Raw genomic sequence first — 288,358 nt, forward strand, 5'->3', positions numbered from 1 at the left:
AAGGCGACGCACTAAGAAGCCTACTCACAGAAAGGCTGCATCTCCGCAGCTCTGATGATGATGATGATGATGATGATGATGATGATGATGATGATGATGATGATGATGATGATGATGATGATGATGATGATGAGAGGCTGCACAGGAATCTCTGGTCAGAATGGACTGGCTTCCTGTCCATGGACGTCTCATGCCCTCTTGTGGCCACCTACCGGAACTCCAACTCCTCCGCAGTTTTAAAACACGACTGAGAGAGAAGAAAAAAACAACTGAACTTTCACAGAGAGTCATGTCTCTGGGTCTAGTTAACATCAGGCACTGCCGTTAAACATGGCTACATGAGGCCTGACTTACATTTACACATTTCATCATACGACTGCCATCCAAGTTAAAAAAAAAGTCGTAAAAGTTTAGAAAATCCCACAACTCTTCGTTTTATAAAGAGGTTTTTACTTCCACTATCTAAAATGGGCCATTCTTTACATGATTAGGCCTAAAAGCAGTTCAGAAGAACCTTTGTGAGAACATTAAGGAAGATCTCCAGCATAGCCCACAAGTATGTGAGAAAATTATAAAACTGATTCAAAAAAAATTTCCTTAAAGGAACTCTGGGAGGGATTTGGATCTTTCTCTGTCTACAGTGCAGAATATTGACTTATTTCAATATTCTGCACTGTATAGAGAAAGTGGGATATTTCTCCTCCTTCATGCATCCTTAACCATTATTCATCAACCCCTGATAGAACCACATGGATAAGGAATGACTTTGGGAAACTTTCATTTGACTTTTATCAACATGAGTACATTTACTTGGTGATACTGAACCTTGATCATTTTCAAAACGAACATGTTCAAAGCTGATGTAGTACAACAATCAAACAAACTGAAAACACAGAATAAAAGCCTGAAACACCAGACACTAAAAATAGGAACTAGCACACAGACCTGAGGCTATAGTTCCGGTATTTTGGAAAAACACATGAGAATTTAAATACGAAGACGGGAAACCAGCTATTAATTTCTAGATAAAAACATACCATAATAATCAAGCAGCCGTGTTGTATAATATTAACAACACAAACAAATTGAGAGATGAATCAGGAACTTTCTGACCCATATTAATAATTCAAAAAGCAAATACCCCAATACAAAGCCTTGAGGGACACCTTTTATGACATTTGTGTAATATTACCATCTCTGTTCAGCTCTACGATACAAACTTTCCTTCAGAAATGTTACCTCAGACTTTCCTGAGCAGAGAAAAGATTTAAGTTAGCCTTCTCTGGGCTTAGAGGCATCTAAAGGGGAGTTTTCCTTTCCACTGTCGCTTCATGCATGCTCAGTATGAGGGATTGCTGCAAAGCCATCAGCAATGCAGACGACTGTCCACTGTGGCTCTACGCTCTTTCAGGAGGAGTGAATGCTGCTTGGAGAGACTTGATGCAACCTGCTGGGTTTCCTTAGAGAGGAAACTTTCTGACCAACCTGGAGGATCTGATGGAGTCTGACTTTGCAAAATGCCTTGAGATGACATGTGCTGTGATTTGGCTCTATATTATAAAACCTGAATTGAATCTGATACGGATCGTTATACAGCGGAACCATGATCAGACGGATCAGTACTTCAGAGCTTTGTTGAGAAATAAATGCAGGATACATGGAAATTAAGCCTCCAGTCTGTTGTCAGCAATAATTCCTTAGGTTTTGTGATGGTATTATGTAATTGTAGTAGCACTTGACAAGGAAAATTAAAAACATTAGTTAGTTTGGATCCATAGGGATATTTATACCAAATATTTATACCATAACTGCACAACCAAATAACAAAAAAAAGTCTTGAGTTCATTGTTAGTTATAGTCATTAAAGGACAGTCATCAAGGTTGTGCAAATCTGTGGTAACTCCATTATTTATTCCTTCAACAAATGCTAACAATTAATCTGTGTAAATTCCTTTGAATTTTGAAAAACTAACTAGCTTTTTTGAAGAATCAAAGCAATAAACATCATCCCCACCATCCCATGTGATAAATATAGCGTGCATATTTATCAGAGCAGCTCTAACACTTTGACAGTCAACATGTTGGCATCCAGAGCCCATTTGTTGGTTCTGTAAACAGAAAACGTGTCGTTCTGACTCCCAACATGACCAGGCGAGTTAAAAATAAACTTTGTTAATGAGGCACGGCTGTTGATGAAGCTTCACAGGCGAGACAGAAGCTCTTCTCTTAATCACAGGATGAACTCTGTTTTTAGCTGCTTCTGCTTTCCTTTGACGCGAATGATTTACATCAGAATAGGACAGCTGGCAAGTGGTTGCGTTTGAGTTTTTTTTACATACATATTTAGGAATTATTCATCTGTTGAGGTTCATCTTTAAATAGAAAGGCTTGATCTGGCTAATCTGAGTTACTTTTCATGGTTAAGATACACTAGGAATGAAGTCAAAACTTTGTAATATTTAGAAACATCTGGATATAACAGGTGAAGTCATGCACCTCAAGAGACGCTCCGTGCACAAAACTCCACTCCTGAACAAACAGCAGGCTGAAGCTTGATTCATATTTGCTGCTGAACATCTGGATGAGCCAGTGATGAGGTGAAAGCTGGATGTCTGGATGTCAGTTTAATGAAGTTTAATGAAGTTTATTTATATGTCAACTCACAATGTATGCTGAAACACCAGATACAGGAACTAGCATCTAGTAATGTCTTCACCATTGTCCTTATAAAGAGTTTGATTTCTCTCCATTTTGTTTGTTTTGTTTGTTTATTAACAGCGTTTTTGTTTGTTCCAAGTGGACGTGGCATTGAAGAAAAACATTTTTTTCCCATATTACACACACAATGAAGCAACCCTGCTAGGGTGGACCAGTCGATCGTCTGACTCATATCCTACTGAAAATCAGATATTTTCAGATGTTCAGTTCTGAAAAGAACTGAATATCTGAGTTTATAGTAAAGACCTTTCGAGCCGTCACCATTTGAAGGCGGTTTGAATGAAAGGTTGGGTGACTTCATACCAGAGTACAGCATGAGACCAGTCTCTCCGTACAGGACTCATCTTTACATTACTGAAAAAAGGCTTTTTCAGGAAGTATTTGATCCATTACTGTGAGTATGTTCAATACTGTGTTGTCAACATGTGGTGTGAATTTTCTTTTGTCAGTGGTCTCATTACAAATATTTTACCTGTGAAAAACCTTGACGTAAATGTATTTTGTTTTGTTTTTGTTTTTTTAATTCACAATTTTCATACTTACATCAATACTTCAACACGACAAAAATATATTAACAAAATTACAGAAAACCCATTTAATATAGATCAATATAGAATCAAATTAAAAGACACAGTGAGTTCAGGTAGGGATAATAAGGGCAGGTGAGAATGTTATAGTGTCGATCAAATTACTCATAAATAAAGGGTAGTGGTCAGAAGGTCTGACTAGTACAGGTGTGCTAGGCAAAACTAAGAACATATATTACCGATCAGTGTTGGTTTGGACAACTCATCTTGATTTGACTTGGATCATGGTCTTTTGATATAATGTATATTTCAAATTGACATAAATTATAACTTATTTACACAGTTCCAGAGTTGCTCAAAATGTGTATTTGTACCATTTTTGCCATTAACAACTTGTTCCATGGTCAGCAGATCAGAAAATTCACACAACCATTTGTCTATATTCCAATTCATCATAATTCTTTATGGAGCTCTAAAAGAAACATTGGAAATGTTTTAATGTCTTTTATTTTATTATGCAACTCTGAAACCAATCAAACATAAGGCAGGACTAGGAACTACCTCGACATTTAATAATTTTGAAAACCAGTTTAATGTAGGTTTTTTTATCTGGCACTTAAGATCCACAAGTGATGGGTGGGTATAAAGTGGGCATTTTAGCATGTCTAATCCTATTTTGTTTTAAGTTTTATTTTGTTTTTATAACATTGGAAAGATAAAAACCTCAGCAACACAAGAAGGTCACAAGCTGAAAACGCGTTGGTCTGCAAATCAAGTCTGCTCCTTATACTTCAAGTGTTGCCAAAACTTTTATCTACCAGTTCATTGACCCTCTTCATGGAAGTTGGTGAAGTTGTGCCAGAAAGTTTTGGATATTTATTTTTTATAACATTGCAATTGTTTTACACATTTTATGTCTTTCATTGTTTATTTTAAAGCTTTCAACTCACTTCAGTACCAATCATCATTTACAAAAATCACATTTTTGTGAATGATGATCACATCTTTCAATTTGAACATCATAAGACTGACCTTGTTTTTTATTTTCCTATTAATAAACACTAGATAAACTATATAGTTTGTTGCTAATTATAAATGGCAAACAATTTCTTTAAAAAACAGTAGATCATTTTCCATTGCACTCAGAAACTGTTATAGTTTGCAAATAAACAGAATTTTAGGTTTACTTTTTTGATACAAAGCAAATGTCCTTTATGCGGAACATGCACATTTTTGGGCCCAGAACAGAACCCTGTGGTACACCATACCTAATCTACAGCTTATCTTTCCATTCCAAATTAGATATAAACAAGCAAAGTGTGAAAAGCACGTCTTTAACAGGTCTCAATTTGATTACATAATGTGGTACTTAGAAATAAATGTTTTAAAAAAGAGTAATAAATGAGGTAGTGATTAAACAGGAGTCATTAAAACTCCTCTCTGCTGTCAAAATGTTTCAGGTCTTTCTAAACTGAGAAATATTAAAATTGTGTCAAAGAAATCTAACCGATGAGATATATTAGAACAAGCTGTTCAACTATTCATTATATATTTTATTGCTTGTTTACGAAAAACAACACAAACAACAACAGCAATAATAATAATAATAATAATAATAATAATAATAATAATAATAATAATAATAATAATAATAATAATGAAACCAGCCGTAAACTTTGACCTGACTGACAATAATAATAACCATAAACACACTAAATCAAACGTGATTTATCAGCAGCGACACGTCACACGGCTCCTACGTCAGCAGCAGCACGCGGAGGCTGCTGCTCGCTCTGACGGCGCGCGCGGGGCGGTGGTGCATCCGGTGCTGCTTCGATCCGTGCCGCTGCTCGGAGAACCGCTGCCGGTACCGGACGGTCCGAGGAGCCCGAATCGATCCGAGCCGGGAACCATGGCAGCGGGTTTGGTGGAGACGGTGACGGAGAGAGAGTGACGCAGCGACGGCGCGGCTCGCAGGACGCCAGCTGATCGATAATCAGAGGTATTGACCGGCGGAGCCGCTGCTGCTGTCAGGGGGATAAAATCACACTGGATTAAAACTTTGTTCCCTGCAGAGGTTTAATCAATAAATATATCGATCAAATGATCAATCAATCAACAGAGAATTTCAATCAAACTGGACTAAACTTTGAGTATTTTAAGCTTTATGTTGATTAAATTAATGATATACCGTTTAAATAATTATTGCATTTTTTTTATTAATTATATAATTAATAAATAACAGCATGCCCTGGTATTATTCTGCAATTCTGTTCGGCTATTTTACTGGAATGAAATTAAACCTATAATTTAATGTGTAATTTGTCTAATTGCTCTTCCTAAATGTTTTTGGGTGAATGCATGCAGCGGTGTGAGGAACACACAGCGTTGCATGAAGCAGCTGGTCTGACCCTCAGGTGGAGGGGTTTTAGTTTGGACGTATTTTGGCTCCGCATGCAGAACAGTGATGGGTGTGGGCGTGATCGGATCTGCAGCAGCAGAAGGAGCTGGTGTGTCTAAAACGGGCATCAGATGACACGAGTGGTGACACCACAACACATGGTCTGGTCAGACCACCGGGAAATTTCTACACCCCATGTTTTTTGGGTTTTTTCTGTTTTTGTTTTTCCTCATGTGATGTCTAGTGGATCTACGTTCTCTCAATCTGGGGACCCTAAGCATCCAACAGTCCAGAGAGTCATGTGGTTCTCTCAGGGTACTCTGACTTCCTCCCTCGGTCCAAAAACATCTGCTAGGTTAACTGGTCACTCTGAACTACCCTCAGGTGTCCATGGTTGTTTTTACTCTCCAGAATGTGCCCCGATCACTGGAAGTAGGCACCAGCCACCTCGTGACCCAGCATGAATAAATGGATCCAAATCTATAGATAATAGATGAATAGATTTGTGGTCTGCGTGTGTGTCATCCAGATGTTTGCTGGGTGCTAGAACTAGACAGAATAAGGGTCAGTTGTATGATAACGAGAGGAAGTGGATAAGCGGGCACTGATTTAAACTAAGTTCAGTTTGTTGGTATTCTGTTATCTCAAGGCGAGGTAGATGGTGATATTCAGCTGACTCCAAACATTTAGTCCAACTCATGGTTTAACCTTTTCTGTACATTTTGACCCTTTTCATAGCTTAATAATAGCATAAAAGAAGGTCAGTGTTTATATTCATATTAATTTTGATGCTGAAGCAGCCTGGTAGGCCAGAAGCCTGACGGTGTGGTCAATGGGCCATGTAAGGTTTTCTCTGGCCTGCAACCTAAATTTAAGAATGGTGTTTAGGCCACCAGTAGGAGTGGTTGATGCAGTTGGACACCTTTTTTTTCAGTTGTTAGGAGGAAGTTTTCACTAACAAAGTAAAATCCTCTTAAAACAGAAAATATTAAGAGAAAGCACCAAGTATCTGAAACACATCATTTCAGTAACAGTAACCATAATTATTAACGGGTTAAAAATAAAGTCTTTAGAGTCAACAGAACCGGTTAATTTAAACCATGAATCTTACCTTTTTAGAACATTGAAATTACCCAAAATGTGTAAAAAAATGCACACTAGTCGTCACCAAAAGTCAAACTCTGCAAAGACCTGTGAGAAGATGAGGCAACCAGAGGGTGAGACGGAGGAGAGCTGTGGAGGTTCAGAGCAGGGAGGCCGTGTCCACGCCCCAGACGCTTCTTTATTCCTGCTCATCCATGCGTGCTGAAATTCCTCTGCATGGGCTGACCGTCGGCCAGGAAGTTGCCGCTCCGCTGAGCGATTAGCCTGCAGAAACACGCTCCCACACATCAGGCGCCGACCTCAGATCATCCAGCACCCAGACCTCATCTGAACAACGAGAGCGAATCGACTCCTGCTCCTCGTTATCTCTCTAGGCTCAGTGATGTAGAGGCTCAGACTCTGTGACCCAGTTTTCATCCAGCTTCCAGGGTTCCTGCTGCTGCTCCTCCTCAGGAGAGTCATGTCTTCCTCGGAGCTGCCCTACTTTTGTCCCCGCTGTGGCGACCAGCACCGCTTTGCATCTGTACCTGAGCTCCGCGCACACCTGGTCAGCCGACACACCTACGAGACCCTGCTGCTGCTTTCACAGGTAAACGCAAGACTTCAGTCCCTTCAGTTAAGGTGGAAATTCTGTCACAATGCACCACGTTAAGACCAACATTTAAACATCTTTTATTAATTTAGAATCTAGACCAACAAAGAGTGGTTCTCCTGTGATGGAGGATTAAATCTGGAGAGCTTCAGATCCTGGCGTACTATCGTACTCAAGCTATAGCTGCTGTTTGTCTGAAGATTGACCAAAAATCTAAATTGGGCTTTTAACAGAAAGGATATCATTGTAAAAGCTGCTTGTGTAAAATAACAAGCATTAGACCACAGGAACTTATCATTGTTGAAGGAGAACCTGGTTTGTTCCTAAAGAAAACCTTAATTTCACCTTACAAGATGTTCCGTATGAGACTTAAAATAATTATTTTTATCAGTTAAGTTGTGGTATTTATTAGAGAACAAAAATTAAATGAATGTGCTTTTCTTTGTATGCTACCTGTAATACAAGCTGTTGGGGCTTTATTTTGATCTGAAAACTGCTTGTTCTCAGTCTTAACTATATGTATAAAATGCTACAGAATTGGGATAAAAGCAGACTGTAGAAAATGCTGGATCAGAACTAAAAGTATTTGCTTCTTGAAGGACTGAGTCACAGGAATTATTAGAAAAACTAAAAAGTTAGACTTACAAGAAAAACAAATACAGAACTCATAAAAAAGGTCAAAGAAACAACATTTAACTTCAACAAAAAAGTGACATTTACAAACCAACTTACTGCACAAATAAAACATAACTGACCTAACAAAGAAATAACACAGCATACCTGATCAAACCATTAAACACTACAAGGTTAACTAACAAAACTCAACCACATATAAACTGTACAGCCCAGTTCAGTTTGCTGATAGACTGAAAGCCATGGAAGGAAAATCTAAAATAATAAAAATTGAATAAGTCTTTAGTCAAATACAAAAAGCTACTTGAACTAACGAAAATGAGAATCATTCCAGACTAGTTGGTATAATCTTGCAATAATATTGTCTTATTTATTATTATTTTATAACAGTTTAAAACATTTTTTAAACTGGATCATAGAAGGTATGAAACCAGCAAGAGAAACAAGAATTAGTCATGATCCCAAACTAAAGCTGAAAACCAAGCTGACAGAGATACATAAGTGAACTACATGTGTATGTTTCTATTTCAAACTATCAGTAAACTGAAATTTCACCTAAAGTGCGTCATTGTTGCTGTACAAAGATTAAATGAAGGTGCCTGAGAATTACTAACTTTCCTGTGGCGTGGCCTGGTGATCCCACTGACCATGAAATATTTGTATGTCATCAGCATAGAGGCGTAGTCATACATCACATAACACACTTGGACAAGTGCTTTTAAATATCAATACAGAATGAAGGGTGGAAGTTAACCGGCTGATGTTATTCCTCAGGACCCTCTAAGTTATCCAAACAGCCGAGTTACAGACTTCCATTCACTGTTTACCCATTATATCAGCTTTATTTATGTAAACACCCATTATTGGCTGCATCTGATGCAGATTGAAGAGGGTCTGAATTCTGCATCTGGATCCCAGCATCATCCTCCTAGTAGACCCTGGTAAATGTTGAGGCTTATAGACCCAACTAGGACAAGAGTTAGTGTTAAATCTTTATGTAAACCAAGAGTTAGACACATCTCAAAATCATGTGGAAATGCCTGGAAGGACTAACTAAAACTTAACCAATATTGTCGTATTGTAATAATTATATCAAAGAGAAAAATAACATGTTTTATATTTAAGATCTAAAATAATGAGAGAATTAGTATGAGCATATATTTACATATATTTACTGAACAGAAACAAGACAGATTTAAACCTAAAGCTGTGAAGGCTGTGCACTCACAATAAGGTACAACCTGAGCTGAGTCAATTGTTGTTGCTCCAACCATTTTTTTGATTTTCAACAGAATCCCAGTAAAACAAACAGAAATATACCAAAACATCACTGTGTCTCTCAACAACCCGATGCTAGATTCCAGTAGAGAATCAGACTGGATCAGGAATCTATGAAAAAAAAACAGATCAGTTTTATTAGCCTTACCATCAAACCTCTGATAATTATTAACACGACAGTTCAACAAGTCTGATCTGAAGAAACATTTTCTTTTCTTACTGGTTCTTTGTCTGGATTTTGGTTTGTTTGTTTGTTTGAAATGTTGTTAATGTGAAGATCTTCATTCATGGGCTAAGGTTAATTAACACAATTAACCAACATTTAAATTTTATTAATCTATGTTTGACTTCCTTTAAACACATCTGTAAATGGACCTGAACTAGTTCAGCCATGGTGCCATAATTTGATCTCCTGTTTCAGGCTCGGGTCAGAAGTTCTGGACCTCCTGCTCTCCTCCCACCTCCTGAAGCAGCTGTATCCCAGAGTAAGACGTCTTCTCTGGGCGTGGACACCCACAGCTTCCCCCTGCCGTTGGCCTGCTTGGACCTTGCCTCGTCATCTGCCTCCATCCAGCTGCTCAGGGAAATGTTCAGCCCACCAGACCGAGCTCTGCCAGCCCCTCCATGCCGGGGAGAGGGCCCCTCCACTGCTCTGGCCCTACCTGCCCCTCGGGACCTGTTTCCTGGGAAGAGAATCGGGGACGTGGGGGTCCTGGGGCTGGACTTCCGACTATCGGTGGATATTGGGCTAGAGGAGCGACTGGGACTGGGGCTGGACCATAAAATCGCCCGGACCTTTGCAGAAGTGGAGGAGAGGGTGAACCGGCGCGTTGGGCGACTGAAGGCGGAGCTACAGAGGAGGGAAGTGGAGTTGGAGCGAAAGAGGCGAGACAGGGAACGGCTGAAGAGGGAGAAGAAGGAGGTGGAGGAGAGGGCGTCCTACCTGTCCAGAGAGGTGGGTCCAGTTCATTTAGAGACACCAGTTAGCTCTGCTTTACAAATCATTCAGGCTTAAGAGATTTAACTGAACACAGCTTTAAAAAGACACAGTTCTGTTCCTAAGACGCTGTTTTTTTCTTAATATCCCAGAAGCCTGTTGGTTGATATTTGACTTATTGCTTATAAGCTTTTTAATTTCCTCCCCACAGGTGTCAGCTGCCATGGAGATGATGGAGCGGCTCAAGAAAAATCTGTCAGAGAAAGAGACGGAGCTGAATGAGCGACAGCAGTCAGTATCCTCTCTTTTCTAGTTATGCGCCTCATCTCACAACAATCACACAAACTGCTGATGCCTCACTCTGCAGCTTTTCCTGAGAACAGACTAAATGTAAATAACAGGAGCTAAAAATAACCGGCCTAATGCTTCAGGTTTGAGCCGTGTCAGCTGTGTCAGTGTGGTCAGATTTATGTTAATGCAGCAGCTCAGATATGAAGCTTTAAACGATGGAAAGCAGCGAATTTCGCTGGAAAATATCAGCTGGCTTTCAGCAGCTGGCCTGAAGATCAGTAAATACCCGGAGAAAAGCGAGGTGGAGAGCTCGGGGAGATGTGTTTCTCGGATGGAGGACACGTCACGTCTACTTTAGCTCACCCTGACACGCGCTGCTCTACGGTTTGCTGTGCAGAGAAATGCAGGACGACAGGGAAGCTCAGCAGCCCCGAGGGTGTGGCTGCAGATGAGGTCAGACAGGCAGCTTCAATTACCTCCGGTTATTTAATTAACACATCAGCTGCTCCGCTCCGTGTTAATGCTCCCTCGCTGATTCGCCCTGTTACTCCATTTTGTTGTTATTTTATCTCCCAATGTTTCCAGCATTACCGACGCTTCTTACTTTATTCTGTGCTTACAGGGAGATGGCCGACATCGAGCGTTTTCTGAGGCAGACAGCAGAGAAAGAAGCCGAGGCCAAATCCAGGCTGCAGGTGACTGCTGGCGTTGAGTCGGTTTACCGGACCGCTGGGCAGCTGGAGAATTGAACACATTCGGCGCTGATGTTGAGATAAACAGATTAGATTAGATCAACTACCACACGCTGATCAGATTAAGGCTTTCTCGGCTGCTACAGCAGTATTTATGCTGACATTACAGATAAGAGTACCCAAGAATATTGTGTTTTTAGCCTTGTGATAGAAAGAACATGAAGAATTTTTTTATTCTTGTAGCTAAAGACATGAAATAATTAGAAATCAAATGCAACATATTACCCAAATTAAGCCTAATGAACATCAATTAACCTGAATACGATGCTAAACTAATGACAGAAGCGTTTACAGGAACACAAGAAATGCAGATGGAAAATAACCATTTTCCATTAGTAAAATAGTGTAGATTTAGTTATTAAGCAGGGTGAAAGGGGTGGATTCTTATTTCCAGTTAAAAACGGTTAGATTTTTTTCTATTTGTAAAGTTTCATTATCAGTTCACAGCCGACAGGTTGGAAAACCTTTTGAAATCCTGAGTTCAGAGTCTGACCATCTCCAGACATGACAATGTTTTCCCCACATAAGTCAAGTTAATAAATAAAAGCTTCAATTGTTAAACACTGAGCCTTTAACCTAAAAAAAATTTAATCATGGCAGATAATATAGTTGTTTTTGAAGCAGAGATAGATTAGATTCAATTCAATTTTATTTTATATAGCGCCAATTCATGAAACATGTCATATCAAGGCACTTTACAAAGTCAAATTCAATCATATTATACAGATTGGTCAAAAATGTCCTATATAAGGAAACCAGTTGATTGCATCAAAGTCCCGACAAGCAGCATTCACTCCTGGAGAAGCGTAGAGCCACAGGGAGAGTCATCTGCATTGTACATGGCTTTGCTGCAATCCCTCATTCATGTTTTCATTACAACATTTTACTTGTAGAGAACTCATAGGATAAATAAACAGACTGTAAATGTCATCACAGTTGTGCACATTTAGGTTAAACTAATAGTTTCAATTTTAAAACTTTTAAATTTTTGATTTTCTTGTTTTTTTATGTATTCGAGAATTTGGGGATGTGCCAAGTTGTTTCACAAGCTTTAACATTTTGGCTTTTTTCTTTGTTTAAAGCCGGGCGTACACTGTACGAGTTTTTCAGTCGTGGTACTTATATACATCTCAAACTGTGCGACGGAACCGCGGGGTTTAAAAAGTTCACCGCTCACGATCTGTGCGGCGCAACACTCGGACGAGACCGGACTGCTCACACTGTACGTCGTGCCCCCTCTGGGACCGCTCGCTGTGGTGGCAGAGGCAGGCGAGCAACGGTGGGTGACAGGGACCCAGAGCAGGGGTTCGAGCCCAGCTCTGGCGAGGCCCGCAGGAGGCACCGGGCGTCGGGGGAACGGAGGGGAGAGAGGAGGGACGAGACGCAAACGCGCGGACCGCGGAGGAGTGCCGAAACAGGCGGCCAGCGCGTTGCGCGGACCTGACGGCTCGCCCTCCCCAACACCGGCCGGAGGTTGCTTCAGGGACGCCCGCTTCCCTCCCTCCGCTGGCGGGGACGGAGAGGAGGGGAGGGCGCCCCCTCGTAGCTCTGCTTGAACAGCAGGATGCGCTCACAAAAACCTCACGACAGCCGACTGAATTGTTTGATTTTCACGATCGTCCGATTCCTGATTGGGAGGTAGTCGTGAGAAGCCAGTCCCCCCTCCTCCCCCCCTCTACGATCAAGCTGAAATTCTGCCCGATTCAAAAAATGCTCGCACGACTGAAGAATCGGCCCGAAAAGGGGAAAAACTCGTACAGTGTACGCCCGGCTTAAATGTCCAGGAGCAGCATGGAGGAACTTGGTTTTGTACACTTGAGGTTAAATAATTTCCGATCCTTATGATGGAGTATTAGGACCATTGTCTATCAAAGAAAAAAAAACATGTGGCCTAAAAGGGAGAAATTTCCACCACAAAACATTGAAATTTGTACAACAACTTTACTTGCTTACAAGACAAAACTTGAACATCGATGTCAGAAAGTTGGAAATTTGTAAGAAAAAAGGATAATCTTCCAATTATTAAAGGAATAAATTTATGATTTTTTAGATACTCTGTCAATTTAAAGTCAAACATTTGCATGGAATAAAAAACATGTCTGAGCTAATTCAAGCATGTTCTTGTTGTAAAGGAAATGTGTTTGTCCGGGTTGTAGGTGTTCATTGAGACGTTGTTAGAGCGAGCTGACCGAGCAGAGCGGCAGCTACTGCTGCTCAGCCACAACCACTTCACGCACAACGACAGGTTTGAATACTCAGAGCCGTACACGCCCTCAGAGGTGTACTCACCTGTACCTGGACGGGCTGGACGTAGTCTGGACGGCAGCGCTGATGACATCATCACCAACAAGATGCAGGAAACTATGGGCAACAGGGTAGGAAACTGTCTTACTCTGCAGAGACGAAAAGCTCTGGTTATGGAGGGATTCAACAAAAAGAAAATTGTCAGGAGTGTCAAAATGTAAGGACTGATTCTTTAAAGATCAACTTCTTTTTCATTTATTTGTCCCTTTTTTTATTTACTTTAGAGGAGCTACAGTGTTTCAAGTTCCTACCGGCTGGGAGAGCAGATGCACAGCCACCATCATTACAGGTAGCTCAATAAATCCTGCCACAAACTCACAAATGCAGTCATATTATCTATAATTATTCAATTATAGAAAAGAATAGATAGACTTCTGAAAATGGTCAGCTGGAATGAGTCTTTAAAGTAACGACTAGTGTTATCAATCTGACTTACCTATTGCTACAGTTTCTAAGCTTGTTCTTTTCTCTTTCAGCGGTCTAAATGAACAAATGCGGACCTTATCCCTGGGCTCAGGGGGCTGGGATTGTGAGGGAGGATTGATCCACTCCAACCCGTCTTACTACGCTCCACACTGGACTCCACACGAAAGAGAGAGGTTGAGACGGAGGGAGAGAGTCTGGTATGTGGAGCAGGTTTATAAGATTTGCAGAAGCATCTTCAGGAGGAAAAAGAGAAAATGAAAATGGATTTAAATTCAGACATTATTAAATCATACAGTTTGAAAAATGTGGATTAAAGCAAAAAGGCGACAGGTTCAACTCCTGATTGACAAATTTACATTTGAATTTCTACAATCTTCAACAAACTTCTGGTCTTGATGAGGTCCGGTATTATTGAGGCTTTAACCTGAAGTATTTTAAAGGTTCATCCAGAAAAACAGTGTTTGTGAAATGTCGGCTTTTAGCCCAAATGTATAGTTATTAGCTTCAAAGCTGTTTTCACAGAAGAATAGGAACAGAACCTGACCCAGACCACTTTTGCAACGAATTCAAATTAGAAAATTAAGGAAAACCACCAGTGTCACATAAAACATTAGTCGGAGTTGGGGATCTTTCACAAATGAGTCCTTTTGAATGAATTGGTCTTTTTTCTTACTTTAAACCTATTGTGTTTAATTGTTCATCATTAAGCAAATATTCTAAAAAAAAACATTTACACCACTGTAAAAATGTCAGGTTTCTGTGCTGCTAAAAATTTGGATTATGATAAATCCATTCATAACATTTTCATCTTTAATGTAACATATATACTGTAAAAAATATTGAACTATAATAAACAAGACTCAATATCGTTGCAAGCAACGGCTCTTGAAAGTCTACACACCACTCATAAAATTTCCAGTTGTTGAAACATTTGAGACTAAATTAAAAAATCTCATATCATATAATGTGATTTAAATATATTGTATACAATTTACTCTTTGATTCAGTTCCAGCAAATCGTGACCTTGATTTCAAGTCTGCTGTCAATTATAAAGAATACGACTGACCTGAAAGTAAGTCCAGCTGCCTTAGTAGGATTTCTCCATTTGCAGAGGTTTCAAAAAACCAAAATTATATCTTTGCAGAAATGTAGAAGTCAGGAGAAGAGTACAATAAATGTCCACAGCATTAAATACCTAACATGAAAATAACTGATGGCGAGACAGAAACTGGCTACCAAGATGCCAACAGCAACCCTACTGCTGTGGGATTTATTTTTTTCTGATGGAACTGGGGATAAAACATCTAAAATTGCTTTCGTCGCACTGTTATGTCCCACCTTCAACCACAATACTGCAACGTGATTGGCCTGAACCGTTTTAGGTGCCGACACAAACAGTTGAAGTTGGAGCGGTACAATATGGATTTCCGTGTCTTTGCAAATGCACAAATACTGCAACAATTCCTCTTGCAAGCAATGTTGGTAAATTCCAGTAGTTTTGACTCAAATCTTTGAGATTTCCCATAGGAAGCTAAAGAAGGAGTTTTAGGATTGCCAAGTAGAGTCCAGAACTATATTAGTCAGAAAGTCAGTGGAAAGGGCTGAGGACAGAGGATCCAACAATCTGCAATATTTGGGGAACATTTGAAAGAGGGAAACACATATAGTCTAGCCAACATGTGAGATGTTGACAGACACCTGTCAAAGAAGATGGCACACTATAATTACATTATGAAAACCTGTCACTTTATCAGGGGGGTGTAGACTTTTGCAATCCACTGTAGAGAAATTACTTAAAGAAAGTCGGTTGCACAAAAGCCTTCCTTGTTTTTCAGGGTCGGGGAGGAAGGATGGGGAAGAACATGGAGCAAAAGAAACATTCGTCACCACAGCACTGAGGAGGAAGAGGAGGAGGAGGATGACGAAGACCTGTGGAGCAGTGCTGATATGAGGCAGCTCATGTTTGCCAGGAAATACACACCTGGAACAGGTAAAGAGCCTCCCCTCTTCCTCTCACTGATTGTTACAGATTTTGGGACCTTTTATCTACTCCTTTCCCCCTGCTGGTCTCCTCTATCAACTAGACACGCCCTCCTCCGTTTGCTCCACCCCAACCCGCCATCATGCCATCAGGCAGCCCAGAGCAGACACCCTGAAGATGAGGGCGGGGCTTTTCTGTGTATTCCCATATCTGGACGTGCGCTCATTGCTGCGTGCAGCCGAAGTGTGCCGTGATTGGCGGTTTGTTGCCAGGCACCCAGCAGTTTGGACACACCTGCAACTGGAGAACGCTCGAGTGTCAGCTGAGGTACCGGAGCTTAATTTTCCTTTTTCCTGGTAAACCCATCTGTGGTCATCATAGATTTAAATGTTTTATTCAGACCTGTTTTGATTTGGAGCTCAGCATTGGAATCTACTAGTTTAACATTATCATAATATTAACATGCACAATATGCATTTTGCAAAGAACTGTCTAAGTTACAGTTAGCTAATTACTTAGATGCCATCCATATAGGCTGTTTGGTGAGTCTTGCTTATTGCAGAATAAAAGGTTTTAGAAGGTAAAAAGGTGGTAAAATGTTACATTCATTCAGAAAGTAAAACTAAGATGCTCAACAGGGAAACAGCAAGGCTCCACAAGAAGCTAATTTATCAAGTCACATTGTAAACATTCACCGACTGTTATTATCACATTTTTCTAATATGGTTCAACCCTAGAAATCATAATTATCTTTTTTTAAATTACGTGTGTAACATGGTTTAACATGATGTACAGTGACTTGCCAAAGTACTCACCTCTCGTAAACTTTCCCCCCTTTTTTCATGCTGCAAACATGTGTCGATGTATTCTATTGGAATTTAAATCGACAGATCAACACAAAGCAGTACATGACTAGGATGTAGAATTCAAATTATGCAGTTTTCAACAGTTTTTAAAAATAAAAATCTCAAAAGTCTGGCAGACACTATTATCTACCCACCTTTGCTCTGAAACCCCACAATTAAATCCAATGTGACTATGTGCCTCCAGAATTCACCTGGTCAGTAAAACTGGTCCAGTGTGTTATTTATTCCCAGTATAAATGTGAAGGCCTTAGAGGTTTGTTGGAGAACATGACCAAACGGGATCACAAGGACCCAGGAATACAGCACACAGGTCAGAGGCCCAGGGTAATTCTGGAGTTGTTGCATAGATCTAGTTTAGGTTTGAAAAAAGGGACTTTTATTCATGCAGTTAACAAAACAAACTTCTGTATAGTAGTGGTAAAAATAAAAGTTGTCATAAACCATGTAAGAAACACAGCAAACATAAATGAGTGCTCTGTTCAGGTAGTAAGAAGCTAATGGAGCTAAATCAGGACAATCCTGGCAGGAAACACCTCTGTATGCAGCAATTTATTCATGGTTGTAACAGGAATAAATTTACACAAGTGTATGAAATATTGGTGCAATCCCCTGTAGATCTGAATTATTGTTTACTGAAGAAAGATCTTTGCATCCACTTTTGTCAAGTAGCAGTACAATAACGTATGCATGATCTGCTTTTTAGCTCTGTTCTGCTGCTAATGCTGCTCCCAAATGATGCTGCGAATTCAGGTTGTGACTGAATCTATGGACTGTGCAGAGTCTGCAGCACAAAGGAGGATAATTTTAAATGCCAACATATTTCATATCTTTGTCTGGATTAGAACTTTATTTTTTGTCTCTAGTTCCTGCAGACTTTGTCTCAGTGGTGTACTCAAACACAGTCTATGAACCTCAACAACCTGAAGCCCCGAAGCCGCAGGGCTCACGAGACGCGAGAGGATTACCACAGAAACACACGGTATTCGCACACAAACACACACACATGCTGTTAATGTACCTGCACCTCAATGCCACTCAATTTCCACTTTAGCAACAAGGACTGTTCTTTTGAAGATGGCTTTAAATCCTGAAGAGGGTTTTTTTTCCTCATAAGAATATCAGGTCCCCAAGAAACACTGAACAGATCAGGGACCTCACAAAGTCTGTAATGCAAGCGCGCGCGCGCACACACACACACACACACACACACACACACACACACACATACACACACATTTGCTGGTAATGCACCTGCACCTCAACGCAACTCAATTTCCACGCAAGCAACAACGACGACTGCTCTTTTGAAGATGGCTTTAAATCCTGAAGAGGGTTTTTGTCCTCATAAGAATATCAGGTCCCCAAGAAACACTGAATATATCAGGGACCTCACAAAGTCTTTAATACAAGCGCACACACACACACACATGCACACAGTGGTAGCTCAGAGGGATTAACTTTCTGCAAAGCTCAGCGAAAATGTAAAGACATCTTTGTCTCTCACTAAAAACTGAAAAATATGCATGTTGCCATGGAGACAGCATTAAGTCCTAGCAGGAGTCCAGCTGCTGTCTGAGTGGTGATACCATTTCTGATTGAAGCTCTTGAGTTGTGACATGAGATCTGTTGCAGAAGTGTTGAAGTCAGGTGATTTCTCTCAGAGGCAGCGTGGAGCCGGGTGTGGAGGCGCTGCTGCGGTCAGCAGGGGGCAGTCTGCTCCACCTCTCCATCTCCCAGTGTCCCCACATCCTCACTGACAGGACACTGTGGATGGCCAGCTGCTACTGCAGGAACTTGCAAACGCTGTCATACAGGTGGGACTCGTGATGACCGGCCGGGTTTACCTGCTTTGCTGTTAATGTGTTGATTCACCCGCCTGCCCAGGTGTTTACCTGTTTGTTTACCTGGTTCGTCTGCTTGTAGGAGTTCCTCTGATCCGGTTGGTCAGGAGGTCCTCTGGGCCCTGGGTGCTGGCTGCAGGAACATTAGCAGACTGCAAGTTGCACCAGCACACCCCAGGTGAGTATAGAGCGTCAGTAAGTCAGCTTTCAAAGCAGCCTGGGTAATAAATACTTAAAAAATAGCATAGAAACTAATTTATGTTGTTTAAACTTATAAACAGTGTTACTGAAGTCAAACACATTGTTTATTATTACTTTGTTTTAACAATAAAATTATTTTATTTACAATAATGATATAAGCTTTGACTATTAAAAGGTGTAAAAGGTTATTTTAATGCACGCCTTTTTTAATGAAATCATTTAACCATTATCTTTATTTTGCGGTGTTAGCCAACAGCCGACTCGTTTTGGGAACCGCTGCTTGCAGACGATTGGCAGATGTTGGCCACGCCTCTGCTGTCTCAGTGTGGGCGGGGCTGGCTGTAGCACTCAGGGATTAGTTGCTGTTGGTAAGTGAAAATACATTTCAGGGCCTTATCTTGTAAATATTGACATTTTACATTAAATTTATATTTCATTTATATTAATTATTCATTTTCTGTTTTATGGAATTCATCATGTTTGGAAATAAAAAGAGATTAGTGCCTGAAAAACAGAAATAAAACATTTATTGTCCTCCCTTTGTGCTTTTTAATTTTTAATTTTTGTGTAGTGGGCACCTGCGCTCACCTGCAGGTGCTGGAGTTGGAGCGTATTACCGACCTCAGCCTGCAGGTGGCAACAGAGCTCTGTAAAGCTGGACTGAAGAGTCTGCAAACGCTGATCCTGACCCACACACCAGTCAGCGGTCAGGCCATCCTGCACTTCCACAGTAAGAGTCTTTTTCTGCTGCTTCCTGTGTTCAGACGCAGTGCTTATCACATAGAGGGGACTCATTTTCTGTCCACTTGTGCAGGCGTGTGCAGTAACATCAGGTCCATTGTGGTGGACATCTCTGTGTCCGATTACTTTGAAGAGCCGGATACTCAGGAAGCTATACACCTGTTTGGAGAAATTCTCAGTACGCTGAAGGTGAGTTTTACACAGATACATTAATGTTTCATCTCTAAAAAGACAGATAAAGTTCATCTGGATGTAGTTAATAACACTTATATCTATGAAATGAGTTATTTTTTTATAATTTTTTTTGTTTCTGTCACAACTTTGGCTCCTCTACTCCAGAGACGACTTTATTAGTCAAATCATAGAGTGTTTAAAAAATGTAATAAAACTATGAAATGTTTTCCAATATATTTTGGTGAAAATAGGAGTTTAAAGGAACGATACGCAAGAAATTTACTGCAAAATTACTCAAAATCATTCTCATTTGTCACCTGGGATGGAAGCAACATTCCCTATAAACAATCAGTCCTCTCCATCAACAATGTCTCACCTTTTTCTCCTTTCTAACCTAGAGGTATGGTCCCGAACTACTTCAATTTAGAGTGTAGCCCGTGTTTACTTCCTGGTTTCTGAGCCAATCAGATGAGATTTCCCAGGGTTCCCAACACAGAGTGCAACATTTGGTATTTTATCTTTGGAAAAAGTGCAGCAGCCAACAAACCATGTAAGGTGAAGATGTCAAACCCTGTAGATTTTGTACCCAGATTGACATTTTTGGGTTCAAATCGGTGGTCAAGGAAGGAATCACCATAGCAACCAGTGACCTCAGCCAGTTCTGAGTCTCTGGTTCTTACTCAGTGACTTTTTTCTTACCTAAATCTATAATCAATGATCTCCTAACTTCTGAATATGGCTAAACTAATGAATGAACCAATAATTGATAACTGAACACTTTAATAGTAATAGTAATATCATCTTTATTGTCATTGAAACATACATTACAACAAAATGTGTTCTCTGCTTTTAACCCATCACCTTGGGGAGCAGTGGGCTGCCATGTGTGGCGCCCGGGGAGCAATCTGGGGTTAAGGGTCTTGCTCAGGGACCCAGAGTGCAGGCGCTGAGGATCGAACCGGGTACTTGCATCTTTCTCTGAGTGCAAGCGCGCTGCTCTAACCACTAGGCCAACAATCCCCATACACCAAGACGCAGCTTGGTAGGCAATTTGGGGTTAAGTGCCTTGCCCAGGGGCACTTCGACATGTGGCAAGGGGAAGCTGAAATCGAACCCACAACCTTCTAAATGCCAGACGACTAATCAACCCATCAAGCCACAGTCACCACCTAAAGAAGTGAAACTTCATGTTAATCATTTCCTTAGATCTTGGTACACTAATGTTCCTATAGTCAAAAAGTACCTGAACCCATATATTTATCCGAGTACAGAGCCCTTTTCTTTTCAGTCAATTTAAGTTAATTTCCCCTCTCATATCCATTGTTTTTAGCAGAATATTATTCTATCTGAGGTCTCAGAGCACAGGGCAAGCTGAGCACCAACTTAAAACATTACATTTAATACTTTAAAATCAATCACAACAGCTTCTGAATGTCTCATCTGTTATGTCCTGTATTCTCAGGTTCTTCAGACCCGCCCTGGCCTTTGTGACGTCCTTCAAGTTAAAGCCAAAGGATTCTCCTGACCTCAACAGAAGCACATTTATACCTCCAGGAAAACTCGAGGATCTTATCCAACTGCCCTTTCCTCCAAGTCTATGCCTAAAGATCCAGAAAAGGGCACATTTATCTCATTGTCAATCATTTTTCATCACAAACTTCCTTCTTATAGTGTTTGATAAAAGAATGAAATTATATTTTCTTCCCATTTTATGATTTTTAACCACAAAAAAAAAACATTTGTTTGCAAAACCTAGTTGCAAGTAATTGGATCAGTAAGGCTCAGTAGTGGTTCCGACATTTATTGGGAAACTGAAACATCTGTTTAAGAACAAATGTTTCCATTCTTGGGTGAAAACATCAAACCAACATCATTTGTGTTTACTTACAGAAATGTATGGAAAACTGCTGGAAGATTAGGAAAACTTTGTTGAGCTAAGCTTTCCCAAATACACAAAATTGTATTCAAAATTTATATAAAACAATAAAATGTAAAAAAAATAAATAATAATAATGAAGCCAGTAATGCGCTGAGATCAACACCAGTTCAGTAGTGTTGCTAAAACTTTATAGGTGATTAAATTGCATAATTTTAATAAAATCTACCCAAATTTGCACAAATATACTTTTTACTAAGAGTTGTAAAAACCCTAAAAACAAAGTGTCTCTCTTCTCCCATTGCTTCCTGATTTTTTTTTTTTTGTAAAAAGAACATGATGTAGATACAGCCACAACAAATCCCCAGTAAACCTTAGAAATTACCATTTCTGAGAATGCACCACACTGCCTCTGAGTATTAGTTCCTGAACACAGGGTTTTATAAATGTCCATGTTTCTGTTTTAAAAAAGATGAACAAACCATTTGCATTTATGACAAAAATAAGACTGCAAACTGCTTTCCAGATGCTTAAATCCTGCAGCTTTTTGTTCGAATGAAGAGATTGCAACCCTGAAGCTTCAACTTTCCACATTCTTGAGATGCATGATGGGTAAAAACCCACCGAGGAACGTAGTCGTAGTCATAGTAGTTATTGGACCAATCAGTTAAAATGTCCCCTTTTCTTCCACACTGAAGTCCTTGTAGCACATCCAAACTTAAATACCTTCCAACTAAACGGTACCTAATATTTATGCACATGTAAATGTTTTGTTTTTACTCTATTTTTATATAATTAATCTGAAAGCACAACTTCTCCTTTAACAATCCTTATATTTATACTTTTACCTTAAAGTCGCTAAAATCTGTGGTATACCTAAAAGCCATAATCCCAGTTAGAGCAAAAGAAAAACGTTTTGTTTTTTTTACCCTAAAATTTAAATGAAACCTTTAAAGTTACCGGATTAGATAAGCACATAAAACATGCAAGCACAAAGACCTTTTGCACAAGAAAGTGAGGTTTGATGAATTATGCACTAAGGTGAATGACGCATGAATCAGTCAGAGCTACGGGTGAGTTGATGGAAAATACGTCTTTAAACGTCTTTAAAATGACTTTATGTGAAACTTTACCATCAATAAATTTCTTTCTCATCACTATTGGTGGCATTTTTTTCTCCGTCTATTTCTCTTGCTGCAAATCAGAACCAGCAGGGGGCACTTTGAGCAAAAATAAACCTTACATAAATTGTATGTCTATAATTCTTTGTTAATCCAATGTGTAATTTTATCTTTAATAGTGACTCCTAACGGTCCTTGTTGAACAACAGCTAATGATGTACACCATCACATCCACATTAAGGTCAGAACATTTTGCCTTTATCAAGAAGGGAAAGATTCGTACCACAAATGCACCATTTCTTAGAGGGGTAACTTCATGCAAGTCCCAAAACGAAAATATTCCTGTGAGATTCACTTATTCCTAATCTCACTTAGACAACAAATTGCTTGTGACGTAAACTGTTATCTTTGAGGCTTTAAACATTGAAAATCAATTAGCAGACGTTCTGATATGGTCTGGGTGAATCCTCCATTCTGATTGGCTGCAGGGTGTCTGTTAAAAAGTGTTATAGGACACCTATAAAAAAGTTCCGGTCAAATATCCTAATTGCTCTAAATTATTGTGCTGGCTCAAACGTTAGCTGGTAACGGTGAGACAGTTTGCGCTGGTTACCTTGGCAACGCATCATAACGAGAGTTATGAAATAGTTCTCTCTGCCGCTTTTTTTCCTGGTGTCTTACTCCATGGAGTTTCCATGTTCTCCATGTACATGCATATGTTCTCTCTGGGTATTCGGGCATCCTCCGACAGTCCAAAAACAGGATTTAGACTGTTAGATTATTTGGTCTCTCCAAATTCCCCTTAGATGTGAGTGTTTGATCACAGCATTTAGTTCCATCCTGTTTTACCCGTGGGTTGGGTTGGTCCAAAGGTGCATTCACATGAAACGCGAATGCGTCAGGCCGAGCGACAGATTTACATGATACCCCTATGCACAGGTGCCGCACAGGAGTGACGTGTCACTAAGCGAGGCCACAGAGGCAATTCTAGCACAGTTTTCCCGATTAAAGCGATGCCAGAGCGTCATGAAACCTGCAAGTGATGCAAAGACAACCAGGAACTGAATGTAGCTGTGACGTGGGGTGTAGACGAAGCAGTTTTCATTCAACATGGAAGACAAACTGACAGTGGTGGTCTGCGGTCGGCCTGAGTTGTACGACTCAACCAGTTCTTACGGAGACAAGCTCAGTCAAAAGAATCAGTATGGAGAGACCAGGAGTCTGCAGTGAAGGAACAGGCTGGAGTGGCAGCGCGCAAAAATGATGACATTGTGGAGCCAACGTGAACGCACCTATAGTCTATTTATAGCCAGCAGTCATTTTACCGCATGACCTATACTGCCGCTGTGTTCACACTAGTTTATATGTTGAAACAGAAACAAGAGGAAATTCAGTTTTATTTTTACTTCTGTTTCAATCATAAGAGGAAGTAAGCAACATTTTCATAGCATCCCTGTTGGCAAAATAAGCATCCTGCTCTCCGCTTGCTTGTTTTGTATGTTTTTGTTGAGTTTGCCTTGGCCTCAGATTCCCACCAGCTGCTCAGCCTGCCTGGTATTAAGAATAAACTTATAAAAGACCTTTGAAGTGTTGCATAGCAAGTAAACGGGGGAGGGGATGTTTCGCTTCATCTGGAAAAATTTGGAATCATTTTATTTCCTGATTAAAGTGAAATAAAGATCCATTCATACATTCATACATCAGGAACTACTTTTTGTGACTAAAGGACACTGAGGGACATTTTTATTAACATTAAGCTGAACTTTATAGTGAGTTTTATAAAAGCTGAATGAGATCAGGACCTGCAGTCTTCTCTGAAACCTCCTGATCTAAACACTCCTCGTTTGGTTTGTCTGGTCTGAACGTCAGAAATAAAAAAAATCTTCCACATTCCACAGTGGAAGACTTTGTGTTTGCGTGAGATAAAGTAAGCGGAGGGGACAAAGGTCAAGTGCAAAGGTCACCCAGAGGTGTGTTTGTGTGAGTTTGTACCTGCAGAAGGCAGGAAGCATGTGGTGCGGCGCCGGCTAAAACTCCAGAGGCAGGACGCTGAGGACGAGGGTTGCTGAGTAGATGTGATGGTTTTCCTCAGACGGACGCTGCTGCTTCGCTACCTGCTGCTGTCGACCACACTGGCTCTTCTCCTCTTCATCAGCTCCTTTTGGCTCCGTAAGTTTCCTCTGCTACTCGGGCCGGTCTGCCATGTTGGCTCCACCTACGTGTAGTTTTACTGATAACGATGACGCAGCAGAGGAGGGGAAACCCAGGGTTACTGCAATCTTTTTAATATTTACTCTGGTACTCTGCTGCAGATTACGTTTATGATTTAGTCAAAGGTTTTATTGATCGGATGTGACTTTAATGCTCTATTGGGCCAATGCTGTATAGTGTTAAGCACAAATAAACCCTCAGTCGTTTAAAATGTGAATAATTAGACAAAAAATAATAGTAAAAAACGATATAATCCTAAAAAAATTTGTACAACCTTTTAAATATCCTGTTTCACATAATAAAAGGGAACTTAAAAGTGAACCCTAACATTGAACGGACCTTTTAATAAAAGTAAAACCAGGAACCAAGGTTATTTTACGTCAATAAAATCTTATGTTGATCTGATGTTAGCAAGCTAAAGAAACGGGTCCAGAAGGGAAACCATGACGTTTGGTTTGAAGAGTTATACTGTAGAGGCCCTCGAGTTTCAGGTTCAGCTCTAGGTCTGGCTCAAGGAGGAAGAGCTCAGAATACCTCACATAAGAGGCGCTCAGGAGCCACGCTGATCAGGAACACAACCCACCCGATACAGAGAAACGGCAGCTCTACTCCAGATTCAATTCAATTCAATTTTATTTATATAGTGCCAATTTATGAAACATGTCATATCGAGGCCCTTTACAAAGTCAGAATTAATCATATTATACAGATTGGTCAAACAATTTCCTATATAAGGAAACCAGTTGATTGCATCAAAGTCCCGACAAGCAGCATTCACTCCTGGAGAAGCGTAGAGCTACAGGAAGAGTCGTCTGCAATGTACATGGCTTTGCTGCAATCCCTCATACTGAGCAAGCATGAAGCGACAGTGGGAAGAAAAACTCCCCATTAACGGGAAGGAAAACCTCAAGCAGAACCGGGCTCAGTATGAACGGTCATCTGCCTCGACCGAGCAGAGACACAACAAGAGAGACAAAAAAGCACAGAAGCACACATTGATCCAGTAGATATGGCCAACAGGTTCAGTATCAAGACCTGGAATAAAATCCAGCAGCATTCCAAAGAGCTGCATGACAAAATACCTGAACGCTTTTAATGCTTCATACCATAGACTTATTGCTATTTTTATATCAGATTTTCTTATTCCGTAACTGATTACTTGAAAAATAAAAACAGCTGAACCAACAAAAAATGTCCTCAGGAACATGTGGGGCAATTCTGATGCTGATGGTCAGTCTGAATACTTGCTCTCACACAGGTGTGATTAACTACAAATCTTTATAGAAAAAAACTTTGAGGGATAGGCTACACTCTGACTTTAAGGTTAGCTTAATTGTCCTAATCAGGAACAATAAGCTTTAATATTGATGAGTACACCTCAGTGGATGAGTAGCAGAGGCTCCTTTTTGTCTTGGTAGGGTGAGAGAGGAGGGTGGTGTTATGGTGCATGTTTGTGCTGTGCCAAAAATGAGGCGATAGAACCTCATATAGAACCTCAACTGCAGGCGTGTGTAAAGCAGCCTCGCTGGATAAATAAGTGAAACGTAGGCTGAATAGTATTTTTTCTTTCAAAATAAACTATTTGCAGTATAAAATATCCCACAAACTGCATTTGTCTGTTGGTCGTGAGCCACACAGGACAGGAACATAGACGGTAGTTTTTCTGCGCAGCTCCTTTCTTCTCACCACCGATCAGAGGAACATCCTCATTGGAACAAAGACCCAATCCTTCCATCTACCTCCCTCCTCACCGTACCATCATACCAGAGACCCAGATACCTGAACCACTCAATGTCAACTTTAATATAAAACCCTTTACACCAAACAAGTTGCACCAAAGTGCAGCACTTTGAGCAGCTGTCATACGGATCCGTAGATTATGCCCCAGCTTTAGGGCTGTTAGTGTTAAAACCCTTAAAGACCAGAAGTAAAAGTTCAAATCAGTTCTCTAACAAACAGGAAGCCAGTGGAGGGAAGCCAGAGCTGGAGTTACATGTCTCCATCTTGTTAACAGGCTAGCAGCAGCATCTTGTTGAAGCTGCTAGCGGTAAAAGGATGACTGACCTCAACCCACATAAAGGGGACTGCAATAATCTAGAAGAGTTGATAAAGAAACTTGAATCAACCTTTTCCCTAGAAACAAGATAAGGCTTTACTTTAGCAAGAAGCCGTAGCTGGAATAATGCCTTATGACGCCTTATGACAGCTTCAACAGGTGTCTTTTGAAATGAGAATCGAGTCTTAAAGGAGCTAACCTTTGCAATGAATGAGTTCCTTTTACCCTCAAAACAAAATCCTTGAGGGAGCGGATATCCATCAGTAGAGGTGGGCGGATCGATCCTAGGATAGATACTATCGATACCAACGCGGGTATTGATATTGAACAGTATTCTTTTAACATGATCGATCCTTTTTATTCTCTCCCGTGCGCGCTGACTGCAGCAGATTCACCAAAGTCTCCCCTTCTGCCGCCCGCTCCCCCTCCCCTCTCGTACATGGCTCAGCGGCGCCAGCCAATCAGCATGCAGGCTCAGCGTGGCCCGCCCACTGTGCTCTCTCCACTCAACACACACAAACAACCGCCGCGCGCGGCTCCTTTTCAGACACGGAGAGAGGGAGAGAGAGACCGCCAGAGCGGAAAAACATGAAGAGAGAAATAAGCCCCGTTTGGCTATATTTTAATACCGTAAATTAAATCAAGCTGCATGGTTTGTAAAAAGCCGGTTAAATTCAGTGAAAACACAACAAATTTATCTAAGCACGTGAAAAACCATGAGCAAGAAAACGTTGAGCGACAAACGGAGAGAGGAGACGAAACTTCTCTCATTGCCCCGACAGACCCAGACCCACAGACTGACGTCACTGACTGAGGCGTTTCAGTCCTCCAGAGAACATCCAGGTAGATCAGTGGTCATCTTCAGCAGCAGTTCATGTTAATTTTCAAAGTAGATATTATCTATCATATGCTACTGGAGCCCACACAGAAAATGTAATTAAGACCTTGAAAGAACCCAGTACATATATCCTATTAAAAAGTGTTATTTAAGATAACATTAGCTAATCCTTTATTTGTCCCACGACGGGGAAAATTATAGGATTAAAGCAACAGGCAGGTGCACACAACACAGACAAAATTACATAACGATTGAAAGATATAAGAGTTGGATTAGGAAAAAACACAACATAACATTATTATTAATATTTAATTGTAATAATAAAATAAAAATCACAAAACCTGAAAAGTCAACAGTTTCATGATACATCAAGCTTAAATGTTAAAAGTATCGGTATCGGATCGATTAAAAATGCCCGGTATCGCCCACCTCTACCCATCAGCTCTTTAAAACAAATTCCTCCTAGGCGGCTGAGCTTCGCAGATCAGAACATTAAGCCTGATTTCTACAGTAAACAGGTTTTTAAAATGTGATACAAATACACATCTCAGCCTGGAAACGTTTAGCCTCAGGTGATGAAGAGGAGTTTCAAATTATTTTCTAAGCCTCAGATTTAGAAAGAGCTGAGAGGCTTGAAGTCTCTATTTGCTCTTTCTCAGTTTTACAGAACAAATCTTTTTTCTGCTTTATCACCACAACTTATCCTTGAGGAATCCAAACATGTTCAGTTGCGCAAACTTGGTTTGTTAAATTGTTATTTTTATAAATGTCCAGCCAGGTTCATAAATAACTGGTTAATGACATTAATTTTGATTTAGGCAACCAGTCATCAGATTTCCTTTTGTTTGTTCTCAGCTCAGGGCGAACAAAGAGACTGTGGCTCAGTGTGGCAGCCATGTTGGACTCACTACAGCCACACGGTATGACTAAGAAACACACAAACAAATGAATGCGCTCCAAAGTAGTAACAGATACAGAACTGTGACCAAAGGCTTTCCTGCTTAACAGAGTTTTACAGGTTTTTGTTTTTGCTGCCCTTAAGATGTTTCAGATCATCAAATCTCATTGTTGTAAACAAATAACGCTCATGAATACAAAAAGCAGTCCCCAATGAGAATTTTACTTATAACAGGAAAAACTGTTGCCCAAACCAGCAAAAGCCCATGTGTAAAAGTAATGAAACCCACCAGGGGTTGAAAGATCTGAAAGAGCAACATGCAGAATCTTAAGAAAGTCACTGACATCCATTAGTCTGGAAGTGCTTATGAAGACCGTTTATTACTTTGAGATTCCAGAGAACCACAGAGAGGACCATAATGGAACCACGTGTCATGTTTTTTAAGTGTTTGGCCCATATGCAGACACAGACAGCAGCAGAAACAGTTAAATATGTTTATTAAAGGCTCAACAAAGGGGGAAGCACACGCTGTGTGCAACAGCCGAGGTCTGAATGTCAGAGCTGGAACGACTATGGGAATAAAGAGGATATGTTACAGAGGATTGAACCAGGGGGAAATGTTCCAGAAGCGGCGCCGCTTACCGTTTGGATGGGGAGACCTGTCCGGGGGGGATGAGTGACAAAGGAACTCTGTAACCGTAACTCTCTGATGGAAGGTTGTGGCTGAGTAACAGGAGGGCTGGCATATGTAATGCAGGCGGGGGCCCGAACAGCACCAATGCGACGGCAGGCAGGAGGAGCAGCTGGAAGAACCGGAATGTGACTGAAGAACTGGGTGAATCCAGGGAAGGGGTCTCACGTCCGGCTTGGTACCACCAAGGGAGTATGAGGGGAGATGCCAGAGCAAAATCTGAGCGGCGGGGATTCGGATGACTGGTCCTCAGAGCACAGAGCCAACACAGGTGAGTAAATCCAAAACATGACAAAACTGGAGAAGACAGAAGACAGGATTAGTCTAACAACCGGGTTTCCAAAACTCAGAGGTACGAAGCTCGGGAGGTCAGATCATGGGCCTAGCCCTAGGCATAACATGACAGGGTAACACTCTGGCGTCTTCCAGCTGTCTGCACACTACTTTGAAGACAGAGATGAGGGTTCCATAATGAGCCGCAGGTGCGGGCCACGCCCACCCGTCAACTGCAGCCACCTGTGAAGCAGAGTTAGAGAACACGAAAGCAGAGAATCCTGACACCATGGAGAACCGCCAGTGGCCGACCTACCAAAATTACACTAAGAGCTCACAAATTATTCATCTAAGGGTCCAAGAAGAACCCAGAACATCTAAAGCTCTGCAGGCCTCACTGCCTCAGTTAAGGTCTGATGTCATGATTATAAAAATGAAAAAGTGTCCTCCATGGCAGAGCTCCCGAGCCAGAACTCATGCTGATCCTATAGAACATAAAGGCTCATCTCACATTTACCAAGAAACAGCTTGATGCCCCTCACCGACTTGGGGAAGATGTGCTGATGACTGTTGAGACTAAAGTGGAAACTTTTGGACGTGGTCCATCTCCAGGATGTCCCCCGTCTGGTGTAAAACTAACAGGAAGTTTCAGAAAAACAACATCATAACAACATTCAAACACAGCAGTTGTAGCGTGATTGCCTGAGACTGCTTTGCTTCTTAGGAACTGGAGTAAATTGTTAGAACTGATGGAACCATGGATTCTGATTGTCATCATAATGTTCAACCATCGGTTCCTGACCTCCAGCTCAAGTTCCCCTAAGTTACTCCATCAGGACAATGATCCAAGTCACACCAGAAAGTGCAACTTTGTATGCCCCCTACTTCCATGGTCTCGTCAAAGTCTTGACTTCAATCTGATTGCGCTGCTGTGGCAAGGCTTTAACTAGGCCGTTCATGCTCATAAACTCCAGTAAAAACTATTCTCCAGGGAAACTGGACCAAATTTCCTCCACAGTGACGTAAAATACTCCTAAGATTATGGAACTAATTGTTCCGAACAATTAGTTCTTAGGTTTAGGGAGCGGTTGCTATTTCACATACTCCAGAGCAGGTTTTGATAGTTTTTCCTGTCAATAAATCATGATAGTAACAATTGATTTATTCTCTGATAATAAAAATTGATTGGTGATCTGAAAGATTTTAGTGAAAAAAGAGGACAAACTTTGTTTCACCATTCTCTATTAAGGCCTACCAAAAAGATCACATTACATTACTTTTTTGTCTACTGTTGTAAATCATAAAGTACTACACAAGCAAAAATAGAACCAGAGTCCTGTAGCAATTTAAAGAACATAATAAACATTGCCTTTTGAATAACTGTTAATGTTTTTTTAGCCACCGCACCCACTCATCGTGGGTGGATGGGCGGAGTCAGAAGAAGACGCGCCCTTTATAAAAGAATGCCCTGGACAGTCGTTCCAGGCCCGGAAGCTGCTACATTACCTCAGGTCCAGTCTGGCTAAAGACGGCGAGGACATCCTGCTGGAGCCGTACCTCCTCAGCTGGGACCAGCTACTCAAGTAAATAAGCTCCCTTTGTTTAGAGGTCTGAAAAGTATCTCAATAAAATTCTTGGTAACTCCAGGAAAATGTATCTGGCAAGTTCCAAGTTTCCGATGTATCTTGGGAGGCCTGCAGTGTATGGAGAAGATGTGCAGGTTGTTATTGAGACACACAAAGCAAATCCTCCTTGTTTCCTTTTATATATGGATGATAAACGGCCACACAAATTTCTTTGTGATTACTTAAAACAGCACAGACAGAAATTGCGTAGCTTTGGCAGTGGCTAGCTAGCTTGTCACTGCAGTTCGTAGTTGTGAGCTTCGGTTAATAAGCGGTTTAGTCTAAACATTGAATAATTTACTTTTTCATCCTCAGTTTCATGGAGTCTCTAGGAACGATGGTCAGTTTTTTTTCTCAGAAAGTGAGAGAGAAGACAGAACTGATCCGAGAGCTGTCCCTGAAGCACAGTTCAGAGTTTAATGGGAAATCAGCCGGTTCCTCTGGACTACAAAACCCAGCAGCATTTGGGTTAAACACTGGGGTGAGACCTGATGTCCTTGTCTTCAACATGTCGAGACCAGATCAAACTACCTCTCCTTAAACGTTTTTTAACACATTTCCTTCAAAGGCGTATCGATCGGTTCGCTCCATGGTGGAGGTGGAGCTGAAAGAGGGCCGGGTCAACTTCTCGTACCGTACAGACTCCGGCTGCAGAACGCTGCTAAGGCTGCATCGGTCCCTGCTCTGGCTGAAGATGATGCTAGAGGGTTTGTCCGAAGGACCAGACTCTGGGGGACGATACAAAACTCCTGGAGAGCTCAGCAGGTAACACAGCTGTTCAGATCAATTTTCAATAAAAACAGGGAACAATATTTTACACAGTTATAGTCATTTCTTCACAATCTGAGTCCAGATGTTCAGCAGTGAGGATTATTTAGTTATGACAGTACTAGAAGGGATGGAGGACAAAGTCTACAGTGAACATGGCTTTATTTAAACCAGAACACCTCAGGGACAATGTCCTATGGACAGATGAGACCAAACCAGAGATACTTGGCAACAATGCAGAGCACCTTGAAGGGTTTGACTTGTTCTGAAGCCACAAGACCTGAGCACCTTGAAGTCATAAACTCCCCTGTATACCAACGTAGTTCAGTGTAAAAGTAGCAGCAAACCTAAAACATCATGGCTGAAACGGAAGAGAATCAAGATTGTGCAATGGTCGAGTCAAAGTCCAGACATTAACTTGCTTGAAATGCTTAAGAGGATTGAGAAGAAACAAGTATCTGCTTACTTTGAGGGATCTTTGGAAAGAAGATTGAGACAGCAACCCATGCTGAGATGAACGACTATGGAGTTTTTCTTTGTTATTAGTATTTGTTGAATAAGTAATAGGATGCTGTTATATGTCACGTTGAATGTGGTACGTTTTGTTTTTGTGTTCACTGAGGTCGGAGTTATCTCACATTTACCCATCTTGATTGCCCAGAGACGCCTATCGGGTAGCGTTGGCCCCCCATCATCCCTGGGTTCTCCGTCAGGCCGCAGAGATCGTCTTCCCCCTTCTTCCTGACAGGGAGTACTTCCTGCAGCTGGTGTGTGTGCAGAAGCAGGAGGAGGCCGCGCCCGTGCTGCGCATCATCATCCATGCCCTGTCGGTGGTGCACACACGAACTCAGCGAATCCTAGAGGAGTACAACATGTTGGAGCTGCCCTGAACAAACAGCAGAGTCCTTTGACAGTGGAGACCAAGCGGGGAAAAAGCAGAGGAAACTAACAGCAACTTGGATCCAAGAACTGGTTTTTATACTACAGAGTATGGCTGAGTTTTGTAGCTCCAAAAAGGGGCGGACACTGATAAAAAGTGTTTGTTTGGTGCTTCTTTAGCAAATTTTGTTACCAAAATAAAAGATACCGCCTCAAAAAGTCAGTGTGGCTAATGTCATAAAGACAAGAAAAGTATTGTCACCAACCACTAAACAGCATTATTCCCATTCTGATAAAGTTTTGTATTTTCATTGCAATGCTCTGTGCACAGAGCCACAAATGTCCCGTTAGTACATATATGTACAAAAGATCTTTTTTAATCCAAAAGTGTAACAGTCTTTGTACATTTGAACAAACACTCCTGAAGTGTCTGAGGATACAAACATGTCAGACTAGAGGCCTTCAAGTGCTGATTCAGGATGATAAAGTTGTCCCTGAGGAACCTGGGTGGAGCATGGTTCTGCTCAGGTTGGTCTCTCTGCAGGTGTGACTTCATGCAGTTCCTCTGTCTTTTCTCACAGATGCTGCACTTGTAGGCCTTCTCTTCGCTGTGGACCTCTCTATGTACCTGACTAATGCTTGGATTGACTTGAGGATGTAATGTTGGAGCTCCAACAAACACAAATTAGGGTTTTTGTGTCACTCATACGTCTGTAAGCCAATAGGATGACTTTTGGCGATGACATCACATACCTGATTCCCACAGGTATAATAGATAAATAAAATCTGACCATACTAAATTAGTATGGATCTGTATTTAATGTCATTCCAGTAGGTGCCTTACGGCCACTATATTTAAAAAATTAAATATACAAATGAGCTAAATTCGACTTGAGAAGAACTATCTTTATTAGTTATTCTTATATTATTAACAACATGTACCAATAAAGAAACTCATAATTCTCTTACACTCTGGCACAGATGTGCTGATCTACTGTTTATAATAACCTAGACAGCACAAACCTGGGTGGATTAAAAACAAATACTCCATAACCAGCTCAAATAAAATAAGTTTCATTTAAAATCCATTTTGGTTGGCATTTTCTTAAATGGTTTAACCAGAATAAGAAATTATGTTGGAGTTTTTTTTTCCTGGTCTGAACAAAGAAATAATTCCTCATTTATTCTTAGTCTGTTAATATTGTACTTTGTTTTTGTCTTGATTTAGGTTTTTGTTTGTTTGATTTGGACTTTTTCTAAGTTTCAGCCTATCACCTCTCCGCCACCAGCCACTATCCAATTAGCTCAGTCTCCTCAGTCACCAATTAGCCCAGATCTGCTCCACCTGCTGCCATCAATCGCTGCCCACTCTCCTCACCTGTTCCCCCGTCTATATATATACTCATCCAACTCAGCTCTGTCAGAGCGCCTCGTCATTTGTGATGTTTTCTGCCTCTATCAGTTCCTGTGTGCTCAACCAGCTGGATTGTTCTGTTGAAAGTTTCTTATGTCTGCATACTGCACAAGTCGGCCTGTTTCCCTGAGTTCCAGCTGCTCGCTCTGCCCGTTCTGGTGGTTCCCCGATCCTCATCGCCTGTTCTGGTCAGCTCACTGCCTTTTTCAACATCCTTCTACCGGCAGCCGTGTCCTCAATGGTCCTGCTGCTGTGAAACCACACTGAATCTTTACTTACACGGGATAAGTGATGTTGGATTGTGTTCTACACTGCAAAATTTGAACTAAAAATAAGTAAAATTTTCTCGAAATTAATGTATTTGTCCTTAATTTCAGCAGGCAAATAAAATTATCCGCCAATGGAATAAGATTTTAACACTTTAAATGGGAACAAAATTGGAACAACTCATCAACTCAACTTATTTCAAGTGCAGCATATCTAATTATCTTTATTTTAGGGGTTAAAATACTCATTCAATTGGTAGATAAGCTTATTTACCTGCTCAAATCAAGGACAAATACACTCATTTCAAGAAAATTTTATTTAGTTATAGTTCCACTTTTGCAGTGTATTTCTGGTGCTCTTTTCTTACTCACTTCCACGTTAGCAGGCTGCTGCTCTTTGCCAACATAAAATACCAAATGCTGCGCTCTGTTTTGAGAACCCTGGGAACTTTCATATGATTGACCACACTGCTCTTCCTGAATCTGAGATTCGACTATCCGACGGACCCTCCTTTCCAGAACCCCTGAATAGACCTTACCAGGGAGGCTTAAGAGTGTGATTCCCCTGTAGTTGGAACACACCCTCCGGTCCCCCTTTTTAAATAGGGGGACCACCACCCCAGTCTGCCAATCCAGAGGAACTGCCCCCGATGTCCACGCAATGCTGCAGAGCCAAGTTAACCAACACAGCCCCACAACATCCAGAGCCTTAAGGTACTCAGGGCGAATCTCATCCACCCCCGGGGCCTTGCCACCGAGGAGCTTTTTAACAACCTCGGCAACCTCAGCACCAGAGATGGGAGAACCCGACCCAGAGTCCTCAGACTCTGCTTCCTCAATGGAAGACGTGTTGGTGGGATTAAGGAGGTCTTCGAAGTATTCCGCCCACCGAAACACAACGTCCCGAGTCGAGGTCAGCAGCACACCACCCCCACTGTAAACAGTGTTGGTACTGCACTGCTTCCCCCTCCTGAGACGCCGGATGGTGGACCAGAATCGCTTCGAAGCCGTATGGAAGTCTTTCTCCATGGCCTCTCCGAACTCTTCCCACGCCCGAGTTTTTGCCTCGGCGACCAGCCGAGCCGCCTGCCGCTTCGACTGCCGGTACACATCAGCTGCTTCCGGAGTCCACCAGGCCAATAAAGCCCGGTAGGACTCCTTATTCAGCTTGATGGCTTCCCTCACCGCTGGTGTCCACCAGCGTGTTCGAGGGTTGCCGCCGTGACATGCACCGACAACCTTGCGGCCACAGCTCCGACTAGCCGCCTCAGCAATAGAGGCGTGGAACATGGTCCATTCAGACTCAATGTCCCCCGCCTCCCTCGGGACGTGTTTAAAGTTCTCCCGGAGGTGGGAGTTAAAGCTCCGCCTCACAGGGGACTCTGCCAGATGTTCCCAGCAAACCCTCACAATACGTTTGGGCCTGCCCGGTCGGACTGGCTTCCTCCCCCGCCATCGGAGCCAACTCACCACCAGGTAGTGGTCGGTGGAGAGCTCCGCCCCTCTCTTCACCAGAGTGTCCAAGACATACGGCTGCAGATCAGATGAAACGACAACAAAGTCGATCATTGAACTGCGACCTAGGGTGTCCTGGTGCCAAGAGCACATATGGACACCCTTATGCTTGAACATGGTGTTTGTGATGGACAATCCATGACGAGCACAGAAGTCCAACAACAAAACACCACTCGAGTTCAAATCAGGTGGGCCATTCCTCCCAACCACGTCCCTCCAGGTCCCACTGTCGTTGCCCATGTTGCACCACTGTCTCAGTATTGCAGCAAGAAGCCTTACATGCTGATAACATTGCGGAAACCCAATCGATAAACCATACTTTAATGCTTATTAATTTGTTGTCTCTGTAGTTGACAAACTAAGGCTGAATCACTGCCAAATGAAGTACCCTGGAGTGTCAGCACAAGCAAAAAGCTGTGCACAACGGTTCTCTTTCGGGGATATTAAACTCCAGCCACTGACATAACCCTGCTTGACCCGGTAGGTGTTGATGTGCCCCTGTAGTAGATGAGGTAGATGAGGTAGACCCATCTACCTCATCCTACCACGCCTCTGCAGCTTTAGCAGCCTACCATGATCCCTCAGGGTCTGCTGGGGGATCATGGTTTGGTGTGGTCAACCAGTCTGCAGTGAGGAGGAGCTCTTTCTGCCTCCACATCTCAAAAACCTTTTTCCTAAAGAGGGAAATAAAAATAGAAATTCTGACCACTTTTCACAGCACTGAGTTTTCCTGGGGAAAAATATGATGTGGTCTTTGTTCTATGCAATTTACTTCATTCTGAGCTTGTGTTTTAATTTTCATTCATGTTGTGAAGAATTCTTGCCTTTAAGCTGTGCTGTTGTGCTTCAAGAAATGGAAAATAAAGTTAGATTAATATAGTAATACATGTAAAAAATGAGGTGGATAAGTTCTTCCCTATATATTTTAATTAGGATAATTGGATGAAGAAAATTAATTTCTATAATAGGCACCATAAACCGAAAACAAAAATCATAGCATCATGTCTGTAATTATTTAAACTCTCTTATCACATATACTTTTCAATTCATGGTTACTTTTATAGAACAAATCTTGCAGATAAAATCACAATCAGATCCATTGACCAGGTATGTGAAAACACACAAAAAATAATGGAAAAATGTTTTTTTTATGCAAATCAGCTCTTTAAGGAAAAAGTGAGGCTTTGTTTTATGAGGATGAGGCAGTGACTTTATCTAGTAGAGAAACACAGCTAAACAGATGGGCTGTGAGCCGGTTTTCAGGTCTAGAAGATGAAAGAGTGGACACAGAGCTGTGGCGAGAGAAACAGAGTTAACCACTGAAAGACAGGAATAGGTGTGTGATATACAGAAGGAGAACAAGAGGGTGTTGGCAGCAGAAACAAGTGAGAATTGCTAACAAAAAAAATGTTTTTAGTGTGACAGCTTCATGAATTAACCAGCTGCTACCGTATTTTCTGGACCATAAGGTGCGGTACATTGTAAGACACATTAAATATTCTTCCCAAGCGTGTAATATCACTGCTTCACGTCCACAACTCTCTATCCGTCTCTCTCAGGAGGACAGAGTAGGTGAACTACACTGCCCTGTTTCTAACATAAGGCCAAAATAAACGTAACTTTTATATTGAATTAACTTACAAGGTTTATTGTTGCTAGCGCGTACTCCAGATGCATAAAAGCTCCCACATACTCAGGCGTACTGTGTGCATACTGCTAGCTTGGTGGATTCCACGCTGACTCTCTGCGGACGTTTTACTCTTCATAGTCCAACGTATTGTTGCCTACATTTCTTGTGGTAAATTCCTACAATTCCCAGACTTTCTGCCAGAGGGACAAAGCGGTGGAACGGATGGTAAAATGTGTGATTAGCTAGCTGAGCACCTAGAGCCGTTTCTTTTCCAGCAGGCTCCACCTGTCAGTGAGAACAGAGAGGGACTGTGATGATGCGCCTGGAGACCACCTGCTTGGAGCAGCTCAGTGTATCGAGCTCAATGTCACATGTAAAACAGTTTGATGTGACAACTTCTTGCCGCTGAGAAGTTCATAGTGTGACACACAGAGAAGTCTCGAGTACGTACGCAGTGGCGCCACCATATATCCCCCTCTTCTTTTGTAAAAGAAGAGGGGGATATATGAACGGGATCAGTTACTGTTACAGCTGCTTTAGGTGTCTTTTTGACATGTTTTCAAAGAGTTACGTAGCTACCGTTGTTAGCTGGTGCTTCTTTATGGTTTGTCAATTCCCAGACAATGTAGAGAAAGTCCACAGACATGTCTTCTTATTTTTGGAAGAAAATAACAGCAGAAGGAGATAAAGGCTGTGTCTCATTCCGCCTACTTCCGTCAGTGCACTGCTGATGTGTACTGACGACTTACTGCCGTAGTGCCCAATTTCGACCGTTAGTAGTGTTCCAAAAGGAACACTTAAGCATACCTCTCAACTTTTGACGACTGTTGAGAGTGAGATTGTTGACGGGGGGGGGGGGGGGGGGGGGGGGGTGCTGTTGGTCGATTCAAGACTGTCACTATTTTACACGGACTTTGCTTTCATGTTACAGTTTGTAATAACACATGCCGACTTACCATTTAATTCGCACGCAACACGGACCGTAGAAGTGTTTCACTTTGGATGACGGAAACTTGTTTGCGCGGCGGCGGTCCTTGCAGCTGTGTTACCTCTACTACTGGACGTGCGGAAACCATTGTACCGCAAATTGGTTCCGCCATGACGCGAGGCGTCCGTACGCGTGCGTTTCAAGAGTGAGATTTTCATTGTAAGATTGAGATTTTCAAAGTAATGCGTGTGAGCGTGTGCATTTGATGAAATGCGTGTGTCACACGGTCAATGCGTGACAGTTGAGAGCTATGACTTAAGTTAAAACGCTTACCGGAAATGACGGGATGACGTGACGAACGCAACACACGTGACCGCAAATTTTTCAGACCACCAAAAAATATATGCCGGCGTTTTTTTTAATTAAAAACAACAATCGTTTACATTCACAGCATGTTGAAAATACATCGCCTCCGACGTCAACGCAGGATCCTCCAAATATTGGCTGAACATGAGGTATATTTGTGTATTTTAAAAACACCTATCGAGTACAATGCCTCGTATTACCACCATTACTTACATTTATATGATTGCGGTGTCGCAGCTCCGACTGTCTCGGCTGAATTGTCCGCCATTATTTTCAAATCGGGAACATCTTCCCGACGTCCTTAGCCCCTCCCTTTCCGCTTTGTAGTCAAGATGGCGTCCGTTTAGTGCGAGCAGGGTCCATTGTTACACACTGCATTTTGTGCCCGTTTTTAGGGGGTCATCCGGGTACTTTCAGTACACTGACTTTTTGTGTTATCTACACTACCTACTTAAAACTAAGTGTTCGAAGTGTAGAAGTAGGCGGAATGAGACACACCCAAAGAGATGACGGGAGCAACAGAGAACGAGTGAGGAGGAAGAGGAAGAGGAGGTGGATGGAGGAGAGGAACAGATAGAGCAGCATGATGAGGACACAGAGCCAGCATTAGAAGAGGACAGAGATGAGGAAAAGCATCAGACAGCAGCAGATCAGGAACAGTCAACATCATTGATCACAGAAGCATGGCAGAACTCAGCGAAAGCAGGTGTTCCTGGACCGACGGGTGAAGTTATGACCATGTGGCCATAATAATGAAATTATTGACTTGTCTAGAAAGTAATATCCTCGGAAGAAATGTATGTTTTGTTTAGTGTGTTAGTTTTTTAGTGTGATGGACTCACTTAAATATATAACTTAAAAAATAAATAAATAAATAATATATATATATATTATAATCAAAAAACTGGATACCATCCAATATCAACCTTTGCGTTTGATAATGGGAGCAATTAGGACAACTTCAACATCAGTTTAACAGGTGGAGGTGGGTGAAATGCCATTAGCACTGAGAAGGATTCAAGTGTAATTTAATTACTGGGCTCATTTGCATGGACACAATCAAAGCCATCCTACACAGGTACATCCCTGCAGTGAGAAAGAAAGAGCTGATAATAACTCATTTGGTTGGACAATTATTCAGAAAGCAACAGAATTAGGATTAAATCATTTAAACATCAGTCCAACAGTGCCATTATCAATAACATCACCATGGATTTTACCTGTTGCAACAGTATATTTAACAATTTTAGAAAGGAAAAATAGAGGTAAAATGTATATATGTAATTCCATAACAGTGCAGGAATATGTAAAACAGTTTTATAATTATGTTAAAATTTATACAGATACATCAAAAAATCAATTAGGACAAACAGGAGTAACTGTAATTATCTTAGAGTTTAAACTGCATATAGGGAGGAAATTAAATAAAGGATTATCTGTTTATATGGTAGAAATGATTGCATTGCTGGTTGCTGTAGAACGGATCAAAGAAGTGAGACCATTAAGAGCTGTTATATGTTCGGATTCAAGTTCATCAGTGATCAGTTTACAAAGAAATCATTCTGAAAGCCATTCAGATATTTTATTAGAAATTCAACAAATATTATATCATATTCAGACGATGGCGTTAACAGTAGTGTTTCTTTGGGTTCCTGCACATATAGGAGTGAAAGGTAATGAAATGGCTGATAAGAAAGCTAAAGAGTCGATAAACCTGAACGAGAGTGATATAAGAATTAACATGAGTAAATCAGAGGTTAAAAGTGTTATTAGAAGAAAGATCCAAGCAAAATGGCAAAAACAGGGGGAAGAAGATATAAAAGGAAGATGGCTGTACAGAATACAAAGGAAGGTTAGGGTTGTTGGAGGAAAAATACGAAGGAACAGAAAAAAGGAAAAGTACAATAACTAGTTTATGGTTTGGACATACAGGAATTAATTCAAAGTTTCATTTAATGAGAAAACATAAAGATGGGACATCTGTGGGGAAACTGAAACAATAGAGCATGTAATGTTCTGTAGGAAATATCAAAGGAAAGGAAGACAATAAGGAGTCTTGAAAAGGAAAAAGAGCAGTATAATATTATAAACATTTAAAGAAACAGTACTTATGATTCAAGTTTTAAGATTATATTTCGTTATTTATTGGCAACAGATTTAGTGAAAAGAATATATTTTTTTTAGCATGTCTGTCCTGATCCACACTCCTTACAGTTTGGTGGCAGTAATGCACCATATAGCTGTTTGCTTCTCAAGAAGAAGAAGAAGAAGTAGGATTAGAAATGGTGGTTCTAATGTTAAATTAGTTTGGATTCCTGCTCACATTGGTATTATAGGTAATGAGTTAGCTGATAGTTTTGCAAAGAGTGCTGTAAAAAAGGATCTTGTTGAGTTAAATATTAAAATAAGTAAAAATGAGGTAAAGAATATTATTAAAATGTATTTCAAGAAGAAATGGCAAGTACAGTGTGATAAAGGAGGGAATGCTAGGTTTTATTATAGTATTCAAAAAAAAGGTTGGAGAATTAAGAAAATGTAATAGAATTAAAAAAGAAGAAGATATTATATCTAGGATAAGATTCGGACATACAGGATTAAATAGTACTCTTAAAATAATTAATAAGCATAATACAGGGTGTTGTGATTGTGGCAAATTAGAAACAGTCCAACATATTTTTTTAGAATAATAAATATACTCAAGAAAGAGAGATGTTGCGTAGAGAGTTAGGCAGAAATAAAAATAAATTAGACATAAGGGAATTGTTTCAGAGATCGTCTGGGGATGTAGTTTTTGGGAGTATTTTTAATTTTCTAAGAAGAACGGGTATTTTAGAGAGGATATAATAGGTTGTCTGACCCACACTCCATTCTGGAAGGTGGCGGTAATGCACCTTTAAGTTGTTTGCCAACCGCCATTAAAAAAAAGAGAAGAAGAAGAAGAAGGAGGAGGAGAAGAAGAAGAAGACCCAAAACGCAATGGCGCCAGTGCGTCACGGCGGTGCCATGATGTTTACGGCGGAGACTTACATGGACGAAGAAAAACCCATCATGTCCAAAAGCGGCATCCTGAGAGGAATCATCACCGAGAAGCTGAGCACAGCCGCCCGGGAGATCTTAGCGGTGGTGGAGAGGACCGTAGCCGACTACGAGGAGGAGGCTTCGGGCTTCAGGCGGGAGATCGAGCGGCAGAGGAGGCAGCTGGAGCTCCTGCAGCCTCAGGTCAAGCTGCCCAGAACAGGTCAGTGGTGGCCTGGAGATGATCATTACATGGAGTCAGGGTTGATGCACATTAAGCGGGGATTCTGGAGGGGCCTTTATGCTGTCTCCACATACACCAGGATCAACTTTATTAGACAAGTTCTGGGAACAAACAAGGAGTCTGAGAGCTGCCACGCCTCCCTGGTGTAAAAACATGCTGACAGCCAGCCTGTAGGAGAACAGACATTATTATTATTATTATTATTATTATTATTATTATTATTATTATCAGGAGGCACAGGAGAGTTGTTTCCCTCCGCAATACAGCTGCTCTGCAGAGTGCTGACCAGAACCTGGAGGCAGACCCTGGTTCTGGTTCTCCTTCCAGCCATCAGTGGATGAACTGGACCACGCAGACATGGAGGAAACCCTGAGAGGAGGAATGTCAGCAGCTCCTGAGTACCTGGTTAGATTCCCCCTTTGCTCTCTCCTGACTGTTATCAGCCTCTCCTGCGGCCTTGAGCGGGTCGTTGAAGCGGCTGCTGCCTCTCCTGATGCATCTTGCTGCAGCTTCGCTCTCTAAAAAGAGTTCACCTCCACCTCCTGAACAGATAAATATTGTTTAACCCTAGCAGAGGCTAGAAATGGCTCAACAGTTCATGGGAAACAACCAGAGACCAGAGGCAGAGCAGCCAGAGCAGCACTACTTCAACATAAATTTACTCAATAAGAGCAATAAAGTGTTCAGCAAGAAGTCCACTCATGTACTGAGTAACTAACCAGAACAAGTGTTGATTTAATTTTTAAAAGGTATGTAGTTGGACAGACAGAAATATAAGGTTATGTGCAAATTCTGGTATTTTAAAAGACAAAAGAAACACTTCTAAATAATTAGATTTTAATGTATATACAGTATGTTAGAACAGTGCAAAGTACTTCCAATCACAATATGTACTATTTACTGTACGTTCATCTGACCTCCAAGTGGCTCAATGAGCTCAGCAGAAAAGAAAATAACATTAAAATATCAAAGCTTGTGCATAAATAAGAAGTCTCACTTCAACATAAACTCTGGGTTTTTTGTCTCCCTGGTGCATTTTTTTGGTAAAAACAAGTTTGTTCTTTGTTCATGAAGTTACTCACAGCGGGTAGAGTAGACAGAACGTTTATTAAAGTAAGAGCAGCGATACTTGAGTACTAATATGACTCAAGTAAAAGTACAGTGCTGTAAAAGCATTTTGCCCTAAAGGTTACTCAAGTAAATGTGCTGCTGCAGTTGAAATAAACGATGAGCTGAGAAATGTTAGCATCAAAGTTCCTGCCTTTCTGTTGGATTCAAAACTAGACCGGTGTAGGTGCCAGATCGACTCGGGGGCCGGCGCCTTCTGATGACGTCACTATACATGGTTGGTTTATCGTTTGCACAATTACGCAAAACATTGTAATTGGTCTGGACAACTTACTAAAGTAATTATAGCGGGGTGTAGGTTTTATTTGAGAGCGGGATTGCGGTTTGTAAACGGACAATTTTACGAAGAAATTCTCCATGGTCCCTGCGCCTCCTGATGACGTCACATTATGGCAACGCCACTCAAACAAACTACATTGAGCCCGCGGTCTGCATTTGTAACGAATCAATTTTATTAAGTTAATTTAGCGGTTTCTTTTTTCTCAAAAGCTTCAGGCTTAAAGATTAACATAGAAAAATGTGAAATCTTAGCAATTCAAAATAATCAACCGACTTTAATTGATAAAAATGAGGTAAAATATTTAGGTATAATGATTAACAAGGACCACACTGGAAATGATGGAAGAAATATTCAAGCCATTTTACAAAAAAAATCAACAAATATTTGACAGTTGGCTCAATTTCTGAAAAGAATATTGTTAACAAAAATGAAAGGGATAGCCAGAATAATTTATGCAGCATTTATCTTAAATATACTAAATACTACAATAAAAAAATTAATCAAATTCTTTTTTTTTTTTTTTTACATTTTTTATTTTTATTAAGTGAGCATTTCAATACAGGGTAGATTCTTTGATGGGATGTACAATGTTACTACTGGCACTCACAATTTTTTTTTTTTTTTTTTTTTTTTTTTTTTTTTTTTACAAGAATATACCAAGTTGAATAAATTACAACCAACTGAACACACTGGGAAGGTTAGGTCTACATGAAAAAGCAGAAAAAAGTAAATAAATAAAATGTCTACAAAGCAGTTTTGAAATAAAGTGTGTAAGATACAGTATGCCTTAAATACAACTAAGCATTCAAGTAAGATAAAATAAATAACGGCCTTACATGTTCACCTATTCCGTGCTTCTGTCTGTTCAAGACCAGCATATTTAACCCATTTGGCCCACCTCTTAGTGAATATGGTTTTTTGAAGTCGAAGGGAGCAGGTGATCCTTTCCATAAGGTAAATGTCATTTACAATACTTATCCACTCCTGTATTGTGGGTGGGTTGGGGGTGGACCAACGTCTTGTGAGTGTTTTTTTACCAGCCGTTATCAAAATATCAAATAAGTATTCATCAGCTTTCCTGACCTGTAAATCTAAATTTCCTAAAAATAATGTAGAAAATTGCATAGGTAGATTGGTGTTAAATATACCACTTAATACTTTATGAAGCTCTGTCCAAAAGGGTTTGATCACTGGGCATTCCCAAAAGATATGCCAGTGATTGCCTTCCAGGTGTCCGCATTGCCTCCAACACACAGCTTCCCCTCCAGTGAAATGTGTCTTTTGTTTTGGTGTAAGAAAGAATCGGATCATACACTTCCAACCAAACTCGCGCCATGAATGAGAGCTGGTGCATTTCCACTGGGATTGGCAGACGTCAAGCCAATCCTCCTTAGATATTGTCAGGTTACCCTCCCTCTCCCACTTTCTCCTAACATAATCTGTATTGTGAGGTTTTTTGGACAATAGACCTTTATAAATTCTGGAGATGACGCCCTTGTTTGATTTTCCTTGATAAGCATCAATAAAAAATTTTAATATGGGGTCATTGAGGTCTGTTTCTTTTCTGATATGTTCAAAGCGACTACGCACCTGGAGGAGCCTAAAAAATTCAGTTCGGTCCAGATTATGATCTTCCCTCAATCTATCAAAACTTTTAAATTGTCCCTTTTCTGTAAGAGAATAGTATGTCGTTATCCCTTTCGAAATCCACGATTTGAATCCTTTATCTATTGCATTAGCCCTGAATTCCGGATCATAGGCACACCATTGAATTACTTGTAACCTGTCATTTAGCTTATACTCATCCTTTATCATCTTCCAAATCTTTAACTGCACTTTAATCCATGGATTCTGTACATTATCTATTAGTCCTCCAAGGTGTTTATGAGCTAGTACTGCTTGTATTGGGGGGTCAGTTTGACTTAAGAGTTCTATATTTTTCCATCTAGCTTGAAAGGATGGATTACACAGGTTAACTAGGGGGCGAATCTGAGCTGCATAAAAGTAATCTTTAAAATTAGGTAGTGACAATCCCCCTTGCTCTTTTGGAAGTTGCAAGGTCTTAAGTCTAACCCTGGGTTTTTTACCCTGCCAAATAAATCTAGAGATAATCTTATGTAGTTCAGAGAATTGTTTTGGGGGAATTTCCACAGGGAGTGCCTGAAATAAGTAGAGATATCGCGGGAGAATATTCATTCGTACAGAATCAATTCTGTGACTAAGACTAAGAAAAGAAATTGAGTTCCATCTGTGTATGTCGTCTTTAATTTTCACCAAAAGGGGGCCATAATTTATCTCTGCTAATGTTCGAATTATTTTTGGCAAGTTTATTCCAAGATATTTCAATGACTTTTGGTCCCAATTAAAATGGTATTTCTCTCTAAGTTGCTTTGTGGGTTTATAGTTAATAGTCAAAATTTGTGTCTTTTGTACATTTAATTTATATCCTGAGTAGTTACCAAAGTTTTCTAGGACTGACATTAATTTGGGGAGCGAATCTTGAGGATTACTTAAATAAACCAGTACATCGTCTGCATATAGCGCCACCTTATGGTCTTCTCCATTAATGCAGATGCCTTTAATATTCTGAGTCTGTCTTATCCATAAGGCTAGGGGCTCTATGTAAAGTGCAAATAACAGGGGTGAAATTGGACATCCCTGTCTCGAACCCCGTTCCAGTGTTATGCTGTCAGAGAGGTATCCATTTATTTTTATCCGAGCCGATGGTTTGTTATATAATGTACCGATCCCTTTAATAAAAATGTTATCCAGGCCAAATCTTTCCAAGACTTTATATAAGAAAGGCCAGCTTACCGAATCAAAGGCCTTCTCGGCATCCACACTAACTAAACAGGCTTCAATATTATTGTTTTGGATATGATGTAATATGTGTAAAGATCGCCTAATGTTGTCACGAGTCTGTCTTTGTGAAATAAATCCAGTCTGATCGTTGTGTATAAGATGAGGAAGAACTTTGTCCAGTCTCCTGGCGAGGATAGTTGCGTAAAGTTTGTAGTCCACGTTCAGCACTGAGATTGGCCTGTAAGAACTACACTCTAATTTATTTTTTCCCTCCTTAGGGATAATGGAAATCACCGCCTCACTCCAAGAGCGAGGCATTTTAGCATCTGTTAATGTCGTGTTACAAGCTTGGAGAAGGGTTGGCATTAGTTCAGCTTTAAATGCCTTATACCACTCTGAACAGTAGCCATCTGGGCCAGGTGATTTGTTTGTTTTTAGGTTGGAGATGGCCTTAGTTAACTCCATCTCAGTAATAGGGGCTGTTAATAATTTGTTTTGCTCTTGCGTTATAGATGGTAATTTGAGAGATTTTAAAAAGTCATCAATTTGCTGTTCGCCTGCTAATTGGGGTTGTGTATACAACCGCTTGTAGTATTTCCTGAAAGTTTTTTGTATATCCTCTTGTTTATATTGTACAGTTTTAGAGTCCATATCCCTTATTTTGTAAATTGTGCTGTCTGTTCGTTGTTTTTGTAATTTTCTTGACAGGATTTTAAGTGATTTAGCTCCAGACTCATAATAAGTTTGTCTTGTGAATATCATCTTTTTATCAATTTCCTGTGTGTATATTAGATTTATTTCTTCTCTAACTGTTTTTATTTTACTTAGTGTTTCAGGTTTTTGATCTCTTTTATGTTGTGTCTCAAGATTTTTCAGTGTTTTATTAAGATCTATTAATCGTAATTGTTTTTGTTTCTTTTCATAGGCACAGAATTATATTATTCTCCCTCGCATAACAGCTTTTAAAGTATCCCATACTGTTGCTGAATCAACCTCGCCATTATCATTTTCTTCAAGAAACCTTTTTATTTCCTCTTTTACTTGCGTTTTAAATCTTGGATTATTTAAGATACCTGTATTCAACCTCCATAAAGTTCTACCCGGGTTATCGATAATGTCTACAGTGCAGGAGAGGGGAGCGTGGTCCGATAGGTCAATGCTTCCAATATCACAATCGCGAATTCGATGACGATCTCTCTTCAGTATAAAAAAATAATCTATCCTGGAATAAACATCATGTGGATGTGAATAAAAGGTATAGTCCCGGCCGGTCGGATAAAAATCTCTCCACAAATCTAAAATACCAAGTTCTGTCATTAAGGCATTAATTTTCTTATGCAACAGCGTAGTTGCTAGGTTTTTGGACGAATCTTGTTTTGGATTGAGACGGATATTAAAGTCACCCCCACATATGACAACCCCAGTGTCCTTTATAACCAAGTCAAATATGTTTCTATAGAAAGCAAAATTACTTCCAGGGGGGGCATAAACATTACAAATTGTTATAACTTTATCATGTATTTTCCCTGAGACTATTACATATCTCCCTTCTTTATCAGAGATCTCTGAGACCTGTTCAAATGGTATGCGTTGTGAAATTCAATTCAATTCAATTCAATTTTATTTATATAGCGCCAAATCATGAAACATGTCATCTCAAGGCACTTTACAAATCAAGGTTGCTACACCTCTCCTGTGGCCTGATTTATAAGATGAATAATATACTCTTGAAAAGCCCATACTTTTAAGTTTTTCATGCTCCAGAGGAGTGAGATGTGTCTCTTGTAGTAGCACAATCTGTGCATTCTCCCTTTTCATTTTTGTTAATATCTGTCTCCTCTTAACTGGATTTAAAACCCCATTTACATTAAAAGAAATCACTTTAAGGGTTTGCCTGTTCATTGTCTATTACTGTAATGACTTATCATTACACACCCACAAATCTCTCCTAGTAAACCTGGACACAGAATACTAAACCTATCCTTCCCGACAAACACGAACAGAGAACAATGTAGAACAGTCTGAAACAGAACATCACCGGAGCAGTTCAGAACCACTGCTTCCGGTGCAGGGGCTCGCCTCCAAGAAGCCCTGCGGGACCCTGAAAAGTCAAGGTCCTCAAAAGGGAACATCCCACGTTGTGATGGTGGGGCCCTAAAATGTGGCCGGACTTCAGCCAGAGTCCAAATAAAGTAAATAATAAAGAAAATAAGTGAGTGAAATCGAGGATGACTGGCCCAACAAGTCCCGCTCATCTAATTAAGCAGTAAATGAGAAATAGAAGTTTAGACAGAGTTGAGACATAAATCTGGACCAGGTGAGGCAGATTTGTTATGGCGGGCTTTTGCTGTGAAATGGGTATATGAGGTGTAAGCTAAATGTTGCAAATAAGGCTTATCTGGTATATGCGAGGATGTGATCCATCAGTTAGAGTCTTGGGGGGGCTGTCTTCTGAACTCCTTGAGTCTGTCTTTAAAGTGGGAGTTTTGATGTTTACGTTGCGCACTGCCTTCCTCAGCGGCGTGATCCTGACTGCCGAGCTGGTCTCTCCGCCTCCCCGCCGTCTGCCAAGTGGACAGGAGCTGGATCTCCTCTTGGTCCGGCGTGGGGGGGGGTCTTTACCACCGTAACTGGGAGCCCCCGCGCCGACATATCTCTCGTAGCTTCCGCAGCATTCTCGAATAACCGGGTCCCGTCATCATAAAAGATCCGCATCTTCGCAGGGTACGGCGTCTGGAACTTTATTCGTTTTGCTTTCAACACTTTTTTGGCCTCGGTGTATTCGCCGCGCTTCTTCAGCACTTCAGGGGGGAAATCATGGTCGACGTAGAAACGAATGTTGTCGCAGAACACTTCCTTTTTCTGCCATGCTCTCTTTATTACATCCTCTTTGATCCGCCAGCTGCCAAACCGGGCCACTATAGAGCGAGGTCTTGCCTGTGAACCGGTGGGTTTCGGGGCCAGAGCTCGGTGAGCACGTTCAATTTTTAGGTCATAATCATGCGGTAGATTGAGCGAAGTTTTTAGCATCTCCTCCAAGAAGGCAGCACTTTCACATCTCCCACTGGTGCTGGGTCCCAGGTATTAAGTGTTCACTTATATACAGTAATCTTATAATTTATTTATTTATTTATTTATTTATGTTGTGTCACTTTCTTTTTTCAAATATCACATTACACATGTCAGCTTACATAATAATATATATGATTTAGTAATGGCATCTAGGTGTTATTAGAGTGTATCTGTTGCTTTATGTCTGTTGGTTGTGCTGTTCTTTTTGTGTCTCTTTCCAGGTGATGGAGCAGACAGAGGACATTTTATCATTCTCTTCCTTTTATCTCCTCTTTCTTTCACCTCTACTCTTTTTTTTTCTTTTCTTTCACTTTTTGTTCTTCCTTTACTCTCCCATTGTCATGTCCATATAATTTGAAATTCTCCTTGCAGGAATCATAATAAAGCTATTTACAAGCATAAATCAAGTGGAGCACTATGGCGAAAGCTGTTTGCTCCACTTGTAAAAGCAAAATCTGTCGAGCTCCATCTGGCATTGAGATATCAATTCCTATTGCCATAGTGCTAGACAGGACACTGGGAAAAAAAAAAAAAAAAAAAAAAAAAGAAGGCAGCCATATCAGAGCCTTCTTTGTTTTCGGGTATTCCGTATATCCGCAAGTTGTTTCTCCGTGCTCGAGCCTCCTGGTCAATCAGCCTCGCTTCCAAACTTGCCTGGCGCAGGGTTAGCCGTTTGACCAACGTCGATGTTGCTTGAAGCACGGTCTCCGTTTCATTTATTCTTCCCTCCACTTCTTCCAGTCTGTCGTTTGCCCTCTTTAATTCCTGTTTTATGTCGTGGAGTTGCGCCCCGTTGTCTCTCCTAAATGCACGGATTTCGCTGAGAATGCTACTCAAGCTAGCTTCGGCGCGCTGTTCCTCACTTGGGTTTGCATGTTCTGGAGAGCTACTTCTGCTGTGGCTCCCGTTTGGGTTTTCTTCTGCCAGAGCCATGCTTAGTCCTCTTCTAGTAGTAACCCCCTTTTTCATTGTTTTTAAAAGTACCCACCAGGATTGACAAAATCAAGGTTTTTTGGGGGTTAAATTATAAAACCTTTCGGGAGCTAGACGTGTTAGGCTGCCATCCCCTCAATAGCGGAACCGGAAGTCCAAAAAATTAATCAAATTCATCACAATTTTATCTGGAATAATAAAAAACATGTGATCAGAAAGAACGACATAGTAATATCAGTAGAAAAAGGAGGAATAAACATTATTGATTTTAAAGTGAAGAATGCCGTGATAAATTTAAAATGACTGCAGACTTTTATTAGAAATTAAAAGAGTTTATGGTTTATTTTCCCCTCACAATGTTTTAAAAAAATTGTAGGAAGGAAATTTCTCTTAAGATGTAACTTTGATCCTGCTAAATTACCGATTCAATTGTCAGACAACCACAGAAGTATTCTATAAAAGATGTTAAAAGTTTTCATGCCTCGATTAAGTTACTGGAAAATAACCGTAAATTAACAAAATAAAATTGATTAGTAACAAATGGAGACCGCGGGCGTAATGAAGTTTGTTTGAGTGGAGTTGCCATATGATGACGTCATCGGGAAGCGCCCGAGTCGACCTGGTACCTACACCGTCTATGGAAGAGTCTGCAGCCCATTTTTATCCGATGAGTCAAAGTCCTTTTAAACTGACTGGAAACGACAGACAGATGTTCACACAACATCTGTGCAGGTAGAAGCAAGAGGAAACGTCCAGAAAAGCTTCCGAAAGATCCAGGGGCGAAACGGATCCGAGACGACAAGAAGGACCCAGAGCATGCAGCGTCAAGGTAACGACTTCAGAACATTTAAATAAACTTTATAACTACACGAGAAGAATATGCTAATGAATAACTGGTTCTAAAAACCCTAAATACTCCAGAATGCATGGTAATTGTTTATCATTCAGTAAATTAGTGTCATTTAACCTCACAATGGTTAAATAATGAAAAAGATGTGGAATGTGTCCGAGCCACGGGTTCCTTCAGTGCCTGATATCTGATGGCCTTCTGAGTGGTTTTCCTCATCTGGACCAAGAGGCTTCATTTATAAAAAATACATCGCCATCAGAAAAAAAGGTCACACACTAATATTTCGTGGGACCCTCTTTAGATTTTATTACGGCACACATTCTCTGTGGCATTACTTTGATAAGAATCTGCAATGTCACAAGATTTATTTCCACCCAGTGTTAAGACTCTCAATAGGGTTCAGGTCTGGACTCTGGTGGCCAATCTATGTGTGAAAATGACGTCTCCTGCTCCCTGAACCACTCTTTCACAATTCGGACCCAATGAATCCTGGCATTGTCATCTTGGAAGTAGGGGTGGGCGATATGAAGGAAATCTAATATCCCGATATCTTTGGGCTATATCACAATACACGATACATATCACGATATATTCATATTTAATAAAGCGTTGGACAGTTCTTAACCCAGTTTTGGTCGTTTCTGCCGTCTCCTTAGATTTTTTTCTCTGCTTGATGCGTGCCGATGATGTGACCCTTCTGAAACAGACGGACGTCTTTTCAATGTCCCCGGGATGTGTTGTTTGACATGGATGTTTAAGAAGTGAAAAACAACTCGTTGCATCAGTTGGGGTTAAGCAACTTGTTGCCAGCTGAAACATAACCACCAGTGCAGTAATTATCTAATGGGAGAAGGGCTGGACGAGAAAAAACCGTATCGATAAAATAAAAATCATATTGATCGATATGGATAATTATCAACAAATTCAAAACATGTTTTAAGTGCAGACCTGGTCAATTTATGCTGTTGCTTAGCAATCTATTTTAAGATGCAGAACAGAAACACTGAATCCAAACTCAACCCTTTATTCAACTTTTTACCAAAACTGTAAGTTTTTAGAAAAGAAAAAGGAACATATGCTCTCTGAACTCTTTGAAGGGGTCGGAGCTTGGCTCCTGGGTCTGCGTTGTGATTGGTTGGGAGGATGTAATGACTGTAATGTTAACCTACATGATGAATGCAAAAAGAAGGAAAACTGTTCTTCTATTGAATTTTTTTATTGACCCTTTTTCTTCTATCATATATATATATATATATATATATATATATATATATATATATATATATATATATATATATATATATATCACGTCGCTAAAATTTGGCTCTCTTCCTTTTCGATCTTCTTTAAAAGACTGCATTGGTAATGTGCTGCTCCGGTTGGAGAATAACGTAAAGAACGCAAGATACGCTGCAGCATTACGATCCCTGTTTACTTCCGCAAACAATGAGCACGCTTTGCTACGTATGACGTCATCGCCTCCTCTACTGCGCATGCGGGACACTTAAGTGTACGAATGCAGTTCACACAGGACATCACATACAAGTCGCATATATTTGGAAATGTGAACGGACACGCAAAAAAATCCGATTTCACGAAAAAACGGAATTGAGCATCAAGGCCTGCAGTGTGAACGTAGCCTAAAACAGTCTACAAGGTGTGTCAAACAGAACTTGGTTTGGTGCTGTGTGATGTCGACGGATGACCTCCGTTCCTTTAATAACAGAACCAGGAAGTAGGACGACTTCTTGACACTAAGCAGAATAAAATACTGTAAGCTCGCTTGCATTTAAAACTCAGATGTTTCTGTGGTTCCTATCTGTTCATGTGTGGGTCTGCATGGTTAGATCCGTCTGTGTCAAGAGATTTCTGGGTTTTTTTTTTTTGCTCTGTCACTGAGTCTGTGAAACCTCCAGCCAATCAGAGCTGATCTGTTGTCCACTTACAGGTCAGGTTCTTCCACGGTTCAGACTGGAATGAAAGGGTACAGCAAACCGGCTTGCCCCCGCACCCATGTAGACGTCTCGGTCCGGTTACTGGAGAGCCCCAAGATCCATATTTTGTCCTCAGTTGGTACGTGCTTTATTTTGTCTCTTAGTCGTGTTTTAGGTCCAGTTTTTGTTATGGTTTTAGAGTTTACTGGCCATTTAGTCTGTGGTCAAACCCAAAATAAAGTCCGGAGGCTGAAGTTAAAACTTGTTGAGTGGAAAATGTTAAAAATCAAATGTTCACAGGAAGTGCTTCAATCTCCTCCAGCGTTACGGAAAATACCCACAAGGGTCCTCAAGTGCCCTCTAGATCTACCGGAGCCGGCCTTCCTGGACCTGCTGACATCCTCCTACCCTCAGCTGGCTGCAGGAGAACCGTTTGACATTCTGAGAATGAAGCGGCGCATGAGGCTCCGGCCTCTGAAGCTGAAGACTCTGACTCCAGAGGAGATGTTTGCAGCAAGAATCTCGCAGCTCTACCTCCGGCTGAGGGTAAAACCTGGAACATTTAACCCTGAGCCTCTCAAACTAGACTTTAGGCTAACTTGACTAGATTTACCAATGTTTTCCTGAGTTGCCTTAACTGATTATCACAATGTAGGTTTTAAATATTAATGCAAGGAACAAATGCAGAGTTCTGGGTGTTTTGTTCAATCAGAGATCCCATAACTCGATTTATCAGTAAATTCCACTTCTTCTAAGTCCAGAAGGTTCATAATACATAATAATCCGTAAACACCGTGTAGTTTAATATTAAACGTTTATAAAATGCTTCACAGTTAAACAGAATAAAGAACGAGAATGTTTGGAAGAATGACGAGTTGACATTGACCTGGAATAAGTTCATCAGGAGTTCAGGTCCAACCAGGAGGCCGGTGATGTTGGTCTGGACAGTAAGACAGAGGTCCGACTGCTCCGTGGAGATGTCGCCTACTGGTGTGAGAATATGTAGATCCATCAATATATTGGTTATATCATTAACAGTCCAATCACATTCCAAAAAAAGTAAAAACAAAACAACTGGACTTGTTTTCCGTAGTGAAGACGTTTCGCTTCCTCTCCAGGAAGCTTTCTCAATTCAAAAAGTCTGGAGTAATGTGGAGTACCAAGCTTTATACCATTGCCAAACAAAGGCCGTGTAATGGCTTAGATAACATGGAAACTCAACCGAAACAGGTCCACCCCTTTGCAATGGGCGGTCGTTAAAGCCATTAAGCCAGCAGATTGGACCGAAACTGGTCCACTCCTCTGTAACGAGGAGTCGTTAGGGTCGTTATTGGCTTGGCTTAAAGGAACGTGTTGATCACCCGAATGAGGGTGAGAGTTAAGGTGATGATTGGCTGGAATTAATCCTATAGCTGTGTTGTAAGTTTTTGAGAGTTAGAACCTAAGGCCTCCTCCTCTGTTTAAGGTTGGTTTTTCTCTCTTAACGTAGATGGCTTCCTTCACACCCCTTTCAAACCATCTGTCTTCTTTGTCCAAAATGTGAACATTTTGGTCCTCAAAAGAGTGTCCTTTGTCCTTTAGGTGTAGGTGGACAGCAGAGTCTTGTCCTGAGGAGGTAGCTCTCCTGTGTTGAGCCATGCGTCTGTGGAGAGGTTGTTTGGTTTCTCCATCATAAAGATCAGAACATTCCTCACTGACTGAACTGCATACACCACTCCGCTCATCTTAGGTTTGGGGGTTTTGTCCTTGGGATGCACCAGCCTCTGTCTGAGGGTCCTGTTTGGTTTGAAATGCACTGGGATTTTGTGTTTGGAGAAAATCCTCTTGAGTTTTTCAGAGACTCCAGCAACATATGGGATGACGATGTTTTTGCATTTACATCGTCTCACCATTATGTTCTGCAGCGGGTCTTTTGGATTTTCTTGCTGATTTGACAAAAGCCCAGTTAGGGTACCCACAGGTTTGGAGGGCATCTTTGATGTGTTTCTGTTCCTTGTGCTTCCCTTCCATTTTAGTTGGGATATGCTCGGCCCGGTGTTGTAAGGTTCTGATGACAGAAAGTTTGTGCTCCAGTGGCACAAACTTTCGGAAACCCACCCACACCGACCAATATCTTCTTTTTGACTCACACCACCCACTGGAGCACAAAATTTCCAGTTTCAGTTCTATCTGCTGGCTTAATGGCTTTAACGACTGCCCATTACTAAGGGGTGGACCTGTTTCGGTTGAATTTGCATGTTGTCTGAGCCATTACAAGGCCTTTGTTTGGCAGTAGTATAAAGCTTGTTACTCCACATTACTCCAGACTTTTTGAATTGAGAAAGCTTCCTGGAGAGGAAGCGAAATGTCTTCAACTACGGAAAACAAGTCCAGTTGCTTTGTTTTTACTTTTTTTGGAATGACCATGACCTGGATGACTGAGAATCTTCACCAGCATACAGTCCAATCACATCGATGTAAAATGAAAAAAATCAATCCATGTTGTCATTCACTTTTATTTTGAAATTTGTAAGACACTAGGCTAAAGTTAACGGGTGATCTACTACTATTATTATTATTTTCGAAGTAGAAGAATGTCGTTTTTGATGGGCTGCACTAAGGAGCAGTGGATAATGCTGTTGCCTTTGAGCAAGAAGGTTTGGGTTCGAGTCCCACCGTGGTTATTTCTGCATGGAGTTTGCATGTTCTCCCTGTGCATGCGTGGGTTCTCTCCGGGTACTCTGGCTTCCTCCTACAGTCCAACAACATGACTGTTAGGTTAATTGGCTTCTCTAAATTCTCCTTAGGTGTGAGTGTGTGTGAATGGTTGTTTGTCTCTGTGTTGCCCTGCGACAGACTGGCGACCTGTCCAGGTTGAACCCCGCCTTTCGCCCAGGGATAAGTGTGTTAGAAAATGGATGGATGGACGGTTTTTTGATTTAGATGCCTGCTTAGAAATAAATTATCAAACCATATTTGGGTTTTTTGTGAGGTAATATCAATGTAAACAATAGTGTTAGATTGACAGATGGTAGCGCATCATATCGATCACCTAACGATATGATGCAAATATCATATTGTCATGTAAACAAATCGATATACCATATTTTTTGGACCATAAGACGCACTGGATTATAAGGTACATTAAATATTATAGTCCCAATATAAGTGTGTAATATCGCTCCTCCACGTCCACAGCTCTCTATCCGTCTCTGTGGGCAGGACAGAGTAGCTGGACTACATTCCTTCCTGTTTGCGGTAAGGCGTATTGCGTCACTTCCTGTTGTTGCTGTGTGAACGACGGAGCTTTGCTCCAGGCTCTCTCGCTTTTTATCTTTAAACCTCTTTGCTGTAACATCTGTTTCCAAACATAAGCACTTTTAAAACATTGTCTGTGGCTGCTCATCACGTTTGGGAACTCCTCGTGTTTCACACGGTTTGTTCTTTGGCGTGGTAATAGGGCGTTAGCCTAGCTTTAGCCTAGCGTTAGCCTAGCGCTAGCCAAGCCTTAGCCTCATAATGGCTTCTCCGGCTCTGACTAAGTCTCCTATCTGCTGCTCTCTGTGTCAGATGTTCAGTTATTCCTCTGCCTCCTTTAGTGATGATGGTACATGTAATAAATGTAGTGTTTTTGTAGCTTTGGAGGCGAGGGTGTCAGAATTGGAGACCCGGCTCCGTGCTGTTGAAAAACCAGCTGATAGCCGCTCTTTTGCTAGCGCGGAGCCGCATAGAGTAACTTCACGTAGCGAACCTAAAGCAGTAGCACCCGAGCAGCCTGGTAACCAGGCTGGCTGGGTGACAGTTCGTAGGAAGCATAGCTCTAGATTACAGACCCCAGATCACCACCAACCCATCTGCGTTTCTAATAAATTTTCCCCTCTGAGCGACAATCTCGCCGAGGAGCCGACCTTAATTATTGGCAGCTCCATAATGAGAAATGTGGCACTAAAGAAACCAGGGACCATAGTTAAATGCCTACCAGGGGCCAGAACAGGCGACATAGAATCCTACCTAAAACTACTGGCTAAGGATAAGCGTAAATACCGCAAAATTGTTATTCACGCTGGCGGTAATGACACCCGGTCACGCCGATCAGAGGTCACCAAAGTTGGTGTTGCTTCGGTTTGTGAGTTTGCTGAAACTATGTCGGACTCTGTAATTTTCTCTGGTCCCCTGCCTGATCTGACCAGTGATGACATGTTTAGCCGCATGTCATCATTCAACCGCTGGTTGTCTAGGTGGTGTCCAGAAAACGACGTGGGCTACATTGATAACTGGAGAACTTTCTGGGGAAAACCTGGTCTGATCCGGAGAGACGGCATCCATCCTACTTTGGATGGTGCAGCTCTTCTTTCTAGGAATCTGGCCGGATTTATTAGTTCTCCTAAATGCTGACAACCCAGGGTCCAGACCAGGAAGCAGAGCCGTAGTTTAACACACCTCTCTGCAGCTTCTGTACTGTTACCCACCCATTATCCTATTGAGACGGTGTCTTTCCCACGGCCAAAACTTAACAGATCAAAAACTGATCTAAAAGGAACAAATCATAAAAACCTAATAAAAATCAATATGGTTCACCTTGAACCTAAAAATAAAATAATAAAATGTGGTCTATTAAATATAAGGTCTCTCCCTCCAAAGACTTTGTTAGTTAATGAATTGATTTCTGATAATCAGATTGATTTGTTTTGTCTCACAGAAACCTGGCTACAAGAGGACTACGTTAGTATAAATGAGTCAACTCCCTCCAATTATTCAAATTTCCACATTCCCAGATCTGTGGGAAGAGGAGGAGGAGTGGCAACTATCTTTCAGTCTGATTTATTAATTAGTCCCAGGCCAACTAATAATTACAGTTCTTTTGAACATTTAACCCTCAGTTTCCCTCATCCAAACTGCAAAGCAGTAAAACCTCTTCTGTTTGTTGTTTTGTATCGTCCACCAGGTCCTTACACTCAGTTTTTGGATGAGTTGTCTGATTTCTTATCTGATTTGGTGTTAAATACTGATAAGGTTATTATAGTGGGTGATTTTAACATCCATGTTGACACTGAATGTGATAACCTTAGTGTAGCCTTTAAAACTATCCTAGATTCAATTGGTTTTGTTCAAAATGTGCATAAGCCGACGCACTCTCGGCTCCATACTTTAGACCTTGTTCTGACATATGGCATTGATTGTGAAGAATTAACAGTATTCTCTCACAACCCTGTCCTGTCTGATCATTTTTTAATAACATTTGAGTTTAATCTAACTGAATTCTCCACCCCCAAAAGAGGGTTCCATTATAGTAGATTTTTATCGGATAATGCTGTATCAAAACTTAAAGAGTCTGTCCCCTTCTTAATATCCTCAGCATTGCAGAAATGCCCTGTAGATGGCAGCATTGCTGTTTCTTCCCATTCACAAATCGATACCTTTGCTAACAATGTGACTTCCTCATTGCGTTCTGCACTAGACAATGTAGCTCCCTTGAAAAAGAAGGTGATTATTCACAGGAAGCTGGCTCCTTGGTTTAATTCAGAGCTGCGTTCCTTGAAGCACAATGTTAGGAAATTGGAGAGAAAATGGCGCTCTACACACCAAGAGGAATCCTACTTAATCTGGAGGGACAGACTATTGTTGTATAACAAGACCCTCCGCAGAGTTAGAGTAGCATATTTTTCATCATTAATTGAAGAGAATAAAAATAATCCTAGATTTCTCTTTAGTACAGTTGTCAAACTTACCCAGAGCCACAGCTCTGTTGATCCATCCATTCCCTTAGCTCTTAGTAGTAATGATTTTATGGGATTCTTCATAAATAAAATTGATGCCATTAAAAATAAAATAATTGGCATCCTCCCAAACATGATTACCTCGTCCTCAGTAAGTGAGGCAGCATTGGAGGAATCTTTAGAATCTGCGCAGTGTTTGAACTGTTTAGAAGCAGTAGAGCTTTCTGAGCTATCTAAAATTTTAGCTTCATCTAAACCTTCTACCTGTATGTTAGACCCAATCCCAACCAAGTTGTTTAAGGACATATTCCCTTTGATCAGTGGCACTATTTTAGACATGATTAATCTATCCTTAGTAAATGGATATGTACCACAGGTTTTGAAAGTAGCTGTTATTAAACCTTTACTTAAGAAACCTTCTCTTGATCAAGATGAGTTAGTAAATTACAGACCTATATCTAATCTTCTTTTCTTATCTAAAATTCTTGAGAAAGTAGTTGCTAATCAACTTTGTGAACATTTACAAAGTAATGACCTACTTGAGGAGTTTCAGTCAGGCTTCAGAGCTCATCATAGCACTGAAACAGCTCTGGTGAAGGTCACTAATGATATTCTCATGGCCTCAGATAATGGACTTGTGTCTATACTTGTCCTGTTAGATCTCAGTGCTGCATTTGATACAGTTGATCACAATATTCTCCTACAAAGACTTGAACATACTGTAGGGATTAAGGGGAAAGCATTAGGCTGGTTTAACTCTTATCTGTCAGACAGATTCCAATTTGTTCATGTTAATAATAAATCTTCCTCAAACTCTAGGGTCACCTGTGGAGTACCACAGGGTTCAGTCCTTGGACCAATTCTCTTTACTATATATATGCTTCCGATAGGCAAAATTATCAGACAGCATGGGATTAATTTCCACTGTTATGCTGATGATACTCAGCTATATTTATCCATAAATCCTGATGAATCCAATCAATTACTTCGACTGCAGTCATGTCTTGATGACATCAAAAGCTGGATGACTTTAAATTTCCTGCATCTAAATTCTGACAAGACCGAAGTTTTAATCTTTGGGCCAGAGTCCTCAAAAAATAAACTTCTTAACCAATCACTTAATCTGGGTGGCATTAACCTGGCCTCTGGTAATAAAGTAAAAAATCTTGGTGTTATTTTTGACCAAGACATGTCATTTAAATCCCATATTAAACAGGTTTCCAGAGTTTCCTTTTTTCACCTCCGGAATATCGCCAAAATTAGAAACATTCTGTCCAGGAGTGATGCTGAAAAACTGGTCCATGCATTTGTTACTTCAAGGCTGGACTATTGTAATTCTTTACTATCAGGAAGTCCACAAAATGCAGTTCAAAGCCTTCAGCTGATCCAAAATGCTGCAGCAAGAGTTCTGATGAAAATCAACAAGAGGGATCATATTTCTCCAATTTTAGCTTCCCTTCATTGGCTTCCTGTTAAATCAAGAATAGAATTTAAAATTCTTCTTCTAACGTATAAAGCCCTTAATAATCAAGCTCCATCATATATCAGAGCTCTGATTACCCCGTATGTTCCTAACAGAGCACTTCGCTCTCAGACTGCAGGTCTGCTGGTGGTTCCTAGAGTTTCTAAAAGTAGAATGGGAGGCAGATCCTTTAGCTATCAGGCTCCTCTCCTGTGGAACCAACTCCCAGTTTTGGTCCGTGAGGCAGACACCCTGTCTACTTTTAAGACTAGGCTTAAAACTTTTCTTTTTGACAAAAATTGTAACTAGTGACTCATGTTGCTCTCGGCTACCTTTGTGGTTTTGCTGCTGTGGGCTTGGGTTGCTGGAGTATGTCAGGATCTGGTTTTCTCACTATATTGAGTTCTACTGTTCTTCAATTATGCATTATGTGTTGTCATTTCTGCTTTAACTTTCTGTTCTCTCTCTTTTCTCTTCATAGTAGGTACACCTGGTCTGGCGTTCTGTTAACTGTGACATCATCCAGAGAAGACGGCTCACCTGCTACTACCATCTGATGTAGAGCAGATTACTAGATCAATGTGTGCTTCTGTGCTTTTTTGTTTCTCTTGTTGTGTCTCTGTTCTGTCTTCTGTAACCCCAGTCGGTCGAGGCAGATGACCGTTCATACTGAGCCCGGTTCTGCCGGAGGTTTTTTTTTTTTCCCGTTAATGGGTGGTTTTTCTTCCCACTGTCGCTTCATGCTTGCTCAGTATGAGGGATTGCAGCAAAGCCATGTACAATGCAGATGACTCTTCCTGTGGCTCTACGGTTCCCCAGGAGTGAATGCTGCTTGTCGGGACTTTGATGCAATCAACTGGTTTCCTTATATAGGAAATTTTTGACCAATCTGTATAATCTGACCCAATCTGTATAATATGATTGAACTTGACTTTGTAAAGTGCCTTGAGATGACATGTTTCATGATTTGGCGCTATATAAATAAAATTGAATTGAATTGAATTGAATTGACTACACTGCCCTGTTTCTAACATAAGGCCAAAATAAACACGTTTTATTTTTGCTAGTGCGTGCTCCAGAAACAGGCTGCCTAAAGGCTCCCGCGTACTCTGGCGTACTGTGAGCTTGGTGGACTCCACGCTGACTCTCCACGGACCTCTCACCTTCATAGTGGAGTGTACTGTTGCCTACGTGTCTTTTTCGGGTCGTTTCCGGGTCACTATGTTACATCCTGGTCTCACAGACAGTCTTTGGTTCATCCTGTTTTTAATCTCGTCTCTTTCAGAGGACGCCAGTACAGATGGACGTTAGTGAAGCTCTGATCACCGAGTCCACATCTGCCGACCCGCCGGTTCTGAACAACGATGAAACCGGGTCCCAGACAAGGTAAACATGTGCGTAAAAAAACAGATAAAGTCCAAATTAAAGTAGTAGGAATTAGTAGGAAAACGGCACAAAGCATGCTTGCTAACACTGAACTGACCATATCAGTATTACACCAGTTTGAATGACTTGATATCGAATTCTGATTTCTTAAATATTTTTAAGTAGTATATTTTGAAACTGTTTTTTGGCTCATTGAGTTGTTTACTGGTTAAATAAAGGGTAGTTATGATTCTTTTGGTATGGATCAAACATTTTTCGCAGCAGTTTTCACCCCGATTAGCAGGAAAACGGCACAAAGGATGCTTGCTTTTGCATCATTTTAACACGTTTATGTTATAATTTAAAAGGTCTCCCATCTCTGCAGCTCTGTTGGAGACATCCAGCCCATCAGCTCCTCGTCTGAACCGGGCAGCTCCAGCACCGACACGGACGACACGTCAGACGACGAGGCGGCGGGCGGCCATCAGGGCGCCGGGCGGCACACAGAGGCCAGGAGCAGCAAAGTGACCTGCAGGGTGTGCGGGAAGCTGTTCCGACAGCTGGGCATCTTGCTCAGCCACGTCTGGGATCACGGCGACGAGCCTCAGAGCATCTGTGGCGTCTGTGGAGAGCGGCTGGAGTCCGCGGAAACGCTGAAGGAACACGTCACACATCACACAAAGGGCTTCAGCCTCGGCCATTTGGGGAAGGACCCGCTCTCCGGCGTCGCCAAGCGGCGGGCGGGGGATCGGTTTAAATGCAACACCTGCAGCAGAGCCTTCTCCACCACGGCGGCGCTACGCAGTCACAGCTGGGTCCACCAGGACAGGGCGCCCGTCCGCTGCTACTTCTGCCTGAAGTCGTTCGCTCTGAAGGCGGACTTCCTGGCTCACAGGAAGCTGCACGCCAGCTGCCGCGGCCACAGCTGCAGGCTGTGCGAGAAGGCGTACCTGTCCAAAGCCATGCTGAAGGAGCACGAGAAGACCCACGGCCTCCACCAGCGGACCCTCGGCGCCGACGCCTCCTCGCGGGCCTGCTGCCTGTGCAACGTGAGCTTCGAGTCCAACGAGGCGCTGAAGACCCACATGAGCGGCCACTTTGGCGACGCTCTGTTCAAGTGCCACGAGTGCGGCAGCTGCTTCAGCCAGGGCGTCGACTTCAACCGGCACGTGATGACGCATTCAGCCGTCCGGCCGTGCGGCTCAGTGAGCGACGGGAAGGAGGTCCAGGTGAGGACCCGCGACGGAGAGGCGCCTCAGGAGGAACCACACTGCAGCTGGTCTGAGTGAAGCCTGGTGTTTTACGAAGCGTTGACACGGCAGGAGGATCAGGAGGATCAGACGAGCTTTAAGGCGCCTGATTATATTGAGATATTCCTGCCATAGGCGGTACGCTAAGAGTGTGTTCTCTGTTGCTCTTGCCGTTTGACCAAACCTGTTAAATCTACGATTTATCGTCATCTGTGACGATCTGAGGAGGGTCCGCACCTTTACTTCCCTGCCAGATTAATGAGACCTAGGTTCTATGTTTTAACGTGTTTCTTTTGTTTTTTTTACTGTTTTATGGCATCATTTCATTTTTGCTTGTTTCTGCTGATTGCTGCTTCACCCTTAATGAAAACGAGCCACACCTGAGTAGACTGACAACCAATCAGGAAGCAGCAGGTTTTAAAAGGTGAGGTGGGGGGAGGATAACATCTCCTCCTCTATCCTGGACCTGGTGGAGCTAGATCATAAATCCAGATGTCAAACATTTGGTATTTCTTATATATTTTTAGCTTCATGGAAGTTTTTTTTTTATATGTGGGTTTTAGTAGAGTTTTCGTTTACATCCTGTTTGCTGTAAAAAAAAAACTCTTTTTCGGCTGCCGATGTTTCCTGCTTCGTCTGATTAATTTTAAACAACCTTTTGTTTAAAATTAATCAGGAACCCATCAGAAATGGGTCAGATTAAAGCAGCTATTACCACCAACACCCTCAGATATTCCACTTTAATAGTTTCTAGAGATGTTTCGTGTTGTGCGACTTACTCAGGTTGTTACAGACGGCCTCTAAGGTTAATTTCCTCCTGTCCAGTAAAATGTTGTTGAGTTCGGTGAGTCTAGTTTCTCCGGGGAGGAACGTCAGATTATCTTATTATTTTTAACGTGAGTTTTTCCTCATGTCTTTGTTTTGCGGACGCTCCATAAAGTTACTGCGACCACAGATTAGTTATCGGTGAAGGAAAAATCCACTTTCTAACTGCAGTAACTGGTTCCCAGAGGAAACGGACCATGATAACCAGTTCTGGTTCTTCACATTGCAAAAATAGAACTAGAAATAAGTAAAATTTTCTTGAAATGAATATATTTGTCCTTGATTTGAGCAGGTAAATAAGATTATTTGCCAATGGAATTAGTATTTTTACCCCTAAAATAAAGATCATTAGATATACTTCACTTGAAATAAGATAATGAAGATGAGTTGTTCCTATTTTAGTTCAAAAATCATATTCCATTGGCAAATAATCTTATTTACCTGCTCAAATTAAGGAAAAATTCTCTCATTTCAAGAAATAATTTCTTATTTTGAGTTCTATTTTTGCAGTGCATCTGCTCTGAGTTGGAGTCACAGCTGATGTGAGCCGGACCTTTAAGGAGGTTCTAGTTTCTGTTGACTCATCGTTCTTGCTGAGTTCTGTTGGGTCCGGATAGAGAGCGATGATAACCCTGTAGGTTAATAAATCAGGGTTTTTGTTTAGGTCCTGCCTGTTTATTACTACCTCCAGTTCTCACCAGCTAATCAACCTGTTGTTCGTTAGGTTGTCTTTAGTTTGGAAAATGCTTTTTAATCAGTTGAATGTTCTGTGAAAATGTTATATTGCCTCACCGTGTCTCCGTTGATTGTGGTTCTGATCCAGCGTCATTAAAGAGTCTGACCCACTCGGATCAAACGTCCTCCTGCAGGGAGAACCGGACCTCCGTTCCACCCAGCAGACTGAGACCAGATTAGAAAACAGGACCTTAAACCCTTGGCTGGAATAAAAACTCTCAGGTTGGTCCAAACCGATGTCGGGTTTGGTACCAGGTAAAAAAAAAAAACGACCACAGAAGAAGAAACGGTCAGCACTTTGGTTATAAGGAGCAGGTCAGGGTCCGACCGACCTGCTCCAACCTGTTCAGGGACGTCTTTGTTTGTCAATGATTGTATTTCTTCAAAGATATTTTTCTGTGTTTATATTTTTTATGAGACATCTCTACTTTGTTCAAGGTTTGTATTTTCTACCAGCAAATAAAAATTTGTCTCCAACAGGATGCATCATTTAACTTATTTTAACAGTTTTTATTTTTCAGCGTCATCATGGTAAAAAAAAATACATGTTCAATACTAATCGTGATCAACAGGACTTTTAATTTTACAGCTCAGAGAGATTTTCACAACTTATACTTGTAGATCTATTCTTTCAAGTCAAACACATTTTAATGCTTGTTAAATATAACATCACAGCCTTTTCAGCAAGTATCTGCTAAACTGGTAATTCGCCCAGCAACCCTACACACAATTAACAATAAATGGTCGTTTTTAGCTCCAAGGCTTTACTCAGGAGGAAAGTCAGAATCCACTTGACCAAGTTATTTTTTAGTCTTGGAAAAAGTCAAAACACCTGTGAGTTAACCTATGTTTTATCAACCAAAAAATTAAAATAAGACCACCTTGAGCAGCAGAAACCTGAATTAAAGCTGCTGATGATCAGAGCAGGAGGCTGCAGCTAGCATTAGGAAGTAGGAAGCAGGAACCAAGGTGGTTCCTCAGGAAGGAAACATCTGGACGCTGCTGCTCTCTCAGACACGCGGCCATGTTTGATGACCTCTGGAAACCTTTAATATCTTTGAAATAACGGCAAAATGTTTGCTGCACAAACGTAGCAGAACTGATGACGGCAGAAACCGGGAATCTTGTACTCTTAGTGTAACAAGATCAGTGATTTTAACCAAATCAGCACTTTTATTGCTGATTTGGAGTGAATACTTTTGTCGGGTCATATGAAGTGATAGAGAACAGCTTCCTTTAAAGACTCCTTTATATGGCTGGTGTGGCAGAGCAGCTTGACCTTCTTTAACCTTTCAGGAGTAACTTTAAGCAGCATGTTGGGGGTTTTCACTCAGGTATTTAGTAATGTTGAAATGTTGCGTTGCATTCGCAATCAGAACTCGGAAATCTCTGCTTACGATCGGACAAATCAACGATAACGACCGCTGTGGTCGGACTTTCCCCTCCGAAAGTCGGAAACATTTTGAAGGCCGATTGTCGGATCCAACATGGCAGCTCCTGGCATCAACAGCAGTAAAGCTGTGATTAAACGTTTATTATTTTACAAGAACCAGTTTATGGGGGTGGTCAAGGAATAGGAAATAAACATGTTCTTTCCCCTGATGATTGACCAGCTAGAATCTAAGTCATCCAGAATGTATAGGGCTTAAAGCTATAGATGGTAATCCTGTTCAGAAACACTTTTTGTTATACTTGGTAAATGGTCCTTCCATCCTGAAAGTAATACATTATATATTCAGAAAAAGGAGGTAAAAAAAAAAATCACTCTGTGGGAGCTGCAGGCCAATAAAAACTCTGACCAAAACATTAATTGATCAGTTTTGTTCCTGCTCTCACCCCCCTGCGCTTACGTACGCAAGTGTCCGTGCTCTTTCCTTGTTATTTTCCACTTGCTAGCCGCTAAGCTAGCTGCTTAGCTAGCTTAGCAGTTAGCTTAGCGGTTAGCTTTGGTGTTAGCCGTTCATTGTAGCTCCGCTGCTCTCACTGAACGCTTTGAACATGATGGAGAGTCACGAGAAGCGAACCGCATTCATGTTTATGAGAAGAAGAGGAAGGCCTCAGTAGAAATAAATAAAACAAAATAAAAAAATTTGGGAGATTTTTTTTCACAGGATCCCCTTGAGAGATAGAGCAGGTAAGACGGTCTTCTACATCCGCAGTTATTCGAAAAGGGACTTGGGAAACTTCTGGAAAAATCACCAACTCTAACTTTTGTTGAGAATTAAAAATATATCTTAGTTGGGGTTACTGAGGAAAGCAGAGGGGGGTCTGCCCTTCCTGCTCCAGCGTAAGATAAACATGGAGTTTTATTGCCCTGAGGGGGGTGGTCAGAAGGAGAGGAGATCAGTCATCCTCCCTCTGAGCCATGCAGGAGGAGTTTAAAGTTGATAAAAGGAATGTCTTGGTAAAACTTACTTCAGACAGACAGACTTCTCGACCGCGCGGTGAAAGATCTCGATTGGTAATGTAACTCTGTCTCCATATTTAATTTCTATGAATTAAATATGTATTTAAACCGTTCTACCTCTGATCAATGATTCCTTATTTTATTGTCAAATCTTAAACCGGGGTAAAAATGGGCCTTTAGTAGCGAAGCAGGATTAGGCCAATAATACATAAATCACAATTTGGTTAGCCGTGACCCGGATTTCACATTAAAGTGGAGGAACCATTTGAATTTGGGCACGAAGAAGTAATCACTTACAGCAAAACAGGGTCGACCCGAAAAAAAGTAAGGAGATTTTGATTCTCCTATTGGCTAAAGATTAGATGTAGGCTAAATCAAGTGTTGCTGTAAGTGAGACGCTTTCTTCTCAAAATATCAGAGGTTGAACAGAGCAACTAGTGTGAGAGGTTTGAATGGAATTTATGTTGAAACCGAGAAATGATTGAATTTATGTGTTTGTTTGCGTCAGAAAAACGTAAAATTAGATAGAAAATTAAATGGCAAGTAATCTTAGATGGTGAGGCTGTATGGGAAGGAAAATAGAAATAACAGCCAAGAAACTTAACTGTTGAGACTTTACAAAAATAAATAAAATAACATAAGAATAACAATTGAGAAACTTAAATGTTGAGATTGCAAAAAACTTATTTAAAATCAAATAAAAAAGATAAAATACAAAGAATAAAAAGAGTCCCGAGATTTGGTCACCTCTGCACCAGACTGACAAACTGGTGAATTTAGGACTAAGATAGAGTGCTTTCTTTGGGGAAGGGGACACCCTAATGCAGCACAGCGATAGGACGGCCAAGAATACGTAACATCTTTAAGTTGAGGTTTCTTTTTGTTTAAACAAAAAGAAACCCCCACAAAAGACCTTACCCATGGCTCTCTGGAAGGTTTGTTAAGTGACTCCGAAAACAGAACTATAAATTAGATTTAATGGGCAGAGGGTCAGACACCACGTATCTGCTACAGATAGATTATATGAGGGGGTTCTTGGATAAAGGCTTAAACAGTTTAAGCAGGACAATAAAGTGAATGTTAAATTAAACAGAAAAACTACATAAACTACAAAAAAATGGATAAAACAGAGATAAACAGAGGGTAACTTATTGCATATTTAGTTTACTTTAAAATCATTGGTGTGTCAGGTAGGTTAGTTAAGGATTCAAAGCCACGTATATCTGTTGCAGTAAACTGGATCAGGATTTGTAACAACTGGATAAAACGATAGATGAACAAGATTAGGGTTTGCTTTTCCTCTCAGATTAAAAATAGGAACTTTTTCGCAGCATAGACATCTGAGTATGGAGTAAAGGGTACAGAAGTGAGGTGTGGTGACTGCTAAAAGGTTTTGTGTGGAGTGGTGTGCTGAATGGTAATCTTTAATCTTTAATCCAGAGGGCATTCTGACATTCTTACAGGAAAATGTACTTTGATTTCTAATTAAATTAACTAATTTTGGATTCCACAGACATGGCGATTCCCACCGGAGGTATAAAGTTTTTTGTGCAGGCATTCTTTTGCAGGACAATCAGAGGCCCAGCGTCAGGAAAGAGGAATTGCAATAAAATGTCTCATTAACTATTACATTTCTAAAATAGGTTTCTCATAGGCTGGAGGGGAAACAACAAGAAGGTTGGTTCAGATTAATGGGGAGAATTCTAAACACAATTGACTATAATTCTGTGCACAGACTACATTGAAATTGGGGTGAAAAAGATGTGAAGTGTGTTTCTTGTGGGAGTGTTCAGTTAATTTCATTACAGGATATGATTCCATATGACTGAAAGGAGCTTTTCGGGACTGAAGTCAACCTCCGGAATTACAGGTAGCACACAACATTTGATATCTAAACGGTTGTCATGTAAGTTTCAGGAGACATAAAAGTAGGAGAAATGTGAAGGGAGTCCACCGACCTCCGACCTCGAAGGATGCGCGCTGAGGTCATGACAGACAGATGTGGTGGGCCAAAGGGTCAGGGGCCCATCTGATACCAGAGCCGTGTGTACCAGCCAAACAGAGGGTTTAAGGGAACAATACCAGGCCAACCTTCGGGTCAGACTGGCTGACTGGAAGGGTTTTCAACTGCCACCCACCCGTGCCATCCGGCAACGGGGCAGCTCGAGGCGCCGATAGCCACCCACGGAGGGGCAGCTGGAAGTTTATTTTGTTTTCGTTTTTTATTTTTAATAAAGATTAACATACAGATGTGTGGAGACCGCGGTTGGAACACTGACTCTTTAAACCATCTTCCTTAAAGGCGAGAAGAAGACATCTCCGAGACGCAAGACATCATGACCACAATTGAATGCATTTTGTAAAAAAAAAGAAAAAGAAAAAAGAAGTTTGTAATCACTGCATATGTCTTATAAGTTCTATATTCATAAGGTGTTCAATATTAGTATTGTTAGTCTCTTGGTTCTGCATTGCATGATAATCTTTTTATTCTGTGATTTGATCTGAGTAGTGCTTTCATGGGTTATCTTTATGTCTAAGAAGACATTTTGTTAATCTAGGTTAGGACTCTTAAAGTCATATTTAGATCATATAATAGTCTCTGGTAGTTGCACATTTACCTTAGCCTTGCACCTCTCGGATAAAGGTGCTTACTTTTCTTAATTCTAGTAGGTTAGAGATTCAGATAGGTTTAGTAGCTTTTTAGCTTATACTTGGGTTATTTTACATTTAAGAGGAACATTTGAACTTCATTTGATTTCATAAGTCGCCAACAGAGGGGACAGTGGGTTACCATATTACATCTTACTATTTACATTTTGTTTAAGGGTTTCAAGACATAGACTTAGTTTAACCTAGTTATTGGTTTGATCTATGAGAGATCAAAACAGAAGGGGTTGTTGAGAATTAAAAATATATCTTAGTTGGGGTTACTGAGGAAAGCAGAGGGGGGTCTGCCCTTCCTGCTCCAGCGTAAGATAAACATGGAGTTTTATTGCCCTGAGGGGGGTGGTCAGAAGGAGAGGAGATCAGTCATCCTCCCTCTGAGCCATGCAGGAGGAGTTTAAAGTTGATAAAAGGAATGTCTTGGTAAAACTTACTTCAGACAGACAGACTTCTCGACCGCGCGGTGAAAGATCTCGATTGGTAATGTAAGTGTGTCTCCATATTTAATTTCTATGAATTAAATATGTATTTAAACCGTTCTACCTCTGATCAATGATTCCTTATTTTATTGTCAAATCTTAAACCGGGGTAAAAATGGGCCTTTAGTAGCGAAGCAGGATTAGGCCAATAATACATAAATCACACTTTTAAATGCTTTTGATTGCAGTTTGAAAGAAAATGGGCAATGCATGTAGTTTCCTAGCTTACGTATCACAACCAAGTGGTCCATCGGCAACTCTACCTTTAATTAAGTTAATTTAAGCCCTATTGGTAAAATAACTGAATATTGTCCACAGGAAAAACAGCCACTTACCCCAGGTCTTCATCTCCAGGATTCAACAGGAAGAAATGGGAAAATTAGCATACCATTAATTACTTAAATGATTGTGGTAATGTTTAACGGTTTTATTTCCTCTTTCTAAACTGACATTACATGTTAAGCATCACATGTAAAAAGTGTTTTTATGTGAATTTTATCGAAGCAAGCTTGTCAGTTTCAGATAAAAATGATAGCAAAGTAAGTTCCTGTTCATCTTGTCTGAGAAAACTGTCGTTCAGGTTTCGGATGGTTCCAGGACAGAGTTCTCCTGTGTTTGGTGAGACTGGTGCGGCTCCAGGACTGGGCTCTCCTCCATATTCTGAGTCTGAGGCGGATCCGGGGCGGGGCTCTCCTCCATCTGGTGGGACTCTGACGGATCCAGGACAGGGTTTTCCTCTGTTTGAGTCTGAGGAGGCTCCAGGACAGAGATTTCCTCCATCTGGTGACTCTTCATGTGCGTTTTCAGACAGTGGCTCTGGGTGAAGGCTCTGTCACAGACGGCGCACTTGTAGGGCTTGTCTCCGTTGTGGGTCCTCATGTGGACCTTCAGGTGTTCCCGCCGGGAGCACTCCTTGCCGCAGACTTCGCAGACGAACTGCTTGATGCCCAAGTGCAGCCTGACGTGGCTGTCCAGGTTGGCCTTCTGCTTGAAGCGGCGGCCACACTCCGAGCACTCGTAGGGCGCGTCGTCGGAGTGAATCCTCATGTGTTTCTTCAGGTCGCACTTGACCCAGAAGCCCTTGCTGCAGACGGCGCAGACGAACGGCTTCACGTTGCTGTGCGTCTTGAGGTGGACCATGAGCGTTCCTTTCCACAGGAAGGTCCGGCAGCAGATGTGGCAGAGGAACGTGCGGTCCCTCTCCGCGTGGGTCTTGCTGTGCACCTTCAGCGAGCCCTCCAGCTTGAAGCGCTTGCCGCAAACCTCACAGGCGTACTGCTTGTCTTCGGAGTGGGTGAGCCGGTGCTGGGTCATGGCCCGGCGGAGGCGGAAGGACCGGTTGCAGACGTCGCAGACGTGCTTCTCCTCGTTGGTGTGCAGCTTCTTGTGGGACAGCAGATGGGACTCCAGGCCGAAGGATTTGAGGCACACGTCACACTTGTGTGGCTTGTCCTCCACGTGGAGCCAGCTGTGATAATTCAGGGAGGCCATGTTGGTGAAGCTCTTACTGCAGACCCTGCATTTGAACTGACTCTCGCCCGTGTGCTTGGCCACGTGGAGGCTGAGACTCTGGGCGGAGACGAACGTCTTCCCGCAGTGCTGACAGCCGTGCACCTTCTGGTGGTTTCGAAGATGCTCCTTTAACTCGTCCACGGACTCGAACTTCTGTCCGCAGGCGCCGCAGACAGCCTGGGCATCGCCGACGTGATTCCAGACGTGGCTGATCAGACTCCCAAGCTGTCTGTACCAGGCTCCACACACTTTGCAGGACATTTTACTTTCCACGGTCCTTCTCGCGGCGCCTTTCTCTCTCCTTTTCCTCGTTCTTTTGGCGGCCCGGGGTTCAGGATCGGGGTTCCAGTTGCCGTCTTCGGCATCGTCGCCTGGGTCTGCGGCATTTTCGCCCGTCTCTGGTTCCTCCATGCTTTGGTCAGGGCTGCAGAGGGAGAGGAAATGTTAACCTACCGATGCGTCAACATAAAAACACGTTTCAAACCCTGATGGCTACAGATCGCTGCACCACATGAAGAAAACAGGAGACGACAACGCCCTGACCTGCCAGAACACCCTAGACCCCAAGGTTCTGGGTTGGGGAACCAACAGGCATCACTAGACATATAACCAACAGAGAGCAGGACTGTGTGGTTTAAATGGTCAATATTTATAGCAGTCCAAGGAGTTGTGTGGAATATTGAGGCTATCAAGCTCCATCATATATCAGAGCTCTGATTACCCCGTATATTCCTAACAGAGCACTTCGCTCTCAGACTGCAGGTCTGCTGGTGGTTCCTAGAGTCTCTAAAAGTAGAATGGGAGGCAGATCCTTTAGCTATCAGGCTCCTCTCCTGTGGAACCAACTCACAGTTTTGGTCCGTGAGGCAGACACCCCGTCTACTTTTAAGACTAATCTTAAAACTTTCCTTTTTGTTAAAGCTTTAGTCAGAGTGGCTCATGTTACCCTGAGCTATCTCTATAGTTATGCTGCTATAGGCTTAGGCTACTGGAGGACATCAGGGTCTATTTCTCTCACTCTGCTGAGTTCTCCTACTGCTCTCCAATCTGCATTACTTGTTGTTATTTCAGCTTTTAACTTTTTGTTCTCTCTTTTTTCTCTTCATAGAAGGGACACCTGGTCTGGCGTTCTGTTAGCTGTGACATCATCCAGGTAAGACAGATCATCCTCTATTACCATCTAACATAGAAAGTACTCCTGGGTCAGTGTGAGCTTCTGAGCTTTCTGTGTCTCTGCTCTGTCTTCTCTAACATAGAAAGTACTCCTGGGTCAATGTGAGCTTCTGTGCTTTCTGTGTCTCTGCTCTGTCTTCTTTCACATAGAAAGTACTCCTGGGTCAATGTGAGCTTCTGTGCTTTCTGTGTCTCTGCTCTGTCTTCTCTAACATAGAAAGTACTCCTGGGTCAATATGAGCTTCTGAGCTTTCTGTGTCTCTGCTCTGTCTTCTCTAACATAGAAAGTACTCCTGGATCAATGTGAGCTTCTGTGCTTTCTGTGTCTCTGCTCTGTCTTCTCTAACATAGAAAGTACTCCTGGGTCAATATGAGCTTCTGAGCTTTCTGTGTCTCTGCTCTGTCTTCTCTAACATAGAAAGTACTCCTGGATCAATGTGAGCTTCTGTGCTTTCTGTGTCTCTGCTCTGTCTTCTCTAACATAGAAAGTACTCCTGGGTCAGTGTGAGCTTCTGAGCTTTCTGTGTCTCTGCTCTGTCTTCTCTAACATAGAAAGTACTCCTGGGTCAATGTGAGCTTCTGTGCTTTCTGTGTCTCTGCTCTGTCTTCTTTCACATAGAAAGTACTCCTGGGTCAATGTGAGCTTCTGAGCTTTCTGTGTCTCTGCTCTGTCTTCTCTAACATAGAAAGTACTCCTGGGTCAATGTGAGCTTCTGTGCTTTCTGTGTCTCTGCTCTGTCTTCTCTAACATAGAAAGTACTCCTGGGTCAATATGAGCTTCTGAGCTTTCTGTGTCTCTGCTCTGTCTTCTCTAACATAGAAAGTACTCCTGGATCAATGTGAGCTTCTGTGCTTTCTGTGTCTCTGCTCTGTCTTCTCTAACATAGAAAGTACTCCTGGGTCAATATGAGCTTCTGAGCTTTCTGTGTCTCTGCTCTGTCTTCTCTAACATAGAAAGTATTCCTGGGTCAATGTGTGCTTCTGTGCTTTCTGTGTCTCTGCTCTGTCTTCTCTAAGCCCCAGTGGGTGGAGGCAGATGAGCGTTCACACTGAGCCTGGTTCTGGTTCTGCTGGAGGTTCTCCTCCCTGTTAAAGGGGAGTTTTCCTCTCCACTGTCGCTTCATGCATGCTCAGTATGAGGGATTGCTGCAAAGCCATCAACAATGCAGACGACTGTCCACTGTGGCTCTACGCTCTTTCAGGAGGAGTGAATGCTGCTTGGAGAGACTTGATGCAACCTGCTGGGTTTCCTTAGAGAGGAAACTTTCTGACCAACCTGGAGGATCTGATGGAGTCTGACTTTAGAAAGAACCTTGAGATGACATGTGTTGTGACTTGGTGCTATATAAATAACATTTTTATTGAACTAACAGTAACGATAAAACAAATTGTAATGTTTTGTGCATCCTTGCTAAAAGCTATTTTTTTCTTTGAATACGTGTCTAAATGTTAGACATTTATTAGAGGTCGAGACAGGCAAGCATGTAAATGTTGATCAAAACCAGCATCTTCTGACTGTTTTTATGTGTAGATTACTGAAGTCTGAGCTTGTTTTCTGTTAAAACAACGGAAAAAGAAAGTGAGCAGATATATCTGCTATATTCAATTCAATTCAATTCAATTTTATTTATATAGCGCCAAATCATGAAACATGTCATCTCAAGGCACTTTACAAAGTCAAGTTCAATCATATTATACCTGCTTGTATAATATGATATCATCGTCCTGCTTGTAGTTTACCTTGCATGACGCCCGGTCTGATTGCGCTTCGTGACCACAGGGTCGGCTGGAGGAGGGTCGTCTGTTTTCTAAGAGAAAAAATATTCACAAAATAAACAAAGCTTCACGTCTTGTGTTGTCGTGTTAGAGCAGAAAATAAACTTTGAAAATCCAGGGTTCTTCTAAAATGAGCCCATTTAGGTCTAGAAATTACATAAACAGGCACGATTTTCTCTATCTGCCACTTCGGATGAATTCAACACCAACAAATCTGATGCAAAATGAGAATTAGGGAGGCACTGCTACTGATACGAATATATTCCCCAACTCTTTCAACATCGTTGAAAATTGACCGTCCCGCTGATGTAACTTCTCTGCTTCGGTTAAACGCCCACCAATCCTGCGCTGCATCAGCGTCACATGACCAAACAAACACATAAGCACCCCGTAGGAACAAAAACGACAGCAAGATAGAAATAAACATTGATTATTATCATCGGCCCAGATTTAGTTATCAGGCCGATACTGACATGTTAAAAATTAGCAAAATCTACAGAGGCTGATGTTAACGCAGCCCAAGATTTAGCTTCAGGTGACACTTTGTTACTTAAAAGGAAACTAAAACATGGAGCAGAGTTGGAGACATTTTAATTGACGGTGCAGAAAATAAACCAAATCTAACTAATCAGGACTGAGATCGTTTCACTAGAATAGATTAACTACCTTTAAATCAGCTACGAGTTGTAGAAGTTTCCTCTGAAATATATATTTTTCTGTTAAAAAGCTTAAAAGAATTAACAAAAAAATTATTGTCTACACCAAGAATAATAAAACTGACAGATTCCTGCAGAAAATCCACATAATGGTCACAGAAAAGGCTGATTTCCTAACAAGAGACACAACAGCAGCTCAATCCAACAATAGGTTTTTTTTAAAAAGAGATAAAATAATTCAAAATGATTTAATATAAACAGTTGCAGTTTGGACCACGGTGGAATCGTAAAAGATCATGAAACATGTTGGTGTTACTGGGAGCTCCAGGTTCTGTGACCCTCGGTGCATTAAAGAGCCAAAGGTTCTGAGTCGGACCTTCAGGCGGATGTAGAGCGTCGGGTTCCCGCCGGACCTGTGGCCGGAGCAGATCTCCTCCGGGGTCAGCGTCTTCACCGCCAGCGGCAGCAGCTGCCGGTTCTTAGAGGCGACGAAGATGTCGAACGGCTGACCGGCAGCCAGCTGCGGGAAGGTGGACCTCAGCAGGTCCATGAAGTCCAGCTCCTGCAGGCCGCGAGGACACTCCAGGTCTGAGACAGAGCTTTTCTGAAACACTGAGGAGGAGATCAGACGGTTAGACGGCCAGTCTTTGTTGTTTCTGGGTGATTCAGAGTCTTTGGATGGAATAATGGACCCTCCGTCTGTCCGTCGCCTCTAACCCGCTCCTGTCTGCACCTAACACCTAACCCCGTTAACCCGACAGCCACGCTTCTCAGTGGCGCCTCCAGAAATGTTTCATAGGGGCCAGATGGAGCCATTTAAACTCTTGGGGTGCCACTGAAACTAAAATTTCAGGATTTTATTCTACTGTTGAAGTAAACCTGCCTGTAGAAAACTATCATAAAGACTTAAATAAACACATATTATGATTTCGGCTAGAACCCAAATCAGGTAAGCTTGTTTTCTGATCTGGGTGATATATTCTTTCCATCTTAAAGTAAAACTACCATTTAAATTGTTGGCTTCTTTGCAGGTGAGCTAACGCTGGTTATTTTTAGATATAGCTAAAAAAATCCCAAGAAAGCTTGGTTTATTGTTTGATTTTTAATGTTACTAATGATCAAATGTACATAGACCAATAACGGTACGTTTAAGATTTTGAATTGAACAAGAATTCCTTTTCATTGTGTAATTATATTAGCAATAAGGTGTAGATTTATTCACTTACTGAAAAACAAAACAATTAGTAGGGGAAAGTAGATACTGCCAGATAGGAGTGAATGCTGCTTGTCGGGACTTTGATGCAATCAACTGGTTTCCTTTATATAGGAAATTTTTGACCAATCTGTATAATATGATTGTATCTTGACTTTGTAAAGTGCCTTGAGATGACATGCTTCATGAATTGACGCTATATAAATAAAATTTATTTGAAAATCGAATAGATACAAATAAAAGCATGATAGAAGGTCAAGAAGAGCGGCTGCCTTGCTGGCTCACTGCAAAAAGGGAACTAAAAGTAAGTAAAAATTTCTAGAAATTAGTATATTTTTCTTTGATTTGAACAGCTAAATAAGACTATTTGCCAATGGAACGAGTGTTTTTACCCCTAAAATAAGATAATTAGATACCCTGCACTTGAAATAAGATGATGGAGATGAATTGTTCTTATTTCAAGTGTAAAATCTTATTCCATTGGCAAATAGACTTATTTACCTGCTCTAAACAAGGAAAAATACACTGATTTCAAGAAAATGTCACTTAATTCTAGTTTCCTTTATGCAGTGCTGTGCATAATGGGATGAAATGCTAAACTGATGCTACTACAATTTACACAGGGAGAACACGCAGAAAGACCCCAGGCTGGGATTTGAACCCAGGACCGGCAGCAGAGCTACTGTTTGGATCTTACCCGCCCTGGAGAGCACCCTGGTCTCAGAGTCCTCCAGGATTCGGATCCTGAGGGTCAGGTGGTTCGGCGGCTCGCCGGTCCGGGTTCTGCCGGACCTTCTCCCACCAGACCGAGCTCTAGAGGGAAGCGACCTGCAGCAGGAGAACAACAGCTGAGCTCTGATTGGTCGGATGTTTCACAGACGGCAAAAACTACCAAAAATGGCAGAAAACGCTTTAGGGACCAGAACCAAGTGAGACCGTGTGGATCCAAACGGACCCCTGGATAAAAAAACTGAACCAGACATGAAAACAAGGCAGAATCACACGAGGCAGGAGACTTTTCTTCTGTTGCTGTCAGGGTTTAATGGACGTTCTGACGTCTTCCTGTCGTTAAGAGTCTAACCGGCGGCTCACTGATCCGTCTGGGTTCTGTAGACGTCCATCAGAACCGCTCATCTAAGCCGTGATGTCGGACCAACGCGGGCTTTTAGTGACTCGTCACTGTTCAGCAAATCGATCAGAGGGACTATATTTGTCTCACATCAGGCTTTTTGCACATTTATGCCTCAGTTTGGACATGAGCAGCAGAAATGCAGCTTTATTTGGAACTGAAGTGGATAAAAATCCCTTTTATTGTTGCAGAACGTGGGAAAAAAAAGCTGCAAACTGAGACCGTCCTGCTGGAGTCCAACTCAGCGTTCAGCGCCGCGTCACAGAACATTACTACAGAGATGACGCTTCAATCATATAAAATAAGGACAGTCTTCATCAAGACAAAGCCAAGATATCTACAGAAACTAATCTCTGGACAAATCACAGATGCATCGACTTCAAATGATCCAGAACGCAGCGGCTCGGCTTCTTACAGGAACCAGGAAGCGTGACCATATAAGGCCTATACTGGCCTCTTTACATTGGCTGCCTGTTTTTTATCGAATAGATTTTAAGATTCTCTTATTAACTTACAAAGCTTTAAATGGATTAGCTCCCCCTTATCTTCTGGAACGTTTAAAATCTCAGCCCGTGTCCAGAACCCTACGTTCTAATAATCAGCTTTTACTAACAGTTCCTCGGACCAGACTTAAGAGGAAAGGAGATCGGTCTTTTTCTGCTGTTGCTCCTTCTCTATGGAACAATCTACCTTTCCAAATAGATCTGCCCACAGCCTGGACCATTTTAAATTGCTTCTTAAAACTTATTTTTATTCTTTGGCATTTAATTAAACTAGTGTTTGATACTTTGTTTTTATTCATTTGTGTTGTTGTCACTCTTGTACAGCACTTTGGTGCAGTTCTATGCCTGTTTTAAAGTGCTATATAAATAAATTTGACATTAAGCCACTAAACAACGGAGGAGAGAAGAAAGAAGCACCAGACAACCTCAGAACCAGTGACGTGAACTGAGACACCGTCTGCTCTTTTTAGATCCTAAGGTCCGTTACCTTGGAGGTATTTCATAGTCTGGGTCCGTCGGGTCTTCCTGTTTCAGTCTGGACTCTTTAGTCGGCTCCTCATCATCGTCAGCGGCGCCTTCGTCGTCGGTCAGCGGCAGACAGTGCGCGTCAATTCCATCCACCCCTGAACACAACAACGGTTACCCCCACGTCTGGGATCTGATGTTTTGGCTCCAGGCTGGGTTCTGGTTGTGTCTCCAGGTGAGTCCTACCTGTGCTCTGTGTGAGCTGCTGCTCCTCTTGCTCCTCACCAACCACCACCTCCTCGTGGCTCTGCAGATCTGGGAGCAGCTCTAGTTCAGTCACATCCAAACAACATCTGATTAACGCTGCATTTAATTTAACCTTTATTTAACCAGGAAAAAAAGTCTCTTTTATAAGAGCGTCCTGGCCGAGACAGACAGCAGGGTTACATGTCACACGTACAAAACAAACAATTACAAACCAAAGCATCAAACGTCAGATATATCAATATAATTAACTACATGTTAATGTGACGGCATCTCTGTCATCTAAAAGTCTTTTTAACAGATTCTAAGGAGACCAGCTCCCTCAGTTTTAAGTCGTTTTGTAGAAGTTTCCATGCAGGAGGATCAGCAAACTGAAAACCCTTCTTTCTCAGCTCAGGTCGGACCATTGCACTGCAAAAACTGATCTAAAAATAAGTAAAATGTTCTTAAAGTTAGTGTATTTATCCTTGATTTGGGCAGGTAAATAAGATTATCTGCCAATTGAATGAGTATTTTGACCCCTGAAATAAGATAATTAGACATCCTGCACTTGAAATAAGACGATGGAGATGAATTGTTCCTATTTTAAGTGCAAAAATCTTATTCCATTGGCAAATCATCTTATTTACCTGCTCAAATCAATGGCAAATACGCTCATTTTAAAGAAGATTTTACTTATTTCTAGTTCCGTTTTTGCAGTGTGGAGCTCACAATAAATTAGGACGGTGGAACAAAGATAACAGGAACCAGTAAATTTCTGAGAAATACACATTTGTAAGGAACAAAGAAGCTGACCAAGTAAACATTTATAAATAAGTACTGAGTACAAAACGTCTCCATAGTCCAACATTGGTATAAATGTGGCAGCAACAAGCTTCCTCCAGGCCTCAAAGGACCGATATGCCCGAATTTGAAAAAATAAACCCAGCCTGACTCTAAGTCGATTAACAAGCAGTTTAACACGGTGTAAAAATAAAAGTGTGCTATTAATCCAGATTCTGAGATATTTGTATTGGTTAATAGATTTTATTTGAGTTCCCTGTAAGGTGGTGATTTGAGAGTTGAGTTTGGTGTTTAAGAACAGTAAGAATTTTGTTTTGTCTGAGTTTAGGATGAGTTTTAGATTAAAGAGATTATTTTGAATGGTCTAAAAATGTCTAAAGCTGACTGTAACTGAGTGATGGCTTGATGGTGAGGGGTGCTGAGCTGTACATAATTGTGTCATCAGCATAGAAATGAGTATGTGCATTTATTGATTAATGTTATTAATGTAAAGAATGAATAGTAGAGGCCCTAGTAGTGAGCCTTGTGGTACTCCTCTAGTGATGGTGAGTGTTTGTGATGAGAGTCCGTCTGCCTTCACACATATGAAATCATTTTACTGTTAGATTTGCAGTGAGTTTATGTTCCAGTAGTGTACAGATGACTGTGTCTAACGCTTGTGTGAGGTCCGTGAACAGGACTGCACAGTGTTTTTACTTGTCTAGGGTGGTAATGATGTCGTTGAGTACATTTAATGCTGCAGTGGTTGTTCTGTGTTGCTTCCTAAAACCAGACTGAAAATCAGATATTATCCTCAGAAATAAATTCCTTAAGTTGAATGCTGATTCCAGAAGTTTGGCCAGGGCGGATAATTTAGATATTGGTCTATAATTGTTCAAGAGTGTTGGGTCGCCACCTTTTAACAGTGGTAGAACAAAAGCTGATTTCCAAATTGGTGGAATTTAATTTGTGGCCAGAATAAGGTTGAAAAGGGTGAGTCAAAGGTGAGGCTATAGAGTCTTAAGGAAATAGGGCTGTTGTTAGTGTGATTTATGGATTTAAGTGTCTTCCAAAACTTCATTGGGTTATTAAGATTTTGTGTGGTTTAAGTGAGGAAGTGATCTGCTTTAGCATTTCTAATCGTAACTGTACGTAAATTTGTAATTAGTATAAACTTGAGCCAGTCCTTCTCAGTGTTTGTTTTTCTGGCTTTTTGGATGTGAATCAGGGATCGTTTCGTCCTTTCACTCTAAATCTTCTAAAAAGAAGCATGCCTATTGGCGATACTGTTAAAACCGTCATAAAAAATACGTCCAGGCATTTTCAACGTTAGCGATCAAATAAATCCTATCCCGGCCAAAACTGTACAGGCTGTGGTAAAAACTCTGAAAAATGTTTCCTGTCATGCTTTGAGATAATACGAGGCTTTGTTTTGGGTATTTTTATATCTCTTGCAGTTGCAACGACACAATGAACACTCACGTAATTTGCAGATATTGAAGCAGGCGTATATTTGTGTGGAACCATGATCAGAACTAAGTCAATTAAGGTCGATTTTTATGGGTTTTTGGGGTTTCGTCTTGTGGGACTGATTTAATGCATCATAGCACCAAGAAAAGCTGGTGCATTTTTTTAGAGACCTCAGTGTCCAGAGCTAAAAATTCATGCCGCTTTATTACATATTCTGAGACCAGTACATTCACAGGGAATCTATTTTTGATAGAAATTGCTACACCTCCATCCTGCCTGGGTCGATCTGCCCTAAAAATGTTAGAACCACCAATGTGAATGTCCTTATCTGTTGTTTGGACCTTAAATCTGTAAAAGCTTTGCATTTAACGAGTATCTCCAGGCTAACACTGACCCGTTTTATGGTCCTGGACCCGAGGCTGCAGCACCTCCAGCTGCCTCCTCTGCTGCTCGATCTCCCGCCTGAAGCCTGAAGCCTCCTCCTCGTAGTCGGCTACGGTCCTCTCCACCACCTCCAGGACCTCCGTGGTGGCGGCGCTCAGCTTCTCGGTGATGATTCCTCTCAAACTGCTGCTTTTAGACACGTCGAGTCTCTTGCTGTAACAAGAGTTCAAGGAAAAGGTTGAGCTACGACTTTAGCAGCCCTGCAGTGGATTCAGTTTGGGTTATTTGGTGCCGTTTCACAGCAAATTACTCAAACGTCACAAGAAAAAAAAAAGAAACCACTTTGATTATAACACAAATTCAACCGGAGCCACAAGTACTTTCTTCAGAAAGAAAAAACAGTCTGGAGGTTCCAGAAAACAAATGCTAAGTGCACACTGGGGCAGGAGTACCTTCTACAACAAAAACAAAGGTTTTAATGGAAGCAGTAGTTCCGATTAATGACTTCTTACTGGGGCCTTGTTAAAAAAATTACTTTCATTCTCATATTAATTCCTAAATATCAATTTTGTTTAAAAATTTGGTTTTTCATTGTGAACTTAAATGTGTGATCCGGCATTTCCGGCTCATGCTTCACTACGAGATGTAAATTTTTAAGGTCATATTTTTAATAATGAACCAGGTCGGTGTCCAAATTTAGAGTCCAGTTTGGTTTCAAAAGTATTTTTGAATTAAATAGAAATAGCAGCTGTAGATATCTCTGGTGTCTGTTTTTTAACCTGGATCTGTTTGGGTTTTCTGCCCCACAGCATGTCGGTGAAAACGATGGTCTCAACATTCAGGAAGTGGGTTTGGTCCTTTCAGCCGCCATTACTTTATTAATTAGCTGTTCAATGTTAATATGATACAAGTAGGAATATGTCATGAAATTCAGGTAACAGATAAAATAATGTTTTAACACCAGAAATTCAATATGAGATCATATCGAAAAGAATCGATTCTAAATCCTGAGAATCAGAATCGAATTGACACCCAGCCCTACTTCTTACACAAGGCGAAGCACTGAACCAGGAGTACTTTCTATGAAAAAAAGGGAACCACCGGGTGCCCAGCTGAAAAGCAGAAAGAGCCCTGCTGGCGTCTACGAGCAGTAAATATTTGTAGCTGAACACAGAAGCACTGAACCAGGAGTACTTTCTATAGATTGAAAGGTTTACTGACGCAGCAGTTTGGCTGAGCCTGAACTATATGACAAAAAAGCCTTGATTGACGACATTAATCAAAAGGCTCCCGGCTGAAAACAGCCAGGTAATGAGCTGCTGGTTTAGACACAAAAACCTCAGAAATCTATTAAATAAACTCTAGGAGGCAAAAATGGAAAATGGAATAAAAGGTGCAACAATCATAATTCTGTCTATTTTGACTGAGAGACGAGATGCGACATAGTTTATAATATAGTATGTAGTAATTTCCTGTCTCCTGTGCAAATAAAAATAACCATGAAGAAATTTTCATTTCCTTGTTAGTTTAACTTTATAATTAGCTGCCAGAAAACGGTCCTGGCTAGTTCCTGGAAGAGTTTCCTCCAGTGGAAACACACCTGCAGCTTCTGCTCCATACCACAGATCTACTGATGAGCGCATCAATCTCTATTTACTTATTTTTTTTTGGGTTTGATATTCCCTGCATTAATAAAGCTTCTTGCACGTATAAATCAAGCGGAACAATATGGCAAATGTGGTAAGGCTTCGCTTGTGAAGGTAAAATCTGTTTTTTTTGGCATTAAGGCAACAATTCTTATTGCCACATTGCCAGACAGGACACTGTTTAAAAAAAAGAAGACGGGCATAAAAGCTTTAAAAGACGGAGTTGTTATTTCTGGTAAAAGTCTGTTTAAACATGAAGAGATCGCCTTATTAAAACCCGTCATCACACCTCAGTACCAGTAGCCTGGGCAGAGACTCCTCTGGTCCTTATTTATCTGTCTGGCTGTCTTACCCCGGTGAAACTTCATGATGTGGATCCTTCGGGTCTTCTTGGTTTAGTTTGGAGGTGATTGTTGGCTCCGCCCCTTTATTAGAGAGGTTCCAGGGTAGACCGGGACTCTCAGCTGCCTCCACACCTGAACACATCCCACAGAGTCTGTTTCTGATCTCTGGTCAGAACCAGCATCTCCTGTCTGGGTTCTGGTTGTGTCTCCAGGTGAGTCCTACCTGTGCTCTGTGTGAGCTGCTGCTCCTCTTGCTCCTCACCAACCACCACCTCCTCGTGGCTCTGCAGATCTGGGAGCAGCTCTAGTTCAGTCACATCCAAACAACATCTGATTAACATCTCTGCTGTGACTTTACGAAAACCACTGCCGTAAATGGCTAAAATTTTCGGTTGATGGAACCAACAAACTAAACACAAGGAGAAGAGAGCTACAGGTACATTAGGTAGAGATGCACCGATCCAGTTTTTTCAATCCGATATCGATATCGATACCTGGCCTGAGCTTATAGCTGATACCCGATCCGATCCGATACTACTGCTGAACGAAAGAACAAACCGTATACCTTGCCATTTGACTGAAGGCATCAGGCTTTTTAAAAAAAAAAAAAACAACAATGTGGCTTTTTAGCAGGTTGTTTGTGGGTAAGTTTGTGGTGTTGAATTTACCAACTTTATCACCACCCCTCGCCATTTTACGTTGCTGATGTTGCAGTCAGACTATCAAGTTTGCTACACGTTGCTCTGTGTTTGCTCATCGCTCTGAGTCGCCCCGAGTGATGATGTGTTCCCAATCCTAAGGTGTTACGAACGTAGAACAGAAGTGACTAAATCGGCACTACTGTATCGCTGTGTATGATATAAAAAAAAATAAATAAATCAAATGACGGGATCGGAATGCTGGATTGGCGTCATTCATCCGATATCCGATCCTTTTAACCAGTCAATATCGGAGCCGATTTCCGATACAGGTATTGGATTGGTGCATTTCCAGCATTAAACAGAACAAACAGGCTGAAGTGAGGCATCGGCCACAGATTTATATCATATTCTGGATGAATTCATCTTAAACAAGAGGAGGTCAGAAGAATTGCAGAGGAACGTCTGTTTAACGTCCAGCTTCATCTGAAAATGGGACAGTATGTAAAGTGTCAGCGTAAAGGGGCTCAACATAAATACCTGCAGCGCGTTTTACGTCAATTCATCTAAAATATGTCAGCTTGTGTTGATCCATAACATAAAATATATTAGGGCTGGATGATAATTCAATAACAATATATATCGATTTATAGATGTATATCGAGGATAGAAAAAAAGGGTCAATCAAAAGTTCAATAGAATAAAAGTTTTACTTTCTTTTGCATTCGAGCCCATCATGTAGGTTAATTAGGGCTGGGCAACGATTAAAATCTTTAATCGCGATTAATCGCATAATTTGCCCGATTAATCATGATTAATCACATTGTATGCGCAAACTCCAAGAATGAATTCAAAAGTAGTGTAAAGAGCACTTTTATTTTAATGTTCTGCTGCCATATGAACAAAAGTGTTGTAACATTTGTAGCACTTATCTTATTTTATACTGGATATTTTCAACCCATCTATTGAATTTAGTGCACTAGTTGATCTTTTCTTCATAAGAGAACAGCAAGCACTGCAGCCAAAATATGGCCTTTTTTGACCTGCTGTATATTAGCCAGTCCCTAAGCTTGATGTATCATGAAACTGTTGACCTTTTGGGTTTTGTGGTTTTTATTTTATTATTACAATAATAATAATAATAATAATAATAATAATAATAACAATAATGTTATGTTCAGTGTTTTTTCGCTAATCCACCTCTTATATATTTCAATCCTTATGTAATTTTGTCTGTGTTGTGTGCACCTGCCTGTTGCTTTAATCCTATAAATTTCCCCGTCGTGGGATAAAAAAAGGATTAGCTAATGTTATCTTATCTTAAATAACCTTTTTTAATATATGTACTGGGTTCTTTAAGGTCTTAATTACATTTTCTGTGTGGGCTCCAGTAACATATGATAGATAATATCTACTTTGAAAGTTAACATGAACTGCTGCTGAAGATGACCATTCTGATCTACCTGGATGTTCTCTGGAAGACTGAAACGCCTCAGTCAGTGACGTCTGTGGGTCTGTCGGGGCAATGACAGAAGTTTCGTCTCCTCTCTCCGTTTCTGTGGCTCGACGTTTTCATGTTTTTTCACGTGCTTAGATAAATTTGTTGTGTTTCCACTGAAATTAACCGGCTTTTTGCAAAACATACAGCTTGATTTCATTTACGGTATTAAAATAAAGCCAAACGGTGCTACTTCCCCTGTTCATATTTTTTCGCTGCTGCTGTCTCTCTCAGCTGTTTGTGTATTAAGTTTGTGTGAGAGCTGAGTGGGCGGGCCAGGCTGAGCCTGCGTGCTGATTGGCTGGCGCCGCTGAGCAAGGTACGAGAGAGGAGGGGGAGCGGGAGAGTGCTGCCGTGACACAACGCGCTGCAGTCAGCGCGCGTGCTGACTGACACTGACTGAAAGCATGTGAGCAACATGCGTTAATGCGCGATAAAATAAATATCGCTGTTAATAGTCTAATGAATTAACGCGAAATTAGCGCGTTAACTTGCCCAGCCCTAAGGTTAATATTACATCCTCCCAACCAATCACAATGCAGACCCAGGTACCAGGCTCCGCCCCTTCAAAGAGTTCAGAGAGCACTTGTTCTTATGATTTAAAATCAATTTTCTACATCTGAAGCTCAGTGCTACCATCTGCTGATTAAAACACAGCGCCCCTTGTGGACAATATGGGAACTGTAGATTTTCAATTAAACGAAGTACATGTTTTTTTCAACAATTGTTTTATCATTGTCTTCCTTTTATCTCCTCTTTCTTTCACATTTTCTTTTTTCTTCTTGTTCTTCCTTTCCTCTCCTACTATCCCATTGTAGTGTCCATATAATTTGAGATATTCCCTGCATGAATCAAAATAACACTATTCACATTGATAAATCAAGCGGAGCACTATGGCAAAAGCAGTATTGCTCCACTTGTGAAAGTCAAATCTGATGAGCTCTTTTTGGCATTAAGACAACAATTCTTATTGCCACATTGCCAGACAGAACACTATTAATTTTTTTGAATAATGATAATGCATTTAGCCACCGGGCCGGACCAAATTGTTTGGCGGGCCGTATGTTTGACACCCCTGCTCTAGACGCATGTCCAGATGTTGGCCAGCAGACCTACACTTAACGACGTGAACGGCTGGTTCTGGGAAAACTAGAGATGCTTGTTTCTATTCTTCTTCTTCAGAGAAAGTTTCAGCGCGGCTCGACACTTTGAGGCTAAACACACAGAAAACTGGTGGTTTCTTCACTAAACAGGCAACAGAGGAGAAATATCTGGGATCATATTAGACCTGAACACAAAACGACTTAAAAAATAATAATAATAATAATAAGAAGAAAATCTGAATGATTTCAAAATGGGGAGAAAATAAACATGATGAAAAAGAGAATGTGGCTAACAGCCCTCCAACAGATGTATAAAGGGCCCCTAGGGCTGATCCCCCATGTTTACAAGTCTTAACGACGCACCTGTTTTAACATAAATAACTGAAGCTTAACAAGATGGCAGATTATGTATAGTTTATCTGAAGTTTTAGCTCTCAGGCTACCACTGACCTCCTCTGGGCTCTTTGACCTGCAGCACCTCCAGCTGCCTCCTCTGCCGCTCGATCTCCCGCCTGAAGCCCGCAGCCTCCTCCTCGTAGCCGGCCACGGTCCTCTCCACCGCCGCCAGGACCTCCCTGGTGGCGGCGCTCAGCTTCTCAGTGATGATTCCTCCGAGGTCTACAGCTGGAGGCATGTTTACTTACTCCCACAACGAACCCACTTCCTCTGCATTCTGCTCTGGCTTTTCTACTTCCGGGTCAACTGAGTCCCTCGCTTTATAGATTCCCCCCCCAGAAATAACTTTATTTAACCATTATACATTACATCAAGTAGCAGTACAGAACTGCATAGCCAGAATTCACAAAAAGTGTATAAAAAAGATCTTAATATAGAATAAAACCAAACATAAAAGAAGAAGCAACAACAATAATAATAATAATAATAAAATAATAATAAAGAGGCAAGATTAGATTATGCATAGATTCAAGAACAGGGCATTAACAGCAGATTAAATTTCACAAAACAAAGAACATTACCAGCCCTTTTTGTTCTTAAAAATTCTAAAGATTTTACATAAGATTTACTAAGATTAACTTCTCTTGAAACAATGTCTCTTATACATTTATATGTATATGTTATCAGTATGTTTAAGGTTTACAACAAGAAAAAACATGTGAAAACCCCATGAAGTATTTGGTGAGTTTCTCTTGAATAACAGCGCTGACACTTCTCTGCTCCTGCTAATCACATCACACTGAGCAAAGCTGGCGCCCTCTCCAAGATGGCGGCCCCAGATCCCGTCGGCGCGCACAGGCGGCAGCGATGGAAGCGGGGTGCGCTCTTTATAATGGCCCGTGCTACTTCCGGTTTGGAGGATTCCCAGCGCGGAAGCCGCTCTCCCGATTCCAAGATGAAGCCCAGCGTGTCCAGGAGGCGTCCTCTGCGTGAAATAATCACGGAGAAGCTGAGCACGGTCGCCTCGGAGATCCTGGCCGCCGTGGAAAGGACGCTGACCGAGTACGAAGCGGAGGCCACCGTGCTGCGGCTGGAGCTGGAGCAGATAAGGCGGCCGGAGCAGTTCCAGCCTCGGGTTAAGGAGGAGCCAACAGGTCGGTCCCCCCACCCTACAACACCCGATGAGCGGGACAGTCTGTAACCTGGTCCGGTATAAAGGTGCTTTAGACCGGGGGGCAGCAGAAGGGCCTGATAAATGTCCACATGTTTTCAATCAGTCAGCCCCCTCTGCGGTCCTACCCCCCCCCCCCCCCCCCCCCCCCAAAACAGTCCCAGGACCCAGGGGAGGCTAAAGGGCCCTGAAACCTGGGGCCCCTGACCCAGAACCAGGCGGCTTTAATCCCAGTATCTAAATAATTAAAAGGGACTTGAACCAGTTTCTGGTTGGATGTCAACACCTGTGAGTGACACAAATACTGTTTACAGTAATTTTACTTGGTTTAATTTTTTTTATTTGTACTTAAAGTGAAGGATGGAGAGAAAGTTTGGGATTCCCATCAAGATGAAATAATGATGAAGTCGTGAGGTTTAATGTTTATGGCCTCCTGAGAATAGTCCTCATCGTCTGACCAGACTGAGACGTTCTGGTGAAGAAAGACGAGAGTGCCTGTAGTCTGCACTGCAAAAACGGAACTAAATATAAGTAAAATGTTCTTAAAATTTGTGTATTTTTCCTTGATTTGAGCAGGTAAATAAGATGATCTACCAATAGAATAAGGTTTTTGCACTTAAAATAGAAAACAATTCATCTCCATCATCTTATTTTAAGTGCAGTATATCTAATTATCTTATTTTAGGGGTCAAAATACTCATTCCATTGGCAGATAATCTTATTTACCTGCTCAAATCAAGGACAAAAACACTAACTTTAAGAACATTTTACTTATTTTTAGATCAGTTTTTGCAGTGTGAGATGGTTCTGAGTAGGGCTGGACGAGGTAGAAAAAAAATCATATCGATAAAATAGAAATCATATTAATCAATATCGGTAATTATCAACAAATTCAAAACATAGATCCCAAGTGCAGCCCTGGACATTTTATGCTGTTGCTTAGCGACCTATTTTTAGATACAGACACACAAACACGGAATTCAAACTCAACCCTTTATTCAATCAACCTTTTACCAGAACTACAAGTTTTAAAAAAGTAAAATAAAGTGTGCTCTCTGAACTCTTTGAAGGGGGCGGAGCTTTCCTGGGTCTGCGTTTGTGATTGGTTGGTGTAATGACTGTAATATTAACCCACATGGCTAAAATGCATAAGGAAGGAAAACTGTTCTTCTATTTAACTTTTTTTTTACCTTTTTTGTAACATCGATATGTCAATCGATTTATATATATGTTGTTATTGAATTATCGTCCAGCCCTAGTTCTGATGCCTCTCCACATGTCTCATGGATTGTTGCTGTTGAAGTGGTAGAAGAAGAAAAAGACAGAAGTGTCGATGCTCTCTGTTAAATATGAGGCTCACTAGAACCAAACGCGCTGCCTTGGTAATTCTACGAGTTGCTTCTCCGTAGTTTGACTCCATGTCACATGTACCGCCGCCATGCTTCCCTCCACTCCTATGCTTTTGTCTGAGAAGAAGAAGAAGAATTCCCTTTTTTAAGCATGCGCAGTGTGCCAGGTTGGGTGAAATCGGCTTGTAGCTCTGCTTCACCAGCAGGAGGTCCCCGCCCTCTACTGCCACCCATTGCACAATGCAACCGACCCCTTTGGCCCCTCCGACAGGTGGTGAGCCCATCGGAAGGGGGACCCATGTCGCCTCTTCGGGCTGAGCCCGGCCGGGCTCCATGGGCAAAAGCCCGGCCACCAGACGCTCGCCAACGTGCCCCACCTCCATGCCTGGCTCCAGAGTGGGGCCCCGGTGACCCGCGTCCAGGCGAGGGAACACGAGATCCATTAATGTTACTCGTCATAAGAGGGGTTTGGGCTGCTCTTTGTCTGGTACCTGACCTAGGACCTGTCTGCCTTGGGTGACCCTACTAGGGGCTTAAAGCCTCTGACAGCATAGCTCCTAGGATCATTGGGACACTCAAACCCCTCCACCATGGTAAGGTGGCAGCCCAGGAGGGTCCGTCGGATAGTCGAATCTCGGATTCAGGAAGAGCAGTGTGGTTTTCGTCCTGGCCGTGGAACACTGGACCAGCTCTATACCCTCAGCAGGATTCTGGAGGGGGCATGGGAGTTTGCCCAACCAGTCTACATGTGCTTTGTGGATCTGGAGAAGGTATTCCAGCTCTCACTGGAGCGGTTCACAGCTCAGTGCATGAGAATCAGTGCCTCCAAATCCGAGACCATGGTCTTGAACCGGAAAAGGGTAGAGTGCCTCCTCCGGGTTGGGGAGGAGTTCAAGTATCTTGGGGTCTTGTTCACGAATGAGGGGAAGATGGAGCGGGAGATCGACAGGCGGATTGGTGCAGCGTCTGCTGTGAAGCGGGCGCTGTACCGATCCGTTGTGGTGAAGAGAGAGCTGAGGCAAAAGGCGAAGCTCTCGATTTACCGGTCGATCTACGTTCCTACCCTCATCTATGGTCACGAGCTTTGGGTCGTGACCGAAAGAACGAGATCCCGGATACAAGCGGCTGAAATGAGTTTTCTCCGTAGTGTGTCTGGGCTCTCCCTTAGAGACAGGGTGAGGAGCTCAGTCATCCGGGGAGAACTCAGAGTAGAGCCGCTGCTCCTCCACGTCGAGAGGAGCCAGTTGAGGTGGCTCGGACATCTGGTCAGGATGCCTCCTGGACGCCTCCCTGGTGAGGTGTTCCGGGCACGTCCCACCGGGAGGAGGCCCAGGGGAAGACCCAGGACACACTGGAGGGACTATGTCTCTCTGCTGGCCTGGGAACGCCTTGGGAGAGGGACGTCTGGGCCTCCCTACTGAAGCTGCTACCCCCGCGACCCGACCCCGGATAAGCGGAAGAAGACGGACGGATGGACTTTCAAGACATTTGAATAAAACTGATCCGTTAATCCCGTTCCTTTCCTTCGTAAACCTCTTCCATTTTCCTGCACCGTTCTAGCCTCAGCCTGGACCTTTCTAGGACTCTCCTCTAGTGTCCTGTTATCAGAGCTAACATTACAGTCATTAATAATCGTAGAAAGAAAATGGTATGCAGGGGTCTGGTGAAACTGATATTGCTGCTGCTGTGTGTGTGTGTGTGTGTGTGTGTGTGTGTGTGTACTTGTATTTGCAGCTTAGTGAGAACATTTTTGCACATTTTATTCATGAGGACCTTGATGTAACACGGGGACCTTTTTTTTGGTCCTCACTTTTTTTCTTGACTAGGATTGATGTTTTGGACTAAGGTGCCAGTAAGGTCTAGGTATATATTGGTCAGGGTTAGGCCTTAGAGAGGGTTCGACATGAACGGAAGTCAAGACACGGTCCTCAGTAAGTATTTAAAACAAGGATGTGTGTGTATGTGTGTGTATGTGTGGGGTGTTATCAGGCAGGCTGCTGAGCTCCCAGCCTGCTGTCTTCAGGGTCAGGTCGGTCGTACAACAAGGAATGTGACTTTGGTTTCTGGTGCTGTCTACATTACTTATGAATATACGGAAACTTTAGGGAAAGAAAATAAGGACAAAAGCAACAGTTTGTACATATGTGTGCATTCTGATGGAAGATTTAGTTTCTATGTAAAATCTCTCGGCTGCGCTGGACGTATCTTATGATTGTGGCTCATGTTTTGTCTCCACCAGCCATACTCAAGGCCGAGTGTCAGCAGTAGTTGAGCTCTGAGCCAGCGGTGATGTCTAGTAGCTCGTATCTGTGTGTGTTGGCTCTCGATGCACCGACTCCAGCCTCAGTCCCCTCCGTCTGAAGTGGTTCTCCCTGTTGCTGGGGCACCTTTATCCTACCACACGTCTTCCTTCCACTCAATTTTCTGTTATTGTGCTTCGATACAGAACTCTGTGAAAAAGCTGCTTCCTCTCCCCTGTGAAGGGAGTCGATGACCGTCTTAGGGACATCTGTCCAGTCAGCAGTCGTCCCCATAAGGGTGTCGCCTCCTGACATGGTTTCAAGGCTCAGGAAGCTTTTGCAGGTGTTCTGAGTTGATTAGCTGATTAGGATGTGCCACCAGGAGTTTAAAATAATTAACCTTTTCACAATATTCCAATTTTCTGAGACACTGCGTCACGTTTTCATCATCTGTAGCCATAAGAGGGCTTTGCGATAAATCAATTTAGTCAATTAATCAGAACTTACACATTTTTAACTTTTTTTTTTTTGTTGGAAAATCTGGATTTATTTTGCCAGTGCACTCATTGGGCTTCCATGAAGAGAGTAGCAGCAATGCTGAATATAGGTTAGAAAAATAAATTGTCAAAAGTTTATGAAGAAGAAACTTTTTACCATTTTATGAGACAATGTAATTAATTTACTTTTTTAAGTTGGTTTGAAATTACATAAGTGAAGTGAAGCCTGTTCTTAGCTCATTTTGTTATATTTTTATTGATTACAACCTTGTTTATTGAATTCAGGAAAACTCCCAGACGAAATGTGACATAAAATCAAGTTTTTAAAATAATTTCTTTAATTTTTTTTGTGAAATGAAAAAAGTAAAATTGATTATTCAGATTTGTTATAATAAAATCTCAGATTTTTTTTAAATTACAAAAAACGGCTTGGACTAGATCACTATATGTAATGATTCCATATCATATTTGAGTTTCACTTTCTGGCAAAAATATTGCACTTTTACACAATATTCCAATTTTTTTAGATAAAATTAACAGTTATCTGCAGATCATATCCTCAGGGCTGACTGTCCCTCTATCCAGGAACAGGTCAGCTAGCATCTCTGCAGATCCCACGCATGCTGGACACAGTCTGTTTAGACCTTTACCTCCAGGTGGCGTCACAGAGACAGTTTCTCTCCTCAGACTGTCTCTCTGTGATGATCGAGACGAACACCTCACAGCCTGAGCTGTGAAATTAATCTGTTTCTATTAGATGTTTTTATTAATGTTGCTTATTGTTAATGTTTGTGTATGGTTCAGTTTGCCTGTTATTTTGCTGCTGATACATGTGAATTTACCCACTGTGGGGTAAAGAAAGGGGCTTCTTTTATTCTATTTATCAGCAAATCAATACGTGGATCCGATGTAAATAATGACATTGATTATTTCCTTGTGATCCAGACGATGAGCTGCTCATTTCTCGCTGTGAAGTCCGTGGAGGTCAAAGATTCCAGCAACAGGTCCAGCAGACACAAGAAACAAGTACGGCTTCAACAAACACAAATGTAGTTGGTGCTGCAAACAATTTGGCAACGATGCTTGTGAACTAAATGTATGTATATGCAGTATGTTGAATTATGTCAAAGATGAAAACAGTTGCTGCTTGTAATCTTTTTCTTGGTGGGAACTTCTGAGTTTCTTTCTTCAAGAAAACGTGGGGAATAAAATTATCTAATGAACAATAACAGGACAAAAAGCACCCTGTGATTCACCTTATGTTATAAACTGTGTTAAAATTAGGCAAATTATTCACCTTAATCAGTAGGTTAGGATAGGCGGCGCAGTTTTCCTGTTTTGTTAATAGTTCTAGCTTTGGTTGCATCTCTCCCTTGCGGTGAAGTAAAATATTAACTTTCAATGTCAATTAAGTGCCTGAAATGTAGGATTTAAGCTTTTAGAAAGCAGCATAACATGACAATTTTTTTACAGTAGTGTGCTGAAACAACCTGGGCTTCAAAGTGCTCTAACTTTCATTGCTAACCATCGCAAACCACAACACAAGGATTAGAGCTCATGCTACTGCTAATTGAGAGGAATGTTGTACTGAAACAGTAAATTTCCTCTGGGATTATTAAAGTATTATTATTCTGATGTTACTGAACGGACAGTGCTGTGAACTGATCCATTAATTATGGGCTTTATTTTTCTGTATGAGGAATGCAATTTGTAAGAAGTCAGGGAAATGCGGGTCTCGTGGTCGTAAAGACAGTTGAGAACCCTTTTAAGAGGCAGACATGTTTCCTTGGAGCTTTTTAACGGCGTATTAGTTTCTACGTAATTTTCTGATACTGACAATGCGAATTCATGGCTCACCAGAGGTGCAAAGACAAAGCGGAAGTGGCACTGTTGAAAACATAGGCGGGGCTGAATAAGGTGAATACTACATGTTATCTTTCTGTTCATTGTTTTGTTGCAGAACTGAGTAATTGGTTTTAATTATTTGATTGTTGTCGTTGGTCTTTATCCAGAGAACCAGAGCCAGGAGGGCCTCTCCTTCACTCGGGGACTAAATAAGGATCAAGAAGTTGACAAAGAAGGTCCTGAAATTACCTCAAGGTTAGAAGAGATGTTTGTTTAAATCTTTCTTGGTAGAACAGGAGTACAATCATTAGGCAATTACAGTATATGTCTCACTGAATAAGAATCCAGTGGGGTTCCACAAGGTGTGATTTTTAATCCACTTCTATTTAGTGAGGTAAGTTTATTTATATAGCAATTTTCAGTAACAAGACGATTCAAAGTGCTGTACATGTACACAGCGCTTTGGGTGGTCGGCATGACTGGAAAAGCGCTATATAAGTTTAGCCCATTTACCATTTAAATTTACATGAACAGAAAAACATTACACAAAGGAAAATGCTTTACAGACATAGGAAAAACAATAATAAGTAATAAGCCAAGTAAAAATCTTGACTAGACTTCTTTCATACATTTATTTTCAAATAATAATAAGAAATAATCTAAGTATAATCTTGGGGATTTCTGATGTAAAGTAATTTTGTCCAACCTTTCCAAAACTATAAATAAAATAACTTATTTTGTTTCATTGTTTCACTAGAAGGAGCTTCATCACTAAAAATTTCAAAGCTCAATTATTTATATTCATAAAGCTTGAGGTCTCTGATCATCATAGTAGCGTAGGAAAGCACAGTAGAGGCCGTGTGTGTGTGTGTGTTTCAGTGTAATCATGTCCCATGTGCGAGTTTGTCTGTGAACTGTCCCAGAAAGCACTTGCAGTCATAGTCTTTGATACTAATGAAACGTTATCAGGTGGTCCAGAGCGCTCAGTTCAAGGTCACAGATGTCACAGAGCGTCTTGTTAACATAACATCCAGGAGCAATTAAGATTGCAGAGGAGCCAGTTTGGATAGCAGCATTTGTTTTGGGCAGGCGGACTCTTGATTTTCTGTCTGCTCAGTTTGGGTTTCTGCCTCACTGAAGCTTCCAGACTGAAGACAGAAACTCCGTCCTATCTGTTGCTGAGGCTTTCACAGCAGCCCTCACTCAGTGCATAGCAATGGTCCCTGCATGTCATTTGGTGATGTCCAATTCAGTCCAATTAATATATATCGATGGGTTCAATAGAAAAAATAACAATAGAGAAGGTACATAAAAGTATTGGCAGCCAGCAAGGGCCTAACCCTAACCAGTAGCTCCATCCTGGGAAAGGACTCAGCTAAACCAAGAATCCCTGAGCAAGATCAACCTTTTATGGTAGGAAAATGCATCTCGTAAAGGAGCAGTAGGATTTTTCCCTAGTGAAAGAGCTCACATGGTTAGTGATTTAATATTGTGTTCTGTTCACCCAAGAACAGACAGAAGAATTGTTAGATAAGAACTGGATTGTACCAGCTATATTCAACTCCTATGTCCTGTTGGAAGAATGTTGCTCAGATGAAATGTACTTCCTATGATAGCCAGCATGTATAAAAGTGTATTGTGCCGTTTTATTCTTGCTCTGCCTTTCTGACAGCGTTCAGAGACATTCAAACGCTCTATGCCTTTAAATAAATTTGCCAAGACAAAGATGCATCTTTCTCTATTTTACTGAGTAGTGTTCTCTTCCTTTATGATAAAGATAAAATCCACATGTCTTTATTGAGAAAGTACACAGAACAGAACAGTGTGGATCAGCATCAACATGTCAGCAGCTCAGCTTAGTCAAATTGATCTTTGCCTTTAAAAAAAATAGCGTGGGTCCAGATCTTCTCAGCTCTGACGGTTATTCGTGTTGACAAGCAGAAATTTTTCATAGATTGCCTGCTGATTTTCTTTGTTCAGGTTGGTTCCCGTACCGGATCTGACTGACCAGATAAATGTGGAATTCTCCCACATCGGGAGTCTAGAAAACTATGTGGACCTTAACATCTGCATCCTGAAGGACTGGACTATTGAGGTGGTTACTGACCAAGGTAGGGAGGGAGTTTTTCTCCAGTTTCTTTCTTCACTGTTAATCTTCCAAATCTCACCGGCACGGGACTGCCATCTCTGCTTCAGTCGAGGAGGAGTACCCGGTTCATGAGCTGCCATGCCGTTCAGGCCAGCAGGAAGCAGACTTCCTGGACCTGCTGAGGTCCACCTTCCCTCAGCTGGCTCCTAACACACCGTTTGAGTCTTTTATAACCGACAACAGCAGGAGGCTGCAGCCTTTGAAGGTGGAGTCTTTCACACCCGAGCAGATCTGTGTGGCAGCTGGGAACTCCGCCCTTTACCTCCGACTGAAGGTACCGCACTTGTCTTAACAGTAAAAATCATTGAAACTCAGCTCTGGGGAATCCCTCTGACTCATTTTGAATGTAATCATATCCAGATTTTTTTTTTTTCAACCTTATTGGTCAATGATGGCTAAAGTACAGATTTCAATATGTTAAATTACTCAAGCAAGACTTCTTTTCTATTAGTGTCCAAGCGAGCACGGAGCAGGAAGTGAGCAGCAGCTTAATGAGCTTAGCGATGACAACTTTAACGAAGACGACAACTGTGATGAACGCCCTCCGTTCATCCAACTTCAAACCGCACCCGACGCCAAGTGAGTGAACACAAACCCTTTGTAGGCTGCTGGTTGTGCTTGTTAAACCTTTCAAATCTTCTTAAATTCTCATAATTTCTGTTCCTCAGCTCCAGAAATGAGCCTCCTGATGAGAATAAGACCAGGAATGAAGAAATCCCATTGAGGATCCGGGTTCTGGGTGATCCTCGTATCACTTGCCTGTCAAAACCAGGTAAATTCAAACATTTTCTGACTTCACCCACAGCTATGATTCGTCCCGTCTATCCCCAGCGTCTGTTGTGGTGATTCTTTCTTTTGTTTCTAAGGATGATTATTCCATGTATCCCACCAGCCCCATTTACTCACACCTCCTAGAGATGGATACACTGATTTGGCATCCGATCCCAAAGGAAATGGGGCCGTGTGATTTCCGTAGCAGTCAGAATACACTTAAGTAGGGCAGACTTGTGGCACATTTCCATAACTGTGTTGGTACTGCGTCATTGTGTTGCTCTACACCTGCTGGATCTTAAACGCCGTTGCAGGCTACACAATGGGGTACCGCGCGCGAGCTATTTTTAGAAACACAACGTCACGATGACGTCACATCACGTGGTACGCAGTGGGGCAAACTCCGGAAAGCCGCCGTTGTTTTGCTGTAAAAGAGACGTGCGTTAGCCTAGGTTTTACTCGGTAAACGACTGCTTTTTCCAGATCTAAGACCATGGTTTTTAAACATTGTTGCTATGGAACGTGCAACAGCGACTCGAGTTACGCTGATCGGCCGCATATGAAGGATGTTTTCTTCAAGACTGCCAAGGAGAAATGTGTGCGCTGGGACCGGGGCGGTCGGCCTACACAACAGTTCAACCCGGAAAAAGTTACCAAATTCACTTACATATGTAGCAAGCATTTTGTCAGAGGAAAGGGCACAACCGAAGAACATCCTGACCCAATTCCAGCGACATCAAGTCAAGGTAAGAGTATTTTGGTGGCCGACATGTTAATAAAGTAGCGCCTGCTACCATGACAGCATATAGGCTATCATGGTAGCAGGCGCTAACATGATAGCCTGCTACCAGGATAGCTTACTCAAAAACATTTCAAATGAGACAAACATTAAACATATACCCATTCCTGGACGGTGTTTGCAAACAACAACAAAAAACGGCCGACGCTGCCATGATCGCCGCGCAGGAAAAAAAAAACAAAGCTTACCGTTCATCAACTCGGCCAGTTTTCCGGTCTTTTTAAGCCCTCAAACCTCAAGCCATCGTTTGAGCTGAAGGTTGGTGTGTTCTTCGACAGTGCGACCAGTAAACCGTGTGCCTGGGACATCGTCTTGGGAAAGTTTAACGGCTGTAAAGTCGGTCATATCGCTGGTTCTGTTGCGCTTGTAATAGCTGGGTTATCCGTGCGTTCTCTCCTGTATGCCCTACCTAAGCGGCAAAAGGGGCGTTGCTCTTGAGACGGTGACGTCACGTGCGCGGTACCCCATTGAAACACAGATCTGAGACACTGATATACAACTATGTAGTTTAGCTACTGTCTGTCATTTTGGATCATTTTATATCGCTATACCTTTATCTTTAAAGCTATATAGCCAGGTTATATGCTTATAAAAAAAAAAAAGACGTCCCTTTTGAGCCTTAGTAGAACCCAGCACCGGGCGCGATGAGCATCTATACAAACAGACGTGGACACCTACGTTCATACTGCATTTACAGCGCTATTCCAGTCTTTTTCCTCTTGGATTTATATATTATTATTTTGTGTTTTTTGGTTCTATTTAGACTCAAAAAGGACTATCAAAACATTATCTGGATGAACGCTTGGTGTATATAACCTTATTTTATCATGATCAACTGGATTTTGGTCTTAATGGTTTAGGCATGTAGCGTGGCTATATAACTTTTAAAGCTACATCCACATGGAGACAAACACGAGTAGAGTGGTAATGCTGCCGAAGCAGTAAAATAGGAAAGAAAAGTAGGTTGACAACAAGAAACCTGATAAAGAAGGGAGAAAAAAGGCATTTGATGGACCGGCGACTTTAGAGGAGCGAAATGTTAGTCTTAAACCCTAACGAGACTCATGTGGGGCCCGTTCACCTAACGGCCCGTCTCGTTTCACCCGGTCGAGGATTTGGCACAAAGAGAAGAGGCAGTGAATTCAGAGGCAAAAGAACAATTAAACATGTATTTATTACAATTTGGAGTTCCAAAGTGGGAGACACTTACAAGTTTTATCACAGCATCGGATACCTCAAGTTCTCTGCCTGTGTCCTAAGTGTGTCTCAAAGCTTACACGTTCGTACCTTCCTTTTAAACCTACAGAGTCCAAGCGGGGGCCGGACCAACCTTTTTTCTAAGTTTCCTTGAGACATTGAGTCTGCTGAGAACATCTGTTTTCTAACCTTTGACCGTTAAATGTAATCTATTTTCCTAGCTTGGTTCCTGGGAGTTAACTGAAACAATAGTAAAACCTTGGGACAAGCACTTTTAAAAGCGTTATCTGCTCACAAGACTGTCATATCTCCTCTCTGCATCCGTTCCTGGTACATGCCTACTGAAGTCCTTTGTTCTGCATACATCCTCATCTATTTAGGTTATTGGGTTAAAGTTAACATCTGTATTACTTTAAACTACAGTTATATTATATTATATTCTATATAAGTGATTATATTTCCATAACAACCCACTTTAAATTGAATCGTGTCTGAAACACAACTTCAAAGTCAGCTGTCGTGGTTAGGTTAGGTTAGCATACGCAAGACAAAGCCTTAGTTGGATGTTCTTGGGTCTGTGGATGCTCTGATTACTTTTGAAAGAATTGCAGCCAAAGAAGCAATAAGTCGTGATATAGACAAATTGAACACCAGGTAAAAACCTCAGTTTTTTGTCATTCAGTACCCAAAAAAGAATTCAGAAAAGTATTTTATTTTTCACCAATGGTCTTACTAACGTTGAGGTCTTCTCTGTTTCAGTGCTGAAGAGGTACAGGCTTAAAACGCTGAAGTGTCCTTGTGACATGGAGGAAGCAGACTTCATGAAGCTGCTGAGGTCCACCTTCCCTGTGCTGGCTGGCGACAGGCCGTTTGAGTTTTTAATGAGCAACCTCTCTAAAAAACTTTTTCCTCTCAATCTGGAGTCCTACACCCCAGATCACATCTACAAGGCTCTTGGGTTGTCTGGCCTCTACATTCGACTGAAGGTACACCTCCACCTTAGAGTTCAGCAAGCGTTGGCACAACAGGATGTCGTTGTCTGATTTACCATATTATTAGTTTGGCCGGTCCTGCGACTTGTATATCAAATTTAAATGGTGATTCATCTTGACCAGCATGAACCAAGGAGTAAACATTGTCGTCTAGAGCCACAAGAGGACTCTAGGCTTGTGAAAACCATCCTGCTCCTGTACCACTTAAAATAGGGTGACCAGTTGTCCCCGATTACCAGGGACCGTCCCTGTTTCTGATGACCTGCCCCTGGCAAAAGTAGTTCTCGGAAATGTCCCTGATTTCAGTGTATCATGATGGAGTAAAAGCGTTTACCACAATGAGAAGTATTTACCCAGTCCTGCCGCTGTCCCAACGTAATAGAAGAGCTGAGCCGAAAGTGCCTTCCAGAAATCTCCATTTTCTCCAACCTTCAGTTGTCAAATTATTATATTTACTCTGAAGGGGTGTTCTAAAAAATTTTTTTTGTTTTTTCAACAATGCCCTCTCCAAGTTAATGAACTAGTGGAAGTCCACTGAAAACTACAAATTGTCTCCTAGTTCTCATTAGAAATAGCAACTCCCGCCTCAATTTCCCAGTTTTCATTTTATTAATTGTGTTTTCCTTTCTTTGTTTATGTAGTTTGTATGCTAAGAGTTTAGTTGGCTTGCTACCAATTTCATGATATTTCTGTCGCAAGAAAATCCTTCTTTTTCTGGGTTTGTTGTGTATAAATATCATAAATTTTCGCTTTTATTTTTTTTATAAGTTCTTCTTTTACAGTTGAGTTACTAATATCCAATCGTTGTAATTTCTTTAAATTTCCTTGTAATTCTGCTAGTTTTTGCCCTTTTTAATTTCTTCATTGAAATTATCTTCCCATGCATTACAGCTTTTAGAGCGTCCCATATCATAATTTGTGAGACCTCCATCAGTATAATTTTCCTGAATAAATTGTTTAATTTCTTGTTTTAGTTTTTGTTTTAGTTTTGTATCGTTTAGTAAGTTTGAGTTTAATTTCCACAGCCATTTCCTGGCCTTTTTATCTAAAGACACTGATAGTGACAGGGGACTGTGGTCTGAAATATCAATAGTTTTTATTTTGCACCCTTCCACTCTGAAAGAATCCCTACTAAACATGAAAAAAACACATCTATTCTGGAATAGACATTGTGTGCGGAGGAATAGTGTGTATATCCTTCATTATACGGCGTAAGCCCCTCCAAACATCAATGATATCCAATTCTTTCATCAATGAATTTATTATTTTAATTGAGTTTTCCCTGATAACACCCCTTGACAGATCTAATTAGGTAAGTCTAATATTAATATCACCTCCACGCACCACAACTCCCTGTGAGTTAACCATTAGATCAAAGATTCGTCTATACAACAACCATTCACTTCCCGGTGGTATGTAGGCGTTTATAAATGTTACCTCCAACCCTTCTATTCTCCCAGTGATCTTGATAAACGTTCCCTCTGCATCTTTTTCCTCTCATTGTTCATTGTTAACTTAGCTTGAAATTAATATGGCAACATGCCTTTTGTGCCTCGCTTTGAAAGAAGAGGAGAAAGCATATTTAAATCCCTGTCTTTTTAATTTTCCATGCTCTGATTGAATCACATGAGTTTCTTGGTGAAAGGCCACCTGTGCCTTTTTTATGTTTCAATTTAGCTACAATTTTGCTCCTCTTAATAGGACTGAGGACTCCGTATACACTAAAGGAAATTATTTCAAATCAAAAGTTGTTGCTTTCTCCTCTCTTTGTCCTAATTTTCCTGCAGATACTAACCCTTATTATTTATAATAATAAACGTAGAACAGTACTTTCCCTCCTAACTTCCAGCCTTGAGGGTCTTTCACGGTCCAATGTCAGCGTAATTTTGATAACTTTTAACAAAACGGGACGTTACGCTGAAATGCGCTGGATAAAACTTTGTTGGTTGGAGTTGCTAATTTACTCCATTCAACATCCCAAGTATGTTATTCAGCCGGCTGTGGATGCAGCTGAGTAATTTAATAAGTTGTCTTACCAGATTAAATGTCAGTTTTTAGTCTTGGATTGTTTTGAAGTAATAAATAAATGTGTATAGTCTGTTGCGACATACATATGTTTTTTTCCCCTCTGTGTGACACATTTTTTTTGACTGATTCAACTTTATATTCCGGAGCGACTTGCATTCTGAAAATACGGTGTTTATTTTTTCCAGTAAAGAAACCTTTTTTCTCTTTAGTCTCAAGAGGAAAAAGTCCAGGCCAGACAAAAAAGTCTAAAGCAGAACAAGGCTGCCCCTCATAACGATAAGGACTCCTCATCCACCACCAGTCAGATTACACCAAAAAATAAGTGAGTCAAACGGTTATTTTGGCTGCTTTCTTAAAAATGCCATTTATCTGGCTAACTAATACAGTTTCTCATTTATAGCCTCAGATATGAGTTTCATCATCCGCTCAGGGAAACGGACACACGTATAGATCTCAGGATTCACCTCCTGGAGGACTCTGGGATTGATGAAGTCACAGCAGAAGGTAAAATTACAGCTTTTAACTCTAAGGCACAGCTGCAGCACAACCAGCCTTTATGTTGGTCTTTTTTTGGTGTTTAGCGTCTCTTTGTGTGTGTGTGTGTGTGTGTGTGTGTGTGTGTGTGTGTGTGTGTGTGTGTGTGTGTGTGTGTGTGTGTGTGTACATGCTACAAAGAAAAGGTAACTCATTTTCAATGTTTTACATATACAAAGGTACGAAACTGACTTGATTCACAAAGCAAAGAGCTCTGATTACAAGCTGACACAGACACAACCACACGGTGTAGTAGACGGCAGCAGTTTGCAGTTAAACTCCTAATGGACACAAATTTTAAGTTATTTAAATGTTTTAGTGCAGAAAATGACAGATTGTGAATGATTCATCCCATTAAACGATATTGGGAAGGCATTAGCACGTCGGCATTACCTGCTGTCCTTACAGCTTTCATTTGTGATGCTTCGTTTGTTATAAAGAACTCTCCTTTGGCTTAGTGAGCAGGTTTTGGAAAGTCAGTCAGTGAGAAGACAATAAAAGGAAGATTTTTGATTACCCAGACACTGAAGCATCTCCCTGCTTCCACACTCAGCTAATCACAGTGACCCCCCTCTCCAGACGCCAACACAGCTGCAGAACCAAGGTCTTGGGAGGCTGGCAGACAAATTCAGATACAATGAACATAAAATGTCCGACAACAAAATATGTACCAACTTACCCTGGATTTACATGCAGTATAAGGCATAAATCACTAGTAAATATCCCCATCCACTGGTGTGTGTGTGTGTGTGTGTGTGTGTGTACTTGTTTATGTTACCTTTTAGAACCTTTGCTATATTAGCAAACCTTATGAAGACCGCCTGCGTTATGTGGACCAAAGCCCGGTCCCAATGTGGGGGACCATTAGAGGTTGAGGTAAAGTTGGGGTTAGGATTATACTGGTAATGGTTACACTGCAAAAACTGATCTAAAAATAAGTAAAATGTTCTTAAAGTTGGTGTATTTATCCTTGATTTGAGCAGGTAAATAATGGAATGAGTATTTTGACCCCTTAAAATAAGAAAATTAGACATCCTGCACTTGAAATAAGATGATTGAGATGAATTGTTCCTATTTTAAGTGCAAAATTCTTATTCCATTGGCAAATCATCTTATTTACCTGCTCAAATCAAGGACAAATACACACATTTTAAGAACATTTTACTTATTTCTAGTTCAGTTTTTGCAGTGTAGGGATTAGAGTGTTAGGGTTACCAGTGTTTTCCATAGGTTGAGAATTTACTTGTGGTAGTAGACGGTAGTGGACGGTATAGAGTCGCTTTGTATGGTACGGTGTAGCATGGTGCCAAAAACATTTCTCAAACTGGAAATTTCATATCTCGGGTGATATGTAAATCCTCAGAGTGGCCAACTTTCTGTTGTTCCTATCTCGATATGTCAATCATACAATTTAACCAATCCAACCAGCGAGAGAAACAACATGCTAGCTAACTATTCGAGAGGGTGGCAGGTCACTACATTCATAGCATACTTGGAGACGGCTTTAGTCGCCATTGGTAGTGCGGCGTGGATATTCAGACTTATTTCCAAGACAAATACAAGAAGAGACGACAGAGCAAACGAGAGTGAGCAGGAAGTCGGCGTTCATGATGAGAGGGTTAGCTACCACAGCTATAGAGCTATAGTGCTGTTTTTGTGGTCTCAAAAAATTAAAAAATCGGACAAGATGCAGAGTTGCATATAAATTTGCCACCTTTTATTCAAATTTTATGTTTGTTGCAAACAACGCTAATCTGTGAGAGAAACTGGCTTTTTTTCCAATATAACATTGGTTATAGTTTTCCCCTAAATACATAAGTCCTCTCTGAAATGTCAGTAAACTGTGGTTATACGAACTTCCCTGGATTTATGATTTTTAGGAGCTGATCTTCTTTGGTTTTGCCTAAACAAATACAGAAGCTCTGGTTTGGACGCCTTCAGTGTGTGCAGCATTCTTTGTGAATCAGCTTGTCTGCACTGTTCCCTGCTGGTGTAATGTGTGAATATTCCTTCTTTAATTTGTTCTTCTGGTCTGTATGTGTCTTCTTTTAAAGTTTAGTTTCATGTGTTTCAGTGTTAAGGACGTATCGGCTTCATAAACTTCAGTGTCCTCCTGGAATGAACGAGTTTGATTTCCTGAAGCTGCTGAAGTCCACCTTCCCTCAGCTGACCATGGGAGCATTCTTTGAGACCTTTACTTGTGACCCGAACATGAAGCTGCAGCCTCTGAATGTAAAGTCCTTCACACCTGAAATGATCTCGACGGCAGCCGGCAATTCTGCCCTCTACATCCGTCTGAAGGTTGAACTCTGATTCGATTCAACTGAACGCACCAAGAAATTCTTGTATTGTTGGATAATTGCTGAAATCACTTTGTCTTCTCTCAGCATTCGCCAAACGCCAGGCCTGAAAAAGATGAGACTAAGGAGAAAAGTCAGGAGCATGTGCATCGACCCTCTTTACAGCGAACTACACCCACTCCAGAGTAAAAATCCCTTTTTTTTGCTTTTCTTGACTGTCAGATCAATTCAGTCTGCTGTTTTATGGGTTAATCCGCTGATTTCCTCTTTCTGTGTTCCAGAAATAAAAGCCCCAGCCTTAATCGGGTCGATGATAAAGACACCCATATAAATCTCAGAATCTGCTTCCTGGAGGGTTCCCATGTTCCCTCCCCTCATGATGAACATACAGATCCTGTCTCTACTACCGGCAGTCTGCAGCTCCGTAATTTAGTCTTTTTTTATGTTTTTAACCCTGAGTTCAGAACCTTCCTCTCAGGAACTGGCAAAGACTTGTCAGTTGTCTTAAAGAAATGTCATTTTCAAAATAACATTAAGCATTTTGTTTGAAAAAATTGATTCACCACCTGAATAATTGTCAACTTCAGCGTTCTGTACTTTCACGACTTGTGGAATATAACTAACAATTAAACTAGAAGTCGACAGATATATCAGCTGGCCGATATTTTTAGCCGATATTTGCATTTTTTTTCCCACCTGTATCATTATCGACTGATGCCGATACGGCGAATCATTAGCGTATTCATCAGCAGCCATGTCTCGAGATCACGTGAAGCGCGTACATTGTCACTCCTTCCCTGGCAGAGAGCGGCTGGTAATGTTATAAAACTGTCTGCCAACAACAATGGCACATTTTCAACTTTTCATGTAGTTTTAATTGTATAATTTAGCGGATCTGGTCATTGAAAGTCTGTCTTTGTCTCATTATGAGCAGGACGAAACAGCGGTGTGTGTCTGTTTCTGTATCTAAAAAGCTGGCGAACTGCCACTGCTGTGTTTTTATTACCATGGAAAATTATGTATCCACGTAAAAATAAGAGTCACAAGAGTCTTGACATTTTTCTGTGTGCTTTTCAAGCTGCAATCTGAGGCTGATTGTTAATATTAGCTAGTTTAAAATCAAGTTTCAAGACTTGTGTAATATTTCTTGTCATTTCTATCGTGTAAATGTCTCAAGAATCGGCATCAAAAAATTGGCAGCACATCGATTATCGGTTGGACTGAAAATAATCAAAACAAAATATCTGTATCAGTATCGGCCTTAAAAAATCTGTATCTGTCAGTCTCTAAATTAAACCCAACGCCAAGGCTTAGAAGATGATAAGACCATTAAGAACATAGAAATTTAAGTCTGGCAAATATGAATTTTGAAATGGAAAATTTGCAATAACCCAGATTCTGGAAGTGTTCCCATGAGTGACAGGAAACAAAAGTAGTCTGAATGAGAAGAAGCTAAATTTTGAACTTTAAAATAAGTCTTTCGAGGCAACACGGAGTGTCTTATGGTTCTAGCATGCTTAATTTTAATAGCTCTGCTGCCTGTGGAAATTCTCAGTTACCTGCTGATGGCAACCATAAACACTTGAGCTCAATTATGAGCCGCCAGAACTGACTCCTGGATTGTTGTCGGAACATTTTCAGAAAACCTGAGCCAAAGTCTGGTTGTCTCCGTTTCAATCCAGTTTGTGAATCGCCATGCTATGTTTTTGTATTATTTCAAGGGTTTCAATTTGAGATTAAACCCAATAAAATCACTTGACTATTGTATCTGCCTTGCAAAAACGGATGCAAAAACAAGTAAAATGTTCTTAAAAGTTAGTCTATTTGTCCTCGATTTGAGCCAGTAAATAAGATTATCTGCCAATGGAATGAGTATTTTTATCCCTAAAATAAGATAATTAGACATTGTGCACTTAAGATGATGGAGATGAATTGTTCCTATTTTAAGAGGAAAAATCTTATTCCATTGGCAAATAGTCTTATTTACCTGCTCAAATCAAGGACAAATACACTTAGTTTAAGAAAATGTAACTTATTTTTAGTTCTGTTTTTGCAGTGTGTTCTTATTCTGTACGGTTAACTTCGTTTAGGTGAGACCGCAATGTTAAAAAAATAAAAATAAATGCTAGTCTGGATCCGATTCCTGGTTTCAAAACGATCCTTAATTGGCTGCCAGATCTGGGTTACCAGAGACCTGAGTTAAGGATAATACAAACTCAAAAAAAAGGTTAAAAAATAAAACGGTTGAACTTCTATTTTGAAGCTGCAGACATTTTGAATTGAGAAAGCTTTCAAACGTCTTCAGCTTCAGAATAGAAGTTCAGTTTAGTTGTTTTTTTTTTTTACTTTTTTTGCAATGATCATGACCTGCATGACCTAGAATCTTCACCCACAGATAATACTGACTGCTGCTTCTGTTTTTGTTTTGTTTTTTTTCTCAGTTTTTAACAAGTACCCAATACGTGAGCTGAAGTTTCCTCGAGGCCTACAGGAGTCGGGCTTCCTGAACCTCCTGAAATCCACGTTCTCTCAGCTGGCCGACGGTCAGCCCATCACAGTTTTAGCTCTTCAAGGCAGGAAGATGGTGCCGCTGAAAGTAAACAGTGTCATTCCAGAAGAGATCTGGAGGGCCGGCAGGTCTGTTGGCAGTCATTTGGTCTGCATTCAGCAGACGGTACGTCGACTTTTCCCTGAACCAGCTAAATAAGTGCATTTACCTTTAAAACATCGGTAAGAAATTAAATTCTATTTAATTGCCTTTGGTGAAACTCTAGAAGCCTCTTAAGAAAAGCGATGCAAAACCTGAAGCTCTTCCCACCTCTAAGCATCAAACTCCAAACACCAGGTGAGTCAAAACAAAGGGTAAGGTGTTAGCGGAACTGTTTAATTTGTAACTTTCTCCTTTAATTCCCTTTTTTTTCCCTCATTTTTAGCAGTCAGTCACCCAGCGGGACGACTGGCAGACCTCCAAACTGTGACCCAATAAAGCTGGTAGATTTTAAAGTCTGCATCGTGGACGACCCGAGCATAGACGTCATCTCTTCTTCAGGTAAATCCAAATGTTTGAATTCTGCGTTTAGATCTCCAGTAAATGTTCAGGTATAAACTTTAGAGAGGGTGTTAATGTCAGGGACATCTATTCAACTGCCTTTCAAGCCCCTAGCAAAAATTTATATCATGTTTTTTTTTATATAATCAGTTTATCTACAAGCGATTTTAGACATTTATTGCTCCTGGCTTGACTGTGAATGACACCAAGCTGCTAAATAAGACTTTTTAGCTCCCTTTTGTTGGCATGAGCAAAGTCTGAAATAGTCAATATGACCTAGATGTTTCTCCAAACTAAGAACTCGACTCAGAGGCAACCTGAAAAATCGCAGGCAGAGATTGTTATCTTGGTTTCAGTGCTGCACACTGCAAAAACGGAACTAAAAATAAGTAAAATCTTCTTAAAATGAGTGTATCTGTCCTTGATTTGAGTAAGTAAAGAAGATGATCTGCCAATGGAATAAGATTTTTGCACTTAAAATAGGAACAACTCAACTCCATCGTCTTATTTCAAGTGCAGGATGTCTAATTATCTTATTTTAGGGGTCAAAATACTCATTCCATTGGCAGATAATATAATTTCCCTGCTCAAATCAAGGACAAAAACACACATTTTAAGAACATTTTACTTATTTTTAGGTCAGTTTTTGCAGTGCATCTGCAGTTGTTCTTGCAGTGGCTAACTTGTGACATTTCTCTCAGTGTTGCAGAAATACCCCATCCTTGAGTTTCAGTGTCCTGGTAGCCTGCCGGAGGCCGGGTTTCTGAACTTGTTGAGGTCCACCTTCCCTGTGCTGGCCGAAGCCTCTTTCGATTTCCTCACTGGTCACGGCGCAAATACGAAGCCCTTTAATCTAGTAAATATGACGTCGGAGGAGATCAGCAGGACGGTCAAAGCCGCTGGGAGTTCAGTCCTCTACGTTAGACTGAAGGTCAGATGCCCGTTCTCTTTCCTTTCAGGCCACTAATTCCTTTTCTTCCTTTTCCCGACATACCAGCAACACACACCAGTGCTCTTGTGAAGGTATTGGGTCAACTACGGTCTCAATTTTTTTCAGTGGCCGCGTAAAATCCCGGGCAGTGTGAAAAGGAGACACTCGGATCGAAGCAAGCCCTCTCCTGGGTAAGTCCTGCATGTTTCCAGGCTGTTGGCCAATTTCTTTTTTTTTTAAAACCCGGAAATGAGGCATGAACATGCTGCTGAAGCAAAAGTCAAGGCATCGCCGGTCAACAAGCAATCCGATCACAGCGGTGTTAGTCAGAAATTCGTTGGCGACCTAAGTGCGTTGCGTCCCGGACCTGTAGTTGGAGATCTTACGAGTAAACGAATTAAATGGATAGGAGAATATATTCAGGATCCACCCGTCATCATTAAACGTTTCACTTTGGAAGCCCTAAACATCAGTTAACCCAAAGCTGGTGAGGTTGTGATTAGTGTCTGAAATTAACTTCCTGATTCACCGGCCAGGCATATTTTTTACCGGCCAAAATATTAATCCTCACCAGACCTCAATTTTTACCAAAAATTAATAAGAGTGAGATTATGTTAATTTTGGGGGGCGTGGCTGACTGGACCCTGGAAGAGAAATCTTTGTTTCCTACCTTTGATAGGAAAATATTAAGTTTATTATAAAAGGCACAATATGAATTATCAGATTCACATCAAGCCTATACATTTTTTCCTCAGCTGCAACACTTAAAGCACGCAGGGGTTCACGCTGCGTCTTTACGCTGATCCAGCTGCTGGATAAACAGTGGGGAAAATGCATAAATGAAGACTTTAAAGGGCTCCTTTAGAAGGGAGAGAAGGAAAAATGGGTCTGAGCTAAAGCCCCTGATGTTACAAGTTCCTTAAAATAACCCTTAAAAGTGCGCACCTAAATTATATGTAACTTAATTTAAGTAAGAGCAGTGAAGCACAGAAACACAGCGCACGTAGTTAAAAAAATGCAGAATAAATAAGAACGAAACTTATAAACAGACTAATTGCCGATTTAGATTGCATCTGGTTAGCAGAACTGTTTTCTGATCCAGCGTGCAGCCATGACTGGTTCTGAATGATGGATTTATCTGGGAGCCGCTCACCCCCACATGCTTCCTGCTCCACAGAATGAGGAGTTTAGACTGAGCTCTGGATGGACAGAGCTGTGAACGGGTCATCCGCAGCCCAGATGGGTTTTGTAATTTTTATGTTATTTTTAATTTATTTGGTACAAACATTTACTCGCCATGTGGCAGCTAGCCCTCTGAAATTCACTCGCCAAACGGGAAATTTACCCGCATTTGGCGACTGGCGAGTGTTAATTTCGGACCCTGGTTGTGATTATTCTCCCATACCCGTACAGGTAAGTGCTCTCTGTATTTATTCATTAGTTTCCTCAGTTTACAGATGGGTAACCAATTACATGAAAAACCTGCATGATTGAATTTTAAATGGGTATGGGGTCAAAATGGCTGTTTTAGCATCTCAAGGGCGAAACAATAAAACACAAAAAAATGTATGATTCCAAGAGGGAAAAGACTGGAATGTCTCTGGTAATAAAGTCTGAATGTTGGTGTTCACTGAAGCGGACGCTAAACCTGCTGAGGCTCAGATGTGACGCAGAGTTGCCTCTAGATTTCGCCTGTTAAAGAGCAACGATTTCTTATTTATGAAACAATAGACCTTTGACATCAGTGCAACATTTCCTCACTGTATCTGAGCAGACATTTGTTTTGCAGGTGAGTTGTTGGTATAAACCCCAAAGCTGGACGAGGCCCCCACCTGTCTAAGTTTATGGGAAAAGTGGTCTCAAAAAAGCATTTTATCAATCCTTAAGTCAACGACCTTATGTGTTTCACACCTGCAGAGACCAAAATGATATTTGGAAACCAACATTTTCTTTATCAGATCACAGCTTGATAGTTATGTTTTTTCCACAAGTAATTTCTGTTGAAACCAACTGGAAAAATGCATTCAGAAAGTTATCGACATTTTAAACTGAAGTTGTTTAATTATTTTTTTCTAATGCCGTATACAAGTACAGTTGTGCAAGTGCGTCACTGCAACTACCGTATTTTTCGCACCGGATTATAAGGCGCATTAAATATTCTTCACAAGTGTGTAATATCAGTCCGCACTACAAAAAGGGAACTAAAAGTAAGTAAATTTTTTTATTTGTGTATTTTTCCTTTATTTAAGCAGATAAATAAGACTATTTGCTAATGGAATAAGACTTTTGCACTTAAAATTGGAACAATTAATCTCCATCTTATTTCACGTGCAGGACTGATAAAACCAGTCAGTAAGTACAACAGTAATCATATATAAGGCTCACCGGATTATAAGGCGCACCATCAATTTTTGAGAAAATTTAAGGATTTTAAGTGCACCTTATAGTCTGAAAAAGATGGTACTTTACTCTGGAGGTTCTCTCGGGTTTAATGAAACTTACACAAATAAAACAAGACTCGGACATATAAAACGAATGAATACTTTTCAATCTTTCTGGATTTTAATCTGACAAAAAAACATTTTGACACTCCAACAGAGTCTGCCAATTTTATTAAAAAAACACTTATTTTCTTCCAATCAGTGAATGTTTGGATTATTTACAAAGTTCTGATGATACCTGATGTGCAATCCGGGACAAAAAAGTAGTTTCAAACTAGATGTACTGTTGCTACTTAGTGATCTATTTGTTCCTGGAATCAAAATTTCCGACCTCGGAGTTGGAAATTTCAGTTGGAAGGGCCCCTAAAATTGGAATTACGAGTTGAAAAGTTTGCACAACAGGACCATACCAGACTTCCACATTCAAGATGGCTGCTACTCGCAGCAACGTTGAGTAGAACAGTCATACAGTTGATTGTCAGCAGTTTTCTATTCATGTAACATTTAGTCAGTCATACAGGGACTACTTTTAGGTGATCATTTGACATGATGTTTCATAGCTGTTTCTATGCACAAAATACCGCTAGAATAATATCATTGTCATTTTAACAGTTTTTAACAGTTGTGGCTAAAAATGCAATGAAGAATTATCAACATTGTTTAATGTTTTGTGTTCAGTTGAACAGTTCAGCTTAGCTTAAAAAAAGATTTTGCAATAAAATGTGACTTTAAAACATATTATGAGATCTAGGTTGGATGTATTTGTAGATTTGACAGTGGCTTTGGTGCAAGTGTCCATTTCTTTTTTTTTTTTCTACTGTCCGACAAGAGGGAAACTGGAATGTAAAAAGGTGGAAATGTCATCTCTGACTTCGGAGTTTCAAGTTCTGAGGTTTTTCTATCTACAAATGTGTCACCTATGTCCTGATCAAGTATAAATCCTTTCTGCCAAATTAGGTGTCATCTCAGGGTTCTGGTAACTCACTTCCCCAGTTGGGAATAAACGCCTTAAAAAGTTAGCAATTATTTCTAAAACCCTAGTGTACCCTCTTAGGTATTGAAGGTGTTTTTTGGATTGTCCATGTCTGAGTATGTCTGGTAAAAAAAGGTATTTTCTGGGCTATATTCTGAACAACAAAAGCTTTCAAAAAGTTATTCAAAAATCTTAAGATTTCAGGATTTATTAGGAATTACATCTGACTTTTTTGACATGGTACTATAAATGTCCACTTGTTGTTTGTATTTGGACATAAAAAGGGGTCCTGACGATCAGGTGATGCGTAGAAAGTCTTTAAATGAAAAAATGTGTCTGAAAACATAAAATACAAAGGTGTTGATTCCCTAACACCCCTTCCTTTCTTGTTCAAAGTGGCCGATAAATGATTTCTTCAAAATGTTTTTAAAAAATACGTGAACCTAGCAACACAAAATTTGCTTTCCATTTCCGAGTCTGGGTAGTAAACTAGTTCCTTTCATTGCACAATATCTCTCAATCCATTTAAAAAAAAAAAATCTGATGTCTCAAGCTTTATACATCATTAATCTATTTTCCCTCAATAATAAGCTAATAAACTTTTGAGTTGTAGTAGCACTTTATTTTCATAAAGGCATATAATTTGTTAATGTAAAGCGCTGTTTTAACTATTGTAATGTATCTTTACCCTACAGTAAACTTTTAAAGAAACGAAGAACAGCAAAATCCCAGTCCAGCAACTCGGCGTCGCATCAAAAACATGAAGAAAGCGAGGATGACGAAACTGAAGACAGTGAGGATGAAAACGAGCAGAAAAACACGTCTGTCAAACTCTTGGGTCTGAAATCTCTGATATCTAAGTACACTGCAAACAGTAAGCAGGTGAAGTTGAAAGAGGAACCCTCAGACGCAAAGGCAATTGTAGACGACGAGTCAACGGATGACAGTGAAGATGAGAATTACTACAAAAATCCACAGGTTTCTAAGCTTTCGTTTCTGCCGTCACAAATCCCCAGTCACAGTTCAGAGAAAAAAACAAAGACTGAACCTGTAGAGGTTCAAGTGCAAAGGAAACACTCAAGTGCAAAGGAGAACATAAAAATAGAGGACGAGGAAACAGAGGACAGTGAGGATTACGACGATGAAAAAGTAGAGTCTTCCTTGCAGTCGTCTTTACTTGCCAAGAGATTAAGTAACAATGCAAAGCAAAAGACCGGCAAAGAATATGTGAAGGTCAAAGCCAAAGCTGCAACTAAAAACGTAAAGATTGAAGGGTCGGAAATAATTCATATTGACGATGGGGATGATAAAAGTGCAGAGTCCACCATACATTTGTCCCAGAAACCTCAAATATCAGGTCAAGATGCAAAGCAAAAGATCGGCACAGAAGCAGTGAACATGGAGCAGAAAGAAGTCACGCATATACCAAACAAAGGGACAGACGGCAATAAACAGGAGGTGGGAATTATTGATATTGAGGAAGATTCTAGAGACACAGAGTCCCCCAGCACCTTGTCTCTGCACTTGCAGATGTCTGGTCAAGGTTCTCTGGAAAATGACACCGCAAACACCTTGAATGTGTTTGAGAACAAAGATCAAAATCATCCAGATCCAAAAGCAAACACCTTGTCTAAATCTAAGAATAAGATGAGTTCGTACTCCTGTAAATTGTGCAGGACTGAGCACGGCTCATGGAGAATACTGATTAAACATGCGTGGAACCATGTGAATGACCCGGACAGCGTTTGTCCCATGTGTGAGAAGAAGTTCGACTCCACAGATGCACTCAGGACTCATCTCCAGAGTTACCGGAACACCCACAACTGCAAGATCTGTGGCAAGGTTTTCATCTCCCGCCTTGGCTTCAAGCGACACATGGATCGACACGAAGGTAACTGAGATTACAGATGTAAAATACGACATGTGGTATTCACGGAAAGATCACAGGTAGAGAATCATGAGAATATTCATGTGACGGGTATCGGGCACAAGTTTGATGGCCACTTACTTAAGATACTAAGCTGAGGTCACCCGTGGGCCAATAGAAATGAGAAAGGGCAGAAAATGTTAATCCCACTCTTGGTGCTTCAGTCAGGTTTCTCACCAGTCAGGCAAAAACCCCTCTAGAAAGGAAGAATTCAGTCAAATCTGTTTCTTGTATTTACTTTTTCCCACGGTAGGAGCACAAAGGTACTGAGAAAATGTGAAACGGCGGATCTTTAAACTTGTTCGAGCAGGAACTTAAACTTTGTGTTTGCTGCCACACCGGCTTGTGTTTATGCGGTCAAGATTTTCAATTTACACTCGTGTGGATACTTGCTATCGCGAGTCCAGTCTTAGACTTAGACTTAGACTTTCTTTATTGTCATTTTGTATACACAGAGTGCATACAGAACGAAATTTCGTTTTCACACAGCTCAGAAATATTGCAGTAACTCTACAGGATACCTTGCAGTGAATTACAGTACAGGATAAAGTGCAGTGATCAATCGCAGTCACTTACAGGATAAATTTCAATTTACTTCCGGATAAAGTGCAGCAGTGAACAGTAGGCAGTTGAAATGTAAACAATGTAAACCAAATGTAGACAAATATGCAGTAGGGTGCAGCAGTGATTTAAAAGTAGACAGTTGCATTGTACACAGTTTTGCGGTACGTTTCCGGTTAAGGTGCAGCATCAATTTTGCAGGATACAATACAATGTGCAAATGTGCAAATCAGCGAATCTAGTGTGGTACACTTTTATACTTCAACAGTTCAACAGTCTGATGGCAGCAGGGAAAAAGCTTTTGCAGAACCTGGTGGACCTGCAGCGGATGCTGCGGAACCACTTTCCAGAGGGCAGCAGGGAGAATAGTCTATGGTGGGGGTGTGAGGGGTCCCTGATGATGTTACGGGCTCGAGACACACAGCGCTGCGATGAAATATCCTTAATGGAGAGAAGAGGAGCCCCGATGATCCCTTCGGCTATCCTCACCACTCTCCTCACGTTCTTCCAGTCGGAGGCACTGCAGCCTCCACACCACACAGAGAGCTGGTCAGAATACTCTCTATGGTGCTTCTGTAGAAGGTCGTGAGGATGGGCGGGGGCAGGCGGGCTCTCCTCATCCTCCGCAGAAAGTACAGTCGCTTCTGTGCCCTCTTCACCAGTGACGTGGTGTTCACAGTCCAGGTGAGGTTGTCCGTGATGTGCACCCCCAGGAACTTGGTGCTGCTGACCACCTCCACCGCTGAGTTGTTGATGAGCAGTGGAGCATGGTGAGGCCGGTTTTTCCTGAAGTCGACGATGATCTCCTTCGTCTTCTCCACGTTCAGGATCAGGCTGTTGTCTCTGCACCAGCCCACCAGCTGCTCCACCTCCCCTCTGTAGTCCTCTGTATAAGTAACCTCCAGTCTGAGCTGATGTGTTTTGCCACTATCGCTCTTTGTCAGACTCACCTCTGCGCCCTGTCGTTGGTCATGGTGTGGGTTTCAGAGCTTCCATTTTCTTCCATAAAGAAATGCGCTCTGTTGATGTTGTGAGCTTTTTCAAATGGTGAGTGGGAGTTGCACCAGTGACGCGGCCCCCTACCCAACAGTCTTCTAACGTTGTGTTTTCTGCCCGAATCAGCTCGCTTAGAACCCCAGGGGCTGGTATAATGGGTCCGTAACAAACGGAAAACCCTCATAGCCGGGTAGAACCGTGCCTTGCTGACATGTTACTAATGGAAAAGGGCCATTACTCTTGATTTGAGGTTGTTTGAGGTTGAAGGTTTTGACAGTAACCAGTGTTGTTGTGGACACTGATACTGGTTTGGTTAAGCCTGTGTGGTTTCCAGGTGGTCCCTAAGTAGTTTCCTATTAACTGATTGTGCCAGTTTGGTCCTATCTACAGATGTGTAAATTGGAATAAAGCAGAGTCACATAGAGTTTCTCAAATGGTCCCGACCTCACCCCTTTTGAAGACTTCTGAACAATGTTAGGATGCTTAGTTTATAGAGAAACCAACCTAATTAAATTCACTCTACCAGATCTGTCAAGATGGTAGAGTGATACCTGGCAAGAGTTAAGCCGGAGCCTTGGTGATGTAAAACATATAAAGCGAGTGTTCCAGGTGAAACTTGCCAAGGAACATCTAACTAAACGTTGGTGGAGATGGCTGTAGGCATAGAGTCTGGAGAAAATCCTCAAACGATTCTAACTTATTTGTCAAATTTTGTTTTTTAAACTTCATTGCGCTCGTATTTTGTACAATCAGTAAATAAATAATTAAAAGCCAATAATTAGGACATGTATACTAATAATGAGAGAATGTAAACTTTTTTTTTCTTTAATTAACCACAGGATAACTGATATAAACTTTGCTAATCTCCAGATTTAAACATGTTATAAGCAATCAGAGTTAGTGACGACTTAAACAACATTAAGTTTGTTGGAAAACTTGTTTTCAGGAAAGAAGGTTGAAGATCCAAATATCTCTGCACTCCTAACCAGAAGGTGAAGACCAGGATGCAGTACCTGAGCCACAGCCATGGCCTGAATATCATCTATTCTACAGTCTCCCTCCTCTCAGGAGTAAAAGGAAACTCAACCATAGACACCCTGATGGTAGTGTTATATGTCCATTGTTCAACACTTTTTTGCTGTTCAGCTCATCTTCCTTTAGCAATGTTTATTGTTGAGGCTACTAAGAAAGACAGCTTCTCTGGCTAAGTGAAGTTTCCAGATTTCTGGCTCAGTCCATGGGCCGAATAGTTGTTTTGTATTAATATAGGCAATAAGCTAACTTATTAGCCAGCTGACGTTTTGAGAGATGAGATGATGGCATCATCGTTATGGACAGTTTGTGTTCTCGTATTCCTGTTGGATGTGATTTGTATCAAACACTTATATTTGTAGTCATCAATTTATCTGTAATAGTATTACTTTTCCTGTTCCTCACTGATGTTTTTGAATCAGTGTCCAACATTTCAGATTTTTGTTTGAAAGCACTAACTGAAATTATTCAGTTTAGTCCACCTCTCTGATTCGTTCGGAGATGTTGTTCTTCTCCTGGCTGTTCCTGATATGTCCAACATTTCTAAACAAAAGTAAAAGAAAGTTTTTAATTATAATGTTCCTGGACTTTGAAATGGTTTAAATGGTTTTATTGAATAGTTTTCAATTTGAATGTGAAAGAGTTTCTAGAAAGCTATTTGTTTATTCCACATGTTATCTGAAACTTTTTCTGGTTGTTTGTTAATATTTTAAAATGCATTTACAATTTTTAATAAAATTATTTGTACTATAATTTGTGTGTGTGTGTGTGTGTGAGAGAGAGATTAATTGATTAATTTTAGGAAGCCAAATACAAGAAATGGCAGAATTTACCACATTCACAATTTTACTGTATTGGTTATAGAACTGCCTTGAAAATGCGGACGAACGGCAGCTTAGTTGTAGCATTTGATAAGGTAGCTACAGTTATGTCCATACATTTTTAGTAATAAGGCTTATAATCTATCAGTGTGTCTGAATATAGGAGTCTTTACATTCCCAGGAAGAAATTGTGTTACCTCTTTAAAGGGGTGTGCATTAACTTTCCTCAGGATTTATTCAGTGTCAGTGAAAAGATTGGCTCACCGTCAAACACTATACAAAAAAAAGGCAACTTTGGATGTAGTCGACAATTTAATTAATCCCTCTAAGGTCTGAAGGTATAAATAGGAAAACGAATGTAGTGTTAATTCTTCTCTAGTGCTGCAGGCAAACATGTTCTGAAGACTGTTAAAGCCTCAATTCTGGCTGGAGGGATTGTTGTCTTCAGATTCAGCAGCTCTGTTCCCCACTGCAGGTGGAAGGAAGATGGTTCTGGTTCAACTCTGGATGTCCAGATGGTATTTTTCCACTTTGGATTTGGAACCAGGTGATACAAACAAAAACAAAAAAAAAATCCAGAAATTTAACACCAGAATAAGTCAAATGCAGCAAAGTATAAGATGCAAAATTAAACAGTTCTTACGACTGGATTCTGACACCACTGGCCAAGACTTTGTTAGTTCTGCCATTGCCTTTGGAGCCAATTGTCTTTGGGGGAAGGAGCCATCATGTGGGCCTGATCAGCCAATCGGGTGGACTTTGGAAAATTTTCGGATTAAGGAAATAATGGTACCAATTATTTTTCTACCTCATTCTTTATTCAAGAGAAATGTTGCATTCCATTTGCAGTCGGAAATCGGAAAATCCCTGCTGCGGATTGGTAAAGTCAACTGTGAAGGCCGCTATAGTCGGACTGTCCAGTCGGAAAGTCCAAGAAATTTTTTTAAGGCCGGTTGTTGGATCCAACGCGGCGGCTCCTCACAGTAACAAATGTAAACAGTTATAAAACATGTTTATACCATGGTCTGGGAGAATACTTGGTTCTGATTGGCTGCAAGGTGTCCGTTACAAATGTGCTATAGGACATCTATTTAAAAAAAAAAAAAAATTTTTAGGTCATATAGCCTGATTATTCTAAATTATCGTGCTGGCTCAAACGTTAGCTGCTAATGGCGAGACAGTTGATGCTGGTTACCTTGGTGGATTAGGGTTAATAAATGGTTCTCCCAGCCGCTTGTAAAAAAAAAAAAAAAAAAAAACTTTTCCAAGCGGATTTTAACGGTAAACAAAAAACATTGAAGTATTAACAATTGATATTTATTTCGTAAGTGACCATGGTAAGCGAGATAATGCCCTTCAGGGTGTCCATTATCAGAAATTAGTGGATGACGTGTAGATGTCTAACGATTGTTCACGCAAAGTCCATTATGTTATGATAATGGACACCTAGTCGGACATTATCCCTTATTTTACAAGACAGCTGTAACAGCGTGTCTAAAATCAATATTTGACATAGCGGCTGCAACTGACCGAACAAATTTAAAGTTTTGTTTGGATGTGGAAAGTACAGCTTTGAAGAATGTTAATACTATGCACAAATAAAACAGCTTGGATAGAACTCCAATATGGCCGTCGCCATATTGGAGTTCTATCCTTTTTTGGGGGGCTATTTGGGATCTTGATTTCTCCAACTTTTTTAACTGGAATGTTTTTTTATTCGGGTCTACCTGATTCCCAGCTCCAATTTCCGATTTCCGGGGTAAATGGAATGTGACAAGGCCTTAAACTCGTCACGGGAGGAGACAAAGCTATATTTCCTGCCTCTAACTCCTGTCTCGTTCATGTATTCATCCTATTGATTGAAACGAGGAAGTTCAGTTTGAAATTTTAACACAAACTTTAAAATTATGACAAGTTAACACAAAAAGATTTGATTAATCTTTTAAAACTCATAACCATCACAAATTAAATTGAAAAACACAGCTATAAATACTTATAGTGCTATATCTATTTAGTCTAATATGAATTTAAATTTAAAGGCCTAATTGTGACGCACCAGTGGAGGAAAGGTGTTCGCGCTGCCGCTAGGTGGCGGCAGCGCGCCTTTCTGCTGGTTTTCTCTCGCGACCTCTTCTCGCCCCAAAAACCCGGAAGTAGATCTGTCAGACGGCCGTGCAGAAGTTTAGGACCCAACCAGGGAACAATCCAGCATGTTTTACTGCAGCAGCGGCGGTTCCGATCCGCTGAACATGTCTAAAAGCGGCATCCTGAGAGGAATCATCACCGAGAAGCTGAGCACAGCCGCCCGGGAGATCTTAGCGGTGGTGGAGAGGACCGTAGCCGACTACGAGGAGGAGGCTTCGGGCTTCAGGCGGGAGATCGAGCGGCAGAGGAGGCAGCTGGAGGTGCTGCAGCCTCGGATCAAGCTGCCTAGAAGAGGTCAGTGGTGGATAATCATTACATGCAGATTTTACAAATGTAGCTCAGATGTTAATCAGATGTTGTTTTGATGTGTCTGAACTAGAGCTGCTCCCAGATCTGCAGAGCCACGAGGAGGTGGTGGTTGGTGAGGAGCAAGAGGAGCAGCAGCTCACACAGAGCACAGGTAGGACTCACCTGGAGACACCTGCAGCAGCTTTTTATTGTATTCTCCTTTATTTAAGCAGGTGAAACCTCATAGGGATCCAGATCTCATTTGCGAGAGGCAGCTGGGCAGAAAATGTGCAACTTCTACTGATTGTTGACCAAACAGCGTCACCCAGGTTTTTTTTACTGAATAATGTAATATTTCTACTGTAGACTTCTGTAGGAGTAAAAAGACTCATGAAACCAGAATTATATTTACCATATTTAATCTAAAAGGCAGAGAAAGGCTTCAGTTCAGTTCATGTTCTTTTACACAACAACGCTGATGTCATTTCTGGAATTCCGAGAGAGAGAGAGGCTCACAGCGAGCCTCCCGTTCATCCTTCACACAGACCTTATAGATCAGATTTGTTACACCCATCCAGGGGCGTGTACAGCATGATAACGGTGCTCCATTCATCACATTGGTGGAAAAGATGCCTTAGACTTAGACAAACTTTATTGTCATTTTGTATGCACAGAGTGCGTACAGAACGAAATTTCGTTTGCATACAGCTTGAGAATTTCAGTGGATTTCAGAATAAAGTAACTTTGCAGGATAGTTACAGGATAAAGTGCAGCAGTGATTTCACAGTACAGCAATTGAAATGTAAACAATGCAGGACAAATGTGGTACAGAGTCCAGTTATAACTTCAACAGTTCAACAGTCTGATGGCAACAGTGAAAAAGCTTTTGCACAACCTGGTGGACCTGCAGCAGATGCAGAAGCTGCGGAACCTCCTCCCAGAAGGCAGCAGGGAGAACAGTCCATTGTGGGGGTGTGAGGGGTCCCTGATGATGTTACGGGACACACAGCGCTGAGATGAAATGTCCTTAATGGAGGGAAGAGGAGCCCCGATGATCCCTTCTGCTGTCCTCACCACTCTCCTCACGTTCTTCCAATCAAAGGCACTGCAGCCTCCACACCACACAGAGAGACAGCTGGTCAGAATGCTCTCTATGGTGCTTCTGTAAAAGGTCGTGAGGATGGGCGGGGGCAGGTGGGCTCTCCTCATCCTCCACAAGAAGTACAGTCGTTTCTGTGCCTTCTTCACCAGTGACGTGTTGTTCACAGACCAGGTGAGGTTGTTTGTGATGTGCACCCCCAGGAACTTAATCCAGACGTGTTCCAGCCGACACGTTTATCCAATCAGTCATTCTGTACAATCTAACTATGTCAGGCTCTGGCCTCCGGAGTCCGTTTATCTGCAATCTCCAAGGCCATCGATAATGAAGTCCAGTCTCTGGGGTCACATAATCTCTAACACAACACAACAACCTGGTTACACGGAAGTAAAACAGGTCAAGACATTTACACAAGGTTAAAACGAGTTACAAAACAGTTTAAAAGCAGCGACACAGCTTCATCGAATGCTTGTTTTTGAGAGTCGACATCTTGAGTTCAGACTGAAACTGATGCCGTGTTATCGGAGCCATAACGGCGAATGCTTGTTTTTGCTGTTTCCGTTCAAACACGTGGAACACGCAAAAGGAAATGTTGTTGGAGCGTAAAAATGGGCAGAAATTAGATGGTTGGAATATAGATTTAAAGTTATCTGGAGCTAATCCTAGTTGAGTTTTATAAACCAAGATCAGCAAAGGATTGCATCTCCGTACGCTCAAGGGAGGCCACTCAGCTTTTACATACAATGCACAATGATGTGTAAGGTGTCTGCTGCCTGTTACAAACCTTAAAGCACAGTGATAGACAGCATCCAAAGACTGAAGATATTTGGTTGAAGCATTCATGTATTGTTCTAGATTTGAGATTAAAACAGAGCCCATTACAGTAGTGAAACCCTCTCTTCATTTTCATGGTTCTTAGCAAACTTTCTATGTTCTTTTTAAATGAAAATTCTTCATCCTATGTAAAACTAAGGTATTTATAGTAAGTTACCAACTCAATTTTAGCCCCTAGAGCCTTAGTAACCAATAAGGGGATCTCTAATAGTTAGGAATGGGAGAAGACGTTTGCTTTCGTCTTTTTCACATTGAGAACAAACTTCGGAGTATGTAAACGAGTTTTGAACCACATTGAAAGCAGACTGTAAAAGCTCTATAGTCTGCGAAAGTGAAGAAGAACAGCAATAAATTACTAAGTCATCAGCATAAAAATTATGAGAAACTTCTGACAAATTATCAGACAAGCTATTTGTATACATGGAAAATAAAAGTGGACAAATAATTGAGCCCTGTGGTACTCCATTGGTAATTGTAAGAAGCTTTGTGGTTTGAAAGAATAGTTAAGTCAGCAAGTATAAATGATGACTCTTAGAAAATGTACCTAGACCAATGATAGTTCGTTTTTCAAGTCATACTGGATACAAAAATCTGAAATATTTGGAAAAAAAACTGCTTTCTTCTTTGTCCTCCTTATCTCCCTGTGTGTTTAAGTGCAGAGCTGGTCTGAAATAAGCAGGAAAGTCTGTACAAGACGCGTCTTTGTGATTATTTTGCACACAGAGAGAATCGCCTTCAGTGACAAAAACCACAGATGGACCCAAATGTTCATCCATTTCCTGCCGGGTTCATATTTTCACCTAGAAATATTTGTGTATAGCAATGTGGACGTTTTAGGTTAATCGAGAGTGTTGATTATGATGATGCCCATCAGTTTTATTCTTTCTGTTTGTAAGTTTTGTGAATATATGAACTGTTAGTTTTTTTTTTTCTTCTTAAACCAAACTGCGCTTCTCTCCAGGCGTGGAGGACTCTGGCAGTCTGGACTTCCTTTGGTACGGCGATAATGACAATGAAGACGACTTTCAACCCGCGACTCAGTTGACGTCGCGATCCAGACAGAGGCGGCGGGATCTGAAGGACCCAGATTATGAAATAACACCAAGGTCACACATCTGTTATTCAACATTCTACATTTAAGCCCAGAATGGGTCACACGTCTGGCAGATTTAGGGTTAAAACGATTTCTACCAATAAGTCTGTTTCTGATAAGAAATAAGGCAAGCATTTCTCAGAAGGTAATACAACAACACAAAAGTTTTTTTTTATTTAAGCTGGACGGTTAACTGCATTTGCAATATAATTGCAATAAGAAATAAATTTCCAAATGACAGAGGTCTGCAGTTTGTTGGCTACGTAAATATTAATGGATCAGACGTCCTTAGGTGTCTGAAATATGTTTAAAGTGGGTTTCCCTTCACATCACATGGAAGGGAAGAGAGAAGCAGTAGAGAGATAATCTAATTTTAATTGTTTTACAGTTTGTATAATGATCAGGGCTTTGAACCGATTTTTTTTTTCCCAATCGGTTCGTTCCGAACAGAAACGGAATTATAATGTTTCCGGTTATGAGTTCCACCAATAAATTGACGTTCCCGAACCGGTTAGAACAACAAAAAAATACTGTTCCCGGAACGGTTAATTTCGTTCCTGTCAGCTGTTTAATGCTATAATTATGTCACATCTTTCTCATCCAGCTTAAACCAGCTATTGATAGTGTTTGGAATGAGCGTTTTACTTAACGATGGATCGTAATTTACCTCTTATTTAAGATGTGTAGCTCTAGTGGAGACACCGCTCTCTCTCCATTCAGTCAGCGAATGTGTGATGTGATGTCAAAACTTTGAGGAACGAAATAACGAAATAAAACCGGTATTAACCGGTTACCATTATTTTTAAATGAGTGTTCCAGTTCGAGACATAAAAAAACAAAAAAGTTCCCGGTTTTCGTTCCTTGAACCAGTTCAAATCCCTGATAATGATACCAGAAACTTTCAAACTGTTTAATACATAGAGTTGTTTGTTGGTTCAAGAAGGATTGATGTCCAACTCAACAAGCTATTCTCCTAAATCAAAATATTCTGATTATTCTGATTCAAGTGTCCTCATTTCCGTCCAGAGCCCGACCAGAGAAGAGGAGAGTCAGCAAACCTCTGATCAGCGACGCCCAGGACCACCTGGACTTCAGGGTCCGGTTGCTGGACGACCCGCAGATAGAGGTGCTCTCCAACGTCGGTACGCTCCAGTCAATCCTGCCTGGGTTTAGTTAGAGTCTACTGAAGCTGTCCAGAACCAAATCGTCTTTTAAACGTCACTTTTAAACAAGTGAAAGCATCACAGCCAGTTTCTCACGGCAAACGTTTGTTTTTTCGGTTCCAGTGTTCCAGAAGTGTCCCATTCACGACCTCCGTTGTCGTCGGGATCTGCAGGAGTCCGACTTCCTGGACCTGCTGAGGTCCACCTTCCCTCGGCTGGCTGCAGGCGAAGCTTTCGACCTTTTCATGACTGACAGACACAGGAGGCTGCAGCCGCTGATGGTCGGCGCTCTGACGCCAGAGAACATCTACACGTCCATCAACTCCACCGGACACTCGGCTCTCTACATCCGCCTGAAGGTTCGTCACTTTACCTCCAGTCACTTTAAGATCGATGCTCTGTTTTGGATTATCGGCTGTATTAAGCCAGTCTCATTTAAACTCTGTCCTTCCCTGGGAGTTTTACATGTTTACATCATGCATCAGGATGTTTCATTATTCCTGTATTGTATATTTAAGCCACAGTCATAGCTGACTCGCTCCATATTGGCTCTGTTGCTTTGTGTTAAAGGGGACATGTCAAGCTTTTCTGTTCACATTCAAATCATACATCTTTTGTCTATGTAAAGTAGAACTGCAACGCTTTGGTCTGTATTCCTCATTAATTTACCTCCGCCTTCCTCCTTTTTCCTCCTGTTCTGAGGGGAACTTACAAAAACTTGTTTTGGCGCCGTCTCTTTAAATTACCTCCCACCCCGCCTCCAAATCACAGAACGCTCCACTCCACCTGATCGACCATTTTTGTAGTAAGATGGAGGGCGACATAAAGGAATGTTTTGACCACTTCTACCCTCGGCATCCTTGAGCTTTGTCTACAAAATCACTGCAAGACGTAAAAATGGTGGATTTGCAAAGACCTCCATGTTCAGCAGCTCAGCAGCAAATTAAAAAAAAACATAACAGAGAAAACTGATCTGATTGAAAAATATGACCCAAACAGAATCAAAGGATATCTATGCAACTCTTGGACTGACTATGTTCAACTTTTCTACATTCTTAGAGACTCCAAATACACAACAAAAAGTATTTTAGGGCTAAAAAATACAGATTTTCCCCAATATTTCCTCTTTAAATCCTTTTTATGTGGCATTTAACCTCTGGCTGTGTTAGTCACGATATATTGAGCAGTTCACCTCGGTGACGATAATTGAACAATAACAGTAGCTACGTTTACATGGACAAAAGTAACGGGAATAAACGGCCGATTGGAATAAAAATGCGTGATGTAAACGAGCCAATGGGAATATTAAATTCAGATTAATCTCAATCTGAATGAAATTGTAATCTGAAGGAGAGGGTTGGTTTATGCCCATTGATAATCTGATCAATGTGCTTATAAACGCTGGTCAGGATCACGTTATTCTGAATGTGGAAAACTGACCCGAGTGGCTCCAGCCTGCTCTGCAGAACCAGAACCAGACATGGAGAAGCAGCATTTAGTTCCTACGCTCTATAAATCTGGAACAAACTCCCAGAAAACTGTAAAAGTGCTGAAAGTTCCTTTAAATCAAGACATTTGTTTTAAGTTGCCTTTAAATGTTATGTTGAACTTTATAGTCCAACTTGTCTTACATCTTAACCTAACTGCAGTCTGCTTTCCTCTAATGATTTCCTCTCTTATGCTCTGCTGACGTTCAGCACTTTGAATCGTCTTGTTACTGAAATGTGCTACGAATAAACTTGCCTTAACTACTGAGATACTTTCCCTGCTGGGTCTTAGAAAACATTCAGCCAGGTCATATATTTGTATTTCTTTATTTTTGTGTGTGAACAGTTTTGTTTTATTTCAGCCTTTGCTGAAATATCCTTTGTGAACATTTCCAGACGGCCGTGGATCCTCAGAGCAGCAGCAGAGATCTCTCGCCTCAGCCTGGAGACGAGCAACTGGTTCAAGGCTCTGCCACGCCATCTGCTGGTCAACCTGAGGAAAACACGAGGTATACATCATATGCTTCTTTTCACGACTAGAGGGTTCCAGGTTCACACTTTACCTTCAGGTTATTGCCTCCTATCAGTCTTTATTTTCTATTAAACATTTATTTAATCAGGCAAAAGACACGTTGAGATCGAGACCTCTTTAACAAGAGCAATGTGGCAACAGCATACAGGACAAAACAAACATTGAGAGCAGAAAGTACAAGTAAAATTGACAATTAAAATTCTGTTAAATTCAATCTTATTTATCACATCATCTCAAGGTTCTTTCCAAAGTCAGACTCCATCAGATCCTCCAGGTTGGTGAGAAAGTTTCCTCTCTAAGGAAACCCAGCAGGTTGCATCAAGTCTCTCCAAGCAGCATTCACTCCTCCTGAAAGAGCGTAGAGCCACAGTGGACAGTCGTCTGCATTGTTGATGGCTTTGCAGCAATCCCTCGTACTGAGCATGCATGAAGCGACAGTGGAGAGGAAAACTCCCCTTTAACAGGGAGGAGAACCTCCAGCAGAACCAGGCTCAGTGTGAACGCTCATCTGCCTCGACCCACTGGGGCTTAGAGAAGACAGAGCAGAGACACAGAAAGCACAGAAGCTCACATTGACCCAGGAGTACTTTCTATATTAGATGGTAATAGAGGATGATCTGCCTCCCCTGATGATGTCACAGCTAACAGAACACCAGACCAGGTGTACCTTCTATGAAGGAAAAAATGACAGAGAACAAAAAGTTAACAGATGAAATGACAACAAGCAATACAAAATTGGAGAGCAGTAGGAAAACTCAGCAGAGTGAGAGAAATAGACCCTGATGTCCTCCAGCAGCCTAAGCCTATAGCAGCATAACTACAGAGATAGCTCAGGGTAACATGAGCCACTCTAACTATAAGCTTTGTCAAAAAGGAAAGTTTTAAGATTAGTATTAAAAATAGATAGGGTGTCTGCCTCACGGACCAAAACTGGGAGTTGGTTCCACAGGAGAGGAGCCTGATAGCTAAAGGATCTGCCTCCCATTCTACTTTTAGAGACTCTAGGAACCACCAGCAGACCTGCAGTCTGAGAGCGAAGTGCTCTGTTAGGAACATACGGGGTAATCAGAGCTCTGATATATGATGGAGCTTGATTATTAAGGGCTTTATACGTTAGAAGAAGAATTTTTAATTCCAAGAGTTGTAATTTCAGTTTAAAACGTAAAAAATTAAGCTAAATCTTAAAACATAAACCGTTCAAAGGATTTCCGTTGTCTGTTTCTCACAATTTCTTCCCTTTTCAGTGTTGTCAGTCAGCCTCAGAAGAGGCGGCGTGGTAGGCCTCGGCTTGGCGAGGAACCAACTCACCACTTTCTCAGGATATGCGTCCTGGAGGACCCTCAGTCAGACGCTCCGTCAGAACCTGGTGAGCAGAACCCTCCGCTTTGGGGCCGTGAAGCTTGCTGATGTTCTGCTGCTGAAGGCCTCTCTGTTTCAGAGCTGAAGAAGTCGTCGGTGCAGGAGCTGAAATGTCCTCGGGGTCTGCAGGAGGCGGGCTTTTTGGACCTGCTGAGGATCACTTTCCCTCAGCTGGTTGGAGACGACAAAAAAATCCACATGTACAAGTCTGACCGCAGCAGGAAGCTGCAGAAGCTCAAAGTGAACGCCCTGACACCGGAGGAGATCTACAAGAGCATGAGGTCCACCGGGATCAAAAAGTCTCTCCTCTACATCAAGCTGAAGGTGAGAAAGCCTTTTCTTACTGCTGCACTGTAATCCCACACTGCAAAACCTTTAGGTTGAGTAAATTTGTTGAGTGGAAAGAAAATAACGTTTAGAAATTATTATTTTGACTAGGGCTGTGTTGAAAAAAATCTGATTTTCTGATTATAAATCGATTCTGATATTAATTCCTAAAGATCGATTCATCTAACCCAATCCAAAGAGCCATTATTACCCCGAGTCCAGCTAAAAAAAACTGTTAGAGCCGCTAATGTTGCATGACTTTTGGAAAAATTACAACGTATGTTTTTATTTTATTTTTTACAAATATCTTCTACAGGAAATTTTGTTGCCATTTTTAAAGAACCACTGTTTCATTTCTATTTTTAGATCGCAAAATAAAAAATAAAATCATAAAATCTTTGCAAAAAGACGTTGAACACACTTTCCGCTAGAGCTACGGATGTTTATCTGTGAAAAATTATGTTTAAACTATTTCTTTTTAAATACACGCTGTTTCCAACCAAATGACTGTAAAAACGGTTCATTCTGGTGCAATTGTGCCATTAGAAAAAGTAAAACCTGGGTTATTACATCCATATTAAACTAACATTATATGGTCAGTCATCATTTTTAGCCAAAGTTGTTAAGATGCTCAACTAGCTAAGCTAATCAAACATTTTACCATCTCTTCTCCGCTTCGTCCCACTGGGAAAAACTGTGGGGTTTGTAGGAATTTGACAGGAAATGTAGACTATGAAGGTAAACCCTCCAGGGAGAGTTGTTATTGGATTATTATCCTAAAGTCGCTGTGACTTGACGCCATTTCGCACACGTGAGCACTGGAGACACGAGAACTGCACATCAGCTCTACTAAAATACGCCAATGTTGGTGTATTTTACTGTGTGGGATAAGGATTGTCTAGGATAGACTGTCTTTGTTTTGAGAACAGGGGACGGATGGAAACAGGACAGGCGAAGGCTGCAGCCGGACTGTTGGGTGCGATTACTTCCATCTGCATAATCTCTGCTCTGTTTCTCAATAAAGCGCTGGAACTTGACCACTTCACCGTTTCCTTATTCAATAAGTCTGAGAAGTCAGTTATTGTGTAATTTTCCTGCCACAAGAGTCCGTGCAGCTGGTTAATTCACTCCAAACCAGTAAATGGGAGCACGCCTGATTCACATTTTCTATTGTTTTGCTTTTTTTTTGGCACATTTTTAAAGTTCGCTTAAAATTTGCATGCCAGTAAGATGGAAGACGGCTTCTGGGCTACCTCTCTGGAGGGTTTTCTCTCCAAGCCCCCTAGGAGCAGACCACCTTGCCAGACCAAGAGCTTGCTGTAGAAACAGTATTTCCCTTCCTGGCCCTCCATGATGAGCTGAAGACTGGGGACACCTGTTGGGTTTTCCAATGGAGGCAATAGGTGGATGAAATGAAGACAAATATTGTGCTGAGTTTTCAAGGTCAAACTGTTTAGTCGCTAGAAGCCTTCTCAGGATGTTGGTTTTGGCTGCGCGGTATTAGAAAATGATCTAATCGTGCTACTATTGTCGCAAACTGACATGATTAACACACATCTCAGCAACTGAAAGTATACAACAGATATGAGCATTAAAGGCTGTTAAAGTCCATCTAGCTACTCACCTATGTCACTGATATGCACAAACACTTAAAATATAAGATTGTATAAAATATTCTGTGCATACGATTATGATATTACATCAATGTTGCAATAACTATGGTATTGTCAGCTCTAATTTAGTCCAATCAATTTTGTAAACAACTGTTTTATACTTCTATGTGTAGTGGGGTGTAGTACTCGTGTAGGAGCACAACGCTGCCCTCTAGAGTCTAGGAGGATAGTGCTACTTTGAAAGAAATGGTGCACGGAGCATAAATGTGTCCGCATGTCTCATTTTCGCACGGAAGGTACATAACGTCAAACATAAAGGAACCTTAATGCGGACTTATCCAAGTACTGTTGCCAGGTCTACAGATTTCTAGCAGACAGGAGCTTGTTCTTAGTTTCTGTCCGGCCTGTTTTACCTGAGAAAACTACGCAATCAGAAAATATAAACATAGAGCTGATAATGTTTGTAAAAGTGTCAGCATTAAAACATTTCTTCTGCAGGCGGCAGGAAGTGAGGACAGTGAAGATGAAGAGCAGGGCGGTCTGCTGGTAAAAGACGAACCTCAGCCTACTGACTGTGTGGCTGTGGAAGATGAATCTGCACCTCTTCAAAGGTAACCCTGTCAACAGAACCGACCCAAACACGGTCCAAGCGAGACAACATCGTGCTTGTTGATTCTGACTTGTTGCTTTTCTTCAGCCCTGGGGAGTTAGACCGCAGCAGAGAGCTCGTGCAGCCAGACGAAGAAGCAGCTGAGAGCGACGCGGGATCCGGAGGTGGAAACGAGGCATCAGGAGAAGACGACGAGTGGAAACCCAATCCTGAAGATTCTGATGATCTGGAAGATCCTGAAGATCCACAGTCCAAGAGAGCCATTAAGAAAGCCCCGAGGAGAGCCGAGGAGAAGGGCGAGGGGAGCAAGGCCCCCTGTTGGGTGTGCGGGGTGTGGTACAGGACATTGTCAAAGTTTGCCAGACACGCCTGGACCCATGTGCACGACCCAAAAAGTGTTTGTGGGGTGTGTGGAGAGAGTTTCGATTCTTCAGAAGACCTCAGGGGGCATCTTAAGATTCACCAAAATACCTACGATTGTTCATACTGCGGCAAGGCCTTCTTCACCACCGCTGGCCTCAAAAACCATGTCTCTCTGCACACGGGAGAGCGCCAGTTTAAATGTGACACTTGCAGCAAAGCCTTTCCTCACAAATCCGCCCTGAGCATCCACCGCTGGGTCCACGTGGAGGACCGGCCACACAAGTGTGACACGTGTCCAAAGTCGTTTGGGCTCAAAGGGCAGCTGGTGGCTCACAAGAAATGTCACGTCAACAGGGACCGATACCTCTGCAACATCTGTGGACGGTCCGTCTTCGACCTGAGGTCTCTGACTCGCCACAAACTCACCCACTCGACCGAGCGCCGCTTCGGCTGCAAAGTCTGCGGGAAGCACTTTAAACTGGAGGGTACCCTGAAGGCGCACGAGAAGGTCCACACCGTCAGGGACCGGATGTACCTGTGTCACGTCTGCTGCAAAACCTTCCTGTCCAACAACACCCTGATGGCTCACATGAAGACCCACAGCGACGAGCGGCCGTTTGTCTGCAGCGTCTGCACCAGGAGCTTCATCACCAAGTGGGACCTTAAGAAACACATTCGGGTTCACACCGGGGAGGCACCGTACGGCTGCACCAAGTGCGGCCGCCACTTCAAGCTCAAGAGCACCCTGAACGTTCACATCCGGAGCCACCTCGGCATCAAGCGGTTCAGCTGTGGGGTTTGCGGCAAAGCCTGTTCCCGACAGGAGCATCTGACTGTCCACATGAGGACCCACAACGGAGAGAGACCCTACCAGTGCTCGCTCTGTGACAAAGCCTTCACCCAGAGCCACTGCCTGAAAACACACATGAAGAGCTACCATCCTGAAGAAATCCCTTTACCACAGCCGTCGACTTCCAGCCTTCAGCCGCCGGACCCTGAGTGAAAAACTTAATAATAACCCAATAATAGGGTACGAAAGTCTAGTATTTGACAAAAACAAGCATTTTACCATCTCCGTCATTGATTTCTCAGTAATGTTGGAGTAATGTTTTGCTATCATCTCGTTAGCGTTGCAAAGAGGTCAGTGTCAATCTCCAGGTTTCACCGGGTAAAGGTCGGAGTGTAACTTGGAAAGAGTAACGGGCCAATCACACGAAGGATCCAATTTAAACATCAAAATCTGATGTTACAACAATATGGCTGTATTATTTATTCATTTTTTATTTTCTTTGATGGATCTATATTACCTTTTTCTGTGTTTTTGTCATATCAACACAAGACACTTAAAAGATTCCAACTGTTGTTATTTTACATCGACCTTAATGAGGTTTGCCTGTTGTATCGACAGCAAAATGTCATCAGGGATTATATTGCACCAAAAAACTTACTTCAGACCAGAATCGGCTGATTTTTCACTTAAAGTGGGTAATTTGTTCAACGTAGCTCTTATCTAATAATCTTAGTCTCTGTCATGGAGGATAATAGATTCAGAAATGTTGGGGGGGCTTTGTGATATACATAAAGGGAGCTGTTTATAGTTACTAATGCTAACGCCGCTAATTATGCTAACAGCTAGTTTCTTTAGGCTGTTCCTAAAGACTTTAAAATATCACCTTTTGAAATCCAGTGTTCTTTTAAACTAATACATTTTACTAAAGATCTTCTCTGTATAAACTCTTCTTGCACACTATGGGACGTCACCTCTGCTCCTAATGGAAATATGATCTTTTACTAGCTAGCTCTGTCTAACTGGGAATCTCTTAAATGCTAATTTAGACAAAGCTGTTGTATATTTTGATTGTTTTTGTCACCGTTGTCGTTTTATACGTCTTCCTCCAGATTACTCATACTGGGCATGTGTCAGGTCCTTCCCACCAGCTGTGTGTTTTGGACCCACTTTAACATCAGATACATTGAAACTCGTAGTCTTTTGTCAGGAATTCTGGTTTTACGGCCCCAGAATTGGGTATAAAGCCACAGGGGGTCACTCACGGTTATCATGGTTCCATCAGGGGCTGTAATTTCTGTATTTCATGAAGGTCTGCTGGTCCAAATGGCAATTATAATCACAGTAATTGGAAAAAGAGTGAAATAAAAAGTGTTATTAACAAATATACAAGTGCATTATACACGAATGGAGCGTGTATTGTGCTAAATTAATGAAACTGTAACATGAAACATCTTTTACACACTGATACGAAAGGGAAGTCTGAAGGGATAGCAGCAGTGGTCCCACATGTTGGAGTGTTTCTAATGTCATTGGATTATCAGTGATGCTCTGTAATCTGTTTATGAGAAACTGTTTTATTTTGCCACTAATCTTTGGACAAAAAAGTATTGATGGGTTAAAATGTTCAAAAGAAGTCGATCTCTGTAATCAATGCCATATTAAATGAGCCCCTGCTGGAAAGTGTTGCCCTCTGAACGTTTGGCTGTGAGATTTGCTCCTGGCTTATTTTATTCAATAACGGTTTGTTGGGAAACAATAAAAACCTAGAACCATACAGGAACAGGATCCCATAAGCAGTGGTAACATGTAGCTCTGATCAACTAGAATAAAATAATGATGGTAGGGCTTTTCACGCTTAAAGCAGAATATAGTTTTTAACTTTTCTTTCTACTAGCCAGGCTTCTCCACCTTATTTCATGAGTTCTGTGAGCCTTGACATTGAAAGCTGGTCAGTTTTCGTTTCTGCTGACATTAAACCTGATCTGTATCGAGCTGTCAACCTTAGGTTCTGTCTCTTTTTGTATTCACCTGTCTAAATAAAAACCTAAATCAGTCAAACTGCTTTGAGTTTTCACATTATGGACTTTGTTCATCTTATTATTTGGATAAATAAGTAAGTGCATCTGTTACACTACAACTAATTAATGGGATGTGCCCCCTGGGGGTTGGGGTGTATTGATATATTAATGGCTTGATGTTTTAAGGTTCTTAGCTAGTTTAAAGTTGGTTGCAGGTATGAGTAGAATTAAAGATAATTTATATTAATATTATATAGTTATGGTGTTAAATCATTCTAGTTGTTAGGGACTGTTATATATTATACATTTTAAAGGGGATTCTGGGTAATCATGCCCAGAACCCATGTCAAATAAAAGTCTACACATTTTTATAATTGCAGGGGAAACCTCTAATTCCTCTTCCTCTGCATGGCATCTACTACCCCTAGTAGAGGAGTTCAAGTATATTGGGGTCTTGTTCACGAATGAGGGGAAGATGGAGCGGGAGATCGACAGGCGGATTGGTGCAGCGTCTGCTGTGAAGCGGGCGCTGTACCGATCCGTTGTGGTGAAGAGAGAGCTGAGCCAAAAGGCAAAGCTCTCGATTTACCTGTTGATCTACGTTCCTACACTCATCTATGGTCACGAGCTTTGAGTCGTGACCGAAAGAACGAGATCCCGGATACAAGCGGCTGAAATGAGTTTTCTCCGTAGTGTGTCTGGGCTCTCCCTTAGAGATAGGGTGAGGAGCTCAGTCATCCGGGGAGGACTCAGAGTAGAGCTGCTGCTCCTCCACGTCCAGAGGAGCCAGTTGAGGTGGCTCGGGCATCTGGTCAGGATGCCTCCTGGACGCCTACCTGGTGGGGTGTTCCGGGCACGTCCCACCGGGAGGAGGCCCAGGGGAAGACCCAGGACACGCTGGAGGGACTATGTCTCTCTGCTGGCCTGGGAACGCCTTGGGATTCCTCTGGAGGAGCTGGCCCAAGTGGCCGGGGAGAGGAACGTCTGGGCCTCCCTACTGAAGCTGCTACCCCCACGACCCGACCCTGGATAAGCGGAAGATGATGGATGGATGGATGGAATCCAATAATACGCCTCTCAAATGCACGTTCCTACTGAGGGTGAGTGTATAGTGTGTCCAGATTCTCCAGAGTGGTCTTTCACCCCACAGTCTTTAATAAAACAAATAAAGTGACAAAATAAAGCAGTCTTTGAAAAGACTGCTTTATTTCATCACAGGATATATTTTATATATGTTGACAACTCATAGTTTCACTATGACTGTATTAAGACAGCACAGGCTGTCCAAAACCTTGGAGTCACCCAACATAACATTCATCCATAAAGGCATTAACATGGCAGATAGCATGATGTGAAAGGGTGAGTGCAGGATTTGATGGTGCCTATGGAAGAGGAGCGTCAGAGCAGGAGGGGGTGCTGTAAACGGACCTGATGGTGTTTCCTCCAGGATTAAAACAGGAACTTTTTCTGAAGCACATGGAGTAGGACGTGTGGGTTTAAGCAGACACAGGAAAACTTGAAGGAGTGTTGGCATCTAATTATGTTGAATATGGTGAAATATTTTGTGCTATGGGATGTGTGGTCACTTTAATTCAAAGAACTCTCTGACATCGTTACAAGAAAAATGTTCTTTGATTGCAAACCAGCAATAAATAATTTTTGATTCCACAGGTGATCCCTTCCAGAGGTTTTTAAGTATTTGTGTTAAACCCTCCCACAGTCAGGTGGGAGGGTTCTCCACCTTCCCACATGACTCAATATCAGCAACACAATGTATTTAGGAATGTAGACATGGTCAAGACGACCTCCTGCAGTTCGAACAGAGCTTTAGAACGGGGAAGAAAGGTGATTTAAGTGACTTTGAATGTGGCATGGTTTTTGGTGATAGATGGACTGATCTGAGTGTTTCAGAAACTGCTGATCTACCGCTACCTGTCAGAAAGATCCATCAGAGCCAGACGTTCCCCATGGCTCTGACTCAAAATTCAGGCTAAGTTCACAGGTGTCTCAAAACTCCCTACTGAAGTTTTAAAGCTGCAAATTTCCCTACGAACTACAGACATTTTACTTCTTTCTCTGCCACAGGAAAATTGGAAGTTTCTTTTTTTTTTCACCTTATTGAGCCCACAAAAGCAGAAAACAAACAAATACTCACACAACCGGCAAAGTTCTGTGCCTTCTGAGTGTCCACAATGTACCTGTGACAGGTTCTAAGTGTTGTTCAGACGTTACTGCACTCAAAAATTAGGCTACAAGCTTTAGCAACACATGCTAATTGTCTTCCTGCGTTACAGGGTTGTTTGCTCTGATAAGCATTACATGACAGAAAAAAGGGTTTTAGAACAACACTGTTGGGGTCAACAAAAGGCATAAAGCATCCGTCTCATTTGGAATACAGTTTCATCTGATCACAATATACCAATTGCAGTATTTCCATGACACATTCTTATTCTAATCGGCCCTTTACTCCCATTACTTATGTCCATATAAACAGAGCTAGCGCTAACCACTGTCCCACCATGCCACAGATAGTTTGAATGAATCTTTTTGTGGAACTAGGTGAGTTAAGTATTCCGTTTCTTTTCTTCACATCACAATTTGAATCTTGAATCCAAAAAGCTTTTCTAACAACTCATCAAAACAAGGTAAGAATTTAAATTAGTGTAACATCCTATGCTGGTGAAGACTCTCAGTCATCCAGGTCATGGTCATTCCAAAAAAAAAGTAAAAGAAAAAGTAAAAAAACAAAGCAACTGGACTTGTTTTCCATAGTTGAAGACGTTTCGCTTCCTCTCCAGGAAGCTTTCTCATCCTACGTAACATCCTATGGTTTCTTCCAGGCTCTGACGAAGCGAGGGACGCTTTTTCTTGGTCCTGTGAATTTTTAGAGAATTCACATGACATGTGAGTTACAGATAAACGCTACAGATAAAGTCTTCGATGCCAGAATGGATCTTCATGTGCTGTTTAAGGTGACTCTTTTGTTTGAAGCGGCGTCCACACTCACAGCATTCAAAGGGAGTTTCCACAGTGTGCACCTTCATGTGTTTGTATAGACTCGTCTTGTACTTAAAGGCTTTACTGCAAACGGTACAAACAAATGGTTTCTCAGTGCTGTGAACTTTTAAGTGGCTCATCAGCGTTCGTTTACATCGACATGTTTTACAGCAGATGTGGCAGAGGAACGGCAGCTCTCCCACCGTGTGAGTTTTCTCGTGTGATTTCAGTCCACTTTCCGATTTAAAGCGTTTCCCGCATGTTTCACAGCCATAATGCAGTTTGTCTGAGTGGGTCAACGCGTGCCGGGTAACAGATTGGCGAGTGGTCAGAGGCTTATTGCAGATTTTGCATTTGTAAAGTTCTTTTCTCCCATGTTGCTTCATGTGAGCTTTGAGAAGTGACTCCAGACCAAAGCTTTGCTTACAAATATCACACTTGTGTGGTTTATCTTCCACATGAACCCAATGATGAATGTGCAAGCTCCTTTTGGTTGAGAAGGTTTTACTGCAGACGTCACATTTAAACAGACTCTCTCCAGTGTGGTTAGCAACGTGATTGTTGAACCTGATGATGGAGACAAAAGACTTCCCACAATGTGAACAGTTGTGAATGTTTTTGTGACTTCCGAGATGTTCCTTTAACGCCTCCGCAGACTCAAACTTTTCCCCACAGACTCCACAAACACTCTGAGGGTTGTTGACGTGATTCAAGGCATGGTTCATCAAGCAGCCATAGTTCTGGTACCAGAGTCCACACACTTTACAAGACATCTTAGTCTCCCCGTTTCTCTTCCTGCCCTGTTTACCCTGACCCTGTCTCTGCAGTTTGGGATCAGGTTTCATGGTCTTGTCTCCCTCTGATGTCTGATCTCTGGTACTGCTGGAGTCAGTGTTGCTGTCACCTTCTTCATTCTCATCTTGTAGGTTGTCCTGTTGGGATTTTGACTCGATGGACATGTCACTTTTTCCAGAACCCTGTACACTTTGAACAGAGCTGCAAAAAAACGAAAGCTTGTTAAATTATTTTCTGCGCAACAGTTTATCTGTTGAGTTTTTCCCTGTTTGAGTATGTTTATCTGTTTATCTTCTAATCTAATGCAAATTTATATATATATATATACATATATATATATATACATATATATATATATATATACATATATATATATATATACATATATATATATATACATATATATATATATATACATACACATATATATACACATACATATATATACATATATATATATACATACATATATACATACATATATATACATACATATATATATATATATACATATACATATATATACATACATATATATATATATATATATATATATATATATATATATATATATATACATATACATATATATACATATACATATATACATATACATATACATATACATATATATATATATATATATATATATATATATATATATATATACACATAATATGATTGAACTTGACTTTGTAAAGTGCCTTGAGATGACATGTTTCATGATTTGGCGCTATATAAATAAAATTGAATTGAATATATATATATATATATATATATATATATATATATATATATATATATATATATATATATATATATATATATATATATATATATATATATATTAGGGCTGGGCAACGATTAAAATATTTAATCGCGATTAATCGCGATTAATCGCATTGTATTTACAAACTCCAAGAATGAATTCAAAAGTAGTGTAAAGAGCACTTTTATTTTAATGTTCTGCTGCCATATGAACAAAAGTGTTGTAACATTTGTAGCACTTATCAGTAACACATATTTAGTGTAAAGCTCAACTTAAACATGTAAAACAAAAAATAGCAATAATAATAAATTAAAGCTTATTGCCACTGACAGGGAATTCTCTTTATGGGGAAAAAATCTACCAAAAACAGGCAATTTCTGAGGTAACAGCAGGGAGCAGCATTACCATTTTATGTTCAATACCAAAGTTTAACTTGGCAGTGGTTCCAACTAACTTGTTTCTGTCATATTCCATGCTGGAAGAACTTTAAACTGAAATGCTTGCTAACTCGATATGCTTGCGTTTATTTGACGTTGACACGCGGTTTTTTGTTGTTGCTTTCTCGCGCGCATATAGTGAATGGCAGGGGGAAAACAGGCGAAAATACATGGATACTTTGAAACGAGAAGCGACTTCACCGACGGCGTTGATGCAGACCCCCCCGCTCCGCTCCGCACAAAACTTGTTCCGGCCGCCAACTCACCGCCTCGCCTCGCCTAAGCTCGCTCGCGGTACCTGCGGGAAACACCGCCTTCCGCATGTCAGCTGTGTTTTTTTCCGGCCAGCACCTTTCTTCCTCTTTGAATCTGAGGCTGGGCTGACAGCGAGGTTATTGGCGCATTATCGCCACCTACTGTTCTGATTCAAACCCCTACACTGCAGCAACAGACCTTCACAAAATAAAAGCATGTGACCAACATGCGTTAACGCGCGTTAAAGAAAATATCGCCGTTAATAGTCTAATGAGTTAACGCGAAATTAACGCGTTAACTTGCCCAGCCCTAATATATATATAAAAACATAAAAGAATAATGACGTCTTCTCCTTTTCTTAATTCACCTTGTGGGGAGCCCAGTTTCATTGTCCATGATCCCAGGGTCAATAATTGTAGCATCAGCGACCAGATGTTCTTCCTTTTTCTCGGTCTTAACCTCTTCTTTCTGAAAGAAACAATTGCATCATGTTTCAGAGTTGTCCATACAAAGAATACAATTTTAATCTTGAAGATAAAATTGCTCAGTCATGTCTCAGTTCTGCACACCAGAAAGAAAGTTTTATTAAGATGCATGTGGAGAGCATCATGGCTTTCAAAAGCCCAGCATTATACAAATTTACACGGGTAATTTCAGTTTCCCGGGTAAAAAGGTCCTGGTCTGAGGTAAGACGTTTCATCTTTCCCCAGGATTGTTGAAGGGGCGGGGTTGTGGCTAGCAAAGCAAGACACTTCACCACCAGGAAGAGTAATAAGGAGCAGGTGAGTGTTTTTACAAACCTGTGTCTGGCTAAAGTGTTATTGTAACTGCATGATTCACATAACTAAACACACAAATTAAACTTTTTTTTTCTCCATTTATTGTCATGTGGTAAACTCATCAGATATCTACAGTATAAACAGAGACAAAATGTTTTAATGAAAATATATTTATTAGGAAAAAACAGATGGTCAGTCATGCAAGGAATTAATTACTTGACTATTGAATCATAAGCAAATATTAAAATAATTTAAAAATGTAAAACAAGATGAGGAGACAGCGGAGGAGACGATGGCAGGACACGAGTGTGAAGAGAATGATTGGGAGACGTTCGAATTTTCCTCCATCAGACCTGCTGGCACAAAACAAAGGGAAATGTTAAAGTGAATAGAAACATCGTCCCTCAGTGAGAAAATGTATTTGCCTCAGCAGAAGCCACGTGTAATGCAAATTAAAGCATGCAGATACACACAAAATGTAAAAATATTCAATAACAATAAGAAAGACTATATTTTTACATATTTCAACTAAAAAAGCCAGAGAAAGTCATTGTGGGGATGGGGGTTAAATGTGTCCTTGTTCCAGGGCTCTCTAGGCCTGTCGAATCACTAAAGCGAGAGAAAGTAATTTGTGCAGGGAAGAAGAGTAGGCAGGGAGAAAACAGGAGGGCCAGTTGAACCGTGCCCATGTTGTCTGTAGAAGACCTGCCACAGTCTGACTGAAATAGCATAGACTCCAATGTTCATCCACATGTACATGCTGCCCCGAGATAACTGTCCATTTGTTTACATATGCCACATCTGTGAGGTCCGCAGTGTCCGTGAATTTTCTGTTATTTACCTGCAACTGCTTTTAGCAGCTCCAGCAATCTGTAGTTTTATATATCTAAAAAAAGTCTAAAAGCTGCTGGGAGTAAAACAATTGTCCACACTCCACTAAATTAGGTTTCAGACAAAGAAGGCAATCTATGGGAAATGTGGACCTTTTAAGTACAAGGAAGAGTGAAAGTGCTCTGTTTGATCAGTAAGAGATACAGAATCAAAACTATTTTCTTACTATGAATGAACATGCTGAAAGGTTGCCAGGAAGACAAATTAAATACAGTATATGAAATGCCTACATTAATTTAAAATGTCAAAAAACTTGTTATTGGAATATTATCCTAAAGTCTCTATGGCCTGAGGCCACTCGCGCATTTAAAAGTCAGCTCATTCTGGATAAACTGACTGCATAGAGGAAGATTTAAGTTGTACCATCTCACTTAAAAACATAAAAACTACACTATTGGTATAAAAACATTGAATTTATGCACTCACCTTCTCCGTGTAACACTGATAAAGGGCCAATGCCTTAAGGGATTCCTTGCTGGCCAAAGTCCTCAGAAAGATGTGATGGTCCATTCTCAAAAAAATGGGTGAAGAAAGAACACATCCAGGAACAAATAGTTGACGTGATGTGTACATAAAATTGAACATCATTCAAAACCGCTGCAACAACACCAATCCTGAAAAATTGATGGGGGGGGGGGGGGGGGGGTCGTGGCCAAGTGGTTAGAGCAGCGTGCTTACACTCAGAAGGATGCAAGTACCCAGTACGATCCCCACAGCCGACACTCTGGGTCCCTGAACAAGACCCTTAACCCCTGATTGCTCCCCAGGCGCCGCACAGTGGCAGCCCACTGCTCCCCAAAGGGAAGGTTTAAGATGCAGAAGTGAATTTCTCCATTGTGAGATCAATAAAGTTCAATTATTATTAAAACCTGGTGCTGATCCTACCAACTTCCTTCCCAATTCTAATCTTCCCTTCATTTCCAAAATTCTTGAGAAAATAGTTGCTGCTCAGAATCACTCCCACTTATCACTCAATAATCTGTATTAACAATTGCATTCTTTTTTCCTTCCACTCCACAGCAGACACTGCACTCGTAAAAATCACCAATGATTTCCTCATGACAGCTGATTCTGGTTTGTTCACTATCATCATCCTCCTTAACCTGAGCCCAGCCTTTGACACTATTAGCCACCCCTCCCTCCTCAATAGAGTATTTTCCATCAACATCACTCACACTCCACTGGACTGGTTCAGATCCTACCTCTCAGTCTGCACTCAGTTAATTCAACTCAAATCCTTCTCATCCCAGCCTTCTCCCGTCTATTCAGGTCTGCCCCAAGGTTCTGTCCTGGGACCCCTCCTTCTCATCATTTACCTTCTTCCTCTTGGCAATATCTTCCATAAGTACAATATCTGTTTCCACTGTTATGCAGATGACACCCAGCTCTGAATGTGGAAGCGCTGCGCCTTCGTGGCTGGTTGCTGCAACTCTAGTCATTCAGCCGTTCCACTCAGCGTGCCGCGGGACATTTCTAAAGCGCTGGTGCTTCTGGGACACCACAATAAACCCACCTCCACTCTCCCACCCTCATCCTTTGCTGACTGTCTATCAGATGTAAAATCCTGGTTCTCCTCCAATGTTCTCAAACTAAATAGTGACAAAACAGAGGTTATCCTCTATGGTTATAAACGGACACTATCCAAAACAGTTTCTCAAATCACCATTGACAACTCCATAAGTCCATTGACAGTCTCTTCCTTCCATACCCGTCTAATCTCCTCCTTGTTGCTACTTCCTCCCGCACGCACCGATTCTCCTCCTCTATCCACATGACTGTCCCACCTGCCCGTCTCACCACCATGGGGAGCGGAGCATTCAGCCACTCAGCAACTCACCTTTGGAACCGTCCACCTGCAGAACTCATTAACGCCACTTCACTCCCACTCTTCAAAACCAAACTCAAATCGGCATTTTCCCTAAGATTTCATTTGCACTGTGTAATTTTAGCCTGATTTGTATTTTTTTGCTTAATGATCACTTTTTATTGTTGTTTTTGTTGCATTGCTTTTAACCAATGTATGGTGAGCTTGAGTGCCCAGAATGGCGCCTATAAATAACAAGTATCATTATTATTATTATTATTATTATTATTATTATTAGGGACAATACTTTGGGTACATTGATGAACAGCTAAGTACGTATATTGAAAAATAGCCCATAAAAATACTCCATAGTTTCTATACAACTAAACCACTACCCATAGAAACTTTACTTATATTTATATTTCATCATTAAGACACTTTCAAAAAAAAATTACCCACTGCATTTGAAATGCATCTACTTAAAAGCCCCAGACTTTCATTTATCCTGTAAACCAAATCCTGAAGGTTTCAGAAGTGAGCTATAGCTATCCAAACCCATTTGCTGCCAAATACCAACATCTAAAAATAAGCTTCTTGTTCCCAGAGAGAAATCACCCTAAATCGGAGAACAGACTACAACTGTGACTTTGAGGAGGTGCCAGTCTGTTTCAGACCAGCTTTACCAGTGCCTTAAAGTGGCTGAATGTCAAATAAACAACCAAATCTCAGAACCTTGGGGCGGATGTACAGAGCCGAGTTTCCAATGGATTTGATGGCGGTGTTGATCTCCTCTGGAGTCAGAGCTTTCACATTCAGAGGCTGCAGCTTCCTGCTCTTATCTGTTATGAAGGTATCAAAAGGTTCCCCAGCAGCCAGCTGAGGGAAGGTGGATCTTAGCAGGTCCAGGAAGGCCGCTTCCTCTAGACCATGAGGACACTCCAGGTCCCAGATCGGACTCTTCTGAAACACTGGAACAGAGCGAAAGGCTTCCTGTGAGAAAGACTGGAACTGCTGGACTGGTGATGGTCTGATGAGCAGAAGCAGTTAGAACTTACCAGCATTTGAGAGCACGGTGGTCTCAGAGTCCTCCAGTATCCGGATCCTGAGATTTAGAGGCTCCTTTGTGTTAATTTTCAGAGTTAAGCAGTGTCTTTTATGTCCAAGCTGAACTGACCTGCAAGATGATTACATCTGATTAGCTTCTTTTCTCACAGATATCAGTGGTGATAATTAGAGGAAGGAGCGCCACCATCAGACACATTAGGGTAAGACCAGGGTTTCAGTTACACATATTTGATCGTGGCGCTACACCACACCTTTAGAGTGAATAAGAAAATATGTTAAAACAGTGTAAAGCATGTTACAGTACAGCTACTGTATATTTACAATTATTCTAATCATAATGAGAGTTTAAAATGGATCTAAATATCATGAAGTGTAAAAATGTACTGTATTTTTACTGTCTGTCTCATTGCGAAGGTCACTAGTGTATGAAGCTACTGGTTGCTACTTGGCGCTGCACTACTCTCGGTAGTGAAGGAAAACGTCCAGTGTTGCTAACTTAGCGACTGTGGCTATATTTGGGGACTTTTCAGACCTCCCTAGCAACTTTTATTAAAAAAATATTACCTAATTACCACACAACACATGAGGGGGATGACAAGATTATAAAGTCTGCAGATGACACCGCTTTGGTCTCATCCATAGGAACGAGGAATCAGGGTACAGGGAAAAAAAAGTGAAATTCTAGAGGGTTGGAGCACCGAGATCAATCTGCAGCTCAATGTGGACAAAACAAAGGCGATGATCGTCGACTTCCGGAGATCACAGGCTAAGCATGCCCCTCTCTGTATCTGTGGACGCACAGTGGAGAGATTGGAAAATACAAAGTTCCTCAGTGCAGATCTCACAGGACCTGAGCTGGAACAAGAACACCAACTCAGCAACAGGGCATTCATCAAATGGCATCACATTAGTCTGCAGACAGCTTGAGTTTCCCGGCTGGTCGGACAAGAAAAATGTTAACTAGAATGACTACAATCTCAATATCAATCAATCTGGGACTATAAAGTGCACTGGCTTATAAGACGCATTAAATATTCCTCCCAAGAGTGTAATATCATTCCGCATACACAGGTCTCACCTTAAAGGGAGAGCTATCCTCTTCTGTTGGGAGGACAGAGTAGGACAGACTACATCGCCTTGTTTCTACCATGAGGCCAAAGTTTATTTGTTGCTAGTGTGTACGCAGGGGCAGGCTACCTTACCTTACATGAATGAACTTCTAGTTTATTCCAAAAAAAGTAAAAAACAAAGCAACTGGACTTGTTTTCCGTAGTTGAAGACGTTTCGCTTCCTCTCCAGGAAGCTTTCTCAATTCAAAAAGTCTGGAGTAATGTGCAGTACCAAGCTTTATACTGCTGCCTAACAAAGGCCTTGTAATGGCTTAGATAACATGCAAATACAACCGAAACAGGTCCACCCCTTAGCAATGGGCGGTCGTTAAAGCCATTAAGCCAGCAGATTGAACCGAAACTGGTCAACTCCTCTGTAGCGAGGAGTCGTTAGGGTTGTTATTGGCCTGGCTTACAGGAGCAATGTTTTGATCACCCATATGAGGGTGAGAATTGAGACTGTGATGATTGGCCGGAATTAATTCTATAGCTGTATTGTAAGTTTTTGAGAGTTGGAACCCCCAGATTTGTTGTTCCTGCGCATAGACCCGGATGGCAGTGTAGTGGTCAGCGCAGACATGGGGGAAGGACCAGAGGACCGAATAGACGAGGTGGACATGTCAGAACTTTTCAAACACCTACAGACACTGGATACTGGGCATGTGACTGTTTCACATCAGTAAGTCAGCCTGGCATCGAGTCACCAACTCTTGGCATGAAGTCCCAATACAACCTCACATCCAGAAAGTCAGTACCCCAGCAAGGGGATAACGCTCCCATGAACGATGTTTCCTCACCCTGGAAAAGTGGCCAACGCCCATGAACAGCGCAGATCCCAAGCTGTCAAGGGAAGTGACTGTATGAATTATCTGCGCACATTGGAGCCACTTGTTTTATCAGACTCAGAGTTGTGAAAAGGGGACTTTGTGACTGAGGTGCTCGCAGAGACATTACAGCGATCTGCTCCTGCAAGAAATGTGGAGAGTCACGCATGAAAGCCTTGAATATGAAGTCTTAACTCCGATCTCATGATTGCCTGATCGGTTGCATGTCAGTCCGAGTCCATCGCAGGAGCCACGGACTGGTATCAAACATCTTTAAGGTAAAACACAGACAGTTATATCTAGCCATATACTACTGAACAAATTTAATGGGATGTGATTTGGATGGCCTGTGTTCTCATATTTTTTCTTTCTCCACATTTTTTGAGTCTATAGGCCAATGGATCAGGAGATGGTAAAACATTTCTTAAGGCAACCGAATTGAGCGTATCCCAGCGTACAGGTTTGCGGTTTTGAAAAATATACTAATATCTATTAAATTTTTGCTATTTAACTGATATGTAACTTTTACACATGAGTTTTAATTCTATTATGTTCAGGACCATATTGCTCATAATTAACCAGCAGCAGATGTATTTTACCATATCTTCTATGGGTAGAAAATCCACTGGGGTGGGAATACTTTCACGTGCTCCACTTACGTTTAGGGTCACAGTTGAGTTGCCTCTCTGGGTTTACTAGTGCATGTCATAAATTTACACAATGGGGGTTGCAAACGTCCTGGGGAGACAGGTTTATTACACGGGCCTCTCTGGTAAGCACAGATGTGTCCTGATTGAGACATTCTGTTTTTGAACAACATAGGTTAAACGGATCTGTTATGTTATTTCTTAATAACTCGCAAATATTGAGATTTTTCTATTGTACAAATAACTGTTGCCTACTATGATACACCAGCTTTTCACCAGAAGTTGCTATGTTACCAGGTGTTTTATTCAGGTTCCACTCTGTCTCAGTATGTAAATAACTTGGAACATCCAGCATTCTCACAAAATCGAGGCCATCAGTCTACAGTCATCATTTCAATGGGTACACTGATTTTACACAACTTTTGAAGGACTTCTTGCAGATATATTGTATGATGAAATTGCATTATATTTTGATTTGGATTCAGGATACAGGGAAGTGGTTTTCCTACTTCAATAAAGACAAGTGTTTGTAGTCAAATTGTCTCCACTTGACGACCATATACTGTTCTAGGTTGATGTTTTTGTAACAAAATTATTTTTGTTCCATGGAGGGAAAATAGGATAAGATGCAAAAACTACACAAAATGGAAAAGGGGATACCGTTAATTAACCTGGATGAAAGGTTCTTTTGCAGGACCCAAGGGAAGGTATGTGACTGCGTTGTAAATTAGATAACGGTTCTTTTAAAAAAACAAAACAAAGAACTCTCTGGGATGTTGGTTTAGTTGACTCCCAAAACACAAGCCTGGACCATAAAATAGATTTAATGGGCGAAGTGTCAGAAAAGCCCGTATCTGTTGGAGGAGGATTCTATGAGGGGGGGTTCTTGGAAACAGGCCCACAGTTTTAGCAGTGCAATAAAGTGAATGTTAAATAAAATAGAACAACTACATAAACTAAGAAAAGCTAAATAAAATAGACAAACAGAGAAAAACAGAGGGTAACTTAATGTAAACTAATTCTATTAAAGACCCTGTTTAAATAGGATTCAAAGCCGCATATCTCGTGTTGGAGTTAACTGGATCAGGGTTTGAACACTTGATAGAACGATAGGTGAACAAAATGGGGTTTGCTTTTTCTCTCAGATTAAAAATAGGAACTTTTTTCCAGCACACAGAGTGGACATCTGAAATTGGAGCAGAGGTTACAGAGTTTAATGGAGTGGTGACATGCTGAGAAGTTTTGTGTGCAATGTCTGGTAATTTTTTGAATCCAAAAAAGCATACTGACATTTTTACAGGATAACTGTACTTTGATTTCAAAACTGCATTAACTAATTTTTGATTACACAGACAAGGCGTTCCTCTCCAAAGTATGTGTGCTTGCTGCATTTTCTTACAGGACAGCATAAGGACGGGGAAAGTGAAATTGCGATAAAGTGTCTCATAACTAATACATTTATAAAATAGATTTCCCATAGGATGGAGATGGAACAATGGAAGGTGGTGTTTGTTTCTTGTGGGAGTGTTCAGTTAATTTCATTACAGGATACGATTCCATATGACTGAAAGGAGCTTTTCGGGACTGAAGTCAACCTCCGGAATTACAGGTAGCCCACGACATTTGATATCTAAAAGATTGTCGTGTAAGTTTCAGGTTGTATTGGAGACAAAAAAATTAGGAGGGTCCAGGAATGGGAGGGGGAGTCCACCGACCCCCGACCTCGAAGGAGTGCGCTCTAAGGTCATCAGCAGACAGATGTGGTGGGACAGAGGTCAGGGGCCCATCAGATTCCAGAGCTATGTGTACCAGCCACAGAGAGTTAAGGGGACAACACCGGGCCAACTTTCGGGTCAGACTGGCTGACTGGAAGGGTTTTCAACTACCGCCCACCTGTACCAACGGGTGACAGGGCAGCTCGACGCGCCGATTTCCACTCACGGATGAGGCTGGTGGATTTTTATTTTGTTTCTGTTTTTCATTTTTAATAAAATGATTCACATACAGCTGTGTGGAGATCGCGGTTGGAACAATGACTCTATAAACCATATTCTTTAAGGGCGATGAGAAGATATCTCTGAGACGCAAGACATCATGACAACAATTGAATGCATTGTGTAAAACAAAGAAAAATAATTTTGTAATCACTGTATTTCTCAAATGAGTTACATATTCCTTAGATGTTAAATGCTAGTACTGTTATAATCTTGGTTTTGCATTGCATGATAATCTGGTTTTTATTCTGTGGTTTGATCTGAATGTAGTGCTTTCACAGGTTATATTAATTTCTAAAAAGATATCTTGTTAATCTAGGTTAGGACTCTTAAAGTCATAATTAGATCATATAACAGTTTCTGGTAGTTGCAAAGTTATCTTAGCCTTGCACCTCTCTGAGAAAGGTGCTTACTTTTCTTAATTCTAGTAGGTTATTAGCTTATACTTGGGTTATTTTACATTGAAGGGGTAAATTTGAACTTCATTTGATTTCATAAGTCGCCAACAGAGGGGACAGTGGGTTACAATATTACATCTTACCATTTACACTTTGTTTAAGGGTTTCAAGATATGGACTTAGTTTAGCCTAGCCCAAAACAGAGGGAAATTGTTAAGAAAATATCTTAGTGAAGCAGAGTGGTGTCTGTCTCTCCCTGCTCCAGCGTAAGATAAACATGGAGTTTTATTGATTCACCAGGGGGGGGGGGGGGGTCAGAAGAGAGGGGGTCAATCATCTTCCCCTGAGCTTGCAGGAGGAGTTTTAAAGTTGATAAAAGAAATGTCTTGGTAAAACTGACTTCAGACAGACTTCGACCGTGCGGTGAAATCATCTTAATTGGTAATGTAAACTCTGTCTCCATATTTACTTTCTATGAATTAAATATGCATTTAAACTGTTCTACCTCTTGATTAATATTTTCTCACTTGCGGCCAAATCTGAAACCGAGATAAGATGGGTTTTCAATAGACATGTAACTGCACGCCGGTAAACCCAATCTTCAACATTAGGCAGCAGTATAAAGCTTGGTACTCATCATTACTCCAGACTTTTGAATAGAGAAAGCTTCCTGGAGAGGAAGCGAAACGTCTTCAACTACGAAAAACAAGTCCAGTTGTTTTTGTTTTTTACTTTTTTTGGAATGACCATGACCTGGATGACTGAGAATCTTCACCAGCAACTTCTAGTTTAGACATTACAGTCAGGCAGTCTTGTAGACAGCTCAGTGGTCCTATCAGGTAGTGACACGGTGTACCATAGTGCTTGTCACTACCCGATCCGTACCGGTAGCACGATCTGTACCATCAGCTCATTTGCGCGTGCGCAAACAGAATAACTTCCGGTGGGAAATATTTAGTTTTTCTTACTTTTTTATTCTTTTGTATTTTTTCGAGGCAGGGGTTTCTTTTTGTATATCTTTGTATTTGTTGCAATATTGCATATTCTAAGAAATAAACAACAGAAATACATAAATTAATACATTGTTTTTTGTTTTTTTAATAGCAAAAATGTTTCCCAGTTGTAGTTAGGGAAATAAAAATATATAAACCATTTCTTAAAGTACCTGAAACCCCAGCTATAAACACATATAGGAGTACAGAAACGTACTTGATTTTGAATTTTTTTGAAGTTTGAATTTTTTTTATCATTTATTTGATTTGCATATGCATGTATTTTGTGCTTAATAAATGTATTTTAATAAGGTTTGCCTTCACTTTGTGTGTGTTCTTTGTTTTATTCCCTGTTCGTTTATCTAAAAAAATAAAAATAAATAAAACCATGCAGCTACTATAATGACAAGGTCTTCTCTAGTTTATGATGTGTACACCAGAGGGCGCTAATTTCTCAATCGATCATTTTAACTTTCTAATAAAATAAATGTTTAGAACAAGATTATTTGTATAACGAAATTCACCGTATAATTAAGGATTAAATATTTTTTCCAGTCCTGTTTGAAGAAGCAATAAAACTAACAGAGTGCATTCAGACAATACAGATAACTTAAACGTTACGCAATGATATCTTCCCGGACTGGAAGCTGGAGCATATCCGATGATGACGTCAAGCAATACAATGGAGAGAATGTAAAACGTATCAATTTCTTTCAGAAAAGTCTTCATTATTTTATTTACGATATAGTTTAGCATTTTTTAATGATTTAGGTATAGAAATAAGTATTTTCAGTACCGTCATTACATTATTTTTTTGGCGACCCGGAAGTTGTTGTGTTTGCGCTTGTGCAAATGAGCTGATGGTACGGATCGTGCTACCGGTACGGATCGGGTAGTTACTAGGGCTGGGTATTTTGACCAAAGTCCTGAATCGATTCGATTTCGATTCATACATCTATGAATCAATTAATTTCGATTAAGTTCGATTCGATTCGATCTGCTCTTACAATAATAAAAGTGGCTCAACTGTGTTGCGAAATACACATGTATTTTATTTTTTCACTTCACATTAAACAAAGTGCAAACAAAGTGCAGACTTGTAAACAAAACTGTCTCAAAAGTGCAAATTTGTATAAATAAAAGTATTTACTTTTTAACTAAACACTGCAATTTGCATCAAGAGATTTTCTATTTTAAGGGCCAAAAAATACTGGCAAATAAATACAAAATAAGTTGAACTGCTAAGTCAAATTATTGTCTTTTTTTCACTTCTCATTAATTGTGAGATTCTTGTGGAGAAAAATAAGTTCATTCACATGATCTGTGCTTAGGCAGCTCCTTTTTGCAGTGACAATGTCACCAGCTGTTGAAAATACCCTCTCTGATGCAATACTGGTCCCTGGGACACAAAGATAATGCCTTGCAAGGCGAGCCAACAGTGGATATTCCCTTTCGTTTAACTTCCACCAGATCAAAGGATTTTCATTCAGCCCAGCAGGATTTTCAGCTTTGTATCTTCTAACTTCATCTTCAGCCCTTATTGCTGGAGTTTTCAGTCCCTGATCTTTTACTGTTGTTGAATAGACTGTCCCAAGGAGAGACTCCAAGGTGCTGGATTTCTTTGGCTTCTTGGGCAAAGTATCCTCAGCTTCTTTATCAGTATCATTGCCACCATCTTGCTGTTGAATTGGACAGAAAAAAAAAGATTGAGCAAAAAGTAATGTTCTTTCTAATCCAATCGTTTAATCATAAGTGAAAACACTCTTATTAAATTAAAACATTTCTAAATACTTACATCACGTGCAGCAGTGGCAGCCTCAGCCTGCAGCCTGGAGAAGGTGTCATTTTGTTCTGAAGCAGACAGGAATGGAAGGGCCTTAAAGCGAGGATCCAGCGCGGACGCTGCATACAAGGTGTCCTTTTGTCCATCATATCTTGGAAATAAGGTGTAACAGTTTGAGTGAGGATAAGTACATGATGGAATATGGTCACTGACTCCTACAACTGAAAAACTAAAAAAAGGCACATAAAGTAAAAAAAAAATAAAAATACATACCTTGTCCCCAAGTTATTCTTTACAGCAGCTTTTAAGTCCCTGACTACAGCGCTGTCTTCTAGGCTGGGGGTGAAGGCATCCTGAAGCAGGGCGAGCAGTGGGGCGATGACGGAAAGAGTTGGCTGCTTGTCCTCCGACATCGCCAACGTAGCTTCTTTCATCGGTTTCAACACCCGGACCAAATCCTCAGCAGTTGTTACATCTTCCTCTGTTAGGGTGCACAAATCCTTTTCATTCCTGCGCACGTCTTGAGAAAGGAGAGTAGCAGAGATGGCTGGTTGTTGCTCCAAAAAGCGCTCCAGCATGTCCAGTGCACTGTTCCATCTTGTCACCACGTCAAGTGTTAGTTTGTGCGCTGGTAGTTGAAGCAGCTTCTGTTTTTCTTTCAGTATGTAGTTTGCCGTTGTACTTCGGTGAAAGAATGCTGCTATACGCCTCACACGATCAAGCAGACGTGACACAGCGGGGATTTTTAGACCTGCTTGTGAGGCTAAGTTCAGCGTGTGCGCGAAGCAGCCGACATGCATCAGTTGCGTTATTTCCACTGCACGAACCATATTTGCAGCATTGTCCGTAACAACCGCTGGTTGTTTGCTGGTCAGCCCCCATTTCTGTATGGTCCCCGTCAACATTTCGGCTAGATTTGCAGCGGTGTGGCTCGAAGTAACTTCGGTGGTCTGCAGCACATAAGACGCGAGGCGCCACTCGTTATCGATGTAGTGGGAAGTCACCGTCATGTAGGATTGAGTTGACAGCGATGTCCATGTGTCACAAGTTATGCCGACTCTCTCTGCTAATTGCATTTTCATTTGGATGTCGTCTTTCACTCGTGTGTACATCATGGGGATAACGGTTTCTGTCAGATGTTTGCGTTGCACCATAACGTAGTGTGGTTCGAGCACATGAAGGAGCCGCTTGAAGCCTTCATTTTCCACTACCGAGTATGGCCGTAAATCTTTGCACACAAAAGTTGCGATGGCCTCTGTTATCTTAATGGCCCGCGGAGAATCTGCTGGTAATGCAAGCGAGTCCCTCAATTTCATTTGTTTAGCTCCGGAAGGTTTGTTGTCGGATGTTAGCTTAGCATGATACCTTGTCAGGTGATTTCGGAGATTTGTAGTGTTTCTACAATAACTGACCTCCGCTTGACAGATCTTGCAAACCACTTTAGTTTTATCCAGCACATCCTCTTTAGTTCTTTTAAATCCAAAATAGTTCCAGACGTCAGACTTCAGTTGGGAGGGCTTGCTGAGCGGTGCGTTACTTGCGTCGGCCATTTTGCATTTGCCCACGCCCGCTCTTGAACGTCAACGTGACTCACGTCACTATAAAACTAATCGATCTCATTACCTACACATCGATTTTGTAAAATTTTACTGGAATCGATCCAACATCGATTAAATCGATTTTTTTACCCAGCCCTAGTAGTTACAGTGCTCCTAGTATCCATTGAGTGGAGCGACTACTTTGCTTATCAAATGTACACAGGAATATAAGGGCGCACCATCAATTTTTAAGAAATGTTACAGATTTTAAATGCGTCTTATAGTCCAAAAATAGAGTATGAATCATATGCCTTAGAATATATGTGTGTGTGTGTGTATATAAATGTGTATTTTAACTTACTGCTTGGATGCTACAGAAATGTGCTTTAATTTGGTTTGTAGGGGCCTACGGCTAAATGAGAAGTTTGATCTGCTTCCCTTTAAAATTTGAGAAGATAAACACCAAAATTACAAAAACAGGACCTTTAGAATCATTACAGCCAAATTTCTTCAGCAAAGACACTGAGGACATTCATTATGTGTTGATGTAGATGTTGGAGATTAGCTGAAGTGAAGAAAGTAAACCACCGTATGACACCACCACACCTTAACATTTTAAGGACTATCATCAGGTTAGTTAGTGTGTTATTGAGTTAAAGTTAAATAACCTAAATAACGACCACAGGCTGTGTTAAAACAAGGTCAGTTCATGGAAAACATGATTAAACCTCAGAGGTGGTGGTTCTGATGGAGATCTTTGGATCGTTACCTTGGTGGTATTTCAAAATCTGGGTCCTTCAGGTCTTCGTGGATCATCTTGTTTTTTATTACTGATTCTTCATCCTCCTGTTCATCATCGTCATCCTCCTCTTGTTTCACCTCCTCATCATGACCACCTTCTTCCTCAATCTCGCCTTCCCCCTTAACATCATCCTCCTCCTCTTCCTCAGAGTGTTTCCCAGGTGGACTGTGACTCTCAGCTGCCTCCACACCTGAACACATCCCACAGAGTCTGTTTCTGATCTCTGGTCAGAACCAGCATCTCCAGTCTGGGTTCTGGTTGTGTCTCCAGGTGAGTCCTACCTGTGCTCTGTGTGAGCTGCTGCTCCTCTTGCTCCTCACCAACCACCACCTCCTCGTGGCTCTGCAGATCTGGGAGCAGCTCTAGTTCAGTCACATCCAAACAACATCTGATCAACATCTCTGCTGCATTTGGACCTTAAATCTGTAAAATCTCTGCTGTTCTGCATGTAATGATCATCTCCAGGCCACCACTGACCTGTTCTGGGCAGCTTGAGCCGAGGCTGCAGGAGCTCCAGCTGCCTCCTCTGCCGCTCGATCTCGCGCCTGAAGCCCGAAGCCTCCTCCTCGTAGTCGGCTACGGTCCTCTCCACCACCGCTAAGATCTCCCGGGCGGCTGTGCTCAGCTTCTCGGTGATGATTCCTCTCAGGACGCCGCTTTTGGACATGTTCAGCGGATCGGAACCGCCGCTGCTGCAGTAAAACATGCTGGATTGTTCCCTGGTTGGATCCAAAACCTCTGCACCTTGTTTTTGAACGTATACTTCCGGTTTATTGTGCAGCAAAAAAATTAGTCAGTGTAGGAGCAGATGTCACTACCCGATCCGTACCGGTAGCACGCACTGAGCTGTATTATATAGCTCAGTCTGTGGGTAGCACGATCCATACACGATCCGTAACATCAGCTCATTTGCGGAAGCGCGAACAGAATAACTTCCGGGTCGCCAAAAAAATAATGTAATTACGGTACTGAAAATACTTATTTCTATACTTAAATCTCCAAACAGGACTGGAGAAAAATATTTAATCCTTAATTATACAATTAATTTCGTTATACAAATAATCTTGTTCTAAACATTTATTTTATTAGAAAGTTAAAATTATCGATTGAGATTTTAGCGCCCTCTGGTGTACACATCATAAACTAGAGAAGACTTCGTAGCCGCATTGTTGTTTTTTTTTCGAACAAAGAACACACACAAAGCGAAGGCATACCTTATTAAAATACATTTGTTAGGCACAAAATACATACATATGCAAATCAAATAAATGATAAAAAAAAACTTCAAACTTCAAAAAAATTCAAAATCAAATATGTTTCTGTACTCCTATATGTGTTTATAGCTGGGGGTTTAGGTACTTTAAGAAATGGTTTATATATTTTTATTTTCCTAACCACAACTGGGAAACATTTTTGCTATTAAAAAAACAAAAAACAATGTATTTTTTATGTATTTTTTTTTTGGTTTAATTTTTAGAATATGCAGTATTGCCGCAAATACAAAGATATACAAAAAGAAACCCCTGTCTTGAAAAAAAAATACAAAAGAATAAAAAAGTAAGAAAAACGAAATAATTTCTACCGAAAGTTATTTTGTTCGCGCACGCGCAAATAAGCTGGTGGTACAGATCGTGCTACCGGTACGGATCGGGTAGTGATAGCAGAATAATGTGTTTTGAAAAAAAAAAAAACGCTATTAGAAAACAAAATATTAAACAAAATCAGCTACGACGAGGTTGTAATGTTTTCTTCAAAACAGAGCTAATTGACAATTGGGCATACATTAAAAACCAGTTAGGCATTCCCAACAGAACACTCCAAATAAATTCAGTTCATTTAAACGAACAAGTCTGAAACGCAATAACCTCTTTAGACCTGACTACTTTAGTCCAAACATAGGCTTTTTGACATTTCTACATTTGTTATTTAGTACACTTTCTTTACAATTGTCATTTTTCTCCCATTAAATGTGACATCCATGTCAAAATAGTTGCATCTGAAATCTATCTATAATTAATATTTCTATCGATCGATTGATATGATATAATTTTTCTAAGTAACATATAAAAATCTAACGATCTGTCACTAGTATAGTCTTTCTTACAACTGTCTATACACGTATATTGTTGCAACTCCAAAGAGAATCAGCCTAGTCGCTTCAAAGGGAAAGGTAGGGTCCTGTTTGTCTGACGCGCTGCTGTTGCTTGAGAAGAGAAGCGCACTGGATCTGGGATTATATCGTGAATGATTATTGCAACAGTGGCTTTTAGTGTTGATTACATGAAGTTGTAAAAATGTCTATATGGTGTTACATGATCTGTAATTCATTTTAGCAAGGCAAAACGGTCAACAAAAAATATGGCTACCCCGCTCCCCTCTCTCCTGTCACCTGTCGGTACAGGTAAGAACTCCTCCTTTGAAGTAACCAAGCCCCATTCACTAAATATTCAATTCAATTTTAATTATATAGCGTAAATTCATGAAACATGTCATCTCAAGGCACTTTACAAAGTCAAATTCAATCAGATTATACAGATTGGTTCAGATTATACAGATTGGTCAAAACATTTCCTCTCTAAGGGAACCAACTGATTGCATCAAAGTCCCGACAAGCAGCATTCACTCCTGGAGCAGCGTAGAGCCACAGGGAGAATTGTCTGCATTGTCCATGGCTTTGCAGCAATCCCTCATACTGAGCAAGCATGAAGCGACAGTGGAAAGAAAAACTCCCCATTAACGGGAAGGAAAAGACAGAAGACAGAGCAGAGACACAACACGAGAGACAAACAAGCACAGAAGCACACATTGATCCAGTAATCTGTTCTACATTAGATGGTAGTAGAGGGTGATCTGTCTTCCCTGGATGATGTCACAGCTAACAGAATGCCAGACCAGGTGTACCTACTATGAAGAAAAAAGAGAGAAAACAAAAAAGTTAAAAGCTGAAATTACGACAAACAATGCAAAATTGGAGAACAGTAGAACTCAGTAGAGTGAGAAATATAAACCCTGATGTCCTTCAGCAGCCCAAGCCTATAGCAGCATAAATATAAAGGTAGCTCAGGGTAACATGAGCCACTCTGACTATAAGCTTTGTCAAAAAGGAAAGTTTTAAGATTAGTCTTAAAAGTAGACAGGGTGTCTGCCTCACAGACCAAAACTGGGAGTTGGTTCCACAGGAGAGGAGCCTGATAGCTAAAGGATCTGCCTCCCATTCTACTTTTAGAGACTCTAGGAACCACCAGTAGAATTGAAGAATGAAGAATTTATAATACACCAGCATAAGTTCGGACAGGTATTCACAGGTAGGCCCATTACATATAAAATGTCTATATTACTTATAGGAATTCTATTAATCTTGTTGTGTGTAGGTTTATATTTTTCTTTTCCCTTTTTTCAGGAAAAAAAAAACAAAGAACATTGAGCTGCTAGCTGTTGGTATTCGTCCTTACATGATCCCCAGAGTATTTTCACACGATTGTGAAAATCTGCAAACACAGAGGCAGTCTGTAACATCAACAGCAGTGCAGTGAGTCGAATGCAGAAAAAGCATCCCAGGCACTTGTCCTTATTTCGGGGGACTTTAATCGTGTGTCCCTGTCCTCCACCCTACCCACATTCAAACAATATGTTACATGCAAAACAAGATATTTTATTTATTTTGCAGCTTCTAGTAGCTCACTTTTATTGACAGTAGACTGACAGGAAAGGGGCAGAAGAAGGGGAAACATGTGGCAAAGGACCGCAGGTTGGATTCAAACCCGGGTCATCCGCGTCGAGGACTAAAGGCCTCCAAACATGGGTCGCCCTACCCGCTACGCCACGAGCGTGCTCAAAGGTAAATATTATTAAGTGGTTTAAACTAAACTTTATCAAACGAAGCTGAATGAACAGTAACACGTCTGGATGAGCAATACTGAGCAGTGAATAACTGAAATTATGTTTTCTAAATTCTGGAACAAAGCTGAAGGGTAGAAGAAGTCTTCCGGAGGAAAAGGGGCTTAAATTCTAGTTACTTCTTTTTCTTTTGCTTCGTTTTCTTGCATGAAAACCCGGTTCAATAAATTTTGATCATAAAAATGAATATTTCTGTTGGGAATATCTTTCAGAAGCAGACGAAGAGCAGATTTGCACAGGAGAATGGCTGGACCTGGGTTCTGGCGGAGTGAGCCTTATGGACATAACCTTTCTAAATTGTGAATTTTGACAAATGTCTTTTTTTTTTTTTTTTTACAAATGATGACACTGTTAAATCTTTTCTGATAAATGTGTTTAAAGTCATTATTTTACTGTTGATGTTGACTTTTAGGTTCTACCTTTGCTCATGTATTTTATTTTCTACTGTTCTTAGAGTGGGGTTATGGTTTATCGAGGACCGGATGAATTATCACCGTAGGGGACTTTGATGTATGGACTGATAAGATAATGAGAAAAGGTGATGTTATTATAAATCTACTCAGACAATTTGTTTGTGAACTGTTATCTTCTCTGTTCTGTTCTCTATGTTCTTAATACTTTTGTTTTAAATTGTGTTAGCAAGGTTTGTTGTTTTGTTTTGCGTTTAAGGTGAGCGATCTTGGAAAGTGTTTAAGGTTTGGGAGTTCAATTCCTAACAGAGAACTTCGCTCTCAGACTGCAGGTCTACTGGTGGTTCCTAGAGTCTCTAAAAGTAGAATGGGAGGCAGATCCTTTAGCTATCAGGCTCCTCTCCAGTGGAACCAACTCCCAGTTTTGGTCCATGAGGCACACACCCTGTCTACTTTTAAGACTAATCTTAAAACTTTCCTTTTTGACAAAGCTTCTAGTTAGAGTGGCTCATGTTACCCGGAGCTCTCTAGTTATGCTGTTATAGGCTTAGGCTACTGGAGGACATCAGGGCCTAGTTTTCTCACTCTACTGACTTCTACTGTTCCCCAGTTTTGCATTGCATTGCATTGAAATTAATGTTGTCATTTGAGCTTTTAACTTTTTGTTCTCTCTCTTTTTTTTCTTCATAGTAGGTACACCTGGTCTGGCGTTCTGTTAGCTGTGACATCATCCAGAGAAAACGGCTCACCCGCTATTACCATCTAATGCACAACAGATTACTGGATCAATGTGTGCTTCTGTGCTTTTTTGTCTGTCTTGTTGTGTCTCTGCTCTGTCTTCTGTAACCCCAGTCGGTCGAGGCAGATGACCGTTCATACTGAGCCCGGTTCTGCTGGAGGTTTTCCTCCCTGTTAAAGGGGAGTTTTTCTTTCTGCTGTCGCTTCATGCTTGCTCAGTATGAGGGATTGCTGCAAAGCCATGGACAATGCAGACGACTCTCCCTGTGGCTCTACGCTTCTTCAGGAGTGAATGCTGCTTGTCAAGACTTGATGCAATCAATTGGTTCCCTTATATAGGAAATGTTTTTTGACCAATCTGTATAATCTGATTGATTATGAGTTTGTAAAGTGCCTTGAGATGACATGTTTCATGAATTGGCGCTATATATATAAAATTGAATTGAATTGAATTCAGAGACACAAAAGATCATGTTGCCGGTTCATTTAAGGTGTAATTACGAATACACAGAATGATGTGATGTTGGCAGTAATTTTCTACAATTAAAGTTCAGTGCAAGTTGAGGTAGCAATGCCATGACATAAAGTTTGGACACTCAACATCAATGTTAAAGAAAATGTACACTGTCAAACACTAAAGTTTTCTATGCCCAGATAAAATTTTAATAATTAACGAGACTTTAGCCCCTTGGACATTTCGAGAATACCATTACGAGACTAATGAAGAGCGTTGGGAAATCATTGTGATGTACAATACTGGTTAGTCTTTCCTGTCTTCTCAGGAGAACCCAGGGACATTTGTGACACAGGGATCCTCTTTGTGTGCTGGACTAAGGGACTCAGTGGCATGGTGTTTGTATTTGGGGGCCCTGCACCAGGACTGTGAGAAGACAGTGCAAATTTATTTAAAGGACAGAGATCCTGGAAAGCGACATACCATGTCAGCGACATGAAGACAAGAACTCTGTTACACTACAAAGCTGCTGAGAACCCACTTAATGTTATTAGGGTTAGGGTTAGGTTTATCTCTGCTATGAACAATCCGAGGATGTTTTGACTTATGATGAGGTGTGTTATGGGGATAGTTTACATTTGGAGGTTTTTGGATGGTAGCCATCGAGAGATGCCGCTTTATGTTTTGGATTTGTCTTCATTCGGTCTGTTTGTTTTTCCTTCTTTTTTGATGCCTCTTTTTGTGACATTGTGAATACCATGGCTGGATTTCCGATTCACGCTGGTTGATCAGGTGGTCGGCTGGCGTACGCCCGAGGGGGAGGGGTCCATGCAGCAGTTTTTTGCCCAGAAATTAATACATAAACACCACCAAACAGTTTTTCTTCGGTTGCTCATGGTCGGAAACCTGGCCTATGGAAAAACAACGGACGTTTTGTACATTTGTATATAGTTGAGTGTGTATTATCATTATGAAAGTATGTTACTCAATTCTGTTAGGTAATCAACACAAGTATTTTTACTTTTTTACATTTTTCTATTATTCTATTTTTCTTATTGTTTCCATGTGTAATTTTTCTTTTGATATGTTTCACCTTTAGTGAAACAAGGTGAGATATATGGAAGAAATCAATAGTATGGTGCTGAAGAAAACTGCCTGATCTTCTACTATTGTCAAGTTGGAATCCTGTTTGTATTAATAACTGAAAACCCTGTCCATAGAATGATTAGTTCTGGAATGTTTTAGTGTATCACAACAGAGGTAAAGTAGGCCAAAGGAACTTTTTTTTAACTAATCTTGGCTCTGTGTCTCAAAAAACAATAATTAATGATAACAGGGGTGATTGTTTGGTTATTTTCTGTTATTCACTGTAGAAAAGTCCCTTCCCAGAAATGAAAGTAGCTGTTGAGCTGTTTCCAAAACACGCACACCCTTCCAACTAGGAAGGAAGGAATCTTGATCTGGAGTGGTCCATGTGCACAGTAACATATCATGTTCCCATTTACGTCATACTGCATACCGCGTCCCTATCCACCTTATTTTCGAATGCGGAAGTAACTATGGGTCCAACTTCCGTTTTTTTGTGCAAGGCAAGGCAAGGCAAATTTATTTATATAGCACAATTCAGTACAAAGACAATGCAAAGTGCTTTACATGATTAAAATATAGGAAAATAAAACAGAATAAAAGCAAGTACGAATAAAATGTAGAAACAAAAAAAAGGAACATTAAAAACAGTAAAACAGTTTAACTAGAACAGTCAAAGGCAATCCTAAACAAATGGGTTTTTAATCTTGATTTAAAAGAACTCAGGCTTTCCGCACTTTTACAGTTTTCTGGAAGTTCGTTCCAGATAAGTGGAGCATAGGAACTAAATGCTGCTTCTCCTTGTTTGGTTCGTGTTCTAGGTATGCAGAGCAGGCTGGAGCCAGACCTTAGTGTGCGGCACCTCCGTATTAGTGCTTCCCTAGGTAAAATAACAGTAGCTTGACTGAAATCATAAACTGTCACGGCAACATTTCCAAAAATTGCAGAGCAATGGAAGTGGTAGGTCAGTGCCACAGCCTCAAATTATTCATGACTGAGAGGATGATATGAAGAAGTGGCCTCATAAAACGTGCGAGGACATTTTTAACCATTTTGTGTCGTCACTTGGTGGGGATGGCTCTGCAATGGGACTTTACTGAGGTGAACCTCTGCAGTGGAAAAGTTGGCTTGGTGTTAATAAATAGCAACACGGGTGACCTGGAATTCATAGAGGCTGATGTCCGTTCAAGCCAAAGCAAGTTCGACGTTCCCTCTGCTGGATCCTGACTACATCAGCCTGCACTACCGAGACGACCGGAGCGCTCTGGTGTTGCAGCTCCAGGAGAAATCCTTCAGTCATGCAGTGGTGATCTTATGGAAGATAGGCTAATGAATCGTCTGATTCAAAAACACAGTGGCTCTTGCCTCGTTGTGATTAGATTGCTGGTCAGTTAATTTTACAAAGATAGCAATGCTTAATGTTTGGGATTGAACTAATGTTATAATATGATATCAAAAATTTCAGCCTACTTCATGTTTAGGTTTGAATTTTGAAATTGTACCAATCTGATGTGTGGTCTCAAAGCTCTTGATGCAAGCTTGTCACATTAATATGTAAGTAAGCTTTGGAATGAAGTTGTAACTTTATTTCTAGTTTATTTTTTAGAGTATCAGTGTTTATGGAAGTAGGGCGCCTCGCATCCAAAGCTTTTGTACACGGTCCATGATTAAAACACTCCTGCTCCACATTAATCTCTCTTTTACACCCATTATTATGACAGCCTCTAGCCGTACAAACGCTCCCAGTCTTCCTCGAAATCATAATGAGGAGTAATTTGGCACGAAGTAGCTGCATGTATCTTTTTTTAGGCAGCCAAACAGTGACAGGAAATGACCGACCGGAAGTCTCGCACAAAAAACCGTCAACTCACGGTCTCTGTATTTCCGTTGAAAATAAGGTGGATAAAGGATGAAAGTTACCTGATATTGTTGGGTTTCTGCTGAAATGAAGATGTGATTGTAAGTCTGGAATAAAGAATTCCCCCTGGTGGTCACTAAGAGAAGGTGCTGTGTCTCGTCTCATCTTTCTTTAAGATTCAATTTTCTCCCACACATACTAAGTCCCCTTGCGGCCCGCGGCATTTGATACATTAAAATTAGGCCTATACAAAAAATAAAAACAAACCGAAATGTAAGGGGAACGCTGACAAATTGAAAGTGAGGCCCAATTTTTGAGTGAACAGATGTGCTAATTCTTATTTCATAACTTGTGTTGACTGTGTCTGTTTTTTCTGTCATTCTGATGGGGATTGCAGTTGGCACCACAGTACCCCTTGTTGACTAGTCGCCAGTGACAAGAACCTGTTTTGTCAATAACAGCAAAGATGCAGACAGTAATAAAGGAAGAGGTTTTCTTGAATCTTAATCAGGTGGTAAGATTCTAAAAACACATGTATTTATCTTAATTATGATGGGAGCTTTTTGATCATTTGATTAAGATTGATTTTCTAATTCTTTTCCTTCTTTCATCAAACCGCTGTTTTCCTGCTTATTCCCAGACATTCATTCAACTGATGAAGAAAAAATTTATTTACCTGCCCAAAAACAATAAATAAAACATTTTACAACTGACATTCTCCACTGAGCATATGAGCCCGGCCCTTTTCTCGAAAGCCTGGCATTCCAAAAGCCAGGCTTTCGAGAAATGTCGTAAAAGATGAAATAACAACAAGCAATGCAAAAGTGGAGAGCAGTAGGAGAACTCAGCAGAGTGAGAGAAATAGGCCTTGATGTCCTCCAGTAGCCTAAACCTATAGCAGCATAACTATAGAGGTAGCTCAGGGTAACATCAGCCACTCTGACTAGAAGCTTTGTCAAAAAGGAAAGTTTTAAGATTAGTCTTAAAAGTAGACTCTGCCTCCCATTCTACTTTTAGAGACTCTAGGAACCACCAGCAGACCTGCAGTCTGAGAGCGAAGTGCTCTGTTAGGAACATACGGGGTAATCAGAGCTCTGATATATGATGGAGCTTGATTATTAACACTAGCATTACCAGGGTTTTCGACCTCCCCCCTGAAGTCCTGAAAGAGGGTCAAAAGACCCTGAGTCCAAACTGACGACTCTGGTGGCTCAAATTAGCATCCCTTGTTCAATTGTAAATAGGGCCATTGCCTGAGGAATCAGCAGGGGGGGAGGAAAGCCGAACTCACAAAAGCATTCCACACTTCTGTACTGTCAGGCCAGAAGGTATGTGTGAATAGTCCATGTTGGGGGTGGGTGTGATCTATGATGGAGGCAGCTCTACAGTAGAAAACTAACCAAATTAGCAACACGGGTTGGCGTTCAAAGTTACTGCAGGGCTATCATTGGATGGGGTTAAATAATAATAATAATAAAAAAGACACATTTTACTGTAGGCAACCCGTGTTTTCCTTACAAGTTTTCCTTGAAAATTAAGGAGCTGTTTGCTGATTTCATACATCAGAACACCCAAGAAAACAACTTTTATTTAATTAGATTATAATTGCACTGCATTTAACAAGGTCCCCTTTTTTTACTCTGACCAGTTTCCCTGTATCTAGTGAATATAGCATCCCCCAAAGAATAAAAACAACCAACACTATCACTTTACAACTATTACCCTGCAGTGTGGATAAAACTAAATACTATAATAATAAACAATTGTTTGTTATTAGCAAAGTGCAGCATTTTTGGGATACAAAATCTCTAAAACCATCGTGTATGGTTTATTATGTATGTATATTATAAATCAACTAGCTGCTTGGGAGTCAGGGTAGAAAAATAAGCCTACTCTGTGCTTCCATCACAAACAAGGTAGTTCTGAAAATTATTTTAAAGAAGGAGATGTTTGTCTGAGTGATACCCTGTCAGTTTAGGCTGATGACCATGTCCTGGTCATGTCTAATTAGGCCCCTCTCTTTCCGATTTCAATCGAACAATAACAAGCTTATTGTTTCAATCGAACAGTAAGTTTTGTGTTGACTAGAATTTAGTAATTAAGCATGTTTTTTTAATCTAGGAATATCAGGCCCTGAATACAAATGCAGTCCACACTTTTTCAGATTTGCCTTTGAAAACCACTTTTTAAACCACAGATCTTTTTCTATTCACATTACGATTATGCACTAATTTGTACGAGTAAATGTCATAAAATACCAATGAAATACACTGATGTTTGTAATCATAATTTAACAAAATGCAAAACAGTTCAAGTAGTACGAATACCAAATTGTCCAAATTGCCATTGCCTCTTATACGTTTGTATATTTCTCATGCTGGAATTTCAGTCCTCTTGACTTAGACACAAATACTTCTGGTCATTGCTCACAGCTGTACCTGGCAGTTAGTAGGGAGTTAAGCTTCCCCCTTCCTTTGGTGCACCAGTAATGGCCTTATTTACAGAACAAAAGCACCGGTTCACAACTGCTTATAGGATGCTAATTAAAATCCTTCAGGTCAGTCGACCCGTCTCTGGGCTCCAAAGGTAGAAATGTTAAATGACCCTTCTCTGGTAATTCTAGTGTTTTAATGGAGGGAAGAGGAGCCCCGATGATCCCTTCTGCTGTCCTCACCATATCCTCACATTCTTCCAGTCGGAGGCACTGGAATGCTCTCTATGGGGCTTCTGTAGAAAGTCGTGAGGATGGGCGGGGGCAGGTGGGCTCTCCTCATCCTCCGCAGGAAGTACAGTCGCTTCTGTGCCCTCTTCACCAGTGATGTGGTGTTCACAGACCAGGTGAGGTTGTCCGTGATGTGTACCCCCAGGAATTTGGTGCTGCTGACCACCTCCACAGCTGAGCTGTTGATGAGCAGTGGAGCGTGGTGAGGCCGGTTCTTCCTGAAGTCGACGATGATCTCCTTCATCTTCTTCACGTTCAGGATCAGGCTGTTGTCTCTGCACCAGCCCACCAGTTCCTCCACCTCCTCTCTGTAGTCTTGGTCGTTGTCGTCTCTGATCAGGCCCACCACCGTTGTGTCGTCTGCAAACTTCACGATGTGATTAGTTGTGAACCTGGGAGTGCAGTCCTGAGTCATCAGGGTGAAAAGCAGGGGGCTCAGGACGCAGCCCTGAGGGGAGCCTGTGCTGAGGGTGATGACATCAGAGGTGTTCTGACCGACCCGGACTGACTGAGGTCTGTTGATGAGGAAGTCTAGCAGCCAGTTCCGAAGGGGTGTGCTGAAGCCCAGATGTTTCAGTTTTCCCACCAGGTGCTGTGGGATGATGGTGTTAAACGCTGAATTGAAGTCCAGGAACAGCATCCGCACGTGTGTGTTCTTCTCCTCCAGGTGTGTCAGGCTCAGCTGAAGAGCAGAGGAGATGGCGTCCTCAGTGGAGCGGTTCCATCGGTAGGCAAACTGGAACGGGTCTAGTGTTGGGTGGAGACTGGAGACGATGTGTTCTTTTACCAACCTTTCAAAGCACTTCATCATGATGGGAGTCAGTGCAACAGGCCGATAGTCATTGAAACAGGTGACTTGAGGTTTCTTTGGCACCGGAATGATGGAGGCAGACTTGAAGCATGCTGGCACTGTGGCTTGGTCCAGCGAGGTGTTAAAAATGTCTGTGAGAACACCAGCCAGCTGACCTGCACACTCCTTGAGCACCCGCCCAGGTATGTTGTCGGGACCTGGGGCCTACCGCGGGTTGACTCTCCTTAGAGTCTTCCACACGTTGGCAGTGTCAAGGCAGAGCACCTCCTCTTCATGATGGGGGACAGCTTTCACTGCTGGAGTGCTGTTTAGTGCCTCTTTTAACTTTATTGACCACACAAAAGCAGAAAACAAACAAATACACAAACGGTAAAGTGTATTCATTCTGTGCCTTCTAAGGTGCCCACAATGTACCTGTGGCAGGTTCTAAGAGTTGTTCAGATGTTACCGCACTCAATAATGAGGCTACAAGCTTTAGCAACACATGCTAATTGTCTTCCTGCGTTACAAGATGAGACACACACATTCAGGGTAGTTTGCTCTGATACGTATGACATGACAGAAATAAGGGTTTAGAACGACACTGTTTGGGTCAACAAAAGGGATAAATCAGAATCAAGTTTAATCGGCAAGTAGGTTTGTACAAGGACTTTGACTTGGTGTTGATGGTGCAGACAAAAAATAAAAATAAAATAAAATAAATGAAGCATCCACTTTATTTAGAATAGTTTTGAAAATTATAAAAAAAATTATTTAATTTCTATTTAGCTTAATCTGATCACAATATACCAATTGCCGTGTTTCCATGACACATTTTTATTCTAATCGGCTCTTTATTCCCATTACTTATGTCTAAATAAACAGAGCTAGTGCTAACCACTGTTCCACCATGCCACAGATAGTTTGAATGGCTCTTTTTGTTGAACTGGTTGATTTATGTATTCTTCACATCACAATTTGAACCTTGAATCCAAAAAGCTTTTCAAACAACTCATCAAAACAAGGTGAGAATGTAAATTAGTGTAACGTCCTTTGTTTTCTTTTGATTGGTCAAATCATTCCAGGCTCTAATGGAGCGAGGGACGCGTTTTCTTGGTCCTGGTGAGTCTTCATGTGTGTTTTCAGGCAGTGGCTCTGGGTGAAGGCTTTGTCACAGAGTGAGCACTGGTAGGGTCTCTCTCCGGTGTGGGTTCTCATGTGAACCCTTAGGTATTCCCGTTTAAGACATGCCTTCCCACAAATGCTACAGATAAAGTCTTTGATGCCAGAATGAATCTTCATGTGCTCGCTAAGTTTATTCTTCCTTTTGAAGCAGCGTCCACACTCACAGCATTGAAAGGGAGTTTCCCTAGTGTGCACCTTCATGTGCACGGATAGACTCATCTGGTGCTTAAAGGCTTTACTGCAAACGGTACAAACACATGGTTTCTCAGTGCTGTGAACTTTTAAGTGGCACATCAGCTCTGGTTTAGATGCAAACGTTTTACAGCAGATGTGGCAGAGGAACGGCCGCTCTCTCACTGTGTGAGTTCTCTCGTGTGATTTCAGTCCACTTTTCAATTTAAAGCGTTTCCCGCAAGTTTCGCAGCCATAATGCCGTTTGTCTGAGTGGGTCAATGCGTGCCAGGTCAAAGATCGGCGAGAGGTCAGAGACTTATTGCAGATTTTGCATTTGTAAACTTCTTTTCTCTCATGTTGCTTCCGGTGAGCTCGGAGACGTGACTCCAGACCAAAACTTTGCTGACAAATATCACACTTGTGTGGTTTATCTTTCACATGAACCCAATGATGATTGATCAAGCATATCTTGCTTGAGAAGGTTTTGCTGCAGACATCACATTTAAACAGACTCTCTCCAGTGTGTTTAGCAAGGTGATTGTTGAACCCGATGATGGAGACAAAAGACTTCCCACAATGTGAACAGTTGTGAATGTTTTTGTGACTTTTGAGATGTTCCTTTAAGTCCTCCGCAGACTCAAACTTCTCCCCGCAGACTCCACAAACACTCTGCGGGTCGTCGATGTGACTCAAGACGTGGTTCATCAAGCTGCCATAGTTCTGGTACCAGACTCCACACACTTTACAAGACACCTTAGTCTCCGCAGTTCTCTTCCTGCCCCGTTTACCCTGGCCCTTTCTTGTCTTCTTGCATCTCTGCAGTTTGGGATCAGGTTTCATGGTCTTGTCTCCCTCTGATGTCTGATCTCTGGTACTGCAGGAGTCAGTGTTGCTGTCAGCTTCTTCATCCTCATCTTGTAGGTTGTCCTGTTGGGATTTTGACTCGATGGACACTTCGCTTTTTCCAGAACCCTGTGCACTTTGAACAGAGCTGCAAAAAAAGAAAGCTTGTTAAATTATTTTCTGCACAACAGTTTATCTGCCGAGTTTACCCTGGTTGAATATTTTTATCTGTTTATCTTCTAATCTGGTGCTAATTTTTCCACAGATCCCCAGCTTTTTAATATTTCCTTCCAAGAAAAGATAATTCTAGACTGTCTTTGAAGTGGTATTGCTCAATACCTTCCCAAAGTTTAAGAAAAATCTTTTTTATTTTTTTATTTAAGGTACTTAATAAAAGTGTAACAACACACACTAACATAGCTGGTCTTCCACATGGCAAAGTAAGAAGGAAAAATAATCCTCATAAAGTATTAGCAGCATTAGACACATGTATGTAAACGGGGTAAGTAAGAGTACGTTTTTCTTAGCTTAGTTTAACCCATCTTTACAATCATGGAAAGAACATCCAGGTCAAGTTCAGTCCCAAAACCTGCAATGGTTTTCTCATTTTTTCCTGAAATATATCCAGTCTTCAATCGATATAGTATCCTAATTTTATCAAAACAAGAACGTCCAGGATCAGTGACTTCCATATGTTGATGGAGGGGGGCTTGTGTCCGACCCACTACAACATGAAAGTTTTGCTTGCCAGAGTTAAAAGACTTTGTAAAATGTATTTCCGCTGTATCGAGTCTGGAACACCTCCAAGCAAACATATTAGTGAATCTAGTTGCACCTGTTTACTTACTGCCTTGCTGATGATGATACATAACAACGTGCAGAAAGTCTGGAATGATGTTACATTACTACATACAATGAAATCTTTGTCCGATCCGGGTCTTACATTTAGGACAGTTTGGAGAAATTCCCTTTTTATATTTACTGTAAGTATATGGTGAAATATAGACATTGTGTAGTATGTTAAACTGTAAGTCATTGTATCTAATGCAATCTATTGTATCTATTGTATTATGGATGGCAGCAGTAACCATTTATACCAAACATCATTTTGTGTTACGTACTTTTTTATTTTTGTGTTACACTATCCATCATCTTTGCTACATTGCCAAAAACACGTTCCACTACCGAGCCCTCAAAATACCTAGCTTCTTGCTCATCCACAATGCTAACATTCGCCTCACTTAGAGTCCTTCTCATTGCAAACGCTAGCGCCTGTGTTGCTGGCATTAGTCCTGGCTTTTCCTGCTTTTTGACATCTTTCTTCTTGGTTGTCTTGCAAAAAAGGTGTCCATGGACATTTTGAAAACTCAGATTAGGTTCTCACCGGTGGAATTTTATTTAACATTCGTATTTAGGTAATCCAGTGTGGGGCCAGAAAATAAATCATGTCTGCTTAGTTCTTTGCATCATGTGACACCTAAAGTGAAGGCAGAGCGACATGAAAGGGATGCAAACAACTGTTGTTGGAGATGGAGATGATATATTACAAAAACAAAAACATTGCATTAAGCTAAGTAAGTCCTTGACTAGACTTCTTTAGTTTTACTGGAACAAGCTTCATCACTAAAAATTCAAACCTTAATTGTTTCTATTCTAACATTAACAGAATCCTTAAAGCTACAACTTAACATCTTTGATTTGACTTTTCTGACACTACAGCTAATTAGGAGGCACCGAGTAAAGAGCAAAAGCACAACAAAGGTGGTGTGTGCCTGTGTGTTTTAGTGTAATCATGTGTGTATGTGTGTTTGTCTGAACTGTGGCAGACAGCCTTCACAGAGTCTAAAAGTGATGGAATGTTATCAGGCAGTTCAGTAGCACTCTCTTCCAGGTCACAGATGTCAGTGAGCGTCTTGTTTACATAACATCCAGGAAAAATTAAGATGGTCTGCCTTTAGAGGCTGACACTGGGAGGCCCAATTCTTATAATAGCATTTGTTTTTGAGCAAGCAGACTCTTGTTTTTCTGTCTGCCTTAGAGTTATAGTGGTTCTTCTCAAATGTTGATTCTAAACAGCCAAATTTGCAGTCTTTCTGCCAAAGCCCAGGTTCCAACTTGCGAGGTAACGCAAAACAAAAATAAATTCCCCATGTCCCCTAGAGGTCTCCGTAAAATGGTGATCTGCACCGCTAATCTACTTTCAGCAGTTATCATCAGTTATTGCAACCGTAAACTGCAGAAAATATGGGCAGAATGGCTCCTTCTGAGTTTACTCTGCTCCTGTCAGGATGAGCTGCAGTGCGTTATGAGGCAGAGGGATATTTCGCCGTCACTTAGTTTAGAGCCCAAACAATCAACTACACTTGCAGAAACAAGCCCAAAAAACTGCAACCCGCAACTCATGAAATTTACAAGCGACTTTAGAAAAAAATAAGACCAAAGTCACATAAATTAAGTGGGCTTGGCAATAGTGAGCATTCTTTTCAAGTGTGTCGTATCCCTCCGCTGCTCTGGTCGGGTAAACAAATGTTCCGGCAAATTCTACATTATAAAAAAGAAAAACCTACCGAAATGTCTCGCTCTCATGTCATCTTAAAGACATTCTTCTTCGAAATGTTGGCTACAGACAACGTGTTTTCTCTCTGGCCAGAAGTTAGATGGCAAATCCTCCCTCTTCAAGTTGGTAATCCAACAAAAGAATTTGTGGTGCATCATGAATCAGAAAGGTGAAACACCTAATGTTTTTTTTTACTTTTACCCAATGTATTGGAACATCCAACTGCCATGCACGTGGGCATTGTTGCTTCAACTATAGCTCTCACAAATTTCAATGATGAAGTCCTCTGTAAATACTAAATAATTGTTTTTCATCGCAGCTGTGTACAACAGTTCCTATTGAATTAGCTTGTAGAACACAGTGCCTCACCGCACAGAGATGTCACCAGATGTGATGTCGGGTGGCCATTATTGCCCAAATATACACAGTGATCAAGACAACAATTTATGCTTTTATTTTCTTATTGATTAACGCAAAATTCATTAAATCACCATGAACATATTAGTTTTAGATCTAGCTACTGATCCACAGATTTTTCTTTGTTGACCGGACTTCTCCTTTAAAAACTGCTTGTCTCTTTCTCTGTGCAGCTTTTTACCCCTCACAGTCTCTCTCCGTAGCACATTACCTCACTTAGCATCAATGTATCAGCAGAGTAGGCTATAATGATCAGTAGCCACACAGCCAGAACAGAGTGAGCTGAATAGATGGGCCTAAACATAATTTAATGAGGGTTCAACAAATATAATTTTATCTCTATTGATTTTATGATTTGAGAATACTGAATTGACTCAATGATAGATAGATAGATAGATAGATAGATAGATAGATAGATAGATAGATAGATAGATAGATAGATAGATAGATAGATAGATAGATAGATATTTTTTAATAAAAGAATAATGACATGTTCTCCTTTTCTTAATTCACCTTGTGGGGAGCCCAGTTTCATTGTCCATGATCCCAGGGTCGATAATTGTAGAATCAGCGACCAGATGTTCTTCCTTTTTCTTGGTCTTAACCTCTTCTTTCTGAAAGAAACAATTACATCATGTTTCAGAGTTTTCCATAGAAATAATACAATTTTAATCTTGAAGATAAAATTGCTCAGTCATGACCAATATCTGCACACCAGAAAGAAAGTTTTATTAAGGTGCTTTTCCAATGCATGTGGAGAGTATCATGACTTTCAAAAGCCTAGCATTATACAAATTTACACGGGTAATTTCAGTTTCCCGGGTAAAAAGGCCCTGGTCTGAGGTAAGACTTTTCATCTTTCCCCAGGATTGTTGAAGTGGCGGGGTTGTGACCAGCAAAGCAAAACAGTTCACTACCAGAAAGAACACTAAGGACCAGGAGAGTGTTTTTACAAACCTGTGTCTGGCTAAAGTGTTATTGTAACTGCATGATCCAAATAACTTACTATACACACAAATGAAACTCTTTTTCCATTTATTGTCATCATGTGGTAAACTCATCAGATATCTACAGTATAAACATAGCCTAAATGTTTTAGTGACATATATTTATAGAAGGAAAATAAAACAGATGGTCAGTCATTGAGGGAATTAATTACTTGACCATTGAATCATAAGCAAAAAATATAATTTAAAAATGTAAAACAAGATGAGGAGACAGCAGAGGAGACGATGGCAGGACACGAATGTGAAGAGAATCACTGGGAGACGTTCAAATTTTCCTCGGTAAGACCTGCTGGCACAAAACAATGGGAAATGTTAAAGTGAATAGAAACAATGTCCCTCAGTGGGGAATTTAAAAAAACATGCAGATACAACAATAAGAAAGAGACTACAGTATATTTTTACATATTTCATCTAAACAAGCCAGAGAAAGTCATTGTGGGGACGGGGGTTAAATGTGTCCTTGTTCCAGCTGCTGCCGGCTGCCAGCGGTGCTGTGCTACTTCTAAAATATTGGCGCGCATTTAAAAGTCGGTTCATCCTGGATAAACTGACTGCATAGAGGAAGTTTTAAAGTCTACCTTCTCACTTAAAAACATCTTAAAACTACACTATTGGTATAAAAACATTGAATTTATGCACTCACCTTCTCCGTGTAACACTGATAAGGGGGCAATGCCTTATGGGATTCCTTGCTAGCCAAAGTCCTCAGAAAGATGTGATGGTCCATTCTCGATAAAATGGGTAAAGAGAGAACACATCCAGGAACAAATAGTTGATGTGATGTATACATAGAATTGAACATCATTCAAAACCGCTGCAACAACACCAATCCTGAAAAAACCTGGTGCTGATCCTACCAATTTCCTTCCCAATTCTAATCTTCCCTTCATTTCCAAAATCCTTGAGAAAATAGTTGCTACTCAACCTCACTCCCTCCTATCACTCAATAATCTGTATTAACAATTTCAGTCTTGTTTCCTTCCACTCCACAGCAGACACTGCACTCGTAAAAATCACCAATGACCACCTCATGACAGCTGATTCTGGTTTGTTCACTATCCTCATCCTCCTTAACCTGAGCCCAGCCTTTGACACCATTAGCCACCCCTCCCTCCTCAATAGAGTATTTCTCATCGACATCACTCACTCCACTGGACTGGTTCAGATCCTACCTCTCAGTCTGCACTCAGTTCATTCAACTCAAATCCTTCTCATCCCAGCCTTCTCCCGTCTATTCAGGTCTGCCCCAAGGTTCTGTCCTGGGGCCCCTCCTTTTCATCATTTACCTTCTTCCTCTTGGCAATATCTTCCATAAGTACAATATCTGTTTCCACTGTCATGCAGATGACACCCAGCTCTGAACGTTGAAGCGCTGCGCCTTCGTGGCTGGTTGCTGCAACTCTAGTTAGTCAGCCGTTCCACTCAGCATGCCGCGGGACATTTTTGAAGCGCCAAGCACCGGTGCTTCTGGGACTCCACAATAAACCCACCTCCAGTCTCCCACCCTCGTCCTTTGCTGACTGTCTATCAGAAGTAAAATCCTGGTTCTCCTCCAATGTTCTCAAACTAAATAGTGACAAACAGAGGTTATCCTCATTGGTTCTAAACAGACATTATCCAAAACAGTTTCTCAATGACCATTGACAACTCCATTGCCCCCCCTCCCCCTAATTATGAGACTTGCCTTTTTTTTGACAAATGGGGGCAATTTTTGACATTTTTTTAAAAATCCTGGGGGCCATACCAAAGGTCACAGGGTCACAGGGCTTGGCTCACATAATAGCCCCATCCCTCGTCACCCATCTGCAAGGGGACCCCGATTTTAAAACACCCCTCGTGCCCCCGTGACAGCCCCCCAAAGAGGGCAAAGTTCACTCAAAAACTCAGTTAATAGACCCCTTGCAACCACGTGACTCCGTTACCCAGAATCCCTTGCGTGGCGGCCATATTGGTTGGCACGCCATTTGACAAAATGACGAGTTCTCCAGGTATTTTTCTTCTTTAGATAACGTATCACAAGATCGTTTTAAGAGTAAGTTGATGGTTGATGGTATCAGATTGCCAGATCCACACAGCAAAAGCCTGAAGGGACGGAGCGAGTCTGTGAAATGCTGGCCAAGGGTTTCGTACAGCGACACAGCTGCTTTATAAACACGCAGGCCAGTACGGACAAGAGAGCACGAAAGCCCCTGAAACCACTGGACGGCTGCAATTATTTTATATCAGGAAAAAGGCTCCAGCAACGCCCGCGACGCCATGAGGGATTAAGCGGGTCAGAAAATGGATGGATGTTGTTCAGACATGTTTGTGCAACAGCACAAAGCAGAGAGGAAGACCCGCCCGGTAGGTTAAAAAAAAAATCACTCACTACGGATTATTTTGGTGTTTTTGTCTTGTTAAAATGGGTGGGGGTGTTGGCGACATTGCAGCGTAAACACAGACATACTAGCTCCCGTGAACGGGCGGAGGGGAGGTGGCGATCGTTACACGGGCCGGAGAGCCGCCGCTGTCTGGAGCAGCAGGAAGCGGGTGCAGCAACAGCTGTCTGCTGCTTCAGACAGCAGCGGCTACGGCAGCAACAGCGGCTTCTCCGGGCCGTGTAGGGATCGCTACCTCCCCTCCGCCGCTATTTAAGTAGAACAATGAATAGAGCAGAATTAAGTTGTATTTACCGGAGATGAAGTGTAGACTGCAAATTCTCTCGTAGTATGATGCGCCCCCCCTCTCCAGTCCATTGGGAGTGTCTGCTTGCGCTCTTTTCATTGAAAATATCCATTTCTTTCTTCGTCCTTTCTCCTTCGGTAAACGACAGAAACGTACATCCAACGATTTGGAATGCCTCTGTGTGCAACCGGGAGCACAACAAGTCGTAGGCATTGCTTAGATTCCAAAAATAAACTAACTAAAAGTACGCTCTAAATCACCCGTTTTGTCAAGTAGTAGACGGGCTGTTAGGCTAGCCTGCCCACCAAGATGGAGGCGCGCACCCCCGATCACGTGACTGTGACGTCAGATGCAAGGGGTCTATTGCTCCCGATTTTCACAAAAGGGGTTGTTAGGGTTTTAGTTCCACCTTTTCACCAGCAGATGGTGTCATGACAGACGGTGGGATTACTGGGATAACTTCCCTATATACACAGTGACACCCGGTTAGGGTGCAACTTGTGACAGATGGGTGAACTTTCCAGTATGACAGATGGTGGGATTTAACACATGACAAATTGGCTAACTTCCCTATATACACAGTGACACCCGGATAGGGTGCAACTCTTGACAGATGGGTGAACTTCCCAGTGTAACAAATGGTGGGATTTAACAAATGACAGATGGGTGAACTTCCCAGTATGACAGACAATGGGATTTAACATATGACAGATGGGTGAACTTCCCAGTATGAAAGACGGTGGGATTTAACATATGACAGATGGGTGAACTTCCCAGTATGACAGATGGTGGGATTTAACATATGACAGATGGGTGCACTTATAGCTGGTTAGGGTGCAACATGTGACATATGGGTGGAATTTACATGGTTCTGGTGGACCACCAGCAGAACCAGGGGCATCTGTTGAGCTTCTCTGCCCAAGAACAGAGCACCCTAGCAGGAAATCAACTTCCATGTATCTGCCCCTGGTTCTGCTGGGCCCTGGTGGTCCAGCAGAACCAGGGGCATCCATGGAGTTTCTGTACCCAGGAACAGAGCTCTCTTTCCCCGCATGGAGAACCAGGGGGAAAGATGGAGGTTCTCCACCACTCAAAACAGCTCCTTTTTCCCGCATGTAGGTGAGCTGAGCAGCCCATGGACCTCCAGAGAACCAGGGGACACATGCAGCATCTCCACCCCGCAGCAGAGCTCTCTTTTCCTGCATGGAGAACCAGGGGGAAACATGGAGGTTCTCCACCCCGCAAAAGAGCTCCCTTTCCCGCATTGAGGTGAGCTGAGCAGCACATGGACCTCCAGAGAACCAGGGGATACATGCAGCATCTCCACCCCGCAGCAGAGCTCCCTTTTCCCGCATAGAGGTGAGCTGAGCAGCCCGTGGACCTCCAGAGAACCAGGGGGGACATGGACTTAAACTGGAAGCCCACACTGGACCTCCACAGAACCAGGGGTAACCATGCAGCATCTCCACCCCGCAAAAGAGCTCCCTTTTCCCGCATTGAGGTGAGCTGAGCAGCACATGGACCGCCAGAGAACCAGGGGATACATGCAGTATCTCCACCCCGCAGCAGAGCTCCCTTTTCCCGCATGGAGGTGAGCTGAGCAGCCCGTGGACCTCCAGAGAACCAGGGGGGACATGGACTTATACTGGAAACCCACACTGGACCTCAGCAGAACCAGGGGTAACCATGCAGCATCTCCACCCCACAAAAGAACTCACTTTTCCTGCATTGAGGTGAGCTGAGCAGCCCATGGACCTCCAGAGAACCAGGGGACACATGCAGCATCTCCACCCCGCAGCAGAGCTCCCTTTTCCCGCATGGAGGTGAGCTGAGCAGCCCGTGGACCTCCAGAGAACCAGGGGACATATGCAGCATCTCCACCCTGCAGTAGAGCTCCCTTTTCCCGCATGGAGGTGAGCTGGGCAGCCCAGAGAACCAGGGGACACATGCAGCATCTCCACCCCGCAGCAGAGCTCCCTTTTCCTGCATGGAGGTGAGCTGAGCAGCCCATTGACCTCCAGAGAACCAGGGGACACATGCAGCATCTCCACCCCACAGCAGAGCTCTCTTTCCCCGCATGGAGAACCAGGGGGAAACATGGAGGTTCTCCACCCCGCAAAAGAGCTCCCTTTTCCCGCAGGTAGGAGGGCTGAGCAGTCCGCGGACCTCCAGAGAACCAGGGGGGACATGGACTTATACTGGAAGCCCACACTGGACCTCCACAGAACCAGGGGGAACCATGCAGCATCTCCACCCGCAAAAGGGCTCCCTTTTCACGCACGGAGGAGGGCTGAGCAGCCCGCGGACCTCCAGAGAACCAGGGGGGACATGGACTTATACTGGAAGCCCACACTGGACCTCCAGAGAACCAGGGGACACATGCAGCATCTCCACCCTGCAGCAGAGCTCTCTTTCCCTGCATGGAGAACCAGGGGGAAACATGGAGGTTCTCCACCCCGCAAAAGAGCTCCCTTTCCCGCATGCAGGAGGGCTGTGCAGCCCCTGGACCTCCGGAAAACTAGGGGAGACATGGAGCATCTCTACCCTTGGAACGGAGAACCCTAGCTGGGCATCAACTTCCATGGATCAGCCCCTGGCTCCACCGATACAAAAATTACTGTTAAACACCAAGAATATACACGTTACCCTATTGTCATAAAGTGCTCCCTTACAGACAATGCCCCTCCCCCACACACAGTCCCAATGGGCCTGCAGTACTCCGTCCGTCCGTCCATCCGTTTTCTTCGGCTTATCTGGGGTCGGGTCGCGGGGGCAGCAGCTTCAGTAATGAGGCTCAGACGTCCTTCTCCCCGGCCACTTGGGCCAGCTCCTCAGGAGGAATCCCAAGGCGTTCCCAGGGTTGGAGGCACTGATCTTCAGAGCGAACCGCTTCAGTGAGAGCTGTAGATCACGCCCTGATGAAGCCAATAGGACCACGTCATCCGCGAATAGCAGAGACGCAATCCTAAGGCCACCAAAACGGATCCCCTCAACACCTTGGCTGCGCCTAGAAATTCTGTCCATAAAAGTTATGAACAGAATCGGTGACAAAGGGCAGCCTTGGCGGAGTCCAACTCTCACTGGAAACGAGTCCGACTTACTGCCGGCAATGCGGACCAGACCCTGACACCGGTCGTACAGAGACCTGACAGCACTTATTAAAGGGTCCGGTACTCCATACTCCCGGAGTACCCCCCACAGGATCCCTCGGGGGACACGGTCGAATGCCTTCTCCAGATCCACAAAGCACATGTAGACTGGTTGGGCAAACTCCCATGCCCCCTCCAGAATCCTGCTGAGGGTATAGAGCTCGTCCAGTGTTCCACGGCCAGGACGAAAACCACACTGCTCTTCCTGAATCCGAGATTCGACTATCCGACGGACCCTCCTTTCCAGAACCCCTGAATAGACCTTACCAGGGAGGCTTAAGAGTGTGATTCCTCTATAGTTGGAACACACCCTCCGGTCCCCCTTTTTAAATAGGGGAACCACCACCCCAGTCTGCCAATCCAGGGGAACGGCCCCCGATGTCCACGCAATGCTGCAGAGCCGCGTTAACCAACACAGCCCCACAACATCCAGAGCCTTAAGGTACTCAGGGCGAATCTCATTCACCCCCGGGGCCTTGCCACCGAGGAGCTTGTTAACAACCTCGGCAACCTCAGCACCAGAGATGGGAGAACCCGACCCAGGGTCCTCAAGCTCTGCTTCCGCAATGGAAGACGTTTTGGTGGGATTAAGGAGGTCTTTGAAGTATTCCGCCCACCGAAACACGACGTCCTGTAGTACTCAAACACCAAAAATACACACATGTTACCCTATTGTCATAAAGTGCTCCCTTACAGACAATGCCCCTCCCCCACACACATGGGACCCCCAACTGTAACACGCATTGCTCACTCCTGGAAACCCACAAACCCCATCAGACACACTCAAATTGGGCAAGCCAGCAGTACTCAAACACTTGGTAAAACCCCTGTATTACACGTGATACCCCCGCTGTCACACTCACGGGCCTCCCTACTTGACACCCCAAAACGTAAGGCAAGACTGCCATCCAGTGGATTTTACTTAGATTGCAGTTGCTCCCATATTGAAAATCCATAACTGATGTGTCCAATTCATGAGAATACCAATCTGTCAAAATCAGCGCTCCCTGAAAAGAGTACCAACTGCATTGTCCCTGGATTTAACAGGTGACAAATGGGTACCAGAGGGGAAATACCCTAACCACAGGTTAAGAGTCTGGGTGTCATCCTCAACAGTACTCTTAATTCCCATATCACAAACATTACACGGTCTGCATACTTTCACCTATGCAACATCAACCATCTCCGCACCTCTCTCACCCCCCATGCCATTGTTGTTAATAGTCTCGTCACTTCTTGCCAATAGTACTGCAATTTTCTCCTCCCTGGTGTCACTCACAAATTCCTTCATAAACTGCAGCTAGTCCAGAATTCAGCTGCCCGCATCATTACAATAGCCCCCTCTATCCACCATATCACCTCGATTAACAACAGCTCCACTGGCTCCCATACAGTTTCAAATTCAGTTTAAAATCCTCCTCTTAGCATTTAAGTCCATTCACAGTCTCCCCTCTCCCTACCCATCAAATCTCCTCCTTATTGCTACTTCCTCCCACACGCACCGATTCTCCTCCTCTATCCACCAGACTGTCCCACCTGCCCGTCTCACCACCATGGGGAGCAGAGCATTCAGCCACTCAGCACCTCACCTTTGGAACCGTCCACCTGCAGAACTCATTAACCAAACTCAAAACGCCATTTTCCCTAAGATTTCATTTGCACTGTGTAATTTTAGCCTGATTTGTGTTTTTTGCTTTATGATCACTTTTTATTGTTGTTTTTGTTGCATTGTTTTTAACCAATGTATGGTGACCTTGGGTGCCCAGAATGGCGCTTATATATAAAAAAATTATTATTATTATTATTAGGGACAATACTTTGGGTTCCATTGATGACGTTTCACAAGTATGGAAGTACATAAGAACAGCTAAGTAAGTATATTGAGAAACAGCCCTTAAAAATACTTCAGAGGTTCTCTCTAACTAACCACTACCTATAGAGACTTTACTTATATTTATATTTCATCATTAAGCCGCTTAGTGAAAAAATGACCCACTGCAATTGAAACGCATCTACTTAAAAGCCCCAGACTTTCGTTTACCCTGTAAACCAAGTCCTGAAGGTTTCAGAAGTGAGCTATAGCAATCCAAACCCATTTGCTGCCACATACCAACATTTAAAAATAAGCTTCTTGTTCCCAGAGAGAAATGACCCTAAATCGAAGAACAGACTAAAACTGTGACTTTTAGGAGGTGCCAGTCTGTTTCAGACCAGCTTTAACGGTGCCTAAAAGTGGCTGAACGTCAAATAAACAACCAAATCTCAGAACCTTGGGGCGGATGTACAGAGCTGAGTTTCCATTGGATTTGATGGCGGTGTAGATCTCCTCCGGAGTCAGAGCTTTCACATTCAGAGGCTGCAGCTTCCTGCTCTTATCTGTGATGAAGGTATCAAAAGGTTCCCCAGCAGCCAGCTGAGGGAAGGTGGACCTTAACAGGTCCAGGAAGGCCGCTTCCTCTAGACCATGAGGACACCCCAGGTCCCAGATTGGATACTTCTTAAACACTGGAACAGAGCGAAAGGCTTCCTGTGAGAAAGACTGGAACTGCTTGACTGGTGATGGGTCTGATGAGCAGAAGCAGTTAGAACATACCAGCATTTGAGAGCACGGTGGTCTCAGAGTCCTCCAGTATCCGGATCCTGAGATTTAGAGGCTCCTTTGTGTTAATTTTCAGAGTTAAGTGATGCCTTTTACGTCCACGCTGAACTGACCTGCAAGATGATTACATCTGATTAGCTTCTTTTCTCACAGATATCAGTGGTGATAATTAGAGGAAAGAGCGCCACCTTCAGACACATTTTTTATAGATAAAGATGTTTTCTTTGTTAAAATTCCCAGTTTACACGCGTCCTTTACATCCAGTGTCTAAGGAATAACACCGAAATTGGATCTTTTGCCTCAAGTGCCTTTTAAAAATAAAGTATAATAATTAAAGGCTACAATTTTGTAGAATATTCTTGTATTTCACTTTTTTCCCCATGTTCTAGTGGGTCCCGTGGAGGTTCTGACATAAAAGAACAACATAAATATGAAATTATTAAAATGCAAAAATTCATACTGTATAAAGTGATAGAAACATCTAACGTGGACAGTATTTATGCATTAAGTTGTCTGCTACTTTTTGCCAGCCCTCTCTCCTTTTAGAGTGAATAAGAAAATATGTTAAAACAATGTAAAGCATGTTATAGTACAGCTACTGTATATTTACAATTATTCTAATCATATCATTTAAAATGGATTTAAATATCATGAAGTGTAAAAATTTACTGTACTTTTACTGTCTGTCTCATTGTGAACCTGACTAGTGTATGAAGCTACTGTTTGCTACTTGGCGCTGCACTGCTCTTGGTAGTGAAGCAAAACGTCAAGTGTTGCTAATTTAGCAACTGTGGCTATATTTGGGGACTTTTCAGACCCCCCTAGCAACTTTTATTAAAAAAATATTACCTAATTACCACACAGTTTGAATCCCTTCTTCACCTCGTTCACTGTGTCTGCCTGTCATTACTGTCTTTTTGGTAAAATTAGATGCATTGTCGAGTCAGGCAATGTATAAGAATTCACACAGTATTTCATAAAGCAATGTTAACGTATGTTTAGGGCTGGGCAACGATTAAAATTTTTTAATCGCGATTAATCGCATAATTTGCCCGATTAATCATGATTAATCGCATTGTATGCGCAAACTCCAAGAATGAATTCAAAAGTAGTGTAAAGAGCACTTTTATTTTAATGTTCTGCTGCCATATGAACAAAAGTGTTGTAACATTTGTAGCACTTATCTTATTTTATACTGGATATTTTCAACCCATCTATTGAATTTAGTGCACTAGTTGATATTTTCTTCATAAGAGAACAGCAAGCACTGCAGCCAAAATATGGCCTTTTTTGACCTGCTGTATATTAGCCAGTCCCTAAGCTTGATGTATCATGAAACTGTTGACCTTTTGGGTTTTGTGGTTTTTATTTTATTATTACAATTAAATAATAATAATAATAATAATAACAATAATGTTAGGTTCAGTGTTTTTTCGCTAATCCACCTCTTATATATTTCATTGCTGGGGATTTTAACCAGGCAAATATGAAAACTGTTCTCCCTCATTTTTATCAACACGTGGATTTTGCAACTCGGGGAGAGAACACTCTAGACTTAGTCTACACAAACATTAAAGGAGCATTCAGAGCAGTCCCCCGCCCCCACCTGGGCTCTTCAGACCACCTTTCTGTGATGCTAATTCCTGCATACAGGCCCCTGCTGATCAGAGCAAAACCTACAGCGAGGCAGGTGAGGGTGTGGACTGAGGGAGCAATGGAGGCGCTCCAGGACTGTTTTGAGTGCTCTGACTGGAACATGTTCAAAGCTGCAGCAACTTATGAGGACAAGATCAACATTGATGAGTACGCCATGACTGTGTCAGCCTACATCAACAAATGCATTGAGGACGTCAGCACCACCAAGACCATCATCACCCGAGCCAACCAACGACCCTGGATTACTGCGGAGGTCCGTCAAGCGCTAAAAGCACGGAACTCAGCCTTCAAGTCTGGAGACAAGGAGGCACTGAGGACAGCGAGAGCCAACCTGAACCGTGCCATCAGGCTAACAAAGCGGAACCACAGTCAGAAAATCGAGGAGCTTTTCCATGACGCCAGCAACACCAGGAGCATGTGGAAAGGCATCCGGGCGATCACTGAATACAACACGCCCTCCCCCCCGGTGGGTGAAGTTGATGCTGACTTCCTCAATGGACTAAATAACTTCTTTGGGAGGTTTGAGGCACTAAACAGCACTCCAGCAGTGAAAGCTGTTCCCCATCAGGAAGAGGAGGTCCTCTGCCTTGACACCGCCGACGTGTGGAAGACTCTAAGGAGAGTCAACCCGCGGAAGGCCCCAGGCCCCGACAACATACCTGGGCGGGTGCTCAAGGAGTGTGCAGGTCAGCTGGCTGGTGTCCTCACAGACATTTTTAACACCTCGCTGGACCAAGCCACAGTGCCAGCATGCTTCAAGTCTGCCTCCATCATTCCGGTGCCAAAGAAACCTCAAGTCACCTGTTTCAACGACTACCGGCCTGTTGCACTGACTCCCATCATGATGAAGTGCTTTGAAAGGCTGGTAAAGGAACACATCGTCTCCAGTCTCCCATCAACACTCGACCCGTTCCAGTTTGCCTACCGACGGAACCGCTCCACTGAGGACGCCATCTCCTCTGCTCTTCACCTGAGCCTGGCACACCTGGAGGAGAAGAACACGCACGTGCGGATGCTGTTCCTGGACTTCAGTTCAGCGTTCAACACCATCATCCCACAACATCTGGTGGGAAAACTGGAGCATCTGGGCTTCAACACACCCCTACGGAACTGGCTGCTTGACTTCCTCACCAACAGACCTCAGTCAGTCCGGGTCGGACAGAACACCTCTGATGTCGTCACCCTCAGCACGGGCTCCCCTCAGGGCTGCGTCCTGAGCCCCCTGCTGTTCACTCTGATGACACACGACTGCGTCCCCAGGTTCACCACCAATCACATCGTGAAGTTTGCAGACGACACAACGGTGGTGGGCCTGATCAGAGACGACAACGACCAGGACTACAGAGAGGAGGTGGAGCAGCTGGTGGGCTGGTGCAGAGACAACAGCCTGATCCTGAACGTGGAGAAGACGAAGGAGATCATCGTCGACTTCAGGAAGAACCAGCCTCACCATGCTCCACTGCTCATCAACAACTCAGCGGTGGAGGTGGTCAGCAGCACCAAGTTCCTGGGGGTGCACATCACGGACAACCTCACCTGGACTGTGAACACCACTTCACTGGTGAAGAGGGCACAGAAGCGACTGTACTTTCTGCGGAGGATGAGGAGAGCCCACCTGCCCCCACCCATCCTCACGACCTTCTACAGAAGCACCATAGAGAGTATTCTGACCAGCTGTCTCTCTGTGTGGTGTGGAGGCTGCAGTGCCTCCGACTGGAAGAACGTGAGGAGAGTGGTGAGGACAGCAGAAGGGATCATCGGGGCTCCTCTTCCCTCCATTAAAGACATTTCATCGCAGCGCTGTGTGTCTCGAGCCCGTAACATCATCAGGGACCCCTCTCACCCCCACCATAGACTATTCTCCCTGCTGCCCTCTGGAAAGAGGTTCCGCAGCATCCGCTGCAGGTCCACTAGGTTCTGCAAAAGCTTTTTCCCTGCTGCCATCAGACTGTTGAACTGCTGAAGTATAAAAGTGTACCACACTAGTTTCGCTGATTTGCACATTTGCACATTGTATCGTATTCTGCAAAATTGATGCTGCACCTTAACCGGAAACGTACTGCAAAACTGTGTACAATGCAACTGTCTACTTTTAAAACACTGCTGCACCCTACTGCATATTTGTCTACATTTGGTTTACATTGTTTACTTTTCAACTGCCTACTGTTCACTGCTGCACTTAATCCGGAAGTAAATTGAAATTTATTCTGTAAGTGACTGCGATTGATCACTGCACTTTATCCTGTACTGTAATTCACTGCAAGGTATTCTGTAGAGTTACTGCAATATTTCTGAGCTGTGTGAAAAACGAAATTTCGTTCTGTATGCACTCTGTGTATACAAAATGACAATAAAGAAAGTCTAAGTCTAAGTCTAAGTCTTATGTAATTTTGTCTGTGTTGTGTGCACCTGCCTGTTGCTTTAATCCTATAAATTTACCCGTCGTGGGATAAAAAAAGGATTAGCTAATGTTATCTTATCTTAAATAACACTTTTTAATATATGTACTGGGTTCTTTCAAGGTCTTAATAACATTTTCTGTGTGGGCTCCAGTAACATATGATAGATAATATCTACTTTGAAAGTTAACATGAACTGCTGCTGAAGATGACCACTGATCTACCTGGATGTTCCATGGAGGACTGAAACGCCTCAGTCAGAGACGTCTGTGGGTCTGTCGGGGCAATGACAGAAGTTTCGTCTCCTCTCTCCGTTTCTGTGGCTCGACGTTTTCTTGTTTTTTCACGTGCTTAGATAAATTTGTTGTGTTTCCACTGAAATGAACCGGCTTTTTACAAAACATACAGCTTGATTTCATTTACGGTATTAAAATAAAGCCAAACGGTGCTACTTCCCCTGTTCATGTTTTTACGCTGCTGCGGTGTCTCTCAGCTGTTTGTGTGTTAAGTTTGTGTGAGAGCTGAGCCTGCGTGCTGATTGGCTGGCGCCGCTGAGCCATGTACGAGAGGGGAGGGGGAGCACCAGAGTGCTTCCGTGACAGCGCGCTGCAGTCAGCGCGCGTGCTGACTGACACTGACTGAAAGCATGTGAGCAACATGCGTTAATGCGCGATAAAATAAATATCGCCGTTAATAGTCTAATGAATTAACGCGAAATTAATGCGTTAACTTGCCCAGCCCTACGTATGTTATATTTCAATTACATTTTAACTATAGTCCTCTCCTCAAGGTCGTGTGCTCAGTCTAATGTTGTTTACACTCCTAAAACATGAGGGGGACGACCAGATTATAAAGTCTGCAGATGACACGCTATGGTCTCATCCATAGGAACGAGGAATCCGGGTACAGAAAAAAAAAAAGTGAAATTCTAGAGGGTTGGAGCACCGAGAACAATCTGCAGCTCAATGTGGACAAAACAAAGGAGATGATGGTCAACTTCCAGAGATCACGGGCTTAGCATGCCCCCCTCTGTATCTGTGGACGCACAGTGGAGAGAATGGAAAATACAAAGTTCCTCAGTGTGCAGATTTCACAGGACCTGAGCTGGAAGAACACCAACTCAGCAACAGGGCACTCATCAAATGGCGTCACATTAGTCTGCAGACAGCTTGAGTTTCCCGGCTGGTAGGACAAGAAAAATGTTAACTAGAATGACAACAATCTCAATATCAATCAATCTGGGACTATAAAGTGCACTGGCTTATAAGAGGCATTAAATATTCCTCCCAAGAGTGTAATATCATTCCGCATACACAGGTCTCACCTTAAAGGGAGAGCTATACTCTTCTGTCGGGAGGACAGAGTAGGACAGACTACATCGCCTTGTTTCTACCATGAGGCCAAAGTTTATTTGTTGCTAGTGTGTACGCAGGCGCAAACTGCCTTACCTTACATAAATTAACTTCTAGTTTAGACATTACAGTCAGGCAGTCTTGTGGACAGCTCAGTGGTCCTATCAGGTAGTGACACGGTGTACCATAATGCTCCTAGTATCTATTGAGCGGGGTGGCTTCTTTGCTTATTAAATGTACACAGGAATATAAAGGCACACCATCAATTTTTAAGAAATGTTAAATATTTTAAGTACGTTTTATAGTCCGAAAATACAGTATGCATCATATGCCTTAGAATATGTGTGTGTATATAGATGTGTATTTTAACTTACTGCTTGGATGCTACAGAAATGGGCTTTAATTTGGTTTGTAGGGGCCTTCGGCTAAATGAGAAGTTTGATTTGCTTCCCTTTAAAATTTGAGAACATAAACACCAAAATTACAAAAACAGGAAACAGGACCTTTAGAATCATTACAGCCAGATTTCTTCAGCAAAGACACTGAGGACATTCATTATGTGTTGATGTAGATGTTGGAAATTAGCTGAAGTGAAGAAAGTAAACCACCTTATGACACCACCACACCTTAACATTTTAAGGACTATCATCAGGTTAGTTAGTGTGTTATTGAGTTAAAGTTTAATAACCTAAATAACGACCACAGGCTGCGTTAAAACGAGGTCAGTTCATGGAAAACATGATTAAACCTCAGAGGTGGTGGTTCTGATGGAGATCTTTGGATCGTTACCTTGGTGGTATTTCAAAATCTGGGTCCTTCAGGTCTTCCTTGATCATCTTGTTTTTTATTACTGATTCTTCATCCTCCTGTTCATCTTCATCATAATGATCATCCTCTTGTTCCACCTCCTCATCATCACCATCTTCCCCCTCATCATCGTCCTCCTCTTCCTCAGAGTGTTTCCCAGGTGGACTGTGACTCTCAGCTGCCTCCACACCTGAACACATCCCACAGAGTCTGTTTCTGATCTCTGGTCAGAACCAGCATCTCCTGTCTGGGTTCTGGTTGTGTCTCCAGGTGAGTCCTACCTGTGCTCTGTGTGAGCTGCTGCTCCTCTTGCTCCTCACCAACCACCACCTCCTCGTGGCTCTGCAGATCTGGGAGCAACTCTAGTTCAGTCACATCCAAACAACATCTGATCAACATCTCTGCTGCATTTGGACCTTAAATCTGTAAAATCTCTGCTGTTCTGCATGTAATGATCATCTCCAGACCACCACTGACCTGTTCTGGGCAGCTTGACCCGAGGCTGCAGGAGCTCCAGCTGCCTCCTCTGCCGCTCGATCTCCCGCCTGAAGCCCGAAGCCTCCTCCTCGTAGTCGGCTACGGTCCTCTCCACCACCGCTAAGATCTCCCGGGCGGCTGTGCTCAGCTTCTCGGTGATGATTCCTCTCAGGATGCCGCTTTTGGACATGTTCAGCGGATCGGAACCGCCGCTGCTGCAGTAAAACATGCTGGATTGTTCCCTGGTTGGATTCAAAACTTCTGCACCTTGTTTTTGCACCTCTACTTCCGGGTTATTGTGCAGCGAAAAAAACAGTCCGTGTAGGAGCAGAATAATTTGTTTTGAAAAAACAAAAAACAAAAACGCTATTAGAACAAGAGATCAAACAAATCGATCAGCTAAGACGAGGTTGTAATGTTTTCTTCAAAACAGAGCTAACTGACAATTGGGCAAACATTAAAAACCAGTCAGGTATTGAATTTCCCAACAGTGTGAACACTCCAAACAAATTCAGTACATTTAAACGAACAAGTCTGAAATGCAATAACCTCTTTAGTCCAAACATAGGCTTTTTGACGTTTCTACATTTCTGTTATCTATCTATCTATCTATCTATCTATCTATCTATCTACCTATATATATATATATATATATATATATAATATATATATATATATATATATTATATATATATATATATATATATATATATATATATAATTTTTTAAGTAACATAACAATCTGTTACTAGTATAGTCTTTCTTACAACTGTCTATACACGTATATTGTTGCGACTCCAAAGAGAATCAGCCTAGTCGCTTGAGAGGGAAAGGTAGGGCCCTGTTTGTTTGACGCGCTGCTGTCGCTTGAGAAGAGAAGCGCACTGGACCTGGTATTATATTGTGAATGATTATTGCAACAGTGGCTTTTAGTGTTGATTACACAAAGTTGTAAAAAGGTCTATATGGTGTTACATGATCTGTAATTCATTTTAGCAAGGCAAAACGGTCAACAAAAAGTATGGCTAACCCGCTCCCCTCTCTCCTGTCACCTGTCGGTACAGGTAACAACTCCTCCTTTGAAGTAACCAAGCCCCATTCACTAAATGTTCAATTCAATTTTAATTATATAGCGTAAATTCATGAAGCATGTCATCTCAAGGCACTTTACAAAGTCAAATTCAACAGATTATACAGATTGGGTCAGATTATACAGATTGGTCAAAACATTTCCTATATAAAAGGAACCAGTTGATTGCATCAAAATCCCGACAAGCAGCATTCACTCCGGAAGAAGCGTAGAGCCACAGGGAGAGTCGTCTGCATTGTCCATTGCTTTGCAGCAATCCCTCATACTGAGCATGCATGAACCGACAGTGGAAATAAAAACTCCCAAATAATGGGAAGGCAAAGACAGAAGACAGAGCAGAGACACAACAAGAGAGACAAAAAAGCACAGAAGCACACATTGATCCAGTAATCTGTTCTACATTAGATGGTAATAGCCGGTGATCTGTCTTCCATGGATGATGTCACAGCTAACAGAACGCCAGACCAGGTGTACCTACTATGAAGAAAAAAGAGAGAGAACAAAAAGTTAAAAGCTGAAATGACAACAGTCATGCAAAACTGGAGAACAGTAGACTGGAGAACAGTAGAACTCAGTAGAATGAGAAATATAGGCCCTGATGTCCTTCAGCAGCCTAAGCCTATAGCAGCATAACTATAGAGATAGCTCAGGGTAACATGAGCCACTCTGACTATAAGTTTTGTCACAAAGGAAGGTTTTAAGATTAGTCTTAAACGTAGACGGGGTGTCTGCCTCACGGACCAAAACTGGGAGTTGGTTCCACAGGAGAGGAGCCTGATAGCTAAAGGATCTGCCTCCCATTCTACTTTTAGAGACTCTAGGAACCACCAGCAGAATTGAAGAACGAAGAATTTATAATAAACCAGCATAAGTTCGGAGAGGTATTCACAGGTAGGCCCATTGCATATAAAATGTCTATATTACTTATAGGCATTCTATTAATCTAGTTGTGTGCAGGTTTATATATTTTTTTTAACTTTTTTCAGAAAAAAAAAAAAACAAAGAACATCGAGCTGCTAGCTGTTGGTATTTGTCCTTACATGATCCCCAGAGAAATTTCACACGATTGTGAAAATCTGCAAAATGCAGAGAAAGCATCCCAGGCACTGGTCCTTATTTCGGGGGACTTTAATCGTGTGTCCCTGTCCTCCACCCTACCCACATTCAAACAATATGTTACATGCAAAACAAGAGACAATAAAATTCTGGATTTATTATATGCTAACTGCAAAGAGTTATCCTCACCCCTTCCTCCCCACGGTTCTTCTGATCACAGCTTAATCTTCTTAAAAACTGTCTACAAGCCACTGGTGATCAGGGAGCCAGTGGCAGCACACACAGTGAGGAGATGGTCAGAGGAGGCTTCACTGTATGGGATGTGCGGCGTGATCCTCAGCACAGATTATGTCAACTTCTGTGTAGACACTACTATCCTTCCCATGAAAGTTAGATGCTTCTCCAACAGCAAGCCCTGGTTAAATCCAGAGATAAAATCTTTGCTGAGGGAGAAGAAAAAGGCTTTCAGGTCAGTACATAAAGAAGAACTGACCGATTTGCAGAAAAGACTGAGGAGGAAATTTAGAGAAGGAAAGTAAAGCTACAGGAAGAAGATGGAGTCCCAGCTGCAGGACAACAATACCAGTAAAGTCTGAAAAACCCTTAAAAAAGTCTCCATGGTTTGAGTTCCTGATTTTCCAAATCACTGTTCCAAGCAGGTAACAGAACCAAAATGGAACCATTTATATTAAAGTGAATTAAACAGAATCACCATAAATTAAGTTCATGGTTCCATAATGGGGTTTTTAACAGGTTCAGATTGTAAGGAGGAAGAGATGAAATATTAAAATGAAGAAATAAATTAGGGGAAGTAATCAGCTATAGTATCAATGAAGAATTTTTACACTACAGATGTAATGAATTGCTGTGGTGAATCCAAAGTTAAGCCAAACACGGAGCTGATGCTAAAAAAGGGTTTTATTGACAAAAATTACGGATCCTCCAGGGTGACAAAAAGGCTGGGACAGACTCAAAAACAGAACGGATAATGCAGGGCAACAAACAGAGAATATAAGCAGAGGCTGCAAGGCTCTTACCAGCAGGTCGCGGACGGGAACAAAAGGAGATATTCCGGCAACTAATCTTCTTCTTCTTCTTCTTCTGATCGGCAACTAATCAAAACGAAGGCGTGTTTAAATAGGCAACAGAACAGGAGCTCAGGGCGGGACTAATTAACAAAAACAGGTGGAGGTGATAAAGGGAGCAACAGACTGATAAACAAAAACTTAAGGTAAGAAATGAGACTAAACAGGCAAGGGCTGAAATAAAAACTAACAATAAAGGCCAGATAACAAAAACAGGCTAAGCATAAACCTAAAACAAGAAAGAGAAATAATTCTAAACTGAAAAAATAACCAACACCACAACAGAACATTACAACAGAAAATATTTTAAATCACATCATCCCACATGAAAACACATCATGCTTTGTTATCACCTAAAATCAAACTCACCAGCAGAAACAACAACGAAGCTAAAAGCTAGCAGCGTCCACGTGGATAACATGGTGGCCATTTCCTCGTTCAGCTCCTCGACCAGTTTAACGCTGAGTTTAATAAAATACTCTGAGGACCAGCGGCAAACAGAGTTTAACTTTAATAATAAAGGCTGTTAGATGTCCGTTTGGGTTAGAGGGAAACTTTAGACCTATTAAGGCATACTAAGAATTTCTAGTCGAGAGATGACGGCGGTTGAATCGAGGCTTCGCTGTGACGGCTTCATGGAAGATTGAGGAGCTGAGAGGAGGAGCGTCAGAGTGACATAGTATATAAAAAAACAACCATCGATTTCAGGCCTGATAGAGTCAACAGTTTCTACTTCAATCCAAACAAACTCTTATCTGATCCTACAGTTCCCTCCTTTAAAGTCATCAGAGATCTACAGCATTAATCTAGAACGTCAACGCCCAGATATCAGAGACCAGTGCGCATGCGTCAATGCTGCTCTTCACATAAATAACTCCAGAAATGTAACAGAGGTTATTTCCTCAGAATAAAGAAACTGTTCTTCACGTGTTTTAAACTCATCAGCAGCAGCAACCAAGCAACAAATCTGCTCCAAACTCTGACAAGGTCAGACTGAAGCTGATTTACATCTTAAATGAAGTCCAGAGCAGCAAGCAGGGAGTTACAGATATTAACACCAGGTAAACTGAGCTTCAGTCATCAAAAACAGCTCAGAGTTCATGGTTTTAGTTATATTTATAATAAACAGTCAGGGACAAAGTTATTCATACCTCCTCCTCCTCCTCATCACCCTAACCTTGAGCTCCATCCACAGATGCTTTTATCAGATTCATATCATGATCTTTGTAAATGCTCTGAAATGTTTAATTTATTACTAATCAGAATAAACATGTTGGATAGAGTTAAGGTAACTTTAAACTTAAATCTGCTCGGAGGTATGATAATTTTGAACATAACTGTATCTATCTCAGGGTTAAATTAAAAAGAAAACTAATGTTTGGTTAATAGTTGCTGAAACACAAAGTTCAAATGATAAATGTAAGGATTTAATCTCTAAAATCATGGAATAAATGTGAAAAATGTACTTGTCTTTCCTCCTTCATTAGAAAATAGAATAAAACCACCAACCTCTATTGGAGGATGCTCCCAGTAATCAGAGACAGAGTGAAACACAGTTAGAGTGACTGGTTATGAAAGGGTGGGGGGTGGAGTCTGTAGGTCAGGGGTGTCAAACATACGGCCTGCGGGCCCGCCGAACAATTTAGTCTGGCCTGGTGGCTAAATGCATTATCATTATTCAAAAAAAAAAAAAATAAAAAAAAAAAATTCCCTCCCAGTGTCCTGTCTGGCAATGTGGCAATAAGAATTGTTGTCTTAATGCCAAAAAGAGCTAATCAGATTTGACTTTCACAAGTGGAGCAGTACTACTTTTGCCATAGTGCTCTGCTTGGGGGAGTGGTGGCCTAGTGGTTAGAGCAGCACGCTTGCACTCAGAGAAGTGTGCATGTACCCGGTTCAATCCTGTTAAGAATTAAAAATATATCTTAGTTGGGGTTACTGAGTAAAGCAGAGTGAGGTCTGTCGCTTCCTGCTTCAGCGTAAGATAACCATGGAGTTTTATTGCCCCGAGGGGGTGGTCAGCAGGAGAGGGGGTCAGTCATCCTCCCACTGAGCCATGCAGGAGGAGTTTAAAGTTGATAAAAGGAATGTCTTGGTAAAACTTACTTCAGACAGATTTATCCACTGCGGTGAGAACAACCCCAGGTGAAAAATAATTATATTAAAAATATACTTTAAAAAAGTGTACTAAGTATATTTTCTACATTTTGTACTATTTTCGTAAAATCCAAGTATAGTTAAGTGTATTAAATTATGTATTAACTTCAACTTAACATCTATTTGACTACACTTCAAGTGTAAATAGTATACTAAAATGGAACAACTTTTTTTAAACTTCAAGTGCACTAATATACTCTTATGAAAATTAAAATTGATGAGCAATTAGGCACACTTACGGTACAATTGCATTGTATTGCCATTCTAATAGAAATACACTTAAAAAGGCATTGCAGCACAAATTATAGTTGTGTTTAAATACATTTTGTGCATACTGCTATCATACTTATAATTACTATAAACAGTTAATTTAGTATGCCTCTGTAATATTTCAAGTGATCTACAAATGCACTTCCTAACTATATTTAGTGCTTTTAAGGTGTCCCAATATTACATTAATAATGTTTTTGAAGTGAATTTCAATTACAACCTAAACATCATAGACACATACTTTCAGTGCAATGCTATTATAGTGTAAGGTAGAAACAAATTGTTTGAAGTATATTTTATCTGCACTTTTATCCCCATTTACTTATACTTAAGCATGAATGTTGCTATTACACAAAAAGTGTATTATATTACAATTCAGTTCAAGTGTATTAAATCAACAGATTACGCATTGCATTTCAGAAAAGGATCTTTATTATTACCACGAAAGTAACATACAAAAGCAGTTACTGCTTGATCAACACCTTGAACTGTCACTTTTCTCTGAAATGCCAGGAACAGAACAATGGCGAACAACTTATTACACAATGCACATCTAGCTCTGACTTGAATTACTAGAGGCCTTGTAATTTGTTGCACTTCCTTCGTAGAAGGGCCCGGATCTCTGCCACCTTGGTGTTGGGGAATCGCTCCCTCACTGCATCTGTGAAAACAGGAAAGAGGGCATGAATTAAAACATGATGTATAACATTGAAATAGAATCATTGATGATAATGGATTTGTCAATGAATCATGACAATGGATTTGGGTTCATAACTATGACATTACTGTACCTATAATTGCGTTTGTTTTTTCTGGCTCAAGCTGCTCCTTCAGCTCACCTTTTTTTCCTTTCCCTGTGAGAGTTGCCTTGGCCAAAGTTTTCCCGCCAAACACCAATGTGGCCAGTTCCTGTGTGAAGAGGGACATCCTCCTCCCACTCAGCCTCTGATAGAGGCGTTTTGGAACTCTCACTGTTGAGTTGCCCAATGACACCTGTGAAAACACACAAGCAGATAAAGACAAAAGGTAAATTAAGAACACTTCTCTATAGGGAAGGTTGGCACGTGTCTTGGTTTCAAGTGTTTTAACACAAACCGTACCTCCACGTACGTAAGATTAGTGAGGTTTATTGTAAGATTTTTTTGTGTGTAGGCTTATTTCAGGGGTTAAAGCAAAAATAATCAGTTTGACTGAATTTTTTTTGAGTCAGCCCATGTATTCCCAGGGCCGTGGACGTCATGCCACATTAGTTCCCTCACTTGCTTATTGTGCAGTCAACTTTAACCAAATCTGATAGTTTTACAATATGCAATGACCATTCCTGTATCTGTCCCACCTTTCAGCTTCAGAGCCTTGGCATCATCCTAGACAGCTCTCTCCATCCTCTGCTTCCAAGTTTTATTTCTGCAGCATCAAGTTCTTCCTTCACACTTTAGCCAAACTGGTCCACAGTCCAATTTACAGTTTCAGCTCCCTTCCCTCCCTGTCCTCCAGAAAACCTCCATAAACTACAACTAGTGCAAAAGACAGCAGCTTGCATCATTACATCATCTACTTCACACCTGAACATTAACTCCTCTGGCTTCCTGTCACATTCAGTATACATTAATCCTATGAGCATACAAGGCCAACCACAACCTGGACAATGCAGGACATAAACAACACTATGATGTCATACATTTTAGTTTAACACAGATCGCACATTACAATAATTAGTCTCTGCTTTGCCCGTTATTGCACAGCAATTATTATCACAACTCCTGAGTTTATAAAAAGGCATCACTTAACTATTTTAAAGTGCAATAAAACTGCTAACTTTTAGCCCTGTGACTGGAGACCTGTCCAGGATGGACCCTGTGTCCCCGCCTCTCGCTCACTGACTGCTGGAGACTCAACAGCCCCCCATGACCCTGTGTGACGTCGAATGCCTTTCCCCCACTGATCTCCATTTATTCCCTGGATTGCTGATTTGCCCAAAAAATTGAAGTCACTGACAGCCATCTTGCTACTCCCTACTCTCACAGAATCCCATAGGATTTGGTTGCAACAACAAGCAGTTTTTTGGCTGTGTTAAAACGTTTCATAGATAATTTTACAGTCAGTGGATGTACTAACACTATCAACTACTAGGAAATTAGGTGCTAAAATATTTTACATGATATATAGATATATATAAATAAATAACATGCATAATATTTCAGTACTTGATAGTTTTAGTACATAACATAAAAGTATATGGCATTTGACATTTTAAAAGTCATGAGAAACATGAGAAAATCCTCGTTATCCGATGCTGTAGCGCACATATTCCCTAGTTACAGGAGGAAAATAGGGAGTACCAGTGTAGCGGCTGGTGGCTTCACAGCGACCTGTATTATATACAGCCAATCAGCACCCAGTGAATAAATAGAGATCAGTGGTTTCCCCATCAGATATGGCTTGACGTCACACCTGTACGGAAAAGTGGGTATAGAAAATCGATGAAGGATGGGATGTTAAATTTTTAAAAAGTTTAATAAAACTGCTCCAAGTTTATCAGAAAAAACATAACTTGCTTTTAAATATGAACCTCCATCCATCCATCACATTGACAATATTTGTAACAGGAGACTGAATCTTAACTTAACATGCCTGGCATTACAAAATAGCTAACTTGATTTGTTTCAGTCTTTAGAGTAATATTTATCATTTCAAATAAATATTTGCTGGCTAAATCTGCTAAATGCTTGAGCACCCAGCTTGAAAAAGTCTGGAATAATTCACAATGTAACTCCCATGGCAAACATATTCTACGATGACACAGCATTATTTGTAAACTTGAAACACAATGTTCCATAACTGTTCAGTCATAAGTCAAGCTTACGGTCATTCCTTGATTCACCGCCCCCTTCTTCTGGCCAGACTGACCCAAGGAAGACCATATATCCTCCCCCTTGAGGTAAGCAACACACTTCTGGACTACTTCTTTGTAGTTTTCTGTACAGAAGACACATAAAATACAAATTCAATGTGACCTTTTATTAATAAAAAATAAAATGTTCAAGTCAGGAATGCGCCCTTAGCAACACCCTTAGCAACTACAAGTATCAACATAAAAATAGAAAAAAACATGAAAAAAGTAAGAATTAAAGAGGCTAAAATGTTTAAAGTCAATTTCCATTTACTAGGTGGCATCATGACGATGGATAAGTGGTTTGAGGAACAATTTGGAGAGACTTCTACAAATATGAATTTTGATCTATCAAAATTATCTATTTATCAAATATTTATTGATTATTATCTCTTGTTTGGCAGCATTTTAGCGACTAAATTAATGACATTAATAAAATAAATTAAGACCTTACTGTTATCTATCAAAATGTGTGCCCTTATTTTTTTTATTTAGGCCATGTAAATATTTAGTTTAGTGCAGAAAGAAAATAACGGAATAAACAAAAAAAAAAACGTTTTCTCGTGCTGAGAGATAAGCTAGGGTGATCAACAGTCCTGTTTTTCCAGGACATGTCCTGTTTTCACGGCCTGTCCTGGCTGTTTTTTATAAAGTGATGAAAATCACTGCAGGGAAAGATCAGCTATACATTAAAATATAGATGGGCAAACAAGGAGGATGAGGAAGAAAAACAGGATAAAGAGGAAGAAAACTAAAGATAGAAATATATTTTGTTAGTTCGTTTTTGTAAGTTTGTGAGAGCTATTTTTGTTCAATTTGGAGGTATTTCTTTTAGTTATTTATTATTTATATATGTATTTTTCCTAATACAGAAAATACATTATTTCTATCATCATTTCTGTCAGGGTGCAGGTCTCCCTTCTGCACCATGGACAGTTCCAGATCCTTCCACCATCCACTCTGCCCTGCTTCACTCCATGCTGGATCAGTTTCACCTGCTGCAATAATCAAGTCCGGACTCAATACACCTGCCAGCTCTCCTATATAAGCCCTCTTCAGTCTGCTCCTCGTCGCTGGGTCATCTGCATTCACTCCTTGTTGCCTGCCTGAGTCTCACGCCTTCTAGCCTGAGAGCCCTACCTCTGACGCCTTGCTCAGCCAACTGCCTGCTCCAGCTTCACCGTGTCTCTACCGTCAGCCATCTCCTCCATCACTCGTCTGCTCCTGTCTGGTACAGTCTCTGGTCTCCATCTCCATTACTCAAAGCCTTCAATAAAACTCCTTCAAACGCAGCTCTGTGTGTGGTGGTGTTCGGGTTCATCAGAACAAATCCTGACAGCATGACCCAGCCAAAGTTGAACCCGACGCCCACACAGAGCTCTCATGGTGAGCTCGCCTTACGAAACGCGGTGGAGCGTTTTTGGATTCAGCTCCAGGAAAATTTGAGGGCCTTTCCACTGCTCAGCCCTCCCAAGAAACGGATAGAGGAGGTTAAACGTGTGCGGGGCTGCTTGGAGAACCAGATTGGACTTCTGACGCTCCTCGGAGTGTCTGGGCTGTTTGAGGAGCTAGACTGGAACATCAAAGCAGCGCTTGCCCAGCTCCTCTGCAAATCACCACCACCCAGACCTCCGCCAACCAGTCTGTCCACCTCGCCTGCTGCCTTTGCCGCCGCTGCCTCATCCGCAGCCCCCGCTACAGATTCAGCTTCAGCTCTCGTCTTTGCTGCAGCTCCCGCCGCTCCTGCAACTTTTGCTGCTGCTGTCTCTGCTGCAACTCCCGATGCCTCACCGTCAGCAGCAGTCTCTTCATCGCCGCCCGGCTCCTCCCAGCGCAGACGCCGGACTCGGCGGCACAGAAAATCTCCCGAGGCCAAGCCTGACATTCCCGCTGAAGCCGCACCAACTGCAGCCGACGTCACCTCCCTTTCCCCGGTGAGTCGGCCGGGCGCAGGTGCTGCCGCTCAGGAGAGTCTGGCTAGAGCACCCCGCCTTCATGAAGATCAGCTGTGGGATTTTTTCTACGGGGACAGGGACGACCTTCTCCCATGTTGGTCAGCCCCTGACAAGACCCGCACAGTGTACGAGGCCGGGGTGCACACCGCCTTGCCAGCCATCGCAGAGGTTCCTACTGCACACGCCACGGCCCAAGCCTGCGTGGGTGTGCGCAAGTCCTCTCTGCCGGCCGTCTCCAAGCTCCCAGCGCAGCCGGCTGAAGAAAGCTCAGCGCAGCCGGCTGAAGAAAGCTCAGCGCAGCCGGCCGACGAGAGAAAAGCCCCGCCGGCCGACGAGAGAAAAGCCCCGCCGGCCGACGAGAGAAAAGCCCCGCCGGCCGACGAGAGAAAAGCCCCGCCGGCCGAAAGAAGCCCTCAACCTGCGCCGCCGGCCGTCTTAAAGGGTCCTGCGCCGCCGGCCGTCTTAAAGGGTCCTGCGCCGCCGGCCGTCTTAAAGGGTCCTGCGCCGCCGGCCAACGAAAGCCCTCAACCTGCTCCACCGGCTGTCTTAAAGGGTCCTGCGCCACTAGCCGCCGAAATCTCCGCTCTGCCGGCCATTGCTGAGGTTCCCACTACGCACGCCACGGCCAAAGCCTGCGTGGGTGCGCACGTTCCGCCGGCCGCCGAGGACCCTCAACCTGCACAGCCAGCTGTCCCAAGGGTTCCTGCGGCACACGCCACGGCCCAAGCCTGCGTGGGTGTGCATGTTCCAGCACTGCCGGCCGTCTCTATGGTCTCTGCTCAGCCAGTCACAACAACGGTTCCTGCTGAGCCACCTCCAGCCAAAGCCCTGCAGTCCAGCGAGGGGGTCCAGGGGGACCCGCCTCCAGCCACAGCCCTGCAGTCCAGCGAGGGGGTCCAGGGGGACCCGCCTCCAGCCAAAGCCCTGCAGTCCAGCGAGGGGGTCCAGGGGGACCCGCCTCCAGCCAAAGCCCTGCAGTCCAGCGAGGGGGTCCAAGGGGACCCGCCTCCAGCCAAAGCCCTGCAGTCCAGTGAGGGGGTCCAGGGGGACCCGCCTCCAGCCTACGTTCCCGAGTCCAGCGAGGCGGTCCAGGGGGACCCGCCTCCGGTCAAACCTCCATTATCCAGTGAGGCGGTCCAGGGGGACCCGCCTCCAGTCTACGTTCCCGAGTCCAGCGAGGCGGTCCAGGGGGACCCGCCTCCGGTCAAACCTCCAGTGTCCAGTGAGGCGGTCCAGGGGGACCCGCCTCCAGTGCCAGCTCTCCAGTCCTGCGAGGCGGTCCAGGGGGACCCGCCTCCGGTCAAACCTCCAGTGTCCAGTGAGGCGGTCCAGGGGGACCCGCCTCCAGTGCCAGCTCTCCAGTCCTGCGAGGCGGTCCAGGGGGACCCGCCTCCGGTCAAACCTCCAGTGTCCAGTGAGGCGGTCCAGGGGGACCCGCCTCCAGTGCCAGCTCTCCAGTCCTGCGAGGCGGTCCAGGGGGACCCGCCTCCGGTCAAACCTCCAGTGTCCAGTGAGGCGGTCCAGGGGGACCCGCCTCCAGTGCCAGCTCTCCAGTCCTGCGAGGCGGTCCAGGGGGACCCGCCTCCGGTCAAACCTCCAGTGTCCAGTGAGGCGGTCCAGGGGGACCCGCCTCCAGTGCCAGCTCTCCAGTCCTGCGAGGCGGTCCAGGGGGACCCGCCACCAGTGCCAGCTCTCCAGTCCTGCGAGGCGGTCCAGGGGGACCCGCCTCCAGTCTCGGCTCTCCAGTCCAGAGAGGCGGTCCGGGCGGACCCACCTCCAGTCTCTGCTCTCCAGTCCAGCGAGGCGGTCCAGGGGGAGCCGCCTCCAGTAAAGGCTCCTTCAGTGGAGCTCGACGCCAGGAGAACCAAGGCGAGACTCCACTGCCGGCCGCCTGAGGTCCTGCTGCCCCGCTGCCGGCCGCTCCAGCCACGACGGGGTCGCCCTCCGCGACGACCGCCACCGGTAACCCTGCTGCTCCGCCGTCAGCCTCGCCGGGGTCGCCCACCGCGACGCCCGCCGCCTAAGACTCTACTGCCCTGCCGCCGGCTGACCCTGCTCCGCCGCCTGCCGCGCCCAGGCCGTCCTCCACGGAGCCTGCCGAGGACTCTCCAACTCCGCCGCCTGCCGCGCCCAGGCCATCCTCCACGGAGCCTGCCGAGGACTCTGCTGCTCCGCCGCCTGCCACGCCCAGGTCGTCCTCCACGGAGCCTGCCGAGGACTCTGCTGCTCCGCCGCCTGCCGCGCCCAGGACGTCCTCCGTCACTCCCTAGCCGCCGCTCACCAGTTCCACGCTCTCCAGCGCTGCCAAGTCTTCTGAGTTCCAGCGCTGCCAAGTCTTCTGAGTTCCAGCGCTGCCAAGTCTTCTGAGTTCCAGCGCTGCCAAGTCTTCTGAGTTCCAGCGCTGCCAAGTCTTCTGAGTTCCAGCGCTGCCAAGTCTTCTGAGTTCCAGCGCGCTTCAAGAAGGTTTCTGTTCTCCCGGCATCTTTTGTTGGAGTCTGACCCGTCCTGTTCTCCCTCCGCCCACCCGGGATGGGTGTTCTTGTTTTGAACTAGTATTTTGTTTAGGCCGCCTGGAATTCGGCCTTGAGGGGGGGGGTACTGTCAGGGTGCAGGTCTCCCTTCTGCACCATGGACAGTTCCAGATCCTTCCACCATCCACTCTGCCCTGCTTCACTCCATGCTGGATCAGTTTCACCTGCTGCAATAATCAAGTCCGGACTCAATACACCTGCCAGCTCTCCTATATAAGCCCTCTTCAGTCTGCTCCTCGTCGCTGGGTCATCTGCATTCACTCCTTGTTGCCTGCCTGAGTCTCACGCCTTCTAGCCTGAGAGCCCTACCTCTGACGCCTTGCTCAGCCAACTGCCTGCTCCAGCTTCACCGTGTCTCTACCGTCAGCCATCTCCTCCATCACTCGTCTGCTCCTGTCTGGTACAGTCTCTGGTCTCCATCTCCATTACTCAAAGCCTTCAATAAAACTCCTTCAAACGCAGCTCTGTGTGTGGTGGTGTTCGGGTTCATCAGAACAAATCCTGACAATTTCATTAATTATTTTTGAAACTTGTCATAATAAAACATCTTGAGTAACCTCTGAGAAGCCTATCTGAATTTGCGTCTTGTAATAAATATAACAATTTTCTACCCATACATAGGAGGCATAGCCTACTTTAAAATGTATTGAAATTAATAAGGCATCTTGAGTAAACTTCGAGTATCATTTGAGTATCTGTTTGCCGGGACGAGTGTCCTGTTTTTTGGTAATCAAAATATAGTCACCCTAGATAAGCTATATACCTATTTGTGTCTGGGAATTTTACAAATATTGTGTGGTAAAAAAAATTAAAAGAATGAGACAAAGTTTGAGAACGGTTTGTTGTTTTTATTTGAGCTTTCATGCACATTACACATTGAAACGGTTGTGTTTCAAGGTCAGGGACTATTTTTTTTTTTTCTAGCGGAAGGAATGCTGTTATTGATTTATCTTCATGAAAGTTTCACTAATATTTCTTTTTACTTTAATATTGTGTGGGGACAGTTTTATAAAAGCAATAAGGTAGGTCCACTAGAGGCAAGCTTCGCTTCGCGTCGTGCCTAACAACGCCCTTCGGCCGTTAGTGCTACTTATTCACGATACAGCACAGCCTCTCCTAACTTATTGCTTACACACAGTCTATGTTTCAAGCACTTCATCAGTAACGTTAAATTACATGACAGTAGTCGGTTAGCTAATGTTACAAAGAGTATTCAGAATAGTTTGAATGCTTTAGAACTTACCCGGCCATGAACAGCAGTTTGGCTGCAACCGGCTTCGGATCTTGCCTGCGTTTAGCTGGTAAAATCACCTCTATCCAGCCTTCCTGGGACTGGAGGTCTTCCTTGCAGGTGACTGTAATACCAGCATTTATATATGCATCCTGTATAATAGATGTACTATCTGCAATAACGGACCCGTCTACGAAATAAAACAACCCATACATTGTGCTAACTTTACCCTGTTATCGCCTGAGTATCAGTGATGAATAATTTCAAACATTAACTATTTGGGTGGCGCCCAAACTTCTACATAGTGATTGGATGTCGATGATGCTGCGCACACTGATTGGATGTGGGAACCGAATGATGGGTAGGTCCAATTCCTGGGTCCGTCCATTCGTAGCATCTACTGCTTAGTCTTGATTTTTGAATCTTGATCTGTTGCAGTGCTCAACAATAGTTATTCAAATATGCCACCTGTACAATCAAAGTTTTTTTTCCGGAAAACCAAAACGAAAAACTGAAACTATTTCCGTTTTTCCATTTAAAATCAAAAACGGAAAAACGAAAAACAAAGCAGTTTTTCCTTTCTTGTCAACACAATTTAGAAACCAAAAACCAGAAATACTTCATGAAAAATAAAAAACGGCCCGTTTTTGGAAGACGATTTCACGGATGGACCAGAAGTGCATGAGGATATTTCAAAATAAAAGCCTAGATAAACGCGTAACGTAATGCAAGCCTGAAGAAAAAACACAAAAAAGCGTAGAGATGTTATTTGAATAAAAACATGACCTTTTTATGTTATCATAGTTTATTGTGGAGATGTGAGCTTTATTACGTTATTGTGTGTTTTATTGATGGAACATAAAAAAGATTTTTGTATTTTACCATATTTTATGAAAGTACTCTGATATGCTACTAAAAAAAACTTATTTTAGAGTGTACTAAATAAAGCATACAGAAGTCACACTTCTAATAAAGTGAGATCATAGTACACTTTAAAACAGTATACTAACAATTAATTTCCAAAAAATATACTTTCCATAAGTACACTGAATTGCCACTCTAAGTATGTCACATTTAATACACTTAAAAAAATAAACTTCTATACAATTTAAAATACATTAACAACAAAGTACACTTTAAAAAAGTACATTTAAATAGTAATTTGATTACTGGTAAATTAGTATACTTACTTTTTGGACTCTTAAGTTGAACTTAATTACATCTTTTTTGAAGTATACTTTTAAAAAGTACATATTAAGTACTCTTTAAATAAAGCACAGCAAGTAGAAGCATACTTGTTTCATACTTCACGTACTTCAATTATATTTCTAATACACTAAAGTATATTACTTTTTTACCTGGGACATCTTGTAAATGGTATGTACTCTGTCTCCATATTTAATTTCAATGAATTAAATATGTATTTAAACCGTTCTACCTCTGATCAATGATTCCTTATTTTATTGTCAAATCTTAAACCGGGGTAAAAATGGGCCTTTAGTAGCAAAGCAGGATTATGCCAATAATAATACATAAATCACAATTTGGTTAGCCGTGACCCGGATTTGACATTAAAGTGGAGGAACATTTTGAATTTGGGCATGAAGAAGTAATCACTTACAGCAAAACAGGGTCGACCCGAAAAAAAGTAAGGAGATTTTGATTCTCCTATTGGCTAAAGATTAGATGTAGGCTAAATCAAGTGTTGCTGTAAATGAGAAGCTTTCTTCTCAAAATATCAGAGGCAGAACGGTATAACTAGGTTTGAATGGAATTTATGTTGAAACCGAGAAATGATTGAATGGGATTTATGTGTTTGTTTGCGTCAGAAAAACGAAAAATTAGATAGAAAATTAAATGGCAAGTAATCTTAGATGGTGAGGCTGTATGAGAAGGAAATTAGAAATAACAGCCAAGAAACTTAACTGTTGAGACTTTACAAAAATAAATAAAATAACATAAGAATAACAATTGAGAAACTTAAATGTTGAGATTGCAAAAAAGTATTTAAAATCAAATAAAAAAGATAAAATACAAAGAATAAAAAGAGTCCCGAGATTTGGTCACCTCTGCACCAGACTGACAAACTGGTGAATTTAGGACTAAGATGGAGTGCTTTCTTTGGGGAAGGGGACACCCTAATGCAGCACAGGGATAGGTTTGTAATAGAGAAAGAAATATAAGAGATTAAAAAAAGGGGCCCCAGGAAGACAATAGAAGTTTGTTTTCTAGTTTTCGAAAAACGGGGTTTTTCGAGAACACGACGATCAGACGAGGAGATTTTAACATAAGGAAACGTTTCGTCGACTACGGAAGGGACGAGGGTCTCTCTGTGATGCGCCAGGCTGTCTGTCTTAAATGTTATATTTGTTATGTCTTGTCTGATGTTTTGAATGTCTCGGTAATATGGGATCCATGGTTTTGAGAGAAGGAGAGATTGGTTGGGCCCTGCATGTCAGCATATGTGTGTGTGTGTGTGTGTCTTCAGGATGGTGTGAATTTCTCCACGCGCGTGGGCCTCAAGATTAGAGCCATGACTGGAGAGCAGTTTAATTTTGTTAAGTAAAAGTGATAAGTAAAAGTATGGGTGAAAAACTAAGGGGAATTTGGAAATCATTAGAAAAAAGGTCGATGCATTAATAATGTTTGTTGAAGTACAGGAGAATTTCAATGCAGTAACACGATTTGAGGTATTGGCTGCAAGCTGTATGTGTGAGTTGCATTGGAGAGCATGAACTGCTGCGTCTTGGTGAGTTTTGGAGAAAATTTTTATTTTGAACTGTAGCCTAAAAGTTAGAAAGTGGTTAGAAGTTTGGAAAAGTTGTTGAAAATTTGGCAGAACATTGAACATTTGTTTGAGGCATTATAAATTGGGAAAACACAAAAAAGGGAAAATGCCTTCTGTTAGAGTGTAATTTTAACTAGCATTATCTATTGCAAAAATAGCGTTTTAAAATGCCTAATGAATGTATATACTTTCAGACATGAAATATAATTTGCGATTAAATAGTGAATAAATGGTTTTCATTGTTTGATAGCCCTAGTTATAATAGATAAATAAATAAATATAATCCGTCAGACTTCAATCTAGCTGTTTAATAGAGAGTAGTAAATCCTATCAGCTTTTGCTCATTTGCAGGCCTGGGAAAACCACATTAAGCAGAACTAAACAGAGTTAAAAGTTGGGTTAAACTGTACCTTAATAGTGTGTGCAAACAAATATTTCTGTTAATTTGATAGATTTTGTTAACCCTACATTTAGTCATGAGTCAGTTTTGAAGTTATCCTCAAATGAAGCAGCTAAAATTGAGGAATCTGTGACAAATGTTAATGGCGTGTATCATTTTATTATAGATACTGATATTGCAGAGCGCCACAACCTAGTAGAAATAGAAAATATTACGGGATCATCACAGGACGGTCCCCAAATTATTCATTATATGTAATCACATTTTCATGGTCCCACAAAATGCAGATGCCCTTGTTACACAGTAATTTAGAGCCCGAGGAATCTTTTTTCTTTGTTCATTTGGTAATGTGCAAATTCTGGTGAATAAACTTTTCAACATCAGTTGCTGGTGATTGTTTGTGGCCGGCAGAATTTGACTTCAAAATTTACTAAACACAGGCGCATAACTGATTTTAGAGCTGTTTTAAAATGTACCTTTGGTGTTTTTTATATTTTTTTCCTTGATAGATGTAGTTATACAGCATTTTCTTTATACACTTTAGCAGAAGGTTCCTGAGTTTGACTGGGACTCTCGATATCTTCTGAAAAAATCAGTAGGATGGATCTAACACACAGGTGTGGATCCTAAATAAATCAGTCCAATTTAGGGGATCTTCAATATCTCAGCTTATGAATTTCAATCTTGATACGCTCGCTCAGACAATATTTGATACACCATTTGCCTGTGACTCAAAGGAATTGTGATACACAACGCTTGAGTTTGTTAATTACTAAAAGTTGGTAAAATTACAGTTATTGGAAAACAATATAGGAAGGAGTGACAGTAAGCAGCTGATTCCATCGAGAACTGTCTCTATATTAATTTAAGGTGGGGGAGCTCCCTCCCCCCTGTTTTTCTTTTTCTATCTTAATTTTGTTACAGGTCTGTTTGTTCTGGAGTATGGACACGTCTGACATGAGACGCAGATCGGTGCCGATTTGGGGTTGGAAGAATGAAACTGAGCATTTACAGCCGATATGTGTGTCGTGGGGCACCCATCACATCTGGGACAGTTGCTTACGCTGGACACTGGGCCAAGGACTGTTTCACATCACTAAATCCTGGCAAGAAGTCCCAATACCACCTCACCTTCAAGAAGGTCAGTGCCCCATCTAGGGGATAACGCTCCCATGAACAATGTTTCCTCACCCTGGAACAATGGCCAACGCCTATGAACAGAACAGATCCTAAGCTGTCAAGGAAAAATGACTGTCTGCATACACTGGAGTTGAATGTCTCATCCAGTTTCTGAGTCATGGACCAGAACTTTGTCTCTGAGGTGCATCGACAGCGAATCACTGCAACACGTGGGGGACGAAATGTGGAGTTCCATACATGGAAGCTGTGAGTGCGAAGTCTAGACTCCAATCTCCTTTCTGCCTGATCTGCTGTACATGTCAGTGCAGTCCATCTCAAGGACCACAGAATGATAACAGATTTTTTTTAAGGTAATTCAGACTGTTATTTCTACCAATATACTTTTGACCAAATTTAATGGAATGTGATTTCTAATATTTTTTCTGTGTCTCCAACTCTTGAGCTTCTAGGCAAATGGATTGGTGTAGGTAATAACTTCTTAAGGCAGCCGATTGGGCAGATACCAGCAGTACAGGTTTGCGGTTTTGAAAAATATACTACTGTCTCTTAAATTTTTTACTATATAACTGATATGTTCCTTTTAAACATGAGTTTTAATTCTATTATGTCCAGGACCGTATTGCTCATAATTGACAGCAGAAGGTGTATTTTACCATCACAATTATTAGCAGAAAATCCACAGGGGTGGGAATACTTTTACGTGCTCCACTTATACTTAGGTTTCTGTGAGTTCTGGTTAACAACTGCATGTCATAAATTTCCACAAGGGGGGTTGCAATGTCCTGAGAGGACAGGTTTATTACATGGGCCTCTCGGTAAGCACAGATGTGTCCTGCTTGGGACATTCTGTTTTTAAACAACATAGGTTAAACGGATCTGTTGTGAGTGCGAAGTCTAGACTCCAATCTCCTTTCTGCCTGATCTGCTGTACATGTCAGTGCAGTCCATCTCAAGGACCACAGAATGATAACAGATTTTTTTTTAAGGTAATTCAGACTGTTATTTCTACCAATATACTTTTGACCAAATTTAATGGAATGTGATTTCTAATATTTTTTCTGTGTCTCCAACTCTTGAGCTTCTAGGCAAATGGATTGGTGTAGGTAATAACTTCTTAAGGCAGCCGATTGGGCAGATACCAGCAGTACAGGTTTGCGGTTTTGAAAAATATACTACTGTCTCTTAAATTTTTTACTATATAACTGATATGTTCCTTTTAAACATGAGTTTTAATTCTATTATGTCCAGGACCGTATTGCTCATAATTGACAGCAGAAGGTGTATTTTACCATCACAATTATTAGCAGAAAATCCACAGGGGTGGGAATACTTTTACGTGCTCCACTTATACTTAGGTTTCTGTGAGTTCTGGTTAACAACTGCATGTCATAAATTTCCACAAGGGGGGTTGCAATGTCCTGAGAGGACAGGTTTATTACATGGGCCTCTCGGTAAGCACAGATGTGTCCTGCTTGGGACATTCTGTTTTTAAACAACATAGGTTAAACGGATCTGTTAGGTTATTTCTTAAATAGCTCACATATATTGGGATTTTTCTATTGTACAATATAACTGTTGCCTGCTAAAACTTATCAGATTTTCACCAGAATTTGCCGTTACCAGGTGTTTTATTCAGGTAAAACCCAATATTTTATCAGTATGTAAGTACCTTGGAACACTCAGCATTCTCATACCATCAACTTGCTGTGAGCACATTAGAATAATCATTATTTCAATGGGTACACTGATCTTACACAACTTTTGGAGGACTTCTTGTAGATCTGTGGGATTATGAAATTGCATTAAGTTTTGAAAACACTGCCAGGATATAAGGCAGTGTTTTTCATACTTCAATTCAGATAATTATTTGCAGTTAATTGATTCCCTGTGCTGACTAATACTATTCTTTGTTAATGTTTTGTAACAAAATTAATTTTGTTCCAAGCAGAGGGATATGACATAAACATTTATATGATAACACTATATTGTAAAGCTATACAGATCTTAAACTTTATATCAACCCCTGGCACAAGTAATTCGGAGGAAGGATTCTTGTGCAGGACACCACGGAGGTATGTAACTGCATTGTAAATCAGATAACGGTTGTTTAAACAAAAAGAAACCCCCACAAAAGACCTTACCCATGGCTCTCTGGAATGTTTGTTCAGTTGACTCCCAAAACAGACCGGAACCATACATTAGATTTAATGGGCGGAGTGTCAGACACCACGTATCTGCTACAGATAGATTATATGAGGGGGTTCTTGGATAAAGGCTTAAACAGTTTAAGCAGGACAATAAAGTGAATGTTAAATTAAACAGAAAAACTACATAAACTACAAAAAACTGGATAAAACAGAGATAAACAGAGGGTAACTTAATGCATATTTAGTTTACTTTAAAATCATTGGTGTGTCAGGTAGGTTTGTTAAGGATTCAAAGCCACGTAAAACTGTTGCAGTAAACTGGATCAGGATTTGTAACAACTGGATAAAACAAAATGAGAACAAAATGAGGGTTTGCTTTTCCTCTCAGATTAAAAATAGGAACTTTTTTACAGCATAGACATCTGAGTAAAGGGTACAGAAGCAAAGTGTGGTGACGTGCTGAAAGGTTTTATGTGAAGTGGTGTGATGGATGGTAATCTTTAATCTTTAATTCAGAGAACATTCTGACATTCTTACAGGATAACAGTGTTATGGAAATATAATCACTTATATATAATAGTGTAGCTTAAAGTGATATAGATGTTAACTTTAACCCAGTGACCTGAACAGATGAGGATGTATGTAGAACAAAGGGTGGATTCACACTTCAGTGGGCATGTGTACATCCCAGGATGCACCGAGGCCATATGACAGTCTTGTGAGCAGATAACGCTGTTAAAAATGCTTACATGAGGCTTTTCATTGTTTTAGTTAACTTCCAGGAAACAAGCCAGGAACCAAGCTAGATTAAATTTAACGGTCAAAGGTTAGGCAGCAGACTCACTGTCTCAAGAAAACTTAGACAAAAGGTTGGTCCAGCACAAACGGGCCCCAAATGCGTCTCGTTACTATACTTTGATTTCACAACTGCATTAACTAATTTTTTATTTTACAGACAGGGGAATCTTCACCAGAGATTAACGTATTTGTGTGGCCGTTGCATTTTCTTACAGGACAGCGTAAGGACGAGGAAAGAGGAATTGCAATAAAATGTCTCATTAACTATTACATTTCTAAAATAGGTTTCTCATAGGCTGGAGGGGAAACAACAAGAAGGTTGGTTCAGATTAATGGGGAGAATTCTAAACACAATTGACTATAATTCTGTGCACAGACTACATTGAAATTGGGGTGAAAAAGATGAGAAGTGTGTTTCTTTTGGGAGTGTTCAGTTAATTTCATTACAGGATATGATTCCATATGACTGAAAGGAGCTTTTCGGGTCCGAAGTCAACCTCCGGAATTACAGGTAGCACACAACATTTGATATCTAAGCGGTTGTCGTGTAAGTTTCAGTAGACATATAATTAGGAGAAACGTGAAGGGAGTCCACCGACCCCCAACCTCGAAGGAGTCACAGACTGATGTGGTGCGCCAGAGGTCAGGGGCCAATCTGATTCCAGAGCCGTGTGTACCAGCCAAACAGAAGTTCCAGGAAAGATCACCGGAACAACTTATCTCGCAGAGCCACCCACGGAAGGGGCAGCTGGAATTTTATTTTGTTTTCGTTTTTTATTTTTAATAAAGATTAACATACAGTTGTGTGGAGACCGCGGTTGGAACACTGGCTCTTTACACCATCTTCTTTAAAGGCGAGAAGAAGACATCTCCGAGATGCAAGACATCTTGACAACAATTGAATGCATTGTGTAAAAGAGAAAAAAGAAAATGAAAGTTTTTGTAATCACTGCATATGTCTTATAAGTTCCATATTCATAAGGTGTTCAATATTATTATCGTTAGAATCTTGGTTTTGCATTGCATGAAAATCTTTTTATTCTGTGGTTTGATCTGAGTGTAGTGCTTTCATGGGTTATCTTTATTTCTAAGAAGACATTTTGTTAATCTAGGTTAGGACTCTTAAAGTCATATTTAGATCATATAATAGTTTCTGGTAGTTGCACATTTATTTTAGCCTTGCACCTCTCGGATAAAGGTGCTTACTTTTCTTAATTCTAGTAGGTTAGAGATTCAGATAGGTTTAGTAGCTTTTTAGCTTATACTTGGGTTATTTTACATTTAAGGGGAACAGAATATAAGCAAGTAGGAATAAAATGTAGAAACAAAATAGAACATCAATAAACAGTTTGACTAAAAAAAGTTTAACTAATGCTGTTGCAGTAGAACAGTTTAACTAGAACAGTCAAAAACTGTCCTAAACAAATGTTTTTAATCTTGATTTAAAAGAACTCAGGTTTTCCGCACTTTTACAGTTTTCTGGAAGTTTGTTCCAGATAAGTGGAGCGTAGGAACTAAATGCTGCTTCTCCTTGTTTAGTTCTGGTTCTAGGTACGCAGAGAAGGCTGGAGCCAGAAGACCCGAGTGCTCTGGATGGTTGATACACTGATAACAAGTCTGTGATGTATTTAGGTGCTAAGCCATTTAGAGATTTATAGACTAACAGAAGTATTTTAAAGTCTATTCTCTGAGATACAGGGAGCCAGTGTAAGGACTTTAGAACTGGGGTTATGTGCTCTACTTTCTTAGTCTTAGTGAGGACGCGGGCAGCAGCGTTCTGGATCAGCTGCAGCTGTCTGATCCACTTTTTAGGCAGACCTGTGAAAACACCGTTGCAGTAATCAATTCGACTAAAAATAAACGCATGGATTAGTCTTTCCAGTTCCTGCTGAGACATTAGTCCTTTAATCCTGGAAATGTTCTTCAGGTGATAGAAAGCCGATTTTGTAATTGTCTTTAGATGCTTTTGGAGGTTCAGGTCTGAGTCCATCGCTACACCCAGGTTTCGGGCCTGATCAGTGATTTTTAGCTGAAGCGACTGAAGCTGTGTGCTAACCTTTGATCTCTCCTCTATTGGTCCAAATATTATTACTTCTGTTTTGTTATTATTCAATTGAAGAAAATTTTGGCACATCCACGCATTGATTTCTTCTAGGCATTTCCTCAGTGCCTGAACTGGTTCATAGTCACCTGGTGACATGGTGATGTAAAGCTGTGTGTCTTCTGCATAGTTATGGTAGCTGATGTTGTTGTTTTTTATTATCTGAGCTAGGGGGAGCATGTAGATATTGAAAAGGAGGGGACCCAGGATGGACCCTTGGGGGAACCCCACATGTGATTTTTGTCATTTCTGATGTAAAGTCACCCACTGATACAAAAAAGTCCCTGTCCTTTAAGTAGGATTTAAACCAGTTAAGAGCTGTACTAGAGAGGCCGACCCAGTTCTCCAGGCGCTCTAACAGAATGGAGTGATCGACAGTATCGAATGCTGCACTGAGGTCCAACAGAACCAGCACGGTGGTTCTTCCACAGTCTGTATTTATATGGATGTCATTAAACACCTTGATAAGGGCGGTCTCTGTACTGTGGTGAGGAAACCAGACTGGAAAACGTCAAAGCGGCTGGTCGTTGTTAAGAAGGTGTTTAATTGTTGAAACACAGCTTTTTCAATAATCTTACTGATAAAGGGGAGGTTTGAGATGGGCCTGTAGTTCTGGAGTAGTAGTTTGTCTAAATTGTTCTTTTTTAACAGTGGTTTGATAATTGCGGTTTTTAGGGACTGAGGGAAAACACCTGACAGAAGGGAGGTGTTTATTATCTGAGTCAACTCAGACGCTATGACAGGGAAAACTTTCTTAAAGAAAGCTGTGGGGAGAACATCAAGGCAGCAGGAGGAGGAACTTAGCTGCTGAATGATCTGCTCTAAGCTTTTATGGTTTATTTGGCTGAATTGGGACATTTTGTCAGGATAGGTTCCAGCTGGATACAGCTTTGGTTCTGGAGTTGGTATGGATGTACAGACTGATCCTCTAATTTTTAGGATTTTCTCAGTGAAGAAGTTAGCAAATTCATTGCAGGCCCTGGTGGAGTGGAGTTCGGAAGTCACGGACACAGGAGGATTTGTTAACCTGTCGACTGTGGCAAATAAGACACGAGCATTATTAATGTTTTTCTTAATGATCTCAGAGAAGAAGGATTCTCTTGCATTTTTCAATTGTAAGTTATATCTGTAAAGTCTCTCTTTATAGATGTCGTAGTGAACCTGGAGTCTCGTCTTTCTCCACCTGCGTTCAGCTTTTCAACACTCCCTTTTTTCACCTCTAACTGCTGGAGAACTTCTCCAAGGAGATTTTTTTCTTCCCGGAAAAAACCTTCACTTTAACTGGAGCAACACAGTCAATGATGTCTGAGACTTTAGAATGAAAGTTATCTATTAGCTCATCTACTGAGTTGCAGCCCAAGCTTGAAGTAGCAGAGTAAACTTGAATAAAAGTTTCTGTGGCATTGTCCTTAATGGTGCGTTTTCTTACGATGTTCCTTTGGCTAAATGAGTCACTTGAAATTATGCTTTCAAAGGTAACAGAAAAGTGATCAGATAAGGCAACATCAGTTACATTGACCTTAGAAATCTTTAGACCTTTAGTGACGATCAAGTCTAAAATATGTCCCTGTTTGTGTGTTGGCTGTTTGACATGCTGAGTTAAACCAAAGTTTCTAAGTGTGTCACACAGTTCTTTTGCACTTCTGTCTTCAGGGTTGTCACCGTGAAAGTTGAAGTCTCCCACAATAATTAAACAGTCATAATCAACACATATCACAGACAGGAGGTCACTAAAATCATTAAAAAAGTTTGATGTGGACTTAGGAGGCCTGTAAACATTCAGAAACATAGTTCGTACCGGGCTCTTTACCTGGAGAGCCAAATGTTCAAAAGAGTCGAATTTTCCCAAAAACACCTTTTTACACTTTAGTGAATCATTAAACAATGTTGCCACTCCTCCACCTTTCCTTTTCTGTCTGCTCTCACAAAGAAAATTGTAGTTTGGAGGAGTCTACTCCAACATAATATGTACTTCATTAAGTTCATGTAACCATGTTTCTGTTAAAAACATTACATCAAGATTATTGTCAATAATCAAGTCATTAATTAAAAGGGATTTTCCTGACAGAGATCTAATGTTTAATCAACCCAGTTTATATGACTTAGTGGTTGATGATGTCTCTGTGACAGGTTGCATCTGACAGTTTATGACTTTTAAGTATTTGTTCCTGTTTATCCTTATGTTTTTCTTTTTTCTGCCACGTATCATCACAGATATTCCATAATCTCCGGCAAAAGGCCCAAGCTGATGCTGGAAACTGTCATGTCTGATAAACGTGCGGCCAAGGCCCGATCTGTATCACAGCAAAGTTATCTGGAGGTCCTGAGCACCAGAATGTTTCGTGATACGTAGAGGAGGAGGATCTGAGGCTCTGAGGCCTTTGGAAAATGCTGGTTTAGTCACAGCAGAATGGCTATGTGGAGAGGATGTCATCTGTAGGCCAATCTTAAATACTTTGTGTAATATTCTAGGCTCTGTTTTGGTTTGTTTACTCTCCTGCCTTAGGTTCTCTGGCTGCTTTGAGTTTTGTCTTGTCTAGGTTCCTGTTTTGCTTGTTTACAGTTAGTTTATCCTGTTTTGGTCATCCGTGTTAGTCTTGGCTTTATCTTATGTTTTAGTTTTATACTTCGGGATTGTTTTGTTTCTTATAAGGTCTGGTGTAGTTTGTTTCTGTCCACTTGTCCTCTCAGCTTTTTAGGTTTGGTTTCTGATCTGTTCTTGTTTTGAGCCTCAGCACTGATGTCTGGTCTAATTACTTACTCTGCACACCTGCCTAACTCCACCCCTGCTGCAATCACCTCTCACCAGTTTCACCTGCCTCCACCTCCATATATACTGTTGAGACCAGACATCAGTGCCAGGTCGTCTTGTTGGTCTTGTCATGTTTTTGGGTGAGTCAATCCTGATCTGATGTTTGTTTTTGCAATTTTGACCAAGTTTTTCCCTTCCAGAGAACCTGAGTTATTTTGTCATGTTACCAGTCAGTTTCTGTTCCTATGAAGTTCTGGATGTTTTTTATTAGTCTTTTTGATTATTCAGTCCTTTTTGCATTGCTCTGCCTTTTGTTAAATAAATCCCTTTTTTAAGAACCTCTGCTGGTCTGGCTGAATTCTGGGTCCGCTGCCGTGATTCATTACACTTTGTTCATGTTGTGAGAAAATTCCAGAAAAGGAACTTCTGGAAGCCCAGAGGCTTTGTGGAGAAGAAGGGGAGGCGGGTCCAGTCTGGACCGGTGTTCGTGACGATAGAGGTTTTTGGTCCTCTTTGTCCTGCTGCGATCTGGGAGGAATCCTCCTGTAGTTCTGACGAAGCCTCTTTCTGTGTCATCTTTCTGGCCATCTTTATCTTGGCTTGTTCGGGCTGTACTGGGCTTATCATTTGTTTTGGCACTGGTTGAGCTTTGTTTTGGGACAAAGCTGATGGTGCATGGTTCACAGAATAGAAGATGTTTGAAATCAGCCGTTTTGCACCTAACCTATTTAGATGGAGACCATTGTTGCTGAACAGATGTCTCCTTTCCCAAAAGATGTTAAAGTTGTCTATGAAGGTTACAGTTGTTTGTTTGCATGTTTTTTCCAGCCAAAATCTCGTCTCCACAATTAACAGGCGAATGAGGGCCGCTGAGAAACACCTTGACATTAAGGCCATCAATTAGATTTAGCAGACGAATGTAATCCTCTTTCAATACTTCTGATTTTCTTATCAGGTTGACGTCGCCCAGGGCTGCAGCTTGTATTATGAGTTTTTCCATGGTCGGGGGTTCTTTCAAGATCCTTGGAAGGATGTCTGATATATCAGACACCAGGCCACAGCCCAAAGGGTTGTAAATCAGCACCTCTGTGTTTTTCTTGTTACAGAAATGTTTCATCTCGCTTACAGAACGATTGCCTAATATCAGGGTCCTTGGCCCTGTGGCATGTCTTTTCTCTGGTAGTTTAGTGTTGACATACCTCTGAATGTTGTCATGATCCTCCTGGGTCACATTTTGGAGCGGAGCGAATCTGTTTAGTAACGGAATTCCAACATTTCCAGCAGGCTTACTCCTATCATTTGTTATGAGAACAGCCCGTTGTTGTTTCACTTGTCCTGGGACAGTTCTCTGTAGAATCGGCCAGTTTCCTTTGTCTAGGTGTGGGGTTCGTTGCTTTGGTCTTGCACCCAGAATGGTCCAGGGATTCTCATTTTCCTCAGGGAGCTGTTTGTTCAATGAGTTTCTGGGCTGGTGGTTGCCATTCAGAGTCACAGACAGGGTTGTTTCATTTCCATACGCGCCGTTTACATCATAATTCAGTTCGAGTCGGCTGAATTTTTCTGTTCCATAACAGCTATCTTCTGTAGAAGTGTGTCAAAGTCCACTGTGGTGAGGGTAGGCATCTTTCCAAAATCAGAATCAAAAATAAATAAAAGAAAATAAATAAAATAACTAAATCCAACTTTCTGTGGTTTTGGCTAAGAGATAAAATGGAGATAAAAAGTAAAAAAGTAAAAGGCAGGAAAATGGAGCAGGGAGCAGCAGGGAGCAGAGAGAAAAGCGTCCGACTCCTATCAGCAGATGGTAGCACTGAGCTTCAGATGTGGAAAATTGATTTTAAATCATTTCTTAATTTTTATCTGTTTGATGTATTTTGTCATGCAAGACAGTGCTTTTAAGTTCCAAAAAATGTGAATAAATGTTTTTCAACATTGTACAATCACTGTGATCAGTTCTTATGCATAATGCACTTAAGTAAATGTTTAACTGAGTAAAATTATTGTTGAAATTGCACATACATACAAAATCAGCAACAAGTCCACTTTTATTAGTTCTATTTAATCTTGCAATGAGTTTACTCGTGTGGCCCTCTTGAGATCAGATTAAGCTGTATGCGGCCCCTAAACCAAAATGAGTTTGACACCGCTGCTGTAGGTGAAGCTTTCAGACTCTATTTAACTCATCTCTGCCGCTTATTCTTCATGCAGTCAGATTAATTCATGATAGATGTCAATGAAAAAGGAAAATTCGGCCATTTATTTACAAAATAATTTCACAAGACTTTTGCAAGGGGAAAAAGCAGCTATAAGAACTTGGACCTGAACGACCAGAACTAAACATCCAGCAGAAGGCAAGGACAGGTTTATGTTTAAGTTTATTGTTGTGTTGTATTCTCTGACATTTAGTATAGCCTGCAGGGTCAAGATTAACACACAGAATACCCTGAACATAGTACTGTAGTTAAGGTCATAAGGGGGTATTTTACAATTTATTGGAATAATTGGTCCAGAATAGTAAAAAAATATTTACATTAAATGAGGATTCAAGCTCAACGTGGTAGGAACGACTCACATTAAGGTAAATATTAAGTGGTTTAAACCAAACATTATCTAACAAAGCTGAACTAACAGTAACACTTCTGGATGAGCAATACTGAGCAGTGAATAAGATAAGATAAGATAGGCTTTATTGATCTCACATTGGATAAATTCACTTGACACATCGGCTCAGTAGTCAATAATCAGAAGAAGGTGCCAAAAGCAGGAAAGGGTGCATCAGTTATATACAGTGTGTCCTCATATATACAGTGGATCAAAAAAAAAAAGTAAATAAGAAAATAAGAATAAAAATACAAAATAGAAATAAGGCAGAGGATGTCTTATGTACATTCACGGTGACTTATATACATGTGTATTGACATATTCAGGTGTAATAACAGCAGAAGTCACTTCTTTCAGGATTATTGCACAGTGTATTAAATAGAATTGCACATTAGTTATAGCACATTAGCTATTGCACATTAGTTATTACAGGGTTTTTTTTCGACGGGTTGGCAACGAAAGGGGGACCTGTCCGGTCCTGATTTGACTCATTTTTTGAGATACACCCTATATTCCTGGATGGAAAACGGTGTGTCTTTCGACTTGTCATTCCTGGACGTTTGAAACTTTTACATTTGGATTAAGGATACTTGGATCTCTACTTATTGGTTTTTGTGGATTTTTGAAGTATCAGCAAATACAGCGGATGTCAGAGCCATTTGGCCTTGATCAGGCTGCCGGCTGCAAACAACGCGCTTACTATGGCTGTGAACGGACAAACCTGGAAGGTAAAAGAGCTGAGCCGAGGGCTGACTGTGCTGGTACGCAGTCTGGCTTTGGTGGTTGAACTCAAGGGTGTGATGGGATTAAATCTGGAAGTGTAATGCGGAAAAGCCCAAAAACTCGGAATATTGGATTCATCATTTGAGCCAGCAAAAGACTAAAAGCTGACAGTAAAGGAAGTGCAGCTTGCTCACATAACAAATAACATATTTGGATTTCGCCCTCCCTATCTCTACTCCTGGATTGTTATGGCGGAGAGTGCTCAGAAAAGCCCCCGGCTTCCCCCATCCCCGCGGCACCTGTGGATGCTTTCTGAACTGTGGGCCGGCTGATAACATCAAGGACAATGGCCTCTGGAGAGTGTTCACGGAAATATAAATACTCTCATCCAAACACACTCACATTACTGATACTCATAAAACTGATGAACTTACGTACACGTGATGGGCCTCAGATGTTTACCTTTCTGCATATTTGTGTATTGTGCTTTTTGTGCTATGAAGGTTTTTTTGTCGGTTGTTTGACACTTTATTTGTGAGAGCGTAAATTGTTTAGCATCTGTCTTTTTTTCTCCCTCCCTTTCCTCGATGTTGTTGCTATCTTCCGTCCTTCAGTTTTCTGATGGCGCCGCGAACGGCTGCCACGGTGTGTTGGTGCGCTGTCTGCACCATCATCACCAAGTCAAATTCCTTGTATGTGCAAACCTACTTGGCGATTAAACTTGATTCTGACAGTTATGGTTACAGCTATAGTGCAGCATTGTATAATCTGATAGCAGCAGGGATGAATGACCTGCGGTAGCGCTCCTTTTTATAGACAGGATGTCTAAGTCTGTCACCAAAGGAGCTGCTCAGCTCCTCTACAGTCTGGTGCAGGGGGTGGAAGGTGTTGTCCATGATGGATGTGAGCTTGGACAACACCCTCCTCTCAGCCACTTCCTCCACCGAGTCCAGAGTGCAGTCCAGGACAGAAGTGACCTTCCTCACCAGCTTATTCAGCCTCTTTCTGTCCCGCTCTGCGCTGCCTGCGGCCCAGCAGACGACAGCATAGAGGAGGGCTGAGGCCACCAAAGAGTCATAGAAGGTCTTAAGCAATATTTATTACGCTACATGTATTTAGTGCGTACACACGTTGCACATGTGTCTGAATGATCCAAGTTTAGAGTAATCTTTTAATTTTACTAACATGTACCCCCCCGGACACCACACATGAACCTGCAGAGGGAGCTACAGGTTTGTGGGATGGCAAGGAGATGTTCCAGTTGTCAAAATAGCAAACGGGCAGAACGTGCTCTACGTATGTATTGTCAGTAAATGGAAAGAGATATTTTTGAAAATTGTAAAAAAAAATTAAAAATGGAAGTTTGAATAATAAAAAAAAAGATTTATTGCAAAATTGTTTCCCACTTTACATGGTTTTACTGTGTTTGGAGCGACACCTGTCCCATTTCCTTTCAGAATGCAGCTTCTGCCAGTTCCCCCCAGCCAAAGGGGGTTATAGAAGCTGATGGCGATACGTCTGAAAAGAGAACCGTCAGATGTCCATCCCCAAAAACTACTTGTGTTTGACAGAGAGCCTTTAAAACAGCGTTCAAAAGCTTGTGCACCTTGGGATCCCCTTTTGTTTGCAAAAGGGGAATTTCTCTGTCCTCATCACTTAAATAAAGGATTAGAACTGTCATGCAATGGGGATTTATGTCTACTTGTTAGTGAAGTGGTTCAATGGGAACTGGTCCCTTCTGACTGCAATTGGCACAGTTGAAAACAAGGGATGAGGAAGAATCTTGTCTTAATCTGCGTCTTTGATTCCATGGCAGGCTACCCTGGAGATGGCTGTCCTGAAAGTAGGACAATGTGGGACAAATATTCTGTGAAAAAAAGAAAAGAAAATCAACCTCCTCCTGGTCCTCCCAGTGGTTTTGCTGCCATTAGCAAAAATGCGGCGCTCCCCGTCAGAAAAATCCAGAGCCAGACATTCCTCCTGTTTCTGATTGGTTGTAAGCTGTGTATTCACAGCTCATACCCCTCCACCGCATAACTCCAACATCATTTAAGGTCAAGATTGCCAGTTGGGTGAAGCTATGAGGAGTAACAATCTGTACAATCTGATTAAATTTGACTTTGTAAAGTGCCTTGAGATGACATGTTTCATGAATTGGCGCTATATAAATAAAATTGAATGGAACAACCCGTTTCCAGCAGAGCCAGGGGAAGGGACCTGGAAAGCGTGCATGTTCAAAATTTCAGGCTAAGTTCACAGGTGTCTCAAAACTCCCTACTGCAGTTTTAAAACTGCAAATTTCCCTACAAACCACAGACATTGTACCTCTGCCAAAGAGAGATTTGAAGTTTTTCTATTTTTAACTTTATTGAGCCCAAAAAAAACAGAAAGAAAAACTAATACAAAAACAGCAAAGTTTATTCGTTTTGTGCCTTCTGAGTGGCCACAATGTACCTTTGTCAGGTTCTAAGCGTTGTTCAGACGTTACTGCACTCAATAATAAGGCTACAAGCTTTAGCTTGGTACTATACGGTACTATTGTAGGTCCAATAGTACCGTGCTGGTACTATTGGACCTCAGTGCAGCATTTGATACTGTTGATCACTCCATTCTGTTAGAGCGCCTGGAGAACTGGGTCGGCCTCTCTGCTACAGCTCTCCACTGGTTTAAATCTTACTTAAAGGACAGGGACTTTTTTGTATCAGTAGGTAACTTTACATCGAAGATTACAAAAATCACATGTGGGGTTCCCCAAGGGTCCATCCTGGGTCCCCTCCTCTTCAATATCTACATGCTCCCTCTAGCCCAGATAATAAAAAATAACAACATCAGCTACCATAACTATGCAGACGACACACAGCTCTACATCACCATGTCACCAGGTGACTATGAACCAATTCAAGCACTGAGTAAATGCCTAGAAGAAATCAATGCATGGATGTGTCAAAATTTTCTTCAGTTGAACAAAAACAAAACAGAAGTAATAATATTTGGACCAATAGAGGAGAGATCAAAAGTTAGCACACAGCTTCAGTCGCTTCAGCTAAAAACCACTGATCAGGCCCGAAATCTGGGAGTAGTGATGGACTCAGACCTGAACCTCCAAAAGCATCTAAAGACAATTACAAGGTCAGCTTTCTACCACCTGAAGAACATTTCTAGGATTAAAGGACTGATGTCTCAGCAGGATCTGGAAAAACTAATCCATGCGTTTATTTTTAGTAGAATTGATTACTGCAACGGTGTTTTTACAGGTCTGCCTAAAAAGTGGATCAGACAGCTGCAGCTGATCCAGAACGCTGCTGCCCGCGTTCTCACTAAGACTAAGAAAGTAGAGCACATAACCCCCGTTCTAAAGTCCTTACACTGGCTCCCTGTATCTCAGAGAATAGACTTTAAAATACTTCTGTTAGTCTATAAATCTCTAAATGGCTTAGCACCTAAATACATCACAGACTTGTTATCAGTGTATCAACCATCCAGACCACTCAGGTCTTCTGGCTCCAGCCTACTCTGCATACCTAGAACCAGAACTAAACAAGGAGAAGCAGCATTTAGTTCCTATGCTCCACTTATCTGGAACAAACTTCCAGAAAACTGTAAAAGTGCAGAAAGCCTGAGTTCCTTTAAATCAAGATTAAAAACACATTTGTTTAGAATTGCCTTTGAATGTTCAAGTTAAAATGTTTTACTGTTTTCAAATGTTCTTTTTTGTTTCTACACTATCCCTACTTGCTTTTATTCTGTTTTATTTTCCAATATTTTAATCATGTAAAGCACTTTGCATTGTCTCTGTACTGAATTGTGCTATATAAATAAATTTGCCTTGCCTTGCCTTGCCTTGCCTAGCAACACATGCTAATTGTCTTCCTGCGTTACAGGATGAGACACACACATTCAGGGTAGTTTGCTCTGATACGCATGACATGACAGAAATAAGGGTTTAGAACAACACTGTGTGGATCAACAAAAGGCATAAAGCATCCGTCTCATTTAGAATACAGTTTCGAAAAATAAAAAAAATATGATTTAGTTTCTATTTAGCTTAATCTGATCACTATATACCAGTTGGGGTGTTTCCATGACACATTTTTATTCTAATCGGCTCTTTATTCCCATTACTTATGTCTAAATAAACATAGCTAACCACCGTTCCACCATGCCACAGATCGTTTGAATAGATCTTTTTGTTGAACTGGTTAATTTATGTTTTCCGTTTGTTTTCTTCACATCACAATTTGAACCATGAATCCGAAAAGCTTTTCAAACAACTAATCAAAACAAGGTAAGGATGTGAATTACTGTAACGTCCTTTGGTTTCAGATAGATCAAATCATTCCAGGCTCTGACAAAGCGAAGGGGCCGTTTTCTTGGTCCTGGTGAGTCTTCATGTGTGTTTTCAGGCAGTGGCTCTGGGTGAAGGCTTTGTCACAGAGGGAGCACTGGTAGGGTCTCTCTCCGGTGTGGGTTCTCATGTGGACCCTTAGGTATTCCCGTTTAAGACATGCTTTCCCACAAATGCTACAGATAAATTCTTTGATGCCAGAATGGATCTTCATGTGCTCAATAAGTTTATTCTTGTATTTGAAGCAGCGTCCACACTCACAGCATTCAAAGGGAGTTTCCCCAGTGTGCACCTTCATGTGCCCGGATAAACTCGTCTGGTACTTAAAGGCTTTACTGCAAACGGTACAAACAAATGGTTTCTCAGTGCTGTGAACTTTTAAGTGGCTCATCAGCCTTTGTTCAGATGGAAATGTTTTGCAGCAGATGTGGCAGAGGAACGGCCGCTCTCTCACCGTGTGAGTCCTCTCGTGTGATTTCAGTCCATTTTTCAATTTAAAGCGTTTCCCGCATGTTTCACAGCCATAATGCCGTTTGTCTGAGTGGGTCAACGCGTGCCAGGTCAAAGATCGGCGAGTGGTCACAGACCTATTGCAGATTTTGCATTTGTAAACTTCTTTTCTCCCATGCTGCTTAATGTGGGCTTTGAGATGTGACTCCAGACCAAAGGTTTGCTGACAAATATCACACTTGTGTGGTTTATCTTTCACATGAACCCAATGGTGATAGTTCAAGCTACCTTTGGTTGAGAAGGTTTTACTGCAGATGTCACATTTAAACAGACTCTCTCCTGTGTGCTTAGCAATGTGATTGTTTAAACTGTTGATGGAGACAAAAGACTTCCCACAATGTGAACAGTTGTGAATGTTTTTGTGACTTTTGAGATGTTCCTTTAACTCCTCTGCAGACTTAAACTTCTCCCCGCAGACTCCACAAACACTCTGCGGGTCGCTGACGTGACTCGAGGCGTGGTTAATCAGGCTGCCATAGTTCTGGTACCGCACTTCACACACTTTACAAGACATCTTAGTCTCCGCAGTTCTCTTCCTGCCCTGTTTACACTGGCCCTTTCTTGTCCTCTTGCGTGGCTGCAGTTTGGGATCAGGTTTCATGTCCTTGTTTCCCTCTGATGTCTGATCTCTGGTACTGTGGGAGTCAGTGTTGCTGTCACCTTCTTCATCCTCATCTTGTAGTTTGTCCTGTTGGGATTTTGACTCGCTGGACACTTCGCTTTTTCCAGAACCCTGTACATTTTGAACAGAGCTGCAAAAAAAGAAAGCTTGTTAAAAATATTCAACCAGGGTAAACTCGGCAGATAAACTGTTGTGCAGAAAATAATTTATCTGTTTAACTTCTAATCTGGTGCTAATTTTTCCACAAATCCCCAGTTTCTTTATATTTCCTTCCAAGAATTCCTAATCTAGACAGTCTTTGAAGTAGTATTGTTCAATACCTTCCAAAGTTCAATAAACATCTTTTTTAATTTGTTTATTTAAGGTCCGTCCGTCCGTTGTCTTCCGCTTATCCGGGGTCGGGTCGCGGGGGTAGCAGCTTCAGTAGGGAGGCCCAGACGTCCCTCTCCCCAGCCACTTGGGCCAGCTCCTCAGGAGGAACCCCAAGGCGTTCCCAGGCCAGCCGGGAGACATCGTCCCTCCAGCGTGTCCTGGGTCTTCCCCTGGGCCTCCTCCCGGTGGGACGTGCCCGGAACACCTCTCCACGGAGGCGTCCAGGAGGCATCCTGACCAGATGCCCGAGCCACCTCAACTGGCTCCTCTCGACGTGGAGGAGCAGCGGCTCTACTCTGAGTCCTCCCCGGATGACTGAGCTCCTCACCCTATCTCTAAGGGAGAGCCCAGACACACTACGGAGAAAACTCATTTCAGCCGCTTGTATCCGGGATCTCGTTCTTTCGGTCACGACCCAAAGCTCGTGACCATAGATGAGGGTAGGAACGTAGATTGACCGGTAAATCGAGAGCTTCGCCTTTTGGCTCAGCTCTCTCTTCACCACAACGGATCGGTACAGCGCCCGCTTCACAGCAGACGCTGCACCAATCCGCCTGTCGATCTCCCGCTCCATCTTCCCCTCATTCGTGAACAAGACCCCAAGATACTTGAACTCCTCCACTAGGGGCAGGACATCCTCCCCAACCCGGAGAAGGCACTCTACCCTTTTCCGGTTCAAGACCATGGTCTCGGATTTGGAGGCACAGATTTTCATCCCGGCCGCTTCGCACTCGGCTACGAACCGCTCCAGTGAGAGCTGTAGATCACGCCCTGATGAAGCCAATAGGACCACGTCATCCGCGAATAGCAGAGACACAATCCTAAGGCCACCAAAGCGGATCCCCTCAACACCTTGGCTGCGCCTAGAAATTCTGTCCATAAAAGTTATGAACAGAATCGGTGACAAAGGGCAGCCTTGGCGGAGTCCAACTCTCACCGGAAACGAGTCCGACTTACTGCCGGCAATGCGGACCAGACTCTGACACCGGTCGTACAGAGACCTGACAGCCCTTATTAAAGGGTCCGGTACTCCATACTCCCGGAGTACCCCCCACAGGATCCCCCGGGGGACACGGTCGAATGCCTTCTCCAGATCCACAAAGCACATGTAGACTGGTTGGGCAAACTCCCATGCCCCCTCAAGAATCCTGCTGAAGGTATAGAGCTGGTCCAGTGTTCCACGGCCAGGACGAAAACCACACTGCTCTTCCTGAATCCGAGATTCGACTATCCGACGGACCCTCCTTTCCAGAACCCCTGAATAGACCTTACCAGGGAGGCTTAAGAGTGTGATTCCTCTGTAGTTGGAACACACCCTCCGGTCCCCCTTTTTAAATAGGGGGACCACCACCCCAGTCTGCCAATCCAGGGGAACTGCCCCCGATGTCCACGCAATGTTGCAGAGCCGCGTTAACCAACACAGCCCCACAACATCCAGAGCCTTAAGGTACTCAGGGCGAATCTCATCCACCCCCGGAGCCTTGCCACCGAGGAGCTTTTTAACAACCTCGGCAACCTCAGCACCAGAGATAGGAGAACCCGACCCAGAGTCCTCAGGCTCTGCTTCCTCAATGGAAGACGTGTTGGTGGGATTAAGGAGGTCTTCGAAGTATTCCGTCCACCGACGCACGACGTCCCGAGTCGAGGTCAGCAGCACACCACCCCCACTGTAAACAGTGTTGGTACTGCACTGCTTCCCCCTCCTGAGACGCCGGATGGTGGACCAGAATCGCTTCGAAGCCGTACGGAAGTCTTTCTCCATGGCCTCTCCGAACTCTTCCCACGCCCGAGTTTTTGCCTCGGCGACCAGCCGAGCCGCCTGCCGCTTCGACTGCCGGTACACATCAGCTGCTTCCGGAGTCCCACAGGCCAAAAAAGCCCAATAGGACTCCTTCTTCAGCTTGACGGCTTCCCTCACCGCTGGTGTCCACCAGCGGGTTCGAGGGTTGCCGCCACGACATGCACCGACAACCTTGCGGCCACAGCTCCGACTAGCCGCCTCAGCAATAGAGGCGTGGAACATGGTCCATTCAGACTCAATGTCCCCCGCCTCCCTCGGGACGTGTTTAAAGTTCTCCCGGAGGTGGGAGTTAAAGCTCCGCCTCACAGGGGACTCCGCCAGACGTTCCCAGCAAACCCTCACAGTGCGTTTGGGCCTGCCCGGTCGGACCGGCTTCCTCCCCGCCATCGGAGCCAACTCACCACCAGGTAGTGGTCGGTGGAGAGCTCCGCCCCTCTCTTCACCCGAGTGTCCAAGACATGCGGCCGCAGGTCAGATGAAACGACAACAAAGTCGATCATTGAACTGCGACCTAGGGTGTCCTGGTGCCAAGAGCACATATGGACACCCTTATGCTTGAACATGGTGTTTGTGATGGACAATCCATGACGAGCACAGAAGTCCAACAACAAAACACCACTCGAGTTCAGATCAGGTGGGCCATTCCTCCCAACCACGCCCCTCCAGGTCCCACTGTCATTGCCCACGTGAGCGTTGAAGTCCCCCAGCAAAACGAGGGAGTCCCCAGGAGGGGCACTCTCCAGTACCCCTTCCAAGGACTCCAAAAAGGGTGGGTAATCTGAACTGCTGTTTGGCGCATAAGCGCAAACAACAGTCAGAACCCGTCCCCCCACACGAATGCGGAGGGAGGCCACCCTCTCATTCACCGGGGAAAACCCCAACGTGCAGGCACCGAGATGGGGGGCAACAAGTATGCCAACCCCAGCTCGGCGCTTCTCACCATGGGCAACTCCAGAGTGGAAGAATGTCCAGCCCCTCTCAAGGAGACTGGTTCCGGAGCCAGAGCGGTGCGTCGAGGTGAGTCCGACTATCTCTAGTCGGAACCTCTCAACCTCGCGCACAAGCTCAGGCTCCTTCCCCACCAGAGAGGTGACATTCCACGTCCCAAGAGCCAGCTTCTGCAGCCGAGGATCGGAACGCCAAGGTTTATTTAAGGTACTTAATAAAAATGTAACATTACATACTAACATAGCTGGTCATCCACATGCCAAAGTAATAAGGAAAAATAACCCTTATAAGAATTAGCAGCATTAGACACGTATGTAAACGGGGTAAGTAAGAGTACGTTTCTCTTAGCTTAGATCCACCCATCTCTACAATAATGGAAAGAACATCCTCGAGTCCAAGTGAAGTCCAGTCCCAAAACCTCCTAAGGTTTCCTCAATTTTTGCAGAAATATAACCATTCTTCCCTCAATATCCACCTTATTTTCGAAAGCGGAAGTAACTCTGGGTCCATCTTCCATTTGTGTGTGCCGCACTTCCGTATCAGCGCTTTCCTATGCAAACTATCGGTAGCTTAACAGATTTAGTAATCAATGTCATGGCAACATTTTCCTAATTTGCTAAGCGATCAGAGTGGCAGGTCAGTGCCACACCCTCAAACTATTCGTAAGTGGGAGGATGATATGAAAAAGTGGCCTCATATTACATATTACGACGAAGTGAAAAGAACACACGAACGGTCGCTTCGGTGGTTTGTTCAAATTCAATGCTTTCAACCAAAGACGAAAGTCGTAGGGCACATCACATCCACACTCAGCTCTCGTACGCGGCCGATGAATACAACACTCCTCTGCCATGTAAACCTTTCTTTTATACCAATTATTGTGACATCCTCTAACTGCACAACTGATCCCGGTACTCCTCGAAGTCATAATTAAGAATAATTCGAGACGAGGTGGGCGTATGTGTCGCTTTTCAGCAAGCTATCCAGTGACAGGAAGTGAGCGGGCGGAAGTCTCGCACAAACTCTCTGCCTCCATATTTCCGTCAAAAATAAGGTGGATAGTATCCTAGTTTTATTAAAACAAGAACATCCAGGATCACTGATTTCCATATGGTGATGGAGGGGGGCTCGTGTCCGACCCACTACAACATGACAGTTTTGCTTGCCAGAATTAAAAGAGTTTGTAAACTTTCGTTCCGCTGTATTGAGTCTGGAACACCTCTAAGCAAGCATATTAGTGAATCCAGTGGCACCTGTTTACTTACTGCCTTGCTGATGGTGATACATAACAATGTGCAGAAAGTCTGAATGATACATGTTACATTACTACATGCAATGAAATCTTTTTCCGATCCGGGTCTTACATTTAGGACAGTTTGGGGAGACTCCCTTTTTATATTTACTGTAAGTATATGGGGAATTATAGAAATTGAGTAGTATGTTAAACTGTAAGTCATTGTATCTAATGCATATTGAAATTATGGATGGCAGCAGTAACCATTTATATCAAACATCATTTTGTGGGCGCGCTTGTGGCGCAGTGGGTAGCGCGACCCATATACGGAGGCCTTAGTGCTTGACGCGGTCAACCCGGGTTCAAATCCGACCCGCAGTCCTTTGCCGCATGTCTCTCCCCCTCTTCCACCCCCTTCCTGTCAGCATACTTTCAGAAAAAGCGAGCCACTAGAGCCGCAAAAAACCCCCCCCCCCTCCCCCCCAAAAAAAACACCTTCCACTACCGAGTCCTCAAAATAACTAGCTTCTTGCTCATCCACAATGCTAACATTCGCTTCACTCAGAGTCCTTTTCATTGCAAAAGCTAGCGCCTGTGTTGCTAGCATTGGTCCTGGCTTTTCCTGCTTTTTTGACATCTTTCTTCTTGGATTATTTGCACAAAAGGTGTCCATGGACATTTTGAAAACTCAAATTAGGTTCTCACCGGTGGAATTTTATTTAAAATTTATGTTTAGGTAATCCAGTGTGGGGCCAGAAAAAAATCATGTCTGCTTAGTTTTTTGCATCATATGACCCCTCCCCCCTTCCCCAAAAAAACATCTTTTTAGTAACTACTATGTGTTTTTACTTGATTGTGTTGCTTGTTTGTAAAGATGCGTTTACAATGAACGCGAATGTGTCAGCCAGAGCAAAAGATTTACATGATATCCCTATGAACAATTGCAACAACAGAGCAATGTGACGCAGTGTGGTGGTTAGGTCACAGAGGCAATTCTTAAGATGCAAAATGTTTCATTGTTGTGATTAAAGTGAAGGCAGAGTGACATGAAAGGGATGCAAAGCAACTATTGTTGGAAATGAAAAAGTCAAACCTTTGTGTTTTGTCGTGCGGCGGCAAAAAATCCGGATCTAGAATAACTTCTTTTGTTTCATTGTTTCAATGGAACAAGCGTCATCATTAACATTTCAAAGCTTAATTATAAATATTCATATATTACAAAAAGAAAAACATTGCATTAAGCTAAGTAAATCCTTGACTAGACTTCTTTAGTTTTACTGGAACAAGCTCCATCACTAAAAATTCAAACCTTAATTGTTTCTATTCTAACATTAATAGAATCCTTAAAGCTACAGCTTAACATCTTTGATCTGACACTACAGCTAATTAGGAGGCACAGAGTAAAGAGCAAAAGCACAGGAAAGGTGGTGTGTGCCTGTGTGTTTTAGTGTAATCATGTGTGTATGTGTGTTTGTCTGTGAACTGTGGCAGGCAGCCCTCACAGTGTCTGATAGCAATGGAACGTTAACAGGCAGTTCAGTAGCACTCTGTTCCAGGTCACAGATGTCAGAGAGTGTCTGGTTTACATAACATCCAGGAAAAATTAAGATGGTCTGCCTTTAGAGGCTTACACGGGGAGGCCCAATTCTGATAATAGCATTTGTTTTCGAGCAAGCAGACTCTTGTTTTTCTGTCTGCCTTAGAGTTCTAGTGGTTCTTCTCAAATGGTGATTCTTAACAGCCAAATTTCTAATGGTGATTCTAAACAGCCAAATTTCAAATGTCATTCTGCCAAAGCCTAGGTTCCAACTTCTCCTAGATCTATTCCATCCCACCAGCAAGTTCAGTAACTACAGCTGGCCTGCAGTTCTGCTTACACAGCATTTCAGTCTGTGTGTTGGTAGCACGATATATTCCTCACATAGTTCAGGCAGCCTTGACAACAGCTGCCAACGTTTTCAGAATTTCTCAATACTCTAGGTAACCGCCAGCTCCAAAAAGCAGGCATCTGAATTTTCAACATCCTCCTCCCGGGAGTCCATCGTGTGTCCAGCTGTGTGTCCAAATGTTTTGCCAGGGCACAGATGCTCTCTTCCGCCCAGACTTCTTGAGAAAATTTGATCGATTGCATTGAGAGTCCATCTGTCCAGATCCATAATTTACAATTTGGAGGATATGTAAAAAGAGGCTCCTAATAGACTGATAGAAGCATAACTAGGGCAGATACGGGGGAGGTAGAAGGAAAAGGAGTGAAATGGAGAAAGAAAAGCATCTGCCTTCACTGAGAGCAGGAAGGTGAGGGTGAAGCTTGGTCAGATCAAAAAGACTGTCACAGGGCTCAAAGACTAATTTGCATTTTGAAAAGCTGATGGGTTCAGAGGTGCCAGAGGTAATGGAAGCACTCTGGTGATAACCCAGTAGGAATGGTGGTGGTGGTGGACTCCATGTAAAACGCAAAAGATCTCTGCAGATGAACAGAACCTTCCAAAGGGCTACTAATTAGAGCTCTTAAGCCTCCAGAAACTGGCTTGCAGTACAACAGCTCAAGGTAGCTGGCAACAACAACTGCATAAAATGTCTTTGGTCTTACATGTACAGTATTTTGGACCTTTGTTTAAAAAACCTTTAAGGAGAAAATTGTAAATTAAGGGATCTGCTGTCCCATTTGAGAAGCGAGGACTTCCCCCCGTCACGGCCCAAAAGGGCAGTGTCAGCAAATCACCAACCACAGCGCACTTTTAATTCTCTCAAACAGATTTAGTTTGGGAACAGTTCTTTTTTTAATTGATTTGTTTTGTCCCAGTGGTAATTTACATGTAAAGTGTGTTTAACAAACTGATCAGTACGGGAAAAGGATTAGGGCCATTAAAAATAAAACATTCTATTAAATTCTGACTTTATTCTCAGGATTCTGAGATTAAAGTCAGAATTCTGAGATTTAAACCAGACTTTATTCTCAGAATTCAGAGAAAAAAAGTCAGCATTTTGAGTTTAATCTCAGAATTCTGAGAAAAAAGTCAAAAGTCAGAATTGTGCTGAAACCTGTGCTCCTGTTCCCGTAAGTCTTCTGTTGATTAAAATCTCCTTTTTGCACCATGCGCCTGTCTCCGCCTCGTTGCCGCTTAGGTCCTCGCCACCGCACCGCCAAACCTTGACAGAAATGACCCAACTGCATGAGGACCAGGCATGTCAATGGAAATGCAGGAAGCCCCAGCCTCAGGGGAAGAATGTGGAGCCAATCTGGGCTGAAGTGAGGGACTTCATCCTACGCCGATTCCCTGCCTGCTTCCTGCCTGCTTCCTGCCTCTCAACTCCGCCTGACAGCGCCCAGCAGGCTCTCTCCCGTGCCTGTCATGGAGAGCCCCGCTGCTGCTTTGCCTAGCACGGAGAGTCCCACTGCTACTTGGCCAGCCTCCAACGGTTCCGAGTCCCATGAGGGGGTCCAACTGGACCCGCCTCCATTCTTCGCTCTCAAACCCCGTGAGGCGCAGGTACTCGAACGCTCCCGAGCCCCTTGAGGTGATCCAGGTGGACCCGCCTCCTTCCGTCGGTCCCGAGTCCCGTGAGGTGGTCAATGGGGACCTGCCTCCAGCCGGCACCCCGAGGGTCCACCTCCGCTGCCGGCTGCTTGAGACTCTGCTGCTAGGCTGCTGGCCACCACTGACTCAGCTGCGCGACACCCGCATCAGACTCTGCCCCATCGGGGTCGCCCTCTGCGATGCCCTCAACAGACCCTGCCACACCGAAGGCGCCCACCGGAGACTCCTTCTGGCCTCCAGTCGTTGGCCGAGCTGCCCTCAAGCGCTCTCAAGCCGCCGCTCGAGCTCTCCAGCGACCCCCAGTCTTCTGAGTTCTCCAGTGCTCCCTAATATTCTCGTGAACTCCAGTCGGTCGAGGCAGATGACCGTTCATACTGAGCCCGGCTCTGCTGGAGGTTTTTCCTTCCCGTTAATGGGGAGTTTTTCTTTCCACTGTCGCTTCATGCTTTCTCAGTATGAGGGATTGCTGCAAAGCCACGAACAATGCAGATGACTCTCCCTGTGGCTTTACACTTCTTCAGGAGTGAATGCTGCTTGTGAAGACTTTGATTAATCAGATGGTTCCCTTATATAGGATTTTTTTTTTTTACCAATCTGCATAATCTGACCCAATCTGTATAAGCTGATTGATTTAGATTTTGTCAAGTGCCTTGAGATGACTTGATGATGAATTGGCGCTATATAAATTTGAATTGAACTTTGTATTGGCTTTTTTCCCTCTGTCCGAGACCCCCTCCGCCCGCCCTGGCCGGGTTGTTTTCTTTTTTTGTCTTGGACACTAGTGGGCGTGTGGGATCTGCCCTTAAGGGGGGGGGGGGTGATGTCAGGATCTCCGAGCAGTGGACTTGTTTACTTAATTAGACTCACCTGTTAATTATTCCCAGTCTGTATTTAAGCTCCCTCGGTTTGTTGGGTCATCCTGTGTTCTGCGTTTTTGCTCCTGCGTTCACTCCTGTGTTGCCCTGTGTTTTTCCCTGTGATCTTGCCTCTGTTGAAACCTGTTCTCCTGTTCCCTCTTCTGTTAATTAAAATCTCCTTTTTGCACCATGCACCTGTCTTTACCTCGTTGCCGCCTAGGTCCTTCCCAGCGCACCCAAACCATGACATGACTTTAATTTCAGAAATCTGAATTCTGAAATTAATTCTGAAATTAAAGAAATTTCATGAGTTGTGGGTTGTATTTTTTTGGGTTTGTTTCTGAAAGTGAAGTCGATTGTTTGGGGTCTAAACTAAGTGACGCCGAAATATCCCTCTGCCTCATAACGCGCTGCAGCTCATCCTGACAGGAGCAGAGTAAACTCAGAAGGAGCCGATCTGGACGTATTTTCTGTAATTTATGGTTGCAATAACTGATGATAACTGCTGGAAGTAGACTAGGCGTGCAGATCACCATTTTAAGCAGAGATTGGTTCTAAAGAAAGAGCCGCTCTGCCCGTATTTTCTGCAGTTTACGGTTGCAATAACTGATGATAACTGCTGAAAGTAGATTAGGCAGTGCAGGTCACCATTTTGAGCAGAGATTGGTTCTAAAGATGAGTTTTATACTTATAACATTGCAGAACCCAACCCATAAACCTCACTTTAATGCTTATTTGTTGTATTTTTATGTCTGTAAAATTAGTATTAATTTAAATTTAAATGCTTAATACCATGTCTATCTTTGTTTAAGAGGTTAAAAAAATATTTTGGCATGAAAACGGGTATTTATTTACAAGGGGACAAATAGGGCATTGGGACTTGCTCTACAGTCGATCCCACGACAAAACGTCACAAAGTACGGTTTATAGGTTGGGTTCTGCAATGTTATGAGTATAAAACTCATCTTTAGAACCAATCTCTGCTCAAAATGGTGACCTGCACTGCCTAATCTACTTTCAGCAGTTATCATCAGTTATTGCAACCGTAAACTGCAGAAAATACGGGCAGAGCGACTCTTTCTGAGTTTACTCTGCTCCTGTCAGGATGAGCTGCAGTGCGTTATAAGGCGGAAGGATATTTCAGCGTCAGCGTAGTTTAGAGTCGAAACAAGCGACTTCACTTTCAGAAACAAGCCCAAAAACTGCAACCCGCAACTCATGAAATTTACAAGCGACTTTAGAAAAAATAAGACCAATGTCGCGTAAAATAAGTGGGCTTCGCAACAGTGAGCATTCTTTCTAAGTGTGTCGTATCACTCCGACAATGGGTCGGTAAACAAATGTCCCTCCAAATTCTACATTATAAAAAAGAAAAACCTACTAAAAAAAAGCCTCGCTCTCATGTCATCTTGAAGACATTCTTCTTCGAAATGTTGGCTACAGATGACGTGTTTTCTCTCTGGCCAAAAGTTCGATGGCAAATCCTCCCTCTTCACGTTGGTAATCCAGCAAAAGAATCCGTGGTGGATCATGAATCAGAAAGGTGAAAAAAATAATGTTTTTTCACTTTTACCCGATGTAATGGAACATCCAACTTCCATGCCTGGGGGCATTGTTACTTCAACAATAGCTCTCACGAATTTCAATAATGAAGTCCTCTGTAAATCCTAAATAATTGTTGTTGATCGCAGCTGTGTACAACAGCTCCTATTGAATTAGCTTGTAGACTCAGTGCCTCACCGCACAGAGATGTCACAGGATGTGATGTCGGGTGGCCATTATTGCACAAATATGGGCCATTATTGCCCAAATATGGGCAATAATGGCCGCCCTCATACACAGTGATCGAGACAACAATTTATGCTTTTATTTTCTTATTGATTAATGCTAAATTCATTAAATAACCACAGATGTATTAGTTTTAAGTATAGTTAATGATCCACTGATTTTTCCTTGTTGACCGGACGTTTCCTTTTAAAAAATTCTGGTCTCTTTCTCTGTGCAGCTTTTTACCCCTCACAGTCTCTCTCCATAGCGCATTACCTCACTTAGCATCAATGTATCAGCAGAGTAGGCTATGACTAGAAAAATTTCTGAAGAAATTTAGCAAGGCGCCTGCCACTTGGTGCATACCGTACCGTCAGAAATAGCAACAGGAAGCAACACTGCGAATTTCAGCTTCCTACGGTCTTCACAGCCCCCGCAGCGGCCGTCGAAAGGTGCCATGTTAAGTCAATGGACCTCCTAGGAGCCTCTTGCTAGCAGCGTTGTCATGGAGACTCACTGACAGCTGTAGCCCTCTGTCTATAAAGGCAGAAGAACCCTGGCTAAGCAGAAGTTTGTACAAGCTTCCTAGAGCTACTTCCGGTTAGCAACATGCTAACGTTAGCCGCTAGCATGATTGTGTTCAGTATCAGTGGGTGAGTGTACTCTGTTTGTTTGGTCCAAATCCTGTACTGGGATGAGCCTCAAATAGGGAGAAAATACGTAGTTTATAACGTTGCCATGGTAACTCAAAATGGCGGGTGGTACAAAAAAATACTTCATGGGATCAGCACACATGTTTTAATATACACACTGTGGGGATTATAATACAAATCTCTTAGTCTCCCACATCGGTTTTCGATCCCACAACCTCTTTCATGCAAAGCCTGCACTTTCCATCTGAGCTATACTGTAGCCATATATGGGCATGCATTTCCTGGGTCATAAAGGGTTTGGTCCCCCATTGAAAAGCATTGGATGTTTGACACCTCATAGCTTGGAGATGCTTTATGTGACGTAGCCCAAATTTCTTGTGGAGCTTTCTCTCTAAAGGAAGTACAGACTCTGTGAAGCAGAAGTTGGTGAGACCTTGCTAGAGCTACTTCCGGTTAGCAACATGCTAACATTAGCCGCTAACATGGTTGTGTTTGGTATCACCGGGTGAGTGTACTCTGTTAGTTTGGTCCAAATCCTGTACTGGGAAGTGCTTTAAAAAGAGGTGCCAATACTTAATGTCACCAAACGTGACCAAAGTTAATGGGTCAGATTGGCCTCCTTTAGCAACTCAGCCTCACCACATCTGGGCCCAGAACTCAACATTTGACCAAAATGGTGTGTAGTGCCATTTCCCACATGTGGGTGGTGCTGTATTGGCCAATTGGGTCGTGTCTGATTATCATGCCAGGTCCTGTTGGAAGCAAAGGCCCAATAGGAAAGCATGTGAAATCCCAAATGGGACAGAAAAGTGACACATGGCTGAAAGTCACATGAAAATTTTAAAATGTTAAGAGGAAATGACTGTGCAAATTTCAAATTCCTACATTAATCACAGCCGCTGCAGCGGCCGTCGAAAGATGCTATTGTATCCCAATGGAGCTTCTCCCTCTGGGCCTCAGAGTTCCGTCGTCATGGAAACTCACTCACACACCTGCAGCGGCCCATCAACAGAAGTGCAGACACTTTGTGTCAGAGACTGCCTATTGGATTATAATGGGGAACTTTGCCTCGAACGCTTCATATCTCCTGATCCATAAATGGTAGAGACATAATTTTTTCTGCATTTAGTTCGTAACAGATACGGGAAGAAGATAAGCTATCAGTTTATGCTGGAAAAAGTTTAATAAAGGTGTAAAAAATTATGATATAAAGGGGATTTTTATGGATTTTCAGAAATCCTCTAAAAACGGTCCCGAACAAATCGCTGTAGCTCAAAAAGTATAAGAGATATCAAAATAATTATTTCACTGTGAGTATCAGCAGGCTTTTGAGGACTATGGTGCACATTTTTATGTTTGTACAAGAATCGGTGTAGGAACAGCAACGATGTAAAAAAGTGGATGATGTGGGAAAATGCAGCTCCAAAGCGTTTTTAGGATTTTGCACATTCGCTACTCCCGAACAAATTGTTCCTGTGGAAAAACCGTAACAGTTATCCACAAAATTCCTTTTTTTTGTGAGTGCCAGAAGGGTTGGGACATTCATGTGTGAAAGTCTCATGCCTGTACATAAAACGGTTTAGGAGTAGCGACAATGCGAAAACATGTGCTGTTTTGGATTTTTAGACGTCATTTTTCAAAACCGCTCCATAGGAAATGAATGGGAAATGAATCAATTCCGTCATTGACCTTTATTGTAAACGATGATTTCGCTGATTTTTGGACATGAGCTTTGAGGAGTAACTGTGAGGAGATGATAAAAGATATCCACATCCCGTTTTCACTTCTGAGTAGGTCACACATATATCTACAAACTGGAAGTTAAACGGTGTTTGTAGGTGAAAGCATGACGACACAGTACAGCATTGAAAATGGTCATTTGGAGGCTTTTTTGAGGCTTTCTTTCTACCCGACCCCATTTTTGGGGGTGGTTTTTCACTAATTATGTTGCCATGGTAACTCGAAACCCCAATAAAAGTAGTAGCACACATCTCGTAATCGAGCCGCACGTTTTGATACCTATATTGTGGGGGTGCACGGTACGGTTCGGGCCGCATTAATCGTGACGGATGAAAAATAAAGAATAAGATAGAGACGCCTTTAGAGGTGCATAGTAATAGGTGCCTCCATGCATTTGCATAGGAGGCAGTGCTGTGCGAAGCACAGCACTGCCTCCTCATTGCAAATGCTATGGCAGGAGCCTAATGATCAGTACCCGCACAGCCAGAAGAGAGTGAGCTGAATAGATGAGCCTAAACATAATTTAATGAGGGTTCAACAAAGATAATTTTATCTCTACTGATTTTATGATTCGAGATCCTTGAATTGACTCAATGAGATATAGAGATTATATATATATATATATATATATATATATATATATATATATATATATATATATATATATATATTTTATTTTATTTTATTTATTTTAATAAGATAATGACGTCTTCTCCTTTTCTTAATTCACCTTGTGGGGAGCCCGGTTTCATTGTCCATGATCCCAGGGTCGACAGTTGTAGAGTCAGCGACCAGATGTTCTTCCTTTCTCTTGGTCTTAACCTCTTCTTTCTGAAAGAAACAATTACATCATGTTTCAGTGTTTTCAATAGAAATAATACAATTTTTATCTTGAAGATAAAATTGCTCAGTCATGTCCCAGTTCTGCACACCAGAAAGAAAGTTTTATTAGGGTGCTTTTCCAATGCATGTGGAGGGCATCATGGCTTTCAAAAGCCCAGCATCATACAAATTTACAAAGGGTAATTTCAGTTTTGTGGGTAAAAAGGTCCTGGTCTGGGGTAAGACTTTTCATCTTTCCCCAGGATTGTTGAAGGAGTGGGGTTGTGGCCAGCAGCAGCAAGACACTTCACCACCAGGAAGAGTTATAAGGAGCAGGTGAGTGTTTTTACAAATCTGTGTCTTGCGAAAGGGTTTTTGTAACTGCATGATTCACTTAACTTACTATACACGCAAATGAAACTGTTATTCCATTTATTGTCATCATGTGGTAAACTCATCAGATATCTACAGTATAAACATAGCCTAAATGTTTTAGTGACATATATGTATAGAAGGAAAATAAAACAAATGGTCAGTCATTGAGGGAATTAATTACTTGACCATTGAATCATAAGCAAATATTAATATAATTTAAAAATGTAAAACAAAATGAGGAGACAGCGGAGGAGACGATGGCAGGACACGAGGGGGAAGAGGAGCACTGGGAGATGTTCGAATTTTCCTCAGTCAGACCTGCCGGCACAAAACAATGGGAAATGTTAAAGTGAATAGAAACATTGTGCTTCAGTGGGGAATTTTAAAAAACATGCAGATACAACAATAAGAAAGAGACTATAATTTTACATATTTCATCTAAACAAGCCAGAGAAAGTCATTGTGGGGACGGGGGCTAAATGTGTCCTTGTTCCAGGGCTCTCTACGCCTGTCGAATCACTAAAGCGAGAGAAAGTAATTTTTGCGGGGAAGAAGTGTAGGCAGGGAGAAAACAGGAGGGCCAGTTGAACTGTGCCTATGTTGTCTGTAGAAGACATGCCACAGTCTGACTGAAATAGCATAGACTCCAATGTTCATCCACATGTACATGCTGCCCCGAGATAACTGTCCATTTGTTTACATATGCAACATCTGTGAGGTCCACAGTGTCAGTGAATTTTCTGTTATTTACTTGCAACTGCTTTCAGCAGCCCCAGTAATCTGTAGTTTAATATGATATCTAAAGAAGGTCTAAAAGCTGCTGGAAGTAAAACAATTGTGCACACTCCACTAAATTAGCCGCTGAAAACAAAGGACAAGTAGTGGAAAATGACTGAGAGACTTATAAGATCAGGCTATGATTAGTGGGGAAAACAAACTCAAACCGCCCACTGAGCCTGTAGCTGCTGCCGGCTGCCAGCGGTGCTGTGCTACTTCTAAAATATTGGCGTGCATTTAAAAGTCGGATCATCCTGGCTAAACTGACTGCATAGAGGAAGTTTTAAAGTCTACCTTCTCACTTAAAAACATCTTAAAACTACACTATTGGTATAAAAACATTGAATTTATGCACTCACCTTCAGATCCTACCTCTCAGTTTGCACTCAGTTCATTCAACTCAAATCCTTCTCATCCCAGCCTTCTCCCATCTATTCAGGTCTGCCCCAAGGTTCTGTCCTGGGGCCCCTCCTTTTCATCATTTACCTTCTTCCTCTTGGCAATATCTTCCATAAGTACAATATCTGTTTCCACTGTCATGCAGATGACACCCAGCTCTTAACGTTGAAGCGCTGCGCCTTCGTGGCTGGTTGCTGCAACTCTAGTTAGTCAGCCGTTCCACTCAGCGTGCCGCGGGACATTTTTGAAGCGCCAAGCACCGGTGCTTCTGGGACTCCACAATAGACCCACCTCCAGTCTCCCACCCTCGTCCTTTGCTGACTGTCTATCAGACGTAAAATCCTGGTTCTCCTCCAATGTTCTCAAACTAAATAGTGACAAACAGAGGTTATCCTCATTGGTTCTAAACGAACATTATCCAAAACAGTTTCTCAATGACCATTGACAACTCCATTGCCCCCCCCCCCCCTTCCCCCTAATTATGAGACTTGCCTTTTTTTGACATATGGGGGCAATTTTTGACATTTTTTTAAAAATCCTGGGTGCCACACCAAAGGTCACAGGGTCACAGCAGATGGCATCATGACAGACGGTGGGATTTAACATATGACAGATGGGTGAACTTCCCAGTATGACAGACAGTGGGATTTAACATGACAGATGGGTGAACTTCCCTCTATACACAGTGACACCCGGTTAGGGTGCAACTCTTGACAGATGGGTGAACTTCCCTATATACACAGTGACACCTGGTTAGGGTGCAACTCTTGACAGATGGGTGAACTTCCCAGTATAACAAATGGTGGGATTTAACAGATGACAGATGGGTGAACTTCCCAGTATGACAGACGGTGGGATTTAACATATGACAGATGGGTGAACTTATAGCTGGTTAGGATGCAACATGTGACAGATGGGTGGAATTTACATGGTTCTGCTGGACCACCAGGGCCCAGCAGAACCAGGGGCATCCATGGAGTTTCTGTACCCAGGAACAGAGCTCCCTTTCCCGCATGGAGGAGGGCTGAGCAGCCCGCGGACCTCCAGAGAACCAGGGGGGACCATGCAGCATCTCCACCCCGCAGCAGAGCTCCCTTTTCCCGCATGGAGGTGAGCTGAGCAGCCCGTGGACCTCCAGAGAACCAGGGGACATATGCAGCATCTCCACCCCGCAGCAGAGCTCCCTTTTCCCGCATGGAGGTGAGCTGGGCAGCCCAGAGAACCAGGGGACACATGCAGCATCTCCAACCCGCAGCAGAGCTCCCTTTTCCCGCATGGAGGTGAGCTAATCAGCCCATTGACCTCCAGAGAACCAGGGGACACATGCAGCATCTCCACCCCGCAGCAGAGCTCTCTTTCCCGACATCGAGAACCAGGGGGAAACATGGAGGTTCTCCACCCTGCAAAAGAGCTCCCTTTTCCCGCACGGAGGAGGGCTGAGCAGCCCGCGGACCTCCAGAGAACCAGGGGGGACATGGACTTATACTGGAAGCCCACACTGGACCTCCAGAGAACCAGGGGGAACCATGCAGCATCTCCACCCGCAAAAGGGCTCCCTTTTCCCGCACAAACTCAAAACGCCATTTTCCCTAAGATTTTATTTGCACTGTGTAATTTTAGCCTGATTTGTGTTTTTTGCCTTATGATCACTTTTTATCGTTGTTTTTGTTGCATTGTTTTTAACCAATGTATGGTGACCATGAGTGCCCAGAAATGCGCCTATATATAAAAAAATATTATTATTATTATTATTATTATTATTATTATTATTATTATTATTATTATTATTAGGGACAATACTTTGGGTTCCATTGATGACGTTTCACAAGTATGGAAGTACATGAGAACAGCTAAGTACGTATATTGAGAAACAGCCCTTAAAAATACTTCAGAGGTTCTCTCTAACTAACCACTACCTATAGAGACTTTACCTGTATTTATATTTCATCATTAAGCCGCTTAGTAAAAAAATGACCCACTGCAATTGAAACGCATCTACTTAAAAGCCCCAGACTTTCGTTTACCCTGTAAACCAAGTCCTGAAGGTTTCAGAAGTGAGCTATAGCAATCCAAACCCATTTGCTGCCAAATACCAACATTTAAAAACAAGCTTCTTGTTCCCAGACAGAAATGACCCTAAATCGAAGAACAGACTACAACTGTGAGTTTGAGGAGGTGCCAGTCTGTTTCAGACCAGCTTTAACAGTGCCTAAAAGTGGCTGAATGTCAAATAAACAACCAAATCTCAGAACCTTGGGGCGGATGTACAGAGCCGAGTTTCCATTGGATTTGATGGCGGTGTAGATCTCCTCCGGAGTCAGAGCTTTCACATTCAGAGGCTGCAGCTTCCTGCTCTTATCTGTGATGAAGGTATCAAAAGGTTCCCCAGCAGCCAGCTGAGGGAAGGTGGACCTTAGCAGGTCCAGGAAGGCCGCTTCCTCTAGACCATGAGGACACCCCAGGTCCCAGATCGGATACTTCTTAAACACTGGAACAGAGCGAAAGGCTTCCTGTGAGAAAGACTGGAACTGCTGGACTGGTGATGGGTCTGATGAGCAGAAGCAGTTAGAACATACCAGCATTTGAGAGCACAGTGGTCTCAGAGTCCTCCAGTATCCGGATCCTGAGATTCAGAGGCTCCTTTGTGTTAATTTTCAGAGTTAAGTGATGCCTTTTACGTCCACGCTGAACTGACCTGCAAGATGATTACATCTGATTAGCTTCTTTTCTCACAGATATCAGTGGTGATAATTAGAGGAAAGAGCGCCACCTTCAGACACATTTTTTATAGATAAAGATGTTTTCTTTGTTAAAATTCCCAGTTTACACGCGTCCTTTACATCCAGTGTCTAAGGAATAACACCGAAATTGGATCTTTTGCCTCAAGTGCCTTATAAAAATAAAGTATAATAATTAAAGGCTACAATTTTGTAGAATATTCTTGTATTTCACTTTTTTCCCCCATGTTCTAGTGGGTCCCGTGGAGGTTCTGACATAAAAGAACAACATAAATATGAAATTATTAAAATGCAAAAATTCATACTGTAGAAAGCGATAGAAACATCTAACGTGGACAGTATTTATGCATTAAGTTGTCTGCTACTTTTTGCCAGCCCTCTCTCCTGGCTTTAACAGATTTTGAGGTGTTCCTTGTCGTTTTAATTAATGACTCAAATTCGGCATAACCTTCCATTAAAAGCTCGTGTACTGCTTGGGAGAAAAGCTGTGGGCGTTCTTTGACCATGCTGAACAGCCAATAGCAGCGTTGCTGATCCTTGTTTCTACTATCGACACATTTCCCCTTTTAAACCAACGCATGAACGCGCAGTTATCTCAGATAACTCAAGCCAGCCATACTAATCATAAACAACAGGTGTGTTGGAAGAACCCAATTAGCCGGATCATGATTAGCCAGATGAAATCATCTTGGATGTGTCATTTGATCTTGGATGTTTTAAGCAAAGTACAAAGAACAGACCCCAGATAATTGCAGGTTGTGTCACTCGTTTGGCAATTTGCCGTGACACTGTGAACCTGACAATGCTGGTTGTGTTACTCGTTTCCTGTTTTCTGTGACACTTTGTTAACCTGACTATTGAAGGCTGTCACTAGTTTGGCAATTTGCCGTGGCACTCTGTTCTAGCCTCTCAATTCCTGGTTGTGTTACTAGTTGGATGTTCTGTCTTGTGGTTTATTTTTGTGTTGATGCTGTTTCCAGCATCAACACATTAGTTCTTGTGGCCTTAAGTCATCTTTGGGTTTCTTTTGTTATTAGATCACGTCCTGTCCTTTTCGGTAGTGTACTTATTGTTTCCATCATTTTTGTTCCTATAGCCAATTTAACAATAAATTGTTACATTTTCATTTTTTCATACTCTCTTTTGTGTTGGCTCTAAATATTACTTCCTCTTCCCCCTAGACGAGTTTGGGTCATAACACACACCTTTTAGAGTGAATAAGAAACTATGTTAAAACAATGTAAAGCAAGTTATAGTACAGCTACTGTATATTTACAATTATTCTAATCATATTCAGTTTAAAATGGATTTAAATATCATGAAGTGTAAAAATTTACTGTACTTTTACTGTCTCTCATTGTGAACCTGACTAGTGTATGAAGCTAATATTGTTTGCTACTTGGCGCTGCACTGCTCTTGGTAGTGAAGCAAAACGTCCAGTGTTGCTAATTTAACAACTGTGGTTATATTTGGGGACTTTTCAGACCCCCCTAGCAACTTTTATTAAAAGAATATTACCTAATTACCACACAGTTTGAATCCCTTCTTCACCTCGTTCACTGTGTCTGCCTGTCATTACTGTCTTTTTGGTAAAATTAGATGCATTGTCGAGTCAGGCAATGTATAAGAATTTACACAGTATTTCATAAAGCAATGTTAACCTATGTTATATTTCAATGACATTTTAACTATAGTCCTCTCCTCAAGGTCGTGTCCTCAGTCTAATGTTGTTTACACTCCTAAAACATGAGGGGGACGACCAGATTATAAAGTCTGCAGATGACACGCTTTGGTCTCATCCATAGGAACGAGGAATCAGGGTACAGGAAAAAAAGTGAAATTCTAGAGGGTTGGAGCACCGAGAACAATCTGCAGCTCAATGTGGACAAAACAAAGGAAATGATCTTCCAGATCTCACAGGACCTGAGCTGGAAGAACACCAACTCAGCAACAGGGCACTCATCAAATGGCGTCACATTAGTCTGCAGACAGCTTGAGTTTCCCGGCTGGTCGGACAAGAAAAATGTTAACTAGAATGACAACAATCTCAATACCAATGAATCTGGGACTATAAAGTGCACTGGCTTATAAGACGCATTAAATATTCCTCCCAAGAGTGTAATATCATTCCGCATACACAGGTCTCACCTTAAAGGGAGAGCTATCCTCTTCTGTTGGGAGGACAGAGTAGGACAGACTACATCGCCTTGTTTCTACCATGAGGCCAAAGTTTATTTGTTGCTAGTGTGTACGCAGGGGCAGGCTGCCTTACCTTACATGAATGAACTTCTAGTTTAGACATTACAGTCAGGCAGTCTTGTAGACAGCTCAGTGGTCCTATCAGGTAGTGACACGGTGTACCGTAATGCTCCTGATATCCATTGAGTGGAGCGACTACTTTGCTTATTAAATGTACAAAGGAATTAAGGCGCACCATAAATTTTTAAGAAATGTTAAAGATTTTAAGTGCGTCTTATAGTCCAAAAACACAGTATGCATCATATGCCTTAGAATATGTGTGTGTGTATATAACTGTGTATTTTAACTTACTGCTTGGATGCTACAGAAATGTGCTTTAATTTGGTTTGTAGGGGCCTACGGCTAAATGAGAAGTTTGATCTGCTTCCCTTTAAAATTTGAGAACATAAACACCAAAATTACAAAAACAGGAAACAGGACCTTTAGAATCATTACAGCCAAATTTCTTCAGCAAAGACACTGAGGACATTCATTATGTGTTGATGTAGATGTTGGAGATTAGCTGAAGTGAAGAAAGTAAACCACCGTATGACACCACCACACCTTAACATTTTAAGGACTATCATTGGGTTAGTGTGTTATTGAGTTAAAGTTTAATAACCTAAATAATGACCACAGGCTGCATTAAAACGAGGTCAGTTCATGGAAAACATGATTAAACCTCAGAGGTGGTGGTTCTGATGGAGATCTTTGGATCTGTTACCTTGGTGGTATTTCAAAATCTGGGTCCTTCAGGTCTTCCTTGATCATCTTGTTTTTTATTACTGATTCTTCATCCTCCTGTTCATCTTCATCATAATGATCATCCTCTTGTTCCACCTCATCATCACCACCATCTTCCCCCTCATCATCCTCCTCCTCTTCCTCAGAGTGTTTCCCAGGTGGATTGTGACTCTCAGCTGCCTCCACACCTGAACACATCCCACAGAGTCTGTTTCTGATCTCTGGTCAGAACCAGCATCTCCAGTCTGGGTTCTGGTTGTGTCTCCAGGTGAGTCCTACCTGTGCTCTGTGTGAGCTGCTGCTCCTCTTGCTCCTCACCAACCACCACCTCCTCGTGGCTCTGCAGATCTGGGAGCAGCTCTAGTTCAGTCACATCCAAACAACATCTGATCAACATCTCTGCTGCATTTGGACCTTAAATCTGTAAAATCTCTGCTGTTCTGCATGTAATGATCATCTCCAGGCCACCACTGACCTGTTCTGGGCAGCTTGACCCGAGGCTGCAGGAGCTCCAGCTGCCTCCTCTGCCGCTCGATCTCCCGCCTGAAGCCCGAAGCCTCCTCCTCGTAGTCGGCTACGGTCCTCTCCACCACCGCTAAGATCTCCCGGGCGGCTGTGCTCAGCTTCTCGGTGATGATTCCTCTCAGGATGCCGCTTTTGGACATGTTCAGCGGATCGGAACCGCCGCTGCTGCAGTAAAACATGCTGGATTGTTCCCTGGTTGGATTCAAAACTTCTGCACCTTGTTTTGCACTTCTACTTCCGGGTTACTGTGCAGCGAAAAAATAGTCCGTGTAGGAGCAGAATAATATGTTTAGATTATTTATTTTTTTAGATAGAAATAGAAAAAACAAACAAAAACACTATTAGAAAACTAAACATCAAACAAATCCATCAGCTAATACGAGGTTGTAATGTTTTACTCCCAAACAGAGCTGAATAACAATTACGCATACAATCAAAACCAGTTGAATTTACCAAGAGTATGAACACTCCAAACAAATTCATATAAGTGAACAAGTGTGAAACGTATTAACCTCTTAAGACCTGAGAACCTTAGTCCAAACATAGGCTTTTGGATACAAGTCACTGCCACATTTCGGTTATTTAGTACACTTTCTTCACAGAAGAAAGAAATTCCCCCCTGAATTTCTCCCATTCAGGGGGAAATGTAAAATATTTTGACATCCATGTCTAAATATTAGCATCATAAATCTATCTATAACATTGATATCTTTTATATTTATATATATATATATATATATATATATATATATATATATATATATATATATATATATACACATATATATATATATATATATATATATATATATATATATATATACATATATATATACACATATATATATATATATATATATATATATATATATATATATATATATATATATATATATATATATATATATATATATACACATATACATATATATATATATATCCTATAGGTAGGGTCCTGTTTGTCTGACGCGCTGCTGTCGCTTGAGAAGAGAAGCACACTGATTCTGGGATTATATCGTGAATGATTTATTGGAACAGTGACTTTTAGTGTTGATTATGAAGTTGTGAAAAGGTCTATATGGTGTTACATGATCTGTAACTCATTTTAGCAAGGCAAAACGGTCAACAAAAAATATGGCTACCCCGCTCCCTTCTCTCTTGTCTACATTAACTTATTTCGTTTTGTTTTAGAGACTGTGCGTTATGTTTAAATACAAAAAATATTTATATTAATTATTAATGCCACCTAAAATCTCAAATATGAGGTGAACATTGTTTGGCAAAGGCTGTCTGCTGAAAAAGTTTCTTCACTCCGTACTTCTCTACTACTTCAGGACTTATAGGTCAGTTCAACAGCGCCCTCTACAGTCAGAAATGGATATATCAGAGAAAATGTTTTAACTTTTTTGCAACAGAAGCAGCTACAGACAAATGTGCTTTCCTTTAGCAGCACCTGGAGATGGCTTCCAACAGCTTGTATGAAAAGCCTGGCATCTTTTCTTCCTATTTAAAGCTGCAGTAAACTCCTCCCAGTGGTTTTCCTGCCATTAGCAGAAAATACGCCGCTCCCTGTCAGAAAGATTATCTGTCAGGGGTATGAGCAGTATGCAGTGCACATACCACTCCATCGCATAAAACCAACATCATTTAAGATCAAGATTACTGGTTGGGGGAAGCTATTAGGAGTAACAACCTGTTTCCGGCAGAGCAAGGGGAAGGGACCTCGAAGCTGCGCTTGTTCAAAATTTCAGGCTAAGTTCACAGGTGTCTCAAAATCCCTACAGGAGTTTTAAAGCTGTAGATTTCCCTACAAACCACGGACATTGTACTTCTGCCTCTGCCAAAGAAAAATTGGAAGTTTTTTCTTTTTTTTTTAACTTTATTGAATAGACAAAAGCAGAAAACAAACAAATACTTACACAAACCGCAAAGTGTGTTTGTTCTGTGCCTTCTGAGGGCCCACAATGTACCTGTATCAGGTTCTAAGAGTTGTTCAGACATTACTGCACTCAATAATAAGGCTACAAGCTTTAGCAATACATGCTAATTGTCTTCTTGCGTTACAGGATGAGACACGCACATTCAGGTTTAGTTTAGTCTGATACGCATGACATGACATGACAGAAATAAGGGTTTAGAACAACACTGTTTGGGTCAACAAAAGGCATAAAGCATCCGTCTCATTTAGAATATTTTCAAAAAATTTTAAAAATACAATTTCATTTCTATTAAGCTTAATCTGATCACAATATACCAGTTGGCGCGTTTACATGACATATTTTTATTCTAATCGGCTCTTTATTCCCATTACTTATGTCCATATAAAGAGAGCTAGTGCTACCCACTGTTCCACCATACCACAGATAGTTTGAATGGATCTTTTTGTTGAACTGGTTGAATTGTTTTCCGTTTCTTTTCTTCACATCACATCACAATTTGAAACTTGAATCCAAAAAGCTTTTCTACAAAGTCATCAAAATAAGGTATGTAAATCATTGTAACGTCCTTTGGTTTCAGATAGATCAAATCATTCCAGGCTCTGATGGAGCGAGGGATGCGTTTTCTTGGTCCTGTTGAGTCTTCATGTATGTTTTCAAGCAGTGGCTCTGGGTGAAGGCTTTGTCACAGAGGGAGCACTGGTAGGGTCTCTCTCCGGTGTGGGTACTCATTTGAATTTTTAGATGTTCCATTTTACCCCATCCTTTCCCACAAACGCTACAGATAAAGTCTTTGATGCCAGAATGGATCTTCATGTGCTCATTAAGGTGACTCTTTTGTTTGAAGCGGCGTCCACACTCACAGCATTCAAAGGGAGTTTCCCCAGTGTGCACCTTCATGTGTTTGTATAAACTCGTCTGGTACTTAAAGGCTTTACTGCAAACGGTACAAACAAATGGTTTCTCAGTGCTGTGAACTCTTAAGTGGGTCATCAGCTCTGTTTTAGATTGAAAAGTTTTGCAGCAGATGTGGCAGAGGAACGGCCGCTCTCTCACCGTGTGAGTCCTCTCGTGTGATTTCAGTCCACTTTCCAATTTAAAGCGTTTCCCGCATGTTTCACAGCCGTAGCGCCGTTCGTCTGAGTGGGTCAACGCGTGCCGGGTCACAGATCGGCGAGTGGTCAGTGACCTATTGCAGATTTTGCATTTGTAAACTTCTTTTCTCTCATGTTGCTTCCGGTGAGCTCGGAGACGTGACTCCAGACAAAAGCTTTGCTGACAAATATCACACTTGTGTGGTTTATCTTTCACATGAACCCAATGGTGATTGATCAAGCATATCTTGCTTGAGAAGGTTTTATTGCAGATGTCACATTTAAACAGACTCTCTCCTGTGTGCTTAGCAACGTGACTGTTGAACTTTCTGATGGAGGCAAAAGACTTCCCACAATGTGAACAGTTGTGAATGTTTTTGTGACTTTTGAGATGTTCCTTTAACTCCTCTGCAGACTCAAACTTCACCCCGCAGACTCCACAAACACTCTGAGGGTCGTTGACGTGACTTAAGGTGTGGTTCATCAAGCTGCCATAATTCTGGTACCAGACTCCACATACTTTACAAGACATCTTAGTCTCCCCAGTTCTCTTCCTGCCCCGTTTACCCTGGCCCTGTCTCTGCAGTTTGGGATCAGGTTTCATGGTCTTGTCTCCCTCTGATTTCTGATCTCTGGTACTGCTGGAGTCAGTGTTGCTGTCAGTTTCTTCATTCTCATCTTGTAGGTTGTCCTGTTTGGATTTTGACTCAATGGACACGTCGCTTTTTCCAGAACCCTGTACACTTTGAACAGAGCTGCAAAAAAAAGAAAGCTTGTTAAATTAGTTTCTGCACAACAGTTTATCTGCTGAGTTTACCCTGTTTGAATATGTTTATCTGTTTATCTTCTAATCTAATGCTAACTTTTCCACAAATCACCAGTGTCTTTATATTTCCTTACAAAAATTCCTAATCTAGACTGTCTTTGAAGTGGTATTGCTGGATACCTTCCCAAATTTTAAGAAACATCTTTTTTAATTTTTTTTTAAAGATACTTAATAAAAGTTCAACAACACATACAAACATAGCTGGTCATCCACATGGCAAAGTAAGAAGAAAAAATAACCCTCATAAGTATTAGCAGCATAAGAAAAATGTATTCAAACGAAGTAAGTAAGAGTACGTTTCTCTTAGCATAGATCCACCCATCTCTACAATCATGGAAAGAACAGCCTCGAATCCAAGTCAAAGTTCAGCCACTAAACCTCTGACAGTTTTTTCCATTTTTGCAGAAATGAATCCATTCTTCCATTGATATAGTATCTAATTTTATCAAAACAAGGACGTCGGGGGGTGGGGGGGGGGGGGGGGGGGGTCACTAACGAGCAACGGATGGAATAAGACGTGTGGCTTGGAGCTCCTGCGTAGTAGGCTATAATTACACAATTAAACGACATTCAACCTGTAAACTAGATTCAAAACCCTACAAAAAGTCAATCAGAGCATTGAAGGAGGACCCAAAGTGAGTACAAGCGAAGTCGATGGCATCAAATCTTTGAAAATATAAATATGAAGGAACGTCCAGCACAAGGCCCAACACCTCCTCAGGTAAGAGTTCAGGTAGCCCCACCTCGACCGCACCCGACCCAGGTCACACATCGACCATAAATATCACATCTATTAAGGATGACATCCTTTCATCGCTGAGAAAAGATATATCCGTGGCAATAAGAGAGGAATTGAGGACCGCTCTGGCAGAGGACTTTAAATCGATTAAGAGAGAACTTATGGCAGTGAGATCTGAAATCGCTAACAATGCTACGGCTATCCACACTGAGCTGGAGCACGTGAAGGCTAATGTAGTAGCAGTCGAGAAGGGCTTATCAACATGGACGGACGAGGTTGTATCAACACAACGCACAGTAAAAGACCTTGAGAAGTTGGTCGGTGAGATAAGTGTGAGGACTTGGAGGGGAGAATGAGGAGAGGCAATATCCGGATCCTGGGGGCGGCGGCGCGTCCGGGATCCCGCTTGCCCGCAGCAGTTTCAAAACTCCTTAAGAAGTTTTACAGATGGATAAAGAGGTGACTGTTGAGCGCTCCCACCGCAGATTGGTGCAAAGAGGAGCGGGATACAAGCCCCGCGTAATCATCGCAAGGCTGCACAATGAAGGCGATGCCTTGGCCATTCTGAGGAAAGCCTGGGACCGAGGCGGGGGCTACAGTATGATGGGAACATGATCTCTGTATTTCCAGATTAATATCGCCAAAGCCAGGGCGGCGTTCATGGATGTCAGGAAGATACTGCGGGGGAGACCGGGAGTCCGCTTTGGAATATTATACCCGGCTTGATTTCGCATCTCCCACAACAACGAGGAGAAGGAGTTTCTGGACACTACTGAGGCCATGGACTATGTGAAGAAAAAAGTCATCCCAGCAGCGGAGCCGGAGAACTGACCGTGCCGTCATTTAACATGAGGTAACATTTGTTTACTTCCTGGTGTTTCAGATGACTAACAATAAATATGGGTACCATGTGTTTCGGCACGGTAATTGAAACGTTTTATCCTCATGTAATAGCACAGCACGGAGCCTCCCTGATTAATCGCACACCGATGTGCCAACGTGATTATACGCTGTGATTTTTTTCTATTCTCTCTATCGTTCAGGTACACAGCGCCCAGAAGTTTCAGTGAGCGGTAGACCTGCTAAGTATACTGGAGGGGATTTGCTTTCTAAGCCTGAACCTCCCTTATTCACAATATTACTGATACAATTTGTTTATATATATATATAAAAAAAAACAATAACTTTAACCACACATATTCTTGTGGGGATTTTATTCATAATGTCTTTGATACTGAGCCTATTTCTGTGGGAGCCTCAGTATTGCAACGAGTGTTCGAGAACCTGTATGGATCTATGTCGAGGCAAAGGCGAAGACCTTTGGTTACTGTTCACATAACTGCATGTTCTGACCAGCAGCCCGGGACCTTGTTCCAAGAGAATGACCGTGTAACATTTGTTGAGTTTAAGGTTGTTCTAACGTTAAGTTTTGTTCATGCAGATCCCTTTGTTCCCCAGGGATCCTAATGTAGAAATAATAGTTGTTAGGTCGTTAGGGTCGTTATTGGCCTGGCTTACAGGAACGATGTTTTGATCACCCGTATGTGGGTGAGGATTGAGGTGATGATTGGCCGGAATTAACCCTATAGCTGTATTATAGGTTTTTGAGAGTTGGAACCTAAGTCCTCCTCTGCTGGGACTTTAATGCTTTAATTTTCATTTTCATTAATTAATTACATTAATGTGTTAAAAATTATAACGCAATTAACTGCATTTTTTTTTTTTTTTTTACATACAAAAGTCCCAAGCTGGAACCCGGGGACAAACTTCTGCTTCAAAAGACAATCGGATGGGACATTGGAAAAGAGTTTGCCTATCAACAAAGATATTCAAGCCTAAAATATCATCTCAATGCAAAACATGCTTTGGCAAGGACAGTCGTCCCCAACACTAATGCCAGTGTCCACAGCCATGGCACAAATAAACGCAACAGCCAGCTTACATTGGAGCAGATGATAAGCTTCAAAGATAAATAAGTAAGTCTACGTCTGCAACATTGAGCAGCTCTCAGGCAAACAGATTGCTGTGGATTGTAAACCTCTTGCAGTGGTAGACGATAGGGAGGTACAGTCTGTGTTACAAAAAGCAACATCTGACCCAGCTTACGAACTATTGTGTAGAAAACTATATCGAGCAAGATCAAGCACGATGAAAAGCAGACAAAACAAGACGTATTCAAGGCAGTTGCATTTTTGCTTTGACAGGGGACTATTAGAACTCAGTGAGCAATTCTAACTACCTTGGTGTGACCGCAGACACCATATAAGCGACTAAAAAGACCGGCATTTAGTGTCTTTTGTCCTCACTGTAAAAAAAAAAAAAAACAGACTGAGCTAAACTGTGCAGACCAGTTTTTTTTCTGTCTCAGTCCTGTGTAATTGAGGAAAAGGTTACAACAATTGGTACAGATTGTGCCAGAAACATGATGGCAGCAGCAAGACGGCTCCTTTTCCAGCACATACCCTATGTTTGTAGGGTTTGAAAAGATATCTAAGGGTTAAAAAGCATTGTTTTCCAGACTGTTTGTGGTTGCCTTAGCAAGGGTGATGTGAGGAGATGTGTCCATAACTTGCCCCCACACTCTGTTCCTGTTTTTCCAAACATCTGTCAAGCATTGAGATTAATCGATGGGGTTTATTTATAAGAACGTTTAGATAAGATTTCCAAGAAATGGAAGAACACACTTGCCAAATGTCTTACACATGCACCAATGTTCTACACACACACACAGCAAAGGGCACTTGGCCAGGAAAAGGAACCCCTAAATAAGGATGTTTCCACAAGGTGGAAGATTAATTTGTTCACATATTTTGAGAGTGCAATGTGAGATGCCGTGATTTTTCAGATAGCTGATGTATTAGGTTTTCATTGATAGTCCTATACATGTCTTTTTCTCTTTTTAAAAGAGAGGGAATTTTTTTCACACTTTAGTGATTCTTTGATAGAGGAATATGTAAAGTACTTGAACAGACATTCACGACCACAAAATAGCCACTAGAACCAACATTCCTTTGTCAATATTCCTGTGTCATGTTTTACATTAGAATCCACATTTTACCAAAAATAATAAGCTACATTTATATTTTCAGGAAGCCATTTTCTTGTCCAGCAGAATGAGGTTCTCTCTTTTCATATCAATTATACAACATTATAAATAAACATCTGTTGGAAAACGGTGTTTGATGAGTAACTGATGTCCATCAGGTTAAAGTGATTATGACCCAATGAAGACTTTGATTCTCTCTGCGATTAAAAAAACAACACGGAACAATGTGTAGTGTGTGGTACCACAGGGTGTCGCTCACATAGAACGTATATAAATAGGAAGTGAGATGGTTGGCTGAAAGGTGCCAGTTTCCATGTGAGGCCAGGTTTTTGGCTAGTCTCATGCTGTGCTCTTTATACGGTTGGTGTTTGTATTGTGTAATGGAATATTTTATTGTCTCCTTCTAAATTTAAACCTTGTGCAAAACATGTCACCTTTAACAGAACAACATGTATAGTCTACAGCATGTGTTTGCAGAGATGTAAGGTTAATCAGAGTTCAGTTTATCAGTGTGCTTACATGGCCATAAAGAATTCTTAGAACTTTATTATCTGTGTGTGTGTGTGTCAAAGTGTGTGGTAATTTAGTGTGGGTGAGGAGAGCTGGGTCCTCTCCAGGCTTTCGAAGGGGTTAAAGGTCGGGGGTCAAGATGGAGCTGTTATATGTCATATGAGGCTCTTTGTTCATCACCGAGGCTCCTCCTGCACCTATAATGCTGTTGCCTTCAATAAAGACCGGTTTCTGTATTGAAAGATTCTCTTGTTTCTTGATAATTTTTTTTCCCGTGATAATTGTTTGGGGATTTTAAACTTCATCGTGCTGATGACCGGTGCTGTGATTCGGAGAAAGATTTATGGGACTCCTTGCGCAGCGTGACACATTGTCTCCTGCTGTCCTTTATGTAATGTTTTTACTAGTTTGTCTAATGTGTTGTGATTGTAGTTCCAGTAGAAAGAAGATAACTTTTTCAGAACTATGATTTTAAAATTCCTGTTCTTCATAGTCTTTTGATTAATGAACACATTACAAATACTTGAAAATTCTGATATTGATATTTTTTACTAGCACCCCGTTTCCCTAAGTTACTACTCCAAATTGTATTTCACAAATTTCATTTGATCAAAATATATAAATCAGAACAAATTACTTAGCTTCCAATTCCTCCAAAAGCTAAGGACGTTCACTTCAAAACTCTTAAGTGTTTACCCCTCAAAAGAATTTCTCAAACAACGTTTTGCAATGCGATAATTAGTGATGGGTCGATGAGGCGTCATGAAACGTTTCAACACATTGCAACTCTGTGCCGATACTGTGCCGATACTGTGTCACTGAATACTGACACCTGCTGGACCTTAAAAATCCCTACAGGCAACCTGGTTGACAGAGTTAACTGACACTGATTTGATGACCAAGTATACACAATACAATTTAAATCATTGTATGTTGCATTGTATTATTTTATATTTTCATTTGAATTAAACATATATTTGATTTTTTTTAGATACAGTCAATAAATAATGTGAAGGAGGATGCTTGTGGACTGGCTTTTTTATTTTTTTACAAATGGTTGATCGGGCGCTGTGTTTAGTTACCTGACTGATATCATCTGTTCTGAAATCGGACATGCTGAGTATGACAAAGGGAGGAAAAACTACTCAGAGTAGCAACTTTCTACTCAGTGTAGATCAGCCGTTTTTTTCTGAAACGACGCTCAGAACAAAGACGCACAGCGCAACCCGCCCAACCAAAAAAGCGTTGCAGAACCCATCCATCAGTGGTGCGCTCCGATCAGCACCTGGCGCTCACATAGCGAGACTGTGGTACAACACCATCACACCAGAGTTGCAAAATAGTTAAAAATTAACCATTATTAACCGTTATTTTGTTTACAGTTCAGCTTGGATTTTCTTTACTGCGCAGCATAGCTCTGCTGTGCGCGCTGCTGTGCGCGAATGCACACGCGTTCAGCTTAGAGGGAACAGAAACAGTTTGGCGCGTCAGTCAGTTCGAAACAGGTGCTGTATTGGTCACGTGACCGAAACAGTTCCTGTATCGGTCACGTGACTTTTCCGTAGCAATCACTGAGCTAGCAATACACACATCGACACGGGTTTCGCTCTATGAGACCGACACATGCGCCGACGCATCGGTGTTGCCGGACCCATCACTAGCGATAATACTTGTATATTTTGTGATGGAGATATTGAATCATCACATCATCTTTTTTATGAACGTGTCTTTTGTATAACATTGTGGATAGATGTGTATTACTGGCTTTTCCCCAAAATACCAAACTTACCTGAATTTACCAAGAATGAGATAATCTTTGGGACTCTGAAAAGCAATATGAATTTTGGAAATGTTATGAACATTATTATTATTATGGAGAAAACTTTCATTCACAAATGTTGATTTCTAAAAATCAAGCCATCTTTCCTTTTCTTCAAAAACAAACTTCAACAATTTTTTTCATCAATGAAGCTGATGGACAAACCCAAACATATGGAACTCTTTCACGTATTAAGTGACCTAAACATCTTGGAAAACCCCTAACTTATTGTCGTCTGTGTTTTTATGTATGATGTAGATATTTTTGTTTTACTTGACTCTGCTTTATTCATTGTTATATGTTTGAAAGCAGCCTGTGCTGGTATGTTAAGATTGGGATCCAGATTAATATTACCACATTTGTTGTATACACTTTTAGGAGCAAAATAAAATACAAAAAATATAAATGGTTACTACCAGTAACATGATCTGTACCATCAGCTTCTTTGTGCATGCAATAACTTCTGGTTCGCCATTGAATGTATTTTATTAGTTGATAAAGTACAGGAGAAAAAAGCGTTTTCATCCTTTCCAAGAAAATGCCATGTGTCACTTTATAACTGCCATTCTTTTGCATGAAAAATATACTGTATTACAAAGTTGTTTATTAAACTTGAGTGAGCTGTGAAATATTCATGCTGTCAACATGCCCCCTGGTGGACCCATCACAGACAGGAGAAGACCTTGTCATGGCAGTCACAGCATTTATTTCTTGCCAAAACCCAACTACAGATGACGAAAGACTGCAAATGGATTGATTCTTTACTCAACACTGTTGGAGTGCACAGTTAAGTTCAGAGAAACTAAAATATTCACCTGATTTAAAATTTATCTTGGCGTGACGTAATCATTGCGCATGCTCAGAACAGTCAAAGCGTCCATTGAAATGTGTAAGAGATTATGAGATTACAGAGACTGAACTGCAAAGTCGTTTGCCATGGAAATTACAGATAAACAGACTCTGAAGGCCAAGTGTCTGACATACTTAGACTGGAAATAATGACTGATCAGAAGAAAATGTGTCAGCAAGGACAACTCTGCATTACAACATAAGCGTCTCCACCAATGTGCTGAACAGAACACTGATATCATACTGGGAACGCCCTGAATGGGTGGACACAAATGATTCCTACTTAATGTCTGTGTGAGAGAACAAACTGGGTTCTCAGATACCGGTTGCATTGTGTTATGAGAACCCAGTACTGAAACTGTAAACATCCCTCTGCCTTTTAGATTAAATATGGTAAAATATAGTTATGGTTTCAAGAGTGTTTTCATTACTACAGAAGTCTACAATAGAAACACCACATTATCAGATAAAAAAAACCTTTGGAGACCGAGAACAAGTCTATTGTTTAACAAATGCAATTTAACCATTTTTTTCTGTACTTTTGTTATTCGCGATAACTCATGCAATATTCACCCAATTACAGCAAAATACAAGAAACTTCCCACCGAAAATTATATTAAATAAGAAAAACAAGGAATTACCTTCCCGGAAGTTATTGTGTTTGCACATGCGCAAAAGAGCCTACAGTATGGGTTGTGTATTCGGTACAGATCAAGTAGTTGTCGTGTCAGAAATGCACACCGCTACCCAGCATGCAATGCGCTGTGACGTCCTTTCACAAGCCCCATATAGTATATTATCCTAAATGTATTTTGTGCGTTCACATTTTCTACAGAAGGTGTCTGAATGATTCAAGATTATTCTTTTAATTTTACTAACATTTCTTGTGACTAGAAGTATTGATGTCTTCAGAGCGGCCCTCCTGGACACCACACATAAACCTGCAGAGCGAGCTACCAGTTAAGGGGTGGCAGGTGTCTCAAAACTCCTTACTGCAGCTTTAAAGCTGACATTTCCCCAGAAACCACAGACTTCTGTCTCTGCCAAAGAAAAATTAGATTTTTTTTTACTTTATTGAATAGACAAAAGCAGAAAACAAACACTTACACAAATGGCAATGACATGCTAATTGTCTCCCTGTGTTACAGGATGAGACACGCACATTCAGGGTAGTTTCTCTGATACGCATGAAATGATAGAAATAAGGGTTTAGAAAGACACTGACAAAAGGCAAAAAGCATCCGGCTCATTTAGAATACAGTTTAAAAAAAAATTAAAATACAATTTAATTTCTAATTAGCTTAATCTGATCACAATATACCAATTGGCGTTGTGTGTACATGACTCATTTTTATTCTAAATTGACCCTTTATTCCCATTACTTATGCCCATATAAACAGAGCTAGTGCTGACCGCTGTTTCACCATGTCACAGATAGTTTGAATGAATCTTTTTGTTGAACTGGTTGAATTATGTATTGTTTGTTTTCTTCACATCACAATTCAAAACTTGAATCCAAAAAACTTTTCTACAAAGTCATCAAAATAAGCTGGTGAAGTTTCTCAGTCATCCATGAGACGGTCATTCCAAACAAGTTAAAATAACTAAACAACTAGACGTTTTTCCAAAGTTTGAAAACGTTTCGCTTCCCATCCAGAAAGCTTTCTCAATTCAAAATGTCTGGAGTAGTGTGCAGCTCCAAGCTTTATAGTATTGCCCAACAAAAGCTGTGTTATGGCTTAGATAACTTGCAAAAGTCGAAACAGGTCGACCTCGTCGTAATGGAGAGTTGTTAAGGTCATTATTGGCCTGCAAATTAAACTGAAAATGGTCCACGCCTCTGCAATGGGGAGTTGTTAGGGTCGTAATCCTCACCTCCATGCAGGTGATCAAAACATCGCTCCTGTAAGCCAGTCCAATAATGACTAACAACTTTTGAATCAAAATAAGGTGTGTAAATCATTGTAATGTCCTTTGATTTCAGATTGATCAAATCATTCCAGGCTCTGATGGAGCGAGGGACACGTTTTCTTGGTCCTGGTGAGTCTTCATGTGTGTTTTCAGGCAGTGGCTCTGGGTGAAGGCTTTGTCACAGAGGGAGCACTGGAAGGGTTTCTCTCCGGTGTGGGTTCTCATGTGAACCCTTAGGTATTCCCGTTTAAGACATGCCTTCCCACAAATGCTACAGATAAAGTCTTTGATGCCAGAATGAATCTTCATGTGCTCATTAAGGTGACTCTTGTGTTTGAAGCGGCGTCCACACTCGCAGCATTGAAAGGGAGTTTCTCCAGTGTGCACCTTCATGTGTACGGATAGACTCGTCTGGTACTTAAAGGCTTTACTGCAAACGGTACAAACAAATGGTTTCTCTGTGCTGTGAACCTTTAAGTGGCTCATCAGCGTTCGTTTACATGGACATGTTTTGCAGCAGATGTGGCAGAGGAACGGCCGCTCTCTCACCGTGTGAGTCTTCTCGTGTGATTTCAGTATACATTTCAATTTAAAGCGTTTCCCGCATATTTCACAGCCGTGTTGCCGTTCGTCTGAGTGGGTTAATGCGTGCCGGGTCACAGATCGGCGACTCAGAGACTTATCACAGATTTTGCATTTGTAAACTTCTTTTCTCACATGCAGCTTCCTGTGAGCTTGGAGACTTGACTCCAGACCAAAACTTTGCTGACAAATATCACACTTGTGTGGTTTATCTTCCACATGAACCCAGTGATGATTGATCAAGTATCTCTTGCTTGAGAAGGTTTTACTGCAGATGTCACATTTAAACAGACTCTCTCCTGTGTGTTTAGCAACATGATTTTTTAAACGGATGATGGAGACAAAAGATTTCCCACAATGTGAACAGTTGTGAATGTTTTGGTGACTTTGGAGATGTTCCTTTAACTCCTCTGCAGACTTAAACTTCTCCCCGCAGACTCCACAAACAATCTGAGGGTCGTTGACGTGACTTAAGGCGTGGTTCATCAAGCTGCCATAGTTCTGGTACCGGACTTCACACACTTTACAAGACATCTTAGTCTCCCCAGTTCTCTTCCTGCCCCGTTTATCCTGGCCCTTTCTTGTCCTCTTGCGTCTCTGCAGTTTGGGGTCAGGTTTCATGGTCTTGTCTCCCTCTGATGTCTGATCTCTGGTACTGCTGGAGCCAGTGTTGCTGTCACTTTCTTCATCCTCATCTTGTAGGTTGTCCTGTTGGGATTTTGACTCGACAGACACTTCGCTTTTTCCAGAACCCTGTACACTTTGAACAGAGCTGCAAAAAAAGAAAGCTTGTTAAATTAGTTTCCGCACACCAGTTTATCTGCCAAGTTTATCCTGGTTGAATGTTTATCTGTTTATCTTCTAATCTAATGCTAACTTTTCCACAAATCCCCAGTTTCTTTATATTTCCTTCCAAGAATTCCTAATCTAGACAGTCTTTAAAGATTATTAAACATCTTTTTTATTTTTTTATTTAGGACAGTTTGGGGAGACTCCCTTTTTATATTTACTGTAAGTATATGGTGAAATATCAGAATCAGAATCAAGTTTAATCGCCAAGTAGGTTTGCACTTACAAGGAATTTGACTCGGTATTGATGGTGCAGACAAAAAATAAGAATACAGTAAAATAAGAAGTAAAAGGATATATACATGGAATTTGTATACACTCAGTAAACTGTGCCTCAATGTAACGCATAAACTTGTAAGTCCTGAACGAGGGAGCGAGACAGTGTCCAGTTTCACGGGTGGCTCTTGGCCTTGTTCATAAGGCCGGTAGCAGATGGGAAAAAACTGTTCTTGTGGCGTGAGGTTTTGGTCCTGATGGACCGCAGCCTCCTGCCAGAGGGAAGTGACTGAAATAGTCTGTGACTGGGGTGCGAGGGATCAGCCTCAATCTTCCCTTCACACCTCAGGGTCCTGGAGGCGTACAGGTCCTGGAGGGATGAAAGATTGCAGCCAATCACCTTCTCTGCAGACCGGATGACACGCTGCAGTCTGCCCTTGTCCTTAGCGGTGGCACCAGCGTACCAGATGGTGATGGAGGAGGTGAGGATGGACCCAATGATGGAGGAGTAGAATTGCACCATCATTGTCCTTGGCAGGTTGAATTTCTTCAGCTGCCGCAGGAAGTACATCCTCTGCTGGGCTTTCTTGGTGAGGGAGTTGATGTTCAGCTCCCACTTTAGGTCCTGGGAGATGATAGTTCCCAGGAAGCGGAAAGACTCCACAGTCTCAATGGTGGAGTCACAGAGGGTGATGGGGGTAGCTTGGGCTGAGTTCCTCCCTGAAGTCCACAACCATCTCCACTGTTTTTACAGCGTTGAGCTCCAGGTTGTTCACCCTGCACCAGGTCACCAGATGGTCACCCTCCCACCTGTAGGCGGACTCGTCATCATCAGAGATAAGTCCGATGACAGTGGTGTCGTCCTCGAACTTCAGGAGCTTGACAGACTGATGACTGGAGGTGCAGTTGTTGGTGTACAGGGAGAAGAGCAGAGGAGAAAGAACACAGCCCTGGGGGGAACCATTGCTGATGAGCTGTGAGTCAGAGACATGTTTTCCCAGCTTCATGTGCTGCTTCCTGTCAGCACATGAAGGTCTGTGATCCACCTGCAGGTGGAGTCGGGAACATTCAGCTGGGAGAGCTTCTCCTGAAGCAAAGCTGGGATGATTGTATTGAAGGCAGAGTGTAATGATTCTAGCTCAGTCTTTCGCCTGATCACCTCCTCCCCACTGATCACCGTCACCTGCAACTAATTCCCTGCTCTAATTACTCCTGTCAGGCCATCCCTATTTAAGCACTTCTCTTTCAGTCTGTCTTTGCCGGTTCGTTCTGATCTCCAACACCATCCACTCCCTCTATTACCAGACGTCCAGCTTCCCTCACGCTCTCCAGCCTTGCACTCCTCGCCAGCCAGTCTGCTACCTCACGGCATCCCAGGTTAGTGGATCTTGCCACCCACTCACCTCTCAACTTTGTGTTCCAGTCTCCCCTCCTGTCTCGATCCACCAGCACGTCCTAGCTTTCACCCTGACGCACCACAGCCACGTTCCTCCTTCACGTCCTGGTCCCTGCTCCGACGCACCACCTGTCCCACTTCGTCAAGCACGCCTCGGACCCAGCTCCGGAGCTCATCAGGCCCGGTCTGTCAGCGCTCCAGCGTTCCGTCTGCCCGCTTCATCTCCACCATCTCCAGTCAGCTTTGTGGGAATAAAAGTTCCTTAATCCACGGCTCTGTGTACGGTTGAATTCGGGCTCTAGACCCAAGGCATTACACAGAGCTGAAATCCACAAACAGGATCCTGGCGTAGGTTCCTGCAGAGTCCAGGTGCTGGAGGATGTAGTGAAGGGCCAAATTGACAGCATCGTCTGCAGACCTGTTGGCTCTGTAGGCAAACTGTAGTGCAGGGGTCGGGAACGTATGGCTCGCGAGCCAGTTGTGGCTCTTTTGATGATTTCATCTGGCTCGCAGATAAAACAAAATATCACTGCTATTGTTTTCATCCGGGTTTTTCGCGCATGCGCGCCAGACTGGAAGGCAGAAGGCGGGCGCAAACACATAGCGGGCGCAAACAAAGGAAACTGACCAGTTCTCGACATATTTTTCTTCTTTAGATAACGTATCACAAGATCGTTTTAAGAGTAAGTTGATGGTTGATATCGGGACATAGGCACCAGCAACTCCCGCGACGCCATGAGGGATTAAGCGGGTCAGAAAATGGATGGATGAATGGATTTTCACACATGTTTGTATAACAGCAGAAAGCGGAGTCGGACACATACCGCGCCTCAGCAGAGAGGAAGACCCGCCCGGTAGATTAAAAAAATTGTTCACAAAGGATTATTTTGGTGTTTTTGTCTTATTGAAATGGGTGGAGGTGTCGGCGACGTTGCAGCAAAAACACAGACGTACTAGCGCGCGTGAACAAGGGCGTAATGCAGCCGCTGTCTGCAGCAGCCTGCTGCTGCATCGACTCCGCTTCTCCCGGCCCCGTCTAGCGATTGCCACCTCCCCTCCGCCGCTATTTAAGTAGAACAATGACTAGTGCAGAATTAAGTTGTATTTACCGGAGATGCGAGAACAGTCCTGTCTTTGCCTACAAGCGGGACCCGGGAGTAGCGCGGACGTCACACGTGACCTACCCTATTGGCTCTCACTGAAATAAATTTCCAGATATTTTGCTTTCATGGCTCTCTGAGTCAAAAAGGTTCCCGACCCCTGCTGTAGGGGGTCCAGAAGGGGGTTGGTGATTTCTTTTAGGTGTGAAAGCACAAGGTGCTCAAAGGACTTCATAACGACAGAGGTCAGGGCGACGGGTCTAAAGTTATTAAGTCCTGTGGTCCTTGGGTTCTTTGGGACAGGGATAATGGTGGAGGATTTGAAGCATGCTGGCACGTGGCAAGTCGTTAGTGAGGTGTTAAAAATGTCTGTGAACACTGGAGACAGCTGATCAGCACATTGCTTCAGGGTGGATGGAGAGACAGAGTCTGGTCCAGCGGCTTTCCTGGGGTTCTGTCTTTTGAAGAGTTTGTTAACATCTCTCTCATGAATGGAAAGAGTTGTCCCTGTGGAGGAGGTGGAGGTGATCTGTTGGGTGGAGTCGTGGGGGGTGATTGCAGGACTGTCCCTTTGTCTGTCGAAACGACAGTAGGAGGTGTCAAGGTCCTTTGCTAACTGTTGATCGTTCATGGCGAGGGGGTTTTAGGCTTGTAATTTGTAATCTGCCTGAGGCCTTTCCAGATGGAAGCAGAGTCGTTGGCTGCAAACTGGTTTTTCAGCTTTTCAGATATAGACATTGTGTTGTGTGTTAAAGGAGAAGTCCGGTCAAAATCAGAATTCAAACTGCTGAAAGTATTTTAAATATAAAACTACTACATACTGTGCAAAAAATTATATGTTTTTTTAATTATGAATAATTTTTATTTAATCATGTTTATGTGGAGGAATCCATCTTGGTCAAGAATAGTACTGTCACCTCCCATTTTTTGACGTCACTCGGCGGACCCGCAGTTGAGCAAGTTTCAACGCTCTGTTTGTCACGGCGCACTATTTTCCAAGATGGCGACGACTGGTGTTCTGTACGAAGCAGAGAGTGATGAAGTACTTGGTGACAGTGATGGGAGTTCTGTGGAGCTATCATCATCTGATAGCAATATGGATTTTTTTTAGAAGAGTTTCTTGACAGAAACCGGACTTTTGACGGAATCCAGCCGTACCTATTTCCAGTGCAAACTCAGTCGGGTCCTACGGTATATATGTATACACGCGTGTGTGTGTGTGTGTGTGTGTGTGTGCGCGCGCTCCGCCGCAGCACGGCTTTGCCGGCGCTGCAGCGAAGCGCGCGCACACACACACACACACACACAGCGGAGGAGAGATCGCACTGAAGTGACTTAAGTTATATATTTGCCCTCTAGTGAAAAGGGCAGGTGGTCATTATTGTATAAATATTAAAACATAAAAGCGTTCCAGCGCATGCTGGGGCGGAGGGATACCACATCACATGTGGTATCCCTCCGCCCCTCTGCTCGGTGACCATCCCCGCAAATTCTAAATAAAAAATTCTAAAATAAAAAATAACTTACCGAAAATCCTCGCTCTCATGTCATGCTCAAAACATTCTTCTTCAAAATGGTTGCTGCATATGACATGTTTTCTCTCTGGCCAGAAGTTAGATCGGCAAATCCGTTCTCTTCAAGTTGGCAATCCAGCAACGAGCCTGGTGGCTCATGAATCGGGAAGTTGAAATAAGCAATGTTTTTTCCACTTTTACCAGTTGTGTTGTAACATCCGATGGCCATGCACGTGAGCATTGTTGCTGTAACAATAGCTCTTGGGAATGTCAGTGGTGAAGTCCTCTGGAAATCCGAAAAAATTATTGATGATCGCAGCTGTGTAGAAGAGAAGGGTATAACTGCAGAGCGTAAGAACGTTATATATGTAGTAGCCTACGATAGAATTCTGTCCTGTCAGGATAAGGGCTTCTACTGGAGAAACACCCCAAATATGCGACTGCACGTTCAAAAATAAAGCTAAAAAAAAAAAAAAAAAAAAAAAAAACAACTCACGAAATTTACCAGCGACTGTAGAAAAAAAAAAGAAAGCATACAGAGGCAGAGTTGACAGCGCTGCTTCTGTCACACAGCTGCAGCGCAGCGTATTGATTACATGTAATCCCAGGTAAAAACCAGATCCGAGCGAGTAGGCGATTGGACATTTTGCTGCATGGAGCCAGGCAAAGTTGGAAAAAAAAATCCGCTTCCTAGCATAAAGCCTGAAAAAGGAGGACAAATATGCGTGTGGGGCATTCAAAATCCGGACTGTCACCTGCCTTTCAACGGACGAAAGGTTCGGATGCTTTTGTGTAACTCTGCAATATTTTTCAGTGTATGGTTTGTTTAATAAAAAACAAGTGTCCTAGTGTCCTTTTATTTGCGCACCCATAAGCGGAGCAAAAATCGGGCATCCTCGGAAGGAGCTCTGGAAGTTTGCTTACTTTCAATACAAATTCGAAATAATTTATTAAGTTAGACAATAATTGAATTCAATCAATTGGTCCTATGTAGCCCCTAAAGGGGTGACGTTTTCAGTCAGTTGATTTATCTGGAAAACGGGTGAGAATTCACCGGATTCAGTGTCTGAAAACATAAAGTACATTTTCCTGAATTGACTTGTATTGTGTCTGACTGCACCTTGGTCTGACCTAAGATGGCCGCTCTGTCGGCACGCCTCCCACCCGACAACGCGGCGTCTACGTATACATGTCTGTGCGCAGAAGGACCCCCCAGTCGGAACGCCCACACAGTCGGAACGCCCCCAGTCGGAACGCCCCCACAGTCGGAACCCCCACACAGCTCTGCAGTTACTCCTTACTGGTGTAGAACGGCTCCTATTGACTTTGCATGGAAAGCGGAGAGAAATGCTGTCGCCGCTTCCGTTTTTCCACACCCCAGGATGTGATGTCAAACGCCCCTTACTGCCCAAATATGGGCAGTAATGTCAGCCCCCATACAGAGTGATTCAGACGACAATTTATGTTTTTATTTTCTTATTGATTAAAGATAAGTTCATTAAATAACCACAAATGTATTAGTTTTAGTTATAGCTAATGATACCCTGATTTTTCCTTGTTGACCGGACTTCCCCTTTAAACTGTAAGACCTTGTTATGTACTTTTTTATATTTATGTGTTACACTATCCAGCATCTTTGCTACATTGCCAGAAACACGTTCCACTACAGAGTCCCCTGAATACCGTGCTTGTTGCTCATCCAATAGCTAACGTTCGCTTTTCTCAGAGTCCTCTTCATATGTGTGTTTACCTAATTGTGTTGCTTGTTTGTAAAGACGCGTTCACATTGAACACAAATGTATGAGCCTGAGCAAAAGATTTACATAATACCCCTATGAACAAATGCAACAACAGAGCTATGTGATGCAATGCAATGTTAAGTTAGGCCACAGAGGTAATTCTTAAGATGCAAAATGCATCATTGTGGTGATTAAAGCGAAGCCAGAGTCACATGAAAGGGATGCAAAGCAACTATTGTTGGAGTTGAAAAAGTAAAACTTTTGTGTCTTGTCGTGCCGCAGCAAAAAATCAGGAACTGGATGTGGTTGTGACTTGGTGTGAAGGGATGCAAGGCAGTTTTCATTAAACATAGAATAAAAGCTGATAATAGCGGTCTGTGGACAGCCTGAGATTCACAGTAATTAATTGTCTCTATTCATTATAAGAAATATCATAGTTAAATCTTTGAGGGTTTCTGATCTAAAGTAAGGTACAACTAGACTAACTTCTTTTGCTTCATTGTTTCAATGGAACGGGCGTCATGATTAACATTTCAAAGCTTAATTATTAGTATTCATACATTACAAAAAGAAAAAACATTGCATTAAGCTACCTAATCCTTGACTAGACTTCTTTAGTATTACTGGAAAAAGCCTCATCACTAAAAATTCAAACCTCAATTGATTATATTCTGACATTAACAGAATCCTTAAAGCTACAACTTAACATCTTTGATCTGACTTCTGACACTACAGCAAATTAGGGAGGCACAGAGTAAAGACAAAAAGCACAAAGGTGGTGTGTGCCTGTGTGTTTTAATGTAATTGTGTGTGTTTTAATGTAATTGTGTGTGTGTGTGTGTGTGTGTGTGTGTGTGTGTGTGTGTGTGTGTGTGTGTGTGTGTGTGTGTGTGTGTGTGTGCGTTTGTCTGTGAACTGTGGCAGACAGCCCTCACAGAGTCTGATAGTGATGGAATGCTATCAGGCAGTTCAGTAAGGCAAGGCAAGGCAAGGCATACATAACATCCAGGACAAATTATGATGGTCTGCCTTTAGAGGCTGACACGGGGAGGCCCAATTCTGATAATAGCATTTGTTTTTAGGCAAGCTGACTCTTGTTTTTCTGTCTGCCTTAGAGTCCTAGTGCATCTTCTCAAATGGTGATTCTAAACAGCCAAATTTGCAGTCATTCTGCCAAAGCCCAGGTTCCAACTTCTCCTAGATCTATTCCATCCCACCAGCTGGAAGTTCAGGAACCACAGCTGGCCTGCAGTTCTGCTTACACAGCATTTCAGTCAGAGTATTGGTAGCACGATATATTCCTCACAATGTTCAGACAGCCTTGACAACAGCTGCCCATGTTTTCAGGATTTCTCAATACTCCAGGTAACCGCCAGCAGGCATCCTGATACCATAAATTGAATTTTGAATGCACTTTCAACATCCTCCTTTCAGGAGTCCACCGTGTGTTCAGCTGCAAATGTTCTGCCGGGGCACAGAGGTTCTCTTTCACTCAGACTTCTTGTTGAGAAAATGTGATGTATGTAATTGCAATGTAATTGCATTGAGAATACCTGTCCAGATCCAGATCCAAAATTTACAATTTGGAGGATATGTAAAAAAGAGGCTCCTAATAGATTGATAAAAGCATAACTAGGGCAGATACGGGGGAGGTAGAAGGAAAAGGAGTGGAGAGGAGAAAGAAAAGCATCTGCCTTCACTGAGAGCAGGAAGGTGAGGGTGAAGCTTGGTCAGATCAAAAAGACTGTCACAGGGCTCAAAGACTAATTTGCATTTTGAAAAGCTGATGGGTTCAGAGGTGCCAGGGGTAATGGGAGCACCCTTTGTTGATAACCCAGTAGGGATGGTGGTGGTGGATTCCATGTAAGTACCATGTAAGTCTCAGAGACTTATTTAGGGTTCCAAGCCAGCAGCGCAGCCGAACGGCTGTGCCGTTTGTCTGCTCTGTGAGCAGAGAACACTATTGTTTTTCGTCTGTTTTTCCATTATTTATTATTATACATAATTATTTTTGCTCCGCTAAAACGCGTTGTGCGGCCCATGTGGATTCATAACGAATCAATTGAATCAGGTATCTAAGTATAGAATGTGCACCGCTACTCAAACCCAGAAATTCAGACCCCTCAACAACTAGGGGGCGCTATAACAAAGGACAATGCGTTTACGCCTGTAGCCACCAAACTACTGGTCCCACACTCAAAAACTTGATATCACTTTGTTTATTGGATGATTCTGCATCAAAAAGGGAATTGGCACACCTTTCGTTTCCCATCTAGTTTTCGCGCTACATGGCTACAAAGGTTAAACCTTCCTTGTTAAACTCCTCCTACATTTTTTTGTGCAATCTGCGCAAAACTCCATATATAACCGTGTAATGGACAAATAAAAAAGTTTAGCGCGGCGGATTTTTGAATTTTGACTTTTTCGAAAAGTAACGCTAAAATAAGTGATTGTTAGCTAGCAAGCTCTAAATGTAATTGCTGATTATTCTAAAACCATAACACATTTTAACATTTCCTTCATAACCCATACTCAAAATAAGATTTTGCACATGTGACCCTCGTTTGAGGATAGTCCATCACTAGGGGGCGCTGTGATGTCAAGAAATATACTACGCAAGAATGGCTGATCGGATTTTTACAAAACCTTCTTCATCCCTTTCCAGTCATAGCCCTGAACTAAAGTATTAAATATGGTAATGATTGAAAAAAAGTGGGCGGGGCCTATTTCCAAAACTGTGAAAAAAAATCTTGAAAACTTAAAAAAATTACCAAAAATCCATTTTGTGGTGTAACGATCTTGGATTTTGAGAATGTATTCCTTGAATAAGGTGTAACAATTCTCTCACTGCATGTATTGAGGTATTTGAAAGTTGCACACTCTGATTTTTTAAAAGTTTGTAAAACGGAGAAATCAATGTATTTTCCACAAATATTGTTCAATCCCCAAAAACATGGCCTCTATTTGTAAAGCACATGCAGACTTAATATAGATTTTAGTTTGGTAAAAATCCAGGCGATTTTAAATTATTTACAAGACATTGAAATTTAAATGTGCAAGACTATAAAGTTTAATTTTTCTTTCCTCTCAAAGGCTTTTTTCAATGGGCATTTAAAAAATCCCGTAAGTAGATAAAGCACTCTTTGAGATCCACGAATATTTTCAGAATTTTAGAGCAAACCGTTGATTTTTGATAAATATTTTTCATATTAGGTACCAACATATCAAAAAATTATTTTCAGAAAATGATGTTGGCTGACACCTACTGGTGAAACAAATATAATACAGTAATGAATAACTACCGTTTAAAATCTGTTAATGGACTTAGAGATAATTTTAGTGCCACCAAAGAGTATACATATATATGGTATGAATGAAAGTAGCGTTGGTCAAAGTTTTCTTTGGATTTATGCAAACCAGCAGGTCATAAAGTTCACCGGAATGAACAGCTGACAACAGCTTCATCGGTAAGTGTGTCTGTCGCTGCTCCTGCAGTTAATTAATTAAATATTTCCACCTGTGGCCACGTCACCTGTCAGCGTGTATTCCCTCACTGCCACTAACTTAGCTGATAAACCAAACAGGGACCTCCTCATGATTCGCTATTAGCTCAGGCTAATTTAGCATGATGCACTTTTTCTTTTCTTTTTTTTTTTAAAGAATGGTCAGAATGTGAAACAGTGTCCCGCATTTCAATGGGTCTGATTCAGAAAAAGTGAAAAAATTCCACCTGCGCTTTTCTATAACAAAGAAGGCAGAGCTGAATCGGCTGTCAGTCAATAAGCAGAAGCTCCACCTCAGGAGCAGCTGCTCACCAGGACACTCATTAAATAAAATCACAAGTATTTTGATGCATGCAGATTATTAAGGAAACTACGTCAAATAAAAAAATAAACTGCAACTACAATATGGACTGGAGAATGGGTTCTAACTGGGTGAGGCCAGAGAAAGGCAATTCTCACAAAGCTTTTATGAATTCTTTTTTTTTTTTTAACAGAGTGGAGGGCAAAGTGAAACGACACTGTAGAACCAAGTCGCACTAGAACCAGCTGAGAAAGCCTCCTGTGGATCTATGGACTAATTTTATTCAACCCAAAATCACCTGCCAGAGAGACAAGCTACAGCAGCCAAGATTACCTACAGCAATATTTAACTTTATGCAAAGTTTAATAACATTTTTCTAATTAAAGTGTTCATCTTAAAAAGCAAGTAATGTTTTTTTCTGATGAACTTTGAGGGGCGGGGGGGGGGGGGGGGGGGGGGGGGCAGGTGACTCTTCCTAGGCAGGGACAGAGATTACATCCTGGACAGGTCACCAGTCACAGGGCTAAAATATAACCGTTTTATTAGACTTCAAAAACGTTAAATAATGCCTTTTTTATAAACTCATGAGTTGTGATAATTAATTGCTGTGCAATAATAGGAAAAACAGACTGATTATTGTAATGTGCGATCTGTGTTAAATTAAAATATATGACGTCATCATAGTGTTGGTTATGTGTCCTGCATTGTCCATGGTTGTGGTTGGCCTTGTATGATCATAAGATTAATTTATATTGAATGTGACAGTGAGCCAGTGGAGTTAATGTACAGGAGTGAAGTAGATAATGTAATGATGAAGCTGCTGTCTTTATACTAGCTGCAGTTTATGGAGGTTTTCTGGAGGACAGGGAGGGAAGGGAGCTGAAATTGTAAAGTGAAGAGGTGAGTTGACTGTGAAGCAGTTTGGCAACAGTGTGAAGGAAAAACTTGATGCTGCAGAGATGAAAGTTAACCAGGTGATGATGTGGAAAGTGAAGGAGAGGATGGGAGGCTGTCCAGGATGACGCCAAGGCTCTGAAGCTGAAAGGTGGGAGAGATACAGGAATGGTCAATGGATATTGTAGACCTACCAGATTTGGTTAATGTTGACTTTGCACAATAAGCAAATGAGGTAACTGATGTGTCCGGGAATATATGGGCTGACTTGAAATTTATTTCAGTCAAACTGATTATTTTTGCTTTAACACATGGTATATATGTATACATATGCACTTTTACTGTTGCTGTTTAGAGTTCAACAGTCTGATGGCAATGGGGAAAATGCTGTTGCAGAACCTGGTGAACTTGCAGCGGATGCTGCATAACCTTTTCCCAGTGGGCAGCAGGGAGAACAGTCCATGATGGGGGTGTGAGGGGTCTCTGATGTTATGGCCTAAGGACATGCAGCGCTGGGATGAAATGTCCTTAATAGAGGGGAGAGGAGCCCCGATGATCCCTTCTGCTGTCCTCACCACTCTCCACCAGATGCTGTAGGATGATGGTGTTGAATGCTGAACTGAAGTCCAGGAACATGCTCAAGGGGGCAGGGCATGGGTGGGCTTGGAACCCGTTAATAACTGCTTGCAGTTCTAGTTGCATTTTGAAAAGCTGATGGGTTCATAGGTGCCAGAGGTAATGGGAGCACTCTTTTTTGATAACCCAGTAGGGATGGTGGTGGTGGATTCCATGTAAAACGCCAAATGATCTCTGTAGATGAACAGAACCTTCCTAAAGGCTACTACGTAGAATTCCCAAGCCTTCAGAAACTGGGCCTGCAGTACAAGAGCTCATGGTAGCTGACGGCAACAACTGCGTAAAAGGTCTTTGGTGTTACATATGCAGTATTTTGGACCTTTGAGAAACGTTTAAGGAGAGAATTGTAAATTAAGGGATCTGCTGTCGTTTTTAATAAGATACCATTTGAAAAGCAAGGACTTCCCCCATCACGGCCCAAAAAGGCAGTGTCACCTACATCACCGCACTCTTAATTCTCCCGAACAGATTTAGTTTGGGAACAGTTCTTTGTTTTAATTGATTTTGTGATCAGTACGGAAAAGGATAAGGGCAATTGAAAAAAAAATGGGCTATTAAATTCTGACTTTATTCTCAGGATTCTGAGATTAAAATCAGATTTCTTAGATTGAAGTCAGAATCTTGACCAGAGGGCCAGAATTCAGAGAAAAAACGTCTTTGTATGTTAGATCAGTGTATGCCTAATCAAGAATCAGCTTCTAAGCAACTGTGGGATTGCTTCTCTCCAAAGTCGCTTGCAAAGTTGGATGTCATTTGAAGACATTTCTGCCATTTTGCACTCAGAACCTTCTTTGTACAATTGACATTTGTGAAAATGCCGACTGACGTACGTTTTTTCCAGGCTTCGAGTTCAATTACTAATTGCTGCGCCAGAGTAATGCTCAAAGGGGTGTGTCCCATTCAGGGGCTGCATCCTTCAACAAAAGACACGGCCCATTTAGACCAGATAAAAGAAAAAAGGGTGGACCAGAAGAGATTGGTTTGTGAATTGGGACGGTCTAACCTCCATCGGCTGTCCCCGCCTTTACCTTAGCATTACTTCTGTTGCCTTGCAACTGAGACACCCAAACATACAGAACACAAAGGTTAATCCCGCTGTCTCCTCTGTAAATAAATGTACAGTTCTTATTTTTCCCTTTACCCAATCATTATGGCTTGCAATCTTTTGTTTAAAATGTTGCTTTATCATCTTGTATTAGATTGTAATTCCTTAATCGGCCAAATGTCTAATTTTGCGATGATATAGACATATACCTCCAAATAAAATTAATACATGGCAAATACCAGTTCTGTAAATTGTACTACAAGAAAACTGGCATTTCCTCAGCAAAACCTAAATTAATTAATTTGCAGAGAATAATTACAATGAACTAACCAAACTCTGTTGTTAGATATCTGATCTAGACTACCCGGTCATCTGGAAGCTTACAAGGCGAACCGGCTGTGGTCCAAGCACATCTGAGCATTTTTTTAAATCAAGTAATATGTCACCAAACCAACTAGATATTTTTGGTTAACATAGCTAACTTCTTGCCCAAAACCGTGGGACTTGGGGAAACATCAGGGAAAAACATTGCAGACTCTACCTTTAATGCTCAAACAACAGTAAGATGGAGATTTAACTTAACACGACTATATGGACCAAACAAAACAAGTTGTGGTGAGAGGAATGGAGGGGGTAGAGCAGTGAGCAGTAGCAGAGCTCAGAGGTAATCTCCAGCAGCAAGAAGCTCAGGTCTCTCGCTATGCAGTTTTCTTTTCTGTTAAATTTAAAATGACCCTACACCTTAAAAACGTCTGGTCTCTTTCTCTGTGCAGCTTTTTGTCCCTCGCAGTCTCTCTCCATAGCGCATCACCTCATTTAGCATCCATGTATCAGCAGAGTAGGCTATAATGATCAGTAGTCGCACAGCCAGAACAGAGTGAGCTGAATAAATGGGCCTAAACATAATTTAATGAGGGTTCAACAAATATAATTTTATCTCTATTGATTTTATGATTCGAGAACCTTGAATTGACTCAATGATAGCCCTAGATATTAGATTCTTTTTTTAAATAAAAGAATAATTACGTCTTCTCCTTTTCTTAATTCACCTTATGAGGAGCCCAGTTTCATTGTCCATGATCCCAGGGTCGATAGTTGTAGAGTCAGCGACCAGATGTTCTTCCTTTTTCTCAGTCTTAACCTCTTCTTTCTGAAAGAAACAATTACAGCATGTTTCAGTTTTCCATACAAAGAATGCAATTTTAATCTTGAAGATAAAATTGCTCAGTCATGTCCCAGTTCTGCACACCAGAAAGAAAGTTTTATTAGGGTGCTTTTCCAATGCATGTGGAGGGCATCATGGCTTTCAAAAGCCCAGCATTATACAAATTTACACGGGTAATTTCAGTTTCTCGGGTAAAAAGGCCCTGGTCTGAGGTAAGACTTTTCATCTTTTCCCAGGATTGTTGAAGTGGCGGGATGTGGCCAGCAAAGCAAGACACTTCACCACCAGGAAGAGTAATAAGGAGCAGGAGAGTGTTTTTACAAACCCGTGTCTGGCTAAAGTGTTATTGTAACTGCATGATCCACATAACTTACTATACACACAAATGAAACTGTTTTTCCATTTATTGTCATCATGTGGTAAACTCATCAGATATCTACCGTATAAAAGGAGACAAAATGTTTTAGTAAAAATATATTTATTAGGAAAAAACAGATGGTGAGTCATGCAAGGAATTAATTACTTGACTATTGAATCATAAGCAAATATTTTTATAATTTAAAAATTTAAAACAAGATGAGGAGACAGCGGCGGAGACGATGGCAGGACACGAGTGTGAAGAGAATCACTGGGAGATGTTTGAATTTTCCTTCATCAGACCTGCCAGCACAAAACAAAGGGAAATGTTAAAGTAAATAGAAACATTGTCCCTCAGTGAGGAAATTTATTTCCCTCAGCAGCCACGTGTAATGCAAATGAAAGCATGCAGATACACACAAAACGTAAAAATATTCAATAACAATAAGAAAGACTATAATTTTACATATTTCATCTAAACAAGCCAGAGAAAGTCATTGTGGGGACGGGGGCTAAATGTGTCCTTGTTCCAGGGCTCTCTAGGCCTGTCGAATCACTAAAGCGAGAGAAAGTAATTTTTGCGGGGAGGAAGAGTAGGCAGGGAGAAAACAGGAGGGCCAGTTGAACCGTGCCCATGTTGTCTGTAGAAGACATGCCACAGTCAGACTGAAATAACATAGACTCCAATGTTCATCCACATGTACACGCTGCCCCGAGATAACAGTCCATTTGTTTACATGTGCCACATCTGTGAGGTCCACAGTGTGAGTGAATTTTCTGTTATTTCCCTGCAACTGCTTTTAGCAGCTCCAGATATATAAAACTCTGTAGTTTCATATATATCTAAAAAAAGTCTAAAAGCTGCTGGGAGTAAAACAATTGTCCACACTCCACTAAATTAGGTTTCAAACAAAGAAGGCAATCTATGCAAAATGTGGACTTTTTAGGCACAAGGAAGAGTGAAAGTGCTCTGTTTGATAAGAAAAGAGACACGGAGTTAAAACAATTTATTACTATGAATGAACATGCTGAATAGTTGCCGGGAAGACAAATTGAATACAGTTTATGAAATGCCTACATTAATTTAAAATGTCACAAATTGTTATTGGAATATTATCCTAAAGTCACTATGGCCTGAGGCCACTCGGACATGGGCGCACTGGAGACACAAGGACACACATGGAGTTGTAGATCAGCTCCACAGTCCTGCTGATTAACAAGGTCAATGCTTGCATGTTACTGTGCAGGATTATGATTGTCATGGATAGACTGGCTCTGTTCTGTCTCACGGTAAGGCTGCGGTCGGTATTAGTAGGGATGCAAGAACGAAAGCCAGGCAGAAACAGCGCAGACGGCTGCAGCTGGACCTTGGGGTGCAATTACTTTTCATCTATGTAATTTCAGCTCTGTTTCTCAAATAAAGTGGTGGAACTGTTTCCTTGTTCAATAAGTCTGGGAAGTCAGTTATTGTTTGGATTCGTACCACACATATCTACATAGAAACATTATACATATTTAATGTTCTGGTATTTGCAGCTATCCACCACATTACTAAAGCGCTTTGCCTTTGACTTAAAGCTGCTAAAAACACAAGACAGGTAGCGGAAAATGACTGAGAGACTTGTGAGATCAGGCTATGATTAGTGGGGAAAACAAACTCAAACCGCTCACTGAGCCTGTAGCTGCTGCCGGCTGTCAGCGGTGCTGTGCTACTTCTAAAACATCTGCGCACATTTAAAAGTCAGCTCATCCTGGATAAACTGACTGCATAGAGGAAGATTTAAGGTGTACCTTTTCACTTAAAAACATCTTAAAACTACACTATTGGTATAAAACATTGAATTTATGCACTCACCTTCTCCGTGTAACACTGATAAGGGGGCAATGCCTTATGGGATTCCTTGCTAGCCAAAGTCCTCAGAAAGATGTGACGGTCCATTCTCGATAAAATTAGTGGAGAAAGAACACATCCAGGAACAAATAGTTGACGTGATGTGTATATAGAATTGAACATCATTCAAAACCGCTGCAACAACACCAATCCTGAAAAAACCTGGTGCTGATCCTACCAACTTCCTTCCCATTTCTAATCTTCCCTTCATTTCCAAAATCCTTGAGAAAATAGTTGCTACTCAGCATCACTCCCACTTATCACTCAATAATCTGTATTAACAATTCCAGTCTTGTTTCCTTCCACTCCACAGAAGACACTGCACTCGTAAAAATCACCAATGACCTCATGACAGCTGATTCTGGTTTGTTCACTATCATCATCCTCCTTAACCTGAGCCCAGCCTTTGACACCATTAGCCACCCCACCCTCCTCAATAGAGTATTTTCCATCGACATCACTCACTCCACTGGACTGGTTCAGATCCTACCTCTCAGTCTGCACTCAGTTCATTCAACTCAAATCCTTCTCATCCCAGTCTTCTCCCGTCAATTCAGGTCTGCCCCAAGGTTCTGTCCTGGGGCAGACCTCCTTCTCATCATGTACCTTCTTCCTCTTGGCAATATCTTCCATAAGTACAATATCTGTTTCCACTGTTATGCAATTGACACCCAGCTCTGAATGTGGAAGCGCTGCACCTTCGTGGCTGTTTGCTGCAACTCCAGTCAGTCAGCCGTTCCACTCAGCGTGCCGTGGGACATTTCTGAAGCGCTGGTGCTTCTGGGACTCCACAATAAACCCACCTCTACTCTCCCACCCTCATCCTTTGCTGACTGTCTATCAGATGTAAAATCCTGGTTCTCTTCCAATGTTCTCAAACTAAATAGTGAAAAAACAGAAGTTAGAAGTTAGCCTCATTGGTTAACCCCCCCCACAGGTGTCATCCTCGACAGTACTCTTAATTCCCATATCGTAAACATTACACGGTCTGCATACTTTCACCTACGCAACATTAACCGCCTCCGCACCTCTCTCACCCCCATACCATTTCTGTTAATAGCTTCGTCACTTCTCGCCAAAAAACTGTATCCTGTTATAGGATAAAGTTTGAGTTATGTTTTTTACCCTCTCACCTTCCCTTTTTTTGTGGCCTCTATCTTTTCACAGAGTAAAGGCAGCGCCCTGTGGGCACCGCGTAAGGCCGTTGACCTTGGCAGCAAGGTCTCAGTAAATCGTCTCCCCCTGAAATGTTTGTGATGTTTGTTTGTTCATGTTATGGTGATTGTACTGAAACAACAATTTCCCCCTGGGATTATTAAAGTATGTCTGATTCTGAATTCTCTCCTCCCAGGTGTCACTCATAAATTCTTACATAAACTGCAGCTAGTCCAGAATTCAGCTGCCCGCATCATCACAATGGCCCCCTCTATCCACCATATCCATCCGATTAACAACAGCTCCACTGGCTCCCATACAGTTTCAAATTCAGTTTAAATTCCTCCTCTTAGCATTTAAGTCCATTCACAGTCTCTTCCCTCCATACCTGTCTAATCTCCTCCTTGTTGCTACGGCCTCCACCGATCCTCCTCCTCTATCCACCCGACTGTCCCACCTGCCCGTCTCACCACCATGGGGAGCAGAGCATTCAGTCACTCAGCACCTGACCTTTCGAACCGTCCACCTGCAGAACTCATTAACGCCACTCCACTCCCACTCTTCAAAACCAAACTCAAAACGCCGTCCACCTGCAGAACTCATTAACGCCACTCCACTCCCACTCTTCAAAACCAAACTCAAAACGCCATTTTCCCTAAGATTTCTTTTGCAATGTGTAAGTTTAGCCTGATTTGTGTTTTTTTGCTTTATGATCACTTTTTATTGTTGTTTTTGTTGTATTGTTTTTAACCAATGTATGGTGCCCAGAATGGCACCTATATATATAACAAGTATTATTATTATTATAATTATTATTTGGGACAATACTTTGGGTTCCACTGATGATGTTTCCAAAGTATGCAAGTACATAAGAACAGCTAAGTGTGTATATTGAGAAATAGCCCTTAAAAAATACTCCATAGGTTTTATCTAACTAACCACCACCTACAGAGACTTTACTAATATTCATATTTCATCATTAAGCCGCTTAGTGAAAAAATGACCCACTGCAATTGAAACACATCTACTTAAAAGCTGAATCTCAGTCAGAACCTTGGGGCGGATGTACAGAGCCGAGTTTCCATTGGATTTGATGGCGGTGTTGATCTCCTCCGGAGTCAGAGCTTTCACATTCAGAGGCTGCAGCTTCCTGCTCTTATCTGTGATGAAGGTATCAAAAGGTTCCCCAGCAGCCAGCTGAGGGAAGGTGGACCTCAGCAGGTCCAGGAAGGCTGCTTCCTCTAGACCATGAGGACACCCCAGGTCCCAGATTGGATACTTCTTAAACACTGGAACAGAGCGAAAGCCTTTCTGTGAGAAAGACTGGAACTGCTAGACTGGTGATGGACTGATGAGCAGAAGCAGTTAGAACTTACCAGCATTTGAGAGCACAGTGGTCTCAGAGTCCTCCAGTATCCGGATCCTGAGATTTAGAGGCTCCTTTGTGTCCATTTTCAGAGTTAAGCGGTGCCTTTTATGTCCACGCTGAACTGACCTGCAAGACGATTACATCTGATTATCTTCTTTTCTCACAGATATCAGTGGTGATAATTAGATGAAGGAGCGCCACCATCAGACACATTAGGGTTTCAGTTACATATATTTGATCGTGGCGCTACACCACACCTTTAGAGTGAATAAGAAAATATGTTAAAACACTATAAAGCATGTTTTAGTACAGCTACTGTATATTTACAATTATTCTAATCATAATCAGAGTTTAAAATGGATTTAAATATCATGAAGTGTAAAAATTTACTGTATTTTTATTGTCTCATTGTGAACCTGACTAGTGTATGAAGCTACTGATAGCTACATGACGCTGCACTGCTCTCGGTAGTGAAGCAAAATGTCCAGTGTTGCTAACTTAGTGACTGTGGCTATATTTGGGAACATTTCAGACTTTTTTCGGGAATCCCGCGGGTCATGGGAGTCAACATTAGTAAATATCAGGTGATGATTACGGTACAGGATTAAATATCAATGGGAGCAGACGGAAGCGAGAGTAAACCAATAGCAGGTACAATAAACTAGTTTCGATGCCAAAAAATGTAATAAAATAGACTACTAAATCGCCGCCATTTTGTAGTGTTTTTCCAAGAAACTATAATGCAAGTCAAAAAAACTACACGACCCAAAAGCCAACAGTGCTTCCGATCTATTGTTTCCACCCACGCTCAAAAATGGGGGGATTAACCGCTAGTGGCAAACTCAACCTGGAAAGGTTGGATTTGCAACGCAAAGTCAGAAGAGTTGAATGTCACAGTGTTAACACTTAGTACCCTGCTTGTAAAACCTGTTTCCTGGAATTTCCAATGTACAACAGTGTAATAATACGGCCAATAACCTAAAACTACTTTATTATTTTATTTTGTATTATTTGAACAGTTGTGTTTTTTTTCTGTTTTAACCCACTAACTGAACAACGTGTTAACACTTCTCTTTCGCTTTTTAACAAAAGTAAAACATGTTTACTTCCATGTCCGGATAAAAATGAGACTGGCTTTTCCTGGATCCAGTTAGCTCCGCCTCCAGCTCTGCACCACCCTCGAAAATTAACATAATCTCACTCATAACTTTTGATAAAAGTTGAGAGGTCTGTCTAAGAATGTGTTTAATGTTCGATGAATGTATTGGTTCTGATAGTAAACCCTAAATAGTTTTTGGATATTTTATTGCAAATGGAAAAATACTAATATGCTTGAATGATATTGAACTTTTTCTTTTACAAAACTGAGTTTTTGAACCATTGAGGTATATTATCTAAATTGTGAAAGTAAAGCCTTTTTGCACTTTTTTCTTAATTGAGTATAGATCTCTTGTTCGGTGCATTATTCTTTAGTTTTAGCAATTTGAAACATACAAGTTGTCAGGATGCAGCTTGTAGGCTGCATGCTGAGCCTCCCTTCCTCTCTCTCTTCCCTGCACAGCCTGATTGGTTTCACCTGTCAGGCTGCAATCATCACTGATCTGCCTCCACCTGTTATCACCTCTATATATACCCACCTCATTCTGTTCTTTTTGCCGGTCCGTAGTGTTCAACCCCTGCTCTGTTTCAGCCAGAACCCCATGTCAGCTCAGCTTTTGTTTCAGTCAGCCAGAAGACTTACTTCAGCTTTGTGTTTTTTGTTCAGTCAGCCAGGAGACTTTGTTTCAGCTCTGTTCCAGCCCAGCCTCAACCCAAGACACTGTTCCTTCCTGGTCTCAAGTTCTCGACTCCTGTGTTCCGTCCTGGCCTCAAGTTCTCAACTCCTGTTCACGGCTCCTGGGTTCCGTCCTGATCTCAAGTCCTTGGCTCTGGTGTTCCATCCTGGTCTTAAGTTCTCAACTCCTGGTTTCCATCCTGATCTCAAGTTCTCGGCTCCTGTGTTTCGTTCTGGTCTCGAGTCTTCGGCTCCGGTGTTCCCTACAGGTCAGTCTCTCCGCACTCCTTCTGTCGGCCAGCTTCTGCATCCTACAACTCCGTCAGTTAAAAGACTCTGGTTCCTCTCATCATCATCATCCACAATGTTCAATAAACTCACTTTAAAGAACTTGCTCTGTGTGTGCGTGCTGTGTCCGGGTTCATCCCAAGACAAATCATGACATTACGGACCGGCCAAAAGGATGAACCCGAGCACGCACAGAGCTCGGTGCAGAAGCTGGCAGGATCTGCTCCGCCTCAGCTCGGGACTTCATGGATGCCGTCCGCCTCTGGATCAATGCCGCCTGGATCGCAGTCCACGATGCCCCGCCTCTGGTTCTGTCTCGCCTGGGTCGCTGTGTTGCGACGCCTCGCCTCTGGTTCGTCTTGCCCGGGTTGCATCTGCGACGCCCTGCCTCTGACTTTGTTCCCCGGGATGGCTCTCCGCGAGGCCCGCCTCTGCTGCTGCCCAGCTTATTAAGACTTTGCTGCCCAGCGCCTTCTAGTTTTTGTTTTGAGTTATTTTTGGGTCCTTGTGTTTTGAGGTACTTAACGTTCCTTAGTTTTTCAGTGCTCCTTAGATTTCTTAGAGTTCTTTAGTTTCGGTTTTTGTTTGTGTTCTAGTCCTGCTTTAGTTTCTAGTCTTGCTTTTTGTATATTTTTTACTGATTTAGAAAATTTGTTTCAGCTTTCTGTTAATATGTTTAGACTTAATCTTAGTTTTGGTTTACCTAGAATTTTTTTGTGTTTTAGAGTTATTTAGTTTTTTTTTTTGTTTTCTTTAGAGTATTTGAGTTTCTATTTTGCTTTTGTTTTTCCAGTTCTGTTCTAGTTTTCTAGGTTTGTCTTTAGTCTCCGGGTTTTGCTTTAGAATTCTAGTTTTTTTACCCTAGTTTTCCAGGTTTTGCTTTGTGTTCTTATTACTAGTTTTAGTTATCTAGTTTTACATTAGTTACCCAGTATTTTGCCCTTGTCTCCCTGTTTTGTTTTGTTTTATAGCTTTGCTTTAGTTTTTGGTTCTCTTCCTAGTGTTCTGGTTTTGATTTTCTAGTTTTAGTCCTGTAGTTCTTATCCTACCCCAGTAGTTCCTGTCTAGCCCGGTAGTTCCTATCCTAGTCCTGTAGTCCCTATCTAGCTCAGTAGTTCCTGTCCAGCCCAGTAGTTTCTGTCTAGCCCAGTAGTTCCTCTCTTGGCCTTATAGTTTCTGTCTTCTTTAGTTTATGTTTTGGCCTTCTAGTTCCCCGTTATTCCTAGTTCCTGTAATTTATCTGTGTTTTTTATCCTGTAGTCCCTGTCTTAGTCTTGTAGTCCCTGTTTTAGTCTTGTAAGTCCCTGTCCTAGCCCTATAGTTTCTGTCTAAGTTCCGTATTTATTTCTCTAGTTTCGTTCTGTTCTGGCTTTCCTTGGTTTCTCTGTTTTAGTTTTTTTTCTGAGTCCTCCTAGTTCTTGTTTTTCCCCGGTGTCGAGGTCCGCCAGAGCCCTCCGGTGATCCTAGTCACCGGCTGTGCCCTCTGGTGCACTCGGCATGTCGCTGCTCAGCACATGCAAGCCGCCGCCAGAGCCCTCCGGTGCTTCTATGTCGCCGGCTGAGCCCTCTGGTGCGCCAGCTTGTCGCTGCCCAGCACACGTAGGCCGCTGCCAGAGCCCTCCGGTGCTCCCATGTCGCCGGCTGAGCCCTCTGGCGGTCCGGCCTGTTGCTGCCCGGCGCACTCCCTGTTCCCTGGCGTGTTAGGATGCCCTCCATTCTTGTTCCCTGGCGTGTTATGACGCCCTCAGTTCCTGTTCCCGGTGTGTTAGGACACCCTCTGACTCCTAGTGTTTGGTTTTCTTGTTTCCTGACGTGTTAGGACGCCTTCTGTTCTTATCCCTAGAGTTTTTGATGTTCCCGTTTCCCGTACGCCCCGGCGTACTCTTCCCTCACGCCCTGGCGTTTCCCTCACGTCCCAGCGGTCTTCCCCTGGCGTTTCCGTACGCCTGTTCTTTCCCCAGGCGTTTCCATATGCTAGTGTGCTCCAGCGTTTCCGTACGCTGTTGAGCCCTAGCGCTATAGTCCGCCTGTTCTTTCCCCTGACGTTTCCGTACGCCTGTTCTTTCCCCTGCCGTTTCCATACGCCTGTTCTTTCCCCTGCCGTTTCCGTACGCTAGTTGTGCTCCAGCATTTCTGTACGCTGTTGAGCCCTAGCGTTATAGTCCGCCTGCTCTTCCCTCTGGCGTTTCCATATGCCCGTTCCTTTCCTCTGGCGTTTCCATATGCCCGTTCCTTTCTTCTGGTGTTTCCGTACGCCCGTTCCTTCCCTCTGGCGTTTCCGTACGCCCGTTCCTTCCCTCTGGCGTTTCCGTACACCCGTTCCTTCCCTCTGGCGTTTCCGTACGCCCGTTCCTTTAACTTGGCGTTTACGTACGCCCGTTCCTTTAACTTGGCGTTTACGTACGCCCGTTCCTTTACCTTGGCGTTTCTGTGCGCTCGTTCCTTTTCCTTGGCGTTTCCGTACGCCCGTTCCTTCCCCTTGGCATTTATTGTCTATGAAGCCGTTTCCCGCTACGGCTCCTTGTGTCTATCACTCTGATGATCCATCCTGTGCTGGTGGAGCCTTCTGAAAGAACAGCAAGCGAGCGGACGTTTCCAAAGTTTGGCTTCATTTTAAGTAAGAGAAAGATGGAACAAGGCGCTTTGCAATCATGCAGTCTCTTGTTATTCACACACAACAATAAACCGTGAGAGCCGGCGTGTGTTGTGAAACTGCAAAACTTTGTCTTAGGCGGAGAATTAAACGCGTGTCTACACAGCTCAGCGTTCAGTGTTGCGTTCGTGAGCGTCGCAAAGCAATGGTGCATTCAGGAGCATGGGACATTTCAGTTTTATAACGAAAAAGGCAGAAAACGGAACAGAACTTAACTCATACAATAATGTATTTATCCAGAAACAGTGTGGGCTTTCTTACAATACTGAATGCTCTATAATTGTATTTCTGTTATTTTTGATTATGCTAGCATCTGCTAGCTTTTTATTAAAAAAAACTATAATATTACAGCAGCAAATTATCAAAGTTTTTCAAAGCCTGTTTAAAAGCTCCAAATGGGGCTTCAGATCATACAGCAAGAATTGTGCTGTCATTGTTTTACAGGGCAGAATTTGCATTTGCTGACTCTTGTCCTTTAACTACTGATGGATATACAGGAATAGAGTCATACAAGTGTCAATTCCCAATTCCGCTTTTTTAAGGTTCACATTCAGTTCTCAAAAATTAAATGTTGAACATGGGTCAATACTCATTAAAACCTTAAAGTAATCAAAAAGTAATCAAAAGTAATTAGTTACATTACTTTTTAAAAGTAATTGAAAAAGTTACACTACAATTACATTTTAAACAAAGTAACTTTTAACTGTAACGGATTACATTTTTAAAGTAACTTACCCAACACTGCTTATGACACCACCACACCTTAACATTTTAAGGACTATCATCAGGTTAGTTAGTGTGTTATTGAGTTAAAGTTAAATAACCTAAATAACGACCACAGGCTGCGTTAAAACGAGGTCAGTTCATGGAAAACATGATTAAATTTAAGAGGTGGTGGTTCTGATGGAGATCTTTGGATCTGTTACCTTGGTGGTATTTCAAAATCTGGGTCCTTCAGGTCTTCCTTGATCATCTTGTTTTTTATTACTGATTCTTCATCCTCCTGTTCATCTTCATCATTCTCCTGTTCCACCTCCTCATCATTACCACCATCTTCCCCCTCATCATCATCCTCCTCCTCTTCCTCAGAGTGTTTCCCAGGTGGATTGTGACTCTCAGCTGCCTCCACACCTGAACACATCCCACAGAGTCTGTTTCTGATCTCTGGTCAGAACCAGCATCACCAGTCTGGGTTCTGGTTGTGTCTCCAGGTGAGTCCTACCTGTGCTCTGTGTGAGCTGCTGCTCCTCTTGCTCCTCACCAACCACCACCTCCTCGTGGCTCTGCAGATCTGGGAGCAGCTCTAGTTCAGTCACATCCAAACAACATCTGATCAACATATCTTCTGCATTTGGACCTTAAATCTGTAAAATCTCTGCTGTTCTGCATGTAATGATCATCTCCAGGCCACCACTGACCTGTTCTGGGCAGCTTGATCTGAGGCTGCAGGAGCTCCAGCTGCCTCCTCTGCCGCTCGATCTCCCGCCTGAAGCCCGAAGCCTCCTCCTCGTAGTCGGCTACGGTCCTCTCCACCACCGCTAAGATCTCCCGGGCGGCTGTGCTCAGCTTCTCGGTGATGATTCCTCTCAGGATGCCGCTTTTGGACATGTTCAGCGGATCGGAACCGCCGCTGCTGCAGTAAAACATGCTGGATTGTTCCCTGGTTGGATTCAAAACTTCTGCACCTTGTTTTTGCACCTCTACTTCCGGTTTATTGTGCAGCGATAAGAATAGTCCGTGTAGGAGCAGAATAATATTTTTTGATATATATTTTTTTAAATAGAAATAACCAACAAAAACACTATTAGAAAACAAAACATCAAACAAATTGATCAATTAAGACGAAGTTGTAATATTTTACTCCAAAACAGAGCTGAATAATAATTGGCCATACATTAAAACCCAGTTAGGTATTGAATTCCCCAAGTCATACATTCTTACATTCGCACCTGATAGCTTTTTGGTTTACATTTCTCTAAATGCCTTCATCTCAGTCAAGAACATCTCTCTTTTTCAATTGTTTAAGACTTTATACCTGTATTATTTCTATGTTCTTACTATGGAAATTTTATGCAAATCTTTTAGTTATCAGACTCACATGTGCAACAAGTGCCCTGTTTTTGCACATAAACAGAACCCCAGTTTAATCTTTTGAGACTGGGATTAAAATTTACTATTTTGATCAAACTACCTCTGTAGTTATGCTGCAGAGGGTTTAGGGAGCAGGAGAGAACAATGACAGCTTTTTCTCACTCTGCTACTTTTTCTAATAATCTTTGTTTAGAATAAAAGAACATTTTACACAATTTGTAGTTTTGTTTAATCTTGATAACATACTTAACGATCTACATCTGTCACTAGTATAGTATTTCTTACAACTGTCAATTGTGACAATTGTCTAGTTTTCCATATTTTACCGAGTGTATCTGTGTGTTTCCATTTCCTTTTGACTTTGTCACTGATGTAATGAAAGTTCTCCACCGAGACAAATAAAACATCAGTTAAATAAAAGTTAAAGAAATATTTCTGAACCTGGACCTAAAGCATGGAAGGTTCTATCACATTTAATATATAGGGCCAACTAGTTCTACAGAAGCGAGTATGATGGAACAGGTGTTAGCACTGATGCCTTAGTCACAGGTTTTAATCCCGACCTGGTAATGAGTTTGCAAGTACTACCCATGCATGCATAGGTTCTCTGGCTTCCTCCCACGTTTCAACATGACTTTAATGTTAACCGATAACTCTCTTTCTCTCACGTTTTAGTGTGTGCATCTATGTGTGGTGGACTGGGAACCTGTTCACAAGATGTACTCAGCATCTTTCACCTAACAGATGAATGATATACCTAAATTCCCCATCATCTCAGTTTATTGTAATGTAATGTAATGTAGTACAAATAAGGGGTGCACCCTTAGCCCTCTAAAATTTTAATTGACATTTGGTAGCATTCCCAAGCACATTCAGGGTACTTGAAGAGGCCATGTTTGACAGACAGTTTCTTTTTATGCTGATGACTTCCTACACTTTATTTCATATCCACGTTTTCCCCTAACTTCTAGTTACCATTACTTACTTGAAGTTCTCATTTTAAGTGAGGAAGAGTTTCAAGCTTGACCTGTCTGGCTTCCCATTTAAAAATGAGGGTACAATTTGAGTTTGCAATTTGGGTGAAAAGACTTACTATTAGAAATTTAAGAAAGTTTATTTAGGTTATATATTGGTTATATAGATGTTTTGTTGAGTACCAGCACATGTAGGCTTAAAAGGCAAGAAATGGCAGATAAATTATCTAAAAACAAAAAAGGGCTGTAAAAGAGGCATTACTATTCCTTTTGGAAGAACAGATGATAAATCAGTTATCAGAAGTGAAGAAATTAAAATTTGGCAAAGAAAAAGGTGGCTTCAATATGTTTTTTAAAAAAAGGAAGAAATTTATTTGAAATACAAAAATCAGTATTAACGAATTTTAGTGAGAGAAAAAGAAATATAATTTTGGGATGGGTAGATCATGCCTATCTTAATGATAAAGTAAATAGGGAGAAAAAACAGGATGTTGTAGAAAGAAAATGTAGAACACATTTTGTTTAACTTTGAAATGTACAGAACTGAAAGACAAACTGTGTATAAAAAGGCAGAAAAAGAACAGGGTTTGGAAGGAATACTGGGGAACTGAAGGAACAAAGAGAAAATCTGCATTATTCATAACACTTTTTAACACAAAAAAAATAAACAGAATTTAGCGGGTGGAAGCTATGGATGTTACACACCAATATATAGTATGTGGTGGTAATAAGAAAGTATGCCTCAATAATAAGAAAGAAGAAGACCAATATTTTGCCCTAGAAAGAAATGAGGAGTGTTGGATGGACAATTGAAAAGAAAGAAAAGAATTTAAAATTAATGATTTAGAAATTACTCAAACAACACCAATATCAATTATACCACCATGGATTTTACCAGAAGCAACAGTAGATATGGTAATAATGGAAAAGAAACAAGATAAATCTTACATTGTAAATAGTTATTCAGTACAGTTACATTTAAACAAGTATTATCAATATATTCAAATGTATACAGATGCATCAAAAACAAATGGAAAAATAGGAATAGTATTTGTAGTACCAGAATTTAATATAAGAATGGGAAAACAAATTACAGACAGATTATCAATATACACTGGAGAAATGTTGGCAATATTTTTAGCTTTACAATGGGTAGAAGACATAAAACCATTAAAAACAGTAATTTGTTCAGATTCAAGCTCTGCATTATTAAGTTTAAAATATAATACATCAGATAATAGGATGGACATTTTATTAGAAATATGTCATACATTATTCAGAATACAAAATATGGGTTTAATAGTTATATTTGTGTGGGTTCCAGCACATATTGGGATAGAAGGAAACGAGAGGGCAGATAAAATGGCAGTTAAAACAAGTAGGTCTGTGGGGAAGAGTATTACTAAAGAAAAACTGATGGAATATGGCAAAAAAGGTGGGATGAAGAAAAAATAGGAAGATGGTTTTATAAAATTCAGAAGACAGTAAGAGAAGGAAGAAATGGAAGACGAAATAGAAAGGAGGAGAGGGTAATATCAAGGTTATGATTTGGGCATACAGGACTTAATTATACACTTCAAAATTCAAAAACATAATACCAGCAAATGTGATTATTGTGGAAATTTGAAACAATAGAACATTTATTATGCATATTAAAATGCAATAAATATGAAAGAGAAGATATATGAGGTAAGAGTTTAAATGTATTAAGGAAAAGGTTAATTTATTAGATATTTTGAGGAAGCATTTGGGGTGTAAACATATACAAATAGTTATTCAATATTTAAAGAAAACTAAATTATTTCATAGAATTTGATTATAAAAGGCGTGAATTATATAAATGAGTAGAATACTGATATATTTAAAGATAGATAGATATAGATATATATAGATATATAGATTGATAGACCATCAAGAACCACACTCCATACCAGTAAGTGGCGGTAATGCTGCTAAAAGTTTGTTGCCAACCGCCACAAAACACCAGAAGAAGAAGACGAATATTTGCCCCTACACGGACTGTTTTATCTGCTGCACAGTAAACCGGAAGTAGAGGTTCAAAAACAAGGTGCAGAAGTTTAGGACCCAACCAGGGAACAATCCAGCATGTTTTACTGCAGCAGCGGCGGTTCCGATCCGCTGAACATGTCCAAAAGCGGCATCCTGAGAGGAATCATCACCGAGAAGCTGAGCACAGCCGCCCGGGAGATCTTAGCGGTGGTGGAGAGGACCGTAGCCGACTACGAGGAGGAGGCTTCGGGCTTCAGGCGGGAGATCGAGCGGCAGAGGAGGCAGCTGGAGCTCCTGCAGCCTCAGATCAAGCTGCCCAGAACAGGTCAGTAGTAGAAACGCATTACATGCAGTCAATGCATCTTAGTTTTTACAGACTTAAGGTCCGTACAGAATGCAACTACGGTCAAGCCAGCACTCACGGGAACACCATGAATTACGGAAGACATATGACTTTAGACAGCTTTATTTGTCATTTTGTATGCACAAAGTGCGTACAGAACGAAATTTCGTTTGCATACAGCTCGAAACTCACAGTAAATTGCACTAATTTTCAGGTTAAAGATGCAGCAGCGATTTATGTAAACAATTGAAATGTTAACAATGTCAAAACAACGTAACAATCTAAACAAAGCAGGGGAAATAGACAGTGTGCTATTAACGGTATCCAGGAGAGTATTATTAAAACCGTGTAATATACGAGTGTGGAACAGAGTCCATTTTGCGGCCTCTGCAGTTCAGAGTCCCTAGCAGTTGAACAGTTTGATGGCAACAGGGAAAAAGCTTTTGCAGAACCTGGTGGTCCTGCAGCGGATGCTGCGGAGCCTCTTTCCAGAGGGCAGCAGGGAGAACAGTCCATGGTGGGGGAGGTGGGGGAGGGGGGGGAGGGGGTCCCCGATGATGTTACGGGCTCGGGAAACGCAGCGCTGTGATGAGATGTCCTTGATGGAGGGAAAAGGAGCCCCGATGATCCCTTCTGCTGTCCTCACCACTCTCCTCACGTTCTTCCAATCAGAGGCACTGCAGCCTCAACCCCACACAGTGAGACAGCTGGTCAGAATGCTCTCTATGGTGCTTCTGTAGAAGGTCCTGAGGATGGGAAGGGGCAGGTGGGCTCTCCTCATCCTCCGTAGGAAGTACAGTCGTTTCTGTGCCCTCTTCACCAGTTGACGTGGTGTTCACAGACCAGGTGAGGTTGTCCGTGATGTGCACCCCCAGGAACTTGGTGCTGCTGACCACCTCCACAGCTGAGTTGTTGATGAGCAGTGGAGCGTGGTGGGGCCGTTTTTTTCTGAAGTCGATGATGATCTCCTTCGTCTTCTCCACGTTCAGGATCAGGCTGTTGTCTCTGCACCAGCCCACCAGCTGCTCAACCTCCTCTCTGTAGTCCTGGTCGTTGTCGTCTTTGATCAGGCCCACCACCGTTGTGTCGTCAGCAAACTTCACGATGTGATTGGTGGTGAACCTGGGAGCACAGTCGTGTGTCCTCAGGGTGAACAGCAGGGGGCTCAGGACGCAGCCCTGAGGGGAGCCCGTGCTGAGGGTGATGACATCAGAGGTGTTCTGACCGACTCTGACTGACTGAGGTCTGTTGGTGAGGAAGTCTAGCAGCCAGTTGCAAAGGGGTGTGCTGAAGCCCAGATGTTCCAGTTTTCCCACCAGATGCTGTGGGATGACGGTGTTGGACGCTGAACTGAAGTCCAGGAACAGCATCCGCACGTGCGTGTTCTTCTCCTCCAGGTGTGCCAGGCTCAGGTGAAGAGCAGAGGAGATGGCATCCTCAGTGGAGCGGTTCCGTCGGTAGGCAAACTGGAACGGGTCGAGTGTTGGGGGGAGACTGGAGACGATGTGTTCCTTTACCAGCCTTTCAAAGCACTTCATCATGATGGGAGTCAGTGCAACAGGCCAGTAGTCGTTGAAACAGGTGACTTGAGGTTTCTTCGGCACCGGAATGATGGAGGCAGACGTAAAGCATACTGGCACTGTGGCTTGGTCCAGCGAGGTGTTAAAAATGTCTGTGAGAACACCAGCCAGCTGACCTGCACACTCCTTGAGCACCCGCCCAGGTATGTTGTCGGGACCTGGGGCCTTCCGCGGGTTGACTCCCCTCAAAGTCTTCCACACGTTGGCAGTGTCAAGGCGGAGGACTTCCTCTTCCTGATGGAGAACAGCCTTCACTGCTGGAGTGCTGTTTAGTGCCTCAAACCTCCCAAAGAAGTTATTTAGTCCATTGAGGAAGTCAGGATCAACTTCACCCACCGGGGGGGGAGGGCGTGTTGTATTCAGTGATCGCCCGTGTGCCTTTCCACATGCTCCTGGTGTCGCTGGCGTCATGGAAAAGCTCCTGGATTTTCTTAGTGTGGTTCTGCTTTGCTAACTTGATGGCAGGGTTCAAGTTGGCTCTCGATGTTTTCAGTGCCTCCTTGTCACCAGACTTGAAGGCTGAGTCCCGTGCTTTTAGCGCTCGCTGGACCTCCACAGTGACCCAGGGTCGTTGATTCACTCGGGTGATGATGGAGCTAAAACAGTGACAGCTTGCAGCGACATTGAAAAGAGATCTGTCATTGAGCAATCAAACATTGAAAAATTAAACATTGTAAAATCACTTGAAATTACATCAAAAAAGAGATTTGGCATTTAAAAATTAGACATTGAAAAGTCAAACATTGTTAGAAAGTAAAAACTCATGATTCTCATTTTATGCTGCATCTTTTTTAATGAGACGTTTTCAGTGTTTTTTTTAATAAACCTTATTAGAATATTC

The 288,358-nt window shown here is 41.9% G+C and overlaps 11 protein-coding genes and 1 long non-coding RNA gene across 37 annotated transcripts in view; 6 read left to right on the forward strand and 6 right to left on the reverse strand.

Moving 5' to 3' along the window:
• Window positions 1-4,914: 4,914 nt before the first annotated feature.
• LOC105919961 (F-box only protein 41) lies at window positions 4,915-22,802 on the forward strand. The gene is made up of 17 exons (XM_012855437.3): window positions 4,915-5,247; window positions 7,172-7,339; window positions 9,675-10,208; window positions 10,402-10,481; window positions 11,104-11,176; window positions 13,390-13,608; window positions 13,762-13,826; window positions 14,014-14,160; window positions 15,800-15,954; window positions 16,049-16,272; window positions 17,675-17,790; window positions 18,473-18,625; window positions 18,735-18,830; window positions 19,103-19,221; window positions 19,425-19,583; window positions 19,668-19,783; window positions 21,231-22,802. Exons 2-17 carry the CDS (start codon window positions 7,211-7,213, stop codon window positions 21,291-21,293), a joined length of 2,448 nt encoding a protein of 815 aa, XP_012710891.2. The 5' UTR covers window positions 4,915-5,247; window positions 7,172-7,210; the 3' UTR covers window positions 21,294-22,802.
• A 1,606-nt stretch (window positions 22,803-24,408) lies between these two features.
• On the forward strand, window positions 24,409-33,223 carry LOC118556254 (ceramide-1-phosphate transfer protein-like). Its single transcript, XM_036128918.1, has 6 exons — window positions 24,409-24,934; window positions 28,726-28,790; window positions 31,131-31,315; window positions 31,673-31,838; window positions 31,926-32,122; window positions 32,787-33,223. Exons 1-6 carry the CDS (start codon window positions 24,844-24,846, stop codon window positions 33,013-33,015), a joined length of 933 nt encoding a protein of 310 aa, XP_035984811.1. The 5' UTR covers window positions 24,409-24,843; the 3' UTR covers window positions 33,016-33,223.
• Window positions 33,224-42,088: 8,865 nt separating this feature from the next.
• LOC105919959 (zinc finger protein 436) lies at window positions 42,089-133,560 on the forward strand. Of its 4 annotated transcripts, none has more exons than XM_036128926.1 (10): window positions 42,089-42,361; window positions 120,324-120,404; window positions 123,127-123,271; window positions 124,285-124,400; window positions 124,545-124,780; window positions 126,305-126,417; window positions 127,685-127,806; window positions 127,879-128,123; window positions 130,238-130,350; window positions 130,437-133,560. In XM_036128926.1, exons 1-10 carry the CDS (start codon window positions 42,100-42,102, stop codon window positions 131,713-131,715), a joined length of 2,712 nt encoding a protein of 903 aa, XP_035984819.1. In that variant the 5' UTR covers window positions 42,089-42,099; the 3' UTR covers window positions 131,716-133,560. The 4 variants fall into 4 exon arrangements, with proteins under 4 accessions (XP_035984819.1, XP_035984820.1, XP_012710888.3 ...); XM_036128927.1 differs by having other exon boundaries at window positions 120,336-120,404; XM_012855434.3 differs by lacking the exon at window positions 42,089-42,361 and adding an exon at window positions 119,954-120,238.
• LOC105919955 lies at window positions 53,366-61,952 on the forward strand. The gene is made up of 3 exons (XM_036128954.1): window positions 53,366-53,520; window positions 53,704-53,927; window positions 61,825-61,952. The coding sequence occupies exons 1-3, from the start codon at window positions 53,424-53,426 to the stop codon at window positions 61,927-61,929; spliced, it is 426 nt and encodes a 141-aa protein (XP_035984847.1). The 5' UTR covers window positions 53,366-53,423; the 3' UTR covers window positions 61,930-61,952.
• LOC118556255 (zinc finger protein 493-like) lies at window positions 70,677-87,523 on the reverse strand. 4 transcript variants are annotated; one of them, XM_036128932.1, is made up of 10 exons: window positions 87,251-87,523; window positions 83,785-83,853; window positions 83,570-83,693; window positions 81,582-81,784; window positions 78,938-79,018; window positions 78,714-78,849; window positions 77,292-77,422; window positions 75,758-75,993; window positions 74,690-74,757; window positions 70,677-72,200 (listed from the first exon to the last, which is right to left on the reverse strand). In XM_036128932.1, the coding sequence occupies exons 1-10, from the start codon at window positions 87,432-87,434 to the stop codon at window positions 70,841-70,843; spliced, it is 2,592 nt and encodes an 863-aa protein (XP_035984825.1). In that variant the 5' UTR covers window positions 87,435-87,523; the 3' UTR covers window positions 70,677-70,840. The 4 variants fall into 4 exon arrangements, with proteins under 4 accessions (XP_035984825.1, XP_035984823.1, XP_035984822.1 ...); XM_036128930.1 differs by having other exon boundaries at window positions 78,938-79,006; window positions 83,785-83,913; XM_036128929.1 differs by having other exon boundaries at window positions 83,785-83,913.
• Window positions 88,008-117,731, forward strand: LOC105919954. Of its 3 annotated transcripts, none has more exons than XM_036128920.1 (20): window positions 88,008-88,350; window positions 93,399-93,479; window positions 94,466-94,553; window positions 96,279-96,409; window positions 96,495-96,721; window positions 96,899-97,026; window positions 97,116-97,219; window positions 99,974-100,200; window positions 102,444-102,556; window positions 102,635-102,738; window positions 104,843-105,069; window positions 105,156-105,253; window positions 105,350-105,492; window positions 107,510-107,742; window positions 107,843-107,913; window positions 108,002-108,117; window positions 108,819-109,048; window positions 109,175-109,239; window positions 113,158-114,353; window positions 116,893-117,731. In XM_036128920.1, exons 1-20 carry the CDS (start codon window positions 88,023-88,025, stop codon window positions 116,940-116,942), a joined length of 3,960 nt encoding a protein of 1,319 aa, XP_035984813.1. In that variant the 5' UTR covers window positions 88,008-88,022; the 3' UTR covers window positions 116,943-117,731. The 3 variants fall into 3 exon arrangements, with proteins under 3 accessions (XP_035984813.1, XP_035984814.1, XP_035984815.1); XM_036128921.1 differs by having other exon boundaries at window positions 108,005-108,117; XM_036128922.1 differs by having other exon boundaries at window positions 97,122-97,219.
• Window positions 133,561-135,137: 1,577 nt separating the features above from the next.
• Window positions 135,138-186,951, reverse strand: LOC105919956 (zinc finger protein 2 homolog). Of its 5 annotated transcripts, none has more exons than XM_036128946.1 (7): window positions 186,641-186,951; window positions 153,681-153,761; window positions 153,367-153,589; window positions 143,303-143,421; window positions 142,980-143,215; window positions 139,141-139,241; window positions 135,138-137,513 (listed from the first exon to the last, which is right to left on the reverse strand). In XM_036128946.1, the coding sequence occupies exons 1-7, from the start codon at window positions 186,867-186,869 to the stop codon at window positions 136,430-136,432; spliced, it is 2,073 nt and encodes a 690-aa protein (XP_035984839.1). In that variant the 5' UTR covers window positions 186,870-186,951; the 3' UTR covers window positions 135,138-136,429. The 5 variants fall into 5 exon arrangements, with proteins under 5 accessions (XP_035984839.1, XP_035984840.1, XP_035984838.1 ...); XM_036128947.1 differs by lacking the exon at window positions 186,641-186,951 and adding an exon at window positions 153,877-154,304 and having other exon boundaries at window positions 153,681-153,749; XM_036128945.1 differs by lacking the exon at window positions 186,641-186,951 and adding an exon at window positions 153,877-154,304.
• Window positions 174,530-176,989, reverse strand: LOC118558382. Of its 5 annotated transcripts, none has more exons than XM_036128953.1 (2): window positions 176,560-176,989; window positions 174,530-175,814 (listed from the first exon to the last, which is right to left on the reverse strand). In XM_036128953.1, the coding sequence occupies exons 1-2, from the start codon at window positions 176,782-176,784 to the stop codon at window positions 174,948-174,950; spliced, it is 1,092 nt and encodes a 363-aa protein (XP_035984846.1). In that variant the 5' UTR covers window positions 176,785-176,989; the 3' UTR covers window positions 174,530-174,947. The 5 variants fall into 5 exon arrangements, with proteins under 5 accessions (XP_035984846.1, XP_035984844.1, XP_035984845.1 ...); XM_036128951.1 differs by lacking the exon at window positions 176,560-176,989 and adding an exon at window positions 176,061-176,303 and having other exon boundaries at window positions 174,554-175,828; XM_036128952.1 differs by lacking the exon at window positions 176,560-176,989 and adding an exon at window positions 176,058-176,303 and having other exon boundaries at window positions 174,554-175,825.
• A 33,476-nt stretch (window positions 186,952-220,427) lies between the features above and the next one.
• On the reverse strand, window positions 220,428-243,608 carry LOC105923504 (zinc finger protein 2 homolog). 4 transcript variants are annotated; one of them, XM_036128935.1, is made up of 7 exons: window positions 243,312-243,607; window positions 243,116-243,184; window positions 242,817-243,024; window positions 239,693-239,811; window positions 239,369-239,604; window positions 235,474-235,574; window positions 220,428-221,962 (listed from the first exon to the last, which is right to left on the reverse strand). In XM_036128935.1, the coding sequence occupies exons 1-7, from the start codon at window positions 243,538-243,540 to the stop codon at window positions 220,684-220,686; spliced, it is 2,241 nt and encodes a 746-aa protein (XP_035984828.1). In that variant the 5' UTR covers window positions 243,541-243,607; the 3' UTR covers window positions 220,428-220,683. The 4 variants fall into 4 exon arrangements, with proteins under 4 accessions (XP_035984828.1, XP_035984827.1, XP_035984826.1 ...); XM_036128934.1 differs by having other exon boundaries at window positions 243,116-243,196; XM_036128933.1 differs by having other exon boundaries at window positions 243,116-243,202.
• Window positions 243,609-245,219: 1,611 nt separating this feature from the next.
• On the reverse strand, window positions 245,220-282,223 carry LOC105924337 (zinc finger protein 2). Of its 7 annotated transcripts, none has more exons than XM_036128942.1 (8): window positions 281,938-282,223; window positions 281,742-281,810; window positions 281,446-281,650; window positions 275,812-275,930; window positions 275,489-275,724; window positions 270,917-271,017; window positions 257,245-257,446; window positions 245,220-246,960 (listed from the first exon to the last, which is right to left on the reverse strand). In XM_036128942.1, exons 1-8 carry the CDS (start codon window positions 282,164-282,166, stop codon window positions 245,884-245,886), a joined length of 2,238 nt encoding a protein of 745 aa, XP_035984835.1. In that variant the 5' UTR covers window positions 282,167-282,223; the 3' UTR covers window positions 245,220-245,883. The 7 variants fall into 7 exon arrangements, with proteins under 7 accessions (XP_035984835.1, XP_035984833.1, XP_035984830.1 ...); XM_036128940.1 differs by having other exon boundaries at window positions 281,742-281,822; XM_036128937.1 differs by having other exon boundaries at window positions 281,742-281,828.
• Window positions 274,420-275,479, reverse strand: LOC118558383. The gene is made up of 2 exons (XR_004928334.1): window positions 275,026-275,479; window positions 274,420-274,961 (listed from the first exon to the last, which is right to left on the reverse strand). It is a non-coding gene; the product is annotated as an uncharacterized LOC118558383 (long non-coding RNA).
• Window positions 282,224-285,622: 3,399 nt separating the features above from the next.
• LOC110367112 overlaps window positions 285,623-288,358 on the forward strand; it is a 97,246-nt gene continuing 94,510 nt past the window's right edge. Inside the window, exon 1 of the mRNA XM_036128923.1 lies at window positions 285,623-285,919. Coding sequence (XP_035984816.1) covers window positions 285,691-285,919 — 229 coding nt within the window. The 5' untranslated portion in view covers window positions 285,623-285,690. The remainder of the gene's footprint in view (window positions 285,920-288,358) is intronic.

This window comes from Fundulus heteroclitus, unplaced genomic scaffold, assembly GCF_011125445.2.
Source record: "Fundulus heteroclitus isolate FHET01 unplaced genomic scaffold, MU-UCD_Fhet_4.1 scaffold_125, whole genome shotgun sequence".
In the NCBI taxonomy this organism is placed as follows: Eukaryota; Metazoa; Chordata; class Actinopteri; order Cyprinodontiformes; family Fundulidae; genus Fundulus; species Fundulus heteroclitus.

Bases quoted from the DNA above. Each gene is read 5' to 3' on its own strand.
- LOC105919961 (XM_012855437.3), top strand. From the start codon at position 7,211: ATGTCTTCCTCGGAGCTGCCCTACTTTTGTCCCCGCTGTGGCGACCAG. The intron at 13,609-13,761 runs GTAGGAAACTGT...TATTTACTTTAG, and splicing joins AGGAAACTATGGGCAACAGG to AGGAGCTACAGTGTTTCAAG. The intron at 14,161-15,799 runs GTATGTGGAGCA...CTTGTTTTTCAG, and splicing joins AGACGGAGGGAGAGAGTCTG to GGTCGGGGAGGAAGGATGGG.
- LOC118556254 (XM_036128918.1), top strand. From the start codon at position 24,844: ATGGTTTTCCTCAGACGGACGCTGCTGCTTCGCTACCTGCTGCTGTCG. The intron at 24,935-28,725 runs GTAAGTTTCCTC...GTTTGTTCTCAG, and splicing joins CATCAGCTCCTTTTGGCTCC to CTCAGGGCGAACAAAGAGAC. The intron at 32,123-32,786 runs GTAACACAGCTG...TTGATTGCCCAG, and splicing joins ACTCCTGGAGAGCTCAGCAG to AGACGCCTATCGGGTAGCGT.
- LOC105919959 (XM_036128926.1), top strand. From the start codon at position 42,100: ATGGCGCCAGTGCGTCACGGCGGTGCCATGATGTTTACGGCGGAGACT. The intron at 123,272-124,284 runs GTCACACATCTG...ATTTCCGTCCAG, and splicing joins GATTATGAAATAACACCAAG to AGCCCGACCAGAGAAGAGGA. The intron at 130,351-130,436 runs GTAACCCTGTCA...GCTTTTCTTCAG, and splicing joins GAATCTGCACCTCTTCAAAG to CCCTGGGGAGTTAGACCGCA.
- LOC105919955 (XM_036128954.1), top strand. From the start codon at position 53,424: ATGAAAGGGTACAGCAAACCGGCTTGCCCCCGCACCCATGTAGACGTC. The intron at 53,521-53,703 runs GTACGTGCTTTA...AATCTCCTCCAG, and splicing joins CCATATTTTGTCCTCAGTTG to CGTTACGGAAAATACCCACA. The intron at 53,928-61,824 runs GTAAAACCTGGA...CGTCTCTTTCAG, and splicing joins AGCTCTACCTCCGGCTGAGG to AGGACGCCAGTACAGATGGA.
- LOC118556255 (XM_036128929.1), bottom strand. From the start codon at position 87,434: ATGCCTCCAGCTGTAGACCTCGGAGGAATCATCACTGAGAAGCTGAGC. The intron at 83,694-83,784 runs GTAGGACTCACC...GGATGTGTTCAG, and splicing joins GCAGCTCACACAGAGCACAG to GTGTGGAGGCAGCTGAGAGT. The intron at 78,850-78,937 runs GTAGGACTCACC...TGTTGTGTTCAG, and splicing joins GCAGCTCACACAGAGCACAG to GGGTGGATGGAATTGACGCG.
- LOC105919954 (XM_036128920.1), top strand. From the start codon at position 88,023: ATGGCGGCCCCAGATCCCGTCGGCGCGCACAGGCGGCAGCGATGGAAG. The intron at 102,557-102,634 runs GTGAGTCAAACG...TCTCATTTATAG, and splicing joins CAGATTACACCAAAAAATAA to CCTCAGATATGAGTTTCATC. The intron at 109,049-109,174 runs GTCAGATGCCCG...AATTTTTTTCAG, and splicing joins TCCTCTACGTTAGACTGAAG to TGGCCGCGTAAAATCCCGGG.
- LOC118558382 (XM_036128949.1), bottom strand. From the start codon at position 176,280: ATGCGGGGAAAGAGAGCTCTGCTGTGGGGTGGAGATGCTGCATGTGTC. The intron at 175,815-175,956 runs GTCCATGGGCTG...GGTTCTCTGGAG, and splicing joins TGTCCCCTGGTTCTCTGGAG to GTCCACGGGCTGCTCAGCTC.
- LOC105919956 (XM_036128944.1), bottom strand. From the start codon at position 186,869: ATGTTTTACTGCAGCAGCGGCGGTTCCGATCCGCTGAACATGTCCAAA. The intron at 180,063-186,145 runs GTAACGATCCAA...ATCATCTTGCAG, and splicing joins GATTTTGAAATACCACCAAG to GTCAGTTCAGCGTGGACGTA. The intron at 179,856-179,943 runs GTATGTTCTAAC...GCTCTGTTCCAG, and splicing joins CACCGTGCTCTCAAATGCTG to TGTTTAAGAAGTATCCAATC.
- LOC105923504 (XM_036128933.1), bottom strand. From the start codon at position 243,540: ATGTTTTACTGCAGCAGCGGCGGTTCCGATCCGCTGAACATGTCCAAA. The intron at 239,605-239,692 runs GTATGTTCTAAC...GCTCTGTTCCAG, and splicing joins CACTGTGCTCTCAAATGCTG to TGTTTAAGAAGTATCCGATC. The intron at 235,575-239,368 runs GTTCTGAGATTT...TGTTTCTTTCAG, and splicing joins CTCTGTACATCCGCCCCAAG to AAAGAAGAGGTTAAGACCAA.
- LOC105924337 (XM_036128937.1), bottom strand. From the start codon at position 282,166: ATGTTTTACTGCAGCAGCGGCGGTTCCGATCCGCTGAACATGTCCAAA. The intron at 275,931-281,445 runs GTAACAGATCCA...ATCGTCTTGCAG, and splicing joins GATTTTGAAATACCACCAAG to GTCAGTTCAGCGTGGACATA. The intron at 275,725-275,811 runs GTAAGTTCTAAC...GCTCTGTTCCAG, and splicing joins CACTGTGCTCTCAAATGCTG to TGTTTAAGAAGTATCCAATC.